Source organism: Anabas testudineus, chromosome 13, assembly GCF_900324465.2.
Source record: "Anabas testudineus chromosome 13, fAnaTes1.2, whole genome shotgun sequence".
Taxonomy (NCBI): domain Eukaryota; kingdom Metazoa; phylum Chordata; class Actinopteri; order Anabantiformes; family Anabantidae; genus Anabas; species Anabas testudineus.
Window position 1 is genome coordinate 21791174 of NC_046622.1, and position 270170 is coordinate 22061343.

The following is a 270170-nucleotide window of genomic DNA, read 5'->3' on the forward strand; positions in this document are numbered from 1 at the left end:
GTGAAAGCAAACACAGAAATATGTCTGTGTTAATATCTGTCTGTTGTTATACTAAACTTTACTGCACCCAATTCAAAACTTTGATTCTTTACCAGCCAATAACAACTACTGCCTCAAAGTGAAACTTCATTTGAAACGTGGGCATCACCAATCACTCGCTTTATATCAGTAGGAGCTGCTCGTAGTGCCAGTCATACAGTGACCACCCGGCAATAAAGGTTGCTGATGCATTCAGCATCTTCCAGCTCTCTGTTAAAGTTAGAATTTCAATTTTGTTTTTGAGAATTAATTCAACTCAATAAATTAAGTTGATAAAAACAAAAAACTACCATGTCAGTAGACGTCCGAGCTTGCATTGTTTGAGAGTCAAACCTCTTCAAATGGTTTTCTTTAATGTAGTTTCAAGAAAACATTCAAGGAGAAAACTTGCTGTGAGTCTTCAATTCATGATCATGGTGGTTTCTTTCAAATTAATAAAAACAATGTGGACTATGAGGGAGGTTGCTGTTGAATATCGTTCCTAGCAATTACAATAGGGACCTAATGTTGGTATTAAACAACAACCAGATAAATGCACGTTCATAATAATGCTGATTTGTTATGTGAGAGTGAAATTTCCCATGACGTCGGGTCTAAAGGACTAAAACTGTTTTTATGGATGCTTAAGTTTATTGACCTACCAAGAATGTTTAATAAAAATAAACAAATTAAATCAAATTAGATCAAACAAGAGTGAGATGTACACAGCGGACCACTCTAATGAAGCTGACACAGATTTGAACGTTCAAACAACTTGTTCCAACGTGTTCAACAAACGAGAAGAAAAGTTGAATTCAATTCAATAGTCAATATTCAATCAAGATAACATTTAGTCATGTTAGAACAATGAGTTGCGTTCTTTGACTTGACATTGAACTCACCTTTCTAAGTTGAAACAAGTTATATTTTACAGTGTTGGGTCATCCCGTTGTGGTTTTGGTTATTGTTTGTATCATGTTTGAAACTTAACTAACTACGGTATTAGAGTCATCGTTCAACTTCCTATCAACTTTCCTCTTTTCCTCATCTTCCTGTATTGTCAGACTTTGAAAAGGACAAAGACATTTACACTTTAAGCGGATGTAGACACTCTCAGCATTTTCCCTTTAAGTCAGCTTCCTTGTATCTTTTATACTTTTTGCATTTTGACAGTTTTAGTTTTAGTTTTAGGTTTTTTTTGCTCCATTTTCAACTTCTCCATTGATGATGTCACAGCTGTGAGTGGAGAGGCTGATTTCTCAATAAACTGTCATCGCAGCCAATTCTCACTCTTTCTACATCATTTCTTCACACAGTTGTAGGAATACTAGTCCTGATTCTGACAAGCTATTTGACCGAGCTAAGAGACAGCTAGATTTTTCTCTGTGAGCCTCAGAGTGATGGGTCCCCCTCAGCTCTTGAATTTCCCCCAGTGTTAAATTTCTTCTGAGATTTTGATCGACATGCTGAAGGGCCCACTTTGATATCTCGCTCTTGTGACCACAGTTCTCAGTCTTCTCAGTCCTCAAACATAGAATTCACACAGGCGACTCACTAAGGTATCCTTTCTCAGGATATCATATTCTTTTGCCAAATGACTGGTTAATTATGATTAGTAAATAATACTGTGTGACTGTTGAGTTTAACAGTTCTTACTTCTTCCACAAATCGAAAACTATAATTTAAAAACCTAAATTATATATTGGGAATTTTGCTTGTGACTGCTTTATTGTTATTACTTTATAAGATTGTTTGACTGTTTAATCATCAATTAAATGTACTTGCTTAAATGGCTAAAATAAAAAGGAAATTTCTGCTTCTGACTCGTTCATTATGATTAATTAGTAATTGTTTGACAGTTTAGTAAAAAAGTCCTAATTCCTCAAAATCCCCTAAAAAAAAGCATGAAATGATAACTTAGTTGTTTAAGTAGCTAAAATGAAGTCATTTATATTAATATGAGCTCACATTAATGACATTGAAACTTTCAAAATAAAAGTCTTCTTTAATAACAATAAGAGTCCTGTTTAACTGTACAAGACAGTGGTGAGACCAGCTCTGCTCTATGGGTTAGAGACGGTAGCAGTGAGAAAGAGACAAGAGGCTGAGATGGAGGTAGCAGAGATGAAGATGTTGAGGTTCTCCTTAGGAGTGACCAGGTTAGACAGAATAAGGAACGAGTACATCAGAGGGACGGCTCACGTTGCCTGTGTTAGCGACAAAGTCAGAGAGGCCAGACTGAGATGTTCGGACATGTTCAGAGGAGGGATAGTGAGTATATTGGTAGAAGGATGTTGGAGATGGAGCTGCCAGGCAGGAGGGCAAGAGGACGACCAAAGAGGAGATATATGGATGTCTTAACAGAGGACATGAGGTTGGCTAGTGTTAGGGTAGAAGATGTTCATGATAGAGTGAGGTGGAAAAGGATGATTCGCTGTGGCGACCCCTGATGGGAAAAGCCGAAAGAGAAGAAGAAGAAGAGTTCTGTTTCACAATAAAAGCTAAAATCTAAAAATACTAAATACTTAAAATCTAAAAGAAAAGGTTTAAAGTGGCTTGATTATTCAAAGTATTAGCACCAGATAGAGAAATGATAGTATATGACAGTGTGCAGTACGCTAGATTTACAAACTAAAAGCATGTGAATTGTTAAATGTTAAATGTACTGTCTACTGCTTGCTTTTCACTGGCTGTTGTCTCTTTTATTTCACCTTATTTTCACACTGTCTTTCTTTTCTTATTGCTTTTTCTGTCCTTCATTTTTCTTTTCACCTTCCTTGCACCCCATTTTCCTTTTATTCTGCCATATATTTTTGGCCTCAACTCTATCCATCACTTTCTTTTTTTGTCAACTTTTTTACGATCAATGTTTCCTCTTGCCAACTTTTCCTCTTTATTAACTTTTCATTGTGATGTTCTTTTAGATAAGAACTTACGATAACTTGTCATCGATCAGTGGCCTCTGAGTGGTCTGCGTCTTTTCTGCAAAAGATCAGCTCTCCCTTGTAATTTCTTCAGAAATTGCTATCTCTAGTTTATTTTGACAACCAGCAATTATGGAGCAACATGGGCATTCATTTTCATTTCATATTTCTGCTATTTTATATTTATTCTATTCTGGTTAATATAAATACAATTTTCACCCTCTTTTACCGCTGTAATTGTTCTCTAACAATACTTCTCTTCGGCTCTATAGGTGCTAAATGTGTTCACTATGTTCGCCAGGAATTGTGTCTCTTTGTCTGCTGGTTGGTGCTGAGCACATAGTGAACAGCTGGATTACAATTGCTGCATGAGAACAGTAAAAGTGACTTAAGATAGCAGAACGTAGCTGGAAATCTGGGTGATTTATAGGTTCATCATAATGACCACGTTTACGTTGTCACATTGGTTTTATTTTGATACATTTGATGCACCGTTATTGTAAAATATCAGTTAGAGACTGCATTAAACACATTGTTAATCCTTTCCAGTTAGAAGTGAATATAGCTTGTACATTAAGAGGAACAGAGGAAAGCCCATACTGTGACCAATTTTCATTTTTGTATCCTGATGAGGACTTTCAGACTTCCAAAACACCCCCACGTGACCACTTATCCATTTAAACACACTAGCAGTCACACACATGCACACATCTACACATGGACTTGTGGTTTTTGTGCTACGCTGAGGGTTTTCAGGGGAAATTCCTTTGAACATGAAACCCAGTGAAAATAAGGACAGTAAGTGAAGAGAAACATTCAACATTCCACAAGATCGAGCACAACGGCAAACCCCTCCATCATGCTGGACTCCACTGACTTCCATCTGACATCATGTCCTGTTAGGTATCATGTTCCCCTCCACATCACCTGGAGGAGCGCAGGCACACACATGCACAGGGTCAGGCTCATGTACACATACGCCACCATTCAAGTCCATCTGCACCTGGCTCAGACGGCTCAGACACCTCAGAGCTTAGTGAGGACAAAGGCCAGTCTCACCGTGTTTAGTCTGTTCTTCTGGCCTTTCAAATTGTGACAAGACCCATGAGGGGCTGAGCAGTAACTGAGGGGACTTACAGTGTCGTGACAGATTCACAACTGTTCTCTTGTAGACATATATCCAGTGGAATATTTACTCTGTCTCTGTCACTGTGATATACTGAATGTAGCATTAGGCTGGAAAAAGAAAAAGAAGAAGAAATTTGTAGTTTCATGTTTTGGATTTTATACCTACAATATATTATGTACTGCACATACAGCAGGAATTAAGACTGACTGACTGGTTTAACCCCTTCCATACTACTTCACATCTGTCAGCACAAAGCCATACTGGGCATTGAAACACTATTTAATCCAATAGAACTTCTTTTACACTACATATCGTTTAAAAGTATATAGTTCACCGTACTCTGAAATTAAAGTAAAAACAAATACAAATTGGAAACAGACAACCTGGAAACTCTCAGTTTTTTGTGATGTCTTTTTACAATAGAAATCAAATACAGTTAAATACCATTCATAAAGTTTGAGTGTTGTTGCAGTCATCATTTCATTACTAAAGCCTAAAATCTTGTTCTTTTGTTTAACACAGCCTTGATCTTTTGGGGGGATTATTATCTTGCTATAGGATGGACCCCTGACCACCTAGCCTGACTTCCTGTGTTAACATTATGATAGTTTATACAGTACTACTTCCTGCAGTGAAGTATTGTCCTAAAATTGTTTTAGAGGGTGTAGCAATATAATCAGACAGAGATTTGTAAGTAAAAGTTCATTTTCATCAGCTTCCAAAGCTTAATTTAGAGAATTTCAGTGTAAACTGACAATAAAGTAGTATCTTTTCTTATCCTTTTTATGCCTCAAAACTCAAAATCCTTTCATTTAAATTGAAAATTTATAGTGATATTACCTTCCCAACTTAAGATACTTAAAGGAGGACATGTGTGTCAGACATTAATGACATTAACAATCAGATATATTAAGTAATAGGTATTTATAAAGATAAAGGCAATGATTTCTGCTCTATGCATAATTGTGGAAGTCTATTCAACTTAACTTATTATTTAACCTTATATTGTTAAAGTTCAAACCCTGAAGAATGAAATTCTCCTAAATTTCCACTAAAACTCTGTTAGCTGCCCAGGGACCATCCCTGTCCAATTTTAAGCTACATTATCAGATGGAACTGGAGTACAGCTTTGGCTGTTCTGCAAGTGTGTGTCATAGCTCAGTGATGCTGGTCATTTTTAGGCTAAAGTCAAAGGAAGAGCAAAGTAGTGTGCGGGCAGCTGAGGAGGAGAGCACGAGTGGCCGAACAAGAGTGGACCAACACCCAGGCTAACGCACTGATGCAAAGATACACACACAGACACACAGACCCACAAACCGGCTGCCAGTAAACACTAACACGTCCAGCAGCTTTTCCTGGAACAGCACCATGAAGCAGCTGTGAGTCCCAGCAGAGGCTGACTCTCCCACTCATTGGGCCTCTCACAGGCAAATACACACCCATGCCCTCACACACTGATATACATACCACACAATCTCACACACAAAAGCTCACACGTCCTTTTTTGTGTTACTGATTGGATTTTCTGCTTGTTCCAGTTGAGGTTAAAGAAATATTGTTTTTGATATCTGAAATTGATTCGTTTCAGTCTGAAGGATTGTGAAATCATACGAAAACTCAGACATACAGATTGAGCAAATGTAAACCAACATGTCATTTTCAGACCTGATCAAAATATCTTTTTTTTTTTTTTTTTCTTGAGGAATGCTTAAACTGAGAGAGAACTGAGGTGGGTCAACATCATAACATAATCATCTGTAAAGTTTAGAAACCCTGAAACTAACCTCAAGTCCAGGAAACCGCTGAGACACTCTTGCTTCAACGATACCATGACAATATTTTAGTTGCCATGGCCACAATCTTTCCCCAGCATCAACCATCTTAACCCTGGTTTAACGATTTGCTCTCAAGCAGCAGCTTATCTGCACCTTACCTAATTTAACTGCACTTCACAGCATGGTTTTCTCTACCCATAACCTTCTTCCTTTTTTTTTCTGATGGCTACATATGTATCTTTAAATAGTCAAGTGTGAGTCACATGGCAGACAATGCTCGGAGATTCATAAATGTATTTTTTGTTTTGACAAATCAAAATGATTTAATTTTACTATACGTTAACTAAGGTATTAAGTAACATTAGTGTCAAATGACATGTCAAATTATATTAAACCTTCACATATTACAACACGTTTGCATAATGCGCAACGCAAATCTGGTAAAGGAAACTAATGCTGACATATTTAGTTTGCGCAATATGTAATCTACACATCAAACTTCAGACCCACTTCTTCAAATTTCTTGAGGTTGCCTAATCAACATACGCGGAACACTACAAATTTCAAGCAGTGTTCGTAAATATTCACCTGAGCGCACACACAAACACATGAATGTGCACAAACACACACCTGTTAGGAAAGGTCGAGAGGCGGGATCATCGTACACATACAGCGCTTTCCTTCCCCTGCGTCTTACTGTTGGGGGAACATTTTATGCACATAACTCCAGTACAAATGAGGAAGGCCATACAATAAACAGAAGAAGTTGATTTGAAGAAGTGTGCCCAGTAAAAGATCTAAAACTCCCTGTTTCTGACACATGCTTAACAATAATAACACACATTTTACCAGATTTGGTGGTATTTTCTGATTCTGCCAGTTTCAATGTTGACTCACAGTGATTTGTGTCTTCCAAGGAAAACACCTCATACTTCTGTGAACTGTTACAATAGCTTTCTTCTTTAAGTTTCCACATCTGCTTGTACCCGTATGCCCTTTGTCTAATACAGGCAAAATAGGATGCATACATTAACCATACAGCTGTGAGTAAACTGTATGGACCGAGCTTTTTCCCTAAACACTGTTTAAACATTTGAATCAATACTGATAATCAAATGTTTACAGTTAAATGTCTTACAAATTAAGCAATTATTCAGCTGCCTCAAATTCCAGTATTCCTGTGGTTACATCCTCCTGCTTTTCATAAAAGTCCAGAATTGCATAATCCTGTGGGCAAGTTAAGGGGTCAAAAATAAATAAAAATCACTGCGCTGACTTATGGATACTGTTTCCAGCACAGAAATATGTGTTTTACATTATGCTCTGTATGCTCATTATGTGGGTAACGTAGAGTGGATTTATGGGAGACTAATAGACGCGATGTGTTCAAATACAGGGATCACTCTCTCGGCACATGAACTCTGGAATTTGCTGACACAGGTGAACACACGTTGGGAATGTCCACACGTTTCATTACAATGCACAAACTGACTGGAAGAGGATGTAAGATGCACTGCTGCACTTTCACTGACACAGTTTCCCAGGCTTTTCTCCGGCGTGCATCTTGCGTCACTGCTTCTAGTCTCATGTGGTTTTTCTGTGGTTGCAACTGCTCCAGTTCACAGAGCGAACACCGAGCTTCTAAAACAGCTCTTATGATTACAGATCCATTCTCACATACTTAATCGCTGTAACACATTAGAGAAGGAGCACCGGTGCAGACTAACAGTCAGAGCAAACAGAAGTGAGGGGGATGATTCCAGGCCTGACACAACGATCTGGGAAATCTCCTTCAGATTTCCCTGAGTGAAGCCCTGAGCCACCCGCAAGCCTTTGGGTCGGACTTGGGCTCAGTCGCAATGACCTTAGCAGATGCTTCAGCATTAGTGAAGGACTCGCTGTGGTATTGTGTTGTGCTCCGACTGATGGATATAAGCCACAGCCATCTCATTACATCTCCCCCCCTGGAGCACAGGGACTGAGTCTCAGTCTCAGTTCTCTGGTCACTATGTGTGTGGAGATGTGCGGATGGAAGGCAGTGATGAGACAATCCTCTGACTTGTTGTTCATGACAGTATAGATATGGCAATTCGTCAGTCAGTTTCTAAGTCTGAATGACCTTATTGATAGTTTTTAAAAACAATTTAATGCAAAAATCTACATGAATTATCATGTTATTGGCTACAAGCTATCACCAATCCATTGCCCATTTACACATTGTGTCTTACAAAACTTCACAGCTTCAGTATCTAAAGAAAAAACTGGCAGAAAAAACTCTCTTCTTGAAGCAGGCTACACAGTAATGCTACTGTACATTCACACACGCACACACGCACACACACACAGTCAAGCACCACCTGCCCTCACAGCGAAACACCCATCCAAGATTAACTGTAAACTATTCACTTGATGAGTTCTCAGCCATATGTGTGTGTGCGTGGACACACACTTCAGATGAACCAAGAGTAAACACAATAAAGGTGCACCTCTGTCTATTGTAAACAGCTCCTCTAACCGGGGCGCCCATTCAGACGGGGCAGTCAGCCAGAATGAGCTATAACTCCGCTGAACGAGCCCATCCACCAGCCCGTGTGTCTGTCCCAAGCAGTAAAGAGAGCAGTGAGACTACCCAGCGATCGCTGGTTTATAATCAGTCAAACACAGGCGTGTCAGCCCTGCGCCCTGCGACACTGTGCTATGCACACTACACAGAGCTGGCGGCCCAGCGAAAGCCCACTGAGCTCTGACATTCTGTCTTCCCTTTTGCTATATTGAGTCATTTCATTCTCATGACCCATGGCAAATCAACGTGACCCATTTACGGGACTGTCAGCCGTTCCTGTCAATGCAGGCCCCCTCTGGTACAGCAGCCAGAGATACAGGCTCTGCAAGAGATGACAGTGAGGAATTTAAACATTTCAAACCATGGAAAGTGTAATATTGATTTTCTCGTAACTTGGGCCATATGGGATTTGGCACATTCATCATAGGGACAGTAGAGGAGGACTAATGCAGCTGTGGCATGGTGCTTATCACAGTTTGGATTATTACTGGATCCTGAGCCACAGCTCTGGAATATATCTCAGTCCTCCTGATGCTTGTAATGTAAAACTTGGATTGGATGTTGACAATTGAACTTACAGCCATCTTCTTACATTGTCGATCTTCTGCCTCAGACACCTGCACATGCAGATATTAGGATGATCAGGTTACATTCCTTACAGGCTGTAAATGGTACGACTGACCCTACTAGACAGCTTAGGGCTAAGTTTAAACATCCAGACATCCATCAGCGCCTATGAGAAGGGTGAGAGGTTGGAGAAAGCAGAAAGCGAACGTGAAAAGGAGTTCAAAACGTAAACACAGCTAATGGGATAGAACAAAGACGGATAAAAGTAGGGAGAGAACAAATAGAAAAGAGGAAAAAAGTAATTTATGCTGGAAAATCCCGTTTTAGATCCCAGGTTGATTTTCTGATTCAGGTGTGTTTCTCATGTCATAGCCAGAGGTAGCTGCTGCACTTGTTTGTGTGTGTCTGGATGCAAGTCAAACAGGTTATCTGCTTGAAGGGAGAGAATTATTGAAAAGGGAGAAGAAGAAGAAGAAGAAAAAAGAGTAACATGTAGCCTGGTTCTGATGTGCTGATAAAAAAAACTATACACGTGTACAAATCCACATCTTGGAATAGAGTTAAGAGCCTCTCAAGAGGAAACAGCGCACACTGTGCGCACACATAATACATGTTGCAATGTCTGTGCATTTTGTCTTGTGTGTCTGACTGATAGACTGAAAGAGTTGCCTTTTCGTGCGTGTGCATTGTGCATTCATGTGTGTGCGAATGTGTGTGATTAAGGGGGTGGAGGTTTTGCAGGTGGCTTGCTCCGGTGTTCTGCCAAGAAAGCAGAATACCCTGGGGTGAGGTGGAATAAATGAGAGTGGGAGAGGTGAGGGAGTGGAGGAGGAGTGCAGCAGGGGAGAACGGGGGGAGCGGAGGGAGCGGAGGGGACTTGATTTAGATGGTGGTTATCATAATCGATTAAAATTTGTTTTCTCTTCAGTCTCAGCACCCCCTGCCTCTCGCTGGGGCTCGGGTGGGGCTTCCAGAGAAGGGCCAGGCCAGATGACTTCATTGCCATATGGTATCTAACCTCCCAGTCACACTCATTTACAACAATACAGCACATACCCATTCTCCAAACACTCCCTTTGTTATGCAGCACTCAGTTATTCTGATAAAGCCATGTCTGTACACACTGGTCAGTCAGTGTAGGTGGAACCTACAGTAAGTGGCCTGTAACCACAGTCAGCCTCCCTGATGGTGAGTGATTACTGGCACCTCTTATGAGTGATCTTACAAAGACTCAACCAAGATTCTCATCGATCAGTTTACTAGTGCTTTCGCAATATATCATGTCTGAAGCCACAATGTTAGACGCCCACTTTATCTCACAAACAAAATTTGCAGATAGTCTGAAATTTTGATTTAGTCATGTGGAACCGTGACCTGACTGGGCTGTTGGGAGGTCCCTGGGTAAATGTTTGCTGTTGCCCCCCACCACCTCTTCCCACATAGATCCCCACATATTCTCTCCTCTGTGCATTGTGTTTGTAAAGTACCCTATCATCCAAAAACTGTGCACAGCCTCAAAAACCAACTAAACATGCTGGAGTAGAAGCGAAAAAACACTGGAAGTGAACACGTGCAACGTTGTCTCTGCTCCTTCTTGCTCGGTGCTCTTGTAGCACTAATCTCGGTGGCAATGAGCAGAAAAGAGAGAGATTTTGACTCCAGTCAATTGAGCAGAGCATATTGTGAGAAAGGGCTTGACCAGAGGAGAGGTCAAGATCTGACAGGCTCTGATAGAACTTCCACCACAAGGAGAATCAACTTTCATGCTTCAATTATCATGATCATGATAAACATCAAAAATAATATATGCAATAATAATAATATGTAAATGTAAGATGTACATATTTGAATTTTGCAGATTATCTCTGCAAGTTATTACCTCTCCCTAAATAATAATTACTATTCTTTAATTAGCACTGTGTATGAAGTTTAAAATTGTAGCTAATTGTTTATGTCAGATTAGGTACACTGAATTATATACAAACACAGGGAGCACTGCTTTTGTGGCACCTGGTGGGCTGGGCCCCGGAGCTATTGTCCACTTTCATTGCCTTGGGTAGAATGCAGCCTGATCTGTTTCCAGTGGATTTTACTGTGTCCATCCAACTGGCATCTATTCAGCAGCCAGTCCAACAGTGTTATCTTCATTATACAAGATTGTTTACAGCAAAACAAATAAAACCACATAATTGTACAGCACAAAGTATACCTGAACACAGGGCCACATATCTAATTCAAATTCCAGCAACGGCCTCAACTGCAGCCGTAACCACCAAACCCAAAGATCCCAGTGTGACTGAGTGTGCAGTTAAAGCATCACATACTTCTGTAATTACTGTGTGTTTTAAAGAAAGTTTTGCCTCAATATAAGTCAATAGAAGTAGGGGTTACAGTAGAGTGTGTGTATTGACAAGGCTATGGAGAGATGCTGTGAAATGCTATAGTGAGCCAGTGAACTCTTGCTGGTGACGGCACGAAATATGGAATGCATTACGGAAGTGACAGAGTTGAGGACGAAGACACAAACAAACACATAAATCCGCCATAGACAGACACATCAGCGACTGTGGAGACAGACAGGCACCCTCTGCCATAGCTGTCTCTCTACATCTGCTCGGTCTCTCTTTCTATCGCGCCACACCACCACTTTCCAACCTTAACCCTCACTTCCCTGGCATTGCTCCTTCCCTTTTGTTACTCCTCAAATCATCTATCAAGCTGTTCTTCGGTTTCCGTCTCTAGTGCCCAGGGTGGACTGGGTCCCACTCCCCCAGTTCATCTTCCTCTTCTTGTTTTCCAGCTGGAGGCCCAGAGAGAGGCAGAGAAAGTATTTGCCCTGTCTCTCCCTCTCTCTGGCTGTGTCTTGGCTGCTCTATAAAGGTTAGTGAGAGCATGGTGTGGGTGTTGGTGTCTCAGGGTGAGTTATGGGTACTACAGCCAGGGGACCCCAGAAAGAAGCAAATGAGTGTACTGTTGGGAGAAGGATGAAAGAGAAAAAGAAAAAAGGGAGGGATGGAGGGAGGGCAATTTAAGGGTTCAGAATGCCAAGTGCTGATGTGTTTGTTTTCCATCACTGCTGTTCCGGGCAATGACAGAGAGAGAAAACAAACGGCAACACTGATATATTACACACAGACTTTCAACTCTATTCTCAAAGCAATAATTCTAATGTCTTACTTATTGCCAAATCTTGGTTATCTCCTCATATCAAATCTTCACACATGGAATCTTGGAACCTGACTTGAACACACAGTTCATTAGCTTTGCTCGCAGGAAGAAACAAAGAAACCTAAACAATGTATGCACAGCATACGCCTGTAACTGTGGGCGTGTCCACACAGCAGATTCGTCATCACTCACCCTCAACCGTGCAGCTGCCGAGACGAACGCAAGCGGTGGTGTTGGTTACACTAGCCATCGCTGTGACCTGACCAGAGCTAGAGTGTGCACATTCACGGCATGGCGTCTGTTCAAAACCGTGACTTTTACTGTATCATTTCAATGGTGTCTGTCAACTTTTACACTGTGCAGTGGTACTTTATTCTAAGTGTGAATACCTGTCTTTATAAGGTAGTGTGTTGCTTCTGTCTGTTGCGTGCAGACACAGCTCCAGGCACGCTGGATTATCTAGCCCCAGCACTGTAAGGTAATGTATGGGACAGAATGGGTGATGGAGGAAAAGGTGGAGGAAACAACAGCGTAGTAGAGAAGACTGCGGCTTTCCTCCATCTAAACAAGATAATCAAGGTACCCCCCCCCCCTCAAGCAACATTGTGCATTACTGGGCTGTGCATAATGTGCTTAATTTAGGGTTTCTATTTAATTCTGGGGCCCCAATGATTTAAAGTTATGATATGATATTTATGAGTGCACATTCATGTTATAAAACCTCTTTGGGCAACAGCTCTGGCCTAAAAGGGTTCGTTTGAGCTCCTGTGTCTTTACACTGTTCTGATTGGCCAGCCTGGGGGCCAAACTATGCCCAGTTGGAACAGCACCGTCCCTCGTCTGTCTGCTGTGAACAGAACAACCCAGTGACATAGACACCCAACTTCACAAAAGCACATACTATATTGTGCTTTTTTGTATAAACACTAAAAGTATAATATGACTAACTCAATCAAACCACACAATTATTTGGAATAATAGTTAAATGCAAAACATACTGGGGAAAGCAGATATTATGGGCTGAATTTTAGGAAACTTAAAAAATCACCCACAAATGTATTGTTTTGAATAAACATCACAGAGTTTCAAAGGACAGATGTGAGGAAGCAGCAGAGTAAAAAGTTAATGTGACAAGGAGACAGAGGAAGGGGAAGACCCCCAGCAGCCCACATAGACCCCACCTGTGTGCTGTCTGACCCAGAACATTTCTTATGAATGAAAGGAAATTGTCTCTTGAAAAAAAAAAATTAAAAAGCATGAGTAATATTAATAGAATCAAGTGAGCTTCTGGGAGTGGGACAACTAGTGTCTAGGACACAATACAGGGACAAGAAAAATAAAGGAAAGAAAGGACAAGACATAGAAAGGTAAAATGACAACAGGAGAGGTTTATTTTATTAGTCTTTAATAAATAACTGACAGATTTCCTGAGGAAATATCACAGATCACATGTAAAATAGTTTAAGACTGATGTCAACTACAGCAACATATGAAATCTATTAGCAAGGAGCCACAGCAGACACAGGGTGAGAGGGAGTGAGTGAGCAACAGTGGAACAGAGAGAGAGAGAGGGAGAGAGAGGAAGAGAGAGGGAGAGAGAGGGAGCACTGCTGAAAGTCATGCAGGAGAAAAAATCTCACAGCCTCTCCAAATTCTTCGAGAGGTAAAAAAGTCAGCCAAGACGCAAAATCAGAAAAAGGAGGGGGAAAAAAAGAAGAAGAACAGAAGCCTATGCCCATGCTCATGCACACACACACACACACACACACACACACACACACACACACACACACACACACACACACACACACACACACACACACACACACACACAATTACAAACACACACACACACACACACGTATACAAACACACACGAGCACACACTTAAAGCACTGATGTCCACATCCTGCCGGGTTCAGGGCCAAGAGTGAAATGAGTGCCCAGACATTGCTGCCAGCCCCAGGGAGGGATTGAGAATGGAGACGCACACACACACACACACACACACACGCACACACACACACACACACAAAGAGAAAAACAGAGAGAAGAAGAAAAAAGTGAGAAAGAGGAGGGTTGGCAGGAGGAGCAGCTTGCCAAGAGTGCTACCATCTGTAAAATAACATGACTTCGGGGCAGCTTCTTGAAACCTACCTCTTGATTCTGCGTAACCTCTTCACCCGCTATTGTTTACCTGAAAATTAGAACTCACTGTCATCAGGGCCTAAGTTTTCCCTCCTGGACGCCTGTGATTGTATTCTGAATGAAACCAGCATTTTTTAAAGTGCGAAATACGAACAAACAGGCGGTTGAGAGCTGGAGGTGGAGGAGTTGTGTTCTTCTTTTTTCTCTTTTGCTGCACATCTGTGAGATTCTACATGCAAAACACATGTAATTACACGGTAACTGTGAGAATGCCCATCACTGCAAGACAGAGATACTGAAAGCCACACAGGCAATCACTAAGTCTTATGATGGTTAACACACACACAACCTCCCACACTCCCACAGACACACACAGAGCGGTGGTTCCGTATTTTGGAAAGAGGAACTTGTACTGGCTCAGTGGTGCCAGTATGTCTGTGGCAGTGTGGCAGCCATGGTGTTCCACCACCCTCACCCTTGCTCTCAACCAAGACCCAAACCACAAGCCAATACCCACAAGCCATAGAAGCCTGGATGAATATACCCACCAACACACACACACAGACATGCATGTGCACACACACCTCACACACACACAGCTGAACAACCACACATACCAAGTAAAGAGGTAGAGTTATGGAAAATGAGAATGAGTGAGGTTTCTTTTCTCTGTCTTCTCTTCCCCCTTTTTAATCATCCAGGCCTGAAAGGGCACTAAGAGTTCAGCGGGGACAAGAAGGCATGTAGGCGGGGAGGTGCCGCTACAGAGATGAGCAACAGCCTTACTACATACTACACTGCCTGGGAAACAGAGGTGATGACTGGCCTGAAATACATCCGTCACAGGTCACAAGGCTGTGCGGCTGTGAGCATGCTCAGTTCTACTTTTTGTCTGGACGTATTCAGATACACACTATACTATACTATACTATACTATACTATACTATACTATACTATACTATACTATATCAAAATAATCTATTTTAGTTGAAACTGCTTAGCCCGCTCGTCCCAATGCCCTTTAGGGAGCAGGGGAGCATTGCTTGTTAACGCTCCATCCGATCCTACATATAGAAGTGTAAGATTGAAGTTCATCACATATAAATAATCCATAAAAAAGACTTTTTTAATATTGTGTGGTTAGATTTTAATACTGAACTGGTCCAGATGGGGCTAAATAAAACTAACGTACATGACTATCCTGATTTCGTCTTTCAGTCTTAAGTCATCATATTTCATGTTCTTATGTTGAAACCATTATGATGTGAAATTTCCCATATTTGACTCAGAAATGTATAGGAGCAGAATCGAAACACCCAACGAAAGCACGAAACCTTCAAAATTGGACTTAAATAAATGACTTGAGCGAGTCTATTTCGTTACGCTTCATCCCTAGCTCTCGTTTGAATCTGTGTTTATAATAAGCTGTGCAGAATGTAGTCCGCCCACGGCAAAAGCATCATTTCACTTCAGTGTGGAACACAGTGTACACTACCGAAGGTGTCCTTTTAAATCTCACACTCTGAACTCCACATCTCACCACGCCGTGTGTATGTGTGTGAGTGTGAGAGAGAGTGTGTATACTAAGTGTTGAAGGTTAGGGTTCCTGTATGTGTTCCCCCAGTTGTGTAATGGCCCAGTGGAGTAGAAAGTGATGAGAAGCCGTTGTTTGAGCCCAAAGCAGGCCCTTATATGGAGCGCTGGAACTGTTTTCTCTCCTCTCCGCTGTCTTGCTTCTCTCCAAAAGTGCTACAAGGTCGGAAGAGAAGAGGACATCCTTCCAAGTCAACATATTTACATATTTGTAGCGATGTGGGGATATTCAGCCGAGTGTTGGCAGGCGAGGCAGTGGTCAGCCACGACAGCTGAAAGTGGACATCTGGACCCGGGCCTGCGACTCACTCCCTTACCCTTATCGGCCCATCTGAAACATTATACATTTGACAGCTTTGTCCAGCCCAATCTAAAGACGTCTTAAGATTTTATCTCCAGCGACAACTTCAAATGAACCTACACATGTAGAACCCAGTGTAATATACGATTATCATCCATTACGCACTGTGAAGCTCTATATGGCGTATTTTATGTGTGATTCCAATTGCTGTCATGTAAGTTTTACAACAAAGATTTTCTCTGGTGATCAACACACAAGGTCATGTCATGACTTGTCATACCTTATACATCTTTTGGCGAAGGCCCAGAAAAGTGCCCTAGGGAACCCCTTGTCTTCTTCTTCACCCCCCAGCCCCACCCCAATATACTGTACACCTTCTTTCTTCTGTGTCTTTTGCCCCTTCCTACCTCATTCACCCTCATAGCTCTTGCAAGGAACACAGCCCTGTGTTTCTCTTGGCAGAACTCTGCAGGCTGTCCCTGCGTGCCTGAAAAACCAGCATTCTCCCCCTCATCCCTGCAGCCAACGCGCACATTTCTCACATTTTCTGCCTGCTCTCTGTGAACAGTTCACTTTCAGCCTCCTCACATCATCCAGGCTCCCAAGCACTGCAGGACAGGGTGGGATAGATACATCCTCTCACTTACATTACATCCACATTCTCCCTGTCTCTCGTCCTCTGTCTCTAAAGTCTCCCAATAATTCAATCTCACTCTATCCAAATCCCTCTCTCTGGTGGTTACTTGCCCTTTTCGCGCCGTGAGAACAAGCCAACTGAACGCAGGTGTGTGTGTGTACACATTACTGTAGTGTGATGAGGGGAAGTTGCTAATATGAAAGTGTCGTAGTTAATAGGGAGGAAACCTGGCGTCTGACAGGCACTGTCTCACAGACAAATGTCAGTTTGGGGGCACCCAGATGTCTCAGATAGTTAAGAAGCTCACTCTCAGATTAGTCTGAGTGCACAGGTGCAAGATACAACACATTTCCTGCAAGTCAAATGCAGGAAATCGCATACCCACTGCAATAAAGAGAGAAAACTTACAACAGCTCAATGGAATATGGAGGGAGACAGGGTGAATGTGTGGTCGAGTGCACACATGAACACAGTTGAGATGAACTGGGCTTGATTCAAACAGCTGGAATTGAATCCATTCGCCTTCAACTACAGAGGATGGACGTTTAACCTCCATCCCACACACCGGGCTGGTTGGCAGCAGATCACCATTTGTATTTATTATTTCATTTATTTCTTCTAAACTTTAATTTAAACATTATTTCCTCTGTGAGTCTGGGGTCTGGGCACTGCTACATAAATGAACATTCTCAGAAAACAGGGACGGGGGAGAAAAGAAGGAGGAGGAGAGAGGGGAAAAAAAGGGAAAAAAAAGTGCAGCCTGTCTCTTGGGTGCCCTTTTTGCCATCCCATTTCCTATGCATCTGGTCTGTGTTTGTGCGGAGAGGGAGAAGGGGGAGCAAAAGGGGGACGGCCGTCTGGGGCCGATTAATAACCAGTGATTTATAGGAACTTTTATAGAATAATACAATAAAAATGTGTGCGTACGTGTGTGTGAGTGCAAGCGTTTGTGTGTGTGCTTGCCTAAGTGAGAGTGCACACAATGCTTTTCTAATTCTGGAGAATCAAAAACAAATTATCGGGAAAAAACACAGACCGTGCTCAGGATAAATTGGGCACAGATGGAGGCAGGAAATAAAAAAAAAAAAAAAAAGAACACGCAAGGAGAGGACACCAGGAAAAATAGCGCAAGGGGAGGACAGGAGGACCACGCGGGGAAGAAAGGGGTACCGGAGAGAGTGACAGAGTGAGGACAGGGCAGGACAGGGTGAGGGTGTGATGGGGAGAGGTAAAGGAGAGGTAAGAGAGAGGGATGGAGAGAGGACAGGAGGAGAGAGGGTGAGCAAGAGGACAGGGATGATGTGGAGGAAGAGAGAAGGGTGGGAGGAGAGAGGGATCGGGGGAGTTCCCATGCCCTGTGCAAAGGAAATGGGATTAAGAGAGGGGGTTAGCATGTGTGTGTACTGTACATGTGTTATGTGTGCAAGTGGGCAATGAGATGAGCAGACATCTCTCTGGCACCGAACGGCATTTCCTTGCCAAAACGCAATCTGCCCTCTCCAAAATCGCTTCTCATCCCCATCCAGTCTCATCACTCACACACATGAGCCATCGCTAAGTGACTGCTGGTAAACTGATGGGCCCTCTTGTCATAGCCACATGGCTTTTGCATTTAGCTCATTACACCTGATGTCACTCAGCAACAGCGCTCTCATCCACATGCAGGTAGGAACTATTCTACTCACATACTTTAGTGAGTCAGATTAAAAAAACAAACAAACAAAAAACAAACAGTTTGTGTGAAAGACACAAGGACAAAAAGAGAATTAGTGTCCACCATTTTTAAGGTTTGATTGACAGTGCAATAAAGCAAACACAGTCATTAGTAGCCTGCATGGGTGATGAAATTGTGATGATTGGACAGTAATGTAGTATTTTTATTAATTAAGGAGGTCATTTAGAAAGAGACTGCCTGGGAGAATTTGCTAGTTTGTTTTTTCAACAGCACAACATCTCACTTCTTATCAAAAATGTGTTTAGTTCCTGTTTAAGTTGAAGTTGAATAATAAATATTGCACAATTGACTTTCAGTATTGGTATTGGCATATATAACTGTACCACTACCAAAAAGTCATTCCTGCACCACAGAGTAAGTTATTTGACGGTGTAGAGGAACTGTAACCTGATCACGACTCACTGAAGGGACAGTACAGCATGGCCTCATCAGAAATGCAGTGTGTATGGTATAATGACGTGTGTTGTAGAGTCATATGAAGGTGTCACGCTGTCATATTCTATCAGTGAGTGGGAGCTGTCTCGGTTCATCCAGAGTTGGGTAAGTGTAACTCCGACTCTGCTGGTGAGTGGACAGTGGGAACAGGCAACAAGCGCTTCACAGTTTGAATGACTTCCTGTGTCGGGGGCCTGGACTGTAGCATCTGTCAGCCCTCCACCTCTTCCCTACTCTCTCTTTATGGTCCACCAGCACCACCCCCAACTCATACTTTACCTCTCCCTCCCCTCTCCATCTTTTTGCCCTCTTACCCACCCCCTCCCCAACTGTGGCCTGAATCACACAATGCTTCACTCCATTTGCTGGTAAATCCTCCCTCTTCCCAGGCCTCCAGAGTGCCCTCCCACCTTCCTCCTCTTCCTCTTCCTTAGTTCAACCATCCCTTGGCACTGCCACCCACACATGAATTCCTGTTGATTATTCTGACCCCCACGTCGCCACTTGGGCCTAATTCTAGTTGCCCCTGGGTAGAGACTGAAGCCAGGAAAGAGAGAGGGGTTGGTGGTTGTTGGCAGGGCAGCAGAAAACTGAGAGGACCATCACTGGAAACTCCATCAGTAGCTGAATCACTCTCAGGGAAGTAAAAAGCTGGCAATGCAATTCTAGCCCAATTTTTTTTTCTCTGTCCAGTTTTGATATCTTAATATCATCATTGCAGTGACCAAATATGGCACAGTCAGAAACAATTCATTCAGTCCTTCCACTGAGGACGTGGATTGTGATTATGAATAACTTGTTGATCCATTTGAAGTGTGAAAACAGTTGGGATGCTTTCACACTGTTAACGCTATGGTGGTAAAAGTAAAAGTTGAACTGTAGAGTGAAAAATCTAAGTATGTATAATGTGTTTTGTTTCTTTTGTTACTTTCAAAGTTTCAGCTTTGCTTGATTTATTCATATGAAAAGAGAAGTTCAGTTTTCATATTTTAATAAACCATCTCTCCAGTACTTATAAGAATATGTATGAAAATAATAATTAAATTGTTAAATAAAAACGGATTTATTTAACACTTCCTTGTCCCCCTGTATTGGAAATATGTTTTCATGTTGCAATGTCTGTATTTCACCAATTACAAGCAAAAGCAAAGCAAAGCACTCTAAAAAACATCCTTTAGGCAGGTATTTCAGCACAGGGTGCTCTGCAGCATGTGTATACATTATTAAATCAAGTGGCCTCAAGTTGACTCATAATCTTCATCATGTTACATCTTAGCTGACTTCCAGGAAAGACAAACACTGGCAACACACATTCATTCAAATGTTTTTAATCAACTGTCACACTGTATTGCAGGTTATCGTTGTATTACAGTTTCATAATGAGAATAATTTTCTCTTTCGATCTAAATGAGGTGTTAAAACAACTGCCAGACAGTTGCACTCAACAATCACTGTTTCCCACTGCTGTTGCTCTCACACTGACAGAGGCCAATGGACACGTCACATTTCTTCTGGTTAAGCACCAAGACACATGACAACATGTCTTTTTGTGCACGTAAAAGACAGCCCATGCTGCACACTAGTCATGAACGTGAACTTACAATTATAATCACACCCACTGACGAAGAGATAATGTCTGTCAGCATGTGAAATTGGACATACTTGGCTTCCCATGCAAAAAGGGGCAAATGGCAGTGTACGTGTGCGAAACTGTTTCAGTACGTGCTGACCTGCCTGTGTGTGTGTGCGCCAAAGTGTGTGCATAATGATTTTTAGCCCAAGTGTAACTGCAAAAGTGTGTGAATGTGTGACCACAGTGAAGTGAACATGCCCGCCACAAAAGGAGAAAATGAGAGAGAATTGGAGAACAAAAAGATAGTCAGGCGTCAGAGGTGCAGCACAGTGCCGTCTGTACAAATGTGGGTATGAAAAGACACACACGTATAGGCACATGTTTAGAAATACACACACAGAGCAGGCTGACACAAAGCCGCACACCCACAGGTTTCACTTCTGCCTGGTGTGGCAGCACTCTTGAAACATCAACGCACCAAGGTTAAGGTTCACTTACAGGTCATGGCACACACACACACACATATGCACACATGGCAGTCAATGTAAGGATACTAATTGACATCATGCATTCCCCAGCCCCCCTATTGTTGCATAGGCCATGCTATTCTACTCTGTTTCACTTTTTAATTTATCACGTGTGCTGCCTTACCCCAACCCCAACTATGACAACTAACTGCCTCACTCTAAACTTAACTCTAACTGTAAAACCCTCTCTTGACCCCGAAGTTGCTCGTTAAACACCCATCTCATTGTGAGGACCGGCTAAAGAGTCTTCACTTTGTAAAAATGTCCTCAGTGGAAAGGTTAAAAATTCACAATGATATCCATACCACACACACACACACACACACACACACACACACACACACACACACACACACACACACACACACACACACCACTTATCATGATTTATACTCCATACGATCAAATACATGTCAGAAAAAACTACTTTAGAGTAGACACACTGCTTATGGAGGGTACCTGCAAATCTGCAGTTGTTTTTCCAAAAATTAATCTAAAATGTTTCTGATAAAAAGAATAGTGCAAATTTTTAAAAGTATGATTGAGAAAGTAAAATAAAAAAAAAAAAGACTGGCAAACACAGAAGAGAAACAAAACGAACCCCACACTCACAAGCATGAAGACCAACAGAGGAATGTGTCACAGTGCCAGTGTGTGCATGTCGCTCATTATTCAGCAGGAGAGAGCAAATCTGCCAGAATCAAGCTGGTGAGAGTGCTAGGACTTGCCCAGATCGCTACAGGGGAAATTAAGCACATGAGAAAATGCGTTTGTGGTGACGATAGAGTTTATACTGAGATGGGGAACTTGACCCTGGGAAATAAGCAGGAGCTGTTTTGTGCCTCATTTGCATGGTCACACTGTCAGACTATTTCTTCATCAAACCATTGCTGCTTATGTGTAACCTTGTGACCTTGTTACAGAAAAAGAAAAAAAGCAGTGGAGTACCTGCACATCTGCAATAAACTGGTGAGAGTCTTACAAAAGTCAGATGTACGGAATGTGCATCAAGTGTGTGTGTGTGTGTACTCATGTTTGTGTTCAGCGCATGTGACAGTGTGTGTGTCAGAGCGTCGGCAGGGGTGAGAGCAGCGCTCGTCGGGGGGGGGGGGAGGGAGGGTGGTGGTGTGGGTGTTGGAAGGGTGGGCGAATCTTTCTCATGGCCTCTGAGCCCTTTCTGGACCCTGTTCTCAGCTTGTGATTGGTTGAACTCCCAGATGCTGTCACTGGGACCAGACACAGCGTGCATGCACACACATGTCAGAGAGATAGAGAAGAAGAAGGAGAAGGACAAAAGAAGAAGAAGGAGAGGAAGGAGAGAGAAAGTGAGAGAGGCAGGCGGTTAGGCACGCAGACGTGCTGACATGAAAAGAAAGCAGGAGGGTGTGTGTGTGTGTGAGGTGTAAAGAAAGTTTAAAGGAACGTGACGCCGAATGTCAAAAAGTTAAAGTGTCAATCAGTGTCACAGGCAGCACAGGAAGGCAGCCCCGTCCTCCAAACGTCACTGCAGCCTTTCCTCTGTGTCAAAGGAAGAGTCTGCCCTCTACTGACGCCATTTTTAATTGCATGAACGAGCCCTCATCAATTTGGCATGCTGCAGAATGTGAGAGGAGACGGCCTTTCACCACGAGCGAGGTAACTTTAAGCAGAAGTCGCAAACACAGGAAGGATTTTGTATCTCTGCTATGAAACTCTGAGAAAACCGCTTGCTAGACAAGACAGCTGGCCTTTTTTTTAAGATCACATGGAGCAGAGTCAAGCTTGCTTTTAACTATGTGGCAGTAGAAAGTTTCCACACTCGCACACACACACTTCAATATTGAGCATAAACTGTTGGTTTAGCTGCACCAGGATTTAAAGACACATCACATACAAGAATATTCAGGTGTGTGAGAAAGTGTAACATTATTGAGCTGTGCATGAAGTCACTTAGCTGATTAGGAAAGTCACCTTTCATTGCCACAGAACCCAAAACATTTCTTTGAAGCCTATTTGGTAAGACAACAGCTTGAGAATACCACATGGGAACTTTTTTTTTTTACTGGCTGGTCTAGTGTTGTTTGTTGTGTGTGTGTGTGGTGAGATGATTCTGGTGAAAGTGTCGGGCCTGTGTAGTAACTCTTACACAGATCCTCTGTTGTAGAGATGGAAACACTGCTGCAAATGTGACTCAAGCAGCATCACGGACATTCGAATAGCTGACCAAGTTTCCAGAAGTCAGTTGTGTTGAGCTGAAAAATGCAGTCGTAAATGCACAAATCTGTGTGGTCTGCTACAACTTGCAGTTGTTAGGAAATGCACACATATTTGTCATGAATGTGAACATCTCCCCCCCCCCCATCCCTTACAACCCTGGTCAATTTAAAAAACATAAAACTTCCTCATGTCTTTTCAAAAAACTACTTAAATTGAATATTTTTCAGTGGTGCAACAGCAGAAGGTTACCTGGTAATTCCTGTATTTTCCAAAGTAGTTAGGAACAGTATTTGTATTAATGTAGTAGAAAAATGTCCTTCAGCTAAGTAGAAAGACTAAAATGTGAAATATTCTATAAAAAGTGCAAAGGAGCAGTTCTGTTTTGTACAGTTTTAATAAATGCAAGTTAGTATGCACCAAAAGGAGCTTTTATTAACAGGGTCTCTCTCTGAAGACATTACCGATGCTGCGTGTTTATGTGTCAGACAGAGCCAGACAGGAGTGTGTTTAAAGGTAACCTCGGGCACAGAGAACTGGCCATTACTCAAAAGCTAATGGCTGCCTTTAATATGCAGACTCATATAGACAGACATTAACAAGGCACTGACCCAGAGCAAGCAGGATTAAAACAATAGTTTATACAGTAGTCTGCCCATAAATCAGCCTCAGTGTCAACACACGCTAAGAGGGTTTCTATAGATTATACACACTCACTTGTGGGTGTGTATACAGACACCCTCGAGCAGGTCTGGCACTTCAGTGTTAAACACAAGTGGCAAGGTTGTTTATCCCACAGCCACTTGGTAATCCCACAGTTTGGCTAAGCGCTGCCCTCAGAAGAATGAGAACCTCACACTCACACACACACACACACACACACACACACACACACACACACACACACACACGGAAAGTGTGGGCACACACATGCACACAGGCAAAGTGTTTTAAATCGTGTGAATGGGTGCGGTTCTCACTTCTAAAGGCTCATTAGCACATCACAGGCTAAAGCTTAAGACTGGACTATGAAAAGTTCTGAACCATCACCAGCCGTCGTTGAGGACTTTCGGATTTTCTCTACTCTGTCCTGACGTATCCTGACTAATATATGGCTAAAGAAACAGCTGGGTACCACAGCTTTTTAATTTGATGATATGTACAAATAAAGGATTGCAATAATATTTGTTGTGCACTGATGAAAAATGTGTTCATGGTGATAATGGAACACGTCAATTGCTTTTTAGGCAACGATGGATAAAATGATTGAGTCAAAACAAACGTAAATATAGACTATTGCCAGCATCATCCTTTGAGTGCTTCCTTTGAAAGCATGTGATTCAGACAGACTTATGACTATTCTCTAATATCCGACAATAACCTCAACCCTCACCACCACCGAAGTAATCCTAAAACCACAACACTAACCTAAACCCAATGCGTTGTGAAGCAAGTCTAGTCTACATGTCGTGAACACATGTAGACTACACTCCAAACACAGACACACACACACCGTTTCTGGGGTCCTCCAGTGTCCACTGTGTACTTTTTAGGACGCGTGCTGGTCCTGTTTTAGTAGGAACACAGATCCTGTGTGTGTTTGTCGGTGCTAAGGAGAGGTGGTTACCCTGGCAACAGCTGCCGAGGTGCTGCCTACTGATACCTGATTGCTGGCTCCGTCTCTCCCACCCCCCTCCTCAGTAGTGACTCATGATGGTGTTCAGCAACTTCCTGTGCAACATCACACAGCGATCCCCCACAGTGCATCAAGGATATATATTTTATGTTGTGCACTACTGAAAACATACAAGTACAATTTCAAATAACTGTTTTAAAGTTTTTCTGTAGCTATATCAGTTTTATTGTATCGACTGTGTAAGTCATTATTAAAAACTCCATACAGCGTTTGATTTTCAATCACTCTTCAGTTAATGTGGAAAAAAAAGCATTGAAAAAAAAAAAAAAAAAAAGGGCTCCAGAAAGTCCCAAAACATAAAAAGCCCACCTTTCTAACACCAGTTCACCTCAGATGTCTACTACCATGTCTTCTTCACACTTGCTTATATTGTGGTTTTCACTCTCTTTGACTTTTCTCACGAGGTCTGCAAGCGTACCTCTGTGTGTTTTTCCGTTCCCACGCAGACCAACTTATGGTCATTACTGCAACAAATATAGATCATGTTAAAGCTCAACATAACCCTTACACGCATAGTAAAATCCTACATTTGAGCTTTAATGCACAGTGCAAATTTACAAATATAATGGACTACATATTCTCATGCTCCAGAGAATACCTGCACAGTGTTATTCATTTCTGCACTTACCTTTCCACAGCTTTTTCCTATGGAGTCCAGATGTGTCTTTGTGATACATGTGTACAGGTGGAAGATTGTTATATTGTTACGAGCCAATGCTGTGATCCAGGGGCTTCCAGCATCCGATATGCAGAGAAGATAAGGTCTGTTTGAAAGGCTAGCCACTCTGGTTAGCCAAGACCCATTCATGGCCAACAACAGCTGGCTTGGCATACACACACCTTCATCTGTCTGATCTGGACCCAGACTCTGACAGCACATCATAATCACATCCATTCAAGATTCAATCACAGTTTCTGGAACAGTGAGAAGAGTGAATGGGAAGTATGCAGTTTGGCCGGAGCATGTGTGTTTCATTGATAGAGAATGATTTCTCGCAGAAAAGGGAACTTTTTTATTGGAGGGAGGCATAGATACAACTGCAATGAAAGTCTAGATCATGATTTTAAAAGAGTGGAAAGTAACTGAGTACACTTATTTAGGTGCTGCACTAATTACAATTTCATACTTCATACTGCAATACCTTCTTTTTGAAATAGTAGTTACTAGTTGCTAATTAATAACAGAAAATCTGTTAGAATCATAACACCTACTTCCAGGTGTGACATTTACAAACCACTCAGCAGGATGCAAATCAATTCAAATTATATTTACATGTAAATGTAAAGTAGTAGCATTGTAGGTGATGTTAACATGAATGAGCACATTAAAGGAGCCATCTTATGCTTTGTCTTATATTTAGTTAATACTTCTCCGTGTGATGATGGCCGTCAATATTAAAATGGGAGCTGAACATCACACACTAACAAAATCTCTTTCCTAAAGGTCCCTAAAGAAGTCTTTCCCTGCATCCTCTCCAAACCACATTCATTCGATCACCACGAGTCAATGAAGACACGTCCATTTCTGCACAAAGGACACAGTCGTTCTCTGTATTATTTAAGTTTTGCCTTAAAAACGTCCCTATGTTTACTTCTTTAGCATTGTAGTAGCAGCTGTGATCTGTTGCAAACAAATGAGTGTCAGAGAGGAGAGAGGTCAACGTCCTTCACGTTACCTTCAGAAATCTTTGTTGGTGCGGTTGTTTGTATTGTCCACTGTTATGTTCCATGTTGAACACGTAACGATGGACTTCAAAAGCTGACATTGCAAATTCTCACTAACGAAAACTAAGTGAAACCGTATAGCTACGGTTTTGTCTATACAGGGTTTTACTTTTGGTACTTTGAGCTAGTGCTATATTACTTTTACTTAAGATTTTAAATGCAGCCCTTTTTTTTTTTTTTTTGTATTGCTTCAAGGTGGTAAATGATCTGAGTACCTCTTCCACCACGGGGTATAAGTGTATATCTGTGTACGTGAGTGTGGCTTTTTACCACGAAGTGCGAGCACAGTTCAGAATAAAGACAAACCACATTGAGGCAGAAACAGGTCACCAAATGCTCCGAAATGATAAGCGAACAGACAGAGCCAGATAGAGATTCCAAAAAGCATCGCTACTTCCTTTTCTTCAGAGATAATAAAAAACACTGGTGCTTGTTCCAAATGAACACTGTGTACTTTTCGTTATTATTTACTTATAAAACAAGAAATGTCTTTTTTATGCACAAAGGACAAAACCATCTTTTGCATGTTCTGAACTCTAACATGATTTTTCCTTATGTCTTCCTGTTGTTGTCAGAGGTTAACAAAGCAATGTCTTATTTGTGAGAATAAGAACTATTCATGAGCTACAGAAAGGTGATACTCAATACAAAGTAATGAGACAAGCTGTCTACTGACATTTGTCTGTTACTGACAAAAAGGATACATTTAACTACCACCCTTAAGCACAATTATATGAGCTAAATTATAAGATTTCTGTAAACTAAACATCTAATAAATAAACATAATATGATGTGTTTTTATAAAATGAATTACCCTTCACCAAAAAGTCTGTTATAGCTTCACTTAACACCTACACAACATTGTGTTTCTTATTAGCAAATCTAGTCTAGTCTAAGAACTTATAACACGGTTTAGTAGAGATAAATATATTTCATCATCATAGATGAACTTTCACAGACATAGGTGTGAATGTCTTTTGCTTTGAAGTCAGAGAAGAGAGTAGGCCTTCCTGTGAGCAGGCTGTCATTTATATTTTAGTCCAGGAATGATGTGTTAAACACCAGCATCAACGTGGGAATACAATAATGTAATTCATCTTATCACACTGCTGCAGTGGGAAAATACAGAAAAGGGAACTGAGACCATGCACTTGAACACATCATTTTTCACTAGTGGAAAAAACATTCAGCATAGTCACTGCCATGTGACTGGTGACATTTATATGCTTAATAAACAATGTAAAATGTGTCTTTTCGGAAATGTAAAGTTTGTTCTCAGCAATGCAAATCGTGATGACTTACTCAGCAAAGCTCTGCTGTGATCCTCATTTACAAAATACATATGCAATCACGGAGACAGACACGTTTATACAGATTCGAAAGACTACATCCTGTGAAGAAAAAAAAAAAAAAAAGAAGCGATCACAGAGAGATAGAAGGTATGAAAAGATGCTGCTGCTGATTTTAGATTATTTCATTTGGCTCGTGACAGCAGGTTCATTTATCTTATGAGAGAGGACTGTGACATTTATGGCAGGAAGAAGGCCTTCCAAGGGTTTGAGGGCATGGCAGAAGATGGAGACTGTAACTGAAGCCAGGACAACGCTGGAGCTGCCTGCGTTTGGGACCTCTGGGAATTGGTGAAGCCAATGTGGAGCCAGTGGTGGCTTAGGTTTCTGCCCTGACACATTCACAAATGCTACACAAACAGACACACACAGATGTGTAAACAGCGTTAGCGTGCGGTGTCATTGTTGTACTTGCATACAGGCGTGTGACAGACACAATGAAGCAAACGTATTAATTACAGAACCGTTGCACGCACGCACGCACTCACACACAAACACACATGCACGCACGCACACAAAGGCGGATTTCAATATATCAAACTGTGAATACATGGATGGGTACAGTAAGCTCTCGATTTAGCTTCTCACTTCATAGAAAATGCGACCTGTCACTGATGAGTTACACTTGTGGTGCAGTGTTCCATGGACTGTAATGATGCATAAAACATCCAACAACCACTGATTTACTTTTGCTTTTAATTATTGCTTGGCCCATACAGGGTGTGTGTGTGTGTGTGTGTGTGTGTGTGCGCACGCATGTATGTGTGTGTGTGTGTGTGTGTGTGTGTGAAAGTGTGGGAGCGGGACCCACAGAGTGCATTCACAGGGCAGAGGCACTTCCACCCTCACTTGTGCAGCGCAATACAACAGCAAACCACAAAGTCACTTCTGCTACTTCTACTTGAACAAAAGGTCAGATATGATCCTGAACCTACTTTCAGTCATGTTCAGTTCCCTTTGGCTCCTGTCTGTAAGATGTATAATTCTCTGTTTTGAGTTAATAATTTAGAGATTTGCTGCAGTAACTTTCTATATAACTTCAGTCTAAAATAGTCTTCGGCCTATTTTAATGTTCTCTTTCTTAAAACTTCACCTTCTATATAATTATATTATATGCTTCATGCCTCACGACAATATTTTAGCAACATTTCATAGTGCAACCACTTCGGCAGCAAGTGCTAACCATGAGAGAAAATCAGCTTATTACACGCGCAATTATTACATCAAGTGACAAGAAAAACAGCTTCAAGTTCATTCTTCTCTTTTCAGGTGAAGTGAAACTGGTCACAGAGAGTGAACACCGCAGCGGCCAAAAGCTAAAGGTCCTGACCCCGTGGGTCAGCTGAGCTCCAGCATGTGTGGGTCTGGGAAAAAAAAAAAAAAACTGCAGCAGCAGAGAGAAGCTCTTGACGCTGGCTGCCTGTGTGGCTTCCCCATCGGTCGCTGCTTCCCTGTCTGCAGGGGAAGCAGGACAGTGCCAGGGTTCAGTGTTTTATGAGCTGGTCTCAACCAAACTCACCACATTCCCACAAGCATTGCACTAAAAGACGTGACTCTGGCCACGCAGCTGCTGCAGCCAGACCGCAGGGAGAGTGTGCACTGCACGTCGTAACACATACACACATACATACTGACATGTATGTGCACAGTTTCCCCTGTGACGGAAAAGGTGACTCTCAAGACCCTCTATAAGTAGCACGAGAAAGTGCACTACATTGTTTAAACAATAATGAACCCTTGAAGCGCTAAATGTGGCCGTAATATATTCTAAATCAATCCCCAGGTTTTTGACCACATCTCGTGACTGAAACATAATTTTACCTAATACATCACAAATTTTCATATACTACATCGCACTTTATACGTATTTGTACGCGCACATGCCTCGCAATCTGATAGCAATCTCGACTTGTACAAATGTTTCATGTCGCAACGTCTTCATCAGCAACAACTGAAGATTAGATAAACCAACCAAAATCTGACCACACTGGTGTAAAATCAACTTAGTGAGTAACAGATCAGCAGAAGCGCGCTCGTTTTTCTGCCTTGTAGCTTTGTTTGTTACCCAGACTGTGGTGATGACCTTCTTCACGCCAACTGCATGTTTATCTACACGAAAAGAATTATTCAACTACCACACCTAAATGACTTTTATCCAATGCAACTGACAAGTGTGGACAAACACACACACACACACACACACACACACACACACACACACACACACACACACACACACAACACACACACACACACACACACACACACACACACACACACACACACACACACAGCAGCAGCAGCAGCAGCAGCAGCAGCAGCAGTGGAACCATGCCAGGTGCTGGCCACTGGAGGAAACTTGTGATCAACTTGTCCCCAACAAAGAACGTTTACGTGAAAGTCCACTTTGAGTTTCACTTGTTTAATTTAATTCCCTTTTGAGTTCCAGACCTCTACTCTCTGGTTGAGAATAAGACGTGGTATTAGGAAAATGTTGACCACTTCATCATGCGAGAATTCGCTGTACTTTAAATCTGGCCAAATAATGTTCCCTAGCGCATAAACTAGTCTACAAATCTATGAAGGGTGGACATGCAGAATTCCAGTGGCCTTGCGTTACGGTCACACAGTGAATATTGACAGTTGTATAATACTTGAATCGTATTTTTCCTCTATATAAATCAGGTGCAGAGATACATATTTAAATATTGGGTGCTGAGTTTCTAATAGGATACTGTATACCAGCACACAGTAGAAAGTGTTGTCTACATAAAGCTCCTAACTTATGCAATCAACACAGTGAATCTGGAATGTTTTTGACATGTAATGTTGAGCTGTTGTGCAAAGTACCTCTACAAGCAAGAAAATATGATGTTGTTCCACTTAAATGACCATTCAGAGCCATGGGGGGAGCTGGAGCCCTTCTAGTGAACAAGTGTAACATGCTGAAACGCCCTCTAGAGGGCCCCCGTGTGTGCAGAAATGTGAGGGCATGTTTGCCAGTGAACAAAAAGTAACCCCGCTATCAGACAAACAGGAACGGGAGTGACACATAACTTCCTTGCTAGGTGAAAATACATGCTTGACAAAGGCAAGAAGCCCAGTGCAGTGCCGGTACTGTGTGTCAGTGGGTTTCATCGTGCTCCACATGTTTTCCTAAACATAACTGCCCCATTACACCTGCTAATAACTTTCAGATTTACTAAATCAGTACTGCATTGAACATGTACAGACCAGGAGTGATTTAAGCCAGGTGTGCTGGAGTAGGGAGAAATAGAAAACATGCTGGACTGTGTGCCTCCAGCGCCACGATTGAAAAACTGAGCTCCGTGACATTAACCCCTTTACAACATCATCTTAAGAAATATTATTTTTATTACCCTCTTTGATCCAGCCTATAAGTTGTTCCACTGATGCATGCCCTTTATGTGTTTTCACCCCTTCCCCACATACAGCTCCACCGTTTGGTCAGTAAGTGTCAAATTCTATAATAAAACAAAGGGTTAAGTGTTCTGCTCCACCATGGTACTCTAACATGTTGATAAGTACTTAGCAGCAGTAGTATGAAAATAATGAGTGCACATCACCACAATGTTCCCCTATGACTTAGATTGCAAAGTACAAAGCAGGTTTTGAAAAGGAAGGCATTCAGTGGGTTTCAAGTGTGTGTTGGCATATCCTGTGTGAGGTTGACCAGAAATAGATTACACACCCAGAGTGTGTGGTGACCTGCGCTGCAGCCAACCAACAGCGGTTTAGATTATAACTCTAAATCATTTCATATCACAGCCATATCTGCTCTTCCCATGGCAGTTAGGAGCCACAATCTAAACCCACACAGTCACTACAGGAATGTACAATGAAACAAACTTGGTTTCCAACAAGTTAGAAGATTTAAACTATTCATGCGTATAGAATAAGTATATGGTAACTCTGAGTCCAGTGCATACAGGAGCCAGTGAAGTAGTGACATGACATACTGTTGCAATATACGCCTGCATTGTGTAGTATTAAATATAAATCAACATGAAATTGACATGTTTTCTGCTGCAGGAGCTGAGAGCACAGAGGTTTTGCAAGATCCATCTATACATCACACAGTGGATTATGCAACATTACTGAAGAATCCATGTGAGCAAGCAGAGTCCAGGTTGTTTGCAGCAGATGAAAGCCGGAAATCAGTTGTTTCCATTTATTAAATCTTTATTTCCAAGAAAAGCAAGAAGACAGATTGAAGCAGAAGAGACATAAGAAAAACAAGAACCGCTACTTGTGGAGTGAGTCTTCTCAGAACAAGGCTGAAGAGCTGAATAAATAATTTAGATATGTTTCCTGTGTCCTTATTAAGAGATTTTCTTGACAGTGATGTATTAAAAAAAAAAAAAAAGATGAACCAGAGGTGCCAAGATCATGTTGCCAGACCAACACTGACATCTATTGGTGGCCTAATCTCTCATGCAGGAAAGAAGAAAGGTTACATTAACGCCCCTTTATGAATAACAGGTGACATATATTTGGATTTAATGTATATTTACTTAAACAGCTAGGCCACAGCAAACTGGAGTTAGTAGGAGAACTTGTGCTTATTGTTTGAAAAGTGTCATGATTTTGGAGGAAAGAACACTTTTAAAGGAAAAACAACAGCAGCTGATTGATGTGAAATAACTGTGCTTTGTCTGCTGGAAATGTATGTGACGGGAAATCATTTGCACAATTCAAACGTGCTCGAATTCAAAGTGGGGAGCAGTGAATATTGGATTCAGATTCCCAAACAGACTGCAGTTAAAGTGAATGAAACAGTAACCACTGGGAACGGTTTGACACTTGATAATGACGCTTAATAACACACGATTCGATGCTTTCTGGATGACTGCTGGTTTGAAAAGAGAGAAAGAAGAAGAAGAAGGAAAAAAAAAAAAAAGCAAAGTGCATTGTGCACTGCTCTTAAAGGTCTGAGTAATCTCATAAAAAGGTTGGATTTCTGGGGTGAGTGTAATTGGTGCTGCTGAAATCGTGGACCATTGGGCATTTGTCTTCTGTAACGTACAGTACAGGTTACATACAGTATCCACACAGCAGTGGAAGTGTAGTCATGAGTCAGTGAGGGGAATAAAAAACAAACTCTCGGTAAAGATGTTGATTTAATAAAAATGATTTATACTATAATATGTTAGCCCTTGGTCACAAAACACATTTGGCTACATAAGCTATTTTTGAAATTTTGGCCACATTTATAAAAAAATGCTCATGTCTTTGGGGCCGGGTCCAGAGGGAACTTATATAAAACACGGAGGTGGCGTGAAGTTGTACAATGCCGGCACCTTTCTGCGTTTCTCCGTCAAGGTTAGCCAGGGGAGAAAATACAAAGATGTGTGAGTGTGTGGGGGAGGGGAGAGAGTTGGGTAGGGTGGGGTGGGGGGGCTGGGGAGGGGGGGGAGGGGGTGAGTCATCTGGATGAGTCATGTGCATGATGTGTGTGGACAGCTCAGGGAAGGATGGATAGGGAGAAGAAGGCTGTGGTGTGGAGAGTGGAATAGGTAAGGCTTCACAGAGCTCGACGTGTTAAAGAGGTTAAAAGAGAACAGATGCTGAGTGACTGACAGCGTCCCATCAGGGTAAACGGACACGCTGTATGTATGCACTAGACCTGCTGCTACTGTAAGCTCCGGCTGAAACATTTTTAACGTGTTTCAGGGAGACTCAGCGACTAATACACTTAAACATCATTCATGTCAGCCCAGACTTGCAGCGTGCGCCCACAGCCAGCAGGGGGCCTCTAAATATGCAGATTCAAAGCAACATGTTAAAGGAAGCCATACAGTAGAGGAACAGAAAGAGCCTGGGGACTGTGAGAAAGTTTCACACGAAAGAAAAAGAGAGAGAAAAGAAAAAGAGAGACAGGAAGTTTAAGAAAGGCAAGAAATATAAGGTTTGTAGGTTTTCCACACCTGCTGCTAAAGGGAATTTGAGTGTCTGGAAATGATCACGACTGCATTTCACTGAGATTTTCCATTTCAAAGTTTCATTCAGAAACTACAGACGACACAAGATACTGTGGAGATAGGAAAGTTTCTAATGTATGGCAGGCTTGAAAGCGAGGAAAGGCAACGATACTGAATGTGCTGCCGCACTAGCAGCTCTTTGCTTGTAAGAATCGTGATCAGCTGAGTCAGACTGACGACTTTGTCCAAATGTATCTGATTTATTCTCAGTGAGTCAGTGGAAGACACCGGTTCTATACCTCATCCAAACAGCCCCTCCGACTTAAAATTAGTGACGAACATACTGTATCTATGCGAACAAGGCAGGAAAGCATCAAGTTGACACACTGCATCTACATCTACAAGGCGTGAACATCAGGCATTATGATGCACCGCTTGGTAGGATGGCATGGGTTTTTTTTTTTTTTTCTCCTCTCTTCCATAGAACCCACACCTGTAACGGTGAATGAACAGTCACGTCTGGTGAAATCAAACTGCCTCCGGGTGATGCTGTTTAATTAATTCTCACCCACTAACACTGGCTTTCCAGCAGGGATGGAGGGGGCGGCTGAGAGAGGGAGTGCTGAGGAGGAGCAGAGAGGGTGTGTGTGAGTGTGTGATGAAAGATTCATGAGGCAGTGGTGATGTTAGAATGAAGATAGGGGTTTATGCCGGTGAAAGTGAAAGGGATGCTGTAACCCAACGAACCCTGAAATAAATATGCACGAGAAACAAATACATGCATCAGAAAACATCCGCCAACAATTCGGTGGGATGAGTGTGTGAAGCGGCACGTAGTGGGGGAGATCATTGCTTTAGCTTTACTGTTCCAGCCAGGAAGGGGGTAATTCCTAATTTTGACAATGTACTGTAGTTGACATGGCTCCAGGCCCTCACTTGTAACAAGCTGCAGATTGAAACCAGGCTGAATCATTGTCAGCGTTGTACCTCAGTGCATGTAAAACTATTCATCTGTGCTAGGATGAGGGACAGAGAAGAGGGAAGAAGGAGCGAGAGTGACTGAGTGGGAAGGAAAGAGGAAGAAAAAAAGAAAGCAGGAAGAGGAAGAGGGGTAAAGCAGAATACTGATTAGTGCTGTGTGTGTGTGTGTGTGTGTGTGTGTGTGAGAGAGAGAGAGAGAAACGGGAAGGGGGGCAGGAGGAACACTCTGCAGGTGAATGCTGAGCCCTGTAGGGTCTCTCTGCCTCTTTTTCCTATCTGCGAAATGATGCTCATGTAACCGGCACACGGAGAAAACCACCAGAAAACAGACCGGATGGGAGGAGGGGAAGGAAAAATGGTTGGAGAGGGGGTGTGAGAAGGATAGCGATTAAAAGACGGTAGCGTTGGTGAGGATCAGTTGCACTTGCAGAATAAAGATGTCACAAGGGATCAGACAGTGTGTACCGAGACATTCCCTGGACATCAAAGTGACGTCTCCCCAGTTGCTCCCTCCTGCTTTTTCATGAAATATCTGTCTCTTTGTCTTTCTCTCTCTCTCTCTCTGACACTTCCAAGTGCTGCATTGGAAAGCAGATGTTTTTTTCTTCTTCTTCTTCTTTTTTTTTTCTGAGGATGAAGTTAAAGCAGAGGGCTGGAGGTGGGGGAGCTTTGCTGGAGATGAGACTCCAGTACAACGTAAGAAAAGAGGGAATCTGAAGAAAAAGAGCGAAATCTAGCCGTAGGGTAAAGAATGTGGGGGTTGAAGTGAGCAAAAGAACTTGAAGTGCGTTGAGGTTTTCACTCCCAGTGACGTGTTACGTTTTCATTCTTAATTCATGATACCTCTGTGAGAACACTGATGACATTCTGACATTTGTGTGAGTAAGAGCTCCGACCAACGCCACCTTTGATTCAGTATGACTTATTAATGTTGACTCATTAGTTCGTATAACTAAAGTCCATCTTTAGGTTGCGTTTCTCCTACAAGTGTGTAGGAGAAAGGAAGGTTTGAACAAACCCAAGGTAACACAAACTTATTCACGTCACTCAATCACGTTTAAGAAATTAGAGAGTTTTTAGTTTTTCTGACAGTGACAAGATACTGATCTGACTAAATGACTGGGACATGTCATGACCACATTAAATTGTGTCTCTGTCAGGTGTTTTTGCTGTAAGATCCATTCGTCCTGTCACAGGGAGACACTTGTAGTAAAAATGTTAAAGAATACATTAAACATTACGCACACTCCCAGTTGTAAAAAAGTTGGGACACCGTTTAAAATCTACATGAAATAGAACATAGAAAACACGTCAAATGTTTCAACTGCGTAAATGAACTGTTTTAAGAAACAAAAGATAATTTAGAAATTCACGGCAGCAACACGTCTCTAAACCGTTGGGACAGGGTCTCGTTGACCAGACGGTCTGTGAGCGTCTGAACTGAGGAGACCAGCTGCTGAAGTTCTGGGAGACTAATGTGTCTTATTCTTGTCTGATACAGGATTCAAACTGCTCAACAGTCCTGAGTCTTTGTTACATTTTGTGTTTCACGATGTACCAAATGTTTTTAATTGATGAGAGGTCTGGACTGCAGGGGGACAGTTCAGCACCGGGACTCTTCTACTACCAGGTACCTGTATGTGGTTCAGCACTGTCCTGATGTGAAATACGCAGAGACTTCTCCTCTAAAGACTCTATGATATGGATTTATCTTTCAGTGCTCATGAAGCCTTTCCAGATGTGCAGGCTCCTCGTTCCATATGCATAATGCCCCCCCACACCATCAGAGATGCAGACTTTTGAACTCAGGCAGCCACAGTCGCTCTCCTCTTTAGTCCAGAGGGCGCAGCGTCCACGGTCTCCAACACGGACTCAGAGCACAGAACACTTTTTAAAGGCGCTTTGGTCCAGAGAAGACGCCAGAGTTTCTGGATCCTGTTCAGATTCGATTTCTTCTTTGCGTGATAGAGCTTGAACTTGCATGGTAACATATTCAAAGTTTAAATTTTACGTTGAGGAACTTTATTGTGAAATAGTTTGTAGATGCAGCTTTTCACAGTTAGTGAAACTCTGACTCTCCAAGATGCTTTTTATTTTTTATCAATCATGTTTCTGACCTGTTGCCAACGAATTTATTGCTAAATATTCTTCCAGTTCTTCCTTGTTAGTACCACTTACTTTCCCAGTCTTTTGTTGCCTCTGTCCAAACTTTTTTGAAACGTGTTGCTGCCATCAACTTTTCACATGTTTTCTATGTTGTATTGTGAATCAAATGTGGGTTTATGAGAAGTGACATCATTTTAACCTCATCTAACTTCATAGTTGGATAAACCTATCTTTACTAAGCTCTTTATCCAACTATTAAGTTAGATCAACTGAAAATGCTTGCTTTCAACTGACAAGTCATTAAAACACAACCTAATATTTGGTTTTAATTTTGTTGAATGAATGTAGTACAATACATATGAGTGGTGGTGTAGTGATTAGCACTGTCGCCTCACAGCAAGAAGGTCCCTGGTCCGAGTCCACGGGTCGACAGGATGACTTTCTAAGTTAAGTTAGGTTAATTGGTGACTCTAATTTGCCCATAGGTAAAAATGTGAGTGTGAAAGGTTGTCTGTCTCTGCGATGGACTGGTGACCTGTCCAGGGGGTACCCCGCCTCTCACCAGATGACAGCTGGGATAGGCTCCAGCACTCCCGTGAGCCTTAAGAGCAGCAAACAACTTACATGTATTTTTAGTTAGATAATGTGTCAGACTGGTGTTTATTCATCTCTCCGTACATATTATGGAGTTTGTTCAGTGATGTATAGGCCCTGAGAGCTCAATGCACTTCCACTTAAGAAAGAGCATGCAAATAGGTAAAAGACAATCCAATAAAACTGTTTCACCAACTTGACAACACAAAACAACAAGAACAGCAACAAACAAACGCCAAACATATACAGAAAACACAGTAGCTCAGTTTGTCTAGCCCTCCTGTTGTGTTCATTTCAGCCAACACTCGTAGTAACTTTTCTAAACTGTGGCACAAAACTACAACTTTTGTGTCCCCTGGAAAAACTGACCAGCATGATGTATTTAATGAAAACAAAAGCCCAAATGTGTGCAGGGAAAACCTAACTGTATTACAAAAGTGATTCTTGAACTATACACACTACATTTACAATGTTCTCATGTAGCTCTAAAAAGACATGATGTCCCATCACGTGCTGCCCATACTGCTTTGAATGGGCACTGTCCAACAATCATCAAGATATGGTTTGTACATGATTGGCAGGCGCTCCACCCACTGCCAAACTTCCCTGATGGGTTCCAGCATGTCATGTTGGTTGCTCGTGTGATGGTCATCGAAGCCAATCACACGTGACAGGATATAAAAGGTCTGTAAGGACACTGTTGTAGGAAAAATTGCCCAACCAGTGTCTGCAGCCCATAAGCTGGATGCAGATTTGTTCCAGGATCTGTAGACACTGGTTACAAAGGAGTACGTGAGGAAAAGTTAAAAACAGGACTTGATGTTATCCATGCTGGATATAGTACATCGTGTTGGCCCTGGGCTCATCATGATGAGATTTTCACTTGGAAGCTGACCTCTTTTCTCAGGTGGGGACGACATAGAGGAAAAAAAATCCATTTTTGGACCAAACCACAACTTTAGCTGGGTCTTCCTCCTCATCAGTGTCATAATCTTCCCTCCTCCGGGTCGTACTCTGCATCTTCTTCAACCTCTGACACTTTCTCACTGGCAACCTGGCTTCTCTCCTCCTGATCACTGTCACACTCTAAATGAAAAAAGGGTTCAAACTAAAACTAACTCTAACATGTACATGTTAGCTTATGTTCAGCACCAGTTGACTTACTGTAAGTAACTTAATGAGTCACCATAGCAACAACAAGTGTGTCGTTACCCTGTACATCACTATTTAGTGTCCCCTGGAGATATAGCAGTATTGGGTTTTTGTCATGTGTGAGGATTTTGCTCCTTTGTCAAACCGTCGGACTTCCTAAACACAAACCAATCCATCCACTTAACAGGCTCACGAGCTCATCATGACGAGCACATAGACTTTCTGTCACTCATACAGTACAGTCACAGCCACGCTTTGCCTATCGACATCCCAGCTGCTTGACCTGTAGACAAGCAGTTAAGAGACAGAAAACAGGAAGACAGAAGCATGTTGAGAGTGCACTATCATGGATCATTATATAATCATAAACTGTCATAAGCTTCATTTCGTAGTATGATGGATGCTGACCGTGCAGCTGTCAATAACAGCTGTACACTTTGTTTAACTCTCTGTCCTGTAAAGGCTATATATGTTGATGATGTCATAAAACACAAACTTTGATTGATGAGAAAAGCTAAAGCATCATCAGTGATCTCTGACATAGTTCTCTTTAACCTCTTTTTAAACCACAAGATAAACAATTAACAGAAAACAGAATAGATTCTCCTGCACGGACAGAAAGAACTATCAGAAGTGGAGGAAGTGTTTTCTTGGAGGTAGTGACTGGGGGTTAGAAGGAAGATAAAGTGAGAGAGGAAACAATGAGACCTAAAGGGCTGAAGTTGCGCTTCATGTGTTTCTCTTTGCTGAATCATTTTCCAAAATTGTCTGCTTGTGGCAGCCCCGAGACGCCGTAACTGTGTGTGAAACTGCAGTTTAAGGCCCAAAAATCTCATATGCAGGTCATATTGTTCCATTACTGCATAAACTATTGAACTCGACGCTTCTGGTGAGTTCTGGGTCATGACTTAATCATGAGTTTCCCCCCCAAACAAAGAATTGATTCAATATCCATAAGACAGCAAGCTAACGCAGGCGATGCAAGCATCACAGACATCTCTCAAAGCAGACAGCGGGACTCATTAAACAAGTTCATCGAGGAGGCTCGTGACTTACAGGTAGATGTGCAGAGTCGTTGTTGGTGTTAGACAAAAACCAAATTAGAATGTCTGCAGTGAGGAAGGTCTTTTGAAAGATTGAAACTACAACATAGTCAGTTAGACCAATATACGGAAATTTGTGCACACATCTCCTCTCAAGGTTAATTGCTTCACAAGGCCTTCTCGATTTTTCTGAGCACTATTAGGACTTCTAGTCTACTTTGGTTTCAAATTTGTGCTAGAAGTAATAAAATTAATAGTAATAATAATAATAATAATAATTACGCCTGCTGATTTTTTCTGGGGCTTTCAATCAGAGTACACACAGAGCTGCCACATGTTTCCTGTTTCATGTACTTCTCCTCACTGTGGCGCTCAACTGTGGAAACAGACGCTGGGCAAAAAGAAAGATAAAAAACAAAGACAAACCTTTCTGAGCGATCGGATGATTTGTTCTGATCAACTGTCTGCCTGAAGGTTGTGCTCGCTTCTCACATACATCATAATTTGAGAGGGGCCTGAGTTTAGAATATTAAACTTGTGGGCCATCACAGTTGGGGCTGAAAGTCTCGGCTCCTCTGGCTTTGACCATTGTTTAGCAAATATCCCCTTTGAAAAAAGCAAAGCTAGAGCAGATTCAGTCTCTGGTGCCTTCCAGAAATGATCCGGGAATGTCAAAGATCTGTTTGATCCTTGTAATTATTCCCTAGCGAGGACAGCAGGGCATGTTTTACATAACCTGTTCAAAGTAAGAAGGGACTCTGATCATCTCCTTGGCACTAACGCACAGGCGTACACATAACAAGCCAGCAAATACACAAGTGAAGTTTAATAAAGCCACCCCACAAAGGTCCAGGTGACTAATTTCTCTGTGAACTTCTCTCCTTCCTCCTGTGAGCAGGCTTGTTACGCCCCACTTTGGCACAGACACACACACACAGTTTCCTGAGGGGCAGTTAATCCTACTGGTCTGAAACCTGCTTTAACAAATACAAGCAGGGCTGAGGGAGGGATGGCATCACTGTGCCCAATAAAAGGCCACCCCATCACCCCCACACACTCCCTCCCCCACTCCTTGTCATGCTTCCTTCTCCTCTCTTCTTCATTCTTCCCCTCACGGAACCCTGAGCGTCCTCCTGTTGACTAAATTTCCTCGATGACGTAAGAGTCCACGTACATCGTCCATGTAGGTGATGCTTCTGAATGAATGAGTGTCCCCTCCCATCTCCATTACTAGTACTACGGGATGTCTATAAGAGCAGATCACCGGGACAGCCCGCTGAATTTCATGAGATACCGAGGCGCAGGAGAGAGACGCGAGATTCCAAAGGCAAATCAATATCAGAGCGACTTTTTGATTTTACTGAACATTACGCAGCAGCGCAGACGATGATTTGTAGACAGGATAGAACTAGAATATATGAGCACATCTGCCTCCACCTAGTTCTAACTCAACGAGGTGGGAAACGGCAAAACTGCGCTTATTTGATAGTTTGCTGAAGTCAGAAAGTGAAGAAATGTCAGCTGGACCAGGGAACACCAAGAGGTAAGTTGCCATTTCCATTGTGCCATTGTGTGTTTCATAGGGTGGAAATTTGGACTCATTACACAAAAGCCGTTTCACTCCACGTGTGGCAAGAAAATACAACGACGACTGTGTTAAATCGGTGTAAGTTCTCTCTGTTCCTGTCAACGAGGGAGGGTTTTTTTTCTCCCTGCGTGCCGTTTCTCGAATCTACGGTAGATTACAGAGGCTGGAAGTTACTGCAGTGTGAGTCACTTTGGCGCACATGGGCAGTGACAAGTGTGAAAGAAGCAGAGAATCTCTTGTAGGGAGTAGACTACGCTGGCTGCATGTTAACCACACTGCATCCCCAAACACGGTGTGTGTGTGTGTGTGTGTGATTTTCAAGGGGATCAGTCAGGCTGTGTGTGGGGACTTAACACATGCAACAGTGGTGTGTGTAGTGTGTGTGTGTGTGTGTGTGTGTGTGTGTGTGTGTGTGGGGGGGGGGGGGTGATACGGGACAACATGAACATGTGCTGCCCGTCAGTGTCAGGCTGAAGCCCCCTGACAAACACAGCACCGCAGGAACCTCAGTGGAAAAACATCGTTTACTTGAACCAGCAGAGACGAGCTGTTCTTCACGCCGAGCTTCTCTCCATACTTCTCCAGCTTTCTTTCTTTCTTTTTTTTTTTTATCTCTCTCTCTCTCTCTCTCATGTTGAAATGACATCGTGACGCGTTCTCGAGATGAAGTCAATTTTGCGTCATTCCTGCGCACATGCGGACGACACCCAATCACCCGGCAGAGAGCTTTAAAGACACAGTGCGAGTCGCCTGTATGCGTCTACAACCTGCATTGCGATGTGTCTGTGAACTAGGTGGAGGGAGGAGGTGGGCGGGGGGGGGGGGGGGGCTGAGGGGAGGGGAAGGCCTGGGGGTCTGATGAAAACTCCCCAAGGTAACTCCTGGATGGGGGGCTATGAGCAGAATCCCAATGAGCCTGGTTCAATACCCCGTCCCACTGTTCCGTAGCTCTGCTGCACACGCTGTTTGGAGCCGTGCATCTTGAAATGAGCCGCGCGGCGCTGTCCGTGGTGCTGAACGTGGTCTGTGTGCTGACCTACATGAGACCTGGATTCAACACCACTGTTAGAAATCTCTCACAGAGGCACTTACAACACCATGTCTATATCACTGTAGGGATTTTAAATGTTGCTGATAATGCACTGAACTCGGCCTCTTGGATCCTTCACTCTCCATGTCGGGATGTTTTCAACTCGCTGAACTCTACCTAACATGTGCATGTCTCAACAAACGGAGAGGCGCGTCTCTGCGCGTATTTACGGCTCACGCAGCAGCAGCAGCAGCAGCAGCAGAAACTCGGCCAGCTCTGTTTGTCGGTCAGTGGATGATGTTCAGCACCACAGACAGCGGCAGGGGCCAGATGAGGAGCGGATCCTTAGTGTGTCACAGACTGAACTGGACTACTTTTAATGAACCAGAGTCCTCATTTTGCGTGTTTAGAGCCACTCTGTGATAACTGTAATGTTAGTACTAAAGTAACTAACTGGTGGTGACAGAGTCCAAGGTGGAAGTAACCTCTGATGACACTTAGTGGTTACTTTTACACTTGTCCGTCCACTATTCTCCTTCCTTTGCTCCCAAACTTCCCAGATTCCTTCAAAAGGTAAAACCAAACATGCAGGAAAATGCACAAATCAGCACTGTTGACCGCTTTCCACAGCTCCAAACAACCAAACAGCTAGTACATAAACATCAGATGAGTGCTTGTGAGTGCTCAAATTTCCTGACTGCTGACGTCAGCCCTAGGGTTACTCAGTTGAGCTTGCATAAGCCACCGATGCACCCTGTGCTCCCGTCTCTTCATATCCTGTGGCTGACTCATAGATAATCAACATGGAAATCAATACTACAAACACATCAAGGGGGCTATGGAACTGCCAGTCTGGCCACACACAGCCTAGCGCCTCTGGCAGGAGAGGCTGCGATGTGCGCTCCTGTGAGTACTGTGTCATGGTAAATGATCTGACTTGACCGGTGGGTGAGTAGTGAGCCAGGTAACTTTAAAGAGCGACGAGCAGCTCTTCTTCCTTTGCACTTCACACCTTGATTTGTTTATGTAATGCAATTACAGATGACATTTAAGTGTAAAACAAAGGGCAGCATCATGGAGCCTCTCTCTCACTCTCTCCGTCCTCCTCTTCCACCTCCTCCACCACCACCACCACCTTTCCCTCTCTGCATTTTTGTCACTAGCTTATATGCTTTTTTTTCCCTCTGCAGTCTCATTTGGTTCCACGCTCCTGCTCTTCTATCAGTCAGTGCATCAATACCTTGGCTCTAGACTGCTTACTGCTAAAACTCCCCCAAAGTACAGTAACAGTCTACAGTCATGGCTACTGACGTCTGGCAAAGTTCTGCTGTGTTGAGACAGTAAAGATGAGTGGGAAGATGCTGCCGTACTGTATGAAGTTTCCTTTCGGAGCCCAGCACTACTCAAGCCTGCATCACCAACATCATCAAACCACTGAGGACGTCAGTGGTTACCACAGCCAATCATACTTCTCCCACTGTCTCCATGGTGACCGTGGCATTAGATTGTTACTGTAGCAACAGCACCACTGGTAACAGTCTACAGCCATGGTCGCTAGGGGGCAAAACACACATCTTGAACCAGAGCGGTGCAAAAGAGGCAGCTGCTGAAAGCGATCGTTCTAAAATCAAAAAGAGACGACAAGTGACATAAAAAGTGATTAAGTCATTTCAGCACAGAGGAATGTAATTTTCTGCAACATATTTACAGACTGATGTGAGGGTATGATTTAATAATAATAATAATAAAAAAAAAGAAAACAAAAGATTGGCCTGAACCCTTGTGGTGAAAAATACATGAGTAATTCAAACTAAAGAGCATGGCTGCAGAATCGCTCTCTCTTTGCAACCAAGGTCCATAAACCTTCCCATAATTATAGGCGTAAAAGTCATACCAGAGCAAAGGGCTTCACACATCTGCTGTATAAAGAATATTCTAGTGTATCCACATCCTTGAAGGAGTGAAGACTCCTTAACCTTTTGGGTTTTGAAGTTTTATCAGAACTGCGGTGTTGCAGTGTCACTCAGAGGCCACCTGTCCATTCCTGATGAGCACCGATCCACTGCTGCCAGGACACGAGCTCAGGGAACATCCTGAAACTGCTGTAAATCCCGACATTAAACTCTGTTCTACTTTAGTGTTACTTTTCTGAATTCCACTCGTCTAATGTATCATTTCTCATCAATAAATTAATTAATAACGACACGAGACTTTGCATCTTTCTCAGTAATAGTGATTTGAATTGTTTAACCGTGAAGTAAAAGCTTGGGCTCAGCCACAGAGCAATAGTGATGGACTTGGCAGAGATACAGCAGCTTGGCCAAAGTGGATGTGTCAACTTCAACATATATCTCACAACCTGAATGTAAAGTTTAGTGGCCATCCTCTGGACGGATGTTCTTCTAAAGATCTAAAAGATCTAAAGGCTAATCTTTGTCTCTAGGCTGTAGGACTACACCTGCTGAACTGTGTTCTAACATAATCTCATACTGTTCAGAGACCAAGACCTGAATCATTAAACTGTCGCCACTGCCGGTTAGAATCAGCCTCAGTTTAATATCTGATTCACTGAACTTGTGTCAATTAGTCTCTTACTGTTGAGCAGCTAATATCATTGTGTTACAGACAAAAAATAAAGACCAAATGAATGATGTGAATGTCAGTGACGGCCATCAAAAATTTAAATAGATCAATCAATTCAGCACAAACCACATTTTTATTAATATTCACATCCATATGTTGCATTATTAGCTGACACAGAACACACTAGATGGTGAGACGGTAAACTGACATGCAGCCTTTTGTCCCCAGTGATGAGTCCATCAGATGACTCATACTTCCTACCTGCTTTTACCAAGTTCATTTCCAGCAGCTGCATAGTTATTTGAGCTTCTTAACAATGAGTCAGAGCCTCCCTGTTGGGAATCAGACTAAATCAATATTATTAAAAAGTTATTTATATAGGGTCAGTGCGCACGTTCACAAACATATGCTAGTAGATGCTCTAGTGTATCTACTATAGAGCATATTGTCCTTTATAGTTCTGTATAGGAGTATTTAGAAAGTACTGCATGCTGAAAGCGTCACTAGCAACTGCACTGATAAGGAATACGTCCCCAGGATTGTTCATTAAATAACGTACGTATAATTAATGAATATTAAAACGCATCAACCAAAATAACAACCACAGGATTTTTGAAATATAATAAACAACTATTTTGCAAACTTGTGTTTTTAATGGATTTCAATGGCCCTCGCAGTATGAATCACACCACTAATAATAGACAGAAAAAAACCTTCAAGTAAAATGAAAAGCAGCAACTCGACCAGTTTACAGCTTTTCCATTTAACCCTTTGCTGCTCGTCTGAGTGCGACATGACTAAAATAATTACTAATAAAAAAAGGGATCAGAGAGCGCGAGGAGAACACTGACCGTCCACGACAGGACAGAGTGGGTTGAGGAGGAAGGTGACTTTGTGACAGCCCTGTGCTGGGGTGGCTCTTGGCCGGATGATCAGGGACAGGCTGACCTCCCACGCAGAATTAGTCATCTCTTTACACCACTTATTTTTTTTTTCCCACTAAAGACTCTTATTCAACCTTCTAGCAACCTTGTTTGGCCGCCCAGGCTTCTTCTCTCTCCCACACACGCGCAAACACCAGTCAGCAGCCTCTAGACATCATCATTTATTGTTCAGATCTCCAAACGGATGGAGATCATACATCATACTGTACATACAGCACAGCGGATACTCATTTCTACTGTTTTTTAGTACTCCTCTTAAGCCCACTAAATTAAAACCTGAGATAAGACATGTTCTTAATTATACAGAAATTCTCAACTTTTTGTTTCTAGTTTGAGGGAGTACATGGATATGAATGGTATTGTATTCAAATTTCACTCTGCTTCACAAAAACTCTTCAGACTCCTTAGGACATGATCCTCCAGAGGAAAAAAAGACAGCTTCAAAAAAGCTCCTCCAGATGATGTCATCTGAGCGGGATAAACTCCTCCAGCTAACAGAGGGAAGCTGAATAAAATTTATAAACATACTCTTCAAAGCAGAACCACCGAATTGGTGCAGTTGAATTTTAAATACAGTGTCAGTCCTTTTTTTTGTTTTGTTTTTCTACACTGTTTATGAAAGTCTCACTTCTTCCTGTCTTGGCAGCAGGGCACAATACTACAGGTTGCCGATGCCAAGACCTGTCGGACATGCTTGTCCAAACCCAGTTTTACCCAAGAAGACACTGCTTTGGAGGTTAGACATGGTGACAAAGCTAAGACAGGCTTTCTGTAAGGCTTCATGGATCAGGGATTTTCGGGATAAAAAAAAAGAAAAGAAAAGAAGTGAAATGTCCAAATCATGCAGGAACAGCTTGTACACTACGAACATGCAGCTCTTCTGGGCCATTTGTCTGAAATTTCAAATGCACTGTCACATCAGATATCCTTTATTACTGCCAAAACACACTCAAAGGCATCTTTCAAACAGCATTTCTCTGCAGTCAAGCATTGCTGTTTTTTCTCCTCCTTTATATTTTTCTCTAAACAGTTTCTCACTCGCCTACAGAGGGACCTGACAGATGTAAATAGAGTCATGTTAAACCAAATCAGCGGTCTTTTGTGTTCGGTTCTAATGTAATCCTGGCTGCACTGCAGAAGCAACATGGAGAGAAAAGCAGAGAAATACGCAGAGATGCACACACAGATGGAGCAGACACTGAAACACAGGCTTCTGTTCACCCAGTCTGGGTCTTTTATACATGCTCTCTACTGCCACTCCTTCCCCAGCTCAGCCCCAGTCACACGTGGCCGTCTAAAGTCACACTTTGCCTCAAAGCTACAGAGAAATGACAAAAAAAAAAAAAAAAAAACGAACAAACAAACAAAATCTCCTCCTCTTCTATTTATTTTTGTTATGGAGCCATGACTCATACAAGATATTTTAAAACCTAAACTCTTCTTCCACCCATGACAAAAAAGTAATGATAAGAAACATGCAATAAAAAACTAAGCGTTTACTTATTGTGAGGGTGAATGTAAACCTGCCTCACATTCAGAAAGGGTCAGTGACAATGAAAGAGAGGAAAGGACATTGAGAGACTGCTGTGACTCAGCCTTTCCCTGGTCAGAGAAATAAACAACTAAATACATCACGGTTGCTGACATGTTTTTCCTGCTCGCAGGTATCAGACAAAGCCACAGAAAAAACATTAACCCTGGCAAACTGTTCATGTTTACTGTAGACGTGTTATTTCAATCAGCTGTTTGATAATGTCTGGGGTTTTGAGGATGCATTAGCTGACGGCTTTTGAGTCATATCACTGCTCAGCGTTGTAGGCTGTAGCCTATGCAAACAAGCACCTGGTACCAATAGCAACCAAAGGCAGTCAAGGTGTATTTATGTCACTGTGAGCAGTACATGACCCTGAGCACCTGCTTTGTTAACCTGCACAGACTCAAAGCTGTGGCCTCTGCAGAGTCGTAACACTCACAGGAGACGTGCCGCCAAATTCACCGTTGGGGAGCTGCGCCCTCAGGACAGGAAACTGGGTGCTGATGGCAGAGGAGGCGTGATGAGGCAAGCACAGGAAGGGTGCAGAGGAAGGAGGATGAATGCCAGGGAGGAGTCAAATTCCCTAAACATCTGGAAGCCATGGCACACACCAGTTACAAAAGCACAATGGGTCCTCACACTCTGCCAAGCAAACTCACTCACTGGCTGCTCCTCGGCCTCTCCACAGTGAACCGTGCGACTCAACATGCTTCACACGACTGCAAATAAACTATGCAAACACCACCACCTAGTGGTGACTCAGCTATGAAAGTAGCTGGTGATGAATCTGAGAGAACAGGCCAGATTGACTGGGGTATATATGACTCACGCAGCCGTCTGTCTGCGGCTGGCACAGCTGAAACAGATCTGTGGATCAGGGCTTCATTAAGTTTCAGGTCTAACTCGTCTATTAGTTTGCTTCCATGAGACAAATAAAGAAACTACAATATACTTTGAAATAGCATTTCAAAACTCAGAAATTCACTTTTACTGCTTCCTCCTCATTTAGTCTTTTTTTTTTAACACAGGAGGGAGAAACACTGTGTTTTTTTTTTCTATTTTACACAGTGTTTCACTACTTTATGCTCTATAAGGTAAAATGGTGTGTTCATTACTTATTACTGTAGAGGGTTTCCCAACACAACACCCCAAGTAAAGACCAAAAACAGTTACATAGAGTCATGTTTCAATGGTTTGAACCACTGCGTATATAGCAAAGCTTTAAGGGCACGTTGGAGATGCGTACATAGTGCAATATATTTAATTGATGTGAGATGTACAGCAGAAGTAAATTAGGTTAATGCTGTAGTGTAGGACTTATTTAAGTCAGTAAGATATTGGATCAGTATAATCCCAGACTTTTTTAGTCACATAATTTGTATCTTGTTGCACCTCAGTGACAATATTCACAATATCTTTTGATTGTGTCCATAATGGTAAAAGGTCCATCTTCTCAGCTTCGCATCTTTATGTTCAAACAAGCAAATAATTAAACAATTAAAGGAAAATAATCTTTAGGCTGTGAGATGCTCACATCACATGGAGAGCAGCTGAGAGAGAGAGAGAGAGAGAGAGAGCTCTGCTGCCCAATAACTTATTCCCGAGCGCTGTACTTCACACACTGTACCGTAGTAAATACCGAGCTCTTCAAAAACAACGGCCACTAGTGGGACACGGGAGACGCATCATGAGAAAGATGGACATCTGGCGGGACGGGTTGCATCACACTGGTCTCTGTTGCCAAGGAGATAAGATGGTGGAATGTAGAGGGAGCACCTCACTTGAGAAGCCTTTTAGGTGTAGAAGAGTAACTCAGTATATCAGTCTTTACCCACCTGAGACAAAGTGCAGCATCTCAAGGAGAGGGATTCACAAGTTCTCACAATCAGCTCAGGCCATGGCACACTGCTGGCAATCAGATTCTTCTTTGGTATCCAAACAGCAACAGGGTATTTCTTTATTTATTTTATTGACAGACTCCTCTTCCATCAATAAATAATGAGGATGGCGAGCAGTCGTGACTAGCACTGCATGCATCTAAAAACTCATACCCCTCAGCCTTAAAAACAGGCTCACTATTTCAGCATGGACTAGCACTTTGCAAAAACACTCACACAAGGAGAGAGAAGAAGAAGAAGAAGCAAGGTTCCATATCTGATTTGTTGTTTCAAATTTGACTAGAATACCAAGAATGAGAAATGCTCGTTCGTTAGGCATCACATATTTATTATGCCTGTTTCAGAGGAATATTTCTGAGAAATGTTGCATCTTGTACATCAAACAAAGTGCCTCATACAGTACAGTAGGTCTGACTGTCTTTGAAGCACAACACAAAAGGAACTCTCTCACTCATCTGAAGTGTCCGACAGCATACAGTGCTTTATCCGGAGACAACTGGATTGCATTTGACTAAAGCCACCTCACATAAATAGACTCTAAATTCTATACAACATACTCAAGGTCATCTCGTGCTCCCTCCTTCTCCCTCTAACTCTCTCAGAAAAGCCCTGTCTGCATCACAGAAAGGCCGACTCGCAGCAGACAGCAGCTCCTTTATGGAAATGTAGCTCAGATAAATACGTGTGTGCTCAGACGCAAGAGCTATTTGCTCCGTTGCATGTGTTTTGAGGTCGGAGTACAGGCAGGGCATGTGAACAAGAGTAATGAATTTGGTTTGAGCTGCAGGGCTATGAGATGAGGGATTATTTATGGCTGGTAATCCATTCGAGAAGGGGCTCTGGGCTCCTCTGCCTTCAGCTCTTCTAGTTGATAAAATGTCTGGACGAATACCCATTCTGCTCTTCCTCTGGTCTGACCTCTCTCCAGCTGTTAGCAGGGGCTGCGGTGCTGGCAGGCACCAGATGAAGTCAAACGCAGCACTGGTCAGGGTGTGTCATTCGCCCTGACAGCCACAGGGGGCGCCCCGGTCCTGCCCACACTGCCTGGTAGGAAGGGCTGCCTCCGAGCCTTGCTTCTGCAGGGAGGCAGTGGTGTAGTATTAACACTTGGAACAGTGACAGTACCTACCTCAGACAGATTAGTGGTAATGTGGGGCAATATGGCCACGCTAGAGTGTATTCACAGAGCAGCAATTAACTGTAAATCTAGCTGTCTTTTTTATTTTTTAAATAGATGAGAAAATGTACGATGCATGTCAAGGTCACTTAAAAAGAGATGTCCAGATACATGTCCTGCTGTCACTGTACCACTGGGTGTCAGTGTGGTGACACACTGATAAAAACCATCAAACAACATGCTCAGTACTGTGTGGTGTCACTTTCTACCAGCTTTTGCTCCTCATCCCCTCCCATTCATTTGACTTCTATCTCTTGGCCCCGACACTAACCTGGGTCTGTCTACGAGCGGGCCGCAGAGGTTGGTTGTCGGGGTGGTTGGGCGCCCAAGGCCCCAGGCTCTGATTGGAGTAGAAGTCCATGGGGTATACTTCCTTCCAGTCTACCTCCTGTAAAGCAACAGCTGCCTGAGAAAGATAGAGATGGAGAGAGAAACAGAGAGAGATAGATTAAGTAAAAACAAAAAAAAAGAACAAGAAACTTGACAAACTAAATGTGCGAAGCTGGCACCCTGTGAGGTACCACACACAACTCTGCCTCTATGCTCCTCTCATCTGGTTCTAGATCTGCAGGTATTGGACAAACTAGCTGCAGAACACCACAGCGTGATGAGGAGACGCAGCAAACTACTGTCGTGACTACACAGACAAGACAGGTGTCGTCATGTTTAGCTTGGATAACAGGCAGAGTTGTCATGTTATCCCTATGCAGTGGCACTGCATGACACAACAGCTGTTGGAAGGGAGCAAGAGCGCTGGCATGACAGTGCTGCGACATAAGAGCAGACTGCTCCATATGGGAGATGAGTGCCTGTGAATATTGATTGTGAATGAAAGAAAGAGCAGCTGAACGACTGAACAGATGAATAAACAAGCAAGCTGAATGAAGAAACAACTCAGTGGATTGTTCATTTAATAATTGATCAAACTACTCGGCCATATTTTTGATGACAAGACCTACCTCCAGATTCATACAGCGTGCAATAATGTCTGGATGAGAAAAGTCTAACACTTTTATTCAAACTAAATGCTTCTATTCAAACTCAGTAACTGGAGGCTGATTGTATGTGCAGTAACAAAAGAAATAAATCACTAGCAGGCCTGTTCCTCTTTTACATCCAACACAGACAGGTGGCTCATGCAACGGCTTCTTGCACACTATTACTTTCATGTACGCCCTGGGAATAAAGGAAAGTTGTCCATTTATGACAAGACAAGATCAAATTATCAAGCAATAATCAGCTGGTAGGACAAAAGACTATAAACCCCAGGATTGGTGGTTCGACTACCAGTTCCTCCTGGCCACATGTAGAAGTGTTCCTGGACAAAACACTGAAACCGAATCACTGGGCTTTAGTATCTTGATATTTCCACTGTGGCTCTTTGGATCTCTTCCTATCTACAAGAGTTAACCCACAGGAATTAATTGTACCTGTTGTTATTATTATTCAAGCTTGTTAATTGGCAAAGTGCAGTGTGAGTTGCCCCTACTGTTTGAATGACAGCGGAGGAAACACGAATCCTGATTTTGTGATTTTACACAAAAAAACAAAGAAACTAAATATTGTGATATTTCAAATTAATTTGAAATATCACCCAGCCCTAGGTGGAAGCAGAAAAAATGGGCAGGAATACGGATCTGAGTGACTGTGGCGAGCAGTAAAATGTCATGGGTAAATGACTGGGTGAGAGTATCAGCAAAACAAGCAGGTCTTGTGGGGTGTTCCCAGTATGCAGTGATCCGTATGTACCAAAAGTGGTCAAAGGAAGGTCAGCCAGGGACATGGGTGCTCAAGGCTCATTGACGTTCCCATGGATGTTACTTTGATACACACCACCTACCTACAGAAAATACTGCTGCAGACTAAATTCCCCCATTTACAGCAGTGGGCTTTATCAACAGCTCTCTACCATAGTGCAAAAATCTTTCGAGTATGACTGAAGAACACGACAAAGAGTTGTCATAGAGGTGTTGTCTTGACCTCCGAATTCTCCATATCTCATCCCGATCAAGGATCTGTGGGATGAGCTGAAAAAGCAAGTCTATCGACGGAGGCCGCACTTTGAGACTTACAGGACTTAAAGGATAAGCTGCTGACATCTTGGTGCCAGATACCAGAGGACACATTCAGGGATGTTGAGGAGTCCATGCCTCAAGCTGTTCTGGTGGCACCAGGAGAAATAAGATAAGATAACAGCATTTTTAATTTTGTGGCTGACCTGTATGTGTTCATGTAACAGGGAACTGTGAGTGTCTTTCATAGAAACACAACATAATTACACAACCTTTCTAGCTATTAAGAATATGAGTCAACCAAACCTTAAAGCATTTCCACCTAAACAAACAATCTCAATACTAGGAAAAAACATGACTTTGTTTTGTTTCCTTGCCTTTCCATTCACCCCGAACATCCTTCTGCTAGACTCTCCTTTCCTCTGCCCTTTTTCCACCCGCCTCTCATTTTTCCAGCTTTTACTCACTGCTCTCCTCCTCTCCCCTCTCACACCAACTGCCTCTCTCTGTGGAAGCTAGCTCCTCTTGCTAATCCCTGCTCTGACAGGAGAGCCAAGTGTGTCTTATTGACTATAAATATAACATGAGACGCACTGAAAATAAATGCTGCTGCCCCCCTCAGCCTCCACCCTTCTCCTTGCTCACGCCACCCTCCCATCTCGTTCGTCTTCATCTTCATTTTAAATGCCACAATGAAAAGCGCGGAGCACTGCGACGTATAACACTCATGGGTATGAGATGAGAATGATTTAGGACTTATCGTAACCGCACACGAGCACACATATAGGCACAAGTGCAGCTGCAAATTATTTAAATGCACAGACTTTGTTCCCAAATAGCTGGCAGGGGGAGAGCAAAGTGAGCTGTAACAGAAAGGGTTTAAGAAAACAGCTTGCTGCTTTCCTCATTAAAACAGGGGGGGTGAAATCCAGACCTCACATGCACCATTATAGACAAACGATACAAACAAACGTCACCTTTTCCTCTGAGATGAGTGCTATCATGATCCATAATGGCCTCATTTGGAAATATAAGTGTAACAAAAGCGATGCACAGTGACGTGCAGCTGCAGAAAAGCAGCAACCACTTCAAACAATCCAAGTAATTCAAGATTCAACTCCCCTCGCAGCCATTTCACAAGGATTCACTTCAGTGAGGGAAATCACTGAATGAATTAATAGTTGACATCAAATGCTAACCAGAACATAACTGCCAAGCCCATCACAAAGCAAGCCTGTTTATTTTTTTTTTCTGGCTTGCTACACCAGCGGTGCTCAAAGAAACACTTGCTTTGAAATGGATCTTTACGGGTTGCTGTCCGATCTCTCTCACTCTCTCTTTTAGAAAAACAAGACGAATGCAGGAGGATGGAGACTGTGTGGTCCCGTAGCCAGTAGGGGGGGTTGGTCTGCTGCTGATGCTATTTTCTGTGCATATGTGTGTGTGTGTGTGTGTGTGTGTGGTGTGTTTTATGTCAGGGATAGAGGGAGAAAATGAAGGAGGGAAAGGCATGCTACTCCATCTCCAGCACAAGTCAGCCCTGATGAGTCCTATACAAATTCACCACCCTTTCAAACACTTCCCCAATACCTTTGATGAAGGTTTCAGCAGGACATCAGTCAAGGGGTCTGTTAGCTGATAGGAAAGTCTGTGTGTGTGTGATAAGTGAGTGACAGCTGTGATCTTGCTCAGTGACTATAAGGTGCATGTTTACCTCATACGGAGAGAGCAGGGGCTTGGAGAAGGCTGTGCCCCAATCGATAGAAAGGCGTGGACAAGCGATCTGGACCCACCTGTAGAAATGACAAGGTACAAATCTGTGCTCAAAATGTGTATTCACGAGTGAGTACAAATGTTTGTGCAAAACAGAAGCAGTTGGAGACGGCGAGAGAACAAGATCCTATTAGACAGGCAGGGTACATCTGTGACTGCAGTGAGCTGTGTTGCATGTAGATACATGATGCAACGGGTTGTGCAGAGAGACTCCCTCCACCTGATCTCCTGCATCTCTTGGAGAGACGCGTCCTGATTTGCAAGAGCTCTAAAAGATGGCCACGCTACACTATCTGGATAGATAGCCAGCCACTGAAAGAGAGGCTAAAAAGAGAGGGAGGAAGGGTGGTGGTGATGGTGGTGTAGGGAGGGAGGTAGACTGGTTGCAGGAGGCATAAAAACAGCAAGACAGGAAAAGAAGTGAACAGAGGTGAAAAGACAGGAAAACAGTAAAAGAAAGGAGAAGAAGAGAGAGAGAGAGGTTAGGTGAGTGTGAATAAAAAAGCTGCACCAGCCCGGTCTCTACGGAGGTAGCCTACATAGCTGGCAGACAGGGTGGTGGTGGTGGGGGTCTGTGTATGAAAGAGATGAGGAGGTGGGGGGGTGAGAAAAAAAATGAGAGAAAAGGACAAAGATATACAGCGACAGGGAGAAAGAGCAATGAAGACGAAAACAAAGGCGGGTGGGGTGTGTGTGTGAAGAAGCATAAGCAAGAAGAGAACAGAGAGGCAGCACAGAGTGTGAAGATTGGCAGGGAAAAAAGTGTTTACTCTGGAAAATGCATGAGAGAGGGATGAGGAGGGTGTGGATGTAAACAGCTGGAGGGGGAAAAAAATGAACAATGGGAAAATGGAGACAGGGAGAAGCGGCCGGGGCTACAGGGGTTAGCTTTCATAGATCAATGCTATCCACTGCTCCATCTCCACCGAGAGATTGGACCCTCCCTCGTCCCTAATCCTAATGATGAAGCTCCATCAGAAATATTGGCAAATATGAATTTAGCTGCAGTGCATATAAAAGCCCTGGAGATAAGGCTAGATCTAGGTAAATGTCAATAAGAATGCATCTTTTTGAGATTTTAGCAAAGCAGTACAGGCGAGTACAGAGGCATAGATGGGGAAAACGCATGAAAGAAAAAGAAAGTTTTGCCGTAATCGCTTGAATACTTTCATGTCTGCGCTACTGCGTCAAATTCCCTGTCTGTCTATTCTTCATTTTCCAACTTTCACACAGTTTCTCAACTGCAGAATTGATTGCACCGTTGACTCTCGCTCCACTCTGCTTTTCTGTCACAGAAATATTCCACCCCCTCTGGGCAAACGCTTGGCATTTTCTCATTTTCAAATAACACTTTTTTTTTTATAATGTCTCCCCCAAAGAGTGAATTCTTATTCATCCTCCTAATTTGAGAGTCAGCTGAGTCAGAGATATTCATACTAAGCACCAATCTCCTGAGTTAGCTGAGTTTAGATGGAGCAGCGGAATCTGAAAATATGACCTTTAAGTCCATCAGTGGCAATTCATAACTGGAGTCCTCTCTGTAGCCAAACATTACCCCTGTAACAAAAAGTGCCTTAGCCCTTACACACAGGACGAAAGAATCTAATTACAGGGGCAAAGTCAAACAGTTTACACATGTAGAGATGCACATCTGTGGCATGAAGTAAAAAGAACACTGAGCTAGGTTATAAGCAGAAGGAAGATTAGTAAGCAAAGCATGACTCTTCTGATTAATCCTTGGGGCTAGCATTGAGAGGAGCTCTGAGAGGAACGTAAGACAGAAAGCATGAAAGGGATGGCAGAGAGAATCCCTCCTAAGGAGCAGATAGCTGATTGGCACATGGAGCCAGAAGGGACTTTTCTAATATTAGCACAGACACAGATTGAATGCTGCATTTCAGTTACGCATTAGTGCCATGCACAGGTATTGCCGCAAGAATGCAGCCCAAATGGTATTTCCAGACATTCTCTGGCCTTCAATTTGGCCAGCATAGTAGAGGACTCCCATCATGCAGTGCAACAAAGACATGGCTGGAGGAAAGAAGAGAAGAAAATGTGTATGGATTGGCAGCTGAGCTTTGTCTCACTGTTTAAGAAAATATGAACTAAAGCAAAGAATGAATAAGAGTAGATGAGCGATGGAAACCTCTATGAAAGATGTGTTTACTTTAAAAGACAGTACAACCCGAGAGACACGGATTAGAAGAGCAGGATGCAGAACTGTTAAGGGCTGTACTGCGATATATGTGTAAGGTAAGACCGAGTGGCATTTAGCGCTGCTATGCAATATGAGCTCCAGCCCAGGCTTCGCTACATTACCTGCCGTGGCCCATTACACCCTGACACTGTTAGGAGGACCTCCACCTGCATGGCTTCGCTTCAATTACACTCACCGTCTTGATCCGCCAAAAGCAAGAACAATTAACCTTTCAGCGCTGGAGGAAAACGGAAAGCGTTCACCTTTAACGGCAATCTTAATTGAAATAAAACAAACAATTTCATTTCAATGGAGCCAAAAATTAAAATTCAAACAGAAAGATAAAAGGCTGCAATACACAGGGTGGCATTTGCGGTCTAGTTGAGATAAGTGTGCGTGGTGTGTAGATGTCTGTACAATAGTTTCAGACCTGCTTGGGGACAGCCTAATTACACACTTAAGAGCATATGCTAATGGCGTTTCTCTTTTTATATGAGTGAGTTTGTTGGTAGTTAATGACAGACAAAGCCTGGGGGTGGGGGTTCTGTACAGTGTGCCGTATTGGCTAGTGCGGCACACTAATGTATCCTCTACTACCCAACTGTCTATCTCTCAATTTCCCTTGCATTATTTCCTTCTTCCCTCCTTCAACACAGCTGGATTCAACAGAGTTTCAAACACCCGGTAGCGTACAATGACTATGGTAGCTTCATGTCGGAGGCCTGTGTGAGCAGTGAGAGGATAGAAAAACTAAAAAAGAGAAAAAAAAAAGGTTAGAAGAATTGTAGAAGAAGAGATCCACTTGATGCTGTCCAATCTCCTGAATAAATACTCATTATTAATGAGGTAAATAATGTTCTTATGTCATATCTTCTAGGATGAACCCCCAATTTCACTTTCTTCTCCAACCTTGACTCATTGAAGGACACTAAATAAATAAATATAACGTAATGGTGTTCAATAAGGCAGCAAATGGAACTTCATTACTTATTATCAATCATAGCACTGAATGCTTTCTTAGACTTATGGAATTCCTGTTCTTTGAAACTATGTTGTGTCAGTAGTAGTAATGAACATTTTAAAGTGATACCCAGCCCTGGTCTTCAGTACTACCAAGAAAACATCTTGTTGGACTGCAGTTTGATGTATATACACACATTTCAAGCAACAAGTCTAAACATTAAAAATATCAATATATAGTATAGCCCTAATTAGGAAAACATACACTGATCAGCTACAACATTAAAACCACTTGTCTACAGTAATATTCTCTCCTCGTATTTCCAAAGGAGCCCTGCCTTGTTGAGGGCACCATGTCCTCAGGTGTCTGGCACCAAGATAGCAGCAGCATATCCTTTGAGTCCTGTAAGTTGCAAAGTGGCTTCAATGGATCAGACTTTTCACCACATGCTGTAGATCTCAATCAGATTAAGATGTGATGGATTTCGAGGGCAAGGCCAAACCTTCAACAACAACAACAACTTCATGTTCCTTGAACAGTTTTTATTGTTGTTGCAGTTTTGCAGGGCACATGTTGCGACTGAGAGAAGCTAAAGATGCCATAAGGGGATGTACTTGGCTTATAGCTATGTTTATGTAGGTATTCACGTAAAAGTTTTCATGAGGTTTTCCGACAGAACTACCTTGCCTACTTCCCATACTTTGTCCTGGCACAGGGAAAAATACTTCATCAGCCCCAAAAAGACCACCTTCTTCCACTCTTCAATAGTGCAGTTCTAACGCTCACATGCCCATTATGGGCTCTTTTTGTGGTGGACAGGCGTCACTCCCATACACAGCAAGCTGTGAGGCACTTTGTGTTCTCACCCTTGTTGATCGAGGCCAGCATTACAATTTTTCAGAAATGTTGCCATTTCACCAGTGAACTATGCCTGGAGCACTTTTGGTAGGCATTGACCATTAGATGCTGGGGGCACCTCACATACACTCAGTAACAGGAACAGTAAGGCCAGTTCCTTTATTGTTGCTGTAAACTGAAAAGATTGGGTTTGACATCAAAAGACGATTATGAGACAAAAGATCAACATTTCAGGTTTTATTTTTAGGTTTTATTTCCAGCTTTCATTTTCACGTCTGGATCTGATAAACAACTTAGAAGATAGCACCTTTTGATTGAACCCACCCATGTTTCATGTGAGCACAGGTATTGAAACAGATTAGCTTAAAATAGATTAAAGTGAAAAACACTTAATACTTAGTTGGAAATCCTTTGCTTGCAATACCTGCATGGAGCCTATGACCCACTGACCCCACCACACTTTTGCATTCTTCTTTTGTGGTGCTTTTCCGGGCTTTTTCTGCAGCCTCTTTCAGAAGTTGTTTATTTTGGGTGGTTACTCCCTTCAGTCTGCGCTCTAGCAGGTAAAATTCATGCTCTATAGGGTTTATGTCTGGAGACTGACTTGGCCAGTCTCCCACTTCTTGCCCCCGATGAACTCCCTTGTTGTTTTGGCAGTGTGTTGTGTCTTTATCCTGTTGCACTATTAGAGATCCAAGCAAGTTTGATTACATATTTCTTTGAATTGGCAGGCAAAATATTTCTGAGTTCATTTTGCAGCTGCCATTATGTGTTACATCATCAGTGAGGACTACTGAGCCTGTCCTAGAAGAAGCCATGCAGCCAAAGCCATGACATTACTTGTATGTTTGTCTGTGGATCAATAGGTAGAGCAGTGCAGTTGTCTGCCAATCATAGGACCGGTGGTTCAATTCCCAGCTGCCATGTCACATGCCAAAGTGTCCTTGGGCAATATGCTGAACCCCAAGTTGCCCCTGGTGAGTCAGATCAGCTACATAGCAGCTTTGCCACTGGTGTGTGAGTGTGAGTGTGTGTGTGCTAATGGGTGAATGAGATGCAGTGTAAAGCGCTTCGAGTACCAGTTAGGTAGAAAAGCGCTATATAAGTGCAGACCATTTACCATTTACTTAGTACACCAGTAGTTTCTTACTTTTCATTCCAAATGGTTGTACTATTGGCTACGGCCAATGTTTGTGCAATGACTCCGATTGATTTTCCATCTTCTCTCAGCTTCACAATTGCTTGGCTTTCTTATAGACAGCTCATGTTGGTTACACCTTCTAACTATAAATGCAGTCTGAACAGGCAAAACCCAAATCTGAAAAACAGTGTAGACATTCAGTGCTATTTATTGTTGGAATAATCAATGTAATAGCAATGCAACGAAAAATGAGAAAATATTCTAAGTTGTGTATCAGATGCAGACATAAACACCTGGAAATAAAATCTTAACTGTTGATTCTTTGTCTTATATTTGTCTTTTGATGTCAAACCCAAATGTTTTCAGTCTACAGCAAACTAAAGGAATTGGCCTCACTGTTCCAATACTTTTGGAGGGCAGTGTAACTTGCTATTTTGGGGATGCTCTGGCCCAGTTGTCTAGCCATCACAGTTTGGCCCTTGTCAGAGTTGCTCAGATCATTGCACTTTCCCAGTTTTCCTGCTTTCAAAACATCAACTTCAAGAACTGAATGTTCACTTGCTGCCTTATATATCCTAATATATCCCACCCCTTTAACAGGTGCCATTGTAATTTAATTCACTTTAATACTTTATTAAAATCATTGTTTATCAATACAATAAATGCCACTGAAACAGACATTGTTTTAAAGCCTTTTGTCTGTAAAGAAGATTTGTTTTGGTCGGGTGAATCGTGCCTGACTTACATAATGTTGGAGTTTCAACCATACGACAGTCTGAAGAGGAGCCAAAAAAACAAAACAAAACAAAAAGAACACGCTTTTACCATGATCGTTTTCTCTCCAAACACATCCCCCTCAACTACCTCTGCAGCTCTCTATCTCTCCAGCTCGCTCTCAATCTCTCTCAGACCTTCTGTCCCTCTCTCACCCACTCCTCCCTCACACATCACCCCTCTCATTACTCCACTGTGAGAGGCCAATCTGAGGGAGTGTGAGGAGTGTGTGTGTGTGTGTGTGCGTGCGCTTGACTGTTGGAGTGCCTGCACCTGGGCGAGTGTGATTGGAGCTGTTGCACATCAATGTCTCACTAACCCCATGTACATCTTTACCTCTGTTCTTGTGGTTGGAAGTCAGATAAGTCTGAGAAACTTCTCCTTGAAGCTTGAGCACTTGATATTTTACTTTTTTTTTTTTTTTTTATAAATATAGTAACGAGTGTTGCTGGCTGGATAACACATTGCAGAGTGTAGTCAGCACAGCCAGTGTGATCATCAGGAACTCAATGTTACATTTCATCAATAATTTTATAGCATGTGTGGGAATGACGTAATTCATTGTTTATTATGTGCGATGGGTTCACAGTTTCCACTGGTTAAGGTAAGGAAAGATATTTTTAGAATTGTGATAAGATTAATTAATAGAATGTGTTACCTAATTTTAATTAAAAGGTAAAAAAAATAAAAAGCAGTCTGGAGCAAAGGCAAGAAGGTCACACTTTTCTAGTTTTTACTGTGAAAGTACAAAGTGGAAAAATAAGTACACAACACTATTCATGTTCAATATTCCTCTTTCTATGTCCAGTGAGTCAAAGCCGAGGAAACAGTATCAAGAATCCAAGTTCATTACTCTGGACTATTTCTGTTTTTGCCACCAAGGCAAAAGTATGGAATCTCACCAAGACATGAATGTCAATTTTGTTTACGAACCTGCCTACTGATTGTCAGTTCCGTGTTGTAGTGTGCGCTTGCAAATCACGCTGACTCAACAATTATGTGTGCAATGATGCTTACAGCATAAATTTCAAATGTTGGTGATTGCAACTTTTAGGGGACTACTTGCTGTAATGTATGTGTGTGTGTGTGTGTGTGTGTGTGTGTGTGTGTGTGTGTGTGTGTGTGTGTGTGTGTGTGTGTGTGTGTGTGTGTGTGTGTGTGTGTGTGTGTGTGTGTGTGCTTAGAGGTGGGGTAGCGGAGTGATGATGAATGATGTGGAAAATAAACTACTTATTCTTTATGAGAAAGAGACAGTGCTGACAACCTGTTGCAGAGTGAGTGGTGCAGAACCTGTTGCAGATTTGTGAAATACATTGTATTAGAAGCTATACAAGTCTCTGTAATTACAAAAACAAAAGGCTGCATGAGGGAGAAACTTAAGCCTACCCACAATATTGCAGTATAGTTTAAAAGCATCATGGTGTCATCAGGGAGAACAGACCGGAATTGTGTTGCTGGGCTGGATAAATGACTGGTTAATCTGTCTAGCCTAAATAACATGCTGGGTGTTTATATCTACATTCATATTCTGTATAGAATGGGCCTGTCTTTTAAGTTTGGCTGCCATGATCAAGTTGTGATTCAATAAATAGTTTGCGTCCTTTTGGGTTAGTACATTGAAGTGTGGATCCTAATACTCACGCATCTACATCTGCCATTAGATTTAGCTTGGTGGGGAAAATCTCAGACAGGAGCACTCGAGAGAAGGACTTGCCCAATGACTTCAGCCTTGACTCCAGGTGCTAGGAACAGAAAGAAATAAAATAAAAGGACACATGAAAAAGGTTTGCAATCCAAACATCAAACACAGTTCTCTCCATAGATGTTAAACTCAACAGTTGCAAATTATTAGGGTTCATATCAAATAGCTCAAGGTTTTGACCCTCACAGACACAGTCTGTTAGGGTTGTCCAGTATTTGCTCGGCAAGTGACATTCGCAGAAGGAAGACTAGCTATATGTCAGCTTGCATCCTCTGAAGCCTCATATATACATCTGCTTACCCAAGTTATCTTATGGTTATAGCAAATTAAGGAGAGTAGCAGACAGATCCTTCTCAAATACAGTATGTACGCCACCTCCTTCTGACAGTCTCTGGCCCATATACGCTGTGGCTTCATCTGGGTCACCTTCCTGTTGGCTCTGACCAAATGCCTACATAGGATGCTCCAACCCCTTCAACTGTCTCTGGACCAAAAGTATAGTGGTTCTTTTCCAACTCCCTTGTGAATGTTACAATTTCTTCAACCTGTCAGGAAGTGCCCACAGACGTTTAAGGGAAATCAGTTTGGGTGTTACAATCCTATCATTTCAGTACTTACCAAGAGCTCAAAACTGTGGAATAGGGTAGGAATTCAGACTGAGTGCTTTTTCATCAGATTCCCTCTTCAAGCACTGTGCTATGCCGATATTATTGCTGACACGAAACCATCTTAAGCCTGTTTTCCATCACATAAACTTTAAGGTCTGTAACTCAGATATTCCCATAAATTGAATTTCTGTTCTGGTTCTGGTTTCCTCTGTTGCTGTGTTTTTTTCCTGTTTTCTCTTTGTTCGCACACAAGAGCTCATTAATCATGCTTTATGAGCAATTCAGCAAACAGATGTTGAACAAACTTGCAAAAAAGTTGTATCTTTTCCTCTTTGCCCAGAGTAAACTTGCTGCAGTGGCTTTTACAGCCCTAAACCAGTAGAAGTGTTTGCATACTATGCCTGAGATGTAACAATGCTTACATTTAACCAATTGCAGCTGACAGCCCTGCATTTACCTTTCCCCTCCTCTGTGAGTAACTGGTACTTAATATGTAAAATTTATCTCCCAGAACATGTCTCAGAGCAGAGCAGCACTTCAGTTGTGGGTTGGCAAGTTAAAATCCAGTAATAGTCATAGTTATAGTTTTACCCTCTACCCTCTACAATTCTAAAGGAAAACTAAAACCCAGTGCCACATAATTATGCCCCCACACTGACATTTTTCACTTTAGGCAACTCTGGAACAACAGGAGTCCAGCAAGGAGTTTTGCTTCAGGTTTGCTGCTATGTGTACTATATTTGACTGGCATTTCATATATCAAAGAGGTGGCACTGCACTTTCCAAGAGCTTGTTTGTAGTCAGGGTTTAGCACACCAAGCCCTCCAACTTTGCTTTACAATTTGCAATGCACCAGATCTCTACACCACCCTGGGGATTAGTTGGCCCACATGGAGTCACTTTACCCCTGCGGGCTGAGTTGGACTGGACAGTCCCTGATACCATGTCATGTCTAGCATCAGTAAATGAACCTGTTTAACCATTGCAAGGGACTCTGCTCCCTTGCTAACTATGCCTTGGACACTGGAACACGGACTAAGCTGTTACTCGGGGATACTGAAGTCAGCTAAACCAAGTGGAGAAACCCCAGAAATGTTCCTTTGATGAGATAAAGGTATGAGTGCTGATGATATGTCTATTCATATCATATCTGTCCTTGGGAGTATCATGAGACATCTCTATGACTGTGCTCTTATCACAGATAGTTCTGTCCCTTTACCTGAGAGATTATCTGAAACTACACTTCTAAATCTCGACAGATAGCTATAGGAGAGCTAGAGGGTATTTTTATTCAAATCCCCTATTTTAGTCCATTCTCTCCTGCTACTGCATAACGAAACATGTCACTCTCTGACTGATATTTTACATCAATGCCAACTTTAACTTTCAAGTCTAGATACATACAGATAAATGAGGAAACAGAAGAACACCAATTTCAGCCTTATCAGTATAAATATGGTCTATGCATTCTACCATAGTGCAAATTATTGATAATGATATGGAGAAGTCAAAGACAAAACATTACACTAAAAGTGAGCATATACAACAACAAACAAAGATGAGGAGAAGAAAAGAAGCCCAGTGAACAAGCAGTGGAGGTGAAAGCAGCAGGAGGAGCAGATGTGGGTTAGGAACGACCAGACAGGGCTTCTCAGTCCATCGATCGGTACCCCAGACAGGCTTGTAAGCATGCCAATGCATAATAGTTTGCACTTGGAAAGACTTTGACTTTCTCAGTTATGAGTCTGCACCTAATGCACCAGTGTATGTGTGTGTGAGCACAAACACAGCATTTATGATTTCCCAGGCCATCAGTTTTATCTGAGTGAGTGTTTTCACTTGCTGAATTTTTGCTGAATGTTGACAGAGTTGGTAAAAGCACATCTGGTATACAAAGAGCAACTCTGACTGAAGCCTTGAATTGTTAGTGTTATCTAATTTAAATTCTTATATGTTTAATAAGGGCGTTATCCTGTTTCACAGGATTATTAGTAATTTCCCCTCTGAATTCTGTTTGGCAATCTGCTCAATAAAAAAACCGAGCAGCAATTTTGAGTGACGTACATGTCCAGATTAATTTGATATATGGTTCAAATGACCATGTTTACTGGGAACTGCTATTATTGAGGAAATGATTGAGCTTGTACTTGAAAAGTTCTTTCTAAGGCTGGGCTGCATCATCCTAAATGTGAAAAAACAAGCTCCCAGCATGAAAACTATGTGTCTTAGTTACTCTTCAAGTGACCATAATACATCAGTAAAATGATATGAGTGACATTAGGACATATAAACAACTGAAATAAGGATGAAGACTCTCACCTCCAAGATTTTGGGATTTCCCTGCCGGCCCAGCGTGCCCAAGACCAAGCCCCATCTCTGCGCTGAACGAGCCTTGTCAATAGCCTGGAGCCTTAAGGCACGCATGGCCTCGTGGTCATAGTACTCCCTGGAGAATACCTTACTGTAGGGGTCATATCTACAAACACAGACAGCAAATGGCAAAGACACCCAGATGTAAATGAAATGTGCACATAGACATAAACAGACTAACTTTATCGTGCACAGTACCGCCTATTGTTCAGGTATCTATCTAGAGGACACAGAACAGAAGAAAAGATGAAAAAATCCAATCATGAAAAGCCATCAAGTATGACAGAAGTTAGTGTATCTTAGGGAAAAAGGAGGTATTTCTGAGCATCTAATCTCTTTTTCTCCGGTATGAGGAGTTCACTTGAGATTAGAATCTTGTTTATGAGAGAGACCTGTGATCTGTGCGACAGTGCATACGTCTTCAACAACACGATTTCACTTTGCATACAAACAAGACCTCATCAAAACACAACTTTTTTCTCACAAAATGTTATCGTGACGCTGCAATAAACAAAGCGATCATGACCGCAAGGGATATTTAAAATATGAATGACATAAAAAAAACACTAACTCATTTAATGCACTCCCCTAAATATGTCAACAGCCGGTTGCGTGTTTTTAAAATAAATATTTTTTTATATAAATAATTTTCTCCTTAGTCTGCTTTTTGCAATTAGATTATTTTATTCCATTAGCATCTTTCACTTGCTCCCAAATTGTGTGAATAACAGTAGCGCTGTAATGGTTATTGACTACAAAGAACATTTTGCAGAAGATGCCAGTAATTTACAGGAGAATGAAAATATTTGAAGACAAACAGTGACACTTTGTTTCACAATACCTGTAGGCAGGGATATCAGGGTTTGCAATCATGATTGACTCCAGATGAAATCTTCCATCCCCCAAATAACTATAAAAAAAAAATAAAATCAATTCAGTGTTCAGAGGTATAGAAAAGAAATGAGGACAAATATTAAGACAATCTCTAGACAATCAAATCCTATGTGCAACAATAACAAATGCTTATTATTCTTTTCTCTCCACCAGCTTTGTCTAACTGTTGTTCTCTTTTTTAAATCTATTCCTCTTTAGCCTTTTAACAAAAAACCAAAGTGTGACTAGGAAGAAGGCCTGCGGCTGGGGTGAAGGGTCTGTGGAACTCTGCTTTCTAGGAACATGATCCCAACAATTGGAGCATGCCGTTTACAGAGAATACAAGCTCCAAATTAACCTGGGCTCTGGTTCTGGGGTGTCACCGGAGCCCAATCTGAGGTCACAACACAGAGACAGGTAGAGAGCCTAAAACAGAAGCTCAGGGAGAACAGTCGTGCTGTACATATACCCCCAACTAAGAGGGTTAGGCTGACAGGAAGTCTGCTGTCAGTATGAAGGGATCCAGGTTAGTACCCCTACTCCGAATTATACGGTCTCTGCAGGCCTACTGAGAAGGAACATGCAATTAAACCCACACACTGGTGAATGTTTACAGCAGCTTGGAACAGGCTGTAGGTGGTTTGTCACGTAAGCTACCTGTACACGTGTCTAGCCAAGACTGCACTGCATAATTATGCTGAAAGAGCTTGTGCATGTCTCACTGTATGTGTGTATCACAAACAGCACTGAACAACAACACACAATGAACTTGAGCAAAGCCTCTCTTGCACCGTTTCTGTGCTTAGCAACATCCAAGGCCCTCATATAATTATGTTCCCAACAATAAGCCCCCTGAACTTCAGCCATGAATATTCCTTGCTCTTGGTATCTTAAAGAGGCCGGTGTGCTCAAATCTAGCAGTCCCTGCCATCACAGTCTTTCCATCTGTATTCTATCTGTGTTCTGTGTTCTTTGTAAAAGTGCTGTCACCATCCTGGTAAATGCTATTATATATAAAATTGGATCTTCATATTGTTTAATTATGAGCCAAAGTAGAGACCAACAGACTTGAATTTGGTCGACAGATCACTTCTTTTGCTCTTTTCAATGCACTTTTCATCTTTTTTCCTGGCGTCTTCATTATAATAATGAGACAGGCCCTGTTCTTTCTAAAGCTCCGAGATGGGCCTCTAAGACTAATGTACCACCACTCAGTCTCTAAAGCTTAGGTGAAATGCAATTACAGCTTGTGCATATAACATTTTTGGAGCACAGACTCCTTCCTAATTAATGAGATAACCCAATATGAAATGTGTTGAACTACTAAATCTATTGAAAATAACTATGCACTAGTTATGCACTAAAAACTGTGCCACATTTCCGAGAGATAATATGTAATAAATTGTGCCAATGCCTTAATAGTTATTCAGTAAGGTAAATGGCAGCTTACTGTGCAATTAAGCTATAGGGACAGAGTGGACTGGCTTCAGAAAATGTTCAGACCCCTTCATCTCTTGCTAACCTCCATTGTGTGATAGAATTCATTTGTTTGTTGTTTTGTTTTTTGCCAACTTAATAACCCACAGTGACAAAGAAAAACACATTTTTAAAAAGAGTATTCAACATCAAAAAGCAGAAAATGTCTCAAGTATTTAGAACCTAATTCAGTTCTTTGTAGAAGATGCTTTAACAGCAATAAAAGCTTTGAATCTCCTTGGGTAAGTCTCTACAAGCAGTGTTCTGTGAGGCTTTAGTTTGGGCTTAATTGATTATTCTAGCATGTTTTTTAAAGCAATCTATAACAAAATAAACTGTGCAGAAGCAGAATGGGTCTGAATACTTACAGAAGCTGTCGTAGTTGTCACAGGATACTAAAACATTGCTTCTATTTAGGTAGGGGTGTTTGTGTTTGTGTGCATGTGAGTGCGAAAAAAATACTAGATGGCTCAGAGTATTTTTGTTTCTTTCCCATCATACCTTACAATGCACAATGGATTAGTAGGTGAACTCTTCCACTTCCACTTAAGAACAAACATACTACTTTGGTCTCCCATGGGGCCCGGGTTATGCATTTACACATACAGAAGAGCTTATCCTTGAATATCTGTTTTAATCACACAATGTGTGTGTATCAGACATGCCAGGTAATACACCTACAGTGGACATATTTATACCCGGGAAAATATTTAAACATAGCGCATCACAAAGCATAGGATCTTCTCTACTCTAGAGCTGCACGAGATGTATAGACATACTGTAAAGTGGCTGTGGAGGTGGTTTGTTGCCTTGAACTTGTCAGTGCACTCCCCTCCCTGCAGCACAGGCAGAATAAGCCTCACTGAATATCTGAGAGCAAGTCTAACATGCAGTGTTTATTTTCATGTAAAAACACCGAGGAGCTGGTCTTTTAGGATCCATGCAGCTACCTACTGGATCTTTTCCCCCCATTTAGAGGAAATGAAGAGAAAAATAAGAGGCAATCACACAAGCTGAAACACTTTTACAGATAAACGATGTCATGTTGCACAGGTTATCGGTTTTCACCATCTAAGAGCCACAGAAGGTGTAATACTTAGAGGAAACATGGAAAATTGGGAAGCATGTGGCTGTGTTGTGGTTGGTTCGAAAGTGGCTGCCTGGCTTTATGCAATTCAAAGCTTTGCACAGTGTGACTGTATTTTTAGCCTCACTGCTCTGGATCAGCATCTGGCTGTTTCCAGCAGCCTGATCAGAAGCACACAGACATAGCGAGTTGTCACAGCTAGCTGCATCTGGTGTGACTGGTGTGATGTCATACTGATTATTGCTCATGTCACGGTGGTGGGCACGGCAATGACAGGGGTAATCATGGTAGTTAATGAGGAGGAGGGGCTGTGACTAGGTAAGCCAAGGATGGATGTCTTTGGTTAGCTGGATATCTCTGCTAACTAACAGGAGGAAAAGACAGAACCTGGGCTGACACTATGAGGTGGAGGACAGGAGGAAGGAGATTGCTTACATTATGGCGCTGACATTGCGGTCCAAGCGAGGAGAGGTGCAGCCTAGAATTTCTCCTGGTGAAAGAGGTCGACACTGTGGGACCAGGACATCATACTCTGGTTTGAGGGCCGCACTCACAGCCTACAGTCCGAAAAAAGGGAGAAGGGAAAATAGAGATTTACATGTTTCGTCTAACTCACCTTTATTTCTTTTCTCTCTTTTTTTTTTTGGTGGGCATATTTAGTAAATTTCCCTGCTTTTCTGAATTTGACAGCTCCCCACCTTCTTGTTTGTTATAAACAATAGATAACAAGTGAGAAAGAAGACACAGCGAACGGATGCAGCTGAGACAGAAGATATGGAATATGCATGCCGGAGAAAAAAAAAAAAACACAGACAAAGTAGTCATCAAAAGATGTAGGATCAAGGGAGGGCAATGATGCAAAGAATGAGAAAGAAAAATCCTAAGTGGGTCATGCATGTCACTAATTCTCCCTGAGATCTTATTCCCTTTGCAGTTTCCTGTGTATTAAAATAAATAAATAAAATTTGTAAATAGTAAGAATACCCACATAATGCTAACTCTGGAAGTAAATATTTTCAAAAACAGCCTACTTAGTACTTGTACAACAAGTACAACAAGTATTCTTCCAAACACCTTATATTCATTTAGGCAAAGCGAAAAGATGAGAGACCAAACAGACACATCAAGAAGAGACAAAAAAACAAAACAAACAGAAGAAGACTGTGTGCTCGGAGGTGGAAAGACAACACGATTTAAGGCTACTTTAAGGTCGTCCACAGAGAATATGGATGAACTCCCAGCTTTTCCCGCCCATACTGCGTGACCTCAACATGCCTACACATCATAAAACATGAGAGATGGAGGCACTTGCAGCACACAAGTACAAACACAAAGACATATGCACACATATGCCACGCAGGCAGAGCGTGGTTTAAAAATAAAATTAGTGAAGGCCCAGATTGGTTATTGGTTCAACACAGCGCATGGAAGCAGCAGAAGGCATTACGGAATGGAAAGGCAGCGAGTCTGACAATAAATAAATAAATAAAAGAGCATTCAAGCTTAATACTATAGCTGTGGCCACTGCTTATGTAAAGAGCAGAGCTGAGCATGACGCTGAACCCGGGAGGGGTGGGGGTGGGGGGCCTTCCTAGCTCACTCCACCTTTTAAATCCAAAATAACTGCTGCAGGATTTCGAAAACCTACACTTGAACTGAGCTTAAATGTGGAGTGTGAGCTTGTTCTCAAAAGCCTAGAAACGTCTTTGTGTGTGTGTGTGTGTGTGTGTGTGTGTGTGTGTGTGTGTGTGTGTGTGTGTGCTGTACTGAACATACAAAAATACTTTAGCCTGAGTGAAAATGATCATTCACAGAAACACACAGAATAACACACACACGCACACGCACGCACGCACACACACACACACACACACACACACACACACACACACACACACACAAATCAAACAGACTTAGTGCTTAATCACCTGCAGTGCTGCCACAAACTGAATAGTGCTGACGAGTGCCAGAGATTGTCCAGGAGTGAAGTTGAACTTGACCGTGTCCAGGAAGTGTGCGTTGTCCATCTGGATATCCACAAACACATACAGCATCTTAATACCTGCTGTGGCATCTATGGGGACTGCCGAGAGACCAAAACAAAACAATGAGAGGTGAATCATTTGCTCTGTTACGTCAGGTAAGACTGTGGTATTGATGGCTCCTCTTAGCTTTAACACGCTGCATACATTCATCAATACAGGAAACACAGTACGTGCACATATATAGCTTGGAGTAGGTGCTTGTGTGATGTAACTGGAACTCATTCAGCCATGCAGGAACTGATGCAAAGACCTCAATTATTTAGGGAAGGCGAGGGACACATGCGATTACTATTAATGCCATTAATTTCACACGCCATTTACTACGCATCTAGGCCTAGGAGAAGTAGCAAGAGACATGCTGAGTTGGTGTGCTGAAAAAGTAGGTGACAGTCCAAGAAAAGAGGGGGGAAAGGGTGCAGATGAGAAAGAAGAGTTATTGTTTGCACTGATGATCATAATTATTCTTTCTCTTGTCTTACATTTAATTTGCACATCAGGAGCAAGGGGACTTTTTTTTTTGTTATGATTAAGCAAATGGACCCTTATGGTGCGAATGCTTTATGAGCAAGTGCAGCTTACTTTATGGCTTAGATTAAAGGAGCATAGGAAGAAAGGAGAGCAAAGCATGACAACGGGGCAGAAAACAAGACACTGAACTGACTGGGAGAGACGGAAGAGCGGTGAGATACACATCTTCACAAATGATTGAAGGCAGATGGGGATGAAAACAGTAGTAAGGAATGAGGAATTCCTATTCACAGTAGGCCTGAAAAGACCAAAATTCAATTTAGGGGTCAGTGTAAGCCGTTTCACAAAGATAGGGTTTGGAAGAGAGAAGAGGTAAAATAATAGGATACAGTGGGAGTCTTAGTGTGTGTGTGTGTGAATGTAGGGTTGGGGTGGTTGTCAATTAACTGGCAACAGAAGGGATGAATGGGCTCACATGTCGGAGAGTGAAGGGATAAGCATTTAAAAAGGTGGCCTTCGCCGCAGGCCACATGCTGAGCGGGAATCTAAGGAGTTAAATATATCATGAGGCTATAACGGCTTGGAGGATTTTAGCAAAAATCCAGACTGGGACTAACAGCTGTCTATTACTTGTTTATAGGCACTCCCAAAATGTAAAGGGCAAAGAAAAGTGGCATTGATCTGTGTTCACATGAGCACGGTAGCCTGAGAGCACTTAGCCCCTGCAATTACAGACATAGTCAATGAGATGGACAGGGCTCACTTTCCCCATCAGTGGTGTTATTTATCTATGTGTTATGGCAATAAGGTCACTCAGCACTGCAGCTTATTAGCACCCATGTAAACAAATAGGGACACACGTTCATAGCAAGTGGGAATAAGAAAAGGTTGGACATAATGGCTTACCTGCAAATCAATATGTACAAACAGCTTCTATTCTATGCTTTGTTTGTGGACAATTTAATGAAAAAGTGCATTTATTTGGCACCTTTGATAAGAGGTCCTGAACTGGTCCATGTTTAATTTGAGGCAGTATGACCTTTATCCAGAAGAACACAACTTTTCTATCACTTTAGTGCAATGATTGTTGTCTGAGATACATTTTGGTAGAAATGGTTTGAGTGATGGCTATGGCACATTGGTGCAATGTTTAGCACTGTTGCATCACAGTCAGTCAGTCACTGTCAACTATATTGAACCAAAGTGAAACTGGAATTTCTGTGTTTTGTTCTGGAAGCAAGAAAATAAAAAAAAAACAACAACAACAACCCAATAATCTAGACATTTCTAACTTTGCTAATAACCAAACATCACACAAACACAACCTTTTTCCACAGTATGCTGTGTGACTCCCATCCTATGTTGAGGTAAGTATTGTATGATAGTTAAAATACAGTCTAACAAAGCCGTTTGTCTTTAACAAGTGTCAGCCCTAGGTGTTGTAGATCAACAGAATAGATGGCTCCTTGGGCTGGTTGATAGATCCCTGTGACATCAAACCCATCTAGAATGACATCAGGACAGAGAGGACTGAACACTGTAGATTGTTTTAGACAGCATAGATTAGGAGTGAAACACTGAAAAAACATCTTTATCATGGTAGAGAGTTTCATGGGTATAGACCAAACCATGATAAATGACCTGATCTACAGCACTTGTGGCTTTATTTAACATTATTTTTGAGGAATTAAAGTTTAATAACTTTAAAACTTAATTTTTTACTTAACTCTTAAAATGACAACGGTTTCAACTTGTGTTGGCTGGTTAATGATTTGAATATGGCAAGAAATGCAGAGGGATGTGCTTTGTTTTTAAACAACAAACGATGAAACAAAAGCTTATGAGGGAGAATGTATTAACTTGCCAATGCTAATGTAACAGATACAAGCCTGAACATGACATAATGACTTCAGCTTTCTGTATCACAATTATATTGCAATTATTTACAGTCTTATTAATAAATGATCATGGACATATTAAAGCTGCCAATAAACTTGGCTATGAGTGAATATAACTTATACGCTGATGACACTGTGCTTTATGCTTTTTTGTCAATAAGCTCTACGCCTATTTTGAATACTTCTGTGTGTGCATTCCAGATTTCATGTCTTCGGTAGTGCTCCTTTAAATATGTGGGTCAGATTTGAGGGATCCACAGAAAACACAGCATAAAATATCTTAAAAGATAATAAGTAAATAAAAACTAGTGTAAAATGTGACTTGCAGACTTGTAGTTTGGCTACAGATACAGCATAGTTTTGTTTCAGGAGATGTCATTATATTGCTAACTATCTACTTAAAATGTCTATGGATGTAGATTGTTAACCGGCCTGTAAATTAAGTGAAAGTGTCATGCTGGTACCCGTTAACAACACTGTTTTGCTTTTTTTTTTTTTTTTTTTTACAAAGCTCTTCTATAATGAGTCATGCTACCAAAATAGTCAGGATCAGCTTGTGTGTGGATAAGGTCCAACAATAGTTATGGCAGTTAGCCTGGAATTATCTCAGAAAGGCTAGTTTATCCACTTTGGGAAATGAAATAAGTAGCCAATGAAAACATGCTGAATTCTGGTTTCTCCATTTTGCTTTGAATCTTTCTTGTTTACTTCTAGTCTCTTTTATTCCTTGATCATTTTGTTTTGTTCTTGTCTTTTGTTTAGACTAGTCAGATATTCAGTCACTAAAATGATATTTAAACATGAACGTGGCAAATCAATTCCTCATCCTGCATCTACAGTAAATATTATTCCAAATTTTAAGCATATAAAAACATAGTTTTATGATATTTCCCTGCACTAGATGGAAGTGCTTTATGATGACAAAGGACGAAATGACACAAATATTCAAAAGGAGATACTGCAGAGGAAATGAAAGGGGTATAAAGGAGCACAGGAGAGACAGTTTCTCTGTGAGTCAGCCAGAACACAGTGGCTTTAATCTCCCACAGGTGTCTGACATCTTGGGAATCATTGTTGATGATGTCCTCATGACTGAGGGATGAAGGTCACATAAACCCCGGCATCCTTCTCTAGGAATCTGTAGGTCATCCCATTTCTTTGAAAATGGCTTCTTACTTCACAGCCCACAAATAACTCGTCATTGTTCTCTTTTTTTATTATTTCATTGGGTTCTTCTAGGAATGTGTGCAAACATTTTTTGCTTTAAATATGTGCCCCTTTAAGTCTTAAAGTCAAGTACAAACAAACAAAAAAAAAAACCCCAAAACACAACAAAAGCAATAGTGAAATCTTTTTGGTGTATTAAAATTCTGTTGGTCATTTCTGGTATTTGGAAGAGGTGAGGTTGTTCTGGCAGGGATATATCAAATGTATTGATTTAGCATTTCCTCCCATGTTCTGCAAGAGGCAGACAGCGGAGAAGAGGGTGAAGGTCCTCAAAAGCTGCTTGAGGCTTTCAAAGGACAGCTCTAATGCATGTTCCTCATTGATCTGTGAGGTAAATGTGATGTCCAGGCTCCAAAGGTCTAATATGTCTTCCATACTAGACCTGGGCAGGCTGCACTGACTAGTTACGTTTTCCGCTGATCAATAACTGTGCCCGTCTGTCTGTTCTCTTGACTTTTTCATGCAGCTCACTTGTGGAAGGTGGGAGTCCTCAGTGTGGTGCAGTTTGCATAAAGTGTGACGAAGAAACAGAAACAACACTCACTGAGACAACTGTGGCCATAGTGCACCATGAAATCTGCTCCCAGGGCTCGGGCGGTGAAGTCGTCCACGCAGCAGGCCCCGTACGTCACGTCCCCCATCACGATGGTATCAGCCTCTGTGAACCTGGGAGGTAAAACCAAACAGACTGTAATGAGTGCAGTCACAGAGCATATGCACATCCTGTTATTCATCACCACAGCGATTATACACGTAGCATGCTAGGCACAGTGTGAATATGAGAGAGCTGAATATAAGGTGCTGTGAAAAGATGTTCAACAACCTCCTGATTTCTTCTCTTTTTTGTTTGTATCTCATGCTGAACTGTTTCCAATCTTCAAACTAAATCTCACATAAAAAGCAAACAGAAGCAAACTCAAAATTCAAGTTTGTGATACAAATGATAATTGTACTTTCTAAAATAAAAAGGGTGTCCAATACTTTTTACCAGTGTGACAAGGTAACTGCTCATTGACCTCAATAACTAGACCAGGTCCAAAGATTCCTGCATAAAATTTCCCTCCATTATGGCAAGTCATGGTGGACTGAAGGCAGCACCTTCTTATTATTCCTCCTTATTTAACAAAAATAAAGCCAAAGAGAAAAAGAACAAACATGGACATTAGTAAGCACACATCTACTGCTTCCATAGGATTTAAGGGGTATGTTACAGCCAGGTGCTGCTGAACACCAGCCCTCGATTACTTGAATGTCAGCAGGTGTTGAGACATCTATAAAGGTTTGCTGGTCTGCAGCACTCAGGTGTGTGTTAACACAATGCCAGGAGGGAAAGACATAAGCAATGTTCTTAGAAAGGCATTGCTGGGTTATAAAACTATTTCCAAGCAGTTTGGAGTTCAACAGTGAAAATATTACTCAGTGGAAAAGATTCAAGACTATTGTAACTGTTCCCAAACTGCAGTTTGGTAGTTGTTCTTTGTTTGGTTTGTTTTTCATTATATACTTTACTGATCCCAATGGGAAATTGCTGACATATATAATGCTACTCTGGGGTTCCAGTGTCTCGTTCAGGCACACCCAGTGTCTGGAGGCACTGGGAACCAAACCACCAGTGCTCTTGACAGACAACCTCTCTTTTTGTATTTAAATATTTGATCTGAAACTGTTTAGTATTTAGAGATTTACACAAAAGAGAAGAAATCAGGAAGGGATCCAATATTTTTTCACAGCACTGCAGTATCTGACAGCACTGTCAGACTGACCAATATCACAGGATATTAGGGTGATGCACTGTGATTATGTTTGCTCCTTTGACTCCAGCTTTGTTGTTCTGAGAGATGAGAGTTAATAGGCTAATGTTAAAGCTGACCACTGGAAGAAAACTTTATAAAGGGGAGGGCTAGGTAATTAGAGTTTATAGAAGACTTTCTTTGGTCTGGGTTTAGCTAGTGTGCCTGGGAAGAGGAGAAATAGCCTCAGCAACAGTTAGTGTTTGCAGTGTGAAAATATACTATTCAGAATAGATGATAGAATAGCTTTATGCTGTAAGTAGGTTGCAGGAGAGCAGCGCAGACCATGTGGGCCTAATGTTCCACTTTGTAGCTGCAATAGAAAAACAAATTCATGGCCTTCTTGAGAGGAAAACTACCATTATTACACAGACATCTGTGTACCCAAACCTGTTAGAATGAATTGTCGATCGCACTACAGAAAAACAAGCTCCTTCTTTTATCACCCTTTATGGGCAAATAAAATGCTAAGTAAACCCATAAAGGCTAAGTAAAATGAATAAAGGCTCAGAGTAACAGAGAGAAAACGCAAAACGAACACAAGCTTTGTAGGAGAAAAGAAAACATGGCTAGAGGAGAGAAAGGTGGTTGCATATGGTGAAAGTTGCCAGGTATTTGTGGCTGTATTCTGACAGATTTAGGCTAGACAGAAGGGTGGAATGGAGATGAGACAGAAGGCTTGGGGAGAGAAGAGTGAAGTGATAAACAGACATGGCTGCACATAGAACAGCATCTCTAGCAACCAGCAGCCTCTTAGTAATGTGTCTCTCGCTGCCCCATCTTTCAACTCACATCCACTCTCTCTGTTTATTTCTCGCTCTGCTCCACACAGGGGGCTTCAGACAAAGTTTCTATTTAGCCTTTCCTCCCTCATTTTCTCTGATGTAATCTCTGGTTTGCACTCTCTGTGGGCCTCCTCATCATCGTCCCACAGTTTTCTATGTGCTCTCTTTCTCTCTCCCTATTTCCCTGTCCCTTCTCTTCTAATGGCTGCTCTCAAGTGAAGGGCAGTGCAGGCCAGCTGAGCCCAGGAAAACACGGACAGAGCAACTCATATGGTAAATAAATATTTGCCTTTAAAGATTTTAATCAATTATCTTTTCTCTTGTCAAGGTTTTGTTTATGCCTGCGTGTCAGTTTATATTACATACACATTGTGTATGGAACCAGAAAGGTAATTACATGTGGGTAAAATATTAAAATCACATGGGCAATGAACCCCTGCAAGCTAGTCTTCCCATTCATTGTTCCCATCGTCCTTTGAATGTGATTCGATGAGTTTTTTGGAGTTGTATAAATGTGCATCAACCTTTCAGCTAAAAATACATAGCCTGCCCACAAGGGAAAAAAAAGAAAGAAAAGAAAACAGGCTATCCCTGCAATCCACTGCAGGCCACGTAGAACCATCTACAATGCAAAACATCACTATAGAAGATTATTTAATCTAATCAAGCATCTATCTGCCAGAAATATCATTATCAAGCCATCTCCACTGGCAGTGCACATCATATCTGGTTATTTCCAGAGTGGGCATGCTGAAATTTCATGGTAATAAATGCTAACAATTCCCTTAAGAGGCCCATATGAGACATGTGACGCTGCTAGGACATAGGCAGAGTAATTACTGAGGAACTGAGTTGCAAAGCCCAGTGGGAAACAGAAAAAGAAGGAAGAAAGAAATTAGAATTAAGAAATGTTAGTGTGAACGAACAACAAACTGAAAATATTTAACTGTTCATCAAATCTTATTTCTTAAATCTTTCAATACTGACATAAACCTATTCAAAATTAAAGTTAAGGCTTTGTATCTGTTCTTTTAATTATGTCAAACTGCATGCACTGAAACACAGAGCTAAATAACAAAAACACAAGACAACAAAACAACAAAAAAGAAAAATCTTTGTTACAGCCCTAATTCTTACGGTGAGGACTATAAGTCAAAACATTCTCCACTTCCTCCTCATTTCCATCTTTTCCTCTCTTCATCTCATCATCTATCTAACCCTCCTCTCCATTTCTGTGTGCACTCCAGTGTCAGTCGCTGTTTCCGTCTGTATATCAGCACTGGTTTTGGCTCATCTCAGGGTACTCAGTTCAGCCATTCCAACTGAAATGTCATTAAGATCTAATTAAGATGTCAGAGAAGCTTGTGAACTCCATAACAGCCCTTGTTAATTAGCTATTTAGCATACAACACAATATGTGTGAGAAATTGCCAACTGATCTGAATCTCTGGTATAAAAACCAGTGAGTGTGGGACCAGACTGCAATATACAGCACATGTACATGTGCACACACACAGAAACTGTGGATTCAGTGCCAGCTGATTGTATCGCTGGTTATCAACAGGTGAAGTAGCTGATATGTGTTTATTAATAGCCTCTCACTCAGCTCCATTATTGTCCTATAGTGTGGCTGTGTATGCATGAAAGCAGATTAATCCTGTCCTCTGGGGGTGATATATACTTTTCTGATTTTGACAGGGAATTTTCTCTGATGGCCCCATAAAAGAATTTATTGGCACCGGTGTCTTATAGCTCATAGATGGTGAAGCCTATAAAGAGATGACAAAGTTATTTCATCACAGATGACATTTACTTGTTGATGACAATGACTAGGCTGAATATAACTTCCAGGCTTCCACCTGCTGTTTGACTAACTGTTAATTTAATGTTTGCTGTGCGTTGGGATGTGGGAAGTTGCAGATAAATTTCACTCTGACATTAAGCTCGACATCTTGAAAATGCATTACAATTTAAAAAAGAGTCTGGTGGACGTTTCTATTCATTAACAGCATTGAAAACTGTTCTATGCTGTACTCAAATGTTCCTTGCTACAGTGGTGGGGTGGGGCATTACTACAGCTGAGTTTTCTGTGCATTAGTTGTTACTAAGTACCGAACTTCAAGCAACAGTGCTTTACATTCATACAGGATACAGAAATTCTAATTCACACAGACACATAAAGCTCACTGTGCTCATACTAAACTAGTTCAGATCTATAAACGAAAATTAGCAATAAACAATCTGAGCAAACACAAAATACAAAAACAAAAATTTAAAGTGATAACTTTATAAATACACCTATACTTTAAATTTAGCAATACAGTATGCCCCTATATATGAGGTGAAATGTATTGTTAACAAACTACTTCACAATTCATTACAACTGTGAAATCACTGAATTTTAATTTTCTTTATATAGCACATTTCTTACAACTAAGTACAGTTATACATGTAACTGTACTGTGAGGCTACTTCTTAGTGGATGGCCTCAGTAGATTTGATGTGAGAAAAAGTCCAAAACTGGAACAAGAGCTGTAGAGCTGGGGATAAGAGCAAAGAAATATCTACTCTCTGCTCTTTTTATCAATTAATAGGGTCGGTGGGGATATGCATATAAGATAAAGTTGTTAAGGCCATTGTGACTGCATTACCATCAGCAGTTTGCCTCAGCTTTGTAGTTAGTGTAGGCCAACAAAGTCTGAGTTACTGGATAAGTGTTTAACTTATATGAGTTTATTGATGTATGCTCCACTATATAATGTGAAATCCTGAGATGCTGAGTCTGGCAACACAGTCTGTACTCTGTAATGTGAGAGAAAAGTAGATACTGAATCAGCTCTGTGGAAACAGAAAGAGTGAAATTTGGCATCTTTAATGAAAAATAGCATCTGTAACAACCAAGACCTACTCCTACCTAATAGTTACTGTGTATAAAGGACCTCAATACTGTGGTACAACCAGCTTGAATTGCCTTAAACATTCCAACAAGGCTGTAGACGAAGTACAGAAATCACTATACCAACAATCAGTAAAGGTGAAATGGTCATTCTTTAAAAAAAAAACAAAAAACAACTGCTATTGATGGAATCCATGCAGAAAACCCACTGCTTGTAAAACAGCATAAAACTGCAAAATCACTAAAAATCTCTATAATTATCTGCCACTTTCTGGTCAGATGAATAAATGAGTTTGGATCAGATAAAGTCCAGCATTTTTAGCGTGGACCTGGCCAAGAGTGGCACAGTGACTGCATAGTGCCGACTGTAAAACACTGAGGTGGGAGTTTACTGATATTGGGCTGCATGAGTACAAATATGTGGGAGACATGACATTAATAGAAAGCACTATCAATGCAATTTTGTAAACCCAAATGCTGAATGAGAAGATGGCTCTCAGTCTCAAGAAGTTTGGCAGGAAAGACATTTTCCATTATGACAATGACCCCAAACACGCTGCGAAGATCACAAAAATATAAAAATAAATAAATAAATAGAGGAAAACTATGATCTGGCCAATTATGTCCTCTGACGTCAGTCAAACAGAATACTTTTGTGGTGTTAATGTGGAAGGTAGAGCAAATCCTTCCAGCAGATGAAAAGAACCATCTGTGAAGAGCAGCAGAGCATTTCTCCACAGATTTAAGGCTGGAGCCTCCTTTAGCACTTCGGAGGGTGAACAGCGACTACTTCAAACAGCAGCAGACATGCAATTATTAATGCATTATCAAAAGTGATCTAACCTTTTAATACTTTTTAAATGAACCCTTCTGACACCATTATTAACACTCAAAAAGAGACCATTGGAATTGATTTGCCCACAAACAATGTCATATTAGATTTAGTCCATATCATACAGCTCTGTGGCTGGTGTTGCGCTTAGGTATTGTTTCTCAAATGCGCGTGTTTTTATGTCTGGCGCTCCATCTTCACTGTACCACAAAGGAGGTTAAGTGCTTTGCTCAGGGGCAAGGCAAAATGGAATGTGAACGGAAAACGTAACTGCTCCACATCACCAGCCCCCACATTTGCATAACCGTCTGCTAATGTATAGGTAAGCAGACGTAAAGAAAATAACCTTCTTATTCCTCTTACGATGCTTCAGTATGCTCATGTGCATAGTGCAACCAAGCCCATTTGAGAAAAAGCTCTCATCCTGTAAGCTGCATTAGTGCTGCCTGACATGCATTTACTTACTTAGCGTGTGTGTGGTTGGTCACCAGACAAAGACAACAGAAAGGGAAAAGAAAATCTGGCAACAACAACTGAACAGTCACTTGCAGGTGACTAACAGGTGGGCTAAACCAATTAGCAAATTTGCATGTGCCCTTATTTCCCTGCTGATGGGATTTAATTTGCCCCTGCAGAAACTTTGCCAGCCAAATGAAAAATGGGTGAGAAAATAATCAGAGCTTTGCCAGGGTTTCCACGCGTTAAAGTTTTGCATCATTTGGCATCAAAGGTAAGCATCAGAGCACTTTTAATGTCTCTAATGGTAAGTTTCATGATTTGCCAATGTTATGACAAGGGGTACCAGCAACCAACCACATGGTAGCAGCAGCGGAATAATTTGGTAGTTAGCAATGTTCTCTCACAAAAGAGCTGTGGTTTTAAATACTGAGCCAAAGCTCTTTCTATATTAAGTTCTCCTGGCAGTGTGTGGGTTTCCTCTGGGGGCTCGGAGTTTTCTCTCATACTTCTCACTCTTGTAAATGGGTTTGTGACTCTAATTGTCAATATGTTGACCCTGATGGTTCGGAAATCCATTCAGACTGATTCACTGCCTTCCACTGAGTGCATGCTGGGGTGGACTCCAGCCTATTCCTCTGCTTCTGCATTTGTACAATTCATAATGTAGCCATGTGTTATTTTCTGTCAGCTCAGCCTATAACACTTAGTAAAGAATTCAGTTCGATAAAAACAGTACATAAGGGCAGATTTAGCAGAATACAGACAGAGGGATCAGGATGTTTCTTACACCTCATTGGCAGCTGTAAATATTTAACATGCAAACACTCACATTTACAGTGAATCAAAACAAGGCTAATTATTCTGTGAAAATGAATTCAAACTGACACATTAAAGGTGCACTGCATGGTACAACTAAGCAATTATCATCCAACTGAGCCCTGTGGTATGTAAAGGAATGCTGAGCAGGCCCACTTGATTCAGATTTTACATCAAGATGGCAAAAAGATCTGAATGACTATGAAAGGGGGTTGATTGTTGGGACATTAATGGCAGGAGCTATTGTCACAGTAACTGCTCAACTGGCTAATGTTTGAATATTAAGTGGCATCTGAATTATATATGTGCATCAGATATAATTCAGGTTATGATCAATATGGTCTGTCGACAATTATAAAGAGAGGGATGTTATAGTGGGGCTGCAGTGCATAAACTCCTCATTATAAAGCTGCATGTGTAGAGTTCAGTACAAAAACACCCTGTAGCACCCGGTGGATCTGGTATGCTGCCAGTGCCATTTAGCTGGCATGGATTGGAGTCATTTGTCTCACCAGAGGAAGGGGTTACTGCAAATCGAGACAATCATCTCCATCCTATGTTGAGCTTTACAGTACTAATATTTACATTTTGTATTCCCAGGTAATGGTATACTTTTAGCATACAACTGTTTCAACTTTACAGCAGCTGTTGCTGGGCAGCATTTGAACCTTGTATTGTGTTTTTTTAACGTATACATAAATACATCAAGGCTCTCTGTAATTAGATATGCCAGTGGGTGCCTAATTGATGGGGGAATCTTTTCAATTAGTGTGATGGCTGATGTTGTATTTACTTATAAGTGAGTAAACCAACTGCCGCTAGACATCATACATGTGCATTTATATCACATTAAGCCCAATTTAAGTCTTTATACAATTTATGCACCAGCTGACAGACCTTTGTCAGCTGGAGTGTTGAAAGAGTACAATCAGTAGCATCCACATGTCAGGCCGCTTTTTTCTTTCTATCTTTGCCACAGGAATAAAGATGTACTCTCCCCAAATCAAGACAATCTGAAGTGCCAAACTTGTGTGGGCACAGTTAGATCATTCCTTTAGCTGCTCCTGTGCTTATTTATGATATAACGAGGAGTGTCAGAAGTTTCCAAAAGATCTACAGAGCTACTCTGATCCAGCTGGCTCTTCTTCAAAGAACCTTTCTTTTCTTCTGTTGCTCAGAGCTCTTAATAACACAGATGTCTCAATAAAATGCCTGTGACTATGTTACTGGTAAGTAGTGCATAGATTAGCTGAAGCCTTGGGAAAACTTAACTTGAATATCTGATGGTCTGAAATGGTTTGAGGCCTTACTATTGTACTTACTGTGGGCCCTGATGTAACAACACTTATACTAATTTGTGCATGTTTGTGCAGAAGCTTGAATGATGTGACTAAATGGATCACTGTACAGCAAGAGGAAAGTAGCGGTGTTATTGTTCCAAATGGTCTAGCTTGTGACCCGGGTAATTATATGGAAAGAAAAGACTAGACTAGACTGGACCAGGGCTACTGTTTTTATTCCACAAACTACAGTCTGTAATGCTACTGAGTACAACTCTTAAGTGGAAGGCTGCAGTCCACTCCACAGAAGGTTGTCTGTCCACATGACCGAGCTGCTAGAGAGAGATTTTTTTATTTTTTTACATTTGAAGTCTAATAATAGCAGAGGCAACACACTGGGTCTCATAGGAAACGAAGTGACAAGCAGTTCAGCAAGGTGGGTACAGGTGAAGCAGCACAGCTCTTGCACTATTGCCACTGATGGAACTCTGTGGAAAGACAGCTCAAATGAGCATGTGCAGTGTGCTTGCATACCAAGTCCAACCACCCACATGTGCACAAACTCGCACGCACACACACAAGGACACAAGCTCATCTTTCCCTTTACACAAGACATGTGTGAATTATTTCCTACATATGTCAAAGGCTAATCTTTCATCCCATTACATTTTAAACTTCAGCCCACTTCTGCCCATTCTCCATCTGTACGTGGGCTTTGGCACAGAGCACAGCAGATTGGCCTGAGAGAAGTAGTTTCTCCCGCAGGTAGCAGGGTAACTCAGTGGAGTCGAATCGTCATCATTTCCTCCTTAAACAAGATCCATTTAGGTAAATGAGGAAAAAAGTGAATAAATCAGAGAGAAAGGAGGGATTATAAAGTCCGGTGGAGGAGCTAATGTTGAGTGGGAGATGATACAGAAGGAAAAGAAAATGTGAAAAAGACATCAGAGAACAAAACATAAAGAGAGAGAGAGTGAGAGAGAACAAGGATGATGGTGAGGACAGGACAGACTACATAAGACAGATGAGCTGTTTGCTGCTGGGTTTGTAACATTACCAAATCTAATATATAATCTGCTTTCTGCACATATAACATAGAAAATACCCTGACAAAGTAGTCCCCTGAAAAAAATACACATTTGGCAAGGGGAACTGGTCAGGAGGATTAAGTGACCTCCACTCCTTCTCTCTTTGTATCCACAATATCTTCCACTCTATGTCGCTCCCCTACTATTTCACTTCATTTCATTGCCACACTGACACATGAATCCTGAGTCTTCCACAGGGAAAATTTGGTGACAAAACCCTCTGGAAAAAATACGACAGTCTAACTGCAGTCATTGAACATCTGCCAGGAATGAGTAAACGGAGAGCTGTGAGGTAGTGAATATGGGATGACGCTTAGACAGATGTTTTCAGTAATACCGTTAGATAATCCTTTAACTCCCTGAAAAACAAGATCATTACTGCTATTTCTGTGAGTGTATCGCATCTATTTGTCATGGCATTTATTCAAAAGCCTGAGCCATGGGTCATTATGGAAAAGCCTACAGCTTTATCAAGATAGAGCCCCAAACTGCACAGCATCGCGGAGTGCGCTTAAAAGAGCGGCAATCCAATTTACGAAACAAAACAAAATGGTGATATGGCAGTTATTGCAAGCGAACGCTGTTGTGGCAGTATTGCTCTAGGAGGTAAAAACCCGTGGCTGGGCCTACAAACAGGAAAAGCTCTAATCTCCAAGGATCTCTCAAAAAATAAACAGAATAACAGAAAACTGAATCTAGTTTGACACAGTGGTTATCAGATCTGTGAGGGTATGAGGACAGAGATCAAGATAAAGGACCAAAGAGGGCAGAAAATGGGGGTATTAAATGTTATTGTGTGGCTACAAGAACAGAACTCTAAAGCTTCTTTAAAGCTGCCTTTGCCGGCTGAAACTGTTTCTTCACCTCTTGCTTGGCCTGATGTCAATAATCGTACCATAGGCGCGGAGAGCCAGCATGTGAGGGCTGTTTTAAGGGACTCCTTTAAAGCTTTTAAAAATCTACATAACGGGTGCAAGCAAGCAGAAGTGCTCGCAAAGAGGAAGAAGCATTCTGAAGGCAGTGCAGATATCATTCAATAAGCTTAACGAAACAACTCACATCATATATAAATTACCCACACATAAAAGACAGTCTGTGTCAAAAGGACAATTACAATAAATAACACATTGTGGAATTCAACATACAACAGCTAACAACATCACTCATATCCTTCAGGCCTACACATAGTAAACAGGATGATCTGCAGTATATTTCCCACAGAGAATAATATATAGTTTATATACCAAAGTGAAATGAATCCACTCTGCTCCATTCAGTCCTCCATCTTTCTGCTCTGCTATGCACCACTACAATAAATAAAAAGCGGCAGGAAATATTTATTTATCAAGCAGAAATGAATTAGAATTAGATTCCTCTGATCGGTTAGGGAGAGCCGACATAAAGTAAATATGTCCACAACACCATCTTCATAATACCATTTTGTTTGTTTGAGGATTTTTCTTCAAAATACATTTTTTAGAAGTTTTTAAGTTTGACAGTAGAAAATTCTGGATATCTAATATAAAAAAATGAAAAACAAATGGTCCATTCTTCATTATATAAAAGTAAAACAAGACAAATGTTAGTGAAGCTAACTAAATTTACTAAATCCTCAACTGATAGGTGCTTCAACACACTAACAAACAAACTAACTGATCTCAGCCACAGTCTATACAAAATTCTAACAATTTTATTTTGCATAGTTAATTAGACTTAATCCTGAAACTAAATTAAAGTTTCTAAAATAAGCACCAAGCACTCCCAGGCTATGTGAACCTACGTTCCTACTGATTTCAGTGTGCGCTTGACAGCAGGCGAAGTGGCAAAGACGTCATATTTCTGTGAGTTTGTCTTCTGCTTGTTTAACAGCTGTTAGATAAATCGCGCATATGAGTCCATCGCTGGCAGGTTTTTGTTGCGCGGATGCTTAACGAGCACTGAAGTGAGATATAACCTTCTCTCTGTTCTGTGTAAATGTTTGTAGAAGACAATGGACACAATAGGAAAAGACATGACAAATATAACAAAAAGCTATGTTCACAGTACAAAGTGGCTGTTTCATGCTGGATTAGAAAACGTGTCTGTCTTTTTCTAGCCATCTATTGAATTGGTCCACAGTACAATGATATTTCGTAAGAGTGTGAAACCCTAAACTACAGCACACATCAGAATTTCAAATTATGTTTTCATATTTTTGTTTTCCTGTTGTTGTTGATGGTGTTGTCATTTCTATTCTTTCCAATTTGCAGATTGCACAAGCCCAACTTCAACTGCCATAGCAATGTCAGTGGCATTACTGTGAAGGGACATTTTAAAAGCATAAGGAATATTCTTCCAATATATTCTTTCCGGGCTGTGCATAATATTACATGGTTCTCTGTGAGTGCAATTACATGGACATGTGCCTGGGACTGTGCCATCCAAAATGAGAGCGATTATGGCTGCTCTGAGTGGCTGTATTGGAGCGAGAACAAAGAGGAAAACAGGGACTATAACCTTCAGCACTTAATATTGCTTATCTCTTCTACACACTGCTGAGAAGAGGGAAAATGTGTTTATATCATTAACTTCATAAATAACTACCCAGTCTGCAATAACACTGGTGCTCTCCTCACCCTTGGAATGAACAACTACTGCCCAAGTGCCCATTGCTATCTCCACATTTTATTTGCATGTCAAAAGCCAAACAGTAAGAATCATCCCTCACGACCTCCACCTGCCTTGCCCAGTATTGTCCAAGTTACAGCCAAAGTGACCTTTTTTTTTTTTTTCTACCTCTAGAGGGAATCAATTGTACTTTCACGACAGCTCAGGCAATTTCCAAGGTGCTATGTGCCAAGATATCATATTACACATTGTCAGCACCTATCAGGATTTCCAGTCTGCCTGGACATGATGTCTCCCCAGATGAGATGTAAGATTAGTGAAGACAGAACCAGCAAGTATTTTGGTTGTCCTCCAGGTCTTTCTTTGTGAGATGTGTAGGGACATGGGTGTGGCAGATTCACTTTACAGTCTCCTGTATCACTATGTGTCAATCAAATGTAATTCCTCTTTAAAGAAATTGGTGTCAGGGATGACCACTACCTGACAGAAATCATGTGGGATAGTGGTAATGACGGGCTTCTGTTTCATGCCCATATGCTTTGTAAGTAGGAGGTTTAACCTTCTTCTTCCCCGTTTTTGTCTTTAGGTCTAAGTCAGACTGTAGGAAAACAAAACAGACAGACACTGGCTTACAGGTGGTTGCTGAGGATGAGGTATTGTTGGAGCTCAGCCTAAGCTACACACGGGCAGTGAGGGTGTGCCTGGCAGGAGGGCTAATTAGACAGCACGTGGCTCTATGGGGGGGGGCTGAAAGCTAAGATTTGAGGATCTCCTATAGACAAAGAGCAGAAAGAAGGCTCGGCAGTGCCACCCGACCATATGCACAAAAACAGGCATATGCACGTACGTACATGCTTGCACACAGACACATCAACTCACTCACTTAGACCCAGATTTGTTGCTACAGCTCAGCTGTGCTGTGGGCGCCATGAAGACTGTGATGGTGTGAGAAAGGCGTCGGAGGCTCCCACCAGGCGCCTTCTTAATGGTAGGGTTGACATTTACCCCGGGTGGCTGTGGCTGCTGCTCCGACAGAAATGATTCAACCTGCTGTGCGGAATACAGAGGAATCTATTCTGATGGATGGAAAGGGCTATGGCGAAGGACCTAGAGATGTCTGTGGGCTGCATGTGCATACTGTACCTTCATTTACTAACACACTGCTTCTGACATGAGTGTTACTTGGGTCATCTGGAGCCTATGTTGACAGTTATCCAGAATAGTACTGTACATGGATGGAGAGGAACAGAAAACTTTCACAGTATGTCAGTGGAATCACCAAGTCAGCGTCTTCCATCACGTTTTGTTGAATCATACATACAAGCACACAACTCCTCGACAATGAGCATCTCACAACCATCTGCCTCCACACCATTTCGCCTCACTGATCAGACCTGACTGAATCCCACTCTTGTTCTGACAGTCATGCCACTGCTGGTCACACATTTTTCACTTTTTATTTTTACTGTTTTAGAGTTCTGCAAAACGTCTGCCAGTCCTGATATACAGTAAAAAAAATAATGTTGTTGTTATAATAAACTATATTGTTAGCTCTGTTCACTTTTAAAACTACAAATCCAAAACTTTTAATAAAACGTTATTTCTCTGAGCATAGTGTCACCTATGTAGAGCTAATTTAGTAGTACGGATAAGACCCCCAGACCACTCAATACAGTTCAAATGAGGATTTATTATAAAACAATGCAAATTATTCAGACAGGGTACGAAGTCACCTTTTTTCCTGCTGGAAAGAAAAGTGTGTATATCTCTTGGGTTCAGCCCGGAGCGCTCTTGCCTTCCTCCCCTCACACACCTAACTCCCTCTTTTTTTATAACCTCCTTCGTCTCCTAATCTACATGTCGTTTTTCTCCTGTTTTCCCTGCTCCTGGCTACTTGCCGGATCGCCTCTCAGTCCGGCGCCATCTGGTCTCCGTCAAAACTCCTGAGACCGATCAAGTTTGGTAATACTCATCCCCTCGTTATTTATGTTGATTGGTCACATACACTGTCTTCCATTCCAGAAACACATTCTAGCCACAGGCCTAAGTACGAACAGCTGAAGCTTGCATAACTGTGTTTACCGAAATGTGCATTACTACAACAACTTAAAATCTGACCTGATGATGGCACTAGATCAGCAGTTAAGGGATCACCAAAGTTATTACAACTCATCCTGAGGGGAAGATGTAAGTTTGTGCCAAATTTCAGGACAACCCATCAGACAGCTGACTCAAGGTGGTGCTTTATTTCACACGTTGGAGGCTTTTTGTTCTTATACACAAATACTGTTACCAAACTAAAGAGCATGCATAAAAGCGGGGGTGTTTCGCAGTCTTGTTTTTCTTTTCTTTTGCGCTTATGAAGGTTGGTTTTTGCCACATTTTACTATTATTGTTATTTATTGTGACTCCATCAGCTCAGTGTCTTTGAATGTTAAACACCATTTATTATGGTGTTTTGAGATTGTTACAAATTGCAGATCCCTGACTCATCACTGTATACTCACTGCCGGAGCTGGTTAGCCATCGCTTTCAATGCACAGGCTTAGTCACTAGTCTATCTTTATTTATAAGACCATTTTTGGGAAAGCTTCCTTCCTACTCTTGTTTCTATATTAATCAGAAATGTGGGCCCCATTATGCATTCTTCTGCAAACCTGAGATATTTTATTCCACACTGTTGTTCCACTGGACAATTTGAAATTAAAAGAAATGGTAACTGGTGAATTGGTTTACAGAAACTGCCAGATCTAGGGGAATTTAACAGTTCTCTGAACACAATTGACCAATATCTATGTGTTCCTCTATCCTGTTTTTATCTTGTGTGTGTTTTCTGCATTTCACAACTGCAGGTTTTCTAAACCTGCAGTTGATTACCGGTGTTCAAAGGCTTAGCAACAGTCTTGTCCTCTCTTTATCTCTAATGTATTGCCTGCCAAACTAATTCTGAACATAACATTTAACTGAAAGCCCCCAGTTAATCCAGTTAATTTAAGCAACAGCAGTATAAACTCACTTGATATGGTCACCATAGTGTGTCATTTATATCAAATCACTTAATCTACTAGCTAATTAAGGCTCTTTCTCTGCCGAGTCAGAAATAGTGTAAATGGTGGATCATCTTTAATACATTGTTAACTGCTATCTGTGCAGTCACTCAGTTAGCAGTTTATTAGGCACACCTACTTCAAACTAATAAAGTGTAAAACAATAGTCATGCAATAACGCCTCTCTTGGGATAAAGTGATAATAATTGGTTCTTGTTTGGGAGAAGTGAGAGCTGATTACGTGTGTGGTCAGTTTGGAGGCTGTTGTTTGTTCTGCTATTAGACCGCACAGCATTAAACAGAGACCTGTTCAGAGCCCTCAATATAAATGAAGTGGACATAATAACAGAGGCACCTGTGAGAATAATGCAACACAGTTCAACAGCAACACTACATCTCCCAAACTGACCATAAATCACCACCTCTCTAAAACAGTTCCATCAAAAACAAAACATTATCACTTCCATGAAGGAGGATTAACTGCAGAACCTTTGCATTAATCTGCATTCAATTTACTTCCTATATCTAATGATTAATGCCAGAACCGCAATGTGTCTCTTGTGATCTATGATACATGAAGAGTCTGGGACTGTCAAGAAAAACAACATTTTATTTCTCACTATTGTTTTTTTGCCTCAGTAACAGGGGCCTTTTGGCCTTGTGAGCTCAGCAAATTTGTTGTTGCACCACCAAACATCCGAGAACAAGACCTTAGATTAGGTTACAGGCCAACATCTCCATGTAGAGGCACAGGATTTTCGTGCAAGGAGAACAGTGACAGAACATTAAATGCTAGCGCTGTCTCTAGGATTAGGGGATGGCGACAGCCCCACAAACCATGTTTCTGCTCCTTTCTTTATATTCCTCTGTTGTCACAAAAGCAACAGCAGTAAATACTGAAGTTCATGAAAGTATCTTTCAAAGCTAGAACTAGACAGCTGGCATACCATCAAAGGCAATAAAACATATGGTACAGTGACAGCACATGCATCATTGCCTGCCTGCACAAGTTACCAATTCTTTGTCTAAAAGCTTTTTTTCCCCCCGTAAGTTTACTTGTGAAAGCAGAGTTCATAAGTCTTTCAATTCCTTTCACAATGTCAATGCTAGCAGAGTAAAGAATGAAATAAAATGGCACAGTGAGAATGAAAAAAAGGGAGGATGGTACTGTAATAAAATCAACTGCCGCTTAACTTAAGGTTACATAGTTATTTAGACACCGTGCATTAAAACAGTTTAGTGTACAGACCTATAAATCTACTTTAAAGTATCAAGTGGTCTCGGTTTTAGTGGCCTGCATAACATGGACTGAAAACCAATGGGTTGTTTGGATAGTTATGGATGAACAAAAATCTTTCCATCTAATGTAATTCAATAGAATAGAGCATAAACCTACATTTATGATTTACATCATCTTATCCCAAATCTGAGCATCTCTAGTTGCTTATATGTTTTTATGTTTTAGACTAGATTTTACTAATGGTGGTTAAATGTAGTTCCTGGCAAAAAACCAGAGGAGACTTTGCAGTTCCTGAAATTTTACTTTAATTTATCTTAGTTATTTGACTTTGAAGTCAGAAATATGGTGGTTTGACTCCAAGCTCATTTGCGATGCTGTAGTTTGTGATGATGCTTTAATTCATAAATATGAGTGCATTTTTAATGCTAGTGAGAATTACATATAAAAATAGAAGAAGTATAGAAGAGCGATCATGTTTGAAAAGAGAAATGTGACTAAAGCATTCATACAGCATGTAAAGGGTGTGTATTAACTGCAGCATAGCCATAATTCCGAGCAGCTTGTCCTCGTTAAGACTTAGCAGTCCATCCCTCTGAAGCGCCTTACTCTGAGGGCAGCTTAGCCCTTTCATCCCCATTTTGACATGGACCTAGGCCCTGTCTCCTGGGAACAATAGACTGTGGTAGTGATGGTGATGTTAGAGCCGCTCAACTCCTGGGACCCCTGGTAACCCTCAACATAAGCTGAGTGGCACAAGGTCAGCTTTCTGCTGTGACAGCACCCAAAGGTTACTGTCATTCACTCTGTCCAAACGCAGCTATTTAAACTCAGGCTAGATCCCCAGTGCCCATTTGTTGGATTTTCACCAGCGCAACAATTGGCCTGGTTGCCACAATAAAGTGCTCTGAAATGACAGCTTTGGTAAAGTCTTGTTTAAATAAATGGTTTAGTTATAATTCAAGCTTTGTAGCAGACCTCCTACTTTAATCCGTGGCAGGGTGGGTGGGGTGGGGTCAGATGTAAACAGACAGCTTTCACCTGCAGGTTAAGCCTTCTATGGGATCAACCATATTCTGGGAGTTTGTGTTGGCATTGTTATCAAGGCTATTTTAGCCTCCAGGGGACAATTTATCCGATTACAGCATGAAGTGGAAACAGACCTGAACCGAGACTTGACCTTGAGTTCCTTCCTAGTTTCTCCTAGCAAAAGTTCCAAGAGTTACAATCCCATCCTCACACTGGGGGCAAAGATCATACAGTGAACAGCCAAAAGACAACAACCTTAGATTCATTGTTTGCTCCCATAAGCCCTTAGACATGATGTGGCTGGCAATGAAAAGGTGGATTTGCTTGTGTGGCCATTACAGAGGCAAAGGTTAAAATATGTACACATAGTAAGTCAAAGTGCACATGCTTTTGGAATTCACTACGGCTTCCCATTTTATGAGTGTGGATTTCTTACAAAAATTATTTTCTGAGATCTGTACACAGGATCTTGGTGACCCTGTTCTAATATGTCAAGCAAATCCTGAGTTAATGAATTAAAATTTTTATTGTTATTATTTTTAAATTTGCCATAATTTTAATATTTCTATCAATAAGAACACATAATATATAACACGTCAGAGGATTTGGAACAGTCATATACATTTTCTAAAGAAAAAAATAATGTGACCAGCCCCCAGCTTTTATTTGGTCAGTGAAATTGTATGTATACTACATGCAATTCGATTTACTGCCTTGTGGTTGTGTGCCTGCCAACTGGTCAAGTTGTAATTTACATGCATGTCTGTCCAGATTGATATTCTGTTCATTGGAACTGGATGTATGTATGTATGTATGTATGTGATGAAATTCCCTTCAGTCATTCCTGAGAAAATATTTTAATGAGAACGGGACACACTGTGAGGTCACGGTGGCCTTGACCTTTGACCACTAAAATCTAATCCTGTCATCCTTGAGTCCAAATGGATGTTTCTGCCAGATATATTGGAATTCCCTCCAAGGCATTGCTGAGATATTGCATTGACGATCGTGTCAGAACTATAAGATCAAAATAACCTTTGATCACCAAAATCTAATGACCTTAGCCTTTATTCCAATTTACAGATGAACCTGAAAACATATTGCCTCTGGCCATGCTGACCCGAGTCCCAAGTTGTAACACATGAGAAATGCTGTTGTTTGTCAAAAAAGGTTTTTTACATGGAGAAACGGTACCGTACAAAAACTCATTCCAATGATAACTTCACTCTGTGCAGAAGATGGAAGATACTCAGTACTTTACACGTGCTTTGATGTTCAGAGAGCTCTGTTAAATCTGTATAGGCTGGAACTGCAGAAAAGAAATTCAAACACGGTAAGACAGCACAGACAAAAGCAAAATGGTTTAAGGGAAACTCTATAGTAGGAACTAATGAAGGGAAACCGTGACAACTATCTTCTCTGCTGCAGTCTGGATGAGAAATTGTGTGGATTGTGAAGAGAGGGTGAAAAATACAGAGACAAGAGCAATAGAGGAGGAGGTTTGAAGACAATGAGAAAAGCAATTAGTGTCTTCTAATTGCTCTCATCAGAAGAGAGGGGCCAATTTAGGGGTTGACGACATGATGGACAGTGACAACTCAAACCTATAACTGTGGACTACATGGGTGCGTGGTTTAAAAGCCATACAGCGCACAGTGGTAGCTTTCAGTCTGATAGCTGTAGATATGATAAGACCAGACCCCATCATTGAAACTTCAGTCCATCATCTTTCTTGTGATAAAAAGTAGAAATAACTTTAAAGATGGCGATAGAAAGATATAAAGCCATAAAGGTCTGATACAGTTGGAGTAAAGACGAACAAAATTATAGCGTAAAAAAATGATAAAAGAGTTGAGGGAAGAAAAACAAGCCCACAGCCCCAACACTTCTTTGAGTCAGACCAAAGTTTTACCACTTATATGGTGAATAAATGTGTCTTAGCATAGTAATGTAAAGTGCATCTAAGCATGAAGAGCACAACACAGTCAAACAGTTGTGATCCAAGTTTCCTGTTTGAAATCAAATATCCGGCCAGCCTGAAAAGCTTATGGTAGCTTTCACTACTATATCCCTTATCTTGTCCATCTCGTAATCAGGTTAGCACTGACTGAACACCTATTAAAGAAATCCATTCTGTGCGTTTAATGATAGCAGTCATTTTCTTTGGAATTCCCTCCAGGCGTTACTGGGAAAACACTTAGCAGGCAGTGTTCCTGAGAAACAGAGGCCGAACGGGGCCACAAAGACAGCATTCAAGGAATAAAGTGGGGAAAAAAACACCAGATTCTTTCATTTTACTTCACAGTTACCCTCACAGGTGTGTATTTCTGGATGTGTGTTTCTATTTATGATGCATGCATGAAGAGCAAATTGCATTTAGTATGATGGAGGGACAAACAACAGTGTATTTTAAAAGACACACTATTAAGGTTGGAGCAGATACATGCTCAAGCGTTTCTCGTCATGGGATGAGCAACAGCAACAAAAACAAAAAACGATGGTGTCTATGTGATGGACTGCTGGTGTGCAATAGGCATATGCAGATTGGACTAAGAAGTAATTAACAAGAATAATATCACTTTCCTCTTCCAACTGTGAGAAAGGGAAGCTGCGCTATCTGCTCGGTCCCAAAACAGGGTAAATGTGTCTCATTTTCCATTCAATCCCTGATTGAGTCGACAGCGGAGAATTACGATAAAGCTCCCGCTCTCCTAATGAGCGCCAGGCAGCCGTGTCAGTTCAAGTCTGCGTGCTGCTGGGTTGACTTCTGCACCTGCTGCTCACTCACAGATGCTCAAACAACTTGAGCAATAACAGTGCAAAAGGTCTTTCTTTCGCCAGCTTACCTTTCAACGATGTCAGCGATGACACAGGCAAACATCTGCAGGCCCTCTGGAAGCTGCAAAGCCACTGGAGATAGTGGAAAAGAGCAAAGCAACATACTTTCATTAGACTGACGGCAGCATCAAAAATTTTTCAATAAAATCCTGGACAGCACAGCTATACATAGCCCCTGCTGCTGGTTCAGTGCTGACAGCAAATAGTGATGTTTCAGGGCAATTTCCCCTCTGCCACAGTAGTTCTGTTGGTTTATTTTAGCAAGTGACAGTGTGTTGGACATCTAGTCCAAGCCAATCACCACAGGTCTCTCTACAGAACCATTAAACTCTCTCCATCCCTGCCACTTGCTCTGAGAGTCACACTTCAGCTCCCGCTGTTAAACACACAAAAACACCAAAACACACCCCTCCCAAGTTTTATCTCTCGAAGCTAGAATTTATTATGGACAAACTGGTGGAGCTGCTCTGAAATTGAATTTAAGCAACCAATTAACAAGTATTACTCCTGCCAATAGTGTTACATATTGAACACATGAGACCTACTGATCTACTGATGTGTGACACCGACTGAGATGAACCACTGGAAAAACCTCATTTAGGGCAGAATTTATTAAGCGGTTCGTGCCTCGTTTCACTCTGCATCAAACAGAAGCACAGCTTGCCTGCAATCAGTGAAGTGAGGCTCTTTCCTTTACACATATTAATTTAAAGAGAAATCAGGCAACTTATACCTGGAGATATCATGCAAGGTTGCGCATTTGGAATTCTGCTGCAGAGATGAGGACTGCACAAAAGGTTCTCTACCTCTAAAGGAAGCTAGTGCACCAAGTTTTTAAGGGACTCTCGATAATAAGGAAAGTGTGCACTCACCACAAGTTAACTTAGCAGGGGGAGTGAAATAAATGAGCTCTAGGGAAAAATGTGTAGGTTTAGGAGAAAGAAATAATCTGCAATAATAATAAACATGTTATCTAAGCATTTTAAACCAAAGAGGCAGCAGAGAGTTGTATTTATATGGTCATTAGGTTTAAACCCTAATCAGCTACTGCAAGTCCCCTTAGGAACCCTTCTGTGAAACTTATTTTAATGTAATGACTTATTTTATTGTCGTAATTTTAACATTTTCTATTTACACTGGTTTTACTACTATATATATATATATATATGTTGTTCTATTTTTTTATATAAGGCAATCTGTATTCCTTTAAAAGATCAATATAATACAAAAACATATTAATATCAATAGCATGCAAAGCAACATTTTGGCCTTGTACTCATCTCAGACAAACTGAAATGCAAACTTTAAGCTCTCATTGTAAAATTATATTATCATGTTTTCTTCAAAGTATTCAAAGTTCAATTCAAAGTAGATGTGAATTCAAATGAAAAGTCTTGTTCCCGATCAACAGGATAAGTCTTGCGGTTTTTACATTAACAATCCTATACTTTTTGGTGCATTAAGCATTACGCATCCAGATATTGATAACGTTGAGTATAACTCTGTAAGGAATAGCAGTACAGTACTGATTGGGAGTAGGAAAAGACAGGTGACGTGAGAGATTAGTAAGGAAAGCAATTATCATTCTATACTTAATAATATTTCCTCATGTTGTTTTGCAATTTTATAAATGGTCTGCAAGTTATCAAAACTGTGAAAGATGTTCGCCACTATTTCCCAGAGCCTCCTGTGACCCATTTAAATGCCTTCTTGCAAATGACCAATAAACCAAAAACCAAAAACCACAGATTCACAGTAGCCCAATAGCTGCCAATTCTTCTTCTGGCTGATTAATTAATTGACTAGTTAGGAATCAAATTTAATGGACATTATTTTCCACAAAATAAGTAGTGTTTGAAAAATATAACAACTGCACTTTTCTTTGTTGAGCCAACTCAAAAGGCTGGGAGAAATATGAACTTAATTTAACTTGCACCACCATAATGGCCATTAAAATCAGGAAAGTGTTTATCTTCATTGGCAACAAGTGATTTTTTTTCTTGTATTAAGAGAAACTTATGTAATGAAATGCATCTGTAAAAGAATCTTGATTTAGATTCAGATTAATATATTTTTTAATGTTAAAACATGAACTTCTGATAATGTTATTTGAAAGCTAATAACTAATGTTTTAACTACACAACTCAATATTAGAATAGATTGACTGTGAACCAAGGCATCATACTGTACCATTGTTTTCTGGTTAGGATTACATTCTTACTTCCATCGAATACCCTTTGTTAAGCAGTAATTTATGATGACCACATACACACATTCACAAGGTGTTGACCAGTGCAGTGACAGTCCCTGTCACCAAGTCAGACACGTGGAGCGAGCACCTAGAGAGAAAGGCTTGGTTTCAATCAACCATGACATTTTCTCCCAGTCAAACTCTGTCACACCTTGCTTCAATAAATCCATCAACGCTGCAGTGGACACTTACAATTCGAAGACACTGAATTCAGTGCACAAATGTTTTCACATGACTAGGCCAGAAACAATTTCAAGACTTCGGTGGCAGACAGCATTAAGCAATAAAAGCCATGACAGACAAAAGGCCAAAGAGGTTTAAGAAGGATGGTCATGAGATGGAGTGATAGATGGGGCGGTGCGAAGAGAAGGAGTGAGAGCACTTCTTACTGATGAAAGGTTAAAGGATGACCAAGCTCTCACGCAGACAGTGAGAGACAGGTCATTACATAGAAAAGGGCAAGTTTATTAACAGACAAAGGTTTCAGAGCACACCCCTGCCTCAGTTGACAGAAGCAAAGAACTTTTTGCATAGGCTGCCCCCAGCGAAAGGTGAGTCCGATGCTGCAAGTGGATGTTTACATACAGTTAGGCCTGGCAATACCTGGACATTGATTTGAAATAAAACAACCAAGATGTGATCGTATTGTACGATGACTTACAGCTTTATTTTAAGAGGTTTCACAATAATAATAACAGCCTAGGTGCTCATAGAGCTAGCTTTTTTAGCCAGTAGGTATGGAACATGTCAGGGCCTGGTACTGTCCAGTTCTTCATACTTGAGATCCTTTCTTGGATGTCTGCCATTGTGATGGTTATTGAAGGCTGTTCACAGGATAAGAATCACTAGCAAATGTGCATTGCTGTTATGTTATCCACCATGTTTTTCCAGTATTTCTTAGTCTCCAGCCTGGGTGGGTATGCTCTAATATTATTACCATGCCACTGAGAGTACTATTAGGGTGGCTCAACCTCTGGTGAACCTCTTTAGGTGGGTAGCCAGAGCTGTGACTCTCGCTTTGCAGGACCTACAAATTGGAAATCTTGTTGTACTTCTTAGGTAACCCTTTCTTCATCACACCTTTTTAAAGTTCTGCTATCTGGCTTACTTCTCTTCATGCTGCCTCGACCTTTGCCTTTAATCTGTTTCTCCATGGAGGACATTGCTTCTTATGGAATCTCGAGGGCATGACTCTCTGTCTACGTGCTTCTCTCATATCCAAAGGTAAGCAAAGTCAAGTGCAAAGAGGTCTTGCCTAAGAACCATTACTGATGGTAAGTCACAACCTGGACTTATACTGCAGTGTACCATATAAAAGGCAGCAAACTTAATTTGACATTTCCATTTTTTAAAAACGAGCTATTTTCCCAATTTGCAAGAAGTTTACTTTTGACTTAAATTAGGGGGCATACACCAGTTCTATGATAAACTTATTGTTTTAACACTAATTCCAGTAGAGATAACATGAAAACTACAGATGGGATTATGTTAACAATCAAAGATAGGAGGTACACTAAAAAAGTGTCGGGAAGGCCAATTTATCAGTGAATAGCAGACAAAATGGTATTACTCAGAACTTTTAAAAAGAGGGGTCATGGTCAGAAAAACTAGAATAATGCTAGGCTAAGGTTTTATCCCATAGCAGATACAATTTTATAGTGTGAAGGCATACTGTAACATGTAGGGTTAGATGTGATGAACTGTCAAAACAAATGTAATGTGCACTACTAAAACAGATATGTGATGCAGGTGGCAATGCATATTAGTGCTACTACAACTACAGTACAAATCCATATTATAGTAAGAAATACTCAAAAGGTTAAGGAGAAAGATTGTTAATGATTACTTTAAGAAATGAAGGTTAGTAATTTTGAAAACTGTTCTTTGGTCTGATTAGTCGAAGAATTACAATTTTTGGTTCTAAACACCACGTCTTTGTTAGACCTAGAGGAAGCGTGATGGCATTGGGGTTGTTGCTGCCGTATTGGTAAAATGGTGTCCCCTTCCTTAAGATACCTTTGCCTAGTTACACTGGAATTTTAAGCGTTACCGTAAAGGCGCTTCAGGGGTTGGTGTCAAAATTGAAGGCACACTTAACCAGCATGGCTCCCATAGCATTTTGCAGTGACATGTCATCCCATCTGGTTTGCACTTAATGAGACCATCATTTGTAGTGCGATCACCAATAATTTGTTTATTTTAATATGTTATTATCTAAGAATTGTATGGAAAATTTGTTATAAATAATAACAAATAATAATATTTATCTAGATTATTATTATATAAATAACAATGCATCTTATACATTTAATACAACACAACCCAAACTGAAGCTTCTAAAAAATATATTTAAAAAAATATTGAATAAAAAATAAAACACTGGACATTGTAACTGTAATAAAGGCACAGTATATTACACTGCTCTATATTACACTGCTTTATTTTTCACTAAATGTATCTAATAAAATGGCAACCATTGCCACTCTGTGTATTCATATGTTTCGTTATGTCATCTCTTTAAAATTGTACCCACTAATCCTCTGCACATGAAGGAAGGACATGTCTCAAATAATGTGCATGTCCAGTCTGCAGATTACCCTGACTTTTAAGCATGTTTAAGTTGGATGTGTATTTAACACTGGCACTGAGGACAATCTAAATTCATAATATACTGTAAGATTCTAAGAATTTTGTGCCTAAAACAATATCATCACTACAGCTTTTCCCACACAATGCCCTTACATAAAAGTAACTGTTCAATAGAGAGAAATCACAGAACCTAAAACAAGGAACTAAATGCTACACATGATATTTATTGCATTAATTATCGGGGAAACATATCTTCTTCTCTTTCGGCTTTTCTGATCAGGGGTCGCCACAGTCAATCATCCTTTTCCACACCACTCTATCGTGGGCATCGTCTACCCTCACACCAGCCAACCTTATGTCTTCTGTTATCACAACAATTATCGGGGAAACATCTAATAATACATTTTCATTTTCATCATTTTTTTTGTGACCATGGGAAACAGAAAAACTCCACAGGACATTCCAAAGTCCACTGCAGAAAGGACATGCATGTATTCAAGGTTTTCCAGGACACTCAAAGCTGCACTGCTATTTCACTTTACAGTGGAAAGAAATTTCATGGTTTTCTGCATTAATTAGTCATAAATTGTGATCTGATTCTCAGCTAAGTCGAGAGTACTAGACATCCTGTAGCTGTGGATCAGATTTGCACATCGTTCAAGAGGAATTTTAGCCCATTTCTTCCAGACAGATCTGCTTTAACTCTGCCATATTCTTTGAATATTTCATGTGTGTGGCTCTAAGTGTGTCAATAGCATCTCTATTGGTTTAAGGTCTGAGTTCTGACTTGGCCACTTCAAAAAGGCGGAATTTGTTTTTCTGAAGCCATTCTGTGGACTTGCTCTAGTGTTTTAGGTCATTCTTCTGTAGCATCACCCAACTTCTAAAGAGTTTAAGCTGATGTACAGACATTCTCACATTATCCGATGTGCTCTTTTGCAAACTTCAGGCATTCCGCAATGTTCTTTTTAGTAAGAAGCAGCTTTCTTGTGGTGTCCTGCCATAGACAGCCTGTTAGTTTAATGTTTTACCTACTGTAGGCTCATGAACACAGATGTTAGCCAGTTCCAATGATGTCTTCAAATCTTGGGCTGTCACTCTGGGTTGTTTCTTTACCTCATTCATGAGTGTTTGTTGTTCTCTTGAGGTCATATTGACTGACCTTCCCCTTCTTGGTTGAGTAGCCACAGTCCCAAAGTGTCTCCACTTGTAGAGTTGTTCCAAAAATGCTAATACATGACTCCAATTAGCTTTTTGGAGGTAATTATTCCAAGGGTTCACATGCTTTTTCCTCTCGCACTAAGAAGCAGTTGTATGCAGGACTGAACAGCATTTATGTAAAATACTGAAGCAAATATAAGAAATTACATCCTTGTGATCTGAGACTCACAAGGAAAATCAGTACATGATCTCAAATCCAAACCAGTGGAGTTATAATGTGATCATTTCACATAATTTGATGGCACATTACCCAAACATTTTTCTGATTGGCTAAATTGAAGAAAAAAAAAAAAACACATCTGAATTTCTATTCCAGAGATGCCACTCAAACTGTTTCTCTATAAACAATACACCACATTCAAGTCTGGTGCTATTGTAAAAAGCTGTGTTGCACAACAGATTACATCACAACAACACCCAATTAGACAAAAATTAGCAAACTGGGCAGAAGAACACACGGTTTTGAATATTTATAAACTCAGCAAAACAGATTGAGCTGCTAAAATAAAATTCTACTGTATGTTCCTCAGTCCTTGATTTCAAAAGCTCAGTGCGTGAGACTCAAGAGGAGTTCAAAGGCTGACAAAGAAACAGATGGACACAAAGAGGAGCACAGAGAGATGGCGTGATAAGGTGAGTTATGCTCTCTGAGTTCAGAAAGTCAGAATAAGCTATGATAAAAAAGTGTCACTGTGTCAACAACAACAAAGTAAAAGCAAAAGCAGGGAGCTGCAGTAAACCACATGCTCCCCAAAGGGACATGTAAAAAATGATTCAATCCTCTTGGCATGGAATCTGCATATCCACCGAAGGCAGCAACAACTGAAAGACTACGTGTTTTGACATTTAGATTAGTGACGTTTATATTTTCTATCTTTCTGAAGGCTGCCATTGTAACACTACCCTGTGACCTGTTTTAACGGGAAACATACGCACTATGCATTAGGTCAACATTTAAGTACCTGTGCAATTAAAGGACAGGTTCATATTGCTCATATAGACACTGATTAGCCATTAACATTAAATCTGCCTAATGTTGTCTATGGTGAGGCGTGTGTTCCACCAAACCTTTCAAGGTATCCAATGGCATCTGGCACCAATGTGCCTTTAACCCCACAAGATGGGGCCTATTTTTCCCACTTCCAACACATCAGTTTCCAGAATAGATTCACTTGCTGTCTAACATATCCCATCCCATGACCTAGGTCCCATTTTAATAATCAATAGTGTTTAACTTTTTCTGTCCTGTTTTTTCTTTTATCATCTATTAATAACAATCTAGTATTAACACCAAATTTCACTAAAGGTTGTCAGACGACAGAGAGGAGAGAGATACAGACGACAGAGAGGAGAGATACAGAAGACAGAGAGGAGAGATACAGAAGACAGAGAGGAGAGATACAGAAGACAGAGAGGAGAGATACAGACGACAGAGAGGAGAGAGATACAGACGACAGAGAGGAGAGATACAGAAGACAGAGAGGAGAGATACAGACGACAGAGAGGAGAGATACAGACGACAGAGAGGAGAGAGATACAGACGACAGAGAGGAGAGAGACAGACGACAGAGAGGAGAGATACAGAAGACAGAGAGGGAGAGAGGGAGAGGTAAGAGGTAGGAGTTGATAAAAGGACGGTGAGACTTAAAGAGGAAGAGATAAATATAAAAATGTCCAAAAAGAAAAAAGTGGACAGTGAAAATTGAGTTTTTAATTCAGAATGGACAGACTGCTTTCTGTTCATATTACCACTGAACTAAACCAGTGTTTGATATGTTCAGAAACTGTGGCTCTTATGAAAAGACCCAATGAGATCAAAAATAAAAAATAAAACATTTCCATGCCTCCTACTGTGTCAACACTCGGTTTGTCCTGCGGCTACACTTCCACTACATGCCTTCATACTCTGTTGACTGAGTAGAAGGATTATTCTGTTTGACTACTTTTATTTTTTTCAGTAACCTCATATAGTGTATCAGTTTAAATGACCTCAATCCTGAAGTACAATTCCTAAACAAAAGATATCACAGAAAAATATCAAATATCTGCACAGCCTGTCATACAGTGCTGCCCAATTATGTAGTTAAAAAAGAATCATTTTACTACTTATACTGCAAGACTGGGTTTTAAGTGTTAACAAGACCAAAGTCTGCTTTCCATATGAGTCAAAAAAATAAATAAATAAAAAAGAAAGGAATTGGACTTCTCATATTTGCTGTGTAGTTATGCTGTACACAAACGTGTGTTGCATCGTTGTTGACAAGGAGTTTGAGCACCATCAGCTGCAGTGTGAGTGGAACCTTCTAACTCAATAACACATAAGCACAGTTCCCAGGGAAATCAACCCTCCCATCCTATCTCCCACTCTCTTGAAAGAAGGCAAACACCGCCCCTTCACAAATTCAATTTTAGCCAACAGTAAAACACACTGGACATGGAAAGTTGTGTAAAAAACCATTTGTTCCCTTGGTGTCCAGGCTATTCAATAACAGGGAACACACCACCAGAAAAGGCCTTTACTTAATCACATCACCACAGACACAAATACACTTAGATCTAAACACAAACTACATTTTAAAGAAACTTTCTGCTAATTAATATGACTATTAAATCATTTACTTCAACTTTCATATCCTGCTCCAATTCAGTGAATTGACTGTGCAATTTAAAAGTCTCTAGTATGAACATTGCTTGTGGGTTTCAACCAGATCCTATTTAACTTTGCAATAAAAATAATTGTAATATGGCATCCATGTAACCCCCCACAATGGCTACAGATTCGTAATCATATGCAAGATTAATCAAGTGTGCTAAGAAAGAACAGAGCTTACCTCTCTTAGCTTTTGCTTGTCTCACTCGCCAAACTGTCTTATGGATCTCAAAGTTGTAATTCGGAGGCAGGGCTTTGATCGCCTCCCGTAACTCTGGGTCTTCCAGGATTTCATCTGGAATTTGATTGGCTACCCGTCGCGGACCTCGGACTGAAGAGAAAGGTAAACGATTGAGGTGATAGCAATGCAGTGAACACAGCTTGAAACGTGACAAACTGATCAAACCTGAGACCATCACCCATAAATCTCACTGTAAAAGAATAACACAAGTTATTAGTAAAGTCATTCACACGTTTGCACCAGCTCTGGGTAAGTGGAGGGTTGTAATCGAATGTTGATTTCCCACATTCAAACTCTACAAATGCGTCAGCGATCTCTGCAGTGACTGGCCACATGTAATGAGATAGGAGAGGTGGGGAACTGGAGAGCACCACTAATTCCTCTTTGTATCATTCTTTCAAAATAGGTTTAAGCTGCTGGGGAGCTTGAAATGCCAACTGAAAGGGGAGAAAACACAGGGAGAGAGTTTGCTTTCATTTTACTGGCAGAGTTTGAGTCCGACATAGCCCCACTTGTTCTCAGCCAGAGACAGGATTTCAATCCCAGAGTAAAGTCTGAAACTGGAACTGCACCAACACTTTTACATTTATTCTATTGTCTATTGTCTCCTACTGGATGCTGGAACCTATTGAAAAGTTCACACTTTCCACTGAATCAATTTGAATTGACCTGATTTGTTTAGTGACGAGTTCAATATATAACTCACACGTTCAAAAATACACAAGTAAAACTTGTTAAACAGTCAAACTCTCTTTGCCACCAGTCACAGATGACACTGTTTTGCTTTTCTTCTAGAACAGCTGGGTAATTTGAAAAAACACCCGAATGATCAGAGCTATTTCCACTGTAGAAATTACATATCTGAATCCTAAATAAAAAAGCACAAGCGTAATATTTGATTTCTAAATTAAATGACTGCTTCTGATCCATCTGTCAATAACAGCTCCTGCCTATGGCGTCTTCTTACTTACAATAAACTTCCTTACTACAAAAAACGACTTTTTATTTTTCTCACATCCTTCCCTACCTAATCTTTTAAAGGCCCTTTCTAGATGCACTGCAAAGACCCCCTTTCACCTCTCTGTGAATAGCCCTGCATCATCTCACTCAATACAGGGATGGCTTGCAGTGTGCGAGACTGTTTGGCAGATCAAACCACTCTGCTGTGTCTTCCTTTCAAAAGTCAAAAGAGGAAACACAGCTTAAGGTGCCGATTCTTAAAAGAAGCCCGAAAAAGCCTGTCTTCAGTGAAGTCAGCCTGCATGTAGCAATGTTATTCAGCTGGAAACACTTTATGACTGCCAGGGAAAAGTCTGTTTTTCTTTGACAAGTAAACACCATTAGCATTGACCATACATCCCATCCACTCATATCCTGCAAAATCTATGTCTCCGGTCTCTCAACCACTTTCTTCACAGAGCACACAGCTGCTGTGCAGATCCAAAGATCCACAAGCGCTGAAAAGACATCATGCATACAGCAGAGCTACAGCAAATATTAGTATATATCCTAAAAAGTTGTATTTAGGGTTATTTTCTGTCTGCAAACATGTAATCAGAGGAGATGTGTAGCTAATTGATGTGTGATGTGTAATTACCATTGACTGTATTATATTCTGAACACTGTGCTTCCATCGTGCTAAATCACAAATCACAGTGAACGAGATACTGATCCAAAAATCACAATAACACAGTGGATACAGTAACATACGGTCTTTCTGTAAATAAACCTTTAAACAACTGATGTCAGCTCGCTGGTCACGCACTCACTCCACGTCGATGTCATTAAGTCTGGCGAGTTATCGCTACAATACTGACTGGATGCTAAGTATGGGGTAATAAACAAATGTTTTATCATGTGGTACAATTACACACAGCTGGACAGCTAGTAAACAACATGGCGAGCGGTAAACGGGACTGATTTCCTCGTCTCTCTTCAGCCAGACTGCTGCGTTGAAAACAGAGCTCGCAGTTAACGCTACACCTCGTTTATGTTCAAATCAATGACAAACTCCTCGTCACGTCTCTTCTACTAAAGATTTAATGTTAATAGTCCATTTACCCGCGGGCTTCTTGACAGAAACAACCTGGACCTCATTCGAGGGCGCCGCCATGTTTTTCCTTCCCAAACACGAAACATGTGAGGAACGGAAAGGCGAAACCAATCGACGCAAGAAGTCAGTGGCGAAAAGTCGAGCACCGATGTAACCGATGTCCGTGAACGGGACGCGAGTTTCAGGACGAGGCTTCATTAATCAGCTGTGAATTAAAGGACGGTGTTCATTGTCCGCAAGCGCAACAGTATATTTTATTTAACTGTGTTTAATTTTAAACGCACTTGATTTTAAATTAAATTAAGAAAAGATCAAATATATATATATATGTAAACTCCCTTTCGCTTTTATTATGGCATACATTCACCGTGCCATCGTTTCGATAACCTTCTGCTATGTCACAACATTTATTCCTGTCCAGAGTTGCATTAATTTTTTCACCAAGGTCTTGTACTGATGAGAGTCAGATCGCTGCGCAAAGTCTCCTCCAGTACATCCTAAAGCTTCTCAATGGGGTCAAGGTCTGGACTCTGTGGTGGTCAGTCCATGTGTGAAAATGATGAGTCATGCTCCCTTAACACTATTTTAGTCCAATGAATCCTGATTGCATTTTCATCTTGGAATATGCCTGTGCCATCAGGGGGAAAGAAATCCATTGAAGTAATAACCTGGTCATTCAGTATGTTCAGGTAGTCAGCTGACCTCATAACGTTGCTGAACCTAGACCTAGACCTAGACCAACTGCAGCAACCCCAGATCATAGCACTGCCCCCACAGGCTTTTATGGTAGGGCACTAGGCATGATGGGTGCATCACTTCACCCTCCTCTCTTCTTACCCTGATGCTCCCATCACTCTGGAACAGGGTAATATCTGGACTCATCAGACCACATGACCTTCTTCCATTGAACAGTTCTTAACCCAGTTTTAGTAGTTTCATCAATCCCCTTAGATGCTTCCTGTGCTTGATTCATGCTTGATTATGCCAATAATTTGATCCTTCTTAAACAGATTAACATCTTTTCCACGACCACAGGATGTGTCTTTTCACATGTTGTTGTTAAAGAAATCAGTTAGGGTTAAATAACTTGTTGGCAGCAGACAAATAATCATCCATGCAGTAATTATCCAATGGGAGGCTCTTACCAATTTGCTTAGTTAAATCCAGGTGGTGACTTTTTTCTTAGTGTGTATATATGTATATATAGGTAACATCAAAACCAAATGTATATAGCAATTAATTAAATGGGGTGTATTATAATCTGGTTGGGTAATCTAAATTTTGTTTGTGTGTGTGTGTGTGTGTGTGTGTGTGTGTGTGTGTGTGTGTGTGTGTGTGTGTGTGTGAGCGAGAGAGAGAGAGAGAGAGAGAGAGAGAGAGAGAGAGAGGCATCATGTTATCAAATGCAATATCTATTTTCTATAGCATATTGATTTTGATGTAGGCTACTGAAATCAGTTTATTAGTGGCAGCAGAAGCAGGAGCCTCACAACTCTCCCCTGGTGTTTTGTCTTCTGCTTAAAATATTGTTGTCGTAAGGGAAGTTTTGTCCTGTTGTCATGTTAGATTTGTTATGAAGACCTCTGGTGTCAGGGAGCAGTGTGTCGGGCTGGCGCATACAGGGACAGAGGCAGTGAGAGGGATGGAGCAGGATGCTGCCCGGTGGAGGGGCTGAGGCAGTACAACATACTTTCTCCCTCCTTGAGCGCACGAACGAGCTCTGATCCATAGATGGAAAGCTGAGAGATCTCCACAGAGCAGATTACAGAAATGTAACAATCACGAGTGCAGAGGAGAGCTGAAAAGAGGGGATTTTAAGGAAACCGAAAGCATCAAAGTCTATATTATTAAGGAGGATTTGAGGAAACTGCGTTTATAATCCGACATCAGAGGCGGAATGTGAATCCAAATAACTTACGTTAATTAGAGATTTTAACGAATGTGATGCGATTTGAACGGCTCCGTGGCACCGGGAGGAGACTCGGAGATTGGCCACTTGAATTGAAATTTCTGTGCTTCTTGGAGGCTGCATGTGCTCAGCGTCGACTTGCCCCCCACAACTGATTTGCAGCCTCCACGGACATTTGCGTCCTAAAAGGAGTTGGCTACCAGAGGTTGCATCGGACCACTGTGCTCTCCGAGCGCGCTGGAGTCGTCATCATTTCGGACTGAGGGGATGATTTTAGTGCGTCTGGTTCGCCTAGTTTCCCGGGTCCGACTGAGGTCCGCCTCACTTTGCGGTGAAGGAGGTTATTATTTGTTGTCAGTGTTCATCAGAGCCTCGGCAGTGTGCAGCACAGCTCGATACAGTGGATTGCAATACATTTCAGAGGAGTGACAAGTGACATTAACCAGGACGAGCCGGGGAAGCTCCGCGTCAAGTTCAAAACTAGAGCGCACAACTTCAGTGTGGAATATACGAATAGATGATTCACAGAGGACAGAAGCCGAAATACACCTAGGCCTACAAAATGTTCAAAAGGGGTGAGTAAGTCCTAACTTTAGTCCTCGATTTGGGTGTTGTGTCCATTTATGGCAGCCTATAGTACCCAGACTACAAGGCAGGCGAATTCTGCACCACCCTAACGTGGGCTGATACAAATCCAGGGCTGATACTTAGTGTAGTTATGAAACACATGTTTAATCACATGTGTAACGCGCCGCTCTGCCCTGCAGATGTGTTATTACAGACGATGCGCCATTTGAAGCGCGCCTCTCATTTTGCACAACGCGCGCCGAAGCTGGGAATGAAATATTCATCTGTGTAAGGAAACATGGGGACGACTATGTGATATTAATATAGCTGATGCCGCACTGCAGTTTATGAGTTGTACCCGGGTCACAAGGCTATCTCTCCGAGCAAGGCGCTCCGCTGAAAAGCGTTATTATTCGCCGTGTGTCGGTACATCTAGATGCAGAGGATCAAACCGCAGTTCACAAGGTTATTATCCGCTGGCTACGTTATATGAACACTCCAGACCTTTAGCACCTCATATGAGATGGAAGAGGTCCTCAAACTTTTAATATCAAGATCCTCCAGACAGATACGCATGAGACCACAGGCTCTCATTTGATAACCTTCTGTTCCTGTGAACTCCAGCTCTCTTTTCTTGGCCACTTAGCTGCAGAACAGAAGTAGGAAGAGTAACGTCTCTAATGAGAATAGATTACAGTAATACAAGCTCCTATTGTGCTATAATGGAAGGAGTAAGATAATCGTGAAATTAAACAGTTTCTCATTTTGCTGGGGCCTGTGGAGCCCCTCAGGGGGCCCCGGAGGTCCCTAGACTCCACTTGAGCAACTGCTGCATTAGGCTCATCACTTTGTCATGAGTTAGAACTAAAGCAGCCTGCACGTTTGCTGTTTTATATCGTCCGTGCAATGCTGCATAAGAGACAGTCAAACTCTAAATACACATGAACGAACTGTAAATGCTTGGTTGGGGGGGCACCATGCATACCTGCATGAATACCTGCCAGTGCTATTTTTACATGTTCATGTGTAAAACCATCTGCTTTGTGTGTGTGTGTGTGTGTGTTGTGTGCATGTGTCTCTGTTGTGTGCGTCAGGGGCAGCGAAAAAACAAAGCTTTCCCCTGAAGTGAACAGCTCATTCTTCTCATTTCTGAGAAGCGTGGCCGATTTTTTGGGAGAACTAGCATTAGTCACAATGTGCGTTCCAGAAGCATTAGAGTTTAATGTCTGAGCAAACATGTCTGTCTCTGTTTTGTGTCAACCTAATGGACATGCTGGTAAATGCCATTACAGCTCATAAGGTATTGTTATCATCAACGGATCCTCAAGGAGATGATTTCCGCCAGCGCACACTCCTTTTGCATTTGTGCTGAGAGTTAAATGGAGAGCTGAAACCAGGCGTGAATGGCATCTGAGGTTTTTTTTTTGTACTCCAAGCATGCTCCATCCCTACTCTGTCCAAGGTTTTTGTATGTGAATCTGCTGTCTTCCCACTGCACAGTGCTGGACAGAAAATCACTTAATTCAAGACAAACAACTTCAAAGTACAGATTTCACCAGTCTGCCAAAAGTGCTCAGTATGCCAGTATGTCTGAGCCTACAATAGTGAGGCAGAGATGCGTCAGCGTTGGCAGGAACAGCGCAGAAGTTCTCCAGTGAATTTGAATTTTTTTGCACCTAAAATAACACATTCCGGGGAGCCTGGCTGATGCATCAGGCACAGCATTTACTGTGACATATCCACCATTCACAAACACGCAGAATGAAGGTGTCTAAGCTTGACACCCGCTGGCAACATCTCTCAGGTTGACATTGTGGCCAGCTGTACCTAATAACCATTATAATGATTTTAAGATGCCGCTTCACAGGGGCGTACAGAGAGTTTCACGGGGGGGGGGGGGTGGAGGCTCACATGTAAAAAAAGGGAGCGCATTTGATTTTTTTTCTTTTGATTCTTGTTTTTTTTTTTATAATATCGTGTAACATTATTGTGCCACTATATTCAAATAGCCCATGTTGTGCTGAAAAAAAAAAAGATTTAAATGACTTACGTTACCGAATTTATTCAGTAATGTATTTATTCAGTATATTTACGTTGATTTACATATCAAAACAGGTGAAGCTTCAGTAATTGGAAAAAAAAAAGCTAACACCGTGTTCACACTACCAACGACAAATTGCTATGCTCTGGCAGAGCTGTAGTTTTGGGGGTGTGTTGTGTTGTATGTTTATTTACATGCTACACTATGACTGAACAGTGTTTCTGCCAACGCCAGACAGCCATACATCATTCAAAGTATGTCGTTGTTATTATAGCATGTTAAACAGACTTAAGCTGCTTTCACACTTGCACTGACACCCTGAACCTCTCCAGACTTTACCCAGGTGAGCTGCATATGAGAACGCAAACGTTAGTTATTCATCCTGTGTGGCCCTGTAATGTCTTAATGAGCTCATGTGTGAATACAGCAGGTAATAGTCTGGAGTATTTTCAGCCAGTAAGGGGGCGTTTCCTTTAAGTCGATTCGCTCAGCACAACACCAGGAAGTTTTGCAGTTAAAAACCATGTTTCCCCAAGTGGGAAAATATATCACCTGGACTTTCTCTTGCTGTGTGCTGCACGTGTTAACACACATCACAACGTCTGGACCTGATCCTCCAGAGATAGTTCAGAGGGCATATGTGGAAACGGCTTTAGTGAGTAATGAGGTAGCTGAGTTTTATTTAAAATTCAGTCATGCCAGGTAGTAACTGATCCTGATTAGCTGTCACTGAACTCTTTCACACCATATTTGCATAAGCTTTTCTCAACTTTTCCTGTCACATCACCAGGATCCCGCTGTTCTGAGCCGCATAGTGTACTGAGAAACTCTGTGACAATAAATGGCTACTGTCACTGCAACATTCATTTGCCATTGGTTGTGTGAGCGCACTGTAAGACCTCAGAGGGTTAGTTAATATTGAGAGCAGCACGCACGATTAATTTAATAAAGGGCAGGGGCCTGAGCCCCCGAGATCCACCCCCTCTCCACGTACCTGGCCATTAGGTTCACACTTTATCTGACAGCCTGCTGATCTCTTCTTCTGTGCAGCCATGAGTTGGTACAGGTTGATGATCGCTGCAGCAAGGTCTGGTCATGTCCAGACAATCCACAAATATGTCTAGACATGGACAAAATTAGTTGTGCTGTGTGTTCAACTGCAGGTGAGACAACATAGTTCTCATATCTTTGTTTGAACAGTGAGAGTGGCGTTTGTGATTCTGCTTGTATACAGTAGGCCTTTCCTTTATTCAACGACTCCATGTGTGAGTGTGTCTGGGGAAATATGTACATTTACGTTGGCCATGTCACTCCATCTTTGTGGAGGCTTGTCCATCTATCTTTCGGTTTCGCTTTCGCAATCGCTCTTTTTCTCCAAACCATTCAGCCATAGAGTGTGCACAAGGGATGATCTGTCAGAACAGCTCTGAGACAGAAAGGACGAGATGTCCACTGAATATACCGCGCTGTTTACATGTAGCAGCAGCTACAACTACAACTACATGCATATCAGCATAGGCTGAGCTTAGGCTTTAAGCTACAGGCACGCAACACGCCATCCATGTGGGCAGACATGCAATTTACATACATGCTGTAAAAGAAACATTTGTGTCAGTGTGCAACCAGCCAAACTCAAAGATAAACATACACATACACACGCATATGTTTGCCTGATTCCATTTATAGCATACACTCCAGTGGTTTTTCATGCTTTAGTCCTTTTATTAAAAATGTATTGCTGACCTGAATGTCATAGATTTTTGTCATTCCCATAGGCAGCCACTGGGTAGTGTTCGTTTCAGAATAACATAAAAATCAATTTGTAAAGCGCTGGAACATGCTTGAGTATATCACAGACAACATTATCACCTGTTTATTTTATTTTTTTTACTGTTTTCCCAGCTCTTATGTCATGACATGTAAGATTTCAGAGCTTTTACAAGAACCTCCTGAATGCAAACCAGTGCAGTGCCTCACTGCAGTGTAACCTGTAATAAAAATGGAGGCAACTAATGAACAGTGTGATGGATTATTTGTCTCAAGTTCACAAAGTAGTCTCTCCAAGTAGATCTTCTTACTGTGCTGGCAGGAACAGAAACTGATGGCTACCTGGGAGCTAGAAGAAATCACTCACAACCTGTATCCTAAAAAAACGGGCTCTAACGTAACATATACATAATTTGTACTTAACAGGCTAAAACATGCCAAATCACTGATAAGCAGCTTTAAGAATCAGCACAACGTGCCTTACCTCAACCCATGCACCTGAACTTTAAGCTAATCCATCATCAAACATAAATCCGGCTTCTTAACCTAAAATAGGGCTCTGAGGGGCTCGACGGAGGATGCATGCAGTTGCACACGCTCAGTCCCGCACACACTCAGTCACACACAAACAGGGTAAAGATACTTTTTGTAAGAGTCAGACTTAGGAGAACAGACTAATTGGGAAATTCATTTGCATTGACTTTGTTTAACGTGATGAGCGTTTTTTTGTTAGTTTGTTTTTTTTAATGAAATTTAGCTCTGGTGTGAACAAACAGGGTTGTAACAGCAAGACACATCATGTAACCTTCATGTTTGTGCACACATATCAGCAACTGTATAGATAATAATTCATTTAAATGTCTTCATAAACATTATGTTAAACAGCACAACCTGCTCCTCAGTCGTCCATCTTCATTGACTGACAACATGCTGAGATAATTACTTGTAGCAATTATTAAATGCTGCACTATCTAGCAGTCATATTTTGTAAATTAGCCACAATTGCAGGCACTGGCTTTAAAGTTGGAGGATATGCTAATTATGAATGCAGCACAAGGGGTAAAAACACCTGTGGCTTCTGCTCTGTTTGGAATCTTGTGGACGACGTGTGTCGGTGGCATCCGAGCGCCTCTTCAGCCAGCACAGTTTCAATTCTCCTCTCCACAATATCAAATAACGGCAGACGTCAGGGGGCTCCTCTGTTCTGTCAGCGAGGTTCCTTTTCCTTTTAACCAAAGGGCGACATGACTCATGGATATAAAGTGCTATGTTGATGATTAAAAAGCAGAAAATTGGAGATATAAAAAAAAAACCAAATGGAAATACAGAGCATTTTCCTGAGCAGGAGACACGAGCAGAGCACTGAAGTCAGCTTCATGTGAGTGATTAGATGTGACAACACGAAATTTGCACGAGAGCAATAAATGCCCATCTGTCACTATAATATGTCGCAAACTTTCCGCCATCGTGAAGGCCCAGAGAGAGTTCTATTTAAAGAGAATAGATTCCCCACTCAAATAATCATCTCCGTAATCCCCGCACAGCGCCGGCCTTCTGCTATCACTCCGTGTCTACTCCGCATTGTTGTAGTGTTCAGCCTGGCTTGTGTCTCCGCGCGGATGAGAGGTAGCGCAGACTGACGACTGAGGGTTTGGAGGAGAGGAGGTCTGAAAAGAAGCGAAGGGGATAATGTGGAGAGGAGCAAAAAATATAAACCTCAAACTGATCCCCTAAATCTTTCCTAAGTCGCCTGCAAAATAGGAGGCGAATTCGAGAGGACGGCGACGTTTCTGCTCCCATCTGACACGCGTCTAGGGGTGTACATTTTAAAACCTCCTGCACCTTTTCTAATCAAAACATCAGGCAGATGCAGGGAAATGAAGACCACACAAGCAGATACTTGATTTGTGTGTGTTTCTGATCTAATAGAATAAGGCAAGCAAAACTTGAACAAATTGACCAATTGGTAGTCTGTAGGTCTAGCCTGTAAAACACAGTGTCAAGGGTAATTGACAGAGGAACATTACCAATTATTGGATAGCTGAGTCACATTTATTATACTGCCCCACAAAGCACCTCTGCATTCCAAACATCTCATTTTGCCAAAGGAGATTGTTCAAATCCAAAAGCCATTTATTTAGGGACCAGGGTTTCCATGGAAGCCTCTGGCACCTGACAAAAGTAACAAATAATTAACTTAGCACAAAGTCTGTGTTTGTGCAAAAGACAGCACTGACTGATGTGCATGTCACTTTTTCTTTTGACCATAAACTGTTGTTTTTCCAGGAGCCATTTTCACATTTCCTGTCAACCATTTTACACTAAATTAGGGCACGACGGCTCCCAGTTCAGGAGTGGCTGTGGTGCTCTTACCCAGCTGAGGACTTTCTTATTAATGCAGTCTTCTTCAGACGTCTGAATGATTAAATTCAGTACACATTCTGACTTAGAGTTAGAGGCGAAAATGACAAAACATGCACAGGAAAAAAAAAAAACCCTGTCCATCTCTGTTTGCCATTTACCAAAGAAAAGAAAAAATCACCTGATTCTCATGTGAACGCTGTCTCCTCAGCCTTTGTTGTGGAAATGAGATGCAAGGATGGTCATTAGTGGATGATAATGAGGTGAAAGAGGCAAACAACGTAAGCCCTGTTGGTTTTTCTAATATTAATAATTAATTTCCGATTAAGTGGCTAATTGGAGTTTAAAGGTCAATGTCAACGAGAATGCCATGGATCTTAGGAGACACGAGGGAGGTGGGAGAAAAGCAAAGGGAGACAGTCCAGGAGACTGTTGACAGTAATCCCAGGTGCTCTCCTGTTACTCTGACAGCTCTCCCCCTTCCTCAGCCATCCTCCCTAGGTGACATCGCCTTTGTGTGCTGAGGACAGCAATTCAGCCACACCAGCACCTGGGCATCTGCCCTTTTGGCATTGAGAGTTAGCGAGTCCTCAAGATAGAGTGGCATATCAGTGCGAGATAGAGCAGAGGTTACTGAAACGTCTGTCACATCCACTTGTTGTCCCCATGCTCAAGTAAAGAAAGACACAGATATGTAAGTGTGACGTATGTGATCTCACCAGCACAGGCACTGTACCGTATGTACTGGGTAGGTACTGACTGGCATGCAGTTTCTCCTGTGTGATGTTAAATTCAAAGTGATCTGACTCCTGGCATTGATTCATCTTGTTTATTATGCCTCAGATTAATCTCACACTCCATCCATGTCACAGCCAGAACTCATTTACTCGGAGATGTTTGACGTGAAAACAATAGCTAATTCAGTCTCCGGAGTGTGCAGGTTTAAAGATGCTTCCAAATGAAAGTTTCTGCTTGGAACGCTCGGGGGAAACGAGAGCACTCGGCGGGGAACGTGACCAGGAAAAGGAACAACAATCATCTTTCCATTTTCCAAGGTCCCTTTTTTTGGCTCTGTCGCTCCACTCACCTCCTGCACCACAGCTTCACTACAGCCGGCCTCCTTGTCTGTGGCTTTAATGAGACAGGCTACCTCCAGAATCACATCTGAGCTTAGTGGTCGCGGTATCTGCTGTGTGTGTGTGTTCTGACAAGCTTATACTTCTGTCATGGCCCAGTCTGACTGTAAGGAACAGTCAGGGTTCAGGTAATTGCAGCAGCCTGTTAGGATTAATTCTGCCCTGTGATGCTAATCCACACTGTGGCGTGTGATATTACAACTGCAGAACCACATAAAGATCAGTCCCACTCCAACCAGCTGCTGGGTGATTAAGGAAACTCTAAGGTGTCGTTGCCATCTTGTTGGTCTTGGGTGAAAATCAGAAACAACCTTGACTGGAACAAAGCTAGCATGGGTTCTACCATTATTTTTTCTTACATTTATATTTTTTTAGATATGTGTTCAACCAGAAATGTGTATTATCACAAGCCACACTTGCAATGGAAACCTGACCAATTTAACTGTATTTTGTAAATGTAAAGTTTGTAAAGTTCAATGAAAGACATGTTTACCACTGTGTGCACATATAAGTCGACCATGCCATGGTTTTCTAAAGTCCTCACAAGCTTATGTGGCTTCATTCTTCATGGAAGGTTTCTCATGCAATGCTGCCTTAAGGCTCGAAGGTCACACACAACAGTGGCTTCCGTCCTCGGTATTTCAGCATTATGCTTTAAGAAATATTCTTTCTGACCTGAAATACTTTGACACAGAACTTGACATGATGAGGCTTTTCAAACTCTAAATTAGCTTATATTCAAAAATACAATTCAGTCAGCCAGTAAAAACACTGAAAATTGCATTTTTTGTAGCTTTTTTATAAAAATAAAGGGTTGAACAATTTAACAAATCACAGATTTCAAATTTGGAAGCTGCGTTTGTACATATTTCAAAAGCGAATTGATGAGTTCAGACTTGCGTCAGATGTTGTCTTGTTTTTTGGCTTGATGAGGGTGAAAGAATTTATCCGAATGACAGCTAAACAGAAGGGTACTCTTTTAAAAGGAAGGACTGAGAGACAGATGTAGTAATTACAGAAAACAGGCCAAGGTCTTTTCCACAATCACACATCTTTTTATATGTAAATCCCATCACAATTGTCTTATATTCACTCATTTACTGCAGCAGAACCATGTTTTGACCTTATTAAGAAATGTACAATGGGGATAACAATGGGCTGGAATTACCAGTTTCAATATTCTGTAACCTCGACGTTTTCTCCACGTCTGCCCAAATTGAAGTGAAAAACGTCCTCCTGTATACGTAAGCCCACCTACATTACATTGAATTCTATTTTTGGTGCAGAAAGAACCCCTCTCCCACCCCGTCCTTATGTATTTCTGTACTCTGAATGAAAGTGAAGTCCTTGACATTTGTCTGTTTTCCTTCTCTAACAAGCAAAGCTCTCCAGCGTTGGCCCTCACTCACAGAAACCATTCGAGCCATTAAGACCTTGCATCATAAACACTGGGCATCAAACTCACAATAGAGGTGCAAGCTGCTTTTTTGTGTGCCAGAGATAAGCGTGTTAATTATTCCAGTACTTGGTAAAGAGTACAAAGCGTTGGCTGGACCCAAATGACACGCTGTGACACGCGGTGCGTGCAGGAAGATTTTTAAATTATGTTGTGCTGCATCATAGCTCAAGCTTCCTTAACTGATTTATTTATTTTTTTGTTTGTTTGTTTTGGAAAGAGGTGTGGCCGGGGAGACCCTGCTTTAGGGTGGAGGAGTAGAGACAGTAGTGAGGAGTAGATAAAGCCGTAGCTGGTTGTTTTACATTCCAATCACCTTGATCCTGCAGGGGTTCAGCTGTGCATCCTAATGAAGCGCGTTGCTTTGCATCGTCTACAGAAAGTTTCAAATCCAGGTGAACATAAAGCTGCTTGAAAAGCAGAGGACTCTCAGAGGCTATTGTCATCTTGTTCCTGACCATCATTTTGGAACAACAAAGAGACAGATGTCACAGCAGTGTGCTGTAAAGGCGAAGTAAGGCTGTTTGTACGACAACACAATCAGATATGGATTTTTTTCCCTTAGCAGGGCAGTACGCTTATTTATTTTTTTGTTGTTATGGGATTTAGCTGCAAAAGGGGGAAGCTCAGAGCTGTTTATATTCCGAAGAGAGGTTTCCACCCATCTGCTGGGGATGGGAAAGGACCTTGAAGAGAAAGCCGCATCCTTCCTCGCCTTCAGTCAAAAAAGAAAAGAGAAGCAAGAGGCTAATAGATAGTCACTACCATGTATGCTGTGTCTTGTAGCTGCTGCTCCCATTCAAGGCCTCAATCACACGCTGCTCAATTCCCATGGGAGGCCAGGGAACACAGAGATGCCACAGTCTGACAGTGAACACTGCTGTGGCTCTGCCCCAGCACACTAGTATAAGATCACTGTTCCAGCCGTGTGTGCAGCCCTGACAGCTCCAGCTCTCACTAAAACTACAAGTCTCTTTATTCCCCAGATGGCCAGAAACAGTCTACAGTTTGCCCTCAGCAATCACGCTAATACGTCCCCAGTCCCGATGTAGGGACCTGCCTGACATTAAGGTGTTGTTTCGAAATGGAATGTAATCTAGAGGGTAAACATAGCAGATGTCATCCGCTGCGAGCTCGCCAGTAAAACTGTAAACAGAACACGCTGGCGGAATTGTGACTTGTTATATCGCTGAGCTGGGGTTACATAAGATTTATGAACTGCCATGGCGGTAACAATTCCATGTAGGAGGGATTGATAGCGTTTGGTGCTAAAACTCCTCTGGCTGGGACATTAACTCAGCAGATTTGTCCCCGTCTTCTCCAGCAGAGCCTTGTCAATTATTTAAAAGAGCAAAACAACAGCCCAGAAAGAACAACACTCGGTGTGTGGAGCTCATTTACACATCTCTATTCCCACAAGTGTGCTCATGTGTTTAGGCCATAATAAGAGCTGGTCTTTTCATCCCTATGTGTCTGTCTGCTAATTCACACTACTGCCAACGTGAATCGGCTCATCCCTCAAAGACCAGGGTATCGAGGGAAAACGAAGAGGCGCTGAGGAGAAGGTAACAAAAAAGTATTATTAAAGGCCTGTTTAGTTGCTCACTTCATAGGAGCAAAAGGAGGCAGAAGACTTCATTATTGTAACAGAGAGATACAGGGCCAGAGAGAGGGGGGGGGGGGGGGGGGGGGGGAGCCAGCGCAAGGACAGGCATTAGGCTCTGTCAGGACTCTAATGGAAGAAACAGTTTTTTTGTGTCACGGCTGCTCTCTCCACTGATGGATGGGGAGGTTAACAGTCGCTGTGAGTTAGGTAGCTGAGTGCACAGCATCCTCTGAAGTCACTCTCCAGACAGAGCCCTCCTGTATCGCCTGATTAGTCAGTCAACCAATCTCAGATCTTTAACTTTCAAACCATCCCGAAAACAAACTGAAACCTAGCAGAGCCGCCCCGGCCGGCGTGCTCCGCCGTGTCTCATGTGGTCGCATTTGACAGGCTGATTTGTTTATTCTGCTTGCATACCTTTACATATTAGTTTTGCACTCTCGGGGGAATTTAACATTCTCCTTGAGAGACCGCAAAATGAGCTGAAGAGGTATAAGGTAGATGCCTGCCTGCCTGCCTGCCTGTCTGCATGGCTGCGGTATTAAACAGCATCTCTTTTAAGCACCTTCGCAGAGGCAGGGCGCGTTGCAGAGGCAGAGCGTGTGCGCCGCGCTGGTCCGAGAGAAGTTAATAGATTCAATGACATTGTCAACAATGAAGAAAAACCACAAGTCCGGAGAGCTGCTGAAATGGAGAGGGGTCAGGAGGAACGAGTGAAAGAGGAGGAAGGGGGAGAAGAAAGGGGACACAGGCTGTAATCTTATATGGAGGAATATATGTGTTCTTGACAAAGCCCCTGACCTCTAAGACTTCATGGCCCAGTGCAGATGAGGCTGTTCAACTGTTTTATGCCAAAAGACGACATTTATTATGAGCATCCACCTACAGTATGTTGTATATAGGATGTAGAAATTCTGCTGATCCAGGAGATGAAAACAGTGTTTCCAAAGCGAGCCATTTAAGGGTTTTATCAAGTGGCTGAGAAGACTGTTATGTAACATATGATATATCGTTTGCAAATGATTTAATTTGCCGATGATTTCTTTATCAAAAATAAAGTGCAGGATGGTGCTTCTGTCTCTCACACTGCAACAGGATTACCCTCCTCCCCCCCGCTCAGGAGAGCATTTCAGAAGAGCTGTGTTTATTTCCAAATTTCACACCTTGTTTGTGATATAAAACATCATCCCTGTCCCAGCGTCTCCACACAGTACAAGCTACACGATGTGGCAGTGAGAGGAAGGCGCGCCCACAGTCCAATCTGTCAGGGCCCCTCACAGCAGTCCCCGCCACACACACACACACACAAACACACACACACACACAGCAACAGTTTTTTAGAATGCATACATTTATTCAGTTTCTGAGCTCAGCATGGAGTACCTTAGCTTATGAAACCATGCAATGATGGCACTATTATCCCGCTGATCAGAATAGCTCTTGGCGCTGTGTGGGTGCAGCTGGGGCGATCTGGCTACAGGTGTATGTACACACACACACACACACACACACACACACACACACACACACACACACACACACACACACAACCTCTGTCTCTCTCTCTCTGTTGGAGATTCACACCATTGTTGTTACATCCGTGTATGTATGAGCCCTCTTCAGCTCTCTGCCTCCCACTTAGCAGGTGCAAGCACTTCTATACAGTAACAGGCTCCAGCTTTCTCTCTCCATACACTACTCATCTACTCATCGTGGCCCACGGAGTCCTCCTGAAGAATGTGATATTATGAGCACATATGTGAGAAACAAAACAGCCTCTACTATAAAGTTTGCTTTTGTTTCTGCTGACACCAAAGTGTTGTGTTAGATAATAGGTTTCAACTGCAAAGTGAAACTTTGTTCTCGTTCCAAGACGACTCACATTTCTGTTCGTGCTGTTGGTTAGTCAGGTTGCGAAGACCCGGCAGCTGCACTTCGGCGTCTTCAGCAACTTGATGTGTGCTATTTGTTGCTCATTTAGACAATACAACACAAAGGTCAACTTTAAAGTGGAGAATATGCTGACTGATGTAAGACAGCGAGTCATAATAAGACGTTCCCTGCAGCGCTGTGCCATGTCACTTCGGTGTGCCACACCAGACATTATGCATGACTGCAGAAAACCTCTGTCACAATGGATCCGTGATTATTGCGTGATCTAGCCTGGAAGGTGTAGTGGAGTCCACTACCTCTGACTTCACAAATCCTTCAGTGCTAAAATAAAAATAGTTAAAGTTGACATGGCAGAAAAATGAAAGACGTGGCAGACGTCTAAACGTATGGGTACTTTATAAAAGACAGCTCTGAAACAAACAAACCAGAGCTGATGGTACAGAATAGTATAATTCAGGTTATTTGGATAATAGATCTACAACCTCTTAACTGCTTTAAATTAACATTAACCAGAATCAGCCGGACTATTTTCAGGCCTGACTTAAACATTAAACATTAAATAACTTACAGCACATACATGTAAATAAAAAGTAATAAGTAAGTAAAGTAATAATCACATAACATCCTCATGTCTATGTAGACAGAATAACTCTTTAAAAACAAGAGGACATCTATTCATGTAAGGAAATAAAACTGCAGTGGGTACATTATGCTTTACACTTCCACAGCCGTGTTCAACACATTCCTTCTTCTTCTTTCAAATCTACAATAAAGGATAAAGGGACTCTGTTTACCTTTTAATATGTCAGTTATTTTTTAGTTATTTTAGTTATTTAGTTATTTTCTAAATTAATGTTGTAGATAATTATTTGATCCAGCTAATAAACACAGATGTCAATATCTGCCTTACACATACTGTGTTTACCACTTTACAGTCCTAATAGGGTTAAATGTATGTCCAATATATTTCCCGGTGCTTTTTTGATCCTATTCCAGAAACACAGGGAAAAACACGCTTCCCTTTTCGTGCTGAATCTTAATACACAAGTGTTAAACCTGTTCAACTTCGCTGGTGTCACATGTGTTCATCCTCAAGAGAGATTCATGTAATTTAAAACAAGATTAGAACAAACATATATATATATATATATATATATATATATATATATATAAATTATAATATATCAAATCCTGTCATCCCATAATCTGCCTCGTATGAGTGGAAAGCAGAGAGAGAGAGAAAAAAAAAGAAGCAAACTTAATGTCATCAGGAGCATGTCGAGCAACTGCAGGTGCCACCAGCAGATACCGGAGGACCTGCACCATACTTGCTCGTTTTTCCTTGGGAAAAAAAAAATACAGAATAGATGAGAGAAAGAGAGAGAGAGAGTTGAAGAGAGGGAGAAGCACACAGCCTGAATGCTCACGTGTTGAGAGTAAATTAGTTGGCTAGAAACACGCAGCGAGTCTCCGAAAAGTACAAAAATTAGTGTCAGCACGTTGTCGTGGACTACACCACACACTGGATTTGATAAATGGACTTAACTGATTGAGACCCACCAGCCAAGGAATGGTAAGACAGTACAAACCCTGCAATAAAGCCCTGTAACTGAGCCACTGATGCATTTAAGATTTCAGGATTTTGTATGTCATCAAAAGCACATTAAAGTCTGCTAAGGCGCACTGTGGTTGAATTATACAACAACGCTGGCAACTTTTGGTCCGACTAAACAATCCACTTCTTCTATGCCTATTTGAGCAAATTAGACGCATGTACGGGGAAGCAACATGTGGGCAACATCTGTCTGGGTTGGTGTTGATTCATAGCCAGGTCTGCTCTCTCAGCCTGCAGTCGAGCTCCACCCTGCTGTGCGTCTTTCCAGCTCTCTCCCTCTGCTTTGGTTCACGATTAATAAGACATGTCTAAGATGAGCGTGTGTGTGTGTGTGTGTGTCTGCATTTCTGTTTAGACTTAGGCTGGGCTAAAGAAAATTGGTGTGCCCTGAAGAGTATGTCTGAACATGAAAGCCGTGACCTCCCCGCACCAGTCCTGTGACCCCTCAGCCCGGCATACTCAACACCTGCAGCCCTGTAAACACTCATGCAGCTCCAGCTTATCTCCAGTCACAACAATAAACAAGGCATTGTTGAAAGGAGATAGAAGAGTGAACAATGAGCCAAGGTGTTTTCTGTCTGATCCGCCGCCTCCTCTATCCTGCAGGATGACTGGCGCCGTTTCATTTTGAATGCTGATTTATAAGGACATGCTAAACAGGTAACAGAGGTCACAGGAAAAACATTATCTTGCACAGCACATAAATACATTCCACAGACAGGCAGGCTGCATCTTTACAAAGCATTTTTTTTCGACGAGACAATAAATATTAGATTTCAGCACGTTGCCCGTGCAGCCTTCTCCACGTTAAAGTAATGAGACATAACAAAAAACGCAACAGACACACTTAGCGGTGATGTTTGAAACAGAGCAGCGTCAACAAAAGCGATTAGGTCTCACCGCAGCACTTCCTCTCTCTCAAGCCCTTCTGGCGGGGACAACTCGTGTGTGCTGCCTCAAAATGAATAATTAATGTAAATTAGAATTGTTAGCAAGAGTGGCAAAATCACAAGGGCTCCGACTAATTGGCAAATGTTTTTTTTTTGCTCACTACCTTGTTGCCAGTGGTAAGAAATTAAGAATAGTGGAACATAATGAGATGTGGGCTGGGCCAGGGTTGGGAGAAGTAGAACAACCAAATGAACTGATTCATTTGAGACAAAATCCAATTAGAATTTACCTCTACGCTGAAAGGAAAGCATTGTCTGAGAAATCCGACAGGTGCCTCGACAAATTGAAAAATCGAACCGCGATGATTGTACTCGCTCTCGTTTCTGTTTTGCACTTGAAGTGTGTCTTCAGGTGCACGTGCGCGACGTGGTCCGCCACCCACGGAGGGCGCCGGCGAAATTGATAGTAAATGTTTAACTTTCTTGCCTCATTTTAAAGCGTGGCTGTACATGAAATGAAGACATCACAGCAGAGCAGACAGTTGCTGGAGAATGTGTGAGCGAGCCAAGGTCGTAACTAACACGAAGCGATTCTCTGTGCTAAAAGAATTCTCCATACACTTTCATATACTGTAGAGTAACCCTATAGCAGGCATTCAGACATGTCTCAGGACTGGGGGATTTTGTATGTAGAGCGTGGCAGGATTCTCTTCCTCCCTGTCATTTCTTCAGCTTCTTTACTTGCTACCGAATTTCTTCTCCTCCATTCATCCTGAATTATTAAAAAGTGTTGTGATTCCCAGTATGATTGTGAATCTGGGGCTGCAGCTCTCCACTGCGCAGTCACATTTGCTTGTTTTTCTCTCCCTCTCTCTCTCTCTCTCTCTCTCTCTCTCTCCTTGCAGCTTTCTCCCTGTCTTTACTTGTGCTTTCTCACTCGGTTCACAAGTCAGAGCGCGATGCTGCAGTCCTCACGCCCAAAATCTCACCTTGAAGGGGCAAGAGGGAGGAGGGATTTTAGATGATGAATGCTCAAAAAAGTCGTGTCTGCCCTCAACTACACAGCGAGCATTATTCGTCTGAATTTGTATTCAGGTCAGGGTGCTTTTCACAGGGGAGGGAAAACGAAGGGGGAGATATTTTTCTTTCCCATCATGCACCACCAGCAGGGCCCAAATTGGCACAGAGGGTTGGGCGGTTTCTCCAGGGATAAGCATCCTGTCTCTAGCCTGACTCCCTCTGAGGGAAACCTGCCAGAAACAGCCTATTCACCACAACACGTGTGTCCGTTGTCCTCTCAGACATAACCAAAGACCCAAGAGGCCAACACAGTGTACCCCCCCCCCCCCCCTCCTTACAGCTGACCTGCCATTGAGGCCAACGACCCCACCTGTTCTGCTTTTTGCGCTCCTTCAGATTCCCATAGCTGCCAAGCTTGACGTGCCAATGACTCTCTGGCACCACAGAGACCACAGTGGCTGCCCTGAGAAAAGGTTACCAAAACAGCTGCTGGCAGATGAAAAATTCATCTAGTGTTACCATATATTTCAGTATCCTCGCCCCTACCCCTTCTCTCTCCTTTCTTGCCTCTTTATGGATGATGCACAGATGACACAACAGTCAGCACAGCACACGGGTCTGGTAGTCTCTGATCTGTGGGAGAATATTAATGTAGTATGTGCTGTCTGAGATGGATCAAACTGTTGAGTAAAAAGAAGGATCTTTATCTGAGTCCACAAGCACAGGCTTGTAGGGATTTTAATGTGACACTGGCTGGATGTACATTCTAATGGGCCAGTGCAGAAAACATGAGAGGGATTCTCAGAGAGCATGACGGAGGAAGATATAGAGTGAAGGACAGGAGAGAGAGAGAGAGATATATACAGATGGATAAAGATGCTCTTTCTATAGCTGACAGTCCAAGCTGTGGCTCAGCCATTGTGTTCACAGTTTGCTCATTTGCCTTGGTACTTCCAGTGTACATATATCTTTCCAAAATCTAGTGTAGACCATCTCCAAACTGAAATATTCTTTCCCTTTTGGGCTTCACACACCCATGGTTGATGCTGTGTACTGGATGTTTACCGTTTAATGAGCTCAGTAGCTTGTATCTGGGCAGAACTTTGAGTAGAAAATACATGATCTTAAAAAGCTCTTCAATAGTTTGTAAGAAAAGCACCAGTATTCATCATAATGAATTGCTTTATTAAAAAATACTCAGTAGCAGTTTTATTTGATCCAAGTTTATAAAGCCTGTACTGCCACTGACTGTAACACACGACAGTGATTATGTTGCACTGTGCCATTAATGTGTTATAAAACTCTTCAGACAGATGCTTGAACTTCAATCACCAAGGGCTTTATTCATGACACTCGTTGCACAGTCCTTGATAATTGAATATTTCTTTGAAAGTATTCATTCATGATGACAGCTTGGTTCTTTAAATAAATCTGAGCTTGGCAGATTTGTCTACCTCAGGACAAAGCATGAATGAACCCAACTCACAATGCATACTGTGGCCAGGTTATGTCACAATAGAGGCAGTGCAAAGGATACAGAGAAACACTGGATCTAACTAATGTCGTGCCTCAGAATCGATCCCATTTTTTTTATAACAATCTTTTATTGCCGTACAACATCTAGTTTGACTGACTACTACAACTCTGGTCTGCAGTTTTATAGTCAAGGTGTTGTGCGTACTATGATGACTTCATGTAGCAATGTCACTTTTCTTAAAAAAAAAAAAGAAAAGATGATCAAAAACTGGAAATGTTTCATTTTCTTTATGGTCAATAATTTATGAATTGTGCTAAAGGTCTGGAGATCTAATCATGACAGCTGTTTGAACATGGATCCATCCACATCCAAGTGCTGACCCTTTCAAAGGGGGCAAAAGACACCCGCAGCTGCCAATGGGAAAAAGAGGGGGTACGCCCTGGGCAGATCGCCAGGCTAGCACTGTGCTGGCACAAACAACCAGTCACATTCACACCTAAGGGCTGGTAGAATCACTGATCAACCTAACTGCATGTTTTTGGACTGTGGGAGGAAACTGGAGAGCCCGGAGGAAACCCTTGCAGGCCATGGCTTTCTAGCTGTGTCAGTAAAGGTCACGACTCGCTGGCATCCATCACGTTGCTTTATTTAATGCATTATAAAAGGAATATCAGATAGAAAACATGCACAACAAGTTTTAAAAGGAACAGGAGCATCTAGGATGGGTTTGTAGTGGAGACCTTCTCCGTAGCTTCAGACGGTTATAATCCGGGCTTTCAATGCAGAATGTGCTGTAAACAGAAACCCTAAGTCATAAGAAATGGTGCCATTATATCCATTTCTAGCAATGGAAATCACATTTGCTTCAAGTATTAACTTGTTCAAGTGCTCGGTAATAGGAGGTATTTTGCAAAAAACACAGAGGGGATGAATTTAGCATTAAAGGCCACAGGGATTATGAATAGTGGTTTAATGAGGCAGTAGGTGGATGTCGTGGGACTGTGCAGCCCAGAGCGAGTCAGAGCAGAGTCCTTTATTCTGATCAATGTATGCTAATGAGGGAGCAATGGAGGTTGTCCAAGAGAAAGATTGGAAAATGAATACAGTGTTACACGTTGTTAAGGCAGCTACAGTAAGGAATTGGCAACATAATGATAACGTTTTTGAAGGAGCATTGAAAGACTCAAGTTCATTGCGGTGCCAAATGTAACCACCTGTCTATTAGTCATGCTGCATGAAGGACAGCATTTAGAGCTGCATTCTGTCATTAAACACTTCTTGCTCTGGGGATAGCCTGTGGCTTCGCTGCTCTGAATGATGATCAACAGGCTTCTCAGGCACGACTGTGCATTTACTGTAGTCTTTCAAATCAACATTAGATAGCATCTCTCCACGTTAGCTGCCAACAGCATGTTAATGTAAATACAATCTGTCTGCATACACCTAATCGCACCCTGACGGGAACAGTCAATATCGAGCTGGATCATCAGAGGAGCAGCTAAATCACAGCTCTGCAACAAAATCCAGAGGCCTCCCCTCCCCGGGGCATGGCTCCGGGGCTGGATGTGTCCACAGTGAGGCAGTCTGTGATTAGCCTCGCTTCAGAGAGGGCTACTGTACAGGGAAGGAGCTAGGTGTTGGATGGTTGTGGTACTGTACGAGAGTGGTGTAGGATAGAAAGATAATGGCAGAAACACAGACTGACCCTCAGTTGTCAGTGCGGTACAGTTAATGCATCGTGCTACTCTGTCAGATCATTTAGATACCGTTAGATATCTGTCTTTCGGGTCATCACTCAAGCTTCTTCCAAGGACATAGTTCATCACTCTGGGCTCATCTCATCTCCCTTTTCTCCATTCATACGCACTCCTTCCTTTGTCTCCCATGCCATCACCTACTGAGCTCTGCAGAGTGGAGAAAACACTTGTTTTGACAGCTCTGATAACCAATAAATACTATAAAATAGTAAATGTCATATGTCTGGAAGAAAGGGGTGTGTGGTGTAGTATTGGCATTCACTGTGCTTGCCTTCTTTCTCCATCTTCACTGCGGTGTTTGTGTGAGAGGGTGAGACAGTTAGGGATGTGCAGTATCCACGTGTGTGTGTGTGTGTCTTAATGTTTACCCGTGTCTGTTTCTCAGACAGAATGAATATACAAGCAATCATGTGAGCATTTGAATTTGCTGTCGTGTGTGTACATGGAGCTCAACTACAAATGGCATCTTGTTGGGCAAGATAAATGAAGTGTTCAGCCTGTGTGCTGGTACTTGTTTTTACTGTTTACTCACGTGCAAATGTGAGCTTCCCTCCAAAATAATGAAATAACCCAATCAAAAAGCTCTCCATTGCAAGTGTCATAAACTCAGGCTTAATATGAGGATAATAGCCGTTTAAAATTTGCACTCTTTGATGTCTCATGAGAGACAAGTTTAATAGAAAAGGCCAACTGTAGAATACATTGCTTTACTTATGTGAAATTACTGGCATATAAACACGTCCTTCCTGTTATTAAAGGCCACAGTCAGATCTGCCAGTCATCAGTCTGTGGAGAAACCTATCTGCCTACACTAATGTAGAAGAGATACAGTATGTGGCATATGTGTTGGAAATTATCCTGACCTTTTCAAGTATTGAATGAATGTGTTCCAATATTCATCATGCACCTAAATATGGAGTGTTAAAAAGAAAAGCACCATCTATCCGTGTCACAGGTCAGAGAGCTGAGCATGAGATCGAAGGGCTGCTTGTGCAATTCACGGAGGGTTCAAATGTGGGCGGGACGAGTGAAGAGTCGCAAGAGTCTCGGATTATTACCCTCATGTCTTTTCTCAACTAGGCTCCAAGACATGTGGGAGAGAGTGGGGAAAGAGCTGTACTATTAACTGCCATTTAAAAGACTTCCCTAATGTATAGTTAATGGCGTCTTGGCGGTCAGAGATGCAGTGGAAGCACAGCACTAATTGAAGTGCCAAGTTTTGTTTTGATTCGCTGACAATGTGCGGATACTATTTGGTTATGTTTTATGGGTATTAATTCAAGACCGCATAATGATATTGCATCCAGGGATGTTGTTGGAAATGTAAAACAACTGGTCCTTGAAGACCCTACTCCCTAGCCCCATTCATACACACGCAGGCACACTTGCTCTTGTTATTTGTTAGCACGCTGAATTGGCATTAATGACTCAGAGGCTTATGCATGAACTTTACCTAAATAACCTAATACCACAGCACGCAGGGCTTATACTAACACTGATATTATCATTTCTAATTGACATCTGCACACTTGGCCAATTGATATGTGAGCTGGGTGTGATTGTTGGCTTGTGTGAGTTGCATGTCAGCATCTTAATAAAACACTATGTACAAACACACAACACAAGCTAATTAGCAGAACATCCGACATAGAAACACGCCACAAACACGCATGTGTCCCCGCAACGCCATAGTAACAAAGGGACGCACACTCTTAGTTTCAGCTGACAGTTGTACATTGTCTGATCCCTGCAGAAATCGTCTAAACCTGACATCTCCCTCGTTTCCGCACAAGTTTTAACAGGTGTTGGGAAGAATTCCAGCGAGGTGACATCATATTATCATTGTGCAAAAACGCTTCTAATTTTGAATGTGGCGACAAGGTCTATTTTCAAATCCGTACCTCTCCACTAAACAGATAAAAAAAAGAAAAGTGATGCAACATAAGATGATGGAAAGAGTTCCTCTGAAGAGGGAAACCAAGCAGAACCATCAGCCTCAGTGCAGCACTGGGTGGGGATATTAAAAACATTCAGCTGTGTTCGTTTCCGTTGGACTCTCAACTCAACTATGTAGCTTGTTACCACAGGAAGAAAACTTTCTGGTCCCCTCCACACTCTGGGGGTCAACGTTGAATCAACATTTGTGTGTTTTGCTATGTCAGTGCCAAGTACAGGCAGAAAATATGTGCTACCAAAAGCTTTGGATAGCAATGCGGGATGATGATGACACTAAAAGTGTCCCCACGTCGCAGCCTCCTCAGACGGATTGGTCAGTTGTCTGTGTTGTGGGATATGTGAGATCAAGTGGCCCTTCACAGCCAAGGATATGACACTGGAGGACTGTACAAGAACCAAAGAAGCTGTCTGATGAATGAAGAAGGTCTGGCACAGGCCTGTTACCATGACGACTGTCATCAAGTGCAATGCCAGTTGCACGTCTGCAGTGAGAGACAGTTTCTTCGAGATGTTGTCAATGACAGCATCTAGCTGTTTTTTTTTTTTTTCCACCAACCTCTGTCAGATCTGTTTAAACTCATTTGACAATGTTGAAGGTAACATTTGGTGCAATGTTTAACATCTTCTTGAACATTTAATCAGGGTTCTGTTGAATATTTGTAGTTTTTGATGCAATGTTGAAATTGACCTTTCGGTTTCAACAGAGGTTTGATGTAATATGCTGTCTCCTTTAGCTGTTAGAAGCTGCTTTAAGTGAGATTAATTTCAATTTTCTGCTACATTCAACTTAACTACTGGTAGATAATTGATTTCTTTCGGGTGCAACTATCTCTACATAGGCTCCCCAAATATATACCAAGATGATTGTGATGGATGCTAATGTTAGAACAACACACGATCGTACTTATCATTTGTGCCTGTATTTACTGAGTTATGATTCACACGTTTTCATCGCACTCATCAGGGAGTACTCATGAGATAGTTAACACATAATTATTGTCAGAATCATTATAAAGGAACGCCAGCGGAGAAGCGCCGTGAAAAAAATGAATACGTTCCCCTCAAAAGATCAGCCACTCTTTTTGTTTTCACAAGGTTTGAAGGATTTGTAGGGTCTTTGGTGGCCTCTTGTGAAGGCCAGAATTTTAAGAGATTCTTGTAAAAGTCAAATGGCTCTGCTATAGGACAATGTCCCTTGATAGTTTTTTTTTTTTTTAGGAAACACAGCACTATATGTGTCAATAAGCCTTCCTCTGCGTGCTTCACTTATAAAAAAAAAAAAAAGGAAACGGCTTGAGAAGCTTCACAGATCAACAGCTTTACTGTGCTGTGTGCTTGTAATTCTGCCAGGTCATAGCCTCTGCAAGCAAAGTACACTGTGTGTGGATAAATACTTTAAGAGCCACTCTAAATTCATAGTGTGTCCTGAAGCACATTGTCTCTCTTAAGTGCTGCCTTTCTGCCCATCCAATAATGAGACTCAAGTATATATAGTTCACAAACCAGCTGTCAAATATTATCAGTTAATAAATAATAAATACTGGTAGTTTTATAAATTATCCTTATTATTATAAATTATTAAATGTTAGCTTTTTTTATAAAAAAGTCAAATAAAAAGAGGCTTCCCTGCCTTTACTTGACTCAGGATTGGACTACCTGGTTGACCATGACGGGGCATTTACTGAGTAGGAACAGATGGTATATGCGATGGCCAGTGCCATGTCTGGCTGTAACACTACAGGAGGCAATGTGCGGAGGATACCATGAAGGAGAAGAGCCGTGTCCAAATTGAGGCACCTCCTGGCAACCTTCAAGGAAAAGAGTGGTAGGAGGTGCAGATGAAACATGGCAGCTGTTAACAGACTGATAGAGATTTAATAAAAGCGCGAGGCAGACAGCCAAAAAGTGTCTCTTTTTTTTTTTGTCAGTTTTCTTTATGCTCTTACTTTTAAGTACAATCTCAGGGTCATTTTCACAAGAGAATAAATATATCCATAATTTAAGGTTACACAGGCCATACTGTCGCTTTATATAGCACGGCTATAGAAAACCCCGTGAAAGGTAGATATAGATTTTTTTTTCTGTAGAGAGGTTAAGATGAATGCAACGGCTACCAGGCGAATATGTATCCGTGCAGGCTCTGCAGGAGTGGAGAGGAGACACCCTACTGCTGCTAATTGATGTTATTCGTTACTCATGCGCTTGTGCTGAAAAGTGAAAGCATGAGAGCACAGAAGTGGCTCTTTTGAGGCAGTAACAATTACTTAATCACATGTGGTCAGAAGTGTATTTTTAGATACTGTGTTAGACAGAAAAGGTAATTTAGAGCCTGCTTACTTTATGAAACTGTTCTTGTTTGAGAATAGCAGGGGGGGAGGGTCAATAGTGTGTGGGAGCTAGCACTGTTAGCAGGCTATTAACAGCCGTACTGAGTTGTGCATTTTAATGTCTTGTAAAACACTTTAGGAAGACTCTCTTCTATCCTTCTCCTCACACAGCTAAGCAGCATCCCTCCTCCTCTGCTTCCTGAATTATTCTGCAGTGAAGCTATAAGGTTGTAATTTGACCATCAATATTTCCTGATTTAGATGTCAGTCTGAGTGCTATGTCCATACTCCAATAAAGTGGACATTGGAGAGCTGCAGAGTTTGCAAAAAAAAGTTCATTTCGACTGAACTGGAAGAGTCGGCATCGCACGGACGAGTCCCCCAGAAATCTTCACTGACATAAGTGAGCAGCACATTGAAGTGGGACCACACCTTAATTGTGCTGCCACTGGATACCTGTTATTACAGCTGCTCTGTAATTCTTACCTTCCTGACAGTAGTTTTATTTTGGGAGTCTATAAATATTCATAATTAGTCACTTTCTACCTCTGCATTGCGGGCTGTTTGACGGTACAGTTTGTTGTCGATACTGAATGAGAACATAATAAGCAGGGGCTGAAATATGATGCCACAAAGTGCTGATGTTCTCTTGTCTAATCAGGCATGCCAGCGCACTAATATACATTAGACGCCGTTTGCTTTGACAGCCTCACCCTCTCCTCCCATCTCCATTCACCTTCTCATTTGCAAGACGTCGGCGCGGAAACAAAGAGAGACGACAGAGCAAGACCCTCAACTTGTTTACCTCTCTGTCCTCTAACACACTCCTACGGAGGCCACAGCGTTTCTGCTGATGTATGGTTACATTGGAGCCATTCAGTGTAGACATATTGCCACTGCACATGAAAGAGGGGGCGATAAGAGACCCGCAACAGCTTGTGTGAAAAGGCCATGCCAGGAGGGGCAATACATTACAGCTTCATATCCTTTTCCCCGGAGTTCGTGTGTGTGCGTGTTTACGATTATGTGTTAGTCTGTGCATCTGTGTGTTGTGCCTATGCGAGCTGGGGAGGCAGAAGACTGGACGTAGCAGCACACAAGTGAAATAATCCTGCGATAGCTGCTTCAGCGTACTGTGGGGAAAGCAGCGGCCTCTTGTGACTCTGGGCTGGCTAATAGGTTTTGAAGTACAAACAGTGTAAAGTTGTGAGCCGTTATGAGTGGTGGGATGTCAGGGCGCAGATTGTCGACAGTAAAGAAAAGCAATCATGACCGACATAAATAAGAAATGGCAGCAGTGCGGCAACAACAAGAGAACTGCACCAAACATGTAAGTGTATGATCTCAGCAGGAGTTGGGGGGGAGGAGGGAATAAACACACACACACACACACACAAGTTTGTCAAATCAAACTTGTACGTAAACACATGGCTCCTGTTTGCATGGGTAACAAAAGCATGAAAGCACCCGCTGTTAAACTCCAGGTTTTAAACAAGCCGGAACCCTTTTCTTTTTTTATTTTTTGTACATTTCTCTTCAAGTACTTTTTTTTTTTTAAATTCTGACTTGCAGGATGTAATTTGCATCCATTACCAAAATCGTTCCTTATAGTGCACTCTTTTTCATTTCCCTTCTTTATCTCACCTCGCTTCTGACCTTTTCACACGGTGCGTTCTAAGTGTCTTCAGCAACCACATATTCCACACTCGAACATATAATTCACAGCCCATTTCAGAATCAGATGATATGACACACAGCCTCAGATTGCTAAAAGGGTTTGCGGCGGCGTGGCCTTTGCACAGTAATTTCCCCGCAATCACAGGTAATCACCCAGGTGGAATACACAGAAAAGCTCACTGTCAATGCTCTACTTGACCCATAGACCAGCATGACATCCTTACATATCTTATTACCAGCTCCTCTGGAACCAACCACCTCGCACCCTAAATAACATGCAATCAGAAGGAATGCATCAATTTTGAGGTCTTAGTCAAAAAATCAAACAAAGTTTAGTTACATTTTTAGCCTTCCTGCCTTTCCAAGAATCTGCTGGACTCTTTTGAGGACTCTCTTTGGTGGATGATTCAAGGACAGTAGATATTTGACTGTTTTGCTAAAGAGAAACATTTTGAATTCAGCAAGGTTCACATTATGGTTTTCACATTTCAAGCCCGTGGCTGCTTACTTTTTGCTCTTGGGGTTTGATTTTTTTTGTCGACAACAGTTTGACAGTTGGTGCTGGAATACCAAAATTAAAGCATCCTTGAATGCACCAAAGAATGTTTCAAAGTGGGCTCTACCCAGGGCCGCTTGCTATGTATAAGTAAAGCATGTGATAGAAATAAAAACTGTTCATCAACTTTCGATGGAAACATGAAGAGTGTGCCCAACACCGAATTCGACTCTCATCCTACAGCTAGCTCGATTCCTTAAAGTTAGACCCAAATGCAGCAGTGCACTGCAGCAGTTGTACACTTTGACAGACATTTCCAACACAGTTGTCCACCTGATTAATTGCAGTACAGTTTAAATTGTAATCATGTAGCCAGTGGTTGGTGAAGACATGCAGACTACCACCTATACACGAGATTCAAGACGCTCCCATACACACAAACCTGAGTACTGCAATCAGCTTACAGGATCATTTTCCTGCTATCTTATCATGATAGATATGGCATTCAGTAATGCCTCAAGCTCTGCAGTGCTGTGATTATAGTCTCTGATAGACGGCCCTTTATTCCCCAGTTGTTCCTACTTTTTTCAGTGCTACACCCATTTCGCCAGATTTATCATTGTTCTCTTTCAGCTGTGTATCCCCCGTGACACTAAGTGGAAGAAAAATTACCCCCTTTGCCCTCTTCCTTTCCCGCCGCCCTCCTCTGTCGGCACTTACTGTATTTGCGTTTTCCTTACAAATGGGAGAGGAGACCAATTAATTTCAAGGTGAGGAATACAGGCTCTCGCCGTTCTTGATCTGTGTCCAAGAGACTGAATGAGTCTGCTCTGTCAGTTGAGCTGACCTGAAGACACTGCGTGTCCCATCTGCTGCCTCATAGCCGTGCTCAATCACATGCCCTTTACTCTGTTAATGACTTCTCCATAAGCAAACGCTAGCTAGGGATAAAAACACTGCCTCTGTCTTTGTGTGATAAAGCCGCAGTGAAGTAAACATCCCCCACGCTGGAAACAAACGCACACCAGTGAAAATACATATAGGCCTTGTTGCCAATTTGTTCTTAGTTGGAAGTATTATCCCTGTTTTCTTCTTTAAGGGCGATAGTGTAGAAAAGCTGCGCGTTTATTCTTTCCTAATTCTCTTTATGAATGTTATATAAGTGCAAAACAGACTTCTTGGCTGTCAGTGAATCACATGTCCAGAGGGAATGCCTGGATTTGAAACCCCATTGTGCACATTGTTAAACCCACACAGGTTCGTTAAAACAGACTATGCTATGGTAGAGACTCCCTTTAGGGGTTGAGAATGTGAGTTGAAGCTCAGCTCTTTGTAATAATGGGACCTGTAGTGTGTAGACTGTGAATGGCTGCCTAACATGCAACAGGCATCCATGCCTCTGCCTTAGTAATGGAGTCAAGCTTTTCCCTCGATTTCTTTGTCTCTCTCTTTCTCTTTCACTGCTTCTTTTTTTTTTTCTATCCTTACATTGCTATGCTATTAATAGAGAATTCAGCCAGTAGAGGATGTATCCTGGGGTGTGGCAGACAGGAAGAGCAGCAGTGTGTAAGGGTGGAAGCGATGTGGATGGAAGGAGCAGAGCAAAGAAGGCAATGAGGGAGGAATTGATGGGGATGGAGAAAAAGGGTGCAGAGAGCTGGAACGATGGAGAAAGGGCTCAGCAGCACAGAAGACAGCTGAATAAAAAAAAAATAGTGTTGTAAAGAAGAAACAATAAAGAGAATTTTAACTGTCATTCTTAACTCACTCACATTTACACAGTGAATTCGCGTCTCATCTAATGTCAATCATCACGCTGAAACCCGAGTCATTTGAAACCGCTTTAAAGTAGTGTTTAATGCCGTTTACTTTGCCATTCACTGCAGTGGTCAAGCAGAAACTTATGTTTGCATGACAATGTTGCACAAGCAATAAATTCATACAGACAAAACAGAACAGGACAGAGAAACATCCAGGCTGTATTTAGAAAAATCTGTTTGTGTCGACTTTTATAACATCATGTCTTTTTGGATGAGTGATTTCTTTAAATTTATGACATTTTCAATTAAGGTTTTTTTTTCTTTTCCCTAGACCCAGGTGGAAAATACAGTATGTCTAGAAATTGTCAAGCTTTTACACTTTCAGTTGTGATTACACAGCCATCAGTTCTAGAGATCCCTTTTCCAAATGAACAGATTTAAGCACATCAGCTGGCTTTTTTTCTTTTACCCCGAACTCCTTCATAGCTCGGTTTCATGGCATTCGAACACTTGGGTCTGAAGGTAATTGAAAATAGCCTGTTGTTTGACAAGCTATAAAACTATCCACAGTCATTACCTGGCCAATGAAAGGCATGTTTTCCCAATTAGGCTGCTGATAATAAAGTCACCTGGCTGGAAGCTCAGATTTCTCTTTGGTACAGCGGAAGGCAGGCGGACCACATGTGAAGGCAGTGATTGTAGTCTGACCTTAGAGACCTTCCTTCCCTTCAGGGCCACAGCTCCCACTGAGCCCTAATTACAATCACACTCAGCCCTCACACGCAGCCATATCTGATTTTAGATTAAACCACTTTGACACACTTAATAGAAATGAGAATTTTTCTGTGGAAATGAGCTCGGCTTAGTTGGCTGCTAGGAAGTGTTAACGCAAGAAAATCACAATGGGTGTGTAGACTGAACTAGAGATTGAAGTTGTGATAGGATGCTTACACTAGCTGCTGCAGTAGCTTAACCAATTACCTGCGAAATTCAGGATGGGTCATAGGAGGATAACCTGCAGTGCTACAGAGAGAGCCTGTGGGTATACAAGGAAGGGGAGGAAGGTGGATCACAGCACATCTGTGGCCAGTTAGCAGTGTTGTTCTCATCAGACTGGGTCACCACACGAACAAATTGCACCTCCCCAAGCCTTTTCTACCTTGTTGTGCCTTTTTCTCTCCAAGTTGTTCTTACTGCGAACCTTTGGATGGATGGCTTCCTCCATCTTTCACCTTTTATCCCGCCACAGCGAGACATGACTAAGCTTGGATCAGGTAAAGACGTCCTGTGCTGAAGAAAACAAGACAGACAACGTCAGCATGCAACGGGGTACAAATTGCTTATCATGATCTTTGCTCTGCCGGAGTTGCTGTGTTAGAAACACGCGCTGCACCTTGAGGTTACTGTGATGTGTAACTCACCCCGGCACTTGATTTCCCTTGATAATAGCTCCAGCTTGTGTTGAGTAGTTGCAATTTATTTGCTCTTAAATAGTAGCAGCAGAAGAGATAATATATTCCTGTTCTACACAGTTTTTCCTCCTACTCTGCTGTCATGCTTTAGCTCCTTGTCATTTAAATGACCTTGAAGGGCTTTGGCCCCTTTAATCCACACGGAAGCTCTTCTGCAGTGAACCAGGGGCTTATTTTATATGCAGATATTTTTAAAAGAAAGTAAAAGCAGGTGCTCTCACAAAGTACTCACAGGCCACTGAGGCAACTGGAGAGATAGTTAGATGGTGTATTTCAGACTAATTGAATCCATTCTATAATTCAGCTTTATGTGAAGCAGCCTGGTGATGTCCTGCTGCCACAGACTGTCATGGTCTCTCGCAACTTGAATTTTCTTTCATATTAATATTGTGGTCCTTCAGAATGTTAGTGGTTTTTGAATGGTTACGTTTAGGTAACTTATAGAATAGAAGAATAACCTCTTCTTTAAATACAGGCTCATAAAAGATGTAATCTAAAAATACACTTTTATTTTGTAAGAAATTTTCAGAAACTATATCATACGTATCACTGCAGTACATTCTTTTTCAAATTCCGAGCTGAACCTGAATCACCCCTTACACTCATGTTAATCAAGTTTGCATACAAAATGGAAAGCAAATGGAAAAGTGCCTCCAAACTTCCAACTGTTGTAGCAGAAGTAAAAATACTGAATGTCCTTTATTAGTAATTAGCTAAATCAGCACAAGTTAGCAGGTATCTTTGAAATGAGCTAGTTTGATGAAAATGGAGAATAGAAGACGTTCCTACGCAAATCACTCAATGCATTAAACTTGAGTAATAACATACTGTGCATTAATGGGTGCTCATTTGGAGCAATGTTTTTAACTGATTACTAAGTAGAAATCCAGAGTAAGTTTGGAAAGCAAATGCAGTTCCAAAACTTCCAAAGATTTGGAACAATACATGGGAGGATGTGCATTTTGAAAAAGCTGCACTGTTCACACCCAGAAAATGAATCCTTGAGTCAGTGAAATTGATCACTGACCCTACCTTAGATATATTATGGTTATTTTGTTCTGCTGGGCAGGTAAATACAGAATAAAAGCAAAACAGACTGTGACAGGAAATGTTATTCAGTAAGGCAGAGTGTACATTAAAGAATAGGTTTACAATGCTGAGTGTGTGGCAGTGGGTGTGTTTTGGCTCGAGCCTCCAATCTGTCTTCACTGTGGATCTGCAAAACTAATCAAATACCAAAAGTAAAAGCACAGCCCTTTATTAAAAAAGGAAAGTGGCGCAAGGGATGCTGTGAGGATCCCGAGTTATCCAAGTGAAGTTATCTTACCTTTGCACTTTCATCCAAGTTCCTTCCTCGGAAGTTGGTTGGAGATTTCAGATTAATTCTCCAGGGTGGTTTTGTTTCCCACATTGCTGGAAAGGGAACGTTAGATGGACGGTGAGTAATGGAGAGTCATGGCTCTGACAACTCTTGTGACCTTCTTGGTGGATGTGTGAAGTGGTCTTAATTTTCATAAAGATGGTCGAGAAGGCAGTGTGGAGAATAGCAGGCAAATGTCATTTATCTTCACTGTCCAAAATGTCTATATTATTGTCATCAAACCACTGTCCTTTGTCCTTTGTCCTTGTCCTGTGCCCCCCTCTTGTATAGGGGCTGTTTCTTTTCCCTAGTGTAGAGATCTGAACAATCTTCAATGCGTTACTATATTAGTTAATGACTCTTCTGGTGTTTTAGTGTCCAGTCCTTTGTGTAGATGAGTCTCTGTCTTAGTCTACTGGTGGATCCTGATTCAAGGAGTGAGGAAGATCAGCACTGAAGGACGACAGAGTAAGGAGAGCAAGAGATGATCCCTAATGAAGCTACATTTTGAATCCATGGAACAAGTACAAACACAACAAAAACAGCAAATGCAGTAGTCACTGCTCAAGCTAACACCCACATAGTCCAACAGTAATTAATCTCCTTTTGGGTTACAAATGGTTGGCCTGCTCTTGCATTAACCTCAGTCGGGGTTGACTCTGTGCTAATCTCTTCTCCTCTCTGACATTCACGCTGCTGCTGATGAGTACAGGACACCCAGCTTGGAGTCAGGCAGAGATTGAAGAGGAGGGCCCATCCTCGGCCCTTCACTCCTTCACCCTTGTGCCATTGCCGGTTTTACTGACAGAGTAATTGAATGGCTGGAACTGTTTGATCTGTACAAAGAGAGCAAGGGATCGTTGGGAGATCACAGCGTGTTGTCCCAAATGCTAGGTAGTAGCAAATTAAGCAGTGACTGTGACCTGTGCATGTCTAATAGGTTGTTCCTACAGAACAAAACAAATGTCCACCTTCTGTTATTTACCCAAATTTGACTTCTGCTCTAATTTGTGTCAGTGTAGCTGGCTATTATTATAAAGCAACTTTTGCTGAGGGCGTTTGTTGGGCGTCTCTGCTGTGTTTGACATCATCTTCAGTTGTTTCCCCTCATTTTAGTCATGACTTGTTTCTGTATGTGTATATGTAGTGTGGAGTCATAATACTTGCATGGATGCATTTGCACTTTAAAGCTACAGTATGTAATTTTTTTTCGAAAATTCATCTTAGTGTGGAGACGTGCTGAGCGTGAAGTCGGACTCACAGAACAGCACTGGCAGAGATATGATATTTGCTTCAAAAGGTTTTTGAGTGAGCCTCACCTTTCTACCCAATCCAATAATGTCATTAATTTCTGCTTGATTAGTATATTGCAGCCTTTTATTTATTGTAATTTGATAGTAACTAATACCTGAAGAGCAGTGCAGAGCTATGGGGTGCGAAGCAGAATAGCATTTCGAAGCAGGGAGGACTGCGGGATAGGTTTTGTGCTACTAGCTTAAATTCCATATTGTAGCTTTAATTCAGTGTCACAGGTTGAATTTGTATATTTATTCTGGTTTCCTTGCATTGACCTCGTGCGCAATTGTGCCACATCTGTATACGTGATATCTAGGTCCAGCAAATATGTCCCCCTGCACCATTCACACCATTCATTCCTCATATCATTTCATTCAGAAGTACAATTGTGTTTTGCCAAAACAACATTCACTAGACTAAGTATTTTCAAACACATGATACAAATGACTGGCCTGTCATAGAAATGCAAGTATCACAAAGTTTTATTTTATATTTTTACTTTTACCTAGGTAACCTTTACTTTCTCTTTGAATGGCGAGAAAGGGAAGTGGTAAACATCTCTTTTGAAGACAGTGTTCAGCAGTTGTTGGAATGCTTGTGGCAGTAAAGAGCTGGATGAAGAGCTAAAAGATTAACCGTGTGTGTGCGTTTGTGTGTGTGTGCGTGTCAAAGGTTTTTTTTTTTCTCTTTATACCTGCTCTTTGGAAAGATCTATGCATTTGCAAGCCCTAAGGGACATTCAACATGGCAAAAGTGCTTCAAGCCTCACTTCCACAAATCTATTTTCCTTTAAAGTAGAAAGCGGCGTGGCCTATGCATGTAAATAGGACAATGTGTGGGGATAGAGGAGGGGAAGGGGAGAAAGAAAGACAGGAACGCCATTGGATTATGGAAAAAGAGAAAAGTAGAGAGGGGTCACAGTGAGAGTAAGCCCTTTCATCTCTTTCTGACGTCTTCAAAGACAATGAGCCTCATCTATTAACACACTCGACACGCTTGCACAGTTCAGACACACACATGCAATCTATCACATGCCCTCTGTTTGAATGAATTTCAATGAGGACACTATTAATAACCTAAAAGGAATTTGCACCATTGATCCCCTCCCGGTTTATGGTTATACACGTACATGTGAGCAGTTGAGTGTATTTACAAGCCGTGAACATGCACCAGATTGCAAATGTACTCTTCCCGTCTCTGTCTCTCCATTGCTGATTTTACTGATGGGAGAGTACATCAAAAGAAATGTTTTGAAGCAAACGCAGGATGTGGGCGGGAGGCAACACAAAATTCTGCTTGAAGATAACTTTGCGGACAGAAAAAAAAAAAAAATTGATCAGTTACACTGTTGTTTTCATTGTTTCATTTGCACTAAAACAACACCACATTAGGTTCCTGACTTTGTTGACATAGACAGTTGTTCACCCTGATGCAGTCATTCACCACTAATTAAACACTGCATTACATCTCGAAGTCAGTACCAGTCTGCCAGAGCCAACTGTTCCGTGTTGGATTTTGACTTCACTGTGGAATTGAAACAATAGCCCTATTTACACGATGCATTCAGGACAGTTTGACTGCACCAATATGCCGGTTTGCTGTCCTGTATGAAAGCTACCATACCAGTGCCGTTGGGTATTTTGCCCTAATCTCAGCCTCCCTTCTAAGCATTGAAGATGTACAATAGTAATTTATTACTTACTTTTCCCAATAGTTTTGAATTAGGGTATTAATGCTTTTTCTCAAATTGCGTCAATACTTGGAACTGGAGACATGTTTGATGAGAGGCCTTAGCGTGACCAAACCGATCAGCTGACAGATAATGCTTCTGGGTAAGACGTATATCACAGTTGAACACAGTTGTGAATGACGTGTTCCACATTACACAGTCAGTTTTATCTTTTTGAAGTTACAAACAGATCCTGTGCAACTTCAAACTTTACTCACCAATAGAAAACCTTGCGCAGGTGGCTGAGACAGTGATTTGAACAACATACATACCGCAGCTTCATTAGTGACAAACCACAGTTTCACCTAATTATCACATCTGGATCTGTGACACAGCTCTGCTGGAAACAGATCGATCACAGCTTAACAAACTCGACGTATGGAAAGAAATATGTTGCATTGTATGTGTGTATGACAAATCTGAAGTGCCCACACTTGTACTACACCTACTACATCTGTAATAAATGATGCATATCTGTCAGTGTGTAGCATGTGTTCGTGTTGCTCACTAAGTTTCTCAACATTCGGGTAGAATTGCTCACACTCTTTTCTTTTTTTTCTTCTTCTTGTGGCTGCACATGTGTATGTATCATTTTATTTTGTGTTTATTTGTGCTGGAGGCTTCTTGCAGTTAGCAGCGCTCTATGCTTGTTATTGTGAGCAAAACGTCTTCTAGCTATGTATCTCCATACTTTCTTTGTCACTCTCTCTTGGTGTGTGTGTGTGTGTGTGTGTGTGTGTGTGCACTGCTGTGAATCTGCAGATAAAAATGCTGCAGGGCCCAGGGTTGGTTTTTATTTGTGTGTCCATATGTTTGTCTATGTGTATGCATTTTTTGAGGGGGTGTCTCACTTGATTTGACAGACAGACAGACAGGAAGTTGTGATGTGATGGGCGGGGAGGAGGTGAGCGGGTGGAGGTTTGAAATGAGAAAACACAGCATTGTCGTCACGAACCGCGATTTGCTTTCAAGTTTCTTTTCGTGCAGTAATGAAAAAGCAAATAATTAGATGAGTGTTGCAAAGTATTACAGCACATAATACTGATCTTAAAGGTGTAAAAGTTATTGCATTGTTTACGTATACACATAAAAAAAATGAGATGCTGTATATTCACATCTCACTACGTTAATTAGTATAATTGGCCTAGAATATCCTGTTCAACCTATCAAACTATCACATACTTCAATTTCTCTATTATCGGAGTAAACTTTTCTAGCTCCAAAACCAAGCACTTCCCTCTCTTCCTTAGACCCTTTCTTACCAATGTGCTGCATGCATAAAGCCAGAATACACCTCACATCACCTGCTTTCTTCTTTAACGGAAGCCTCCTGTATGCTGCTGTAGACTTGTCCACAGCACCGACTACAGCGCCGGCTTTTGCAAGTATAAACAACTCCATTGTTGCCTATGATGCACCGTCACCTGCAGAGAAGCTTGCTTGCGATACTCCTCAGGAAGCATGTTCCAGCTGTGATACTGGAGGTTAATTTATAAGTCACGTCCTTATTAAAAGAAGTAGTCTCAGATTAAAATCTGCTTTTCAAGGAATACCTGTGCCCATTGATCTGACAACATCTTCATCTACATCTAAGTCAAGAGTATTAACAAATATGTAACTGTAGACTGATGAGTTTCTATCACTTTGTAACCCTTTCCAGTTGTATGTAAATCAACAATTCTTCATCTAAAATACATTTTTAACAAGACTCCAGGTATGCTACTACCTGACTCCAATTAGCTTTTTGAGGTCAAAAAAACATACTTTTTCCAATAGTACAAATTTTTTATGGTTGTTCTCAATAAAGACATGAAAGATCTGATTTGTTTATTATTTTAGGCACAATGTATTCATTAATAATCTTTACATTTTATGACAAATTAATGCAGAAAAACACTTCTTGCCACTATAATTACTGTATTTATGCTTATCTCTAATCATGCAGACATAATCAGAGAGTAGGCATCGTATGGCGTGTTTTCCAATAGAGCTTTATAGAAAAAAATTACAATGCAACTCCCTCTGTTGGTTAAAGGGGAACATTTGACCTTTTCTAATAAGATACAATGGTGAGTCAAGAATTTATCAGCCGTGATGAAATGCAATGGACTGTGATAAACATAGTCAAGAGGCTTTAAAGTGGGGGGACAGACATGATTATAATTGCCAAAATGAAAAGCAACGGTCCTGTGTCTTGGAGACGCTAAACATGATTTGTTTCTACAAATATCTCCTTCTGACCTTTCATTTTCTAGTCAGCTGTTTCCTAAAAGTGAGTTACTACACTGTTAGTCCTACAGAAGTGTGCGTGATTTGTGGTACGCAGCCAGAATCGGAGAGCGCGTATTGATCAAGCGCTTTCTCAAGTGAGTTGTGTGAGAGCTTCCCCTGTTGCACCGAGATGTGCCCAGGGCTGCTGGCCACACGCCAGCTCTTTGCCCTGTCAGTTGACTATGCGACTGGTGTGAGCTGAGGGTAACAAGGTGACAGTGATGGTACCTGGGTGAGCAATGAGCAGTGAGGCGCACGCAGGCCATCTGTAGTGAATACCCTGTTAATGCTCAGAGGTCAAACACTGAGAGGGATACCAACCACAGGGCTCCTTTTCTTTCTCAGGCTTAATGACATGCAGTGTATCCACTCATATAATTTACCACATCCCACGGAGGGCAGGACCATTTGTTCACATGATCACACATCTTATCTGCATCTCTGGATTCACAAAGACTAACTGAATTCAGCCTCTCAAAACCGACTCAGAGAGAGTCTCAGCTTACACGAGAAGGCCCACTGCTTATTTAGATGACAAGGTGCTGAAAAACAAGGTTGTGTTTCCCAATGTTCAGTGTAACCAATTCCATTTGATAAAAAACACCATATAAAATGATCTTAGATACAAATTCATTTCTATCAAACTATATTTTGATGCATAGACACACGTAACATGTTGATAAATGACTTTGATAACCAAGAGTCGTTAATTCTCCAGTTTCACTGTCATTGTAATCGATGCTGAGCAAGTTTTCTCCAGATGTATTCCAGTGTAACAGTCTCATATGTCTGTAATTGCTGATGATAATGAACAGTGATACCTGGGATCAGCCAGTTCACAGTATATAGTGCAGGGAATCTGATACTTAGCTGGAGCAGTGGTAAATAACAAGGCTGCTTCTGGTGTTTCAGGGAGGGGGAGAGGTGGCGATTCTCTCCTCTACAGGAATGCCAAGAGGTTAGCTGGACGGGGCAGGTGCTGAAAATAGGGTGCCGCCATCAAAGCAGAGATCTGTGACTGCTGTTGTCAAGAGCGGGGTACAAAAACCTTTCATCTGCCCATGTCCACATGTGATCTCCCACATGTGGCCCGGTCTGGCTAAGTCTATTTGCTGTGCAACCCATCCGTAGCAGCCATGTCAGACAAGAGGGACTTCAAAAGGCAGAGATGAAAATGCAGTTTTATCACCTTCCAATAGCCCACAGCCCATCCTACATTTGTCCCAGTGACCCCAAGTGGAACAGTGATTGAATACTGGCACCGGCGCAGCTGATGTGTTTGTTCAGTAAATAAGAACAGAGCAAAACAAATAGCACAAAGTGCAGAATAACGATAGATGTAATGATAGCTCCAGGTCAGCTCTTGTGCCCGCGCACCTTTCATTTTGCATCATCCCGACAACACAAAAGCCTTGTCTGGAACTAATGGGAAATTGAGGTTGATTGCGAATTTCAAACCATAGTCTGAGTGGCTGAGTGTGTGACATATATATTTCCCATTACCGCTTTGAATTCTGTAATTACTTTCTGGCCCTTCTGAGAGGCTGGCACGTAAATGTGTGTGCACACAGCAGGCAGCCCGAGCAGCTCCACTCATGTACACTTTCATTCTTGTCTGCCCTCTTTGTCATGCAACATTGTTCATATCCCATGGAGAAGCACAGTATCCCAGTGTTGTATTATTATTAAACCCAAGTAGCCGAAACCCTGTCTTGCAAAGCTGGCAGAGGTCTGGAGAAAATCTTATAACAGAATGTGATAGTGAAACCTGAGGTAATCCTTCAGCAGCGCTTCGATTGGCTGTGAGTTTGAAATGTTAGCCTCGGGAAACAACACCTTTAGTTGTGTCCCTGCAGGATAATATCATTTGTTATAATGTAAAAAATCTCCCAGTGTCTGCATTGTTTTACACGTCCTAGTGTGCTTGAATTTCTAAAGACCAGAACTTGGCAGGACTAGCCTGTCTATTTGAAATTACAGGATAGTATCCCACAATTTTCCCTGCTGCTACATCCAGAGCCGTTCATTATGAACTCCACCCTCTCCACCATATGGTGTTGCATGTGTAATGCTTCACCATCCTGTCCTGTAATAAACACTGTTGCAGACGCTGTATTCAGCTGCTTTGAAAGCTGTAGATGTCCCGTTCTTTTTATCACTCTCCTAATGATATGTCATCACGGACAACCCCCAGTAAGCACAGGTAAGCCCTGTGCATCAGTGGTCTATTTCCAACAGGTCCTAGCCAAGGGGCTGCACTATTCAGTTAGTACTCCATATGGCCGGGTTTGGTGTCTAGTTTGTCTGGGAGGGGGGTAATCAGAGCAGAACTGACCCCAAAGTGGACTTATCATAGGTGTGATGGCAACAGATGAGGGAGTTTAGTCCACATGGCCTCATTAAACTGGCCTGCACCTGTGATCCTGCTGCACAGCACATCTGCCAGCCATACCAGGCTCCTCCTTTACAGTTTCTGTTACAGACCTGTCATGGGGTGATACACCACAATTCAACATACTGTAGGTACAAAAACTGTATTCCTCACTTTTAATCTCTCTACCGGACCTTAAATGAGGAGAACCAGCTCCTCATCAGCATCTGTTCATGTCTGCAGTTCTGATGTTGGGATGCATGTTATGGTAAAGACCTACTGAAGGTTAGACTGGATGAAATCGGTCCTATCTCCAGGTCCTAACAGTGCATATTTCTCATCACACCCACTTCTTTCTCCCTTCATTCATTTTCTCTGTCTGTAACACTGTGATGTACAGTGTATAAAGTGAAACTCTACACATTCACATGATAACTACATAGCAGCATAGTGCAGGTTGTGTTGGTAAAGACTGGGACTTCACTTGAATATTGAGCTTTGAGCTTATTGCTATAACAATCATAATTATGGTTTTGGATTCCACAATTACTCTAATTTTACAAGACCAGCTGTGATGTTGTCGCACCGTGTTGAAAGTGCCTGGTCTGGACTACTGAATGAAAGCAGGTGAACTGTCTGGCCTATTGTAGCCATTTGTTTTGAGCATGCTGTGATTAACCGGTCTGTGCTTCCCAGATACAGCTGCACCTGCAGGCGAGAGCAGTTTCACTTCATGGGCAAACTGCAAGATGTAACCACTTTTTCTATTTAGAGACGGTTCCTTTTTAGTTTGTGGCAAGCTGTGATTAGATGATAGCTCAGACTAGCTTTACTTATATTTATTGACAAAGCTCTAGCGTTTTAACATGAAGAAATGTGAAGAGTTGTGCATTTGGAGGTTTCCTTTAGTTTTCCTTAATTTAAAGAATTTGTTGAAGCTGTGATCATCATGCAGCTCTGCTTGAGCATATCCCATATCTGTCAAATATTTCTGATAAATGTACAAAAAACATTCAAATACAGCTCAGCGCTGAGCACTGTACTTTACTCTGATGTTTAATCTGTGTGGGCCGTAAGATAATCTATAAAAAAAGAATATTATCCAATCAGCCTTTATTGTTGTGAGGCACTTTTATGTGGCCCAGTCTGCTCTCTCTCATCGTCCATCTCTGAGCTCACCATACTCTCCAGGAGGAAAGTCATGCTGAGTTTCGGAGCATCACATGTGCAATATGTTTTTCAAAGAATGGCACAGCAGTAGCCCAATAAGCTATTCACGTTAACTCGTACTTTGGGTGTATCAAAGGGAGTGCTGTCTGCAGCTGCCATATCCTTGTGTTTTTAGCATTGATCCTGGTTCTCATGTTCCTTCAACTGCAGACAACCACACCATCTGTAATTAGACTCATCTGCATCTCCACTGCCAATTCACAGACAGTGAAGAGACATAAAATCCTTCATTCATTCTCTATTTGTTTTGTTCTGTTGTTAATTTCACAGTTTGCACTCATAAATTGCCTCCCAGCCAACACTAGTATGTTTTTCCTACTGTTTGCATGTTTTACACCTGGTGCGCAGACAGAGCCTGTTTGTCATCTGTGCTTGTGCTGAGCTCGGTGGCATTTGTCGCGCAGCCCTTTGTGTTTGGGTTCACAGGACAGAGCTTTGTAGAGCTATACGTGATCCACAGACAACTGATTTTTGTGCGACAGAAGGCAAACAGCGATGCGCGGTTCAATTGTCACAATCATGTCAAGAGGAGCTAATTTCTCTCTTCTCCTTTTTTTGCCGTGGTGCTTTGTAGTTGATGTCAGAACTGCACGAGGACAGCCAGACAGACGTGCTTTATTTTTCATTTAAAGCTGCCAGCATCATCAAGGACAACAAACAATGCACCGTGTGCATTCTTCTTTGCTTTTTCCTATGTGGGCAGAGGAAGGGAGATACTAATGAGATAAGAAAAATACAATATGAAGATGCCGGCTGTTGTCTGGCCTATTAAAAATGTGCATTTTCTTAAGATCATTAGGAGAAAAACTGTGTGTTAGTGTGTGTGTGTGGTAGTCATGGCGATGGAGGAGACATCTGTAAGGGCAGGTACAGTATGTGCATTGTTCACGTGTGTTTGAGAGACAGATACACCTATGGAGGATGACACAATAGGCGCGGGATGAAAAGAAACGCGAAGCCCTTTCAGAATGTGGATTATTGCACAAGCTGCTCTTATGAGACCACTGGCGTTTTTGAACAATGAACAACATGAAAACATGAGGTTTGGCATGATGCTAAATGGCCTCACATTCTGGGAGATGCGAACAGATATCGAACTGGAGACTGAGGCTTTATCTCATCCACAGTGGAAACATGATTCGATGATGAATATAAGGATGAGATTACTCTAACTGTGACGGCTGGGATAATAGTAGTAAAGTGTACTGCAATATGGGTGACAATTCAGTATATATATATGAGCATCATTCTGTGTGCTTACTCCAGCTGACATTTTCTAATAACTATGAAGTGTGTGTTTAGGAATGGAAGCGAAAACACGGGAGATAGGGAGACAAAAGCACTAGAACAATCCGAGAGGACGTGGTGTACATAGCTGCCTCTCAGACTCCATTAAGGCTGATGGTGCCCCCATAAAGCTTCTCTGTGCTTTTCCTGCTTGTGCTCTATTCCTCATTCAATTCACAAAGTGATGTTTGAACCTGACACATTCAGGCCACTGCTGGTTTAGGCTTTCATACACACATATTTCTGTCATATGCATATTTAAAAAAAAAGAAAAAACACTGACTCACTGAAATAAAGACTTAAGCTCTGCAGTTCTTCTTCAGTACTATGAAAGGACAGGTCCTCAAACCCTCTTTGGAGCTGTCCATGGTGCAGACAAAACAGTGAAGCTCTTGCTTTACTCTGCTTTAAAAAAAAAAAAAAAAAACCCTACCACCGAGCATGTGCCATGTGTCCATTGTCTGCCTCCTCCAAAATAGATTATGAAGACGTAGGGGGTAATAATAAGAGAGATGGCAGGGTTCTGATCTGGCACGTTCCTCCTTCTGTCCCCCTCAGTACCTGTCACTGTTAGCCAAGACTGCGCCAGCCTGTCAGCAGAGTTTACATAACACACACTGCAGTCCATGTCATAATGACATTACTGTAAGTCAATTGGCCTATAAGGTTACTTTTGCTTATGCAAACATAAATTGTTGTCGTGACCACTAGCTAGGCAAGATACAAAGGCAATGTTCAAAACATAGAGGAAATCAATGCTTGTCAATCAGCTGGTCTGGAGAACAGGTGAGAGGAATAGCACTTGAAGAAACAAGACAAATGAGACATGACAATAAGACATGTTAATACAGTCTTTACTGTACACTGATTTGTGTTTAAGATCAAAAGATGTGTACGAGACAAAGAATTTCAGCTTTTATTTGGTGCGTGATGCACCTCAATAAGTTCGAGAACACAGAAGATAGTATCTCCCAATCAGCCAGTCAGTCATGAGCTGTTGCTTCTTTGCCTGATCCATTCTGCCTGTGTCGCTCAGTCCACCAGTGGTTTCTTTCTTTTGAAGGACATTGAAAGTTGTCTCTGTTTTTAGATTCTTACAGTGTGCTTTTATCTCAGAGCACAGGTAAGAACACAAAACTGAAACCAAGAGTAGTTATTTAGAGCTGTTTATTGACATACCTGGGTACAAGAAGCAACTGGCAGTAACATGGTCTAATACTTATGCCCACCTGAAATGTGTGTGGTGTGATGCAGAAGGTGCTATGCTCTGTGTTGTTTCAAGGTGTACATAAAATTGAATAAAAGTGGACATTCGGAACTTTGGGCCCATATCCATCGTTTCATCTTGAACCCTAATGTCTCCAGTGTACAGCAAAAGCAGCCTTAGCATTCTATTACTTCTGGAGGTGGCTGTACATTCCCAACCCAGTATCACATACACATAATGTCACTGTCACTCAACTAAGCATTGAGTGGCTAATTATTCCAGCTCAAGTGGGAACATCCCAAAAACTAAACTGAAAACAAAGTTTTCTGTCTTAACACACAAACTTTATGCAAATATACTATGTGAAATTTGGAGAAACTCTGACATGAGGTGAAGGCCAAAGAAGAACAGAAGGCTTCTCTCTAAAGTAAAAGGGAGCAGAGTGTTCAGCAGAAAAGAAAAAAAAAGGACACAAGCAAGAAACAAAAGGATAAAAATACACATCACCCCTGAGAATAAAAGAAAATGACAGATGGACAAGCAATTTCTTTTAAAGATATTAGGAAAGGCTCGCAGTAAGTAAATGTCAGAGAGGAAAGGAGTGGAGGAGATGAGCAGCGATCCAAAGGGACGTGCACCACATGGCTTGTAGGTCTTTACTGGATACAGTCTTCTATCACTGTTTCACAGCCCCATCGGTCTACTATTTCAATGGCTGTTATCCACAGCAGGGGCAGGCAGCAACGTATTAGTCAATGTCAAGGCAAATCTTCCATGTTTAGGCCACAGGACATGGAGTGGTTTTTGCTTATTTAAAACTATAGTAATGCTGGCAAATGATGCTATTTGTGAAGGACGCAAAAACCAAAGCATACACATTGGTTTTTGTGAAAACGAGTGATATTGCTTCAAATCTTTGCACTGCTTTCAACGGGGCAGTTTTCATTTGGTTGTTTGAGTCCCGCTACCTGCAATTCCTGGCACTATAAACGCAGTCTCGCAGAAGAATAAATGAGTATCCATGACTGATGGCCATTATGCAGCAGAGTACAGCCTTGTGCCGTCTGGGGTAGCAGAGGAGTGGACAGAGAAGGACAGAAACATGTATCAAGTCCCAGGGGGTTGATTCTCAGTATATGGGCATGGACCATAGAGTGGGGTGGGCACTGCTGACATTTATAGTGCCCTGTGGATGAGGCAATAGGAGCGAAAGATGCAGTGGTACGTTGGCTCAGGGTGATGATGAAGTGACCCTGGTGCAAAGCGCTGCTTCTTCTCCTCCTCCCTGCCCCTCTGCCACCCGCTGTAACCAGGATTGATGAGCATGGGCCAGTGAGGAGACACTGGGCTAGATTACAAACATACCGCTTTGTCTTGTGTACAACAGTTCTTCAAAGTGTACCACTGCTCCCTTTAATTGGTTGCAATTCCTCCAAAGCTATTCTCCCTGCACGACCTGCACATGTTCCATATTGTTCTGAGGGGGAAGGGTCGGAGGAGGAAGGAGGGGCGGGGTACCAAGGAAAGGAAAGTAAAGGAGGAAGTTCTGAAAAAATAACAGCTGCAAGAGTTGCTGGAGTCTCTTAATTTTCTTTATCTCAACCTCACTGCTGGGTACGCGCGTGCATGTGTGTTTTCCAAAAGCAGAATATGAAACATTCAGACTTTGCATGGCCTAGATTCAATGTTTTTTCTTCTCTTCTTTTTTCAAGTCAGTCCAGAAACATGAAAGGTTGAGGAAAACTGTTTAAACGCAGCTTGTTTGGTAGCGCTGGGATTTGATAGGACTATTTTTGTTGTTGTTCGAGAAGGAGGAAGGATTGACTGTGTTTGCAAACTATTTGAATTACTGCAGAGATTGAAGCTGTCATCAAGTGCGGATGAATATGAGGATGAATAGAAAGGCAAGATTAGAGGAGCAGTGCTGGCATAGATTTTAATAATTCCTCCCATAGAGTAGCAGGTGCAAGTCATACACAGGTGTTCACTTTTATTAGATCCAAGTGTTGTATCCTAGCAACCTGGCTGTGGGAATAGACTTATGCCCCGCCCATGCCCCAGGGGCTACTGGGATTGAGATTCTGATTAAGGCTTTAGGCCAGTCGGAGAGGGGATTGCAAATCATCAGTGCAGCTCTTCAGAGTTGTGGGAACCTGGCAGCTCTCGACCCTTGGGGGTCCAAAACCAAAAGCCCAGCGATGATTCAAGAGAAGCCTTGATGATTCAGCAGGCTACATCCTTACAGCTTCATGGCCTGCTGATCATGTGCTCTGAGGAGGATTCGCAAAGTCAGGAGAGGGAATTCAGAGTATGTTTGAGCATATCCTCACACAGTAGGGTTGGAGTGGGAGTGGGGGGGGGGTTAATTGTGAAAAGTCCATGAACTTGTGTTTGTTGAAAAGCCTCTGATCATGGGACTTAGTATTTCTGTGTATTTCAGTGTGTGAGTGTGAGGCTAAGCATGTGAGTGTGTACTCTCCTGTGAGCACTGCGCATTTATTATTTTTAATGTGATTCCTGAATCACAGTGGAAAGCTGCTAATGAAGCTCGTTGGGTGTCTGGGATGCAGCAGTCTACTCCTGCTGTTTACTGGCTACCTCCACCCATTTCCCACTCTCTCGCCTTTCCTTTCTCACCGAGGCCACATGGGGAAAACTACAGAGATGCACCAGTAACGAGGGAACTATTAGGGGACAGCCTAGAAAAGGGAATCATATTAAAAAAAGAACTAGGTAGAGGAAAGTTGGAGGAAAACAAAGGGAAGGATAAATGAGCAGGAATGAGAGAAGGAAAGAGGGAAAGTAAGAGAAGATGTGAAATATGTAACGAAATAGATGTCAGACACAGTCATTGTTAGTGAAGGGCTACGTGATGAGGAGATAGTGAGGAGGGAAGAAGCAAATAAGGAGGGAGTAAAGGAGGGAGGTGGATAATATGCTGACCCAGTTTGCCGGCACCATGCTGAGATTCTAACCAGTGCGGCAATAAATAACACACGGCAGGCCAGCAGAGCCTAACAGCTGCATAGTGGCTGTCTGTCCCTCCACTACCCCCCCCTTATGCCTTGCTACCGCCTGCCCCGCAGCCTACACCCATAACCTCATAACTCTGCCCATCACTTCCGCCACTCATATATTCATGCGCCCTGGAGAACTGCGCGGGTTTTGCGTGTTTGTATGTGCACAATCCAAACAAGCCTTCGGGCATGTGAGCGGATGTGGGTTAAGAAGACAGTGGGTATCTGAGATTGGTCTGCGATATGTGCAGGCTTAGTCGCGGCGACTCAGATTGATGTTGATGTTTACATGGAAGTGCAGGTGCAGCGGCACGAATGCGCCTGTTTGCAACGAAGAACAAAAGAAAGATGAAGATGAAAAGACTCCAAAAAGTGGGTGAAGGATAGATAAAATGATGGAGAGTGAAGTTTCACTCACACGCAGAGGAGTCAAGGCCTTCCTGTTAAAGTGATTATGCCCATTGTGTATATGCATATACTATTTTCAGCAGGAAATAGAAGCAGCGTGGTGATATGAAGATTAATGTAATGCATTAATAGAGTGCGCTTTGAAAGGGGCTGTGTTGTTTCACTTGTCAGAAAAAAGTGAGTTATTGGCCATAGCTCAGCATTTTTGCGGAAGTTTAAAGCCTGTCGGCCAAGTAAATTCTACTGTACGGTCGACACTGTTACTTTTGGGAACCATTGATTTACACTGTTTTATGTAGCTGAGTCTCTTGTGAACAGAAAGGCGCATTCATCAACACCTAAAACACAAGAACACTTGTGGACAAGGTCAGTTTATTTGCTTCTATTTATTGGCAACTACACAATAATATACAGTATATACTGAAAACGTGGGAGAACACAGTACAACAAAGTACAAATAGTACAGCTAAATGTGATTCTTGGACGTCCAAAACAGAATGTGAAGAGGAACATGTTCATTTGAACCAGGACAACATACCTTTACTAGATGTGGTCTTGGTGCAGTCCCAGACAAACTCTGGAGTTATTTGTTTGTGGTCAGAATGTGATCTTGCTGAATTTAGCTGAGAGCACAGAAACTGTGTTTACAAAGTGCGTTCAGCATTCTGCTGGCTGAGTTGTGCTTAGTATGTTGCTTTTGCTTTTCTCTGATAGGAATACTCACTGGTGCAGAACAGGATCTTCCTGTGTTCTTGTTCCCAAAACCACATGCGTTTAAACAATGAAAGGACAAGACTATTCTCACATGACTTGTAGTGATGCTTTTTGGTTCACTTGGATTTTTCTTTGTGTGAAAGGAAACTAAACTATAGAGTTGAAAACACCCTAAAACTGTCTATACTGTGGCATTTGGATGTTTTCTCACTTAACTTGCTTGGTCAGATTGAATTGAAGTCTGATTAGTTTTCCCCATTGGTTGAGTTTGATTGGTCTAAACGCAGCAGTTTTTCTTGGGTGAGGTTCACCTATTTGTAGGAGACCTGAGCCCTGACCTCAACCTCATCCATCAACTCAGATCAACTAAAAACATGGAAACCAGGACTTATCACCCAGCATTAGTAGGCGGCCTCACTAATGCTCTAACTGACTAAGAATGTCATCTATCTTATTAAGTCCGCATCAGTCAAACTCTGGGGGTCATTTGAGCATGTCTGAACACAGCAATCGCACCTGGGTGCGGATCAAAATAACCTCACAAAGAACATTTAATGGGTCCCAAATGAACTCAGCTTGTGGTGAGAATGTAATCTGACTTGAATCCAGGCTAACACAGCAGGTTTTTGTTAAATGGCTACTTAACAGCCCATCTCTTTACAAAGTGTTAACTGGTGCTGTATTTTCAAGACGTATTTATTGATGTGCATTCAGCATTCTGCTGGCAGAGTTTTGGTACATCACCGAGACAGTTGTCACAGATATGAGCAAATGCTAATTGCACAGTTGTTCATTCATTAGCACAGAACAGGATTGTCTTCCTGTGCTTATTTTCTTTTTCCCTCAGACCCAATGAACCAATGAGTGTGGACAACATTATTCTCAGCATGTATAAAACTATACTTATGAGGTTTTGTAGTGATGCATGCGAATCCTTGTTTTCTAGTAGTTGAAATGGCCGTACAGCTTGAAGAACTCAATCAGCAAGACCCCCAAGTTCTCATTAGGGTTCCTGGCATCAATACGAGGATGGAGCTGAAGACATTACTGTATATTGCGTGTCTGTCTAGAATATTAGATATGTTCAGACTAGAAACTATAGGTTTGATAGAGCAGTGAAGTTGGAAATAAGTCCAATCCCTGAGCTAGATCCCTACCAAATGTAGAGCTGTCTATATTCTGGACTACATGTGTACTCAGTAGTCTGATTGCTCCATTTGAAGTTGACATAAGAAATATATATCAAGAAGTTGCACTGCATCAGACCACAGGCTCAGACTTTGTCAATCCATCTCTCAGTATGTAGGGAGACTCTGTGTTTGCAGCTGCTCCTGTACTGAATTTGTCATCAAACACAAAGGCGAGCGTTGTGTACTTTAGAGACCTGTTCAAAGCAAAAGCTGGAGAGACTTCTGTGTGTGTGGGTACTGGATGACCATGTGAAGCCACTTGCCCTTGGAAAGGGGTTTAGCCATGGTGCTGGCAATCAATCAATAAGCAGTGTTGTGAAGGGGTCATGGAGACATGGTCCCCCCCCTGCCCCTCTCTCTCCATCACCAAAAGAAGGCTGCCCTTTTTCTAAAGCGCACTGAGGTGATTCCAACAACATGACAACAAAAAACACTTTATTTGTGTGGGGCACAAAGTGGACTTGAGCTGCTTTCTCTCAAGTCTGTTAAGCAAGTTACCATTCTGTATCATGTGACCATATCGTAACATAAAAGTCCAATAAAAGTGAGGAGACTGAGTGAAAGAGGTAGAGGACTATCTAGAGTGAATCAGTATTTATTGTTTGCTTGCCAAATGAGCATATGCCTGGTCAGTCACACTGATTTTTTTTTTTTAAGCTGAATTTTTAACAAAAAGAGTCTTTTATTTTGAAATGCATTAAAAATTTTGTTTCAAGGGTGTCACAAAAACACGCTTTTGTAAATTTTGATTGTCCACCCGTGAATGTGCCATGAGCCTCTCCTGAATGGGAGACATTAAATAAACCTCTCTCTAAATGACTAATGGGATTTTATGTCAAGACACTCCGCCATCCATTTACTCTGTGAGCTAATTACTGACCTTTGAGAGCACAATAAGACAATGCATGCAAGCAGGGAAACACAGTACTCAGTGTGAGACAGTGTGACGCTGAACAGAGGTGATGTTGAACACAATATCTATGTTTTTAGAAACTATTAGAGAAAAGAAAAGACCGGTGGACAGATAGAAGGTGATGCTTCTGTGAAATGTCAAGCATGAAAAAGCTGGGTGGGAGTTAGATCTGTTGTCATTGACCCGAAAATAGGAGCTTCATCAAATACAAATCCACTCCACTGCGATTGAAGAGATTGATTAAGTCACATACATTTATATCGTCAAATCAGATCTTTATACACTTGAGTGTGTGTGTGTGTGTGATAGAGAATAAGAAACAGGCGCTGCAGCTTTGTGTGACATTGCTCTCAGTTGTGCTCTTTGGTAATCCCCTGTGTGATGTGGCTACGAAAACATCAAAATGATTTTATCCAAACCGCTGTGGCACCAGCAGTAACAAATGGTCGTGTAAATGTAAATAAATAATTAAAAAAAAGCCTTCAAGCTCACTTCTCTATAGTGCATCGTTTGGGTTCATAGTAGGGAGGATAAAATAAAACTGAGTGTGTCATGTCTTCCTCTTCTCCGTAGTGTTTTGTGGAGACAACATAAATCATCTGACGCGTCTACAGTGCATCTCAGTGATGGATGGCCAGAAAAACATAAGGCCGCCTACATCACTTTTGATTTTAACCTTCACACTGAATCTAAGAAGTTATATATAGCAATGGTTCCTTTCCCTCCACTCTTACTATTCATTGAAGGAAATGTGGGCTATTTTGAGACTGCATATGCATTGTAAACACTGCGTCCTGATGGCACAGCTCAGGGTTGGAGATGATACGGATACAGATGACATGGCTGGCTGTGCTGGAGGTGGAACATGGAGAGAAAGGGATGTCAGGCAACCTAAAACCATCAGAAGGCCACAGATCTAGAGTGATAAATGATGCCATGGCACCTGGGTAATGCACCATAGCTTTTGGAGAGATGCTTTCTGATTTGTGACCCCTTGTATTCCTTAAATGGCATTTTTGTTCTTTCATCACTATCATAAAGGTGTTTAATGAGGACAGTATGCATGCAGCAACTGCTGACAGTGTAAGGTCCTCTGGGCTGTGAAAAGTGCAGTCATGGGAGAAGTTATGCAGAGAGAGAGGGACAGATGTGACTTGGACAAGTATTCTGTTTATACCAAACAGCAACAAAATGATGAACCGCCCCCCCCTTAATTCATCAGTAAAACGATGCCTCATCCTGTGAATATTAAAATGTGAAATGTTGACCTTTTAGTGTACCCATCAAGCCAATCAGTGTATTTCTTTCCTTAAATGCCAGCGCAGAGCAACAAAATGCATCATGCGCGTACCACCACCTTCATCAAGAGTGAGCCAGTGTTATGGATATGTTGGGAATGGGAAATTTACTGACTTTATTGACTATTAAACTTTTTTTAAATAACTATGAGACCTTGTCTTTTGCTCTACATGAATGCAAGAATCCCACTGAGGCAAACACCTTTGGGACTTTGGGACCATTTAAACATTCATCAAACTCCCACTTTCTAATATGACTTATTTTATAAAGGCTTGAAAGTTTAAATGAACAACTTTATTATTAGTTAATGGCTACACATTTTTCAGGTTCATAGCTGGCTGCCTTATGTCACTCTTTATTTCATAATTAAGACACAAAAACCACCAGCGAATCAGGTCCATTAATTACCAACTCAATAAAGTGACTTGTTACAACTTAGAGGCCCTTTCTGAACCATGGCTTGTCAATTTACTTGAATTACAAACATTTAAAGTATATTAAAGTACTTTTAACTTGTATGTGTAATAAAAGATTGTAGTTAATACCGTATACAGACATGAATCCACAAACTGCAGCTCAGTGATTCATCGGTTGTTTCTACTGTAAAACACCGTCCTCTAGCAGCTGGTTAGAGCCATTCTGGGAAATCACTGTCTGAAGTAGAAGTTGATGAGGCAAGCTGCAACAAAGTGGGCAAAAAAAAAAAAAAAGAAAAAAACACATTTCATCACAAATTGAACATCACAAATTGATGATGTGTAAAAGTGTAAAAGCATCTGAGGATGGATTTCTTTCTTCCTTTTCCTGTGTGATTGTAAACATAATGAAAAGCGGAGAGACGGGATGTGATGGAGACTAAGCTTGTCCTTGTCAATCTCTTTGTCACTAATAAAAAAAAAACACTAAACACCTTCCTCCCACTTTGGTTCCACCGACCTGCACTGATTAAAACACAACTGCACTTTGCCATGAATAAATGATCGTTCTACCAAGCACTGACCGTGGGCAGCTTAAATAATTGACATACTTGAATAAACCTTTAATGCCATAAAACAACACGGGGAGAATGTGTATAGCTCTACACCACTACAGGCTAAATACTAAATGCAGCATACAGTGAGCTGCTGTGCCAGAGAGAATGATCCAGAGAGGGAACTGGAGCTCTTTTAGTTGGTGAGACTAGTACACACACGCCCAGAGCCTCAGGGGCTGCTGGATCGAGTTTGGTTTTTCCTCCTCATACTGGAGGCTGTTCACAGTCCCTCTGACTTTGGAGGTTACCTCTGCTGCATCAGTGTAGGCGGAGGTGTTTGGAAATTTGAAAAAAATACAGTAACAATAACAGAAATGTGAGATCAGTTGTAAATGAGAGAAACTATCCAGAACAATGGCATTGATTTGTCCTCCCTACATGTTGGATATTCTCATATTACACATGCACTGTACTTCTGGGATCCAGATGTGCAGTATACATGCAGCTTTAATAATAATGTTTTTGTCTAGCATCACTATTAATAAAATTGTATGAAGCCTGCCACTACATTTTCCTCTACCAACCAACATCACAGATGCCTATTGTCAGAAAGCCATTAAAAGAGGGCTCACAGAGACATACAGCACTGCTGCCTCAACTAATCCGTCATGCTGAAAACACAGGCAAGTATATTTTTCTTTGCATGATTCTATAACTTCACTACAGTGGCGTGGAAACTGTTCCTATTCCGCCAGAGTCGAACTGCGGTACACAAGCTTTTCAACACGATGTGTTACATCAGTCTAAGCTGCAGTGTGTGTCTGCGAGCTGTTTCTAATTAATTTTTGACAACAGTGGAAGCCTGTGACTGGCAGGGCTGCAGCTGAAGACAAAGTAGCAGCTTCTCACTACGGAAAAAATACAGTGCATTAGTGAGTTCAGTTTTCCATGAGCAACAATCAAGGAAAGAAGAAAATGACATGGATATTATCCTCAAATCAGCAGGGAGTTTTTCTTCTTGGCTGAAACGACATTGCTGTGCAGCCAACAATCCATTTGGTGAAAACATTTGCACCTTAAAAGCACTGGTCTGCATTCATACCATACACAGTTCAGGGGGCTTTACACAAGCACTGGACTCTGTGGTCAGTGGGTTGTAAAGATTTTGAAAGTGTAAAGCTCTCTTCTGGGACTTGGGATGAAAAAGCCTGTCCTATCTGCAGTGCCCCTGTTCTGTTGTAATGGACTGAATGAGCGTGGAGCACCAGGCAGGTATAAGAGGCAAAGAGTGACAGAGTTTAGGGCTCCTTGTAGACCACTTAATGGCCTTTTAACCCCCGAGATCTCTCCATGATTTTTTATGGTGGATTGTTGCTTATGCAATGTGCAAAGGTTAATGTAGCGGATGGTGGGCTGAGAGCGGGCTGAGAATGCATGATATGACATTTTACATAGTTATGGAATGGGGATAAGAGACAGAAACCTGTGCCATCGTTGAGACGGAGAGAGCAGAATGGAACAGAAACAGAGGACAAATGGTAAAAGGTCGTATCTACAGTCATTAATGCCTTTCATTGTTTCAGCTGCATAGTATGTGTTAATGTAAGTCCTAATGAGAAGCATTAGGCAGATAACAAAAACTGATTAATGTCGTAGGTGACCCAGAGCGGACTAGAATGTATCAGATGTAGAGAGAGTAATTGAAGGGATTGTGTGATTATGAGGTAAAAACAGTGAAATTACCAGTGCACTGGTGTCAGTTCAAACTTTGATGATTGAGAAACGAGGTGATCAAGCCACAGGCAGCAGATCTGGTGACCAAAAGAAGGTTAATGCCCCCAGAGGAGTTTATAAAGTACTAAAGGGGAAGGTAGTTAGAAAGTGTATTCCACCCTGCCCTAACAATGGCTTTTAATGATCCTTTGAGACAAGCAGTGAACCCATAATTGCCCCATAGTGGCGTAGTGACTAATAGCAGAGGTCAGAGGTAGAGAAAGTCCCAGGTGTAAATATATGCAGGCCTATTTCTGTTTAACAGGGCATTCTAGTCAAAGGCTAAGCACGCTTAGTCAACTTTCTTTAGGTGAACAAATGCTTAAAAATGGAAGGAGGATGCAGTGACAGCAAGAAAGAAATGGAGCAATGACTGCAGCTCTAAAAACTAAGATAGAACATCCTGTAGGGAGACAATGCTGATAAATTAACCTTAAATTTGCACGACTGCATTGTCTGCAAAAGTAGCCATGCAGTGAAAGAGTCATTAAATGTGTTATATCTGTAAAATTCTTAAAGCTATATTCATCATTTTGAAAATAGTGTTAATAATGCTGTATACCAGTAGTTTGGCCCAAAGAAAAATCACAGTTTCAAGTGTTTAAATCTACTGTTTAATTCCTTAAAGGAATACTTCAGTAGGTCCCTCTGCCACAAAATCCTTCACTGTATATATATGGAACTTGTATATAGAGTAGTACTACATTAAATATTTTAACAGGATATGATGTGTAAAATTGGTGACATATCCCTTTAAACTGAGAGCACTAAATTTGAAAATTTTTATTTTGGTATCTCCAACTGGTGGCCTCAAAATAGACATTATTTTATCATAAACATGCGTTACGCCTTTTATAGATCTAAATGTTAAACTGATCCATTTCTAAATTTCAGACACTCTTTTTTTTGCAATTGGTTATGGTATTATATAAAAACATTTTTTCCTGAACATCTCACATCAGTACAATGCGTTGTTTGTTGCTCAGGTAATGGCGAAGTCCGTGAAGTAAACTTCAGAAACAGCATATGAGAATAAAAATTCACCACCAATGTATATAAATGTAAATATTTCTGTAGCTCCTCTATGTGTTCATACATTTATGTATGTATTCAAAGTCACTTGCGGGACCGGCTAAGGCTGTGTGACTGAGCAGAAGGGATTCTGACAGCACTATTTTGTAGCTTTAACTAATTCCAGTTCCACTGTCATGCTTAAATACCTTTTCCATGTACCTTTCCTTCACTCTGGAAACACTTCAGAGGAAAGAACAGCGAGCCACAGATGGAATAAATTCAAATTCACTGCTTTTTCTTTTCACTACACTAATCTGAAACATTACCCTCATATAATGCAGAGTTTTTACCTCCTCTTTGACTGTACAAGTGTAAAAATAATAAGTATTTGCTGAGTCGCATTTTAATGTGGCCATCTATATTATTTGAGTTTTTGCCTTTCCAAACTTCTGTTATTGAGTCATCAGTGAACAGTGAAGAATGTCTCTCTTGAAAAATACCCTTCTTAAGCTCTCTCAAAATGTACTAGCTGCTCACATTCCTGTATTTGTATTGAATGTATTTTCTGGTCCACATAAGCAGCTGCTATATAACATACTGTATTTACTCTGCACTTTTGTAATGTGAGTCATAAACTCTTGTGCATACAGTGTTTGTGGATACAAAATGTCAAGGTCATGCTGCTAACCTCACTTTGATTTTATGTGTTCAGGAACAGTCTTTTTTTTTTCCCCCTGGAAACTCAGCACATCTCAAGCTGGCTTTGTTTACGCTGAGTGATAAGGGTCCTTTCTATCTTGGTCACCATATGAGCTCATTCAGATGAAAAAGCACGCTGTGAGGATGCTGCCATAGCTTGTCCAGTGGATAAATCACATGCTGTAATCTCTCGTCCTCTCTTTCTTGTTTTCTCTACAGAATAAGAATTTGACTTAAGTAAAGCTGAATACTGCCCTGTTGCCCTTACTATAGCTCTTTGTAACAGCTTCCTGTTTGCGACCTACAGTAGAGCTCCATCAGCAGTCTCGCATAGTTACAGTACAGTGGGACATAAAATGTGTAGCTGAGGAAAATGTCTTTCTTAGCTGTGAGCAGAATCCTCTTATCAATGGCTCTCCCATTTTAATTACCCCGTATTCAGAGCTAACCACCAAGCTCCTTCTATCTTAATGCTGTTTTCTCCCAGGTTGGCCTACCCCCAGCACTCATCCCTGCTTTATGACTCAGAGGCAGTTGGCAGTGTGACCACCCATCTTTATCACCTCCCCATCAAACAGGACTCCCCCTGCAGGCCCTGGCTCTTTGTAGCTTGGTGCCAAGCACTGTGCCTGTTTTAGCTGTCCTGATAACCGAGTGGCCTTGCTGGAGCTGGACGTGTAGCCTCTCACCCCCTGGGCAGCCGTCGGCTCTGATGCTCTGCTGTAGGTCTGGCTGAATCTGGATCTTGATATGGATTCCCTCTCTGATCTTTCCCACTGTAGTTGTGAGTAGACATAGTACAACTTTTATCTAGCCTTGGCCAAACAGAGAAAAGCTTGCATTCATCAAATACACATAGGTTCACTTTACAGATCCCTATGGCAAAAACTCGTGTTTTCTCTAAGGCAAAGTGTAGATGTGAGAGCCAGTTAGATTTCTTGTGAAAGTGTTTCTTTCTGTTGCTCTCTAACCTCTGTTTGTCCTGGCATTTACTTTGTCCATATGTGGTGAAAGCAGCCAAAACACTGCGCCAGGGAGCTGCTGAATTAATGATGCAAGAAACTGGCCGGAGCTACCACAGCCTACCACGGTGGACACTGCATGGCCAGATTGTCACATGTTGACGTGGCCGCCGTATCCATGCGGCTCATCAAACACTGTCATATTTCATACTTCGGCAACAAGGCCTTATGGCTTATCTGGCAATATACGCTTCTCATTTCAATGAATTAATTCCTCGATTTGCCTTTTGTTTTGCAGTGTGCTCACATATTCATTTATTCACAATGGAATGCATATCGTGGTAAGCGGATGCCTCGTCATTGTCATTCAGCTGCAGACAGAGCACGTACTTAACAAGCAAAAGCTCGTTAGATTAATTTTGTTTTCCTTTTTTCAAGCACGCCGCTCTATCCCCATCCAATTGTGAAATATGAACACAAAATGACTCTGTGATGCACCATATCATGGCTTTTGAGCTGACACCATGTCACCAATAATAATGGCATTACACTAAAGATTAGGGAGTTGAGCCATTTGTTGCCATTGCAAAGCTTTCATGTTGATGTCTTCCCATTTTGCTGTAGCAAGTGTGGAAATGGTTGTGTCGAGGTTTCTGGCTCATTTTTCTTTCCTCCATTCTTGTATCCATTAATCCAGCCATCTTCTATCCATTGATTTGGTATACTGCCAGGAAGGAGCAGACCAGATGTTCTTTTATCCAACAACTTCTATACTTCTTACAAACTTCTTCTGTCAGTGCTTTTGAGTTGGTATCTTCCTATTAAAATTCACTGTTATGCTGTTCAACCTTCAGAGATGTACTACAATCTCACTGTTTTCATCCTACCTGAATGCCAATGACTAGTGCCAATGAACAGCTTTAAATTTAGAACCTTGATCTGTGGCTTGCACTTCCTTTTATCACTAGTGTATCCCACCACCTGCAATAACTTCAGCTGACACCCCCCATTAATCTCATGATCCTTCTTACTGTCACACACTAGTAAGCCTTTGAAGGCATGTTATCCCTCTCACGTGGATTGAGAAAGTGCAAAACCTCATTTTTAGGTGCCACTGTTCATCCAACGTCATGATACTCAGCGGCAAAGTGGTCCAGTATATACTGAAGATCAAAATCTGCTTAAGAAAGAAGGACAGTATCATCAGCAAACAGGAACACTTATTAAAGTTGCTTTGATTTATTTGTGACCTTGTTTTGTTATTTTGTTATAATAACAGTATGTAAAACATTTGTGTTGTTTTACAATTGTGCTGCAAGAGATTTTCATGTCATCACATGTTTTTGAGATATAGTTATTCTGCCAAGACACTGCTAATTTCATGCTAGGTCTGTCACCATATTAAGGTGTGTAAATAGAGAGTTGATTGGAAGAACTGGTGATGCAAGTTAATTGTTTTAAGTAATCGACAGGATGAGGGTAGATTTAATGCAAAGTACATACTGGCTAACAAGTGTGCATAAAACCTTAGCACTTGATATAGGGCTTACTTTAGCTTGTTGCTCTGCTTTAGGGGAATTAGTTATGAGTTATTGCGATAGATCTGATATGTGTCTTGTAAGGTTAGTTTACAGTCTGGGATTAGTTTGTGGGTCTTTGCATTGACAGTTTATTTGTTTTTCTTTTGTATTTGTGTCCATAGCCACACTGCTAATCAGTGTTACAGTCAAAGCTGGCTTATTCCACTAGGGTCTTCAAACAGTCAGATGCACCCCCTTTGCAGACATAAGTCTTGCTAATCAGATACTTGAACGACCTCAACCACTGCTTTTTTAAATTCTAAGGAGCAGTTATTCCAGCTTGAGCTCCTCGCCTTCTCTGTAAGGATCAAACCTCTCCTTTGAGTCACTAGCCAGAACTTGCAGCTGTACATAGAGAGTAGAATCTAGATTAACTAGTAAATTGAGACTAGTTGCTATTCAGTACAAACTTTATATAGTGTAGGAATGGTGAAGTGTATGTGTTTGATCAGTTACTCTATTTTTCAAACACTGATAAACTAAGCACCAATATAGTTAAACATTACTTAGTCCCTTTCCTATAAAAATGGAGACCATCACCTCTTTCTGTAGGCCAAAGGCATAACTCCAAAGATCAAATATCATTTGTAGAGGTTGTTTTCTCATCTTCAAAGCCTTTCTACATTTTCTCTCCCTTTAATTGATATAACTGTGTTCTGCTGATGTTTATTGCAGGCTCACCAAACTATTCTTAACTCAGTTATGCTCCATAATATAGTGGGGCTTCTAAGATTTCCCTACAGAGGAAAAGGAGAGCTGAGGTGGATACTGATGTATCCTGTAATTGAAATTAACAATCTCATACACATGGACCCTCAGAATTACAGCCTAATTGCCTCCCTCATTAAAAAAACATGTGTTGCGTCTTTGTGATCAGCACCAGGTTTCATATTAAACTGGATTATTGCTGCTGCCACATACATTACAGTGCATCATTTTTTGTTATTGTCAAGCCATTTTGCAACTAAGTTACAAGACAGCACAGCTCGATGTCAGGCTGTATACTTTAAATGAATAAGCTTCATTACAGGGGTCTTGCTCGTTTGAACTTCAATTCCACTCAGTGTCCAATCCTCCTCCATTATATTGCTTCGATCGTTAGGGAATTTAATTACAGCTCCTAAGAAAAAAAAAAAAAAACTTAAACCAGATAGATTATCCACAGTGCCCATGAAGCTTTGTTTCAGAGTGGAGGGTTTTCACGATATTTCCAGAACACTGAGACTTGCTAGCACCCATTTAGAGACAGGATTTAGACAAAAACGCACCATTAAACAAGTCAATTTAATGTGGTGCTGGAGTAAGGTCTTCAAAGCCATTCTGCAGCTATTATACTGAATTAAAATGGCTCATATAAGCATAGTGATCAGGCTCACAAAGAAATCATACACCTTTATTCAAATCCAAGTGATATATAGTGGCAAGACAAATTATGTTTCATAGTTTTTCTGCATTAATTTGTCATAAATTTGAGCTGATCTTCATCTTAGTAAAGAATATTAACATACTTTTTCCACTATCACTATGAGGTTTTTATGGTTGTTCTCAATAAAGACATAAAAGATGATTTAACACAAATAGCTTTTGTGTTATTATTTTAGGCACATTGTATCTGTTAATACTCTTGACTGTGATGAAGATCAGATCACATTTTATGACAAATTAATGCAGAAAACCATGAAATTCTAAAATGTTCAGATACTTTTTTTTGCCACTCTATGTGGGTTGAATAGAAAAAAATATGAGACCACAAATATCCCGAAACAGATGTTAGCTTTTTTTTGAGTAGAAATCAAATGTCAACTACAGTATGTGTGGCTGGACTCGACTGTACATGACCTTCTTTGTGTCCAAAAGCAAAAAAGGTAAAAATCTCTTATTACTGTGTTTAAGTGATGGAAACAAAGTACTAAAAGAGGACATCATAATCTCTTTGTTATAGGTCAGTTAGTTTAGATATCACATTATCACAAGTGTCTCTTATATAAATGCAGAGAACACACACACACACACACACACAGATGCAGCCAAATGGTCAGGAAGTGAAAGATAAATGTGGTTAATAATGAATTTTTCAACTGAAGTGTTGAAACAGGTGTCAAGATGAAATGGGTCATCTGTGTTTGCAGGTTCAAATGTGTTGATGGATTATCTCACTTTCAATGTGCTGTTCTCAATCACAGTCTGACAGCTCAGTTTGAAATGCTGCTCAATATTTAATGAGGCCACCTTAGATCCATTGTAATAAGCTGCACAATCTGTGTGAGATTCTCTTCTGTCATTGAAAATATAGTATATGGTTGAACTGCTCTGTTTTGATACTGATGCAAACTTTGCACCAATGTTGTTGAACTTCAGTCACGTTCACTTAAATGTATAAGTTTGGAAATCCTCCTCTCAGCACCCTGAAAAAAAGTAGCATCCTGTTGACTCATTGGCGGACTTAATTATTCAAATAGTGGCACAAATCAAGGAAAGCCATTTTAAGAGCTTGGAGGAAGACATTTCAAATCCTGCAGGATGACAAATCTGGCCTATGATGAAGAGACTGAGCTTGAGGCATATAATCCATTTGTTTTCCAGATATTCTGTTGAGATGCTTTTTCATAACTACTGCATATTTATGGTGAAACTTGACACCAGTGAGAGAGCCATTTACAGACTTGCTGTAGTAGAACAGAGAAGAGTGTCACTTATTAAAGTTGTTATAAAAGGCTCATGCGTGTAAGGATTATTTGTAAGGATTAGATGTCATGATAGTTTGGATACAGGTTGTTAAAATGTGATTGTCTGGTGATGACGTACAAAGTCAATTTCAGTAGTACGTTATTAGAGTATATACATGGATCAATAGCACTGGCTTTGATAGAACTGCTTTAACACGAGATAATTCAGAGATCATATTACCTTCATCAGAAGGTAGCATTGTTATATTGGCTTTATTTGATCCAAGTTTATTTAATTACTGCTAAAGCTTAGTAAATCTTCCTGCCCTCCAGCTGCTCTGAAACACAGGACTTTTAGCAGAACTTCAAAAGTCAATCAGTGTTAATGTCCTGTGTGATCTTAAAAGGAGAGATGTGTGTGTGTGTGTGTGTGTGTGTGTGTTGTAAAAAAAAGCCTTACTCCCACCATTTTCTTTTCTTATGCAACTAGTTTGTAATAGAAACACCTGTATGGAGCATACTGTACATTTTAATGTCCTTGAGGTGGATGATTGTACAGCTGAATGATGCAGAGGCAAAATTTTATTTCTCACATTTCACCATGACAACGATCTTTTCCTCACTCCAGTTCAGTGATCTTGAAAAAATTTACATGGGGTGGAAAAGGGCAACAGGGTCGTTGAGGGGATTGGGAGATGCATTTGTTTGTCGCAGCAGTTTGTACCAGGTTAGTCCGATAGAGAAAAATAGACAACCACTGTTCATTATGCATGTACGTTCAAGAAAGGGAGACAGTGAACAGTGATGGGAAATTTCTGAGTGACGCTGCCTTTCCAGATGAATCTACATGTTGATGTCATACAAAGTTAGATTCAATTCAATTTTATTTATATAGCGCCAAATTACGACAGAAGTCATCTCAAGGCACTTTGCAGTGTTTAGGATCATACAAAGCACTAGGCGCTAGGAGACAGCAGAGAGGAAAAACTCCCTTTAACAGGTGGGCGGCCATCGGCCTCAACCGGTTGCGATGAGTGAAAACAATTATGCATCAGCGAAATTCTTAGTGGACCAGCAAAGAGTATCAACATTTCTGATAGTTTGAACAGGATGGGGAAACACTGCTTGCTGCCATCTGCAGTTTCTCCCCTAAATTACTTTTTGGTTCCAGTCACACACACACATGCACACACACACACACACACACACAGACACAGAGTGTAGTTAGTTGTCTTTTTTTCAACCAACAAACCCCTTCTGATGTTTTACACACACCCACGCTTTAATCATCCCATCTTGCAGCGCAACACCATATTTACCTTCCCAGCTTTCTTCACTGCATAGGCTCAGGTTATTGAGTCATGGTTATACCCCCCTCTTTGCATTTCATTCCTCTTCTCTACATCTGTTACTCCCTGCATCCTGCCATTGGGATTCTGCTCACACTGGCCTGTCTAATTAGAATGAGGCAGAGAGAAAGAAAAACAAAGGCCTCTCCTCTCCCTTTTTTTTTTTTTTTTTTTTTTTTGCTTCGCTCCACATGTCCTCTCCCTCCTTCCAGTGCCTCTAGTTTTCTCTCCCCCTCCCTCTCACTCCTCAGTCAGCTGGATCACAGGGCGATAGTGCTAATTGATTTGTGAAAAGCCACTCAGTTTTTCATGGTATTTTCAAGACTTCTCTGTGACAAAAATGGAACAAACCAAAGGATGGGAGGTGCAAATGGCACTGCAGCTCCTCTATCTTTGTTTCTACCTACACCTGCAGTGTATATGTGCAAGGTAGCAGAGACTGTGCGATGATTGCAAGCTGAATAATTTATTTGTTTGGAGTAGCCAGACTAGCTGCTACATTTCCCTGTACAGCACTGTGGTTTGCCTATGTGTTTATTTATTTAAAGTTATACTGCATATCAGAACTGTCCATATATGAGTTGTCAACACTAAATCATTCAGAATAAATTATGCAGCACCTTTTGACATCCCAGCAAATTATCAGCATGGGGTTTAAAGTATAGGAAAGCAAACATGTTTATGTAATGCTGTGCGCCGCCAGAAGGTTTTGTTGAGAAACCTATTCCCTCATATCTGCATTACTCTGTTTCATCTATCTATCTTTGTGTTTGTCTGTACTCTGTGCATTCTCCCTCCGCTGTGCAGGATGATCAATATTTCATTGAAGTGTCATTTCTGTTCTAGGCCTGTTTATTCCTCTTTCTACATCAAGGAATTGAGATGAGCTGCCCCCGGTGCTTCCGTCCTTGCACAAGCACGAGCACACATGCACAGTAGTGGACATGTATATGCGGACACACGCACTCCATCATGTGACCCAGTCCCATTTTTACCACCTCAGCTAACACAGCTGGGCCAACATACCGCTCTCCACAACTCTCCAAATTACCCAGCTGCCCCATACTTGGTCCAGCTGCCCCAGTGAGCCATGCTCGTTTATAACGGAGCCTATGTGACAGGCTCCAGCATTACCAAACACACACGCGCTGTCTCGGTCACACATAAAATTCCACACCACGGGAAAGCATGCATTCCTCCATATGTGTGTCCGTCCTGCTGGTGAGTTCCCAGCAGTAAGGCTGTGTCTCAGCTGGGCTGGTTCTCCCTCAAAGCCCGCCGCCTGCTGCCTCATAACCATCCTGATCAGTCAATGTTAATAGGAAAATTCAATCACCAGCACATCACACATGGCTTTGCCCCCCACCCACCTCCCACTGTCTGCAAAAAGAAGTTGAAAATAAATACGACTTATACATATTCAGCATTGTACAGTGAGGTTTTGGCAATCCTCAGCGAAAAGAGGATAGATGCTGGATCCATTTCTTCCATTATATGGATCCAAGCAGTCTGCCAAAGATACTTAGCAAGTGCTGCAGATGAGAGAATTGTGTTTCGTTAGAGAAAACAGATTTACTGATGTTTTTATGCTTGCCTTGTTTTGGCTGTACAGGGGCTTCCGCCTAATGATCTGCGTCAGATTAGGAAGATAAATCATTAAACACAGCCGGTCGTTGCCATACTCAAATTGACCTCCTTAGCCACGCAATGAAGTGTAAACCATCTCTTTAAAAACATTTACATTCTGTATTACATTGTCAATTCAAACCTTTCTCTTTCTATCTATCTCCTGCTTCTGGTCCTTCTCCACCCCGGTTCTGTGCTCCTTTCCACCTTTCCTCCCTCTCTCATTAATTGATATTGTCTCACTTCATTTGAGCCATTTCGCACTGATGAAAAATTTCATATTCATTTTCTCTGTGTGTTTCATCATTGTTAATTTCAACCTTTACTGTCACCCATAAAAAACAACTTCAGTTCCATTTTGTGATCAGGATTCTCTTGTCTCTTTTGGATCAAAATGCAGACTCTAACCTTTCATTAGCCCACAGCTGAGCCGGAACTTTAAAAATTGCTTAAATCATTGTGGGATCATTGCGATGGCACAGAAAGTGTACTTTTTTCTGGTTAAGACACCTTCTGTCGTAACAAAACCCATCATTTCTTGAGAGGCTGTTGGCAGGAATAGAGATAAATTTGTTTTTAGCAAATGACTGCCGAAAATCCTTTGAATGCTTTTCCGTTGCCTGATTGGGATTTTCTCTATGTCAAAGTGTGGGCAGACTCTCCTTACACAAAATGAATGAACCACTTTAACAAGACTCTGCCTTTAGATTTCATTCTGTTGTTTGTGGTTAGAATATTAACCAGGTTTCCACATTCCCAGGCACACTGTGGGTACACCATGATGTTTTATACTAGGACATTTGCAATTGCAAGTCAAACAAATGCAATGCTGGAATGTGCTCGGGGGGCTATATTGAGGCACAAAAGCAAACTGGGAGAAGCAAATAGTTATCAATAAATAGACTTCTAACAACAGATGGGTCTCTTGGAGAGGAAGAGAAATAGCGTGGCGATAGGGGGGCGAGTTGAATGGCTGCCTGTTGTCAGTGAAAGGAAAAATCTGCCTTTCAGATTTTTCCTATTCTTAGTATGAGTTTTTCCATAAGCATGGAAAACGTGCAGGTTTTCTAAAAGCATGTAGGCAAGAAAGCATTAGCGCTGTAGGGCCAACAGGGCATCGTTTAGTGCGGTTGTTAAAAGGCTCTGAGATGGCCAATAAACTGTAGCTCAAGTTGTGGTCTCACTGACTGCACTGCAGTTGACAGGGAATAGTGCTCTCATGACAGCAAGTGCTCTTCTGATGCTGTGGAGCATTGCAGACAGATGATAGTAGTTGGGAGCCCATCACTTGCCTATGAGACCGATTCACTAAGATATTCGAAGTCGATTCAAGAACTGTAGAGTTTTTCATGTTGTCGATACATTTATTTATTTATTTTGCTAATGTTCTCCACAGAAAATAGCCTCTGTGCATAGTCAATTATAATTGATTTTCATATGCACCATATCTGTTCTTGAAAGTAACTTTGCGACCCTACCAAATCTCAAATTACGGGTAGTACACATACAAAATTTGCATGTTTGAAACCCAAAAGAATGTTGCGCTAAGGTCAACAAAACACGAGGTTAACTTGCTTTTTACACTGTAATTATGTGCATACAGAAATTATTTGAATTGATTGGGATTTCCAGATTTAAATTTAAACCCATCTGGTAGTTTTAATGGGAATGCAACAGCATGACAAAATGTGATTAATAGGTGGAGCACACCAGTCACGGTGTCCATGCTGACCCCTGTCCATCACAAAATTACAACCAGCATCTTCAGGTAAGCAGCGCTGGTGGCCTCCTAGTCGCCTAAATAAAGTGGCTGGAAGATTGAGGTGGCCCCCATGCCAAAGGCAAATAGAGCCCAAATATCCCAAATGAAACATGGGCCACATTTGGCAAAGATGTGGCACAGTGGGTTGATTTGTTGATTTTGTTTTGTTTTTTTATTTGTTCGTGCCTGAGGTGTGGCCACCCTGTGGCCTGTTTGTGGCCCAGAGGCAAAGAGTAGTGGACCGTTCAAGTGCCATCGTTCCTCACTGTATGTGGGCTGGATTAAAGTGTCTGGTATGTTGGGTGTGGCCGGATCTGCACCACTAAAATTGACTGATCAGCATATTCTGTTCAAGGTAAATTTGACATTTTTCCTTTTCGCAGGTAAATTATTTGAACCTGGTTAGCTAACATGTTAACTGGAGTGTGGGGAACAACCTAAACATCTCCCCTTCACACGGCAAATCCGATTCTAATCAGAAGAATTATTGACTCTGGCAAACAAGCCTATGAAGTGAATTAGCTGGCTGATGGGGCGAAGTCAAGTACATCCGCCAGACAATAATTATTGGATTAACAATGGATTCCAATATGTCTTCCAGTGCAATCACTAAAAAGGTTAATTGAAGCCACTCTGAAATGCAGTGGCTTAATACCACTCTTTGATGATATTCTCATTTAACTTTGCAAAAATCTACATACTAATGCATGAAAAAAATATTATAAGATACACAATGCATTATAAGGGCTTTGAGAAAATAATAATAATAAAAAAATGAATGTTCTAGTTAAAAGCTGTTGTTGTTTCTAAAATCTACATAAAAATCTACACACGAGCACAACTGAGCCTTTGTGTAAGCCAGGAACTACCTCTCTATGTAAAGCTAACTTTTTCAACCTTACAAAGCAAACCTCAGATCGTTGATGCTCTGTGGCTGCCCACAATATTCTGACTGTGCCCTAGGGACACTCAACTCCATCAAACAGGAGAAACAAACAGAATCAGCAGCAAACAGAGTGTCTGCTCCTGCTGTGTAGAAGAGTATGTCCTCGTCTGGCGGAGCTGAAGATATTTGATGTGTGCGCCTGTGCCTGAGTATGAGCCTGTGTGAAGTGAAAAGTGATGAATGAGGACTGATGCTCATTAGTTTTTCCTGACAGTAACATTGGAGGGTAACACCTATAACAGATTTCTGACACAAAATAACATTCCTGCTTTTGTGGTGTGACTGGCTTTGAAATAGAAGAAAGACAGCGCTCAGTCGAAGAGTGTTCTCTGACAGCTGATAGACAGTCTCAGATAGCCTCAGTGATTGTGTGTATTGGGTTGGATGAGTAAAAAAGGATTAAAGTGCTATGTGGTTTTCCCTGGCAGAGAGAAACACACTTCAGTCAGCATGCCTGGTGTTCCTGGAGTCTTCTTAGCACTCCACATTCACTGCTGCTACTGAAGCGTCCGACACACATGCATGCACTCGCTGTGGCCAACATTTTGCGGGGGGGTGGGTGGGGGGGGGGCGCTGACTGTGCTGAGCCGGACTGTTTTGTTGCTGTGCAGGCAGACAAACAGAGCTGAGCTCCTCTGGTGTGGCCATCCACCAGACCAAAGCAGACCAGCCAAGTCCAGCTGGCTGCTGCAGCTCCTCTTTGCTTCTTGGGACCAGCTCAGAATCTGGCTGTTCTACATCTGGCGGTCACCCAGCTCCAGAACCACCTTGCCTTCACAGGCAAAGTCCTAAAAGATTGATGAGCAGCCAGCGAGTGGCGTGGTCTCACAGGTGCAGGGAGCTGCTAATGGAACCCCCAGACACATCCTGACTGGACTTGTCTCATTCTGACTCATCCAGCTCTGATATCTTCTCCTCTTTTTTTCCTCCTAGTCCACTCTGCTGCTGTGGAATGTGATGCCCTACCGCGTCAGCATGCATTTTATAATGATAAGTCAAACTTCGATCCACAACATTTCTCCAGTGTCCACCAAACTTGAACTTTAATTAATTCAACCACAAAAGGTCACTCTATAGGCTGAGTCAGTAAGCCTAAATGAATACATTCAATCGAATTTGTATCTGAAGCTCTCAACCCATATTTACACAGGGAATACATAAGACCTAGGGGTGAATATGGCATCACATGGATTTAGAGGAAGTATTGTAATGATTGCTTGAATTTGTGAATTCTTTTGTTTTGTTTTTTAACTGATTTAGACACATTTGCGTGATGTCGATCTCCAATAGATCAAACCACAGACGAGCATGTTTTCTTTCTTTCTGATCACAGTATAATTGCAACTACAACTAAAACACTATCAAAGACAAGGCCATCCTGAAATAATGGAAAAAGCATGGCACATTACACACTGTTCCCAACTCTCAGAGGAATGGATGATGTGGGTCAGTTTTTACCAGACTTGATTGAGTAGAGAGCCAACCATCCATGCAGAGCAGAGTGAAGCATGTATGCAATGCTCACTTTAATGAATTTCAATTTGCCACCGTGTCCCTCCAACCACCTACCCCACCTTTAAAATGTACCCAAAATGGCTAAAGGAAGTGTTACAGTGAAAAATCACAAGGCTGCCAGATACGGCAGTGATTTTGATGAATTTCCTCATCAGAGGCTCGTCACGGCATATGGCAGATCTCTATTTTGCATCTGACCTTCTCCTGCTAAATACCTTGTTTCACAGCAGCAAGGTGAGCAGATAATGGCCTTCAGTAGCACTGTTGGGGCAAGAAAACTCTTATAAACTGCTGTTTTATCCACTTCTTGCTGTGCACAACCAAGTCCACAAAGCAGCAAAACAAAACTGTAAACCAAAAGAAAAATGTCTCTCTGTGCCAAACAATTATATGCCCTCGCGTGGTGATGTGTGCCCTGCCACTGATGTTCTCTGCTGTAGGCTATTAACCATTGTAATTGCAATTGTAGCAATATATGGATTGGAATGAGATGCATATTCAAACAGATACTGTAGTTGGGACTAAGTTATTAAAAGCTGCAGCAGGAAATGGGGATCTTTTGATTGTCTCAGAGCTGATTCCTATCTGGAGCATTGGTCAGTGCTGAGCACTTTTTAATTCAAGAAGTAATAATTTTCCATTAGTATAAATCACACCCTGAGGACTGTGAGCTAGGAGATCATTTTCCCAGTTGTAAAAAAATATGTAAAATGAACCCTCCTAGGTTTAAATAAAAACCTATTTAGGAACATTTCACTGGCAGTTTGGTTCCTGTTTCCAGCTGGTGCAGGAAGGTGCACACAGACAAGCTCTGACTCACTGAAGGATTTGATCGACAAATAACTGCTGAGGGCTGGCATGTGCGGAAAGCTCTCTCCCCTTAATGAAATTTCCTCCTTCATGAAGGACCCCAGACTGTGCAAAACCTACACAGAGTATCGGGCATCGTGTCTGGAAAGGACAGGCTGGGAGAGCATGGATGGCTTTGGCGAAGTGGTGTTTACGAGAGTGGGCTTTCAGAAGAGGGATTAGTCCTCTTCCTCTTAAGCAGTGGGCAGTGGGCTCTGGTTCTGATGCTTCAGGAGCCAGCACTCCGCTCAGCCAGATAAGGCAGGGGGAAATGGCTCCTGAAGCAGCTCACAGCATGACACACGCTAGGATATATTCTTAAACATTCAAACACACATTAGACAGAAAATGCACGTGAGCATTACAGACACAGGCATGCACAAATGACTTTTTGAAATACAAGCTGATTCTGTCAAGGTAAGCATGGTTTAGATTTGCTTCTATCACTTTTAAATAACTCATTACAGGACTGGATACATAAGGAATAATGACAACGCATGCATAGAAACTCATAAGCATGAATTAAATGGCTTACTTGTGGGTGGGATTAGAGACAACAAGGGGAGTCATAAATGAAGAAAGAATAAATGAATAAGGATAGATGGAGAAAAAAGGAGTGGAGGCGCCAGACATGCAGAGGAGGAGGAAACGGGTTCCCACAGAGTAATGTGAGAGCAGAGGAGGTTGTGAGAGGTATGATGCAAGGGACTGGATCTTTCAAACCATAATCGCTTAGCTACCCAAAGGGGACAACTCCCTCTTTTCCTGCTCTCTCTCTCTCTGCTCGCTCCCCAGGACGAGGAGGAATAGGCGGAGGATTGAAATGTAAAAGAGGCAGAGGATCAGAGACAGGTGGAAAATGAGAGGAGCAAAGGGCAGAGTAGGGGAGAGATGAGGCAGAAATGGTGCCGGTCCCTGCACGCTCAAACATGGTAGAGGTAGAGTGTGCATGTGCATGGTCGTGTGCTCGCTGGCGTGTGCCTCTATGCGCACGTGTGCACTCTTGTTTATGAGCAGGTCTCAAGAGACTGTGTGCAGATTATTGTTAGCGAGGACTTACCTATTGAATCACTCTAGGTCCCCTTCAGGAGAGCGTCTCCTGGGAAAGAAGGAAAGGTAGAATGATATCCATCAGTAATATAAACAACTGGAAGTAATGCTGGGACCAGGGACCAGGAAGTAGTCCCCTAGATAGCTCAAGGGAGCTCAACCATGTTGCTCATTCCCACATAACACAACATGCAACCAGAGATTATGCATCTGAGTGGGATTTGTCTGGCTGCTCAAGGTTTCTGATATGTCAGGAGATAGGAGAGATTAAAATAAGACTTGATATCACAACCATGTATATTAAGGCACAGAGTAAAAGAGCACTGCACTGACTTTATCTGTAGGATTCCTTCCACAGAAGAACTTCATAGAATTACTTTGTTTCTCCTCTAGATGCCTAAAAGATCAATCATCAGTATTACAAGTGCAATAAGCGACCTTTCTCTTCTACACAACAGCATCTCCAGGACCTTTTTTTAATGGGGTGGCCACGCAGGGGCATGCAGTCAATAAACAGAGCCGCATGAAAGATGTTACACCCACATTAATAATTCTGTGTTTAAAAGATAATAAAGCATATATTATTTACATATTCTGATATGAAATATGCTAAAAACAATAAATAAATACAGTTTGTAACAATTTATTGTGAAAAAACATGATTAATAATGATGAATTGTTAATAAACTGAATTTCAGACTCAGATTTGATTGAGCATTGTACAGTCAGGTAGGTAACCATAGCCTATTGAGAATGGCACCAGATGTGGCCAATCAGATTTAGTTAAGGGGCCTGTGGCACCTCTGGTCACGGCCCTGCTTCCAAAAAAAATAAAAGCAGCAAGCACGGGGCTGACAGGCTCTATGTGACCCTGTTTCAAAGGAAAGCCATGCTGACAATCAGCACTTGTTATATGCTTTGATCACACTACTGTAAGGCAAATGGTGCATAGGAGTCATATATCATGCACAGGCATCGCATGCATAGCTAGAATACTAACAAAATGAATTATTCATTGAGATTACGGCCATGAGTCATTAACATACATGTTGAGTATATTATAATAATAAAAGAAACAGTGGCCATGAATCATGGATCTCCCATTGTGAAAACAATCAACCAGTAAAACGTTATACAATAAACAGTAATTAAACTGTAGTTGGGCCTTCAAAAAGTTAGTTGTTAGAAAGGAAAGATCCTAAATCCAGAAAAGGGGTTCTAGTTGGACCCCAGATGGAATGATACTATATCAGTGGTTTGTTTTGGCCTAATTACAACAATCTAAACACATGTAGTACTTAAAATGACTAATTCTATCAAACATACAATATGTCATTATGATTAAATAAACAATTCCCCTCAATGACACATAAAATACAGCATGATATTGATGTTGCAGTTACAGTATGTTACGCTGCACACAGGACTTATCATTATTATTATTATTATTATTATTACTAGTCAATCATCAGCATTCTCTGATTGGTTAGAAGGATGAGTCTCGCTCAAAAACGTTTAGAAGCTAATACCTTTGCTCTGCTGTTCAGTGAGTCTGAGTCACTGGAGGCATCGACAACTCTCCACATTAAGATGGAGATGGATGAAAAACATGTCTGGTTAATAAAAATTAAAGAAATGACATACTGCAGCTGTAAATTCAGGTGATGAACATGGTAATGATTAAGAGAAACCACTCTTTGTTTACCTCACTAATTACTTAAACCTCCCCTTTCCGCAGGCTTTGTGACTGTATAGAAACTATTTCCTCCTTTAATCCAAAAACTTCATAGTTCGTGTTGCATTTACTAAACACAGCAAGTGATGTTTTTCTCTCCATTGTTACACTAGAATAGTATGTAACTGCAGAAACATAAAACTGAATGTTCATCGTTCCTGCTAAACAGCAATGCCTTCTGCAAAAAAAAAAAAAGGACAAAATTCACATTATTTTCACAATGGCAGCATGAGCTTGCAATTTGTCTTCAAGATCACACTGCCTGAAGACATTTCCCATCAGTTCTTTCCCTCAGGTGACTAAATGTAAATTTTCTTACATGCCCCGCTGGCATAAAAGTTGAAAACGGTCCCTGCTTGCAGCCGCATGGTGACATAACAAAAAAATGCAACTGTAACAAAAATAAATGAATATCTAGAGTTGTTCACTGAGACAAATCGGTGAACATGTGATGGATACACATAACAAGGCAGTTCAAGCTGATTTAAACAGCCAACTGCTGCCTGCAAGGTAGGAAATCAGTCAAGAAATAGTTGATGGTAACGTAACGCCTCTCCTGTGCATCTCTTTAAAGTTTCAGTAGAGGCAGTTAACCATAATGGGCCATGCTCTCCTCGTCTCTTTATCACTTTGGCTACTATCTCACACACTGGTGAGCGGATAGAGGCTTCTTCTCCGGGCTCATCATTAGCACCAAACCCCTGCCTCACCTCCTTACTACACTGCACCTGTTCTCACCCATCGCTACCCCAGCATTACCAGCAACACCGCTTTCTACTCTGTCTGTCTGTTTTCGCCTGGCAGCCCCCGCTGAACAGGGGAGGTCTATTTTCGGAAGAATGCCTGAGAGAAGTCATCGGAAATAATGACAGGGACATTTAATAATGTAGAAAGGAGACTGGCTAAATACTTTGTAGCGGCTTCAGGGAGAAACCTTATCGTAGGCCTGATGTAGTAAATACACAATAATGAGATGTGTAGATTGTGTTCAAAGGGCTGAGTGTCTTCCCACTATTATTATGCACTCCTTCATGCAATGAGTGTGGGATGGAGTGGAGATGGTGGAGGATCTACACTCTTAGACCTTTCTGTTAATTTACTTAGAAACTTCAACAGTAATCCTTAAATGCAGTACATTGCTGCTCTTTTTTTGGTGAAATGTATTATGACAGTATTTTACAGTTTTTATAATTTGAGGAGAGAAAACAGCGCAATATTCTTTTTGCAATGCAACTTGGGAACATAAGCAACTGTAATGAGCCCAAATGCAAGTCCAGTTAGATTTTTTCAACCATCTTCATCCTTCAAATAAATAGGTAAGTGGCTTTTTTTTCTCAGTACATACAATTGTATTTCAGACGGTTTATATGGATCAATCGGGAGAAAGGCACCAAGGCCACACGAGGCAAAATCCTGTCAAAACGGACAGGAAAGGTCATCCTGAGAAAGGTGACTTCAGTCAGCACCAGTGTCTCCAGTCTGCTAAAGAACTAATGGGACTTTAAGTCAGTGAAGCAAACCATTCATACATTCACAAGCTCTGTTTCGTGTTAGCCATACACTGTTACTCATTTTTATTTACACAGTTATTAAACTAAAACTAAAAGTTTGTCAAAAAGTTCATGAAGAAAAGCATCAATCCAAAAGACATTTTGAGGCTTGGCTATTCTTTTTTACAAATGTATGATGCTAATCTGATGTTTTAAATAAAACCTTGCCACTAGTCAATTAATTAAATGCTTATGCAAACGTATGTAGGATACACAGTATGTAGTGTACTGCAACATTAATACACAGTTAATGTCTCAGTAAAATGATGGAAACTGTGCTGCCAGTTCTTTACTGTTTTATAACAACAAAAAGTTGAAGAGTGTAGTGACTTTTAATGATCAGTAAAGTGAGCTATGTTTCCTGTGGAGACAGGGAGAGACAGAGAGTGTGTTTGTGTGTATGTGTATGTCGAGCATGTATCCTGTGTATACTTGCTCACATTTATTGATCAATGTCGTAGGACTTCCTGACCCCTTTTAGCAGTGTCAGTCAGGCGGCTTATTCTCACCCAAACGCCCCCTCACTGCTGATTGAATTTCAGTGTTGAGGTCGGGCAGTGCTGCAGTTCTACTTGACTTACCACGGCAGCACATCTCGGAAGTGTTTTATATATTTTTTTAAATTTCCTGCTTATGTCATGCACACTAATTCTGCGCCACTGGGCAAGGAAACACTTAAGAATAAAATGAATAAATAAGACAGAGAGGACTGGGAGCTGCTCGTGTGACCTTGTGTTTTCCTGCACGCTGACAGGTGACCTGATACAGTCCTCTCTTTCTAAGGTTCACCTTCAGTTGCTGTGTGATGCTACCTGAGAGGGAAGAGCTGTAAGGGTAAACCATGTTGCTTCCGCTCAGCGTCACTGTAGCCTTTTGAGTTCTTAATTGATTTATGGCGCCTGTCAGCAAATAAATCGGTCACTGTTTCATCAGCTGACTTCCAGTGTTTTTTATTTTATTGGACTTAATGGGCGTGCTTGGAAGCTCCGAATTCCCACTGCTCATAAGTGGAAGCCTACATGTCGAAAAGTAATTTTAGTGTTAACTTGCAATGAGCCTTCATTTCCAAAACAGCTCATTTATATGTATCAGTAAAACAATTTCATTTATCACCTTTGAGAAACTGTTGTGTAGAATAAAGAAGCACCTGGCCAGTGGTTTGTAGGCTATGTGGTGTGAATCTTTCAGTGCTTACGTTTAAGTTGTGCATATTACCGGTGAGTCATTGGCGAATGAGCACATCATCTCCTTTCTGTCTCCGACAAAATGATACTGTACATGCAGTACTGAACAGGATGCTTTCGCATCTTGAACAGATTTTTTCATAGCCACTTGTATCACCTGGTGGATATGAGCGGTAATTAAATACATCATGTCCTAACTATGATGAAACTTTGCAAGTGAATGGTGAAATTGCTTCCACAACTGAAGCAACTTCTGGCTCTCTCTACATTTATTCTCAGTTAATACATCCTTTGGGAATCAAAAAGTGTTCAGAATGTTCAAGTTATCTCTCTCTAGAAAATAAAATAAAATAATAATAATAACAGCCCAGTCTTTGCTTGGAATAACAATTTCATTTCCTTCTGACGCCATGTTTCCCACTATCGCAATACTAATAACACATGCTCTCTAAAAAGCTATGTACAGTATGTATAACAGGTAAACAGCGGCTACAAGTTGATTCACCTGAATAAACCTTTGAAGAGTCGACCAAACCCTCCTCAAGAGCTACGGCTCAAGGAGATCTGACCTTTAAAGCAAAGAACATAAGATGTTCAGTCAGTCACACATTTGCTAAATTGTGCTGATCTAGAAATCCTAGTAAATCATAACAACAACAAACAACAACAACAACATCAACAACAACAATAATAATAATAATAATGTCCTTCCTGTGGAAGGAATATTGCCTAGCAAAAGGACGTAGGTGGCTGTTTGGTGGTTATCACTGCAACTTGTCTGACTGTTTAAATGTGTGTGTGTCACACATGCTTTTGTGTTTGTGAGACCAGGTACTGACAAAGGGGCCAAAGACCTGTCCCTTTGGAGCCTGTTTGTGGTTTGCTCGGCTCTAAGTGAAAGCCTCAGTAGTTCTTATGATCCCTGTCTCCCTTTGTCTTCATGGTTCAGGTTTAATTCACACCCGCTTACTCCAACAAAAGCACTAATGAACATTTTTGGATTCAGATTCCAGTATGGCCTCATTATTACATGTAATCGGATAACCTCGTTTTGATGCTGAATGCTGCTTTGTCTCTGTGTGTGCCTTTTCAGCTGGTGCTCCACAGGAATGTATTAAATCACTTCTGACTGTCCCTGCACGTTGTCTGATTCCAGGCTTTTTAGCTGCAGCTCCTAAGGGACCCTTCCAGTGGCTGAGGCCTTTCAGGTTTAATTCTGTTTGGATGAGCAATGTTATTAGTGCGTCTCAGAGGCTGTGTCAGCTTGGCCGGTGAAGGGGACTACAAAGGAGCTGATGGCAGTGGTTGATTAAGAGTGATTAACAAAGCCAGTATTTAATTGTGATATCTCAAAGATGCATGTACGCTCTAATGCACGCATACTACTGCATGCAAGAAAAGCTACCCAGCCCACATCCCCTCCAGATAAGTCCCCTGAATTTTCACCAAGCACAAAAATTGTATCATATTCAGAGGAAATGGTGGCTGTACATGCCTATGAGACAATGGGTGCGCGAGTGTGTGCATGTGATTTATTTTTACTCCGACTGTATCCACTACCAGACCTTGGAGGACATCTGCACACATACTGTACATAGTGCCCTTGCTGCTGCAGGGCATAATCAGTGCCAGGGACAAAGCAGCAACTGCTCCAATCAGAATTCCCACCCAGAGATCAATTTGTTGACTGACTGTGCTGCGTAAAGACATAAAGAAAAAACAGACAGATTTTTAGATGCAGAGGATCAGCAGGATGTTTGTGTTCACTGACAGTTGCAGCAGAGGTAACAATCGCTCAGAGAGACAGAGAGGACACTAAATGTGCTGTGATTTTATGTGTAGGTAAAATAAAATATTGGGGCTTTCCTTGACAGAGACAACCACAGAGAGGAATAACTTAGTGTGCAAGGACACAAATGGGACAATTGGAAATGCAAACACAATGTAAAACGTAATTAATTCTATTAGTCAGACTTTCCCAGAGGAGCAGCGATAAAGCCGAACACTTACGGATGTGTCAACAGTCGACGTCAGCAGAAACAGGAAAGAGACACATTTGTTTAGGACCCAGCCTCGGATGACTGCACAAACACACAAGCCCCGGCCTCTGAACCGACTCTTTATGTGTGCTATCACAGATTAGTAGATGAAGAGAAAATACCGTCAGGAGGTTGTTTGAATTTACACAAGACGAGAACAGTCTGCAGACTGCAGTGCAGCAAGACAGTGATAGGACGTGTTCTGTTTGCACTGATCAAAGCGGCAACAACAGCACAAAGAGTAGTTAATGTGCTCCTATACGTACACTACAGTTCATGTGCTGTATCGAGGTGAGGCAGAGTTACTGGAGGCCACTTCTTCAAATTGAAACCTCACAATTCTTTGCAGAAAACAAGAAGCTCCTCACAATAATGTAACAGTTGATTCATTTAGGCTAAATGTCCAAATGAGTCAGATTTTCAGCAATCAATAACGCAGAGTACTTGGAGCAGTGGCTGTTGGAATTTCTCGAGCCAGCCTTTTGGAATATAAATACACGTCAAGCTAGCCCCACACTGAAGGATAATTGGGAAGATTTTGGGTCCATTAAAATCCTCCCGATGATTATAGGGGGGTGTTCCCGAATCACGGTCAGTCTGGAATGATAATCTGCCCCAAATTAAGTTGTAACAAAGGGTTTACAGACATACTCTTAATGAAACACATTAGATATGACATGATGGAATACTGAGCAGACCACGAAGCATCACCAACTGGAGATAGTTTACTTGCAGAAACAGCATCAAAACGAAGCATGTGTTTTAGTCACGACTTCACCCACGGTATTGTTCGACTTTTTCGTCTCGCAGTTCAAGATGTAGCGCACCCAAGTGCTACAAGACTCAATCACTGTGTGTGTTGTTCTGAATTAATGTTTGACCATGCGAGTTGCTTTGAGATCCCAAGTCCCTGAAATCACCACACCGAGTGTGTGAACACGGCTTCTTGATTCAATCGTTTGGTGTGTGGATTCTACAAATCACTATAAATCAGTTTTAATGTCTGTGTTTTCCCACGTTTTTTTTCAAATAGGTCAAATCTTTTTCTCCTCGAGTGTGGCTTTCTCCATTTGTTCTTTCTTTATGTGCAACTTCAGTGGAATTTTGCTCGTTTGCTCTCTGTTTCTCATCTCCAAATAAATCATCTTCTCTTTTGTACAAAGTATGTTGCAAATGTAGACGTGCAGAACCAATGAGTAAATTTCCCTGAGTAGTAGTATCTGCATGGATCTCTTGTTCTGTATTGATCTTTATTTAGCAACAAATAGCCCAGTGGCTGTGCAGACTTATGGTGAGGAAAAGTGTGCATTCGTCACTGTTGGCTGATTTAAAGCAACAACTAATTTAATTCAGTTTAGGTAAAGCAGCAGGCTGGCTTAGTGTTGAATGGCAACAAGTAATTCTGTGAGCTCTGGCTTATACGGTGGTGAATCAAAGCTAGAAAATGACCCTCCTTCACCTCATCTGAAGCCACTCATGCACATTAACAGCCTGTGATATGTTTATTTGAGTACCACGAGAAGTTGCAGTGAATTGTAGGGAAAAACAAACGTGAACATTTCTACAATGTTAGCTGTGAGGAATCATCAGTCAAACCTCAGTTCAGTGACTTTATATAAAACTGTTCCAGTGCTTTACCACAGCTACTGTACATTACCCAAGGGTGGTGACCATGTACCCTCGAAGACATGCCAAAGTGGGTTTTGAACGTATAAGCACACAGCTTTTGACCCAGCCAGCCCATTGACCAGTGAGAAGAAAGCTCTCCTCTACCTGACCCAGTGCTTTGAGCAAAAGGCGGTGGTGTGGACTGTTAAATCTTCCAATAGTCCTGAAGAAAAAGCCCCTGTCAAATCTTCTAACACAGGCTGAGTTTGCTCGTAGAGGGAAAGTGAGGGAATGATAAATGTTTTAGAAGCTAGCAGCCCAGGAACTGGGATTTTGCAGGCCATCAGCACTGGGCTGAATTGGACCAGACAGTCACCAGGGAGACACCAATCTCAGGAGGAGGAAATCTAGGCTGCACACAGAAAAAGACATGCAAGGCTCTGCTTACACCACAGTTGCCTTGCCAATCTCAAGAGGTTTTTCAAAGCTGAGAGCTGAGGCAGTTATTAATTATGGCTTTTTTTTCCTCTTGGAAGAAGAAATAAGAAAAAAAAAAAAAACATGTTCATATAATATCTGATAGCCGAGAGGACATTAGGTAACTCTGAATGAGGCAGTATTATTCTCAGTTTCAAAGCAAAATCTCATCGTGCAATAACACGGTCTGTGAACTGCTCAGAAAATAAAGCATAACTAACAGAAAAGACTATAACCTATATATCAACATGTGAGGACCTGTGCATGATACAAAGTGGTTCTTCTCTGAAGATGCAGTTATGAATGGAGAATACAAAATAGAAGTGACCTTGAAGCTTGAATCCTTTATGTTGTATGTTTTGAACTTTCCCTTGGAAAAATGACTCCACTACACATTCTCCCTAAATTTTTCATTGGGGACAAGGCTACGGTTGCTACATGTTCACTGAGTATATGCACTGCTCAGTGGAGCCATCTGTGTGCCTTTATTTAAAGAATTCCTCAAGGTGTGGGTAAGCTAAGAGATCCTTGTACCCCTAGGCCATTTCTTCAGAGTCAGGAAGCAAAAACATATTGAATTGTTCATGCTATTTACACTCTCTTCCCTCTGACTTCCATTTCCCATCGTCCTGTCACATTTTGCCTCTCCATCTATCTGTCTCTCCCCCACGTCTCACATTCTTCATTCACTCACTTCACGCACAAAAAGACATGTCTTAGCTCTCCCTCTCCAAAAATGACACCGACTACTGGTCCTGCCGCTCTTTCTCTCGGGTGATGAAATATTTAAACAACACTTCTGTTCTTCTTTTAATTGCGTGTCAACATGCTGTCCATAAAAGACAACTGGTCTGTGAGGTTAGGGAGTAAAGCTGCATTGTGTCTGGGGTTAGTGATGTTTTACAACGCCCAGCAGAGGCTGGGGACGGATGGCTTGAGGACGAGATTGTTTGAGTGTGAGCATGCCAGTCGCAACATGAGTAATTGATAGGTTGGGTTTTAACCTACTTAGTTAGAGCTGCCCTTCAGATGCCCTTTTTCAGATGAGATTTCATCTTACAAGTGCTCTTTACATACAATAACACTATTATAGTGGTGTAGAGTTTGGTAAGGAGTCAAGCCTGTAGGGATGACTTTCATTAGTGCACTATACTCAGGGGTTATGTATTGTTAAAATTTGTGTACGTATGTGAGTGTGTTTGTGTGTTTGTGGCTTCAAGGAAAATGACACTGCCCAGCTGTGCTGCGTGTTTCACCCCAGGGTGATTCATCGATTAGTGATATGGCAAAGTCTGCCTCGACGGTGACTGTCTAGACATGGCAGGCTGGCGTGGAATACAGAGGTAGACGGGATTCGAAAAAGAGGAAATAGGATCGAGGACAGGTGTGATGAATGTGCAAAGGGGTGACACAGCAAACGTCTGGAGCTTGAGGTGAGGAGGCAAGTCTAGACAGTCCAAATGGACTGTGAACTCTACATGCATTACTTAGTCAGCACCACAGAGTGACGGACTGACACATGCCAGCAGAATTATTCACGGTCATCTCAATTCCTCGCCTCCTGCCGTGTGGCCTTTTTTTTCTCATGCAAACTCCTGACAAGCCATGAAGCATGTAATCTCAACATATGACAGACTGCAGCGAAGTCTGCTCTACAGCGGTCTCGTCTGCTGGAAACAAGATATTGAAAGAGAGATGCGATTGAGAGGTGACAAAATCAAAGGAGGTATTGTTGCATTGTAATTATTTGCTAACAAGAACAATTGTGATCTGACACTGGAAGTGTATCACGGACAGCAGAAGATGTGGACAGCTGTGGACTCGGCGCTGCAGAAGTCAAATCATCACCTGCACACATCATTCTGAACTATAGGTCTCCCAGTATCTATTCCCATTACTATCCTAAATTAGATTTCCATTTGATTTGATAGGAGCTTTTTTGAGTAGAGAGCAAGAGAGAGAGAGAGAGAGAGAGAGAGAGAGACTCTCCAGACACCAATTTAAAGAGGCAAAGCAAAGTAATCAATTCACAAACCGGAGACTGCAAACTGAATTACTGGGATGATGAGCCTGGTGGTGGTAGGGATCAGCGATGAGAGCCGGTTTCACACCTATCCATATCAAAGGCTTTCAGGCACGGAGAAGGAGCTGTGAGCTTCTGAATAGTAGCGAGGGATCAGTGATGATTAAAGCCAACCTGGGCAAAGCAAGGCGGCAATACAAGAGAACTGTGTCAAACTCCCGCTCATGATATTCCTGGCTTCATTCTTTGGAATGTCCACCTGCTCCTTGGATCCTTTAAAGGTGACGTGAAATTAGATTTTGATGACTATCAGTCTTGACTAGTAGAAAGATGAGTGATCCAGTTTAAAATACTTATATAACGTCACAGAGGAGCCAGCATTTGGCCTCTTTTCTGAACTGACATTTTTAAAATAACTGTTTTTGTGGATTTCAATTTGACCATAACAAACTCTGGTTAGGTACGTACGTGGTTATTTAACCTTTCCTCACTGTTTGCAGTCTGCAGACTGTGCTGATATGTTAAATAATAGAAACAATAAAGACACAAGCACACGCATTTCCATATCAGGAAACGTGGTCTAGTCAAGTATTAGCAAATATATATTTTATTTGCTATAAAGTCATTTAAAGACAAAGAACTACAGAGTGTGGTGTCATATCTTTAGCAGCTTTACTTGCAATTAAGGTCAGGTCTACTTCCCTGTTTGAGACCCCAGACAGAAATAATGCTAAACTTTCTGTAGCACACATGTCATCATCAATGTCTTCAACGTCTTGTTTATAACCAATTTTCGACAAATGAGTAAAGTGAATTAAGTTTTTTGAGCGGTTACAGACAGGCAATGGTTTAGCTGTGAGTATGTAAATGAGGAACAAATTGTCTCCTTTGATATTTTAAAGCTGCAAATGCCTCAGTGTGAGTGGATTAATCACCATTATAACATGTTTGCACTTGTTTTGCTTCATGAATCTGACAGATACCATCATCTGCCCAAAACGATTTCACACCGGCACCTATGTGCGCGCATTAATGGAGCGCCAAGGCATGCTGGAGGACCTCAAAGCGCTTAATAGCCCACCCTGCTTTGCTCCCTCGCTCTCTCTCGCTCGCTCTCCTTCCACCGGTGGCAGGCTATCCTCTGCGTTATGTAAATCATTTATGATTTGACACTGCCAAGCAATAAATCTTCATTAGAAGGGAGAATAAGAGAAGGGAGCTATTTTTCTGATTGTGAGCTGTTTTGTTGTGTAGGGGGGAAGGGTTGAAGTCACGGTGCAAGCTCTAATCTGCACCTTGCAACCAACTAAAGAGTATTATTGATGGCTTTTACCTTAATTTGAATAAAAGTACAATATAAACCCCCACCCCCACCCCTCATTAGCTGCTAGGCTTGGGTTGGGAAAACAGACTCCAAATATTTTTTCATTTTTCTCTCATTTCTCATTATGTAGCTCACTGGGCTTTGGAAGAGCTGTTTTGAGAATGCACTGGGTGTGTTTGCGTAGCTCTTAATACAATAACAAGCATTGTCAAAGGTCCGCTTATTGATTTTTTTACAGCTTATTTAAGCACTCAGGATAAAATGCTGTAAAAATAGATCATATCTATGTTTTATTTATTTGCATCGAGAAAGAAATGCACTCCCCGACTGAATGTGACATCCATCACTGCATATTTTAAAAGTCATAGCACATTCTGTAAAAAAAAATAGCTAGCCATGCATTAAAAGTGTCTGCTGGGTGCTTAAAAATAGGAACACTGAATCATCCCATTGACACTGTTGTCCCGCCAAGCAAGAGAGAGCTTGTATCAGTTGTAGACATTTTCAAATGCCAGCCTATCTCCATCTTCCAGAGTCCGTATTCAATGCATACCAGAGGAAGTCCATTACTCCACTGATATAGCACACGGATGTGTAGCCTATCACAGAAATTATTTCAAGGCGTCCATGATTCGAGAACTGGCGATGTATCATGTCAGCACATTCCCTTCATACAGCGTATCAGTGAATACTGTTCTTCTAAGTTTCACTCTATCTCTCTTGAAACATTTAAAAGTGGAGACACTGCAGAAATAGCACTGTGCCGGATGATGTTTATCACAAGCAGGCGTTTCAGCGCATAATCCATAGGGCCATTCTTGAGAGTATTGTGTGTGTGTGTGTGTGTGTGTGTGTGTCTTTGTGTGTGTATGTGATAGTTCAATCCTCTGAGTATCAGATTCATCTCATCTCTCTTCATTACCATTACACATCCATCCACAGCGAGTCGAACCCCTGGCTGTGGTACTTCACACAGTATTACTCCACAGTCCCCCATCTGCCCTGGCAACTTCCCCATGCCACTCAGGCCCAGTCTACACATATTACTTCCCCTCAGGCTTCTTCTAAGTGTGACTGATAGGGCCAACACAGAGAAACAAACAGCAGGCCTAACTTCCAATAGGATTAGGGGCTGGGAAGCATCAGCACAGTGTCTCTCTCTCTCTCTCGCTCCCTCAGCAGTAGAGCAACACTGCAGGTCTGCTTGCATACAGGAGTGACTTTACTGCATGGAATAGACTTGAACACATGTGGGCGACAACGCAAATGTAGGGCTGATTAATAGCTGGTCAAGCTGCTGTTAGGGGAACTGAAAAAATGGAGGGGGATACTGTAATAAAAGTAGTAAGAGGAGCAAGAGAGCCAATGTTGTCTTCCTACATGCTCGAAGCCCGTCTCACTGTACTATTATTCGCCCCCTCAAGTGACGCTATGTTATGGAAGATGCTGTTACAGAATGAGATCAGGGTTAGATTTCACAAGGCTCCTGAGTGGTCTTACTGTACAGCCCTGTGGTACTCGGTTATGGGCCATTAGGTATGCCTGCTCCTGCCATGAACCACACCAGGCCATTAGCTGGCCTCCTAGTGCAAGCTGCTGGCTGAGGCTGGGGAAGAGTGTCCTGGCCTGTGCGAGGTACTTTATGCTACTGGAATATAGCACTGAGCAATCAATGGTGATTATTTTAAAATGAGCAGGGGATGAAAATAGAATTAAAGTGTTTTTATTTGCCTGTCTGCCATGTAGTGATAATAATTGTCATTACAGTGTAATTGTGCTGCTATACTGATCATATAGTCAAAGTTAGAAATAGAACAGTGTTTCTGGAGCTGGTTAAAATAAAGTGTTTTGCTCAGGGTCACTTTGGTAGGGCACCTGCCTGCTGACAGGCATGCCTGAACTTGTACTGGAAGAAGTATTGTATAGTGTTTGCAGTACTGTGATGTCACAGAGGATCTGAAGAAGTGTGAAGTTTAGTTAGTCATTTTATTTAGTTTGATGGTTGGTTGTTGCGATATGTGAAGGTCTGGATGGAGCTGAGGGTGACAGCCCAAGAGATCTGTCAATGACCTGTCCGGACCTGTCTCCAACATGCTGTAACAAGTGTACAGCATTTATGAGATTAAGAAAAATCAACATTTTTAAGGTAAATGTAACCAAATGAAAAAGGGGCAAAATGCAGCTCTGATTCCAAGCTTATTAAATGGATACAGTAGGGGGGTTGTCTTTCCCAGCTTTCTCCTCTCTAAACTGGAAGCTCACACAGGTTGCCAGGTTGAGGACACTGAACCTACAACAACAACAAGCGCAACATTAAACTTTGACAACAGTAAACGACACTACACTGTAGATGATCAGCAAATGTAAATGTTTTTAATATTTTTATTGTTTGTAAATCAGCTTATGTGGATTTCTTTCCCACTCTGTTGATAGTATTTAGATGCACTACTGGCTATGTATGGCAGCCAGAGGAACAGTGTAAGCCCTTTATCCTAAAAAATAAAGGCCTACTTCTCCAAAACTGCGAACTCTGGAGTTGGAGTTTCTGGCTTTATGGAAGTTAGATTATTTTTATGCGATTCTTTCAAAACTACTGAATGTTACTAACTGACTGAGAGAGAAAAAACTGATTGAAAGTTTCCATTCATTGCACTTATATTTTAGTTATGCTTTGGCTAGATTTAAATAATGAACAATCTGTTCCATCAGCTTTGTGCAGACCACACTGATCCAACACTTCACTGCTCTCTGTAATGGTGGCAACAGTCACTTGCTCATCTGCAGGGGTGGCAAAGACAACAGGATGTGCTGACTGTGATTTTCACATGGAGGATTTATTTGAAATGTAAAAGAAAATGTAACAAATTAAAGATGACAAGCGGAAGGTTTACTCAAATTTGAATTACCATTTCATCTATACTCTGGTGAAAAATGTGTAGTCGGAATATTTTAAGTGCAGAAAGGGAAAAATTTCATAAGTCCTATAAAAACAAATGTGTGTACATTGTACACCCAATATCAGTTATCTTAAAACCAGCAAACTAACTCACATTAGAAAATCTTCCTGAGCCCACTGACAATAATATTTATCATGATGGGGGCAAAGCCTACTTTACAAACTGTTCACAGACAAAACTCACGTTCCATGAACTGCATCCAAATGAGGTCTCTCCATGCGAGCAGCGTTTAGTGAGTGTGGATTTCAGGGCTCCATCCCTCCTGCAGTGTCGAGTTCATGCATGATTGAGAGTAGTTTACCTCATGATGCTGTGCTTTCTCTTTTCATTAGTGGGGGAAACCAAACCCAAAAACACTGAGTAGGTTACGTTTTTCTTCCCCATCAATACTGAAAAACTAGTGAGGACTTTATTTAATATGCAATAATCAACTTACTGCACTTTTAATACGTGCAGGATGTGCACAAAACTCACTGACTTATGTGTGGTGAGTTTTTAAGTTGGTATTATTTTACTTGCAGGCATGGAAAATAACGGTCAGATGAGGAACAGCATTTTAGATCACTGTGCATTGGTTTTAATATTCCGATATGATGGCTGCTTCTTTCATGAAACCTTTCCACTGGTTGGTTCATACTCACTACACCGCCATTTCCTTTTATCTTATGCAAAACAGAGCATTCAGATTTGCACCATATTACTTTTTAATGAATTATTTTTCCATCCCGGTGACTTTCACAGGACCCATTTTGGGTAAAAAAAAAAAATCTGAACTGATGGCTGATGATGTTGATGGCGATGATGATGAAGAACTATCCATTAAAAGGAGGTCAGTGAGGAGGAAATGAGCCTTAATATAAACCTGATGCAAATGGACCTTTGCTGTTAATGCACCAGTCAGACTGTTTAATGTCTCTTATTGGCATCAATTATTTATTTATTGAGAGGAGTTTGGATTTAAACATCAATATCTAAACACTAAAATGCAATGTGGACTACAGATGTTGCTCCTGCATGTGGGACATCACAAACACTAATGGAACAGGACATCTTTAAAATGAGCTGCAAATGTTATGTTAGATGGCAACAAAATCACTGCAATATATGCCCAACAAGACAATTTACTGAATGTATGTATTTATTTAGTTTCTCTTCAACCCCTTCCTCGCAGCTCTGTCTCACATATGGAAACAAGACTAGAATTAATGAGACAGGCAGCGCAATAAAAATATGAAGGGGGCAACACTTTAGTTTAGAATGTGCAATCATCTACGTGCCATTAGAGGCAATTATGACCGGCCTTTAACATATTGTATCTCGTCATCGTAAAATTATATTGCAACTTTATGGATGGGTAGATCTATGAATGGACAAATGGGTGGGAGGGTGTTTGTGGGAATGGTCATAGCTGCATTTTTGCCCAATGAGAAACAGGTAGTAAGAAAATTCAATCTTAGCTTCACGCTCTAGCTGAAAGATTTTCTGGTACTTGTAATTGCAAAATGTCATGCATGCAAAAACACGCCATATTGTTTGTGCACTAGGTGCTCTTAACAACCCCCCTGTACCCAAACAGCACAGTGCAATCACACTTAACATACTACATTTTCTCTCTGTCTAGACTCTTGATGATCATATACAACATTAACCATCTTTATCCAAGAGGAGCAGTTTGAGGATTATCTCTTAGTTATTTTAGTGTAACAACAATGAGGCTGGGTATTAAGTGGATTCATTAGATTCTTAAATGTCATATATCTACTGATAAAAGTAGCGCGAACGTGCAGAGCAGAGACTTCGGTATCACTTTGTCTAACAAGCAAGAGATGGTGGAAAGCCTGGATAAAATGCGATACTTGTCAGACACTAAGTTATTATTTGTCCCTGTCTTTGCATTTTAATTTCATGTACAGTTCATTTCGACAAGGAAAGTGATTAAATTTGACATTGCACATGTGCCAAAGGTTATGAGAAAATTCTTTCTGATTTGACGAAAGTAAAAGAAAAAAAAAAATCCAATAAAGCTTAGCCGTGCCCCAGAAAGAGAAGATGTTAAACTGAGGCTGGTTTTTCATTTAGACTCTACCTCTTGCTCTCCCTCCCTTTTCCTGTTCCCTTATTACCCTGCAGCTCAGAGAGGAAGGGAAATGATTTGGGTTGAGCCAGCAGTAGAAGTAAGGACACACCGACTGAGACCTATAGCAGGGGCTGCGTCTGTTTTTTGAGGCTGAGCTGGAACACGAAGATCTAAAATGGAGGGAAAATATTATTGTATTCATAATTCATTTCAAGCATCCCTCTAGCCTAAAATTCAACCGCGGCGTGCCTGCGTAGTGTGTTTCACCCCAGCAGTGTGCTCATAAAGGTGCATCTGTGCGTGTGTGTGTGTGTGCGGCCTCACGTGTGGATGCTTGCAAATGTCCTGTCCCTTGCGGGTGATGTGAGGGCTGTTTCCAGATGGCTGCCAGTGAAACTCAGTCTTAATCGTGGTCCACACCTGTCCTCTCAGGGGTAATGACAGCATTCCACTTCCCTCTCTCCCATTTGATGTCTCCTTCCGCTATCCTCCACACCTCTGTCACTCCTCGTGTTTTTCTCGTCTCCCACTGGTGCAGACAAGTTTTTTTTTTTTTTTTAAGTAACCTTAACATTAGCACATACAGCTCTCCTCTCCAACTATGACAGGACAACGACTACAACTATTCATCACCTCATTAGTGTTGACATTAAACTCACTCTTTGCCTATAGCATCCTAATTATGTTGTTGTTTTTCGTACAGTAGGTGTTGCTGCTGAAGAAACTACACCTACTGAGAGGCGTTAGTGCAAACGGAGGGTGTGAAATGAGCACATGAGTCTCCAGGGGAACCCAGAGATGACAAACATAACTAACAGGCTTTTCTGATGAACGGAGTTCAGCTTGATTCACAAATAAATAATAGAGTGAGTTAAATATCTAAAGATAAAACATTAAAAAGTATTTTCAGCCTTCAGTCATTCCATAAAGCCCTATTTACTTTTCCTGTAGCCATTCAGAGACACTAATAATCTTTATCTCTATTCTCAATTTTCTTGGACTTAAAATTGGTATTTATTTAACATCTTATCATGCAGCGCTTCAAATCTTCCTGGACATATATGGTACCTAATGTGAAGAGAGAAAGTAAAGAGATGTGTCTGAATGCCTGGGCACTATTTACTCATCCAAATTCTGAAGGTATTTCCTGAATTCTCAGAGACTCTTCTAGGTGGCCCTGTCCTGGAAAAGAATAATTTTTACTCGGTTTATAAGGATGATTTCTTCTCCACTAAAACAAAGTAACACTGTCAAATTCAGAGAGAAAATGTTTGGCATTGTTCACGGTTTATTATTACATTAATATACAGAATTTTATAAAGTCAGTATCATCATCACATTAGGTTTTTTTCAAAATTATTATTATTATTATATTATTATTATTCAAAAATATGTTAAAATACCAAGAAATACTCTTGTCCCACTGGACACAATAAAAAGACTGAGATGATGTCACTTCCTGTCTCCATCTTTGTTTTTGTGTAGAAGAAATTGTCATCCCTAAGAAACATATTCAAACCATGCTTTTGCCGAACAGAACCAACTGCACTGTGACTTGAATGTGTGTAATAGGCACAAGCTGAGCCTAGGGCACTATTAGCAATAAGTGCAACACTCTGAAACAAAGGCTTTTACTTTGCTGTAGCTGCCAAATTTAGAGTGTAAAGTCTAAAACAAATTTGAACATGTCTGGAAACAACATAGCAGACTCTTCATATTCCTATAAAGACAAAGAAAGTAGATTAAAATATATTTTATTGAGGGAACCGGGGAACCTGGGGTGACTGTGAAACAGTTACAGGGCCAGTCGTCTATAAACCCCAGTGATGGTGGTTCAGCTCCCAGTTCCCCTGGTTCCTGGCCACATGTCAAAATGTCTGAACCCTGAACCTTTGGTGCCTTAAATGCAGCAGCCTGTCCACAAAGAATTTCCCCAAGATGATTAATAAATTATCAATTATTTTTATTATAGCCGATCCCAGCCAATATGCAGCCCAATGAACTAGGGAAAGTTAAAAAAAGGTAAACAAAAGGAAAAAAAGGTAAAAAGTAATTTGTAAACAGAAAGTGATTTGTTAGTAATGCATGTTAAGGACTGACAAATAAGATAGTTAAAAGCTTATCATTTCAAACCAATTAGCAATATTCAAATTGCTCATTATGTATTTATTTAATTATGCTTCAACTAATGGCCTTTTAGTGACATTTGTAATTTTTCAATTGCATAAATCTCAGCAATAAATCAGTAACACCTTTTAGTGTGTATCATTGGTGGTATTTGGACTTGCATGAAAGAAATCATTAGAACTGCAGTGTGACTGCCTGAGTGGCAGACTCCGCTATCTGACAAGACAGCGTGTCCAAAATATATTTTATTACTGCAGCCTAAAAACAATTTGAACGGATGTTTCCTGTGACCGTGCGCATTTGGCCATGGTCATTCCAGCTCCGTTTATATTTAATAATCAGGTTTCTGTTATAATCAAAGGCAATCCTTTCTTCTCTTGTGGAACCATATCATCTGCCTGCGGACGTGAGCAGAAAACCAATTACCCCGGGAGCTGCATATATATAATAGGAATATAAACGTATGTTAAACTAATTCTGATATGTCTTTGAGCTTCAGTGTGTATCAAGGTGGTAAATACTGTGACAATAACCACTGATTCCTCTCTTAATGTTATCCAAATGTACTTGGCTGATCTACTGATGAGTAGAGAGAAGGTAGCTAGTGTAGCTCCTCATGTCCAGGGACTGACTGTAAAACGCTTTGGCGTCTGTGGTACCACAGGGCGCTGCATGCATTACTAAGCACTAGTTTGACCCTTATAGCATTTTGGTAATTTTGTAGAATGACATTAAAAATCTCCCATTAATGAGCAGTAGTGACACCATCTTGCTGGAGACTATATGTAGACAAAACAATGGGACTGGCATTGACCTTGTGTGAAGAGGTTGTGTTTTAATAGTGTTAATAAGTCAAGAGTGAAATGCCATCTCTAAAGTAGCCATTAGTAAGGCCGTCAGCTGCAGTCCAGCAGGCGTGTACCAGCCATAGTTTAAATGTCATCTCCTGGCTTTACACACAGCCTGAGACAGTCTGAATAAAACCTCCGCCAGTCCAATAAGGGGATGGTATAATATGGCCTCTGACACAGCAATCAATTGGCCCTGTCTGTGGAGGGAATACTGTGTTCCTCCTCGGGTCCAGGTGGGTGGGGCAGAGTCGTAACCAGAACCCAGTTCCAGGCAGGGGAGATCACAATAGGCAGGTTGGGACAGAGACACGAGGCCATACTGAGTCCCAGCTTAGTGTAAGAGCCCGATATGGCCTGTCTTACATTTACTCTCTCTCACAGACCACACACCCGTAATGCTGACACATGTATGCAGAGATTTCCAGACATAATCTGCCCATGCCTTCTGCAGTGCCTCAGCGCCGCTCGCATCTTTTCTGAATACGGCTACAAATAAACACAAACACCGCCGCAATAAACAAACATATGCACGCTCATGCTCGTACTGTCACCCCAGATCTTTCTTCGCTCAGTTTATCCATTGTTGGTGTTGTTTCGCCAGTGTCGCCACTCATAGATGTCTCTCCAGCTGGGACCCATCCATGCCGACTATCCCTCCCATCCATCTCAACCCCTGACTATGAGCCAGGAGGGATGAGCTGCCTGTCAGCAGAGAACTTGGTGCAGGGATTCATAACCTCTTCAATGCCCTCTCAATTTCCCTTCACTGTCTTGTTGCAGACAGGCCCTCTAAAGTTTCTGTCAGAGCTCCATGGCCAAAGCACAGTCAGATTCAAAAGGCTGTCCATGAGGAGGACTAGGTCTCTTGACTCACAGGCACACAGAAAGAAAAAGACAGACAGACACAGAGACGGTTCATTTTGATAGATAGCTCCTGAGAGACAGCGAGAAAGCACAGGGACTCTCCCGACAGCATAGATATATATGCACACACTGAAGATCGAAGGTTTGGGTGACTGAAAGAAGGACGTTGCACAGGTGCAGCAAGGAACAAGAAGGCAGCTGCGATGGAGGATGAGAGGCAAGATGGAGATGGATAGAGACAGGGCTAGTAAACAGACAGCTGCAGATGAACAGATGATGATAGATGACAGACAACAAGATACAAGAAAGAGAGAGTGCCCACCGTGTCCTGGTCTATCTCTGCCCTGTCTGAGAGGGTTAATGTAAGCTGCACACACGTACTTTAATAATACAGCAGGCATGGAGTTAAAATGGATAAACATATAAAACATTCATCAACCTGTCATACAAGAAGGCTATGGTGTGTGTGGTGTGTGCGCGCGCGCGTGTGTGTGTGTGTCAGCACAACCTTGCACATTGACCCACAATGTGTGTCCTTCAGTGTTAAACATTTCAGAAACTGCACAACTGCACTAGTGTTGCCTCTATTAAAAAAAAACAAAGTTCTTCTCTGAGCTCTCAGATGGACGTATACTCAAGGCCCAATAAAGTCAGCGTTTGAAGCTGCTGATAAATAGCAAATGTAACATAGCACTGACTAAAGCTAGAGCTGTCAATGATGAGGCATGGGGCCTCGGCACAGCCTGTCAAAAGCAATTCACTGCAACAAAAGGAAAATCTCAATCAAGGCATTCTTTCTTTACGGCCAACACGAACCACTTCCGTGCTTTGTCATCAGTTCTGACAGAATGCAGAGTCATTAATGATGATGCAAATGTAAAAACACGCACGCACACACATGCGTTCATAACTACACAGGCACAATAGTGGATCTTAAGTGAAAGTAGTGCTCAGTATAGGTCCTTTGAAAGCTTCAGTGCTCTTACAGTTCAATTAGTGGAACCAGATCCATCTCTTGTCCAACTCCCTCCGAGACCGTCAGTCTCGCACTCAGGACCTGTCACTGCTCTGCTTTCAGGCTGACAGCACAGTACACACACACGCACACCTACTGTACAAACATCAAACATGTTAAGTCAGACACGCACATAAACATGCACACCGCGGCTGAAAGCAATTGTCGACTCACACAACAAAAAAATCCTTTGTACGTTTTCGAAGGCATCGTGAGTGGAGTTGATTGGGATTCAGTGACAGCAGCCATGTCATTTAAGTAAGCATGTTGTGTTATTGCAATGGCAGGTAGGTTGTTAGGGGAGAATGAGAGTAGAGGATAGAGGGATTACAAGAATCGTGGGATGGCATGAAATGGGGTCAAGCACAAGGAGATGAACAGACGGTTGAATTGGGATCGATGATACAGTTTGCTGGAGGGTGTGGTAGTGAGGAACCCAGGGAGTGAAACTCAAGGTAGCATATGGCTTCATTGTCCCTCCTGTGGATCGTGTAATGAGAACAAAGTAAGAGAGAAAGCAGAACAGATAGATTTTGTGGAGTACTGGGAATCTGAAGATAAAGGATTGTACACCTGTATAAGTAGGAAGATGAAATGAAATTAGAATGAGGCATGGTCTGAAGTTATAATAACTTCATGAAAACCAGCTTCTATTCTCCTCACGTTCGAAGTTTGTTCTTCCAAAAAATTGCGATGGGCAAAATGCAGGATGTCTGCGGCCTCCTGTCCCCTTGCTTGTTTAGCACAAAAGACTGGAAATCCAAATGCTAAAGGTTGATTTATCCTGATGTGTCAAATCTCATCCTTCGCAGTAGCCTGATGTGCACGTTCAGAGAAACATACAGCAACTATGCGTCATGGCAGTGTATACTGGAACAACTGTGCTCGGTCCACTCGATCACAATTCCAGTGGTCATACCGACCACGTCCTGTCTTCTCTATTTTCTGCAGCAATCTCAGTAAATGTGGCTGCTGTTTAACATTTATTAGCTACAACTCCAACATGATCAGCATAGGTTTTGGTCAACTTTGTTTTTAGTACACTAAAAAAAAAAAGCTCTGTAGCATAGAACACCAACCTTCTTCATAACACAGTGACACCGGCAGAAGTATAAATGTTCACAACGTAACAGTGTAGTTCACTTGTGTAGTGCATGTACAGAGGTCCTGTGTAGAGTTAACGCAAGTCTCAAGCACCCAACCAAGAACTAGTTTAAACACATATAACCCCTTAAAATGCAATATTCTGTAATAAACTTTAGCTTTATGGATCACAGATGAATGTAATTTCCTTTGCATTGATCAGATCCAGGCTAGATTCCTTCTAATGCCATTCTGTTTCAAGTCTTTATGCTAAAGTAAGTAGACCTCCTGCTGGCTTTAGCTTTTCACTTGACTGACAGGTATAAGAGTGGTATCAGTCTATTCATCTAGATGTAGCTGTGCCAAAAAAAAAAAAAAAAAAACACAAAAAAATGCTGCTCTGAAAAGTGCTAAAGGGATTTGTGAGTGCTTTCTTACCTGTGAATTAAGTGCACCTTTGCTCCTGGCTGTTAGCACTGTAAAGTACTCAAAATGATTAAATATAAAGGCAACAAGTAGAGCCTTTAGAGAGTAAATCCTTCATATGACCCATGTTAACTCTGTGTGCATGGCAAGTTGTAAACGAAAGACACGGAGAGCCTGGAATGTGAATTTATGCACTATGTTCCTCATATCACTCGCTTTCAGCACAAGGAAACACATTCAAGTAAAATTTCTATGGGTGAAGATGGAGAGTTCTGGGGAACACATTTGAGGGAAAAGAAAGTGGATGGTGGCTGTAAATGTTATTGTCCCATTAATCAAAGAGACAGCTCTCGTGCCCATCATACATATGGGAATTGTCTGTGGTGACATAAGTAGGTGGAACAGCCTTGGAATGAGCAGCTCCTATTAGTGGATGACAAAAATATAACTGACCCCTTGTCTCTCATCTATTTTAGGAAGTGCCAGTGGAGCCTGCAAGCAGTAATTTAGCCAGAGTAATGCATCTGCAATTTCATGCTGGCTTTGCTGTATTTTGAGGACAATGGAGGCAGCATGTAAAAAATTAAGTAGATAGACTCCTGTGTCATCATGCATTTGTACGGATCTGCTGCTGTAGTTAGAAGCTATTCAGGGGGATTGTGTTTAACAATGCTGCACAAGCTCTCCGCTGTTTTTCCAGAGAAAGGAGTTGCCAGAAAATCAATCAAGGGAAGCATGACTACAAATAAATATTTACGGTGAGTGACAATCTCCTCGCATAAACACCACTTAATGCCCCAGAAGCAGAATGCAGACATTACTTATTCCTAAATTACCGGTCCAGTCTCGCAGACGACAAAATTGCTAATGTACACGCTTGCCAGTGTCATCTTTTTGGTTGTCATGATGCATATTTTTGATACCTCTGCAGATGGCACAAGACAGAGAGGGTGGGGGGCGACTCAGGCTGTGCAGACAAGTTGATATTTTAAAGTAAGCAATTAATGAACAAGCTGGCTTCAAGTTAGCCAGTGCAAGAGTGCTCAATTCTTCACATTAGTGCAGCTCCATGGTTCTGCAGTCTGTTTTCTAAAGGACTCTGTCCCAATGGGATTCACCAAATACCAAACACATGAATCAGACAGAGTTGAGGCTCCTCGGAAAATCTGAAAAATACTAATTAAAGATAGACCGGGAAAAAAGCACATTGATCAGCAGCAGCAAGGCTTTCACACTGCAGCTGAACCGAGCCCAATTTTGTGCATTTTTCTGACCGAAGCAGCACAAAACCTGTTTATGAATCGGCCCAGCTCTGTTATTCCCTCCCCAACTCCATCCTCCCCCTCTGTTTATCCACTCTGCAACCTCTCTGTCTGTCACCAACAATTGCATGGTCATTGTGCCTCCTGGGTAGTAGTTTAAAGGGCTTTGCTGTCTGCCCTGGGGGCTACCTCGTGCCCCATATGAGCACCCTGTTAGTCTGCCTCCTTCTGCTTTTATTGCACCACCACGCAACAAACAAAAAGATCAAATATCGATCAGCCAAAATGACAAACCACCTGCTCCCCCAGTAATACAAAAAAACCTATGCACTGCACAACTCTCTAATGAAAGAGGTTGATTACAAGAGCATAGCCTGACAGAAACACACACTCACACTCACTTGTGCACATAAACAAACTGCAACACAAGTCAGACGGAGGCCTTGAGGAATATTTGCTTCAGACTAATCACGTGTCCTCACAGAGTTGAAATTTGCTGGAATGTTCCAGGAATATCCACAATCGTCTATACACTCCCATTTGTATTGTAAAACTGTTCAGTATGAAAGCAAATGAAAAGCAATTTGCTATTCCATCATAGCATTGTCCTCATGGTAATTGGGTGAGTTAAAATGAGAGGTGATGTCTCCTGAATGAGCACAGAGACTCTATGTTATTAACACTCGCGCAGTGAAGAATAATTCAGTGCTGTCAATTAAATGATTTTATGCAGTCCCGTGATTGTGTGCAAGTGCAAAAACTATAAACAAAAGTGGACACTCAGAAAGTCATAAAAACTGTATTGTTATCTAAAGTAATAGATGCAGAATAAAAATAATAATAGAAACCGATTTGAAAAAATGGTATCGTAATTAGTGTGGTCTGGAAATGCCAGGATTGTGACAAAGAGTCACCAAAGGAAGTACCATCATGTCACTAAGTGATTGCTTTAGATCCTTAGAAGTCTTTGTGGGTAGACACTAAAGATTTTTTATGTAATGTATAATTGTGTAACTGATTTTACGTGAAAGAGAAGTCAATCACTTTCATTTATGGGCCCAGAAACACTTCAACTATAACTATAATATTAGCTGTAAGTGGTTTGCAACCAACTCACAGCCATGCACGCAGTACAGTAGCCCACCACTGCAGAGTGTTTTTTTCAGCCTGTAGTCACAGTTAGTGGCACTGACGTAGTCACAGCCACCAATGTCAATTAAATCAGATCAGACCACACCTAGATAACACAGCTGAAGAGCATAAGAGGTTTAAATGAAGTTTCTCAACAAACTTTAAGTATTAATTCTTCAGTTGAGGATGAAATTAATATGCAAAAATGCTAAATGATGTGAGGTTGCAGTTACCTTGACCTTTGAACTCCAAAATCCAATCAGTTCAATCTTTACTTATTCCTCAGCTCTCTAGGAAGTTGATCATTTTAGCTCCACTTCCTTTAAGGCCATCCTCACCTTGAGTCTACTCTGTTCTTGTTAATGGACTAATGAGGTTCATACAAAGGTCTGTCTGGAATGTTTTGTGAGGTTGCAGCTAAAGACTGGGAGCTACTGGAAAACACTTGCAAAGTCTTGCTACAGTGTTGACAGAGCAGCCAGAGACAGGTATATAAATATGAAAAAGCATTTCAGTTGATACACATTTCAGTGCTGAACAGTACATTAGTGATATGGTGTATTATAAACAGTGAAAGTATAATAGACCCCGTTGGCATATTGTTCTAGCTTTTCAAGGTGACATGAATGTCTGTTTTACCACCTCTCACTACTCCTGACCTCAGCTCAAGTACTGTATAATTGGACTGGCCAGGCCAGTTTATCCAGTCTATATTGGCACCAGTGAGCTTCAGTTTTACTCCCTTTCCTCTCTTTATACGCAGTCCTTCCCATTATACCCTCAAGCTGTCTCAACCTTGTATTATGCTTGATGTGTGCACAAACAGCGAGCCATTTCAGCAAACAACGCCGAGCTGCATTTCAGCACGCCATTTACAAATATTAGCATTAATGCAAAATGCATTAGGAATAAATAAATGGAGACGATGGCGATTGTGGGTGAGCATTATTTTCACTTCCTGAACTTGTTAAACTATCTCCACAGTGCAGCGGTTTGAGTGGAAAGGTTGAGCACAGAGAATTTTATCAGGTGCAGCAATTAGGAAATGAGAATATGGTTTGTATGGGTTAGTATGTACACTGAATGAAATGAGCTGCGTGTGTTGTGTCACTGTTTCCATGTCACAGATAGTAATTTTGATTGCGGGGAGAGATGACCACCACTGTGGAGGATACTCGTGTTATACAACCCATTTCCTCTTAAGAGGATGTATCACTGTGGGACAGTTCTTCTCATGGGGTTTCCTCTGAACCAAATCCTGTCTTGAAAGCATGTCTCTGTCTTCCAACCCTATTATCACCTGCAAAGTCCTAAATCCTTATTCCACTGAAAAACTAATCTGGCGAAATATCTTTCTTTGCCTTTGGAGCATTAGGATTACATGTTAAAGCTATAATTATCTACTACTTAAATCAGTCTCAATCTCATTACGGTACAAATACGCCATGGGTGCCGGCAACCAGTGTTCTGAAGAGCCAATATCTTACTGATGTCCCACACAGATAGAGAAGCTCAGTAATATTTTGATCCTGACAAATAGATTTGGAATACACCAGCAGCCAAAAAGGAAGACAACGTATAAGTTGAGTAACCAGTTAGCAGGAAGCATTCATCAAAGAGTAGAAAGACATTATACAATACACAATAAACAGTTGTCTAACACAAGTCTGATACATGCAACATGCTAAAGGCACTTTATTAAGATGTGTATAAAGTGTCATTAAGATGTAAAGTATGTATTTTTTGTGTTTGTGCACATGCACGAGTATGCACGTTTAACCAAGATGAGATGTGATGAGTAGCCACACGAACACACTTATTATTTTTTAAGATTCAAAATTGCAATTAGAAATAGAAAAAAGGCAGCTCTGACCATAGAAGTGGTAAACAAACATTAGTTACTGCTTATCCAAAGCTTAAATTTCGTGGAGCTACCTTGAAGTGTTTCCACATTCCCACATATACACAGAATAAAAACTTTTCTCGTACTTTCTTTTTGATGCAACTTTCTTCCAATTTCCTTTGTAGAGTTTTTTTTTTTTTTTTTTTTTGAAGGAGTCTCTGTGTGCCTTCAGCTAGTGGCTGTGATGGTGCAAATTTCCTGAAGGAGCATCAAAAATGATTCATCCGCCATCCCTGAATCATCCATAACACAACAGTTTTATCAATAGTTTATCATCAACACTGTTTCCTGAGGGGCGGCAGGAGTGAAGGGACAGAGTTCTTGAAGACGTTTCACTTTCCATCCAGACAGCTGATGAAGCCTTGTGGATGGAAGCAAGTCCATTTTGTGGGGGGTACATTGTGAATACTGTAAGTAAATAGATAACAGCACTATTTTTAGGAGAATCATGTTCTTAAAAGAGTTCAGATGATTGAATATATTGATGCAAAGAGGACACAGTTCACAAAAGCACTGTTCAGTAATTCCCTTTTACAAAATGCCTACTTTGATGAAATGCATGCTTAAAAAATTCCAACACCTGTGCACAATGATGATTATCTGAAAAAGGGTATCCATTATGTGAAGTCTTTGTACTTAGCAAAAATGACAGTTAATGTAAATGAGCTTCTATTGGATTTACACATAGTTTGAGTGGCAGTGAAATCCATGTTATGCATGCTCACAGGAACAATATAAGGAAATAAAGACTGTATGTACTGTGGTTTGTAACATTTGAGATACAATCCTTAGTAATTTCCACTTAGCTCTTGAGTGTGTTGGACTATCACAAAGCAAATCGCTTCAAATTCAGGGAATCACTTGTCGAACAGATGTAGCAAACCTGCAGTGTGAGAGTGAATCCACAAATCTTACAGTGCTTTTCATCCTTCAGATATGTGCGCGACACCTTTCTACACTGCTGCTATTTTCTGTCTTTCCTTTCCTTTTTCCCAATTCCGAATCTTGTCAAAGTGTTTGCAATTGTGAGTTGTGGGGGAGCAATCTTAGTTCAATAGAGTGGGGATCTAGGCCACAGAAAAATGGGTGGGTGGCAAATGGTTGTCTGGGAAAGCAGACAAACACTACACAACCTGCCTAGGTACAAGTCAGATTTTATTTTTTATTACCTCTTGGGCAATTATACACAAACACTTCACCTTTCCCACAGACAAAATTAAAGTCTGGTTTGATGGCCAGTAACAACATCGCCACAATATTAAATCAAAGCAAAACAGGGAATTGGCTCAAAGGTTGCAATATCACCTCGAACCATTTGTTTTCTTCACTTTGATGTCATTTACGGGGTGACTTTGAGTCCCGGATATCGTTCTACAGTTGCAATGGGCAATTTTGGAATAATATCTCCTCTAAACTGCAATCCAATGTCACTGAGAATGGCGCTTAATATTCCCAAACACTTCATTACATTTCTGTCAATCTTCATTCTTTTTCCCACTCTGAGCCCGGCCATCAAGGTCACTGTGTTCAGCTCCTTCGGTGCGATGTTGCTGGCAGTGCACAAACCCAAGGCTGAAAAGTCACATGACCAACACAATCAGCAATAAGACCTGCAATTGTGACACACTGGGAACCCCTCAGTGTAAACGTTACAAATATAATTGACTTACTCATACTGTGTATTGGTCATGTAGGACAATCTGTAATGTGTTTCCCTGCAGTTCTTTAAGATGACAGTTCAATCTAACTAAAGTAAGTGACAAGAAAATCCTGAATAATGTGACGCTGCCACCACTGATTAGAAACTAAAACCATACTGTAATATGGGTAAAAGGGAAATAAAAAACAATGACATACTTTAATGGCATAACTCTAACCCATGTTGTTGGACAGCTGCACACACGATGTTGCTACTACAGGTTTCAGTGTTTTGTCACCTCTAAATGTGTCCAGTGGGTCGAACCACTTACCCTGCAGTTCATGGACAATACTCTACCAACTGATTCACAGTCTTTAAAAAGAAGTGACAGAAAAAACGCTGATGTACTTTTCCTACAAAAATTACATCAATTTTTTCTCAAATTGTTAAGATGTCAGCAGCAACCACGATTCACTTTACACATGAAAAGGCCGAAATAAATCTGTTCATTATCTGTTGGTATGAGACCAACTATAAATAAATGTTCCACAGTTCGTGAATTAGCAACGATTTTCCTTCAGATAAAACAAAGTGGGGATTAGTGGGTAAACTGAATGAAATGAGGGGGGTGAAAACGCTGCTTTTAATTAATGCAAAACGTCAGGATAACTTCAGTGAGAATGATAGACGAGTTAATGAAATATACAAAATCCGAGCTCCAATATCTCTGCAGCCTTTGTTGGCATAACAAGCTTTGCAGGTTGGTTATGTCATCGTGTAAATAGAGTATAAGTACAACACATTCACAAACATACTGTAACCCATCTTTACAAGGTAAAGGATTACACAGTGCTTTAGTACATGGTGTATGCAAAGGTTGGAGAAGTATACAAACTCGATGTTCAAGTACAAGTGCAAATACTTGTACCTAACAAATACTCCACTGCAACTAGAAGTACCACTTAAAATTCTTTACTCAAGTTGAAGCACTATGTAAATGCTTTAACAGGTACAAGTACTCCACTAAGAAAACAATGTACTTAAAACAATGCTAAATGTGATGCTGATAAAAACATGAACGTACAAGTCTAGTCCAGATCAATCTGACAAATTCTCACAGGTGAGAATCACGGCAAACTAAATTTCTAAGAATTACTTGAAAATCAAAGCTAAACCTGTGACTTAGCTTTCAACAAAAACAGCACAGCTGGACAAGGTGGAGCAGATTTGTGACCTGCTCATGTACTGTTAGGTGGTTGATGCATCATCATCAACATCATTAGTTGAATATATTTTATATATGAATTTTCATCTGCAGAAGTAACTAGTCACTGAAGCTGTAAAATACATGTAGTGGAGTAAACTTACAGTATTTCCGTCTGAATTGTTGCAGAGTGAAAGTAGAATGAAATTAAAATACTACGGTAGAGTACAAGTATCTCAAAACTGCATGTAAATACAGTACTTAGAGTGAATGCACTTAGTTACTTTTCACTTATCATCTTGATACGTGACCACAAATCCAGCCAATACGCCTACAGTTTATATACAAATATACTCAGTAGACTTCAGAACCTCTACACTAGTCATTTCCACGAGCATATCTGCAGACTGCTGAGATATGAATGTATCAGACAGCTCTTTTCTTTCACCTGACACTGTTTGGGTGCAACATCATCATTCACCAACTTCAAGTCACACCCATCTGGTCTGATAGATGACGAGGAGGAACCTGTTACATGCTGCATTCAGGTTCTTTCTTTAGTCAGGTTAAGATGTAAGTACAGCAGGCTGCAGTGCAATCACTCTCCATTTCAGCTTCTCTTTCTGGCTCTTTCCAGGCTCTTTTAGGCTTCTCTGCGTGCGATGCCGCCAGGCAGAGTCACTACTGTGAAATGTGATGTGAAACCTATTGTGAAGCCATGCAAGTTATATTAATCATCGAAATGACACATTATGGAAAGAAGCAATTGCCCTTTGAAGAGTTTTAACCATAGTTTCTCAGAAGGTTGTATAAAAGATAGGAAAAAGTGGAAAGTTTACCACTGTACTTATGTCACTGCTTAAATCAAATACGAAGACTGAGAAAATAACACCAGGTTAGCGGCAATCTACTATGGCTTCTGCTTTTTATATTGCCACTGACCTCCAGACACCCCAGTGTAGTAATGAAATCACAAATAAGTGCAATCTGTACTATGTCTGTGGTGACTGAATGGGAAAGAATCGGCACGATCTGAGATTTTATTTGAGAAATGTTCGATACCTTCACCAAAGGTGCAAACTAAAACTCAACTTCAATGTCAGCATCATCTTCAGGGGCCTTATGTCTGTGGCATACATATTGATCAAAAGAGTTCAAATGAGAAAATGAAGAGGGAATGGAAGATATTGAGCTACAGTGAGTGGATTGTAAATCCAAGTCCACATAATTAGTGTCTGAAGCAAAATATGAAACACTGTTTATGTTCTTTATGTAATAAGTTACATTCCCTTTAACCTTTAATATATTACTTTATCCCAACATACTATGGGTAGGAGGGTAGAGGTGTTGCTTATTGTGCTGCTTCAGTATAACAATGTATGACTTTGCCAGTGTAGAAGTAATCCTGATATTGGCGCCAAACACCAGTGTTCCTAGCATCTTCTTTGCTGGACCACACACCTTCATGCATCTGTGTGTGTGTGTGTGTGTGTGTATACGTATGCTGTGCTCCAGGAGGCCAGCTTCCAGCTGTCAGGGAGTGCAGCCAGCAGTCAGTCAGGGGGAACAGGTCTGTGTAAGCTGCCAGTCAGGCCCAGCCCTGCAACTGCTGTCCCTACAGTAATGATGATGGGGGAGCACATCGACCACTGCGGGAGCTCATTAAGGGAAGATAATTGGAGTTTGTTAAAAACAACAAGTCTTCAGGCTGGGGAGACAGGTGTTTGCCTACTTTTGGGAAGACACAGTCCCTTTCCTCTAGATAGACAAATAGATAGATCTTGACTCAAACTACCATTGAGCCTCTAACCCCTCATCTTCTATTGGCTGAGGCATTGCAACAAAAAACTGTCTCTCATACACTCGATACTGAAAGCCTCTTCTGATTCCCCGCTTTTATCCGGCACTGACAATCACCATAATTATTACTGCTCTCACAAATAAGTGTTGGTAATGGTTTAATGGTGCAATCTAAAATTAAACACAACACATGTAAACACTGGCATGGAAGGAGAAACATGTAATTACTGGTAATTATAGAGCGGGATTCCACCACAGCGAAGTCAATCAACATCCAATCCTGAAGAGAAAACTGCACATCGCAAGAGCTCGGAGCAAGTAAAATTTCCTCACTTGGCAGCATCGCCAAGAAGGTTAGTGTTGTATGTGCCTTAGAGTTTTAGATTTCCAACCTGTCTGGGTCATTATTAAATATTCATCTGCAAGATGACAAATCTGTCCACAAAGAATTTTTTTTTAATTCCATAAAATGTCAGAAAATTTCAGTCCCAGGAAGATGCTATTAAACTGGCATGAAGAACCTTAATCCGACTTACTGTCTGAGAGTGAAGATGCATGTCAGGAGGTGATTATGCTGCCTGCTCCCGTGTTTCACATGTTCACCGCTGAGCAAGAGGGGTCTAGATCCTCTGGATGCCTGACTCAACTGTTAGAAGCTGAGCTCAGACCTTTACCTTGACTCATCAGTGAGGGATTAAGCAGACATCACTCACACTTGACGTGAGTCAGGTTTGTGACATGTGACATGTGTTTTAACTGAGCCAGAAACCAGAGGATAGCGGATATACATCAGTACGTCCCCTTTAGCTGGGAGATATTTAACATGAGGCCTTGTTATAAGTTTTCACAATGTTCAAAAATGGTTTGGAGTGACGCTGTGTCCAGACAGAAATTGATCTGTGTAACACCCGTATCAGGTTTCCCTAAGTGATCATGAGTATGTAATTAGAAAAAAGTAGATTATAGGATTATTAGCCAGCAATTCCTATGTGTTTGTTCCAGTCTGTAAATCCCTGCAGCTGGTGGCTTTTTTCTAAAGTCTAGCATTTAATATGTTCACAGCTAACCGAAACCCCCATGATGTGATGCTTTTTGACACTTTTATCCTAAGCGACTTAGCCATGGCAAGTAAAAGTTTTAATTGCATAGGAAATAATGTAGCAGTATCATTACTGATCCCTGTAGGGACATTCAGGACACACCAGCAGGGTGCCAGCAAAAAACTGGAAGATGGGTTAATGAGTTCATGTGATGATTTTATTTCCAAATTACGGTACAGTATAGACTAGTTAACCAACATTGTCAGAGGGGTGTCTTCAAACCTGGGGGCCCAGGTTGGAAGGGGCTATCATACAGGGGCTAGAATATACGTACCATGTAATCGTGGAATAGATACCCCGTATTTAAAAAACACAAACAGTGTTGTTAATTTTCTTGTTTCCAGTTGGTTACCATAGCCCTACTTGCATGTATTTGCATGTACTGTGCAGGTATGCTGTTGTTACAAAACATGTGCCCTAAAGATTTCCTGAATGGCCCAGGCTTCCTCCTGCGCCACAGCGGCCACACTGCGTTCATATTTATGAATAAAGTCTATAGATTGGGAGTGTTGGTAGCCGTTTGCCCTTCTCTGTCACTGCACCACTCTCACCTTTACTGTGACCCTGATTATGGCATTAGATTGTGGAACTGTAAACATGACATAACTCGAACAGAGTTCGTGTTACAAACATTCATGACGTGTGGAGTTTTCAGGATGAGCTTAGCGGTAATGGAGCATAGCAGAGCTACAGGCACTTTTCCAGCTCAGGCAGCCTAATTCGTGAAAGGGAATACAAATATAATGGTTTGCAGAATAAAAATGAAAGCAGAAGAATCCAGGGATATTGCATTTACAGTCTTACAGCAGACATATGGAAGCTTTCCCTTGTGTTGATTGCTTCTGATAAGATTAAATATCCAACTTCGGGCAAATGATCAGAGCTATGTCATTGTAATTACTGCAACAGTGAAGCTTTTAAGTGTTTGGGGGACGTGTGAGGCAAAAGGGTTGAAAGCAGAAAATAGAGCTTTTTGTCCACTCTATTTTGACCACATCATATTCAAAAATGAATGAGTTTAGCTCAAAAAGAGCTGCCGTCCATTGATAATAATAGCCAGTCACTTTTTTTAGAGCAGCAGTAGATTCCTTCTTTTGAAATTAATTTCAGAGTGCAATGTTATTTAGTAACAGACAGTTCCTCCCTCAGTACTCTCCTACTGGTGGTTAGTGGAAATGTGGCACAGTGTCACCAGTTGATTCTATATAATAGATCCAGAAAGTGGATCACTCCATGACATAGAGAAACTAGACTAAATCCATCATAAATACCTGTTTCAACTCGTGCACAGCACTGCAACAGATTTTAACTGCAGTCCACTTTATTTATTTAGTTATATTTATTGGCTCATCAGGACCCGACCTCCTAACGATCATGTGTTTTTTAATTGTGCACAACGTGTCTGGAATTCTGCATAATGAAAACGTTCACAAAGTCTAAAATAAGAAAACATCTGTGTAGTTCAGCGTGTTCAATCGTTGCACTTCTTTCTTCTCTCTCAACTTTCTCTCAACCTGCCCTGTTTGTTCCCACTTGAATTACTGATTTCCAAAATGTCTTTCAACAACCCTCAGAGAAAGAAACTGTGACGCATTCAGCTCAGTTATGTGCAGCAACATCAATAGCAATAATAAAAGAGAAGTTTTCCAGTTGAGGAGAAGTGAGCAGCACACTTGTAACACTAAAGATAACTTGTTTTGAAGCAATGTGCTCTTTTGGCACTTTTTTTTTTTTTTTTTTACGCTGCTGCTGAAAAAATTGGCATCTCTGCTGTTTGTATCGCATACAGTATTTCTCTATGCTCTTGAAATGAGTCAGGAGGAGATAATGTGCTGTTTGACAAGGCGAAGCTGACACCAAAATCTGTACCAACATTAATATTCTGCTTTACCTATATTTTGCTGTCTCCCTATGTTTAGTTGGCCGAAAACATATTAGCATGGATGTGTATCCATTTATTTGAGGTAAATATCATGGAGGTATAATAGATAATAGATAACAATAACATCAGACCATTAACCATGCTGGAAAGTAAGTACCTTTACTGAAACACTTGACTTTAGTTGATCTAGAATTACAGCCTCACTGTTATGTGCGTCCTCCAACCCGTCAAGGTGAACTTCACACACATGTCTGAGTCCAAGTGGATGAGAATGGGACAGACAAACATATCATTACGTGACTCTGGGCATTAATATAACTTGTTAAAAGATTATAAGTCAATTTAAATTTTAAATATAAAACCAGACAATACTATTTGTATTTATCCAATCTACAATATCCTGTTTACTTTTCCACAGAAAAGAAACTATTACACTGATATTACAGTAAAACATCTTTCAGTTTTTTATGGTTGGGCTTTTGTCACTTACAGCACTGGTTTAAGGTAAAAGTAGGGCTATGGGCCATGTGCTTTTCTTCTCTAAACTCAAGCTTGAATGGGAGCTGAACTCAGGTCTGTTTGTCAGTATTGTGCTTTATACAGTACGCCAGCTAGCTACGTCCAGCTACCCCCTCTCCAGCAACAAATATAGTGCTTCATACATTCAGAATATACGTTCGGAAAATACAGCGTATTGCATAGATACACAATGTTCAGGAGACAGGGCTGCTGTCAGCAGAACTGAGCTGATGTAATCTCAGGGAGTTGGTAAACGTCCTCTACGTTTGACACAGTTTACCTGTCATGAATAGTGAGTGAGAAATTGGCGAGAATGCCATCAATCAATGTCTCCTGTCTGTAGGATTGTCTTGTTAGTTATGCCAGAAAAAACTGCTGACATTCTGCAACAGGTGACACTAAAGTGAATGAAAATGGACAGTCTGAGGAAGAGAAGAGAAAAGGTGGTTGTAAAACAAGCACAAAAACAGCAGAGGTTCATCAGGGAGAGGCTCATAAATGCTTTAAAGTATAAGACACAGGATGTTTGGAGCTTCTACAGGGTTCAGGGTAGACCAGTTAAAACATAATGATGCTGCAAGGAGTGAAGTCTCTTCCCACAGTAGCAGTGCCATGTTTTCACAGCAGGGCAACGCGAGGGACCATTTTTTAACCTGTGATTCTTACAGTTACAGTGTGTGTGAGAGGAGTCATTTAAGATACATGAATTTATTCTGGATTCTAAACCAGTTTTTGAGATTTCGGGCTTTAGAGATCTTGGACCTGTTCAGTAAAAGCTCAGGCAACAGGAAACCAAGTGCATTAGGCTGCGACGGGGCCCCACTGTGGGAAGCCATTTTTTACAAAGGGGAGATGAGAAGAAACAGGGATGTAAATGAAGCTTCCTGTGATACATACGTGACCCTCTTACTATTTACAGCAGTGATCTATGGGGGGCATGATGTTTTGGTAGGATGGCTGGGGGTGGTTGGGTGCCCCACTGTAGATCTGCCGCTGTAAACTCTGGAAGTAAAAATTTTTAATAATGTATAATTTATTTATTGCATCTATTTAGACTGTGAACACAAAGTAAATATACATGCACTTCATCAGACGTCTGATTGTCAAAAAGGATAAATGAACCCCAACCCCTACAAGCCACATAAATAAGCTCTTCTGCCCAAACATTGCAGATAAACAGAAGACTGACTGTGACTCTGAGGCGATGCGGGCAGCAGACAAGACGTGAGCGATGTAGCAGAGCAAATAGCAGTCACCGAAGACAGAGAGGTGGGACAGATGGCAACTTAGTCATAGACTGGTTTCTCAGGCTGGGAGGCAGACACTTCAGCAACTCTAGACAGTACAGAACAGCAGTGGGCAGCTGCAAAACGAAGCATTTATCAGGGCGAACAAGACCAACTTCATTTATCCAGCTTGGCATTCACAGTTTCTGTGGCGAAACCATTGGAGGTTTACTTGAGCAAAGAGCAACACCCACTTATAAAGTTATAAGCATGATTCACAACAGCAAAGCCACCCTCTGACTCCTAAGACATCCCAGAATGGAACAATAGTTACTGTATATATACTGGAAGTTACAAGGTGTATTTAAAAATAACATATAAAAAGCAGATTATTGGTCACAAAAAAGAAACCAGATATTTAACCTTGATAGATGGACTGGCATGATAGAGGGACTGTTACCCTCTTTCATACAGGAAACAGGCAGCAGATTCTCCTAAGGAGAAATCAATCCCTAGACACTGAACTCAACATTGCAAATGACATTGTGCCCTGAGAGGCTGTCTCCCGAATACAAACAACAGAATCAGTACAGTATGTTTACATTCAAGTGACAAAGCCCTCTAGCAGCTACTGCAATTATAATATAGATCGAGTCAGGTGGCATTATTTGTTGTTGTGAGCATGATGACAAAGGTCCTTAGTTTAACTCAGACTCAGGTCCCATCATAAGAGATCAGAAAACGCTCGTTCTAGAGCGCACAGAAAACAACCTGTTGTACTCAGCGCTTACTGTGGTAATGCACATTTATTATCTATAGGTCCAAAAAAAACAATTAGGGTGGTTATTTCAGTTTGTCATCTAAAGCATCTATGTTCAAGATCCCATTTTGAAGTCCCCCTGAAACCTAAAGCTAAACATCCTCTCTACATTCTGGACCAAGTTTCCTCCAGCAGTAGCTTTAATATATCATAATGTTAAACATCCAGAAAACAAGTGACTAGAAATGAAATAAGGGTTTGTTTGCAAGTCAGTTCAGTTTAGAAAACATGAAATTCTTGTGCCATTAGATCAGTGCAATACAAAAGAACTGTTTGTATAAATGAATATGCATGAAAACATGGTTTGAAATTGAAGTAGTAGAAAACACAGAGAAACAGTCAGAATAACGAAAATGAATGAAAATGAACATTTAATGAAAAATGAATGTCCACTGCTAAACAAATCAGTGACTGAAATAGCATTAACGCTATAAAATTGAACATAATATAATAGAGTAGGTCAAGATATGTAACAGTATGGGACCCCCTTTGTGGAATACATTTAGGTAAATATAGTTATTCTCTTCCTTGCTGAGAGTTAGATAAGAAAATAGGCGCTGCAGTAATTCTTGGTTGGTAGGCACATGCTATGCTATGCTAGATTCAGATTTAGTTTAGTCTTTGGCCCCGTTTTGCCTTGTTGGTAGTACTTGAAATTTTCTACTTTACAATGAGTAGAAAACAAAAAACAGAAACCAAATAATCCAAAAAAGGAATTCCAACAAAACATCACAGTCGTGTTGCCACTGATCGAGTACGGACTTTGTTTTTAGTCAAGCAAATCAAGAACCAAGCAATTACTGGATATGATACATCTTAAATCATACTTGCCAAGTCAGTTTTATGGCTCAAACGGACTCCTGTAGTTTTAAATCTAATGCTAATGTTCGGGTTGAAAGTTGCTCTGCACATTCAACTGACCACCAACTGGCTCATCATACATGTTACTGATGTTACACAGTTTTCAATTGAGAGAAAATGTGGAGTTTAGTCATTGAGCACCACACAAACAGCATGCAATATCAGGTTTATGAGTCCAAACCTACAAAATGGACCATATCTGATTCTATTTCACAGGCTACGCTGAGCTGAAAGGAGGTCCTGCTGTTTTTACAGCATCTAATCAGAATGTGTTCATCAGTCTTACACACATCGCTGCAAATGCCTGTGGACCAGGTGGAGTGTAAAAATCTGAAATGTTCTAAATGCCATACAATAGTCCGGTCTCTATCCCTCAGCACATCAGCAGTATTCTTCTCACTTCACAGCCCCAGCTCAGTTATTTTGGTATGAATTTCTGTTTTGTCATTTCTAACTGGAGCAATCCATTGAATGAATTCCCGGAGTACCAAAGTACGTGTCAAAAAGAGAGAGGCAGAGAGAAAAGAGGGAAGGATACAAAAAAAAAAAAAAACCTCCTGCACTTAACAGGAAATAATTCTTCTTGACTGAGAAGCATTCGCTGCACAATTTTTTCTCCATCATTATTTCTCACACTCCCCTGGTGTCATTAGTTTGTGGGTGAGGAAAAAAAAAAAAAGAAGAAAAAGAGAAAAGGGTTCATTTTCTTTTCCCCCTCCGAGCACGGTGCATTATCTCTTCTCAGATTTACACTTTCAAATACGTAGGCTGGCGTCAGTGAAGGAGCAGCCCGGGGATAATGACGGTGGCAAGGTGAGTGTAATGGAAGTAGTGCCACTTGTCGCTCACTTCTCCCACTTCCTCATTCACTTTAAGACTCTGTGTGGAAGCAACAATCAAAAAAGAAAATAGCATGGTAAGTTCATGCTACATACGTTATCCATTTCCTATCATCACACAATACCATCACAATGACTGTACAAAAATATTTTATTTCCATCGTCATTGTATTTCTTGTGCCTTTTTCTTGTGTTTTCTTCTTAAGTAAAATTCTTGTGTGCTTCTGATCACTTTCTACTGCACACTCCTCTCCCGTCAGATTTACACTACCATCTAATTGTAGAGCAGTTGTAAGCAGAGGCAGCATTGAAAACTTGTTGGTGTGTTCAAGGACACCCTGACATTTAACAGATTTCGGATTTAGCTGGAAAGCTGCTGTTTTTTTTTTTTTTTTGTACTAAAGCAACCACTGCTCACAACTACACCAACATGATAAAATAATCAAAGTTACTGTATTTAAGGGAAGCAAGTGGATGATGGGAGGTAGGAAATCAATCTAAATTACATTATGTAAATGATGCACTGAAGGATCCCAATGAAACATGGAAAGTGACTGATACAATCCTCTAAAAGGTATTCACATTGAGAGTGAGAGACAGTGTTAGCTGGGGACGCTGCCTGGGTTTATGATTGCACATTGAGGAAGGTGCTCACTGTAACACCTTTAAGGTGTCAATATCTTAAAAAGCTTCACACATGGAGAAACTCTAACACACACACACACACACACGCTTGAGGACACACAGCCTGGCTTTTATGGCACTGCCCCAACAGGATACAAAAACCTTGCCATGTTGGATGAACGATGTAAGAATTGAACTCGAGAACTTGTAAATGAAATGGAAATGTGTCATATACAGATGGCTTGAAGTCAGCTGCAAACTGAGAGCAGCATAAAGGCTGTGTTACCCCATTTCAAGCGTATTTTAAAACTTAACATTCTCCCTGAATCAAGCAGGCAAAAGGCAGCAGAGGGGAGGGTTAATCGGCCAATAAGGGTTGCTTGTGTCTGAGAGTCGCTATGTTCTGGTACCAGATGACCAACTGTGAGCTGAGTCTAGCACATACAGATCCAGAGCCAGATCAGGTCTGTGGTGCTTAGCTAATGTGAAAAAACTGACTAGATTTCTTGTCCTGAATCTGGAAGTAATCAGTCTGACTGTGAGGAGATATTCAAGACCAGGCAAACTCTTCACATGCTGGTGTTTTTTTCAAGCTCTACTTGAACACATGCGACAGAAAATGATCACATTTCCTGGGTCTTGACATTGTAAGTGATATATTTAGACTGTATGAGACATAGCAGAGGTAATGAGGCAGTTTTACTGGAAACCCTTATAGAATAAAAAAAAAACAACAACATACAGCTCCTGTACTGCAGTGAAAAACAAGGTCAAGATAATATAACCAACATTACCACTGATGTATGTTTGTGCAGACATATATAATAACAATAGCAACAGACTAAAACAAGATAATTCATTTGTATATAGTGAGTCTTAAAATTAAGCAACAGATTTTACTGTTTAATTCTTAATAAATAATGCAGACAGTTAGCTTTTTTTTTTCAAACTTGTATTTATTTCCTGATTTAATCTTTAATCTTTAAAATATGTACAATTTCACAGGCTTTGAATTTTGCACATTGGTTCCTCTTAAAGACACTGTAAAGGTTTTCAGGCACAGTAGAGATGAAATATTGTTTTTTGTTATGTACACTGATGAAACAGAATATTTACTCTACCCGAACAAATAACTAAACAGTACAACATCATTCCAGTACACTGAATTTGGTGCAATTTGTCACAGACTGCTTAGCAGCAGACCACCTACAGTGCTAATAGAGATGTCTAATAAACTGGTTGCTGAATATCTGAAGGCGACAAAAAAAAAATGGGGGGGGGGGGATCATGTAATGGCTGTGAAAGAGAGATTCATTACATTCATTGCAATTGTGGTGATGAGAGTGTTGTGTGAGAGCCAGAATTAGTGTGAAGTAATGGGGAATTAGAATTAATACAGTGGATATGAAGTATTAAATGCTGAAACTGAGAGCCATTAATATGATGTACATTAAGTTTCATCATAATTTCAGCTGTAAAGATTATTACTGCGCTAGCATCCATCTTTTTTTTAAAGAAAAATCGTTTTGCCAAGCGGAGAGGCACTCCCAATTACTCCCTGTTTCCTTCCTTTGTTCTATACTCACAAATGTGAGCTGTACTATTGTAGAGTGAGTATCTTAATAACATTTCAAGCCTCAATTGTCTATGTTTTCAATAATTAGAATTATTCGATGCTATTACACTATCATACCATGAAAGTTTCCTTTTATCTCTAATACTCTCTAACATTGCACAGTTTCTTGTTGCTCTAGACAAGATAACTACATGCTGTATATTAATCAGCCCCGCTTTCACTTTAGGCAAAACTACTGTAGAGGCCCCCACCTCCCTACCCCCAATCTGCCTACGCACCCACCCACAGATTTCATTTTAAATGCAGTCAATGTGGCTCTCCTCAGTCAGGAAACGTCTCTAAGAGTTGGGAACATTTCCACTGGGAACGTATAAAGACGAACATCTAGAATTGGCTCCAAGAACATGAAGTATTGGCTGATTTGTCCCATTAACTTTGTATCATGCTTCATTATGGTCCTGAGAGGCTTTAATGACTGAACTCTGCCGCTTTAATGTCTGACAGACTTTCTTGATCTTTTTCATTCATCATGTAAAATGTTATCATAGATACACTAGTAGGTGGATGTTCTATCATTTGTTTCTTTTGTAAGAAACTGTCCCGCTTTTTTTCATTTTTCATTTTTTTGTTTGTTTGTTTGTTTTTTTGTGTTTGTAAAACAATAAGGTCGATGTTTGGGTTAGCAAATCTTGTGCTTACACAGTGTATTGTTACTGGGAGCTGTACTGTAGATGCTTTTTAACCAGCCGACAGGACCTTACTGGTTGCTTTCTACCTTTTAATAGCATCACTTGCCACAGCAGGGGTGCCGGGCCTTTATTGCCATGGCTACATTAAGATTATGACTGACTCCTTTGCACCATATAACCATATTTATTTAGTACCTAAACCCAACCCACGTGTCTTTGTGCCTATACCTAAAGGGCTTTGTTAGGGAGACGTCGTATGATACTGTATGAGATGGCAGGGGCCCTTTTGAGGTACAATTTCAACAAACGCCCCAGAAGCCTTCTCCTTGCTAATATCTTAGGATTTAAGTTACAGTATAAGGCATAAATGAGCTGTTCTGGCCTTTGTTTAAATGGCTTTGTTTGAAGAGATTAGTGAATTTGCTAACATGTCGCTGCATTTGATCAATGTCAAGACATTTTTGTTGTTCATACTATTGATTTTGTCTGCTGTTTGCTCTTTACAAAGAGCATTTTATCCCTTTTGAAAGTGCTGCACCCACATCAAGTCTGTTATTTCGTCAACACTGTGAGCTCAACAGAAAGAATCACTTTGGCAAACTTGGTGTGTTTGAATTTGGGCTTTCACCATTACAGCTTCCCATGGTTGAGTGAGGCCCAGTTTAACCTCTGAAACGGCCCTATTCCGACAACACTGCCTGAGGGTAAAGCAGAATAGGTGGGTGAGAGAGGGTGACATGGTGAGGAGGTAACATTCATGGTGGTGAGGGCAGAGAGGTGTGAAGATAATAGCCCCAATGGGGAGATATGCAAGGCAGGGGTGCTTTATGAGGCTTGGTCGGTCTAGTGTGAAGGAGTCCTGCATTGCACATAGAAAGTGAAAGAGTAATCTTCAACTTATTCAGTTCTTTTTTTTTTTTTAGATTTTAGAGAGAGATTTTTATCTCTCTCTCACTCTGTGTTGTTTTCTATATCACACTAATTTCATTCCTCGTCTTTTCCTGTTTCAAATGTGCTTAATCGTCTAGATCAGATAGAAGTTAAGAACACAATTGTCACTATTTGCATTTGCAATTGGTCATGGAAGGTAATCCGCTCTTGCCCATAGTCACAAACATCAACAAACACAATATTTCGAAGCTGATAAAACATAGTCGCAAGCTACAATGACTTATAAAAACACCTAAAACAGTCACAGCTATTCAATTTTACTTTCTGCTGTAATTAAAACACATGACAACCCATAAACTGCCTATGTTATATTTACATGGGATTGTTTTGTTAAAGTAAAATAAAGTACTATAACTATTATTATGTAGCAATTGCAGAAGAATTAAAAAAAAACAAACGATTGAAATATACTGTATATATGATACAGTGAGATAATTGTAATGTCAATGGTTAAAACAAAGAAAAGCAAATAATATAAATAAATAACCAATGAGTATGGGATTTTATTTTATTTCAATACACTGACTTTTATCTTGGTAAAGAAAAGACTGCAGTGTGGCAACATGTGTTGTTCTTTGGTTGCCTTGCTGTTTACTGTCTGTAATGTTTGAGTTGCCAGGTTTGTCTGTGTCCACCACTCTCAATAGCCTCACTTTTTACTCCTTTAGGTGTGGTATTTTTCTCCTGACCAGCTGGTTCTCAGCCACGGCTCTGAGGCGAAGCCAACATACATTACCATCAACATGTTGTTTAAGTCCAACACCACTTAAATTAATTGTACTTTTACTAGAAGGAAAACTTCATTGAAACTTGGTTCTTTATGAAACACCATACGTTTCTTTTTCTTTATTTTTAAAGAACAACATCTTTGATGAAATGAATAAAACAATAGATTTACAACAAAAACTGTGCCCAAAGACAGAAAAATGCATAGAGAAACATCTGGAGCTTGTTTTTTTTTTTTTTTATTACAGATCTCAGTCATTATTGAAATGAGGCCACATGCATGAGACACATTTCCATACCCATAATTCTTCAGGAATGGAAGCTCCCTGAAATATTTTTGTGGCACGCTCTACCACTTATTAGATCTGTCAAAATGAAGAAGAGACGGCGAAATGAGGCACTGTTTTATTGTTTGTCTTGCTTAGACAAGGTTCTCCAGTTACTGTTGGGCACAGCTGTGTTCATGTATAGCTCTCACTGTATACCACCACGCCTTTGACGTCCGTGTCATTGTTACATGTCTGAAAGATGGTCTGTTGCCTGGTAGTGCTCATGGTGATACACACACATTGAGCCAAAATGTGTACTTTTCAAATAAATAAGGAACACACCTATAGTAATACTGCATAGAATCTGGGAGCTACACATCTCAACAAACAGTGTTCTAATATGGTACAACTTTCATCTCATATTTATTGTCCTCCTTATCATTTCATTCCCGCTGCCTCTAGAAAACTGTTTGTACACATGATCTGAAGTATGTGGGAGGTGTGCGCCTTTCTTCTGCACAGATTGTTGTGAGCTGTATGCATCAGGTAGAAAAGCTCCAGAGGATATGAATTGTTTAGTTATAGGAAATTTTAGTTATAATAAGCTAGGAATTACACAATTTATCAAGTGTCATATCAAACATACATACTCTGCATTATCACCCCATCTGTTACCTATATGGGTTATTTTGCTAAGGGGCACTGGGTGGCTGGAACCAATCCCAGCTGTCATTAGGTGAAGGGCATGTATATGCCACAGTCTGACACATAAAGACAGACAATTATTCATGCACACATTTACACCTGTGCGTAATTCAGAGTCACAGATGAACCTGCATGTCTTTGAATGGTGGGAGGAAACTGGAGTCACTGGAGGAAACCCATGTAAGCCACACAAAAGGCTCATGATGTTCTAAAAGTTCATTTTTGCTATCAGATTCTAATTGCAGGTTTAAAATGGCTCAGCATCCATTGTCCTCTTTCTCTCTTTGTCTACATCTTTTACTCCACTCCTCTATCCCTGCGTCCCCCTCCCTTCTTGTCAGCCTTGCTGCCTCTCCCCCTGCCTTTGAAATGCCATATTCACAATTTCTTGTGTAAACAAACCCCTCACTGGTTCTCTCTCTCTCTCTCGCTCTCGTTCACTCTCTCTCTCTCTGTCCTTGACTTTACTTCTCGTTATCCGTCTTCAAGGAGAGATGGGGAGGGAAGTGGCTGGAGGGAATCATGTTTCATCATCCAGCCATATGAACTGAGATGGAGCCTGACGTCTTCTTTTGCAGCAGCTTGTCTGAATATCATTGTTGTTTATGACTCAGTGGAAAATCCAGTGGAAGGTTTTTTTTTTTTTTTTTTGGTCATACGTCGAAAGAAGTTCAAGGGACCAAGTCATTACATGCAACAAAAATTAGTCTCAGACCATCGCTATGGATGGGGGGGGGGGAAGAAAAAAATAAACCACTTATCTGAGGAACGTTTGCAGCAAGGCACTTGGCTTTATAAGGAGAGTGGGGATTGGGAGCACTCACTAGTGAGTGGTAGTTGCATGCAGACAAGCAGCTGAGAGGGAGGGGGAAGCACTCACAAAGCGGAGTAGTTTGTGTGGTTTGCCTCCAGAGGGTTCAGGTTTACGATGGAGAGGAGGAAAGCAAAGCAGAAACTTCAAATGGCATAAAGCAAAAAAAGGCAGCAGCCCTCACAAGAAGATAAAACATCAGAACGATCATGATCCTCACGTTCCACTCTCCGAGAGCAAGAAATTAATTATTGGGTTGTATGTATGGAAGGTTTTGGTGATGAAACACTTTGAAGTGAATCTTCGGTTTTGGTGCCGCGCTTTTCCAGTGACTCACTAAATCCCATAAGCTGCTATAGTATCTCTAACAGCCAGACCAGGGTTTCTTTAATCACAACTAGACAGTGACTGTGTTTTATCCAGCGAAGCCTCCTGCTTTGTTGTGTGGGGAAACAACAACAGAATCAATTAAACAGCATGGGGGACATGGCAAGAGGGGGGAGAGGAGTAAATAGTGGCACAGACAGGTCGTAAAGAGGAGCAGCGAATTGAATGAGCAAGAGAGACATTAACTGTATCTGGTTATAAAAAATGTAACAGCTCACATTCATGAAGTAGCCCTGGTTAGACTTTCAATTGAAGATACAGTATTTCATAGTGAATGCTGGAGAATTTCTCAGGAGTGTAGACTCAATAAACAGGCACAGGTATGTGAGCATTTGCTCGATGGAGACACAACTGTGACTCAAGGGCAACTCTAATACACTGCAGGGAATTGAGCGAATGAAATGATAAGTTATCATCCTCAGCTGGAGATGCACTGAATGAAGACAAAACTATACGGGGATAGCAAAATAAATAAACAAATAAATAAATAACGTGGAAAGACCGAGATGGAAACCAATCAGGGGCAAAAAAAAAAAAAAAAAGAGAGATCTGAATGTGATTTGATGAGACGTGAACGTACAGTAGTGCTTCCTTCCCCCCCATCACATTGTGAGAAAAAGTTAGAGCAAGTGTTAAGAGGGTTTACTGGGGAGAGAGTGTCAGAGGCCTTCAAGGTGATAAGCCCTGCAGAGGCCCAGTACATTAATGAATTGACATTACACCAGGATCAATGGTGAAGCTCTCAGGGTCTGAAAAACTGCACTTAATGAAAAGGGATTACTCTCATAAGATCAAGGTCTTCCACTTCCCTGCTTTTCTCCCGCTCTTTTGTATTCTGATGTGTTTCTGTTCTTCACTCCGCCAACCTCTCTGAAGAAGAAACACACCCATACACACATTCTAATTTTATCCACAATCTTCCTCGGTGGAGCTCTCGGCTTGAAATGTGTCATTGGGTGAGAGAAGCCGATGTAAATGGTAGCTTTATTATTTATATCTTTACACGTTTTTTTTAATTAGTGAGACTTTGAGATGAATATAGTAAATCATTAGGAGTCCTCTACGGAGGGAGTGGGTTTTGAATATTTGATACTTTTTACTCCTTTAGGTGTGGTTTGATATCTCACTCTGAACAGTAACAAAACATGTCAAATTGTCTACCTTCACATACTATTCCTGCACAACAAGCGATTCATATTGTATGTAAAGGTCCAAGAATCTGCTTTATCTTTGCTATATAATAGAGGGCTGCACAGTTTCTGTGATTTCATTCATTTGGTGGCAGTAGCACTGGATTTTACTTCTAAAAGTAGTCAGACTTCCAATTCATGTTCAATTTCCTGCTGTGTCTATGACAGAAGCATAACTCCAAAATGATTGTGGCAACCCAGTCTCCTAATGTCTCCTGCTAAGTGGGTGGTCATCGTCCATAATTGTATTAGTTAATCTACATCTAATGGGCTGAGTAAATATGAAAGAAGCAGTTTAAGAAGGAGCATGGCATGAATAGGCAAACACACACTTTTGTTTGTGGCTTAATATCGGCAGTGTTGCTCTATATATATTATTTAACATTATATCACAGCTTAAGGTCAATTCATACTACTCGTTTGCCCTCTGACTGATCCACACTTGCTCTACATATGAGCATACGCTTATATTGGCGTTTTGCAAATACCTTCCACACAGCTACACAACACGATGGCAACAGTGAGAAGAGAAGCTCCTCCTCACTTAACAGCACGAGAAAGGGAAAGACATGAATCCTACTAGCCTATATCTACAGTGCTGATAATAAAAATAGTCAACAGCCATTAAATGCATGAGTTATAGATGTGTGCTTATGCACATTTTCTTGTTGACTGTAACACTGTGTGCACTGTACAAACACTCACACCTGTGCTGTGTTTTACTTCTGACTTCTTTTTTCTCCTGGCCACTCTACTGTTTCTACTGAACTAATGAGCCACGGTGCGCTGCTGTCCCCTCACACACCTTTACGCTTGATTTTGCATTTCTCCTTGCCTCTTTGAAGCCATTAGTCGAGACAGTTGAAACTCTCCGTATGTGTGCGTGCCTTTACGAATTTGGAGCACCAAACCCTCACCTGCTATGAATAATTGATCTGTTGAATCTAGGGCGCATGGGGTTTGTATGCAGGGAGGCAGCTGCTGCAGCAGGAAGGCAGCTTACAGTTTGTTTTAAGAGGCAGGGGTACCAGAAGGTGGAGACCGGTGAAATGGAAAATGTCACCTCGCAGTGCAGATATAGGTCTCTACTGACCTGATGGCTGCAAAGCAGAGCTATGCAAGGTTTAAGACAATAAGCCAAAAAACCTTTTAGCGGCATGTTCTGTAGCCAGGATCTACACATGTCAGCATCATGAAATTTTAAACAACAGTTTCAAACAGTTAAAGCAGGATGAAGACTTTAAGTCAAAACAGTGTGTGATATAAAAATAAAAGATGACATGGTGGGAGATTGAAAAAAACGAAACAAATACCTCTCACAGTTTCCAAAAACAGCTCAGCAACACAGTTTACACTGGAAATATCCTGATGATGGCCACGCTGTGACACCAGAGAAATTCAAAAACAGAATATTTCTCTTGTACATTACGTAAAATGAAGTCATGCGGAGAACAGCTCGCCGGCCGTCCTCACAGGAATTACAGAGTTTGAGCTGACAGGTATCTGACACCAAGGACACTGAGATAAAAATTCCGAGCAGATTGAGACAAATTGGAGTGTGCGTCAGCATATTATTAGACTGATTGGAACGTAATGTATAATAGCTTTTTATATTTCTGTGCTGCTATATGAATCCAAAGAGGAAGAATTACTTTTGGCTGCAACCCCGTGCTGGCCGTTCTCCTCTGTTTTCCTAAAAACTCTGTTAATTTATTAACTCCATTGGGAAATTGCACTAGTTTGCTTGGCCCCTTCCACAGAAACATCAAAGCACAAGGTCAGTTAAATAGCAGCAGCCCTGGAGGTGGTAATAATTCAAGGCCTTGCTCAGATTTTTTCTTAAGGCAGATGCTCACTGACATAAGACTTGTAATCAGGTCCTCTGGTTCAGAGAGTAACTACAGTAGCAGTGCTGTCGACATGTTTTCCTAAGTGAACAATAAACTCATCTTCACCTCTTCCTCTCATTACATAGGTAGAGTCCCAACAGTAGAAATTCACGCATGACTTGCTGTGTCGATCCCTGCTTCTCCCTCTCCCTCCGCCAGCGCGCTGTCACCCAGCATCAACACAACTCAGCTGTCACTCGGACGGAGACACACAATGATTGGCTGCGCCGCACCCTGTCATTGACACACATGTGCATGATTGAACAAGACGCAGCGGCTGGACGAGCCGCGCAGATTGACAAAGAGTCCAGCCTGCTGCTGAAAAGTTCGAAACTCAGCGTGGCAGACTTTAAGTCAGACATCAAGAGGGTGAATGTTGGTCTGTGGAAGCCTTCTGCTCAGTTTATGGCAGCCTCTAATGTCCTTACTTTAAAAAGGCAGTTTAACATGAAACGTAATCAAATTATCCAACATCCAAATATAAAGGTACTGTAGCAGACCAGTCAGGTTTGACTTGTCACTCACATAACAGGCAGCCTTACGGGAACCCACTGTTTCTTTTGTAGTATATCTGTTTAGCATACAGTAGGACGGTCTCAGCAAAAGCCAAACGTAATCATCCTGCTAAAGGTTTCAAACAAACTGCAACCATCCTCAAAGGGTGGCTGTTCACAACCTTTACTTTAGCTTTTAATTTTGAATTTAAGTGTGTTTGTGGTTTGTCCCTTTTGTTCCACTTTCAACAACAAATAATATTAATGTTCAGTTGTTGTTGACATTAATTCAGAATTATAACTCATTAAAATTCCTCTTTTAATTAAAGTCCTCTATTTATTCTTTGGTCCGACACTTATTACAGTGTCCACAGACCTTATGAACTTTTAGGTTCAAATTCAATCAACACCACCTTAAATCCTGTGAAAAATGAAAATTGTTAATTAAACTGTTGTTAATTAGCCAAGTTACACGAGGTGATGGAGGATGGAGGATTCTGCGGCTGCAGTGACCCTGGAGGCAATGCTGCTTGACTTCTACTAACCAGTTAAACAACACAGTACTTGAGCAAAATGGGCTAAAAATGCAATTCATTCAAGACTGACAGACAAAAATCTGCATTCATAGACAAACGGACATATTACCATATGGGCCTCCTGGGCTATGAACAAGGACTTCAAACACGTGTAGTAGTTGCCCTTTGATTTAGAAGTTAGAGACCACAAATACACGCTCCAGGTTTGGTTTTACTTCACCCCTGGCCTGAATAGGCTTGTTAGGTGTCCAGGGTAAACCTGGAGCATAAATGTGTGGTCTCTAACCAACTATCTTCAGACTAAAGGGAATACTGGATGAGTAGTGAAACGTTTCGACCTAACAAGAAGGAAATCCAGTTGCCATGATTCAACTTCCAAACATGCATTATGGCGTCTTGATGGTTTTAACAAATACCTGCCTACACTACTTTGTTCAGTGTTAAAAAGACTCCTTTCCATTAAAAGAGTTAAGGCTCCTGCGCTATATCAAACACCTCTGAGAGCTGTACACCATCAACCATGAAAGATAATTATTAGTCACTCCACTAAAGGGAATCGTATTATAAATGATTTCTATCACTTTAATGGAGCTACAGTATATGAACTGCATACTATATGGATACACTCTGGATGATTTATATAGGTTTGGAAGAGCCATTAGTTTAGTCTGGCCAGTGCAGAACAATATCACAACAGGGAGCGTAATATATTAGAATCGTTTGGCTTTGTGTTGTCCTGATGAATTATTGTAGGTGGTGGGTGATGGTGTTGCCCCCAGCAGCAGCAGTGATCTGGCAAGTGTGTGTGTCCGTTTTTGCAAGGATTATGTGTATACTACAATATGTGTGTCTGCGTGTGTGTGTGTGTGTGTGTGTGTGTGTGTGCGTGTGTGCGTGTGTGTGTGTGTGTGTGTGTGTGTGTGTGTGTGTGTGTGTGTGTGTGTGTGTGTGTGTGTCTGTGTGGTTAAGAGCAATAATAGGAAATAAGCACCTACTAGATGTTAATCGAGGCTGTCAATTAAAATAATGTGTAGATATGAAACATTTGTGGTTTATTTAGCCATCCAGCTCTCTGCCTCAGCTTTTTGATTTTTCTTTTTTTAAATGAGCTTTTATCACCTGCGCACTTGCCACAAAACCTACTCTTTATGCTCTATATGGCTCTGCTTGTTTGGAGGAGCTATTTTTAGGCCCTCTGATCCCTCCACCTGAGAGACATGCTGCCACTCACGTCATCTCTGCCTTTCTTATGTCTAACTTCCCTCTGCCTTGCTTGCTTGCTTTTATATAAAATCTACAACAGAATTGAGCACACCCCTTGTGTCATATCACACGAATATCAAGGACAATTGTTCATAACAATGTCGCCTTTTGTTTCTTCGAAGTGGGCTCTTCCTATTATTGTGAAGCAGAATTCACCAGGAGTTGGTCAATTAGACCATGAGACAAGTTAGTTTTTCCCTACTGATGATGTGATGTTGCAAAAGAATTCTGTTTATATATGAATATGTAGTTTAGAAAATGTTGACTACTAGTTCTACAATAGCTACCCAATTATTGTTGCAAAGTTTAAATTATATAGTAACAAACAAGTGTGAAATAAGTTTAACATTTTATATAATTACCTGGAAATTTGTTCACAATTACATAGACATACCTTTTTAATAAAAATCATATTTTATGAAGTTACTAATATCAAAATACAATAAAGGTTGAGAATTTTCTTATATAATCAAAAGTTTTATCCCACAGAAATGTGCTCCAGCGAAGCAACGCATATTTGAATTAATCTACTGTACATGTGACCGTGGCAACAAAAACCAATTGACCTGTGATTATTATAAAACACCCCTTTTTCACACTACAGCAACATTAGGCAGACGTACAGTTGCAGAAGCTCTAGACACACACACACAAAAAAAAAAAAATCAAAATACACAAGTTGTTATTTATGCAACCTTGCACTGAAAAACAGTTTGATAAGAGCTTCTGAACTGACAAAGGGATTATGGATGGAAATCGTTTCAATGGCTGCTCACACAGTGTGACGGACACCGTATGAAGTCACCGTCTACAGGCAGCCTAAAGTAAAAATCAACCTGCAAAATATGAAAGAATGTAAGATGAAACATTTCAAAAGACCATAAGAATTTTGAATAACATATATATAATATATATAATAATATAATTATCAACATATTCTTTGGTCAGATGTAACCACAATGTATTTGTTTAGCTCAGACGAGGGTTCAGCATGTTTGGTGTGGATCTGACTACCAGTAACAGCACAGTGGCAATCATACAACATTCATAGATGGACCCATGTGTATGCTTGTGCACCCAGAATGCCTTGTGAAAAGAGGACTCCCACTCTCAAGAAGATGGGCAGTGCATGCACACACTAAGAGAGCGCCATTTATTAAAGATGCTCATCTTTTCAGTGAACAGTGAACTGAATCATTTCGCAGATAAACAATGTAAACAAAAGCCTTTGTTTAGTCAATGTTCATCCCAACACTCTAGTCACCCTCACCACACCTACACACCTACAGCATGTACCAATGTTCACTTGATGCGTATCAGGTGTGGGAGGTGTTCAGGGACCGCACGGAGCGTATGTCAGTTTCAATTTAGGAGCGCTGAGAGTCAAACTGTCTGTATCAGTTACAAAAATGGCTAACCCCTGCCTCCCACATCACTAATGAAACATACAGTAACTCGCAGAAAAATGAAGTTTTCAGGGATGTGGCGTCCGAGAAATGAACTAATTCATCTTTTGAGACTGAAAGCTAAAATTCCAAATTTGTTGACTAATGACTGAACTGAACCTTGAACTAGCTCTAGTGAAGCTTGAAACTTGCACAACACTGATTTTAAAAAAATTCTAATTTTAATAGAAGGAAAATATGAAAACCAGCCCGTTGTTTGACCTGAATCCAATAGAACACATTTGGAGTATTTTAAAGCTGAAGCTACAGTGGCATCCAGCAAAGAGCTGATTTGTGCTGGTAGCGTCCAGGCCCAGGATTGAATGTGTCATCAAAAATGACACATAGGGGAGCATGCTATTAAATCTCACTAATGAGATTCCATTCTTTAAAGTTTGATTAGTAAAATATTTCTGTTTTCCATATTGACTTGCGTCATTCTTTCTGGGCTTAAGCTCAGAACTAATTGTATTAAATGGTAAATCCTCTCTGTAGCCTCAGCTGTCGCAATTTCCTAAACAAATGCATTATTCCCTCTCTGACTGCAGTTTTTTTTTTTTTTTTGGAGGTTGTCATCTTAACTTTCTTCTTCTCTCACTTTTTCTATTCAGAATCTAAAGAGATTTATCGACGGGGCTGCTCATTGACCAGCCACTGCTGCTCGCAATATCAAACAGCCATCAAATAGCACTTAGCAGACATAAACATCAATAATGTGGGAAACACGCTGGTCCATTAGGCCTGATGTAACTTGGCACTCTGTACGCCAACCTGCTTACATGACTGGGCTCCAGCTCTCCCCTGCACTCTTTACTTTTTAACATCCTTCTGGCACGGCCGGGATGCACTGAGAGACACGAAGACAGACAGAAGACAGATCAAATCATAATTCAAGTGCAGGATGTGGTGACACTGTTGCTAATTCATAGCTGAGGAGCACATGCCGCCAGCACACACGGTTAAAATCAAAGGAATTAAACTTGGAATAGAACAACCGGATGTTCATTATAATTTGGGTGCTCTGGACATTTCCACAATAACTCACAGGGGGAAGAGTGATGAGATAAAGAGTTGGTTGATCTCTATTATGGTATCTGCAGCAGATTAATCACAAAAAGATGGAGAAAAAGAAACTCTAGTGAGGATTGAACTCATTATAAGAAATATAGCCTTGATATTTTGTAAACTCGCTCTATATAATAATTACACTATCATCTCTGCATGACCTAATTTATTTGTAGCGTGCCACCATGAGATAAGACATGGCACTCTAGTACAACAGACACACACAAACGCACGCACGCACGCACTTGTTGGCAATCTCTCAGCCTGCTGATGCGTCTGCACAAGAACAATATCACAAAGCCTTATATTTCTGAAATATTTCTATTGTGCCGCATTTCTCCGAGATCTCTGCATCGTGATTGTTCGCTCTTATTTTCCTTTCATTCTCTAGAAGAATAGTCAGGCAACTTTATAAGGCAATATTGCCTGCGGTGGGGCCGGAGAATGGCAAATGAGACAGAATCTATAACTTTCTGCAGCAGGGTGTAAAATAAAACCCAAACAAATATTCCCAGGCAGAAGTGTCGCTGCTCGCAGCTGTTGGCACGGTCGTTCGTGTGTGAGTTTGCTCTTCAGTCAGCAAATAATGGCAGTAATCAGTGGTTTAAACAAGTCAACAGAGACATCCTTTAAACATGGTAATGAGAAACAGTTTGAGTGAATACATCGTTTTGTGCCATTACCGCTGTTTCTTTTTCCTTAGGAAGCATTTGTGTTTTTGTTCCAACTTTGCTAATTAAAATAATTATGCAATTATTTATCCAAACTGGAAACGTCACAGGCTGATGTTCTGTTCGAGACACTGTTCAGCGTGCTGTAAAATCAGGGCTTCTTTTAACCAATAGAAAGAGAAAGCGATTTTATGTGAAAATGTATTTGTTGTAGATGTTACGTATATGATATGAAATGTCTTAAACAATTTATCTGATTACAACATAGGTCTGCAGAATTCTGCTAGTTAATAATTAATCCAATCTCTCTTGAATGTTTATCTTGCAGAGTGTTTTTTTGTTTTCTTTCCATTGTAACTCTGCACACATAAAGAGTTTTATACTAAAAACACTTGAACTTTGGAAGCTATCCTTGATTTGATTAGCCTGGACTGCTGAAGGCTCATATTTCCTTTAAAACACATTTATACATACATTCTAGTATTAAATAAGGACAGGGGACAGTAAGGGCTTTAGGAAGGGGATCTATTGTCAGTCGACTACAGGAATAAACCAGACTCATCAATATTTGACATTTAGAGCGATGACATAGTTTATTAAGCCGACATGCAGGACTCTCCCACACCCTAACAATGACAGTACAGTAGGAAGTGCTTATTCTATCCTTCATTGTATTTATTCCATGCATGTATTTTATTTTCACTTGCCTCACCCTAACCTACTTTGTGCCTTAGCTCATCCAAACTGTTGTAATCAAACATTCATTATTATCATTTCAATGTTTGATCTGTTTGCACTGATACAGATACATTTAGTTGCATAATAGAATACTAGAATCATATAATGCAGAGCACAGTCAGCCCTGTGATAGAATGACATACTGTCCAGGGTGCACCCCACCTCTTGCCTAATGTAACCTGGGATCAGCTCTAGCCCCCTGTGACCCTCTACAGGATAAGCGGTATCAATAATGAATGCACGGCAGGATTGCAGAGCATAATATTACAGAGCCTTTATTATTTAACGTATAGTACAGTGAAACCTCATTTAGCTCCACAGAGTAATAGAAGAACTCCACACATTTTGTCAGGCAGGCTTTAAGCCATGCTCGTCATGAGAATAGGCCCATTCAGTTAATAACCTAACATATTGCTTTACCATTATTAACCACCGTGTGCAAGGACACGACAGTAAACACGTTTAGAGTGTGGAGAGAGTCGAGGCGTTATTTAGAAGCAGCCAATAGCAGTGAAAACACCTCGGTGCTTATCAGGGTCTTTGGAGAGACACAGGAAATTGAGTTTGTCCAGTCTAATGATGGGCAGAGTCACGCAGCTCTACAGACGTACCATTTCCCTCCTATTAGCAGAGATGTGTTATTCATGAGGGCAAATCCAGTGTGAACTGTGTTTCATTGATATTCTACACAGTCCCTTCTCATTGTCTGTCAGGGGACCTGCACCATTTTGGTTTTACTCATTTATTTATGCCTTTTCTGTTTCTACGACCCTAAAGAAATAAGGGAACTTGGTGATGCTGGGGTCACAGTGTCAACTGTGATTCTCACTGCGAAAAGCTATCAATAGCATCTGTCATCAGTAACCAGTAGGCGGGAAAGGGAGTTGATGGGAAGCTGCATGAGGAGAGACTTTGGAGGTGAAAGACTCATGACAGGAGTGTTAATCGACAGCCCAGACTCCTACCAGAAATAGCGGCACCTTTTTTTTTTCCTTTTCTAAAACACATTATCTCTTTTACAGCATCTCCTTTATTCTGCCAAATTCCAATAGGCGCGATTGGCATATACATGCTCTGTAGTGTCCAGAGCTATTTTCATAGTACAATCTGAGCTGAATGGCTTATTGTGTGAGCTCACAATGCTGTTATGACACACGGTAATGTCTTACATTTTCATTTAAAGCATTCGCACACTGTTTATTTTTCCTCTGTGCTGAAATCCAGCCTCCCTATTCAAAGGTCTGCAAACAGGCGTTATTCAGCCCGTTCTGCTTGTCACGCTGACATGATCTTCCCCGCTCATTAGCAAACCTGACACCATGTGCAAATGTTTGAGAATGTATGTCTTTGTGTATCCACAGAAAAGCGCACACATGCTGTACATATAGTCAAACACGTGGTACCTCTGCGGCATTGTGCGATTGCACGTGCGCATTGATTAAACAGCTGTATTTAAAGTAGCGTTTTGGCGGTGTGAATATATGGGGTGCTGAGATCAGTGAGCTGGCAGGTGTTAAAGTCTCCAAGGGAACTGGAATGGTATGGCAGCTGCAAACGAGAGCACACATACCCTCAGTGTGGCGGAAACAAGGCGAAGGGTGTACGCTTCTCCCCTGTCACTCAATCTGCATGCAGGAAAGGGTGTATGAAATTCTTCCAGCATCTAACGAGCATCTACATCATACGTTTACATCTTCTGAAGCCTCATCTGATGAAGATAAAAGATTTGGTTCATAGGGAAGGACGACCTATATCTACCACATTTATCTCCTGTGCTTTTCTCAGTTACTGGCAAACAAATGAAACGGCCATCTTAGAACAAATTAAGCAGGCTATAGAAGTTTTTACTTTGTCCTGAGGGAAAGTGAGAAGGGAGGCGGCGCATTCCTTATGTGTCCCACATGATTAGCACGTCGCTATCTAGGCAGCATCTACATTCTCAATCCCTCAGCTTTGCACGTGCATCGCTCTTATCACTGCCTGTCTCTCGCCTGCTCAGATCATTTTCCTGTAACAAATGAGGTATCTAATTCCATTGAAGACATGCATGAAGTAAAGTGTTAATGGAAATAGTTTAAGGCTTTAAAAAAAATGTATTACTGGAGAGAGAGGAAGTTCGGCTTTATGAATAATGGAATCTCTTGGATGAGTTCCTGCTGAGGCAGCTGATTGAAACAAGTATCATATCATCAAATGAATGTAACTGCACAAAATAGATTGCATTTGTTTTATTCTGTGTGCTCGGGTCAATAGTGTAATGCAGCGTGAACAAATGCCAAATTAAATACCTGGAAAGTAGCATTTCATGTACCTGGTGGCTGGCTGTTTGATGCAAATGTTCCTCAAAGAACAGCTGGAGAATGTACTGTGTTGTCTCGCTTATTCTTCTGATAAATAACGCTGCCGTTTATTTCCCAAGAGTAATGTAAAACGTTTTCACCTATTTACTCAGTCAGTGGGTGCCATGTTTGATGCAGATTCAAGGAAATGGTAAGTAGAGAGAGTGGGAAAAATTGAGATAAGACCAGCGACTGAATGACAAAATATTGAAATGCCTTTCTTGTTTGGTCTTGACACTGTGACAAATCTCAATATAGCCAGTACTGAAGGATCCATGTGTGGATGCAGGTCACGAAATTAAAATGAAAAGTCTCAATAAAGCCAAGGTCTCTTGTAGTGCTCTCATGGCATATCATGGTCTCCAAAACAACATGTTCACCTGCACACCGACACATAACACGCGGTCCCATCCAACCTTCTGACAGTGTTCAACCGTGAAAAATCACCTCATTTAGTGGGTACGTTTCTGGTTTAGGAGGATGCACGCATTTCCACTGTTGCCCAGTGGCAGGGCTTAACAAATAGGATTAGATCCGTGCCTGAGAGAGCACACTTCTGTTCAGGTGACACGCCACTCCGTGCTCCAGCTCTGCAACTAGACACAGAGAATTACTGTTAAAGGTCAGTAGAGTCAGGCGCTGAATGTCACAGCTTAGCCGCAGTTTGGCGAGAAAATACATTCACATAAATACGCCGGTGTCTCGGTGGTGAGTAATTCTCCAGCTCCTGAATTTCCAGCATAAAAGAGCCAGGATTATAGGGTGAGGTAACAGAGGCATATCGATTAGAGGCAGTGAATCAGCAGGCCTCTGCTATGCTGTGAATAATAAACTGAGGAGAAGTCAGCCAGGGGTTGTCAGATGGAAGTTTCATGATGGACCGTGAGCTGTGCTCATTTTAGATGAGGCCTCGAGTAAGTCACATCGCCCGTCTGAAGGATCTGGGGAAACATGCTACTGATCAGAAAGCGCCCCAAAGTAGCTTACTACGAGTTTAAATAAGCATTGCACGCCACATTTAACAACAAAAACGGACTGATCATTGCCTGCACTTGCTGCAAAGACGTGCCAATGGACCTGGGGAGGGGATTGGACTCTTAATAGCACATCTCCCTAAGGTGGCAGAATATTGGAAAGGATCATTTCTGAAATAGCTGCATATGTGTTGAATCAGATAAGAGCCTTGCACCAGGGAACCAATCAGCTTCACTGAGACATCCTGTGACTCACTTGAGCAGGTGTTATTGTTTGCTCTCTCCAATAGACTCCTCTTTGCGGGCCTAAACACACTCAGTGTATCTGGGCTCTAAACTGTGACAGAGAGAGGTCCATATGGGTTGAACTGATCAGAGAGACAACAATATCACTGCTTTGTGAAAACAAAACACAAAATGTATGAGCAACACACGCCTCCAGTTAAAACACAAAGTAAGATAGGGAATTTATTTTCAAATGGTGACTCATTCACTTGTGGATTAGTGTTCTTGTTTCCTGACATGTTCAGTGTCGCATGACTTCAAAACTGAATGATAATTCTTATCCGCACTAGCAGCGTGGCTCTAGGAGTCCCAGTATCAGTCTGTCAATTTGTCCGACAGTTTGACTGAAGCATCCAGCATTTGAACAAGTATTTGTTGCTTTGCAATGGAGGTTTGTAGGCGAATCCTGTTCAAAAAAGAGGTTGTTGTTCAGAGTGAAATCACCGATGAATGGACTGGCTTTCTTTTTGCTATACATATAAACAGGTCAAATGAATAACAATGGTTATCACTGTTGAGATGATGTGAGAGTCTCCAAAACAGCAGGTATTTTAGGGTGCTCCCAGTTTGCATGTCTAGTTTCGTATGGCATGTCTCCAACAGGCTGGCAGCAACTTTGGTGGGGGTGAGGGAGTTATACTATCATGTATTTAACTTATATTTGACGTTAATATGAACCTACATTGTGCTTTTGCTTTCCTGTCCTTTCTGTGTATGTAGGTATCTTTCATTCACTTAACCTGTGTGTGTGTGTGTGTGTGTGTGTGTGTGTGTTCACTGCAGGCTGTGGGCTGGAGTTCCTGCTGGTTCTCTGTGGGCTTGAGTTTTCCTGGTCCTGCCCTCGTCACTGTATCTGCTACACTGCACCGAGCACCGTTTCCTGCCAAGCCCACAATTTCCTGTCGGTCCCTGAAGGCATTCCCCCCGACAGCGAGCGCATCTTCTTACAGAACAATAAGATCCATCGCTTACTTCGGGGCCACTTCAGTTCCAACACAGTAACTCTCTGGATCTACTCCAACAACATCACGTACATCGAACCCTCCACCTTTCACGGCTTCACTCTGCTGGAGGAGCTTGATCTGGGAGACAACCGCCACCTGCGCTCTTTGGCTGAAGACACGTTTGATGGGCTGAGTCGGCTCAATGCACTACACTTGTATCGCTGTGGACTCAGTTCACTTCCTAATAAGATCTTCCAAGGCCTCAGAAACCTACAGTATCTTTACTTGCAGGTATACTTCCTTTCTGATCATCTTCAGACCAAATCAAGTCCATCCATCTATGATGATGACACATTACTCAGATTGTATTACATGGTAAATGTTGTTAGTGCTCTCTGTTAGCATTAGCACAGACACATAACAACAATGGCTTAGTTTGAGGGTAGAAGGGTGTACATTGACTGTCATGGAGCGTTTATTTCATGAATGCCACCCATTGATTTGCAGGACAGAGATATTTTTTAAATATAACGGGTAAACTTAGAGTAATATTTTATTAGTCTATTTTATTCCTATATGCATAGTATGCTGATTCATAAAATGTATTCATGAAAGGTAGACAAAATTTAAAGCAGCATAATATTGGAGTCAAAACATAATATGTAATCATTTGATTCTCCTCAGGATAATCATCTGAAGTTCCTGCAGGATGACACATTTATGGACCTCCACAACCTGAGCCACCTGTTCCTGCATGGAAACCGCCTGTGGAGCCTAAACCAGAACACCTTCAGAGGCCTTCGAGCTTTGGACCGACTGCTTTTGCACCAAAACCAGATTGAGTGGGTTGACCGCCTGGCGTTCCATGACCTGAAACGTCTCACCACCCTCTACTTGTTCAACAACACCTTGCTACAGCTATCCGGACAGTGCCTGGACATGCTGCCCTCCCTGGAATACCTGCGCCTAAATGACAACCCATGGTCCTGTGACTGCAAAGCCCTATCATTGTGGGAATGGTTGAAACGTTTCCGAGGTTCAACGTCTTCAGTAGGATGTGTTGCTCCACCTGACATGGTTGGGAAAGACCTCAAGGAGCTGCGTAAGGAGGACTTCCCTAACTGTTCACCAACTGTTCCCAGCTCTGAGTCCAGAGCTCAGACTAACAATTTATCTGGCACGGTGAATCCATCTATGAATCGTGGCGTAGCGGTGGGCTCGGGAGGGCAGACCCATATAGTGCACACCTCGAGGCCAGGCCGCTCTCGGAACTGCACAAAGTCTCGCGACAGGGTGAGCAAGGGGAAGGGTGACAATGAGGTTCACCACTCAAAGGAGGTCATGGTAGACAAGGAAGATTCCTCCCCAGATTTCACAGATGGGGGAAAACATGACCACACATCCCCAGATGGCACCATTACACGGAGGAAGCACAAGTGTACTCCCCGGACCACTGTTCGCCCCCCTAGTGGGGTTCAGCAAGCCAACAATAGGGCACCTTTTTCTCGGCCCTTCCTCCATGTCTACGCCCTCTTTGTGGCCTTGATAACAACAAATATTGACTACATTCTCCGTTGACCCGCACAGGGTTTGGCAAACACTACCACATAAAAAAACACAGCCCTCAGACCCCCTCTTGCTCCTGCACTACAAGGCCTGTGTGTCTTTTATGTATGTGTGTGTGGGTTTGATTATATGTGTAAATGTTGTGTAGGGAGCTTTACTGTTTAGACTTAAACAGGCATCAAATCATCAAACATCTACTGCAGAAAAGACTAGCAGCACAAAATGTGGACGGACTGACGATGGGGAATCGAGACCAAGCTTGCACTGCCACTTAAGCCAGTATGATTTCATCTTGTCATGTCATGTCTTAGCATTTTAGATATTTTTTTAAACTTTTGTTTTCACTCAACTGAGCTCGGTCTACCAAATGTTATTTGGATAAAGACATGGCAGATCGAATGAGGTAATGCTCATTAGCTAGTGTTAGTGTGCCAAGTGCTCCATCCAGCTTTAATTTTCTGTTCAGTTCAAGAAGGTACTACCGTATCTTGTTCTCATCCTTTCTGCCAAATGTTTTTTTTTTGTTGTATCTTTTGCTAAAAGCAGGTTCTAGCGATCGAGTGTATGCGTTTCTCTTAAACGACTTGAGGTTTGAGCATGGCAAAGTCAGTCCGCATCAGACATACGAATGTGCTGTTCTTATTACAGAATGGAAATCTATAGCCACACGTTTTAAGGCCATAAAAACAGCAACCAGTTAGCTCATACATTGTATGAACTTGTAACCAATTAACACCTACTCTCTACATAATGCTGGCTTTTTTCAGGTACTGTACCAACCTTCTGCCTAATTAACATTCTTTCTCATTGGTATTACATGTCTACACAAAATTCTTCTTCATTTACACCACTTCTCTCCTTCTGTGCAACTGAATATTAAGCTGCTAATTGGTTTGAGATAATGACGACTGCCATGCGCTCTTTTCATTTGCTTGGTAAACTACGTGTGTCTCTGGGAGATCAAGCTGTGAATATTGAAAAGTCTGTCTATATCTTGTGTCAGATGTTGTTCATTTGATTTGATTTTTTTCCTAAGACACAAAATGGACCTAGAGATGGATCCCTGCTGCAGGGACCACAGGAGCCTTAGAGGTCGTGGGTCAAATGAGGCTTTCTCAGTTTCCCGATGAGGTTGCGCTGAACTTACCCCTCTACTGCGAGGGCACACCTTCCTCGTTGAGAACATGAGGAACACATTCGTTTTTTTGATAATGACTTACCGTCAAAGGAACACAAGAACAAGACTCAAGAAAAAAAAAAATTGTGTGTGTACCTTAAATGACTTGTGATCAATAAAAAGATTTTACAAAACACTGAAGGGAGCATGGCAAAACAGGGACCACGCAGAGAGAATTATGCCTCTTAACTGATGTGATTGTGAAAGAATGTGAGACCAAGACAATCGCTTCTGAAGTATCAAAGGGATGCAGTACAATGCGGACTGACAGATGCGTAATTACTGGACATCTTGCTGTGCTTCTGGAGCTTTTGTGCCTCTCTTAAATCTGCTGATAAGATGGTGTTGTATCAATGACGTGAATTGTAACAGTGACAATGGCGACGAGAGGACTTCTTGCAGTGCTGATATTAATCATTTACTGTATTACTATGAGAAAAACATTATCAGTGACATCGATGATGATAACAGGGTTTTGTGCTCCTCCTGTCGGGGGGGGAGCTTTTCAAGTTTTGATTTTCTGGTGATTTGTTTATTTACGTATTTTTCATGGTATATTTTTAGAACCTCTTATTTGTTAATGCACAATTCGTCACCTCCCTCTTTCTTGTTCTACTGTAAACCTATTCATCATCATCCTTTTTTTTTTTTTGCCATAATTCAATTGTTCAGTAAGTTATCATCTGAGAACAACAGTACAAAAATGTTTATAAAGATATTAAAATCTATATCTTCTTATGTCTACCGTTGCCGTCTGAGTCTGTTTATTGCCGCGTTAGAGATCTTATAGGCTTCTGTGGAGAAAGTAAAAGGCATTACCTTTCCTTCCTTCTAATTCACTTAAACCAGAAAAATAATTCTGTCAGCAAACTTTTTTCCCTCCCTGTTTCTTTTTTTGTCTTTGCTCTACTTTGCAATCTGTCTCCCCTGATCAGACCTTACCTAAACAATAGCTGTGTCCTACAAACAGAGACGCTCATCCTGTGCACATCCAGGATTAATGCACACACAATATAAACAGGGGAATTTTAGCTGCAAGGGGAATTTTTTAAAAGCCCGTTTTATCAACGACACACATTAAACATGAGGAGAAACTCCTGACCACCTGGAAAACTCCAGGTGGTCAAATTGCATTGTAAATTGAAAATCATGCCACATTCAGACTGTAGCATTATACACTGCAGTTCAATAAATCTTTTAGAAGCACTAAGGATATTAATGAAAGTGTCACATGGAATCTGTGGATATCCCTGGCTATTATTATTATTAATGGGTCTTTAGAACATAAATTTTATTTCCTTTTCTCTAAACTCACCTCACCATGATAGAAATTGATCAGCAAGCAAGTATTCAATTTAACTTTTTTCCCCCAAAAAGGATTCAATTCTGTTTAATGATAAATGAGCACCGAAGAGGTGGTTACATGCATGAATGAGAGTGCTGTGTAATTGTATTCAAATTGATAGCACGTCTGGCATCTGGTGGTTGATGCTCAACTACTCACCAATGCCAGTTATTATCCCACCCCTCCCTCCAGCTCATGCAAACAGACACCCCATACTCTGCAACTCCTCGTTTTTTTTTACTTTTCCGCTTTCCTTCACACTACTCACTTAAACCCCGTCTTGTTGGTTGCTTAAACATTTTACTGCTGGCACTGTGCAAAAGCTGTGAAAATAAAACAATTAAATGAAATTAATAAACCTTCATCCAGTTTTATTACACTAAATATTGACACAGTGGCATACTGACGGTACCCACATTACAAATCTTGCCAATGCTCTGATTTTTATGATGGTGAGAAAAGTACTTCTCATGTGAAAAATGGTTTTAATTTTAATGGAAACAAGCACATTCAAATATACAGTGTATATGTAGTTCTTTTTTGTTTTGTTTTTAGAACTCCAAGTCAACTTTATCCATAACGATCGACTCCAAAGTCAGCAGAGGCTTATTTTCTGTTTCCCATGTTCATGTATGAATGCTGAATGAGATGTAAAATGCTAAACAGGAAAAACCGAGGCATCCCTGTATCCATTTGTAACTATTTGCAGGAGCTGATGGGGTGTAAATTCTCTAATAAGCTTGTTCACATGTACATAAACATCCATCACCAAAGTGACGTGCAAAGAATTTCATAAATCTAAATGAAAATTCCCTATTTGCAGTGTTTGCAACGGTGGTTAAAGGTGCAGATTTTATTTAGATTTTAAATATTTTTTATATTGTATATATAAGTTATAAGCAGTCTGTGAAAGTTAGACTAAAACTGGTCACATCATCCACTGACAAGGAGACAAAATCAGAGACAGTGGACACCAGAGAAAGACAGCATATTATTATGTGACAACACTCCACGCTCTCCCACACAGTTTCATTTTCTGAAGGCCATGTGGTTAGACGTACTAAAAAAAAATTAAAAATAAAACAAATTAAGAGTGGACCTCGGAATTACTAGAATAATAAATGTTCAATCTGCAAATAGATGTTTCACCTTGGGATGTGTGTTCATGTGCATGCTGCAATTTGCAACATAAGAAATATTACAAGGCCAGGATTAGAGTTTGGGCCGTCCTTATTTATCAAACGGTCTCTGCAAATTCTTTGAAATCCTTAAATACATTTTACTGGGATTTCCATTTATAATAGTGAACGGGTTATATAAAAATTGGCAATTTCAAGAAGCTTTTTCAGAACAAGTAAAATATGACCCAATAGTTTGGTATGTAAGGATGCTGGACTAATGACCTTGGAGTAAATGCAGACAAAAACCTGGAAATAAATCACTGCAAACTCAGGTATTGTGGTGATCATTTCCAGCGTTATCTTGTTGGAAAGTTTTAACACAGAGTTGTTTGATTTTTCCCAACTTTGAGGTTTGAGACTCAGAGATACTCTCATCTGGCTTGACCCACTTAGTTGGAAATCACATCAAAGGCAGGGACATAATCGTAATTGTGTCATTGCAGGGAAAATCTAGGAGCGATCAATGTACAGTCAGGACCCAGCTCAGCTGGAAAAACCCAGGTAGGAGGCGGACTGCGTCGTTAGAAGATGGAGCCAAAATGCTGCTGCATAATTAAAAGATAGGATGAGGAGAAATAAGTGGAATGTGGTATCATTAAGAAAATGAGAGAAGCATAGGGAGAAAGAGCGGGAGGCTACAGAATATCAGTAATTGAGCAGTTAGAGGGAAGGGAATTGGCAGGGATTCATGGGGGAGGAAGTAACACACAGAGGGAACACAACCAGACATGTGATATCACAGTAATGATAGAGACAAGAAAGTCAGTGAGGGAAACAATTACAGAAACTGTGAGAAGAGGAATGAAAGAGATGCAGGAGCTACTTCACAACACTTCAGGAGTTTTCCAGTAAACATACTGTGTGGAACGCCAAAGCTACCATCACCCATCACGCGACGGATTCCACAACACAGTGCGAGCATGTGTGATTTCACATCACCTATACATGCAGGAGTGAGGGGGGCTTGTTGATTCAACCTGAGGCACGACAGTGTTCGGGATACAACCGTCTCTGACAGCAATACCCTTCTGCCCAAAAAAGAAAAGAACTGAAGCCTTTGACTATCTGTGCCCATTTCTTGGTTTGTAATTGACTCACAGTCGCTGCTGTGTGGCTTTAATTAAAACCAAGCAATTAGAAAATTGAAAAGCAGATGAGGAAAGTGGGGGAGCCGGGAAAGGAGACGGCTCACTGGGGGGACACGATAATTAAGAGCAGAAACACCACAAAATGCCACAACACTTGCACCTAGTGTGACTCTCCATTCCCTTTCCGTCTCCGAGTCCCACTCTCCCCGCTCAATCACAAAGCTAATATCACCTCTTTCTCTATAAAACCCTTTCTTATTCCAGCTCTTTTATTTTGTCTGTTTATTTAGCTTAACCCCCCTCCCCACCAAAGCGTGTTCTCCAATTCTCCAAACCAGCCAGGCTGCATACTAAATGCAGAGGACTTGAGCAGCCTGGGGCCACAGCATTACCTGCATGGATTAGAGGCTTGCTAATCCTTTTGTGTTTGACCACATGTATATGCAGAAAAGTGACTGATTGTGCCGCTCACCGTTGAATGTTGCTCCATAACAATACATATAGTTATTTGGTAGATGAAGGAGGGAGGGGCTCTTTAGAGCAGTTCCATTTGGTGAATCACATTTCACAGTGCAGGATGCTGACTGTTACGTGTCCTGTACCAACCGTGGTTTGATTTACTAGGAACGTTGAGCTTGTGGAAAGGGCCTCAAAGGAATATTCAGGTGTATTAAAACGTCACAATAGCTGTTAAGAACTGATAGAACAAAGACCAACAAGGCACATGAGATTATTGTGCTGGTATTACAAAGCAAATAAAAAAATAAAATAAACACTTGGTTTAGCCTATGAACAATTGCAGCAGATCTTATTAGCTTCATCTTTGTATCAGTCATAGTGGCTCTTCTTCAGCTGACTCATAAATAACAAGGTTTTAGATTTTACCCAGAATGTGGGTACACTATATGAAAATGTTTGATATCAAAATAATCAAAATATCAAATTTTTGGGTCGATCACACTTCTAAATACATTGATAAAATAAATCAAATATATCAGATTTGATTGACAACAACCGGTGAATCTCGATTACAGATGCACTCGCATTGTGCCCATGCATGTTTGTGTTGCATTGAAGTCAGACAACATGGAGCTTACCTGCACTTTATCCCATGAGCTCCTCTAGTACCAAGTCTGTATTGATATAATTTTCTTTATCCCTAACACTCTTTATATACAGTACATTGTAATAGCTAAGACCTATTTTGACAGATATGTAAGGATATCAACAATATAATAAGACCAGCTCCATTAAAACCCAAACTACTGCGACCATTTTAATTGGAGGTAAAACTGAAAGTCACCTTGAATGTGAGTGTTTCCAGCTACACCACGTCTCTATTACAGTTTCAGAGGTGAAGCGAAGCGAAGCGTGGTTTTGTGTTTTACATATTGAACACAATATATCCACATTACCTCTCCTGCCTCACAGACTCCAGATAAGAAGTGACATAAACAAATAAGGCGAAGCAAAAAACAAAGACAAAACTAATGGAGCCAGTGAAGAAATCCAGGCGTTTAGGTATCGGCATTTAAAATTGAAGTCGATGCCGGCGAGATGTGAGCCAGCGCAGCGGAGAGAGGAGCCACACATGAGCTGCAGGGGAGGTGCTCTGGTGACTCATGCAGTGGACATGCTGGTCAGTGTAGCAAAAAGTAATCTCCAGCAGTTTTTTTTTTCTCAAGATGTCATTGTATTCCCATACCCCAGCAAAACTTGGTAGGCAAAGTGATGAGAAGAGAAAATTTTATAAAAATTCCCCCTGAACACAGCAACACACTTTTTAAGTTATTTTTCCCTTTCAACTCTTGAAAGGGCTCTTTAGAGCTGCTTTTGTTCTGATCAGTGCCTCCAATCAACACATGCAATCAATCGAGGAGGCCGGAGAAACAGAGAGACATTGTACTCCGGAGTGTGAAGCAGCCGCGGAGGCCATCACTCCTTGAGGGGTCCACGCTCCAGTCAAGAGGCTAATGACATACACAGCACTTTCTCCCCCCCTTCCCCACAATTAATCACTCCTCTGGCAGATCTGACAGGAAGGAATCTCTCCGCAGCAGCATTTTATTCTGTCTTGTTCAGGGCTGCTGATTAGATGTGATTTTGTGTGTTACGCACCAAATGTATGCAGATATTGTAGCACTGACGTCAAAATGTCCAGTACAATAGAAAAGTCAAAAGGACACTGTGACCTCCAGAAGACAAACAACAAGAACTGAATTATGGTTCTCTAGTCATCATAATTCAGTCATTAGAAATACTATAAGGTGAAGTGTCTATAAATAATGTAAAATTGGTACCTGTGCGCTATAACTAGAGACTTGCTGCATTTTGATTGCAGTACAATGGAAGACATTCAAGAAAACTTCCTTTTGGGACTTGGAAATAAATCACATCATTAGTATTAAAATAAATAAAATCCTGTTTATGACAATACTGTTTAACGCTTCAGTTCCGTAGGTTCTTTGTAATATATATTTTGTATTATTTACTGAAACGTTCCTGGAGTGATCCTTGCAATTCACGACTAATTACTGGCAAATCAATGTGCACTTAAGTCTTTGAATCAGGTGTCCAATTACTGCTATCATAATGTAGCTGTTTAGTAAAAGCACAGGTTTGTTGAACACCATTCTATCTACAGCCACACATAAAATGAAGAGCGCCACTATAAGAAATGAGTACAAAACTAAATTTCATCTTTTGATGTCATTTGTTCTGTTGTGAGTTAGTCTGGTAACACTCCCCTTTGACTTCACTGCATCAGGTGTGTTTAAGACAGTACCTGATTTGCAAATGTGTGTGTTGTGAGGGATTCAGGGGGTTGAATCATTTAGAGTCTGAAGTAGCCACTAAAAGTTCATTTAAATTGATTAATTAGTTTACTGCAAACAACTGAAAATGACTGCATTTTGTCAATAAACCTTATCTGCAATGGGGTCCAAATACTTTTGAGTTTTAACTGCAGGTGAAAGTCAGCAACACCTGCTCCTCAGCACAATAAAGAACAGTAACACAATTAGAATTAGCGGTTGACACACTGATTGGGCTGATTTCTAAACATTTCTAATAGATCGTCATCAGCTAATGTCTGCATTCATGTCGGCTGATGAATACAAACTGTCTGGAAACACATCTACAGCTCACACTGCGAGCGTTTCACACAAATATGTGACAGAAAATTACAGCATATTCATGTGAAAAATGATTTGGGTGCACCAGTGTGAGTGAGTCACTGGGATGCATGTTATTAGCAGATCGGAAAATACATGATATGGTGTCAATGCTGCAGCCTCTCCTCTGCGACTGAGGCCAGAGCTCACACTGCTCCACACAGAGCGGACAGCAGGTGAGCCGAGACTTCACTAATTACAGCTGCATGCTGTTACACTGGACTTGTTACTGTACACACAAGAAAAGTAAATTAAACAACAAAAATGAGAATAAAAATAGTTTATCCAAACAACAACAGTTTAACAGCAGCTCCCTGACTGCAGCAAACTATATAAAACCTTCTAAACACAAGATATTTCCTCTCTTCTTGCTGTAAGTGAGTCTACCGTGCATCACGTCTTCCTACAGCAGCGCTGGAGAGGCGTTCACTGCAGTAAGGAGTGTAGGTCATTAGTATTTTCAAAACTCTTATTTTAAAATACAACCCCAAATCCAAAAAAAGAAAAGCTGATACACCCTGTACACTCAGGCCAGGTTAACGGTCTATCACAGGACTGACATGAAGATGACCATTTACATTCTCATTACATTATATACTGGATATCAGCCATCAGCCCCGCCGCTCTCTGAAGATCCGCATCGACTATTGAAAGACTCACAGCAATTAATTACCTAGAATCAGAGACATCAATAATCACATTGTACACTCAAGACAAAAATTGACAGGTGGCATTAATGGTGTGACACAAAAAGCTGAACAAGATTAAATTAGAAACTCTAAAGTGGAGCCTATGCAAAAATCAATTATTATTCTCCAGGGGATTATTTCTCTGCTGGGACCAGTTCCTCAGCAACAAGCAGAAATTCAAATTATTTCTCTCAAATAAAGAATATTCAAAGGAAACTACTCTGATAATCGCCACATGCTCAGCTCGTCTCTTCATAGGTGTTTATATCCCAGTCCTCCACAGTACTAGCTTTTAGCACACTATGTTTACAGAACTGTAGTGAACAGAAGTGGAAGCACTGACATCCTGTTGGTTTGAGTTTTGCATGACCACATTGTTTCTCCGCTGAGATAAAGACTTTGTTTGGATCCAAATTTAAACCCATCCTGAGGAGGATGTAGGACGACACACAGGACAGGTGCTGTCCTTGAGCACTGGAGAAAAGAAGAGCTTTTTTTTTTTTCACAGGACATTTTTGTCCATGACATCTTTCAGTTTTTAATTTGAATAAAACTCTGTTTCTGATCCTCTGACAAAGTGGCTCTCTTACCACTGGGGTACAAAGAGAATGAAATATGCTGATGCTGTAGTGATTTTGTCACTCACCTTCAGGCGAGCCAGTGACAGACCCTCCCAAGCCCCCTTAATCCTCTCTGCCTTTCTAAGTACGAAGAAAGAACAGAGACTTACGGGAGCAGTCGAGGCGCTCCCTGGTGCTCCAGCATGGAGCTGTTTGAAATGTAACAAAGGCTGTCAGCTGCAGCTGATGGACTTGAACACTAGACGAGAAGGGGCTAATTATCATGTCATATACTGCACACATTTCAATGCTGCATTGGCAAAACTCCCAATACTTTGAAGCTGCACAACAATAAAATAGAGTTTAATGATCAATGTGTGTTTTTTTTTTACTTGCCTTTCTAAACACCACTGAATGTGACACTGTTGAGAGAATTGCATCAGAATATAATAGAGACAAACACAGTGTGTCAGCCAGGCCTCATTTTAAAAAATAATATACTGGAAGGGGGGAAGTGCAGGACGAGTGTTTGTAGAGGCCCTTTTCCAAATCACACTGTCCCTAAAAGTTTTGCCGCCTCAACAAAAGAAGACATCACCGCCTCAGTGTGTCCCCTCCCACTCAGCGAGAAGCTGTGGGGTGTCTAAGGTCGAGTTCAAGCTTGTCTCACTCCCTCGCTCCATGCTTTTGCCCTGCAGCACAGGCTTCACTCAGATAAACACACACCCACACTGACACACAGCGGTGCACATTACAGCACTACTCACACACTCACACACACACGTATGTATTTTCTATCTTTTTAACATGTGATGCTTATCGTCCATTTCTCTATGAGACACATACACACATGCACCAGCACACACGGGTGTATGGATGCGCCTGTATGGCAGTCCAAGTACGATTGTACCACCCACACGAGCACCAGGACCCAGCTGTGCTCAGTGAAAACAAACCCTCCTGATGAACTCAGAGACTGTGGCCAAATGCCAAATTTCTGTGTAGGCTAAAGCCCTATCTAAATTAACAGTATACTGTATACACTGTACAGAATGCTTCATAATATACAAGTGTAGTGATTTGAGAAGGAATATATCAAACCCACAGGAAGTGTAAACCGCAAGATATCATAAGTGACTATGGCTTATACCTAAACCCACATCAACACCCAGTGAAGTTTGAGTCTGCATCCATTTGTTTATCACAGGATTTGTCTGAGAGACAGTGGTGTGTTAGACATGTCCCCCTATCAAGACAATCAAGACAAATAAATAGACTCTATATGTAACGTAAGTGATGCTGTGATTCAAACAGAAAGTGCTGTCTCCTGAAAAATAAAATATAACTAGCCTGCAGTCACAAATACATCCCGACTACATCAAATCCTAGTAAAAGTACCCAAACCCAACCACAAACAAGACTATGGTTCTGTGGGGTGTCAATATTGCATTTTAAATGTCCACCCTAACCATACACTTGCAGCTCCACTACCCTTGATGCAGAGCTTCATTCAGAAAAAAATAAGTCTCCCTAAAAAAGCTACAGCTCCAAATAAGGTAAAAATACAGTTTATTCAACTGGTCAGATAAAGCACAAACTTTGCTGAAGGTTAGACAACAAAACAGTTGAGGAAAACCCTTTTAAATGACGTCTCAGAGTGTCGTTTTCTTCTGTTAGTTAGTGTTGATTTTTAATGATGCTTTTCATTATGCTTAAGGATAAAAAAAAGCTATATTTAGTTTATTATCAATAAAGGCTTTTGCTAAGAAAACAGAATAAGCTGAATATGCTTACGGGGCAACGAATGCCAAAAGTTAAGTAAGCATGCAGTTAAAACAAAATGTGGTATCAAAGAGAAATATTCCTTTGAGATGCTTGTCAGTTCCTTTTCATTAGTCTTGAAATGTGCCAGAGTTGTGCAAAAAAGGGATACGGCAGGCTGCATTAACAGCAGAATATCTTTTCAGTTTTTTTCTTTTTTAGTTTTACAAAGTGCACCCATCTCCACAAAAACAATAAAGGATATGAAAAACAAAATACTTGTCTGTGATCCACTGCAGTTGCTACAGCAATTCATTTGCTGCTGTCTGACAGTACTTCAATACTACCAGGCTGTTGGATCGCACTCACTGAGCAGAGGGAAGGAAAAGTGTGGTGAAGGCAGGAAAAAATGTCACGGTGTTCACAACAATTTCGGGCGCCGCTATCTGTCGCATTAGGGCCCAGATCGTCATTGATTATGTGACAAGCGAATCAGGCTCGGTTTTAATTGGATGTGTGCATTTGCAGTCCACCGGGCTAATTGCGCAAGGCCGTGGCAGCTCAAGACGGACTGGAACAGCGTGATACAGTCTCTCCTTGGTTCTAAAGCAGCCAACGTCAGTTTGCAGCTCAGCAAAGAATAATCACTCCAGGTCAGTGGCAGAGGACCGGGCCTGTTTTATCACTGATGTGTCTCTGGTGTGACAACATTGTAACGCCAATATCATCCAGGGAGGCAAGTGTTTTGGTCAATAGCTGATGTGTGAAGTCAGAAAAACATCCTTGTTAGAGTAAGTAGCAGGCAGCTGCAGGTGGCAGTGAGCCAACTGTGGCAGGAGCTGAGCTTTAGGGTAGAAAAAACAGAAATGATATAATACATGTACTATGATACTGTAAGAAGGAAACAGTCCACCTAGCTGCAGTGATGTATAATTGTACTCCAGGGTCTTTCAGTACACCCCATCATCGCTGTTGGGAATGGCTAGAGGTGAGGAAAATACAAGAACATCACCTTGGCAACACACGCTTACATTTAGACACAAGGACTTCAAGGTGTTTCCCAGAATGTTTACAAGAATATAGAGCACAAGAAGATTTAATCTTTGTCTGAGCGCACAGCCGACCGGCCTCTGGAGGATGCAGCCCCTTCAAACATAAAGATTTTAACCACTCAGTTAAAAATACACAGGTACATGAGCCAAACTGGGTCAGCATTAATATGGCAGCTTGGTGTTTGTGTTAAATGATGGCACGTGTAGGGTGCTGTGATTTCACCACTAATGTTGCAATATGTGGCTGTACATAAAATGATGAATATATGTTTAATTTACTATAGCAGTACTCTGGATGCACTACAAAGCCTAATTCCATACTATTAAAAGAGCTTGGCTGCTACACGTGCTTCTATTCATGCTACATTTGTGGCTGTAGACACGTTCTACACTACAAAACGTGATGGCGACTCTGAAAAATAGCAACAGTGAGAAAAGCTTTTCTTTGTTTGTTGTGTATGTGCACGTGTAACCGCTTCACAGGACCAGTATCTATGAGGCGCGTTAAAATAAACGTTACATGCGTCTGATGTATGTAACAAGCTGCAGGTTTACTTTTACACAGCAGCTCGCCATCTTCTTCATCAAGGAGTGGATACAACCTCCAGGTGTTTTCAGAAGACCTCAAAGCCTGTAAGACAACAAAACTCTAGTTATGCAGAGGGAGAAGATTTTCATCATCGCCTGTGGCCACAGTGATTGTTACATTCAAATTCTCATTCAAATTCTCAATGTTTTATCGCTGTTTACATCATAAATTATCATTTTTAGCTTCCTAAGCACAAATTTGAATTAACCATTTTACCATTCATAACTAAACCATATGATTGACACCACATTGCTTAATATCCATCCTGCACAAAAACTCTAAAAACTAAAAAATCTACCCCAGCAGGAAAAAACGTTGGGCTGTGACTTTTTGCTCGTACATTTTTCATGTAAACTATGTGAATATCTGTCTTCTTAGCTACAACTTTTTAAGCAGCAAACTAAAAATAAGTGACTAAGATGCTGCAAGATGATTTATTCACCCCCCATACAGAGGGGGGAGGAAAGGTCTTAGAAAGGGGTGGGACTTATATGACCCATCCATTCAGGGTATAAGTTAAGATATAAAGTGAATATCAACAAATATAATGGGACATTTTTGAGAACTCTATACAGAACAACCATAAACACTTCATAGTGTTTCAAATAAGTTAAATACTGCTGCAAAGCTGATCTTTTTAAGTGTTTTTAAACTTTTTTTATTTCCATCTTTGTTTGCTAGCCAGCAGTACTTTATTCACTGCCTTTTGCTGGTACTTTTTTTAGAGTATTACTGCCAGCAACTGTTGATGTGTTGAGTGCTATGAATCTGTTGGCAGCGTTTGACTGAGTCTGTGTCCTTGTGCAGGTGGTAGCAGAGCATACATACAAAACACAGAGCCACTCACTGAAACATTGTTCCAAAGCGTCATTAACTCCACACATTAAGTCTCCCCCACCAGGTGTGTAGATTTGGACCGCAGCTTTCCCTCGCACAATCCAACCCCTATACCAACTTTGCCCATCATGATTTATTTGGTTTTAGGAGACACAGCTGGCTCTCACAGATGTGGAGCTAACATGCACGGGAGTTGTCTCTGCTCACTAATGTCAATTATCTTATTCACTATGTGATGTTAGTACAGGACAGGAACGCCAACACCTCTCTGTGTTTTTATCACTCAGGTTGACTGTGTTTACTACCTGACATGGTTACATGGTGAATGTGTACAACATAAAGGGGTGTGATATATTTAATAGGCATTACTTTTGAACAGCACAGCTCTCTGTTAACTTCCAGTCCAAACTTATTGCTGGGATCTGTCATGAGCTGAAGGTGTCCCACAAGAGATCTGAATATAAGTGTGACACTGAGCTATTAACTGCAATAAGGAAAAGCGATTAGGGTATTCCTCCTGAAGACTTCCCACAATTCAATTCTCTTCTACCTTCCACCCGAACCAGCCATCTTCCCAGTAAAACCTGTAGTCAGACTAAAACTAGGGGTGTAAAAAAATATTAGCAATGACATACGTTTTGTGATATTGTGTCACTTCTCAAAATGACTGTATAGGATAGAAACTCATCCTGCATATGGCAGCACGTTCTTTATACTGTGAAATTTTCTTAAATTTAGATTTTAAAAAATCAAAATGAATCATCTTGGATGACAACATGTAGTATCATAACATCTGTATTGTGATACGCACGCAGCCATAATATAAGACCAAGCCTTCTTCTGTCATGCTTGGTCTGGTGCCAGCTTAAGGAGAAACACTCTCCCTAGAGAACGGTCCAAAAAACAAAGGCACCCCCCACTCTGTCTGCATGCTCTGGTTTTTATTGTAAGACAAAGCTGTCCTGCCCATAATCAGTTGTTGTAATGGGTTAACTCTCCACCCGTATGGCCCCACCAGAGACAAAACCCAACACAGTGGCTGAGCTGCACTGTTATCTGGATTCACCTGGAGCAATCCAGTAGGAAAAAGACTACAGAAACACGGGCGGAGACATCTGGCTTGCAACAAGCTCCTTAAATAAGGCAAAGATAAGCTGCTGTAACTGTGTGGTATTTGTTGCTGAATAATTGCATTTTGTTGTTTGGTTAGTTAAGTCTGGATGTGGATTTCTTTTGTGTTTCGAGGCACGTGTACGCTTCAAAACAGTGGTCACACGTCGCACTGCGAGGTGCAAAGGTGCAGAGAGGTTCAAAGACTTGTTGCTTGTTGTGAGCAAAGATTGTCTGAGACATAATTCAGTTTGAAATTTAGGATGACTGCTCCAACTACAACAGCAACCAATTGGAGTGAAGCAGGAAGTGGCGTGCTGAACTGCAGCGCTGCACATTAACATGTGTCGCAGGCCAGAACTCAATACGAGTTAATCATAGTACAAGCTGCATACCTCAAAGTTTAATAGATCCACGTCACACAGTGTGGCTGAAAAACCTCTGTCTTTACTCCTACCTTAGACCCGCTCCGCTTACTGATCTTGCTCATGTGTTATCTCTATGGAGAAACTGTATAATGGAAGTTATGCAGGTAACCATGGTTCTGTGAATTCCTGGATGACTGCCAGTGGCAGTAAACAATGTGGATATGTCTCCTCATGCTCCGTGCAGGTTGGGATCTACTGTCAAAGAACGGACACCCACCCACTGACCAGCTGTGGAACCCAAAGGAAAGATTTCTGATGCCAATGTGGACGTGACAGACAACATTCACAGGGACAGCTTTAACTGCTGCCTTATTAGGGGCTTGATCACCCTGTGGGAGAGCCTCTGTTTGGAGACTGCTGAGTGGAAACTTAACCCATTACAATGCTGCGACTGACTAGGTGGTGGCTGTTGTGCCCTTCAGGGCTGCTGCAGCCGGGCCATATTGCCAGGACCGTTGTGCCAGGTCTCTCCAAGCTCTGTGCTGACAGAGCTCCTAAGGGACATTTCTGACCAACCCTTAGATTCTACACTAGCTGGCTCTGCTGCCTGGCTTAAGAGCTCAGGACATAGGTCTGATCTGGGGTTAAACACAACAAACTCCTGATACTGGAACAAGGGATTGGAGGCCCGAGTAGACAGAGCATCATCATCATTCTCCTCCAGGTGCCCTCCCCAGAAACAGGTAGGGGAGGAGGACCCTACATCAATGCCTTGAACAATTCTATTTCAGCTCTTAAGGCTTACGCCTCCTGTCCTTGCCTCACAGAGGGTGGCAGGATACTGCATTAAAGCACGGGTCAGAGTGCCTCCCTCATGTGACCCACCCCAAGACACCTGGGGCACAGGTCATGCCCATCCTCCACCTAAAGTTGAAATTAATAAAAAGCCTTCTATTGCACCTTTCATTTTGGTGTCCACTAAAATGTCTATATTTATGTTGGCTTGCACCTACAGGTGGTTAAATGGCTGGATGGAAAATATAAAAAAAGTAGTCTTAGTGACAGCTGTGATGAATGGGAAGATAGATGAATAGATAAACAGAGCACAAAGAAGATGAAACATGTTAAGGATTTTCATTTTCATTTTAATTCAATGGCAAGAAGTACCCTGCCATCTTTTGTAATAACATTTGTGGAGCATGCTATAAAAATGTAAAAATCTACCCAACAGTGTCCTTTGCCGTGTCTCAGGGGGTAGGAGAGGCAGAATCAAACTCCCACGTCACATCCCCCACAGCCCTGACAGCAAACGGTGAGGCGCTGATGTGAGTACCACTCTGTCACAGGGGACTAGTGGTACCGCTACTCGTGTCAGCACGCCGTTCCCTCCTCGCCGCTAAAAATAAGATGTTAAACCCTTCGAAAAGCCTGCCTCCCATCTCACTTCGTTTGCTAAGTCGTCTCAACAGGGAGACTGTAAGAGATTCCATCTATCCCATCAGCTCTGGTGCAACTCTTCTCAATCCCACAAACGCGAGGGAGGCGACTGACAGAATCTAAAAAAGATATGCTCCACATTGAAATTATTACCATGTGTAAAGCTTCACATCAGTCATTGTGGAAGGTGGCGTGCAGAAGACACACCTTTTCAAGTTCTTTTCATGAAGGTAGGCTTCTGGTGAAGTATTCCAAATACTTCAGGATGGCTGTGAAGCCGTGAATTTGTAAATCCGAACCAGAAAGGATGCAGAAATGCCTGCGAAGAAAAAACAGTCTGAGCTGTTTCTGATTGGTAACAAAACATCTCAGGGCCTACACCTACAGGCTCTGTGGTTACAGATGTAACCAAGATGAAGTCAATTCCAAACTTTAATAACCCAGATTTTTGCTCCACAGACTGTTTGTGGTTCAGCTCAAGCGAGAAGCGCCACCCCAGGATGAGCAGAAATGGAAACCACCTCTGCTTCTTGTCCGTCGTTCTTCTCTCCTGTGTCCTCTAAGCCCCCCCATCACAGTCAATTAAATTGAAGCTCGTCAGATCAAACGGGCTTACTCTGCCTTTCCGCCTCACACATACACACAACAACCTGCCGACAAGTACACAGAGAAAAGAGGCGCTTCCTTTAATTCACCGGTGAGGAGAAGAAAGCTGACATTTGCGGCCGAGCCTTAGTTCTGCCCACAGATGCCATGACGCACTTGCACACTGTCCAGTGCACTCAATTAACAACTGGCTCTGTGAGAGCCTTTGATCTGCTTTTATATATGCTGCGGACATGGCTCAACAGTTATATTTATTGTGTTACACCCACACACACTGTGCGGTACATACACCCACCATGCAAGAACACAATGCTCACACGCTGCTGCACTAAAAAGGTGGTAATGATGCTTTCAGTGTGGAGCATCACATAAATACTCATGGTATAAGTTATACACCGTGTTTTCTAATCTTTTAATTCAGCAGAAGATGGTGAAATGTCTTGCTGTTCTTTTTAAGGTAAAAAAAAATACAGATTCACAACATAATAAAACAGCAAACTATTCACCATACATTCAAAGCAGTTTGTGTATATTTAAATCATCATCACATTTACACCTTAACTACCCAAATTCATTTGAATATAGTTATAAACCATCAAAAAATGAAACTTTCTGTCCATAATTAATAATTCTTAGCATCTATTTGTATGATTTCTGTATTAGAAATACATTTCCCAGCTAATGTTAAAATAAAAATAAAGAATTGAGAATAAACCACGGCAGAGAGATTCAAATCTTGAAATCTTGAGAACTATGTAAATCAGGTGTTCTACTTTTAACTCTGTCTTCTTGTGTTAAATAAAAATAACAATGGCAATAGTGGAATTGTGAAGTCACTGGCAGTTCAAGAGGTCAGAGGTGTCATCCAGCAGACGTGTGTTTTCTCTATTTAGTACTTGATGTGCTGACAGTGTGTGAATGACTCTGATTTGACCTGACCAGAGATCAACCTGTTCCTCTGAGCTTAATGCATCTAAAAACTGTCAATACTGGACTAGAAACAGTCAAGGTCAATTTACTGAGGGGGATTTCTGTACCTCAGAGGAATATAAATGACGACAGCGGTGAAATGAGATAGTTGTACATAATGATTCGTCTGTTATCTTGATAAGGCTGGCAGCTGAAGTTTAATAAAAGCATGTTTGCTTAAAATTCCTCTGCTAAATCTACTGTATGTCAGCTGTGATTCAAGGACAGCAACTGTCTATTATGCAGGGCCTTATTGAATTAGCTAATTTAGAGTCACCGAGTCTTTGGACTGTGGGAGGAAGCTGGAGTATTCAAATCCAGGTCCTTCTAGGTGTGAGGCCACAGTGCCCACCACCAGGCCACCGTGCTGCTGCTTATTTATCCAATGAAAAGTAAAATTGTTTATCATCAAGAAGAAGCAATAAGCTTTCGTTGCACAATCTTACAAATTGAAAGCATGACACACCTGGAGGACAAGGAGACATTTTACAGCCACAGTCAGCCCATACTGGCAGAGATCAGGTCAAATGTCTTTCTGCGGCCTCGTGCAGCACTAAGCGTTTTGTCAGCAAGTGTCAAAAATACATACATTTAACATGACAGAGGCCTCCAACCCAGAGGGGAGAGGTTGTCTCTTTGTCACTCACAATTCTAAATGTGCTCTATTTAAGATGTATGGGGTCAGGAGGGCATTATATGCACTAACTAGGATGCTAATTGTAATCATACCTTCGCCACTTGAAAATGATGAAAAATGAAACTTGAAAAGCCCTCTGGAGGCTCTGCGCTTTAACGTTGCATTATATTGTGATGTGACATCTTACTTAATATTCGTCTCTCAGAAGGGGCAACAATGTAAACAGTGAGTGAAGAGCTCTCCTGTGTTCCCGCAGTGCAAAAGTGAGAGTCCTCAGTTCTCCTCGCGGGCTTTTGAGAAAAAACACTATCAGCGTGATGACAGTTTGAGCTGACTTCAGAGGCGCCCAACCCTCCTCTACCTATTTCATGGATTCTTGACATCAGAAATAAAAGGATTAACTTTTCTTTTTTTTTTATATATCCAAGCAATGGGGAATTTCAATAAAAAATAAACAAAAACACAGTCCCTGCTCAGTTTCCTGTGACAGAAAAATAAGTGTCTGATATTTTCCGTGGGACATTTTTTAAGCCTGTTGCTCACCATTTCATTTAGCTGATTAATTTGTCTGTGATCTAACACTGAGCAGTGCTAAGATTGTAATTGTGAATTGCAAACCTTACTGCAAAACACGTCCACCAGGAAACGTCGTCATCAGTCTGAAACGAGCTACAATACTTGCAACGTGTAGTGGCATAAAGTAAAAGCTGTGTTTATTTTCATGGTACATTACAACTTGAGTTTATACTTATTATCAATCTGCCTCCAGAAATTAGCCACATGCTTACATGCTATTGTCTGACACGACAAAGGTATTCAGCCCACCCAGCTTCTATATATTACCAAACTGCCTCCCAGATGTAGGAATTGAAGCACATACAACCTCTAATGGTGTTAAATTCTTGCTTGAGTGCTGTGACAAAGTTTAAAGCTCACTTTAAGCGGTGCAGGTGATGACTGACTGACTGAATCAGGTTTTCCCCTCGGGGCTTACTGCAGCTGTATGCACTCACACTGCTGACACCATTCAGTACTACAAACCTCTACAAGCTCCAGCCTTTGACTAAGGACCTGATAGTACCAGATCTCATACATACTCACTGGCCTTGACATTTCCCATACATGCAGAACTGCAGTCCATACGCTGAAGATCACCAGAGATCACTTGGAGCGTTGCCAGATCTGCTCATGTACCAGAGTCACAGCAGATGTTGGCCTGTGGCTGCAGAATGACCTGTGACTGATGCTGGTGGGAGACTCTGCAGAGACTCTCTGCTGCAGGTTAACGCACACGACTTTTATTAGTCTTCATTATTCATTGTTTTTAATTCCAATTACCTACAGGTCTAGAAAGAACATCTCACTGTTTCTCAATGAATTTCTTCTCCCCAACACTCACACAAACATTAAAGTTACTGAAGAACGGCACAAAGTCATCAATGGCTCTAATTATTAAGGGCCAGCTTTGGCAGAGCTTCTCTAATCCTGTGCATAAATGATTTTGGTTAATGAGGAAGTGTTTACAGTAACAATGCAGATGCAGCCAGGCCAGTCCAGGCACCCAGTGAGCGCAGCCTGGCGCCCAGTTGCCCATTGATTAGTAGAGTTGGTCGGGGTCGCTGTGTGTGAGCCCCATCGTAACAAGAGGTGCCCTTTTCCACTGGCTTTTATTTCTCATCAAAGAGACAGCAGAGGAGGGAGGGCGATTAGAGCGAGCACCCAGCTGGAAGGATTACAGAGCACTGTAGGGGTGCACAGTTAAATTACAGTAGCCTGCATGTGCGGTGGTGTCCTCGAAAGGGTTCTCTTTGGTTTCAGCCCAGTGTAAAAAGAAAGTTATCTGTGCTTGTAATGAACAATCTCTGTCGGGTTTTGTCTTGCCCTCATCATTCAGCCGCTGCTTGGGATGGCTAGAGTGGCCTTTGCTTGCTCGCTGTCTTGGCAGGAACATCTCTTTATTCAAACTAAAGGCCCATAATACATCTTAACCCAATCACTCCATTTCTACTTAGCTCATAGTCCGCTGAAAAGCCATTTCAAGTCATAATCAATTTGAGCTGAATCAATAACTCCCGCTCGAAGAGGGAACACGGGGACTGTGCTCCCTCTCAGTTGTCATTCAGGCAGTTTACTCTATCTGTCTCCGCTGTCTGTTATCTGCCTCAGCTCTATTGTCTGCTGCGGCTCGATGTTATCTAGACGACAAGTACGCACACGCACCCGCACGCGCACGAGCACGGGCGAGCAAGCAAAACGCACAATGATGTCAGCACAGAACTCAGGCTCAGGCCTTCCTGAGCCTAAATCTCCCTGAACACTGCTGCTTTTAATTACGCGCCACCTCCAATTCTGCCCCGCGTTTTATTAACTCTCACCTCACAGCTCCACTGCACACAAGATACTCTTTAGCAAAATCAACATGCCCCCAATAAAAAAAAAAAAGGAAGGAAAAACAAAGAAAAGTGTTTAAAATGATTTAATCCCATCTGCACATGTTGACATTTGTTGTTCCGATCGCATTAGCACGGCAAATACGAAGTGTATTTGCTTTTGACTCTCATTGAGCAGCGTAGCCTTACAGCTAGAGGTTTAGCTTCTCGTTTCATTTGTTCCTGACACTGCGACTGGCGGGCAGGGAAAACAGCTGAAGATAATTGAAATTGTGTCATTAAACAATTTTGATATTTGCAGGAAGGCTGTTTGTTTATCGTATTTTCCGCTGCAGTATTTCAGTGACAGATAATGTGGATTTTGGCCAGCGTGATGTATGAGTTAATGGAGGCTGTGAGTGCCTCACAGAAATAATTGCTTTTGCCTGCATATGCATGAAGCTTCTGGGAGGAAAAAGGAACTAATCTAATACTCGTTTTATAAGATAGCGAATGTACACAGCCTCTGGTGGGTTTTTTGCAGAGATGAACACACAAACACTTCTTCATCTTCAACCACAAAACTTTATACACGTTGTTTAAGCAAAAGTCTCAACTGTACTGAAGGTGGTAACGTCTTCGTGAGCATTTTTAATGTTAACAGATGAGACGACATAGCATCAGATGTTAATTCAGTCTTTTACTTTTATTATTTTAATTTTTGGATTATTTACTTTAGTCTGCAGTGTTTTCACATCACCTTTTGGTATCACGTCAGCTTTGATGCAGATGAAACCAAAAAGTTTAAGGTATTAAGAACAACTTCTGCCTAATAGGAAACCAAATACGGGCGAGAAGAGTCGAGGCCAGCGGGTGCATGAGGTGAGGATAGATTAGAAAAAAAGCTACATGTAACTACACATCATGACGTGTCACTAGAAGGGGGCACAAAAAGAATAACCAATGGTCAGATCATCATGAGCTCATAAGGAAATCCCTGATAACACATCATTATCTGCTATACAGCCCTCAACTCTGATTTATTCAGGAACTAATCATTAATAATTGATGCATTAAGAGGTCATACCTCATTTGTCACTCAGTGCTGAGGAACATTTTACTGACAGCAGTATGGTTGGATAAAAAAAAATGTGTCAACCTTCCCAGTCCGCACCACCCTCCTCTCTCTGGGTGCATTTTCAAGAAGAAGCTAACATGTTGTTGTGAGAAGGAACGACGCCCCCGCGGACTCAGAAAGCCATCATTAAGGATTAGACGAGCTGACAGGTGAGTCAATATTTGTGAGGCCATTCACAGTGGCGTGAGGCGTTTCCATTCATCCTGAAAGAAGCAACATCAGCCCCAAAAGACAAATCTTCAGTGGCAGCTGTTTAGAAAAGGAAAAATGTTACTTCACATTGGTCAAATCATATTCATTATTTCTACAGCAGACCATATTAACTATAAAGCTTTTTTATTTTTACATACATACGTAATTGTTGAGGCTATTCTCTGTTGGTGTTGTGTTTGACTACAATAGTAGTCTAAGGGTATGTGTTTAATATTTCATTCACGGTGTTTCAATAATATCTCCCCCCAATGACTTATTTCTGCATTTCTGATTTTTCCTTTTCATCTCCGCATATGCAATAATTGGTGCTTAAAGGGTCAATTCACCTAATCGCTATATTTCCCACTCACTCCTTGTGTTTTCCAGCCAAGCAGATTGTTTTCCTTTCATTTGCCAAGGTTTAATATATCCTCTGCCCCGATTAATGCCTCACCTCCAGAATAATGGGGGTGAATGGTGTTTGTGGTGTTTGTGGTGTTCAAAACACTGATAATGAAATTCCAAAAAAAAAAAAAAAAAAACAGAAATCAGCAGGAATGTGTTGTTTGAAAACAATGCCTGGGTTATTCTGGTTATTCTGCAGACCTCGCTGTGAACTTTTCATCTTAACTATTTTCTCCTGACACACAAGCCCCATGAAACTTCACAGCCCCAGTCTGTAGCGACACAAACAGTGAACCTGTACACTGTTCATCTCTAGTTCTTTTTCCTCAAGGTGTGACTATGAGCTAGTAGAAAGAAAAGAGAACAGGGGTACGGGTAGTTTGTGGGGGCTATATTTAGGTGATGGTGCTGGATATTTCGGAGTCTGACTTTGCTGACTTTGTGACTTTTCCACTGAAACATAATTAAGAACGTCCCACATAAACGTTGTAACAGTTGTATCATCCTCAACATTAACAATGACTCAGTTCCACCAGCTGCTGTAAATAAGATCTATATCCTCCGAGTCAGCTGAATTTAGCATTTCTCATAAACTCCGGACAAGTTGAAGAGCTGACTTGTTTTTTTTCTACCATCGTGGAAACTTTCACAACTATTTAATCTCACAAACACAACCAGCTCACGGTCGATCACGACATTGACCAATCAGCTCGGCACACAGCATTGCTGAGATTTGGTTGGTGTGGATGTCAACTCACATAAATCTCAGGAAATTACATGCTGCAAACTGGATGGAACTATTTCATGTTCTTGTTCATGTTCCTTGGTCATTTTTTTACTTTATAATTTGCTACATGACCCTCAGTCTGAGTTCTTCACTACCGCTGAATCATTAGTGCAAAAGATGAAGGTACAGTGTGGAGTTAACAGCTTTTCAGTGAGAAACATCCACTCACAGAGTTTAAAATTCTGTTAAGTGAGCCGCTAACAAGCAGAAGCTCAACGGGCAACTTAAATCTGATCACTTTTGAATCCTGAGTCGGTTGACAGTCACGATATTGTTCAAAGTAACAATATCTTTAGAGGTGAATCCATTTCAACCTGCAGCTCTTTCCACCGCTGTGACCTCGGTTTAGAAAAGCTTACATAGACTCACTTTTCGACATTTGGGGACATACACAGACATGTTCCATACAAACTCTGGCCTGTAGAAACAACATGATAATGTACGCTGTCGTTTGTTGCATTAGACTGAACAACACAAAATAGTACAAACAGTATGGAACCACTTCATAAAAGTCTTACAGATATTGAGATGGATGTCACACAATCGTGTTTACTAGTTTAGCACATACATAGTATACATAGCACTAGAGCCACAAACAGTCTGTCCAGACTAATATGAGTCTTCATCTGCCAAGTTAAAGTCTTATTTGTGTGAAATCCCCCTTTTTTTGCAGTGAAAGGAAATTATAGGCTGTAACTTTGAAATATATACATTTATAAATATTTTTTGCCTTATATTGTGTTCACATTAACATTTTTATTACGTTTGTGCACAGATTGACGACTGCGGATTTTGGCCCCCCAACACACCCAAACACACACAAGCATCTTTTGGAGTGATCTGTGTTTACAGGGAGAAGGATAACAGCAAGAAAAATCTGCTTCAGCGTTCACGAGGGCACCTGACAGATGATTTTTTTAAAAAAGGTAAAAATTGTGAACCTGTCCTTTAACTTCTCGTGTACATTGGTAATAATGATTTCTAAATATGTATCACCACCCAGTGGAATGAAACACATCATGCCCTTCGCCGTTTCTTTTTATTCCCACCACAAACAGCTTTCTCTCTCCAGACTGCTAACAAACAACTCGCCTACTCCACTGTTTATTCATAAAAGAAAAAAAGACACAATCTTAGAGAATCCCTGGTGATTGAAGCACTGCTCCTGGTGACACCAGATCATGGGCTTATTTCTTTATCAGGATAACTCAGGGTGTACAATATGGCAGGGGACTAGAACAGGCCCTCTGTCTTTGTGCGCACTCTAAACTCCAGTCTTAAGGGGTTGTTGTCGATTCCAGAGCTGACAGCCATGAAAGAAAGGATTTAGATGTTGACCCAAACATCTTTCCACCTGGCTTTCAAGGCTGCGAGTAAGGCCTGGTATTACGCTACCCCGCCACTGTAAAGCTTCCAGCATCGCTCTGAGCACAAAACACATCCTCAGGTTCAAATGGGACATATTTTGCATCCCGCTCATCTACGCTTGTTACGTTTTCTGTGTGGCTCAACGGTGCAGCTGCTGATGGGATAAAGAGTACGAATGCTGCCCAAGCACACAGACCATTAAATTCTCCCCTGTGGCTACCTCACTACGAAAAACGTCAACCAGCAGCCAGGAAGCGCACAGGTCACCGCTTGGCCAAACAGGGCTTCAATTAGGCAAAAACAATGGGTGCTAGTTCAGGCTACTACTGGCTTGAGGAGACGTTCCCACCCACACAGCAGCGTTATCTCTCTCACTACAGACACGCATGGATCGCCTGCAGCTCCTCACAAGACACACAGTTGGCATTGGATGTTGTGGTTTGCTTATAGCTCTTCAGAGCAACGCTGCGTATTACCTTAATTTTCCCTCATTAGTGACTGTCATAAAGCATCCCTCTGCTCCTGCCTCCACCCCCTATTTTGGGTTTGTTGATTTTATTAGTCAAACACGAGGCACAATGTCTTGTAAGTAATGATGTGAAATGGTAGCTGCAGGGCATCTGCTGAATTAAAGCCACGGAGTTGGCAGGACAGAAGCTGAGGCACCTTGACAGCTGGTTAGTGTGTCCGCCGAGCAGTTTCTTCTCTTTTACTACAAGGGCAACGTGAGAGTGAGTTAGAGGAAGAGGAGACTTTAACATAGAAGTGCCACACCAGGAAAAGAAACAAGAAAACGGTAGTGTGAAGACAGTGTTGATCTCAGACTGACACACCCTTGTTGACTTCATGACTCTCCTAAAAGCCAGGCAGGTGACAGCACGCTGTCTGACAGTGCCTCTCCCTTTATGGTGCTCTTCAGCCTGGTTATTTGAGTGATAGCATGATGTGACGGTTTTAGATCAATTTCCGGCTAAACTCTAATTCTTCTAGTGTCCCCCTGCAGAGCAGTAATTGTTATAGTGTAGAGTGTAGGTTATGGTGCAGAGTTTCACTTCAGTAGCTGCAAACGCACACCTCTCTGCAATAAGCTCGAGACAGCCCAGTTTAATGGGAATACTTTAAATGAGGCAGTGCTGATATGAATGGAGCAACACATTGAAAAAACTGAAAATACTGTACATGTTTCTTTTTTTAAACTCCAGGCTTCATTCTGCAGCAGCTTTGCTTTCTTTTTCCCTTTTCCACTGCATTCACATGACTGACTAAAGGGTTTCTCCAGATTCATCCTCGTCTTTAAGGGGTCTATAAAAAGATGTCAGAATATAATCTCCAGCAGGAGATGTGTAAAGCTGCCTGCACGCGCAGTCTGTCAACTCCTGAGACAGTGCGGTCGCTCTCCCTGACTTCACCCGTTTTCATCTTGTTCCAGAAACAGGAGAAGGCTTCACTGACAGTAAGTAAATAAGCCAATTGCTTTTCACTTTGGTGGGTGGGGAGGGGGCTGGAAAAGGGTTTGTATAAATGGAGGACTGCTCAAATGCAGGAAAGAAATTACTCTGTCACTGCGGTGCATCACCCAGAGCATCAAGAGAGCCACACTGCTGAGACGTATTGTAGCACAGCCTGAGGCCTCGGCCTCCACTCAAGGGCTGACTCTTACCCCGGCCTGGCCTACTTGACATGGAGATGTTCTCTGTATCCCGGGGAGAAACAGAGGAGCAAGCAGATTTTGTTTTCCCAACAAGACGTTGGCATAAACTCAGACAAACATGTTTGAACGCATGAGTTCCACTCAGATTCCCATTGCACTGAGGAGATAATGTGCAGCCACTCACTGAAGATAGATACTGAGGTAGCATAGGATAAGAACGTAAAAGAAAAAAAAACAAAAAAGCACGGTTCTCCACGCTGATGAATACTATAAATCGAGTGCAGCGTACAGAGAGGGAATAGAGGACGGGAGTGAGTGAGTCTGAACTAATGCAGAACAGCTTTTCTACAGCTGTGGTGTCCTGGAGGCACATGCACAAGTACACAAACAGATGTAATGTGGTGCAGGTTACACACTCGAGCCTGAAGGGAACTCCACCAGCATTTCTAAACAATTAAAGCCCTGAATGCATGAAAAATGAAGATGAGATATAAAGAGAGAGGGAGAGGGGGAAAAAAAAAATAGACAGGATAGTGGAACAGAAGCAGAACAGGTTGGGCTCAGTTACGTAACCAAGGCGTCTGTCCAAATCCCACACCACGGGGGCTAGTAAAGATGTCTGTGTGTAGACGCTGAGAAGGAGAGCACAGCAAAGTGGTGTAAAGGTACACAAGCAGGGACGGGGGGGTGGGGCAAAAGAACCGGACAGAAGGGGGTGGACACAGTGATGATGTACAGGAACATGTACAGTAGCATCTCAGTGAATTAGCGTGCACCATGGCGTCTCAGTTCATTTGAAGAGACGCGAGCGTTTCCTGAGGGGGAAGACACGGACGCACACGTGCGATAGTTTCAGTATGGTGATGGGCTCCGACAGGATCATCCCATGTCTCCTTGCAGCGGCTAATCGCTTGTTATCTTGACACTTCAGTGAACTCGGAGATGATACCACTCCTCAGCGTTCACTGATGAGCAGCCCTTATTCAAAGCTATGGGTCATCCAATTAAAGAGAACCTAGACAAGGTCATGGGCACCTGCACATACAGAATGAGGAACAGCCGATCTTAAGGCGTGGGGTGTCAGTTCCTTTGTGAGGTTTACAAAAGAGCAACATGAAACTTCAAAGTTATTTTGATATTGGAAACCATACTAGGAATAGTAATTTCAGTGATGTGGTGAACCTTTGATGTTTCTCCTTTTATTTTTTTTTCCCTTCCTCCTTCAATGTAATGAGTATCCCAAAAATATTCTAGCGCCGCCATTCAAAACGCCCCTGTGGTGCTGATGCTGGTCCTTTTTCCAAAATAAAAAACGAAAGCAAAACCCTGACAGTTACAAGACACACAACACCCACCATCATCTTTCCTAATGCATATGGAAATCAAGCTAAAGAAAAAATAAAGGGGGGGAGGGCGGGCAAATGGTGGTTTAGTGGTAAAATGTGCCAATAGCCCTGTGGTGTGCTGAGCAAATGACTCAGTTTGGCCAAATCCAGTTGTGTTTGAATTCATTTAAATTGCTTTTAACACATGCACTCAAGAGGTGGTTGTTTTTTTTTTTTTGTTTTCCTAATTTTGCAGAGAAGATTTATTTATGCAGTAATTATGCCAAGAGACTGCACACTCGACACAAAAGCCTCCTTAAAGGATCTTTAAACAGCAGCCAAGGAAGTCGGTTTCTCGGTGGCGAGGGAGCCGAGGACTGACAAAGATTTAACGGCAAAAAATAAATAAATAAAAAATAACAGCAGACGCAGATGTTCCTGACAGAACCTATATATAGACACACAGAGTGCTGCCATGAAAAGTCATGTAGGCCAAAACAGAGTAGGTTTAGGAAAGGAAAACGCCTCCATGGGCTTCGTAAGCATCGACCAATCAAAAGCAGCTCCTTAGCAGTCTAAAAGAAGTTGGCTTTTCCATACTCCCTGGAACAGTGAGGAGCAGGTGGTGGAGAGAAGGGTGCTGCACAAACGGCTGAACAGCTCACATGCTCTCCACAACCTGCAGGTCAAACAGTGACCTCTGTTCCACTGTGACAAGGAAATGTACAGGACCCTGCTGTGACAGTAGAACTGTCTTGTGACAGCTGTTGTAGATTTGGGTGTGCTGTTTGTATATGTTACAGGTCTGTGTAGAGGACGTGCACCATCGCACAGTGTATTATTCTACTGTATCGTGTGTGTGTTTAACGTTGGATATAAAGGCTACTGCAACACTGGAAATTCTCTCTGATTTGTATCTTTGTATCCGTCTCTTCTCTTCTGTCCTTCACGATGCAGAGAGACTTCACATTGGAGGCACAGCTGGAAGGATGTTCATTTGTTTTACACCGAGATGTGGGAAATCATTTTGGCTCATCTGATTGTAAAATTACAGAATAAAGGTTCATGTTTATGTGGTTACATCATTCCCAGTAAATGCTGTTTTGAGCTCATGCTGTGTTCAGACTGTGCTGGACAGTAGTTTCAAAAGACAGTCATACAGACAGTGATACAGGTTTCCATTATTATTATATCAGCTCTGTACACCACCAAAATGAATTTAAAATGAACAATTTGCATATACAGTACTGTGCAAAAGTCTTAGGCACCATTTGCTTTGTTCTTTTATGAGCGATGACCAGTATTTATTTCTCTTTTTACATTGGAAACACAAAAAGTGGTTTATTGGCTTTTGCCTTTCCACAAAAAACATCTCTGGTCAAGCTTCTTTAGGCTATGGAAGGACCAACATGACATCCACATGAAGCTGCCAGATGCTGAACCAGGTCCTTACACTTATTTGTCACTTTAGCCAACAGAACGTGTTTATTATGTTATGTTTGTGTTTTTTTATCACTGTGAACATATTTCCTATGTACACTAGCTGTATTCTAATCAAGTGACTACGATATAAATAGGTATATAGTTATAATAGCACTGCCAAACCAAAGAAAAACGTAATGGTGCCTAACACTTTTGCACAGTACTGTACCTAAAGTGTCGACTGTGAACTTGAATTCAAGGGTCTGTTTGAAAATATATAGATAGAACCATGTTAGACTTATAGTGTTCTCTCAGAGACCCACAGTTTTAAAGGAAGCGAAATACACGACCAGCTGTATATATCTGAAGATATATACACAGTTAAATGACACAGTTCATATTGGAACTTTAAGTTATTAGGAAAAAAAGGGTCATCAAATCAGAAATGATTTGATAAAATAAAGAAGAGTAAACATCATTTCAGTCCAATCAACGGACTTTAAAAGAAACGCCGGCTGCTTGTTGGTGACGTAACAACGTGATAAATAGAAAAGGAAAAAATGAGAAGGAGCAGATCTACATTTCCCCCAAACTAGCTGTGCTCTGTTTCAACATAAGACCTTTTAGTAATGTGTTACAGCTAAAGCTGTTATTACATCTAAGCAGGTTCTTCCCTGTAGCAATGTTTGACGTGAACTGCACTGAGAGCCACGTTCATATCACTTAGGCACACGAATAAGCCCCTCTCACGCACTCTGTCGAGTTAAAGGTTACAGAGCGAATACATAAATGGAAACCCGTGCCCATTTCGAGCGGAGGGACGAGGGCGCGGAAATGTAGAAGGTCTGTCCTAAAGATCAAATCAGCCACATATTCAGTGCTGGAATATCCAGCCCCTACGCACTGGCCATTTTAAATGCTGGTGCCTGCGCTGTTTAGTGCAAAGAAAATGACAGTGGCTGAAAGTATATATATATAATCTCTGGTCTAGAGATTGCTACAGTGCCTACCAGGAGAACTGCACAAAGCAGCAGCATTGGAAATGTGACATTTTACTGAGGATGGTTGTGGGGAACACAGAGCTGAAAACAATTCATTGAAATTGACTCGAAGTAAAGTGTGTTTCTCAGAACATCCAGCCCTGACAATGACAAGTAGACACTGCAGAGAAAATAACAATTCCACCTCACTACATGGCCTTATAATCTAGTGCTTGAGAAGACAAACAGAACTTTATCTACACGCAAATCCAATTAAAGTGAAAACAGGATAGGGGCCCGAGACGCGTTTGTATCTACAGATTCAATCTGCACTGCTTTTCAGAGGCAACAATGGATTATTATTTTATTTGATTGCGACAATTATTGTAACAATCAGCTTTCCACCTGCCAGACGTTTTGACTGTCGGTGTAATTTTCCACATCCGCATTTGAAAGCGCACAACAGGACCTGCCAGAGAAACACTTACGCTGGCTCCCTCTCACCAGCACAGGTCTCGGCGAGGTCAGCGAAACAAACAAATGGACAAGCAGTGTTCGGTCCACAGGTCCATCGGCTGGACTAGGTTGCACGCACACACACACACACTGTCCGTCCCTGTCCCCCATCGTACACATAAGCAAATATCCCCGACCCAGGGAAAGAACAAGACCCATGAATCTTGAGAAATGCACACACTGCCTACTCCCATTCATTACAGCGGTACCCTGGGGCCCTCCTGCAGAACCATTTGTCTCCGCAGTGTCAGGGCCACGAGCATTCCTGCACAGCACAGAGTCCACTAAACAACCAGGAGGCTGGGCAAGGCCTCAGCTATGGCACTGCTGACTGACAATGGCCACAATCACTCATAATGATTTGCAGATATGTTCCTTTATAAAACATCCCGCAGCCTGCACATGCATTGTCAGTGCACAATCCCAGCATAATGGTACAGAAGAGACTGGTGATTATTTTGACTGGTTCCACATTCAATACAGACTGACTGCCACAGCACATTTAATGTCTGGAACAACCCCATTACGTAGATTTATGAAAATCTGTTTGTCTGGGCTTAATTGCTTGATTCTTAAAGTGTGATTTTAAAGACAGCCATTCAGACCATGAGTATTTCCTAATTCTCTTAAACAAGTACTACTGTGCACATGCACACACAGGCTTGTGTAGGCAGTACAGAGAAAATTGGCACATAAAGCCAATGGTTTCTAACAGTGTGCTAAACAGCCCCTGTTAATAACAGCACAGAGTCACTGCTGCGGTTACATAGTGTCATTACAGCAGATCAAGTGCTTATATGGAGTAAATGTGTGTATAGTCTTTTAAGTGTCTATTTCTCATTAGCCTAATTCGTCTTATCAAGTAATCACACGGTAGTCACGTGTATAATAGTAAAGAGCTCAGTGCAGCTCAGAGAAAGAAGATGGTAGATTGACACAAGTCAGGAATGACTCTTGGAGACATTTTAAACAACTGTAGATTCTTCTACGGTCATCAGCTCAAACAACATACATAAGGACAAAGAAATGTTGAGGACAGACACTTTGGGTTTTATTCTAGACCTTGTTGAACCGTCACTGCACTCCGCTGAGTGGTTCAAACAGTCGGGAACAATCAAAGCACCATCAAGGCACAGGTGATGGGAATGAAAACAGCTGGAACACCAGGCTGACTGTGTACAGTCAAGTGAGTTTCATGTCGCCTTAGACGTACAATCTGCTGCCCAAGAAAGAAAAAAGAAACCTCTGCTCCAAAAATCTGCTGCTGACGAAGCACATCGACAAAGAAAAAGCCTTCCAGAGGAGGGTTTGATGGTCAAATGAGACAGGAATTGAGTTGTCTGGTGAAATTAACCAAAGGTGGGTTTGCAGGAGTAAAGGTGGGGAATTTAACCCCAACAGCACAGTACCTACAGTAAGCAGGAGATAGACACGTGGCCTCCCCACAGGATAATGACCCAAAACACACGTTAAAGCTGGCTGTGGAATAGAAAAAACAGGTGACAATTAGGCATTTGGAACGGCCTTCCCAAAGCCCTGAATGCAACCCTAAAGTTGTGGAAATTGCTTAAAAGAAGAGTAGTTAAATCTGTAATCAGGACTCTGTCTCTAGCAGGATTATGAGCTAAAAAAAAAATCAACCAAATGCATTTTGAAACTGTATAGAAAGGAGAATTTCATTCTTACACTATTATAAAAACACAAATAAAGCTAAATTGTTCAAATTCTA

General features: G+C 41.4%; 2 protein-coding genes across 2 annotated transcripts; one reads left to right on the forward strand and one right to left on the reverse strand.

Moving 5' to 3' along the window:
* Positions 1 to 49601: 49601 nt before the first annotated feature.
* On the reverse strand, positions 49602 to 105888 carry dph1 (diphthamide biosynthesis 1). Its single transcript, XM_026378706.1, has 12 exons — positions 105816 to 105888; positions 103695 to 103844; positions 94811 to 94874; positions 74643 to 74764; positions 70389 to 70543; positions 68896 to 69017; positions 65866 to 65934; positions 64974 to 65130; positions 61986 to 62086; positions 54355 to 54433; positions 50900 to 51034; positions 49602 to 50527 (listed from the first exon to the last, which is right to left on the reverse strand). Exons 1-12 carry the CDS (start codon positions 105865 to 105867, stop codon positions 50447 to 50449), a joined length of 1287 nt encoding a protein of 428 aa, XP_026234491.1. The 5' UTR covers positions 105868 to 105888; the 3' UTR covers positions 49602 to 50446.
* Positions 105889 to 107849: 1961 nt separating this feature from the next.
* On the forward strand, positions 107850 to 239513 carry rtn4rl1b (reticulon 4 receptor-like 1b). Its single transcript, XM_026366073.1, has 3 exons — positions 107850 to 108291; positions 235983 to 236434; positions 236828 to 239513. The coding sequence occupies exons 1-3, from the start codon at positions 108279 to 108281 to the stop codon at positions 237719 to 237721; spliced, it is 1359 nt and encodes a 452-aa protein (XP_026221858.1). The 5' UTR covers positions 107850 to 108278; the 3' UTR covers positions 237722 to 239513.
* Positions 239514 to 270170: the final 30657 nt, after the last annotated feature.

Excerpts from the sequence above, each read along its gene's own strand:
- dph1 (XM_026378706.1), bottom strand. The coding sequence starts at position 105,867 with ATGGCGGCGCCCTCGAATGAGGTCCAGGTTGTTTCTGTCAAGAAGCCC. Across the intron at positions 70,544-74,642 it reads CTATGGCCACAGTTGTCTCA|TCCCCATAGATGCCACAGCA; the intron begins GTGAGTGTTGTT and ends GTCTCTCGGCAG. Across the intron at positions 50,528-50,899 it reads CCGCTCGTAGACAGACCCAG|AAGCAAGGCTCGGAGGCAGC; the intron begins GTTAGTGTCGGG and ends GCCTCCCTGCAG.
- rtn4rl1b (XM_026366073.1), top strand. Across the intron at positions 236,435-236,827 it reads TACAGTATCTTTACTTGCAG|GATAATCATCTGAAGTTCCT; the intron begins GTATACTTCCTT and ends GATTCTCCTCAG.